Here is a 288,358-nt window from a genome sequence, read left to right as displayed (position 1 = left end):
TTTACAGGGGCTTTTCTTTGAACATGCCCTCTAGACTCCCAAGACTGAGCTGTGGGGAACATCTGTGACCAGCTGTCAACTGGATTTCATTCCATTCACCACAGCTTCTTAGGTCTGGCCATCCAGTCAGATTTTACCAAGCAAAGAGTACATCCATCCAAGCCAAGAGCAGCCAGTTTCTCTAGGACAATGCTTTCTGAAGAATGTTCAGCTTTCCTGGACTCCTTTGCCCTTCAGAACTGCCTCCCAAGGGACTATGACAACCAGGCTCCTAAACAGGCCAAAGTCTACCCTCCAGAAGTTGAAGGCAGCAGTTCTGCTGATGTCAACTGTAAAAGAAAGTGAACACAGAAGTAAGTCCCACTGAACTATCATTGTATTAGAAGACTGCTTTAGGAAACCCCAAATGTAGTTTTCCTTCGCTACTACAACTGTAGCGAGCTGAAATTTGTTTGACACCCTCTCACGTAAGACTGCAAGTAAGCTGTTCCTACTGCAGATCTTCTAGTGTTTATTTCCACTGTAGCCATAAAACAAGCTAAAATGTCTCTTTTGGCACTAAGCTGAACTGAGATGACTAAAAAAGGACTCCACACTTTAGCTGTTTAATAAAGATAGCATCCAACAGCTTTGGTGCCACACAGAAAACAAATGCATGGAAATGTGGGGTTTGACATTTTTCCCCAGAGCCCAATTAAAAGAAGCAAAATAAAATGCACACAAATAAAATATGTCTGGCAAATATGTTTCATCCTTGCTTCATTTGCTACACATTATTGCACCGCAGAAATGGGAATATGATCCACAAATTAAACTACAGACTAAGGACAGCTCAAATTTATCGTTAAAAGGTACTATATAAGGTATAATGAATTGCAGTGAGTCTCCAACTAAGAGTTTTTTCCAGAATAGTCATTAATGTCTAGATTAATACATATTACAGCCACAGGGGACTACTGTGATCATCTTTGACCACTGTTATCGTTGTTTTTCAGTGCATAAAGTGATTGTTAAAACCTTGCTTTAGACTTAATTTAATTAGGAGTTATGCAACAAACCGCAAAGGAGGTTAACTGGAATAACATATAATTAAGTTCAACAATTTGTTTTCCTTCCTTTCATTCCATCATTACTAAGATTCAATTCTCTTGTAGTTTGTGAAATTTCATAGCCTTTACAACACTGAAGTTCCAAGTGATATGGTTATTCAAGAAAAAGCAACATTTATGTAAAGAAATGGGAATTCCTGCCCAGAAAAGGAAGGTTTGCATCTCAAAATCAATGAAAAAAAAAAAAAAGGGCAATACGGCACGCGATATACCAGATTCCTATTGTGAAACGCAAATTCTTCACAACACTGGGAGACATCGCAGAACAAAAATACTATTAGAACTGTTTCAAAAGGAACATTTTTTGCTAGGATAGAGACTTTTGACATTATTTATTAGGTTCAAAAATGCTTAACAAAGGCCTAACAATAGTCCTGTGGAAACCACTACATCTGAGGCACTTTCTGTTGTTATGTGCAGGCATTGATTTGAAGATGGCCAGCATTAGTAGAACAATTCCCTCACAGCAGTCAATGCAAGTGAGCATTCATACACACACAAGCAAAAGCCTGTGAACAAACCATATGGAAACAGGAAAAAAAGTAAACATTTATTAACCTCTTTGTCGGGAAATGGTTGGAAGAACAGGCCAGCAGCGAAGGAGACGGTCATGCCAAATTTCTGCAAAAGAAGGTGTTTGCCCCGAGCATTTTTTTGGAGGAATATGAAGAAGCCTGGAGAATGTCGCCAGTGCCATGGTAACTGGGGCAGCCACCCTCCGCCACCCAGACACAGCCTGAATGTGGTTGGCAAGTTCAGATGCTGCTCCTGCCCCCTTTCTATGCCCACAGCTGGCAGGATCCTGATAGATGTGGAAAAAGCTGAGCAGATTTCTGAAATAAAAGCATTAAGTGAGGATTTTGCTCAGCAACTGAACTGACATATAGATGTTCACACAAAGAGACCAAGAAAGATACATAAGACTTGTACAAGTGGTGAAGGCAGAAGGTTTATGAATGATGGAGGCAGACAAAGTGGTGCCTGCAGACCACCCAACACACAGACTATCTTCCTAGCATAGCAGGGTCAGAAAGTCACCTCCCTCCTCATCAAAGGATAGATATACTGATACAGTGACCAAAACTGATTTGGGTTGGATAGAAGGAAGAAATTCTTTACTGAGAATGGTGAGGCACTGGAACAGGCTGCCCAAGGAAGCTGTGAAGGCTCCATCCCTCGCACTGTCTGGTCTAGTGGAAAGTATTGGAACTAGATAACTTTAAGGTCCTTTCCCACCCTAACCATTCTATGATTCTATGATGAAACATTTGACTCTTAAGGTCAGCAGGGACCCAAGCATATTATGTTGTTGAACAGACAGCCTTTGTTTGGTGCTGCTGAAGATGATACTGAAAGTAAAACAGAGCAAATAAGTCCGTACAGGGAAGTAGGAGGCAAAACAGAGGTGACATCTGACTTGTCAGGCTCTCTGTCTGGGCATCCCCCCACTGCATCCCCAAGGGAGCACCTCACCTCTACTCTCAACAACGAGCCGCAGTCTCCAGAAGCTTTGCTAGGTCCCTACAGAGCAGCAACTTTCTGCAGCACCTGTGTTGGCATGCAGGATCAAAGGAGGCTTGTGCCCTGTCTTGCCTTAGGCCTGGGAGGGAAGCTCCCTTGGGTGGGTCTGAATTGGAAATGCCATGGTGGCACAAGAAGTTTGTCCTCTGCTTTAAAGCAGACTGGAAAAGATAGATAAAAAAGTTAAAACACTATACAGTGGAGCGGCAGCCACGTAGTTAAACTTATTAACTCACCAACTTTCTTTCGCATTTACATGAAAATACTGCCTTTCCAGTCTTTGTAGAATAGAAACAAAGATCCCGAATTACTAAATGCCAAGCAAAGAAGTGGTTCAGTTGATGGTTTCTGAGTGCTGAGAGACAGAAATGTTGTCTGCTTAGATCTAGCAGCTCAGAACTTTGAAATTAGTCCATAGACAGCTACCCTTATTTCCCAATCAGGTTGTGTACAGGAACCCCGAAGATCCACCTACCTTGGATAGCTTTTAATTTGACATGAGTTCAATGTTTCTAGCCTGATAAACAGGTTTTTGTACGGCTTATTTCCATTCATTTCTGCCAATGAGATTTCTAGCACTGGACGCTACTGTCTCCTGTGCAGCAGACCTTGACAAGCAACGGCTGAACATTTTCCCACATCACCTCAAGCCTGCTTGGGAGTGACATGCTTTTATACAGACAGTTTATTATATTAAATAGGCATACATCAGGTTACTATGGGGGTAGGCTAAAACCAGTGCTTTTAAAATAAAGTTACAAACATGCAATTCATATTAATTAGTACATGCACTTAGAACCAGAAAAAGGTTCCTGGGTGCATTCAACAGTTCCATACTTCATCACTTCAAATACAGTGAAGTGTGTGCTTAGGGATGCCCATTCCTATAGTAAGTAAGCTCTGAATTGGGAAAGTGTTGCCTTTGAAGGCAGTTCATACACATGCTTTTAACCCTGACTGTTCATTTAAAGTCAAGTTCAAGATCAGAAACTATTTAAAATACATTTTCTTCTGAGTGACAGCTTACTTCAGCAGACCACATGAACATATTAATGTGTCCATTATAATACATATAAAAATAATAATAGGTTTTAAAGTGGTATAAATCAATGGTACTACACTGTCAAAACATTTCGAGCGAGACACTATTTTATGGCTCTTATTGCATATCATAGCTTGAGGTGAATTTTAAAGTTTTTAACACTTTCATAAATTGTTTATTGCCTGTACAAATTAGTTTCAAGACTTACTAAACATGATGACAGCTTTTAAAAGTAATTAAACATGTCAAGTTATTTCTTTCAGCAGGCTTTGGCCACAAGGTGTACATCAAAAACTCTGAAACCAGTAAGCATTTATTGTAATTACAGTAATCTAAATACAGAGGTACCAGAAGTTGGAAATCAGTGGGATCATGGATTCAAACAATCTAAGTTTTGGAAACAGAGTGAAGTCCTCAGTTTATGTCCACTTCAAGATGAATTAATGGCATGAGTATTTCACAAGAGCTTCTACACATAAGATTGTAGTAGAAGCAGTCGGGGGAGAAGAAGGGGAGGGAGTAATAACAGGTCTTATACTGAAACTTTTATCTGGACATCTCTTGAGAGGTACATATGCAATTGAGTTGACATTAAAATTGTGCTGTTAGCTCCTCCATCATTCATTAAGTTCATGTCAGGTTTAAAATACTGCTCTGGAGGAGATGTCAAATTTCTTCCTAGCAATATTTAAATATTAAAAGAAATAAACCAAAAAGAAAATGAAATGTCATAGCCCAAGACAGTGCATGTTCTGAGTGGAAGAAAAGTGGAAACACATAGGATGTTTTGAAGCACATTAAGGGTTAGGAGAAGGCCAGGAGCTCTCTTAAGGCTGTTGTTTGAGGATTGCTGTGGTATTGTATGTTCAAACCCTGGTTTTGCCAGCAAGCACCTGGGAAGTGGTCAGCAAAATAAATGTGACAGCCCTATTCTTGTCCCAAAATGATGCAGTATGTAAAGAGTGAAAATGACCATCTATGCTTGATTAATTAGGTTTGTAAGTATTCTTCAAGAACTAAACAATATTTCTAAAGATTTCAATAGTTCAAAGATTGCCCTATGGCCGTCTGGCCAATACATCTTCCAGCACACACAGTTTACAAGCATTTTTCTTCCCAATATGTTGTCTTCGTTTGGTGTGACATTGTTTGAGCGCAGGTCTATTTGGGTCAGAGTGGTTTTCTTCCCATCACAGCAGTGGTGCTGAAGACAGCACTCGGACCATACATCTTCCATGTCATTTCAGTCAAAGGCACATGATGCTTCCTGGTGCCCAATCAGGAAGGGTCCGGCACTGAAACAGAGGGGCATATTGGCAAACTCAGCTGTCTTAATGACAGCCATTGTTCCAGACAAACAAAAGCACAGTTCTGAATATTAGCATGCGGCCTTGTGTAAAGGTCATCTGTATTGCACATTCATCATCGCCCTAAAACAGGGGGGCAAAATCCTTGAAATATTCTGTCAAAACCTATTCTTTTTAGAATACATCTGAAAGTTGACAACTGATATGAACATAGCAATTTGAATGGTCCTCCTCCTTCTTAGTGACAATTCTGCAAGGGTCTAAATGCTCTGGCAGCGAAGAGAGAGAACACAAGATAATATAGTCTTCCTAATTGCTAGTAGGGGGGCTCCTTTAATTAGGCTACTCAATTAAAAAATTAATCTAATAATCTGTAATAATTAGGCTGAACAGCAGTTCTTCCTACAATAGCTCTTTACCAGCTAACTAGTAATGGCTAGTCAACGATGCTCTGGTTTTGAGGCTCAATAATACATTTGAAAATTGAAAATTGAAATAAAATAAAAAAAAATAACACAGCAGGCTAAAACCTTTGACTGAGATTTTAGCTCACTAAAGTCATGAAAAATAGTACCAGTAGTCATGAAAATAATGCCAGTGAGATTATACCAATTAGGTGCCAGTTATATTACTCATATCAGCAACTGTTTTTCTGCATACAACATGCACAGTCTGGCCCTTAGATGGCATGGAAGGGACAAAACCATTACAATCATTTTAGAGGTCTCTTTAGTAAAATTAATAGAAGACAGGAAAATTCCATTAACAGTGTTCATTCATTTAGTTAAATTAAATAGTTTGTGTCCTTTGTTCACTGAACAAATACTGGCTTCCCAATCATTTTCTGCCCCACTAAACACTTAGAAGCCAGAAAGATATTATTTATTAGTCACTTTGGTTCTAACAGCTGTTCAATACCTACAGCAGAATTGTACAGATACATTTTTAAAATTAAAATCTAAAAATTACACATTTCTGTAATATATCCTGTTGTGCTTTCTTTTTTAAATTTGGAACAACTCTTTACTTAACAGCTGAACAATGAAGAGGAAGCAGAACATTCTGCTTCTGTATAAGAAGTTTTACAGCCCTTAAAACAAGCAGCCCAGGACTGATTCCTGGACGGGCACAAAGAATGACACAGATGGGTTTCCACCAGCCTCACACCCAGCAAAGTACATACCTGTGCCACTTGCTGCTAACCAGAGATGCTGAGGGATGGATGGAAACCCCTTCTTTCCTCACCACAGAAAAGATGCAGCCCAAGCTTGTGGCTTCCTATGCACCAGAGGATACATATTTTTGATCAAGGCTCCTTCCGAGAGGCTCCCCTCTGCTTCAGTACATGCTTTGAGGGAAGGGTGCTCCAAAAAAAGGACAAACTGCAGCCCTAAGCAAATGTGACAAACATGAGATTCAAATTCCGTGGGAGCCAAGATGAATTAATACTGATGTTCAGAGATTATAGTTTATTAGGGCTGCTATAGCTCTGGCCTAACTATACCATAACTTGATCAGCTTATTCAGAAAGAATATGAACTAAGGAAAGTACTTAATACTTTTAATTTAATACTTAATAGTTTAGAGTCTGAAACACAAACAGAATTCAAAGTAGATGGATTAGTTAAAGCAATACCAAACTCAACTACAAGCCTATATGCTCTTGATAATGATGCTCAAAGATTTTTGGTTAATTTATTTTTTAAGCAAGTGCTAGTGACTTTTGTAATGAAATTCAGATAGCATGCCAAGAACAACATTATTTGACAGATTTTTTTTCCATACTTGTAATATGAAGGTAAGAAAACCACCATGATCCATGGGAAAGCAAAACTGAACAGGGACAGCCACAACAGAACAAAATGGGAAATAATTTCCTGAGACATTCTCAAGAAATACCCTTAGGTATACAATGAGCATTCCATGGGGAAAGGTCCACTCCCCAAAACACGAGAAGCTCCCTGACTTAGTTTCTGCACCTGTTTACCTACATGTTCTGGGTCTGCACACAGTCCAACTCAATCCCATTGTGTCCTCAGCCCTGGTCTTGAGCACAGAAAGCTGCAACTATATTCCTATACTTAAAGCGTGGGCTGGCTCTGGGATAACAGCAGTTACAGGTAATGTACCTTAAATCTAATTGATCCAGTATGTCTCAGCTAAGCGTCTGAAAGTATTTCTCCTGTCTGACTGCTTACTGAAATTCAATTTCCCATCTCAGCACTAAATAGTAACATATCTAGTCCAATCTTCATCACCATTTAAAAAGAAACAAACCAAAATGGGTCAATCCAGACACACAGGTCCTGCTGTTGATGTCTGTTTTGCACAGATAACTTTAGGGCAAAACCAGGAATCTCCAGAAGTGTGAGTTCAAAGCAAAGCAGGAGATGAAGTGAGCAGGTACAGTGGTTTGCTCTCCAGGTAGATCCTGCTCCCAACCTCACAGGCATTTTGTGAGAGCATGGGTGAACCTGGCTCATACCCTGAGCCCCTCCAGCAAGAGGGCTGCCACAGGGTACACAGGCACAGACAGCACACCCATCCTGGATGCTCTCTCCAGCAGTGCTGGTATGGCACAGCCTTAGCACAGCCATGCTATGCAGAGTGCCTAACACCCTATGTCAAAGTGTCTGGATACACAGCTGCTCTTCCTGAGCCCAGAAATGCTTCCCAGGTTCCCTGCTCCCAAAAGCTCTCTCCCAAGCCTAAAACCCTGCAGCAGATTTGTTACTCCTGATCATTGTTGTTCTTATCTCTGTCGGTGCCTGACAGAGGCAAAGGAAAGGTTTGGTCACCAACCCCTCATACACCACCAGCAACAGCTCATCGCATGCTCTGAGGCTGCAAGTGGAGATCAGTGGGCTCCAGCACTTCCCTCCTAAAGGGGCCCGGAAGAAGGTCTAGTATGTGGGAAGCATCCCCACTTCCACATGACAGCAGTGGCTGTACCAATATGTCACTGATACTGCCACAGAGTGGGAAGTGACCCCTGCTGCGGACCTCCCATTAACCCAGCAGTGCTTCAGCTCTGAAGACCAATGTTGACTTAGAAGCAGGAGGTCGCCGAGAGCTTTTTGTGCTGGAGATGCTCACATTCAGGGAGCATCAGGCAAGGATGATCTGCCAGTGAGCAGTCCGTCCCTGCCACCCCTACAAGGGCTGTAAACACATCCCATCTACATTTCAGGATGTGAGGATTTCACATAGGTTATATTAATGAAAACCCAGATGCAAACCCAAACACGCTATGCAACAAACATTTTCATTATTACTAGAAGGACGTGGTCAACGTCTACATTGACTGCAAAACTGCAGTTGTTCAAAAACTGCGGAGCAGCCAAATAGGCAAATGCGCATGGAAATCAAATTTAGGCATAGGATACTTTCCTATTTGAGCCACAGAACCGACCGCATGTTCACAGCTGGAATTTGCTTTGGCAGTGGATCCTTATTTGCCAAATTAGTGAGTGCCTGAGCTTGTGTAACATTCTCAGAACAAAAATTAGATAGCTACAAAAAAGACCCACCACATTGATACATCCCAGCTGTCAACACGTGTATCTCCTAATTTTTTCAGAGAAATCAATTTCTCCCCCCTCTCCCGAATAAATCATGGTGTTTTTTTAAAACAGCAACATGGGCTGAATAAAGTTTCATTATTAGGATAGGGAAAAAAAAAAAAATCTCCATCCAAAATCATGGTTTTCTTTAAGGTTCTGCTTTTTTTTCCACAATAGAGTTCACAAGGATTTCCTCAGCAGATGCTAGGTACCAGAAACAGTTTCTGGGTTATGGAAAACTGTCATCTGCACTAAGTGACCAGGTAAAATAAGATTCTTGTCTTGCAGCTACAGCCATATCACACAGCTGTATCAATAAGTTCAGAGCTTATAGAGTCTAATAGCACCTACATGCTTGTTTGTGTCTGTACACGTAAGTTTACAGGGCTAAGTGTTATAAAAGCTAGATAGAGAAAGAAAAAAGATTTTGTGGGCTGAACTGTGACAGGGAAAAACTGAGTCTTTTTATATGCAAAATGTGCAAACCACAAATACTTGTATTCTAATTCTGCTGTGCCATAAGTATATCACTATCACTTAAGCCACCAAGAAACTATGACCTCTTAATACACCCCTATTTTTGTCATTGTTATCACCATTTCTGACAGTTACAGTCAATCACAGTATCCAACATTCATGTGTCTGTCAAGTTCACCTAGACAATAAAGTCAATCTACCACAAATATCAATTTAGCTGTGTGGACATGTATACTTAAGCTCATGCAATATATGCAAGCATCTGACGTCTTTTCTGACACCCCTTACTGTTATCATAAAGCAATCAGCTCACCAGTCACTTGTGTTTTTGCCAACTTTCAGCATCTTTGAAGCACATGGTCAAAAAATCACACAGGGTAAGTTGGTCTTATATCCATAGTACTGTCTTTGTAAAATGCAGAGGATGTTATTGCAAATGGAATAGCATTACACACTCCCCAGCAAACAGAAGAAAACCACAAGACCTATTTACCATCAATCTTTTTTAGATACACTTGACAAACAATACAAAAAGCTGAGGCTGACATAGACATCAAATGAAATATGTGTAAATGTGGCAAGATCAAATAACAAGCAAGGAATTTTGTGGATTAGGATGAGCACGGTTTTATGCGGCCACAGAAGTACTGGCAGCACAGTAATGGGATTAACCTTATTTGTGTCAAAATAAACCTTAAACTATCCCTATGTGCCAGGCCATTTGCAGCCCATCTGAAGCAACCTGCTTTAAACTCCAATCACCAGACACTGCTGCCTACAATTCAAAATTCTTCCAGGGCTCCAATTTAAACCACTTTTGAGTCCTGCAGCAAACCCATTTACCCTAGTCCTCTGCAAGAAGGGTACATGCAACTGGGTTACATTGCCTGAGGGAGGCTGCACAGACCCCACCTCTGAGGCCTCCACAAGCCTGTGAGACATAGCAGTCAGGAACTGCACAACTACATCTGAAATTTGCTTCATCAGGGGCTTCCAGACACCCTGAGGTTCCGTATGATCATTAAGTTCAGTGGTTAGTGTTAGTTTTGTAATAACATTTCTTCTGAAAAAAACTGTAACTAACAGCGGGGAGGTTTGTTTGCTACCCTAATCTAATTACAATCAATTTCAGGTTGAATTGCTGGAGGATGGACACAAGGGTTTTGGCTGAGATTCCCCAAAAAAGGGCTTGTACGGTCCTTGCTTAATATCCCATTTAAACCATCTGCTTGAACTCAGCTGCTGGAGGACAAAAACATACAGTGTAAATAAACCACAGGGAAATATAGAAAGAAATATCCATCCTCTTTTTCTCCCTTTTTTCCCCTCTTTTCATTGTTTATGGCCCTTAAGCTACCAATACATGTCATGAGAACAGCAGTGGAGTATTTCCCAAACTATAGTGAGTTAATGGCCTGCCTCCACACAGTAAAGAGGATAGCAAAACCAAAACGTCCAATAAACATTTGGACCGATTCAGAAAATATGGTAGACGAAGCTGAAATAAAGCTAATTCAAGAAGTATTTAAGATGTTCTTCTTGGAAAAATCTTTACATTCTGATCTGGGATTTCTTGTTACTCTGTATGTGAATGGGCTAAAAAAATATACATAGCAAAGTTTTAAATACCTAACCTAACATTTAGAGGCACATATAATCACTACACATCCCTCAATTAATCTCCTATTTAAACCAGTTTAGTTCATATAATCTACATAAGATGTGCATTAAATAAGGATGAGAACAACACAATTCAGCTGTTCTTAAAGTAAGAGGAATTTTAGCCTAGCAACAGAATAAACAGTATATCTTATCCAAATGGGTGAGTCCATCAGCTCAGCAAAGGACTGTGCTATGATCTAGGACTAGATAAAGTAGCAAACTATGGATTCCACTGAAATGGCTGCACTGCTCTGTAACCAAAATTTATGGCAATTTATAGAGACTTTCTGTCATGCAAACATTCAACACGTCCCTATATAAAGGTCACGACAGTTCTTGTACCTTGACACAAAAAAAGCTTTTTGTTATATCTGGGTCTTCAAAACTTTTTTCTTGCTGGTTGCATAAGGGGGAGTTAAACAAAACCTAAAATTAAACCCTACACTTCAATGTCAGAATGCTTGGCATTTAGTTCAACTAAAACAAACAAAACCCAACAAAACCACACTTTTTCCTGCAACACCTCTTCATTCATAAAACAAAATATTATTATAATCTATCATCTGTTTTAAAAGTCTGAACACTTTGATAATGTTCTGTAAAGTAAACTTTAAAAACAAATCTGTTCAGTGACCAGCAGAAATATCAAAGCACAGCAACAGATGTCTTTTCATGCAAGGAATCGTTGTACAACCCACCCCAATCTCCCATTCATGTAGGAAGCAGAGAGAGCAATAGCAAATTCTGATTTGAGAAACACTTCTGCTACATTTCAGTCTTCTTCAAGCAAAACAGTCAACATACTAAATTCTACGTTTTCCACAATGTGTGGTATTCCAGCTGATTACAAAAAAAAAACCCCAAAACTGTATCATTTAAAGTCTCATTAGCTATAACATGGGCTTAAGTTAATTTATGTCTTTTGTAACTGGAATATAACCTGGTATATTGATCTCGACACAGATACTTGGGCTGTTCACCTTCATCATGTTAAACCATTTTTTCAGATTTTAAAAGCCTAAAGATCACCTTGTATGCTTAATATATTTCAGAAGCAGGGAAGAAACACAGATTACACTTTCCTTATTACACTGTAAAAAAAGGACACAGACTAACAGTAAAATACTCAGATAAGAGTCTAACAACAGACAAACAGATGAGTAGCTGCGTATGGTGAAATCACTACAAAATCATCTTTTGGATTAGAAGCGCTTTATGAAGCAACTGATTTTCCATCATTGTCTTAGGGCAACATCTGGCATTCTAAAAAAGGACAGCTTTTACATTCAAGTTCCTTAGCTTTGTTCTTTGTGACCCAGTATTCTTAATATGTGCCTTTTATTTTTAAAATAAATGTTTTTTCTATTAAATATATGCTTGTGCATGTCTGGAAAATTTCTTGTGGATGAGAAATTTCATCAAGTAAAACACACTAGTTTACTCCTTCTCCAGAAGAAATACTCAGTGATTGCAGCATTATGGGCTCCCACCTCACAGAGGAGATAGAACTAGTAAAATGTGTTCCCCTGATCGCCTATGGCAAAATACCATGCCTAATTAAACTAGTGCTGTTTATCTCCTCTCTTGCAGTAAATAGAGACAAGAGAGACCAAGATAAAAACACATTTTCTTTTTGCTCAATCTCTCCTGTGTACTTGCAAGGGTGCATCAAACATCAGCCTGCAAAGAGCCTCCCCGCAAGCACCACCACGAGAGCAGCAGATCCCACCTCCAAAACCAACATGCCTTGTTTTGATATGAACAGCAGCGCTGCAATACCACAAAGATAAGCCATACATGCCCGTTTGCTTATAAAGAGAAATATCAATAAGACAGTAAGAAATATTTACAGAAAACAATCCTGAATCAAGACCTCACATACCATGTTTCACCTAAAAATGTTTGTGTTTTGTTCTTGACAAGATGGACTCAAATCCCAAAAGACTGTGATTCACCTGCAAACTTTCCCTCATGCAGGACAACTTCGTTCACAGCCCTGCTTTCATTTCACCTTCCTTTTCTCATCCTACATTCACTGTGACCAGTCTGACCAGCACTCTTCTGGGAAGGCTGCACAGCTTCAGAAGGGATCTGGCAATACCTTCATCACTTGTCAGCTTCTCCTCCCAATTCCTGTGAAAGGAGACATGAGAAAATACTCAACTGCCACAGCTTGTTATAATCAAATAAATTTAATTTGCAGACAGTCCAAACCCACCTGATTTAATTTTGAATGACACTAAAGCTCAGCAAATCTCTGCTTGGAAACTTTCAGTGATTTCCCCTTTCAGGCACTGTTGGGACGATATGAAATCCAGAAAGCATACAAGTTGCAAAGGCAGCATGCTCAAATTAATCTCACCCTCCCTTACTAAGCTCCTCTGGAAAAAACACTAACTCATTTCAGGTTTGAGTATTCTGAATCTAAAACAGCTCTTATCTTAACTTGCTTATGTGAGATTTACAAATGAGAAAAGAACAAATAAGGAGTAATTTAAATTTTAATTTAAAACCCCTCCATTTTCTTATCCCTTATCAAACTGCCAGCATTTTTCCTGCTAACAATGAGCCGAGTGTCATGGGCACAGCACAGCCCCCTACCACAAACCAAGTAATCTCTTTCATCTAAAACCCTGATCCCTTTAATAAACAAAATACGAAAAGGCAGTCAAAATTACGCTCTGGCTTTATGAAAGAAGCAGGGAAATCCTCAGAGCACAATCCCCTACTTGTTATTTTCACAGCCCATGTGACCCAAAGTCATTCTGAAGGATAAAAAGACAGAGGCTGCCACCAGATCTCTGCCATGATTTTTCCACAGTTCCCAGCCTTAGCCCATCTGTTATGCAGCAGCCACATGAATGGCATGTGTCAAGAGAGTCATCACTGTGCAAACTGCCCAAAGAAATCAACCAGCCAACTTCCTTTTGCTTCCATGGCTTCAGCAATTGTTGCTGAGCTGGCCACCATATGGTGAATAATTAGTTTTTCGACCCCACTCTAGAAAAATGTTCACTCCATTGCCAGGCATTAGCAATATGTGTGTTAATGAACAGCAGATGATGAATGCCTATACATTAATAACAGTTGAGATTTTCTGGCAGCAAGCTGTGCTCACCGCAAGAATCCTGATGACTCTTCAGGCACCAAGCGATGGTCAGCAGCAAGTCATGAGTGAAAAGTACAATTCAACTACATTTCCCAAACACTAAAGCAACTTTGCAATAAACCATCCTGCTCCTCTCATCTTGCCACTCCCTTTCTTAAAATGATGAATTCAGCCCACGTAAAGGATTGGCAATGTAGAGCTTTCAAACAGACGTCTTCTGTTCTTGGGCAATTGAGGTGCATTGTGTAAATAGCTGGGACGCAGGCCCCTCCACACTTCTCTTTGCCTGAGTGCTTGATGCATATGAATTTATACTGAATACCTGCAGTGTGCAAGCCCCTTGAAGAGTCAGTCCCAGACCTCTGAGCAAACACTCACCTCCAAGGAGCAAGGCTGGTAAATATGTCTGGTGGTTCCATCAAACGGACTTAAAAGCTCGGTTAAGATCTCTAAGCACATTTCACCTCCTGAAGTGATTTCCCCCACCCCCAGCCCTCTAATTAAAAAGAGATCTTTACCTGCATTCCTGTGTAGGGTGAAATATCTCCATATTGGGCAGACATCATGAAGTGATGATTACATTAAGGACAGCTCATGGTTCTGGCTATTGCCCATCATTCATAGGTCCCAAATGCACCCTAAAGCCTTTTTAAAATAAAAGCAAATATTTACAAACAGACCTATAACAAATCAACTACTGCTGTTGGGAACAACTGCAACTCTGGCATATACACTGTACGTAGTACAGACATGCACATTTTAATTATATTAAACAATTTTATGCACAATTGCAACATATTAGACAAAAGCTACTTTTCAGGAGACAGAGGATAGTACAGGTAGCCAAAATACCTTACTTTGTTTCAGATAGATTCAATGGTGAAAGGCACAGGGCAAACCCGGGTGTGCCCCCTGATCCCAGTTCAGATCCTGTCATTGTGACTGCCATTGCCAAACCTTGGGCAAGTCATTCATCCTCTCTGCATTACACGGCCCAGTCGAATGATATCAGTGGTGCCCACCTTCTTTCCCAAAGTATCTTCTTGGCCACATGAGTAACTCAGAAACAAGCAGAAGTCAATTGGACCATAAAGGCTAGCTGTACACAGGTCTGAACTCACCTTATGGATCTGACTAGTAGGCAGACCTGGAAATCTGTATCTGCAGTTCTTAATCACGTGGTAAGCCTGTCCATTAGGCAGGCAGTTTTTTCCCCAAGACTATCCCAAATTTTGGACACAGCTAACACGTATGGTAGTGCTGATGCTTTTGGAGTCTCACATTTTTATGAACAGGAAACAGTTGCAGATTTAGCTCCTTTTTGTGCAGTTCTAGGCACTGATTGTTCCGTTTAATTTGTGTGCAAGTATCAAATGGAGAAATTATCATCTGACAGCTGAATGTTCCACTAAATCTTTTTGATAACAGTAGGTAGCACTAGCAGGAGTTCATCCTGTTCAGTTCAAATAGTGGTATTGCCTATGGAAAAGTGGATTGCATCTGTACCTGTCCCTTTTCGATTATTCTTTTTTATTCTCTTTTCTTCACTACCTGCAGGAGTTTAAAGTTCGCATGAAAGCAGGACTGCAGAATTATAAAGTAATCCAAATGATGCCATAAGTTCTTTGGTAGCACCTCACCGTAGCAAACAGTCACGCATTTTAGATATGACTAGCTTCTGTCAGTGGACCTTTCTGAGTGGTTTGGCTATTCTGGGGACAGTATTTTAATTTTGATTAACAGGTTGCAATGGCATACAAAGAATATAGAGTACAATTAGCTCTACACAGAAAGAGGTGGAGTGCCAGGACTCAGGGCTGAAGCTCTGTCCCAGGTGCCAGGCCAAGCTTAAGATCAAGGTTGGTAACTCCAAGACAAAGTTAAGTGACTCACAAACTTGTAGGCAAAGCTGGTTTAAGAAATTCCTGTCCTCTGTGCTTATGCATGTTACCACCTCAAACTGCTTCCACCATATTCTAACCTGTGCCTGATCATTGGGATGTTCCATGCTAAAAAAAAAATAACTTAAAAAACCTGGAAATCTACCCCAATCAGTAATTAGCTGGGGCATGAGCTAATTACCAGCATTCAAAATAAAGGTTAACTTTGCCAATAGGTATGCCTAATAACAACCTATTTGGACAAAGCATTAGGAATTTATTAAATTCTTTAAAAGAGTAGGATTTTTACATGCACAAAATACATTGTGAAAATACATCAACAGTTGTCTTCTGGTATTGCAAGGTATGAGAACTTCTGTGGGTTTTTTAAATCAAATTCTGATTCTTTGTGATCAGATTGATGCTACTTGAACCCAAGCCACTACCTAATTCCCTTTAAAATTACTTGCATGGTTTCGAATAGAGATTATGATTTAAAGAAGGTCAATCTTCAAGAACTATCTGATCCACCAGCTTTGGTTGTGGTTGAGATAGTATTTCCAATCAAATTCTTCCCTTCTTCAGAAGAAAGTATGCTTCCCAGAGTTACAAGATTTTAAATAGCACAATGAAAGTTTTTAGCCCTTTATTCAATTGTTCAAGGAGAGATATCCATCACCTTGTGGATGTCACATCTGCTGGCTTTGACTGGTCACAGTGGATATTTCAGTGACCCTAACAAGCTGGTATGTTTATCTCTGCACTTTGTGACACAGCTAATTTTCCAACACAAGTAAAATGGTAGACTATACTACCTACCCACAGTAATAGAAATGTTTCTAAAAATCTAATCACCTAAAGGATCCAGGCAGGAGACCAGCCACAGAAGCTGCAAAAGCTAACCATATTTTGCTGAAAAATAAACCATGTTTTCCTGTATTACTGTCACATTTTCAATCCATTCCTGAAGACTGAATACCTATATATATGGCTGACCTGGTACCGTGTGAAATTACAGAGCCCAGAGAAGGCCACAGAAAAACTCTTGAAGAGAAGCTGAAGTGATTAGCACAGTTTATCTTTGAGAGGAGATAACAGCAGGTATGATATAAACGCATACAACAATAGATGGCCTAAAAATTGGGACCTTTTATGAATGCTTCCTCAATAACTACAGGAGCAAGGGGACAATCAGTTGCAAAGTGCCTCCAATTACTACAGTGCAAATATAGTGACATTTTCTAAATATTAGCCTTGAAAAACACTTTGGATGCTACAAAGAGCCTGGGATCTTATCATCTTGCCTGGCAGTAGTAATAGGAAAGAGAAAAGTCAGTTATTTCAGTGACAAGCAGTGCCTTAAGATGGTGGTTTTGGTAATACCTGTGGAACTCCACTCTGCCTTAGAGGGTTTGTAGATATAAGGGTATCAGGAAATATAAAGCATTTGCATAAGTGGAACTCCAGCTCCATGTTTATCCCTCAGGATTTCAATACATATATAGGGCAAACGCATCTTAATTCTAAGCAGCCAAGAAACTATATGGCAGTGATATCATAGAATCATATCTGCCATAATAACTAAATTCAGAATCAGCATGACACCATTAACATCAATCCTTTCATGCTATTTTATTGTCACCATTCAGGTAGAACTAGAATTTAAATAATGGGTGCCTGGGAAAACTATGAATGCGATCCTTGTGAAAAGAATAGAAGGAGGAAGATGTAAGTACCTTTATCGTTTTTACACGGAAAAAAAAAAAACAAAAAACCCCTGATTTTTTAGAAAAACAGCATGTACCCAGAAAAAAAAAACAAACAAATAAAACAAACCAAAACCAGAAAACAAAACCAACCTAAAGCATTTAAAATCATGCAAAAGTTAAAAATATTCTCAGAATAATCGTAGGAAATACAAAACCACAAAATCATTGTGCATTCTAAAAAGTTTAACTATTTTCCAAAAATCAAAGAGATGGAATTAAGATATCTTCAAAACCTACACTGAAAATCTGTGGAATATCTTTTTTCAGATAGGCTGTGAAAGAAAAAAAGTCCTTCCATTTCAAAAAGAATATCTTTAAAAGTCATTATGTAGTTGAATGATCTTAAAAGGGCGCATAGAGGCAGACAAGGAAAATTCCTGACATGCATTTCAATGGGACTAGTGCAGTGGCATTTATAGTAATGTTCTAGATAAGCAGCAAGAATATATACCATTACTTTAATTATTTGTGGCTTATTTATCTATCTTTAGGATTATTCTATCAGCTAAAGAATCCATCTGTCTCAAAAATATAGATTTTTCTTAAGTATTTGTCTTTAAAATACTGACATATTTGCCTAAATAAAGGCCTTTGAAGCAAAAGGGCTAATACTTTTGCCCAGATGAATCCAAATTTTGCCAAAGAGTGCTATGCTGGCGACCTGCCAGGAGCTTTAAGGCTAAGGCTAATTTGCATGAAATGGAGGAAATTGCAGCTGCCCTCAGAATTAATATGGAGACACAGACAGCCGCAATTGAGATAGAACATTGCACAACGGGATTTGTGAATACAACATGCCACACTTCCTTATTTAAGATGAAAGTAGCTATCGGCAACAGGGTAAGCCTCCATGAAAGCTACTTAAATACCTTTACCCCCACCTTTCAAGCCCGATGACCTCATTTCAAATCCAGGTGGGGGCTGTCACTAGACCACAAATGGAAATGAAAGTTGATTCCAAAAGGCAACCACTTTCAGAAAAAGTGCTTGAGCATAGGATTTAATCCCATTCAACTACTCTCCTGGAACAGAATACAACTCAACACAAAGTGTCTCAAAACAAAGTTCCAACAAAATCACACTCTTCCCTTTCTTTCCTGGCTGTAGCAAATGTCTTCTCCAGTGCTTGCTAGTGCACTGAAAACAATCGCTGCTCCAGTACGAGAGGCAATTTTTACATTATGGCAAATTGTTCACTTCTTCACATGTATAACAGAGGGTGTGAGGCTTTTCCTTTGTTAAAGGGACACTCATCTTGACTGTGACTCAGATTAAAGCTCTTCACTCTCCTCTCTTGTATTGTTTTTTCATATCCCAATCTTCAATAGCTTTAATACAGCCCCAACCAGATACTCAAATCTTGCTTTACATCGCAAGAGCCATTGCCACTTTTCTGCAATTTCAGGACTCATCCAGCAATGAAGTACAAGGCAGCCATGTAGGGTGACAGAACAGAGATGGGTGCTCCTGCTTTCTAAGGTAGATAACTAAAACAAAGAGCACAAATCACCTGAGAAGATGCTTATCTTTCTTTCATGTGTATTTAGACAAATAGATTAGTTGCCTGACTTCTAGATACCTAAATCCAGGAAGAAAAAACATAACACATTAATCTAGAGAAATTATGGGACAAGACCGAGCAACTACTGATTTCTGCTCTCCTGTTTTCTTGTGGGACTCCTGGAGGTGTAGGCGCATACCCACACTGGTGTCTTGCAGCTGTTGGATATATCTGTACAGATATGCAGCCTCTTGGCTTTTAAATCCCTTGCTGGACTGGTTATTTCTGGTATGTCTTCAGCTGACTGGAGCTGTGTGCCAGGACTGCTGCAGCACAGATGAGGCTTCTCCTGCTGACCCACCAAGTTTCCTATGCTCTGGATCAGCTCCCTCTCTGCCATGAAATGCCGCACAAAAGTGATCCACAACCTCTCACTGTAAGCAGACTTTTCTCCATCGTTTTCTTTTTTACATTTGTTCTCACTTTGTCCCTCCTCATTCCACCATGAGGGGCTCCTTAGGGCAATTTTGCTAAAGCTTTTCCTTCATAATAAGGACATTTTGGGGCCTTTCCAGACCCACCACATGGTCAGTGGTCTGCCTGTCATCCTGTTCCTTCCTTCCTGCTTGCAGAATAGGTTTGCGCTTCACCCTAGATCTTACCAGATAAGCTGAAGGCATGGGACCCAGCAGTCCTTCCAAAAACTTCTGCTGACAGGCACAAAATCACCCATATCAGGCCTTTAGTTGAATGATGAGAACAGCCTTGTAAGGTGTATCTTCTACTCTCCTCCCATCTCAGCTCTTCCTGCATTTGGACTGCATATTCAAGTTTTCTAAAAGCTGATTCTTTTCAAAACCTGCATTTCTAAAAGGAAACTTATGTTTCTCCCACAATCACTTGCTTCCAAATATGTGCCAGAAATCTGTCCACAGTTCTTCTAACCAGAGTGAAAATCATATATTATGCTATTGTTTCACTCAGAAGCAATCACGATAGCCAGAGCAAACCTTGATTCTAATCATTATGTACAAAATATGCAGACTACACAGCACACCTACACTAAAAATGCACAAATAACCCCCAGGTCATCTACCCTGGACCAGAAGGCAAAAACCCTGCAGTACACAAAAAACAAATCTAAAATTGAGATATATCTGAGACTGAGGAAGTAATTTAGAAGTCTGTGGAGCCAGATTAAACTGACTGTCCTTCCATTTTTGGGAGAGGAGACTGACCTAAAGCTGACTTATGTTGTTCAGTCTCTGAGCTCATTAACATTTAATTTCAGGCAACAACAATACAGTAAAACACTACGAGAATGCACTGGGGCAACGATTTTACTGTTGTCCCTTTCAGCTGCAGTGAGTGCCAAATTAGTATTAAAAAAATTAAAAAACTCACCACTCCTCTGCTGGCCTACCCAGAAATGCCTCTGATATGTTAGAATAAAACCTTTAGGTCTTCTTTACACGAACTACTAAGTGGCAAACGCTCAGCAGTTGTGAAACATGTCTCTGGTCAGATGCTGAAACATGGGTTTAGTACCTAACACAAGCCAGGCAGTCCAGAAAATAACTTTACTTAGACCTCAGGTTTTAAAAGAAGCCCTAGTTCTCCAAAACATTAAACCTTGGGTTTATGAGGCTTTGCCTGATGACAGCCAGAATGCCTATGCTGTTACTGGTGGGAAATGTGATGACAGTATCAAAACACTTCCAAATGCATCTGCACATTAGCTACAGGACAGCTGTTATTTATTCCATCTCCTGCTCCAAGGCAGGATCAGCTTTACCTATCATAGTCCTGACAGATTTCTAACAAAGTTATTCTGCGAAATTATAAGCACCCAAAATATATCTCTTTGCCATAACAAACTAACAAACAAACAAACAAAAAACCCCACAACATTCCAAACTAAATTCTGAGGCTGTACTTCAAAAGTACTATGTCTTGCCCTATCAATTATAACCAGAGATAAAAAAATTACTTCATTAATCTTTGCAACAGCCTTTCATATTCTTCAAGACTCTTCCCTGATTTGCCAAGACACTTACTATCCTTTCTGCTTCAAAATGGGTATTACATCTTTCTGCAGTCTGCTACCCAAGTTGACAAAACACTCCAGCATTCAGGGCTGAGCAGAGCAAACAGGCTCTGCCCCATATTTGCCAGGGTAGGCCACATTTCCTGAGTCATCATCTCCACTACTGCAAATTGTAGCTGCTCACCTGGCTGATTAGCTATGTAGTCAGTTTTGCACCCAGTCTGCTCTAGAGTAACCTAGACTGTAGTTGCTTAGAAGAGTGTTACATCAGGTGCTTTCTAAAGCCTTAGTAGGCTCAAAACGCACAAAGTCCGGCACTTCTTATCTAGCAATGTACACGTTTTGTTTATCATACAAACACTTTGGGGATGAAAGTGTTTTATTTCATCTTGGTGGATGAAAAATACTTTTGAATAAGGAAATATTGCAGGAAAAATGGATAGGTCTTTGCAGTACCTGGCAGTCATTGATCCTGCTTTAGGTAACTATGACTCAACAGCTGTTTGTTGCTCATGTTTGGCAGCTGTAGTAATATATATTCAGGTATCATGTGATTCCCTTGCAACATATCACATATTGCAGTAGCCATACTATATTATCAGGGATATGGCTTCTCCTTTCATCACAGGATTTTGGTCAGGACCTGAAAGATGAAACGAAGATGTAAGAAGCTTTATAATGGATACTTACATGAAACCAGTCATTCCCAGTAGGGGAAAATGTTTCTACATTCATCATTAATGAATAGCACTTACCACAATGTGAAAGAGCTTACAACCCTGTATGTTTAAAATTCCATTTATTGAGCTATCCTTCTCATGCCACTACATTTTTTGCTGTCAGAGTTACTGTGGAAAATTATACTGCACAACCCTGGAATCACTTATCCCCAGTAGACAGTAGTCCCAAAAATACGTTAACATTGTTGGCTGCAGAACACCATAGTAGAAGAAGGTGCGCAACACAATAAAACCACACAAAAAAGTGCCACAATTTCTGCAATACATGGTAGAAAAATGAATATTATGTAGTATGAATCGATTGTATAACATGATGCATAGAGAATTTCTAAACCTCAAAGAATAAAGCAGGCTATAAAAAAGGGAATCCTAGGCAAAGCAGATATACTATGAAAGTAAGGGAGGAGCTCACTTCAGGACGTCCTGCTGCTTGAAATTGCCCTTATCATCCTAAAAGGGATTCGTTTTCAGAGCAGCATTTGAAAAGAAAAAGTCAGGTCACTGGTGATGTAATGCTACAGTCAATCAAATACCAGTCTCTGGCAGAGGGGAGGAAAGATGGTCTTAGTGAGAGTAAATGGAGACACAGAGAGAAAAGGAGTCCACAGAGCTGTATACCATTAAAGTCAGGGGATGCCGGAGGACTCAAATCCTTGGGACTGAACCTTGAAGCATTCTGTACATGGTAGCTGCAATATGACAGTCATCCAGCACTCTAGCAATTTGTGTGTAAATAGGATGCTGCAGTAGCATGCCAGGACGTAGGAATGGGTAGGAATGTAGGAGTGGAAAGAATTTAGGAAGCCTGAGAAACAACGAGGAATGTAATGAGAAAGATGTTACCCTGGCCACATGAGAAAAAGTCAATTTCCATAAAGATACAGAAACTCACTGAGAAAATCACTATGCTGGACAGATTTTTTAATGGCACTTACATTCTTGTAACAGGTCTTCAGCCATAGAGTATATATTTAGTGTCCAGAAGGCCTAGGATAGACGGTATCAGTTTATATGCATGCTAAGTTACTACAACAGACCATGACACTGTCATTTGTCAGATTCAGTGTAACCCAGGTGTCCTGAAATGTGGAGCGGCTGTGAGACTGAGCTAACAAAGGCCAGAATCTGTAATTACACTGGACAAATAATACACACAGGCACAAAAAGGTCTCCTTTTATATAAATAAAACCTGAGCATGCAAAGTCAGGAGCTGAATATTTTAGAAAGTTTTCAAGTTATTTTTGATCAGGACTCTTTTTTTTTTTTTATTACTCTATACCTAACCCTATGAGGGGTAAAAGTATCAAAAAATCAAAAAGATTTCAAGTACATCCTACTCATGAGAAAGAATTGATTTTGCATCTTTGAAGTTAATAACATCAGGATCATCCAGGGACCCTAATGTGTCCTGTGTGCAAGGTTTAAAGCTTTGATTTTAGCTCTGCTAAACTGAGATTTCAGACCTTTAACCCATCTATAACATAAGATTGATTACTACTCATCCTGCATCCTGCACCACTGACAAGAAGCGGGGATTATGACAGAGGAAGGGATCAGCCTCACATTTACAAGCCAATAAAAGATACGTTCCAAAAAGCAGGTGCTGGAAAAAATACAGAGACCTGGAATGAGTATACAGAGAACTGAAATCAGTGTACAGAGCTGGAATCAGTTGAACAGTCAGGTACCAGACACTGGCAGCTTATTCCATGGCTTCACAAAGCATAATATTAGCATATATTTTCATGTGTGAGTATATATTAATGAAAGGTGCAAGTCTGTACCACCCTAGTCACTTCTGCATATGAAAGTTGACAGAGTCAAGGGTTTCTCTGAAGCTGGCCCCTGCCCACCAGCTCCACTCCTCAGCCAGTAACTGAAATGATATACAAAAGTGTTTGCTCCACAAAAGCAGCTAGATGAGAGCATTCCACATGTGCTGCCTGCCGCACTCTTTGCAGAACTAAATCGAAGCACAATGAAACTAAAAAGCACGGGGGTTAAACTCAGTGTATTTCAGGCAAATGGGAACACTAGCACAGGGCTTAGTACGCAGACAAATCTGCAGGGCATGATCCGTGGGGAAAAATTCAAGAAGCATACCTTATAGAGGGAGAGGTTTATATAATTCCCAGTGCCTCTGGTACTCTTATAAACACGCCATCTTTTGTTCCTGCAGGGCTCTAAAGAATAATAAAAGAAAACACAAAGCAGAGGAGGCACCACTGAGTGCAACAGTGTTTTATTAATCCATGTGATTAATCCAGCATGCTGAGGAAGATTCTTTACAGAATCAAAACGTTCATGTTTTTGATCCACATGGATTAAGGGAACACTGTGGCATTCGCTCAGTGGTGCCGCCTCTGCTTTGTGTTTTGGTTTTATTCTTTAGAGTCCAGCAGCAACAAAAGAGGGAGCATTTATATGAGTACAGCATCATGGGGACTTGGATAACCTCCCCTCCCTTCCTGAGGGATGCTGCGTGAATGTTTCTGAGGGCTACATCTCTTGTTTGCGTCTACGGCCTGCCCTCCAGAAACCAAACCACTACCAAATAATAGAAGGCTGTTTCTACCAAATCCTGAATGACAGTCATGCTGCTGAGTGAGCTTTCTATAAATCTGGCACATACCTGTGTAAAGTAACTAGACAATATGTAGAAAAAAAATGGCTACATTAAAACTTCATGTTTGAGTGGAGGGGAAAAAGTGTAACATCATTTGAATTTCCTTTTGGCAAAACAATTCAGGCATCATCCATGTGTTCTGACAAAATACTTAAGTCTATGCTTAAGGATAAAGCCAAATCCAGACTTCTTTGGATTTAACTTTTTAGGTGCTCAAATGCTATGCAGTACAGGCCTGAATTTCTCCTTGTTATAACTGAGAGTGACTGCAACAGCAAATATCCCTGTAACTGAACTAGATTTAAAAGCCAGAATACAATCTTTCAGCCTAAGAGACAAAACATTCAGCATCAGATTTCTAGATGAGCCATCCTGGTCATATGCAGATGGCCATTTATTTGCTAAGCATCTAAGCAGAAGCATGCTAGAGTTTATAAACTCTCTCCAGTACTGCAGCAGCACATTTTCAGTGGCACTGTCTAAATTTTGCCTTGCCATTCTCAAAAACCATCAGTAGTCTCCACCTCTATTTCAGAATTTTACCTACAGGTTTCTTTACACCCTCTTATTTCTTTCATGATTTGTTTCTTTCCTTCCTCTTGGATCTAGCTTCTACCTGCTACTCCTGAATCTTGATGGTTATAATCAAGGTGAACTTTTTTTGGAGAAATTAGATGACTTTTATCCTTCCTATGCACAGAACAAGGAAAAGAAATACATACTGTCAAATACAAAGTCTAACTTGACCAGCCCAAACCAAGAGGAGCAAGTCTGTTAATTACACTCAAAATAATAATGCATAAAAATCAGGAACATATGATTACAAGAAATGCTGTGCCTTTGGGTGAAAATGAAGGAAGACAACTTGGACAAGGAGTGACCAGGTCTCAGCAAGTGGAGAGGAACAGCAACTGACACAAAGCTCTGTAACTTCCTATGTGACTTCAGCCTCCTCTGTGCTTCACACCTGTAGAAAGAGACTACCTGAATACATCCCCAGTCCCTGGTCTGCCAGCCCAGAACCACCACAGCTCTGCAGCCCTGGGGAGCAAGGCTCAGAAGCATGCAAGGGACAGAGCTCTCAGGGTCTGTAGACTTTCCCAATAGTTTAGCTGCCTAATTGTTTAAATTACACGCCTGGCAAAGTTCAAGGCTCTGGTAAAGGAAAATTCTGGATAGAAGGACAGAGGCATAAATCCTGCTTGAGACCTAGTCCCTGCTTCCAAGCAGCACTGGTGTTTCTCAAAGAAACAGCCTAAATCTCTCCATATTAGCAAAGTAAAATTGTTTTCCTTGACGCTCTTCTCAGAAACAGCACGGCTGTTACAGCTGAAACTGTTAAAAAGGAAAGACTCTACCTGAGGCTGACAGTGAATATGGAAAAAATAAACCTCAATAGTGAAAATCTGGCAATATATCCTTGTTGCCTTCAAACACCGATAGTAGCATGGAACTTTAATGGTAGGATGTTCATACTTTATAATAATGAATAAAGATTAAAAACTGCAGCAGTGATATCAGATAATCATAGAATAGTTAGGGTTGGAAAGGACCTTAAGACCATCTAGTTCCAACCCCCCTGCCATTGGCATGGACAGCTCGAAGTAAACCATGTCACCCAAGGCTCTGTCACAACCTGGCCTTGAACATGGCCAAGGATGGAGCATTCACAACTTCCTTGGGCAACCCATTCCAGTGCCTCACCACCCTTACAGTAAAGAACTTCCTCCTTATATCCAATCTAATTGGATATCCAATCATAATTTCACTAGGAAAACTCAGAAGTAGCATCAGCTTCTGCATAATAAAAGTAAACTAGGTCCAAAAGGAGAGACTGCAAGCACATTCAGTGTTAATACCTTGATTTAAAGAACACTATGTGTAATAGACACAGGCCCTATATAGAGACCCTCACATTAGCTAAATATGATATGATATGATAATAACAGGTGACAGAAGTGTAATTTTTTAATAAAAGTACAATTTTATATAAATATGTATGTGCATGTGTATGAAAATAAATATATATACATAGCCTAGGCAGCCACACCCCCACCACCACCATGTGTATATAATACGCAGACATTAATGAATATGTCAACAAATTATTTTCACTCTTATTCTAGCAACTTTAAGTTATTTACACACTCACACAGAGTGAAGTTTGTTTATGTAAAAATTTGAAAAACACTCAGAATGCTCCATCTTGTCTGTTTTCCCAATATTCTTTTTGATGTCCACGAATCAACTATTTTTGCATATCTGTTTATAACAGTCGTCTTTTTATGTCAGACATTCAATTTGCAATCTATACACAGATGGAGCCAAAGAATACTTAAATGCATGATGAATTAATGCTAAGCAGTCTTGCAAACTAGTGCAAAGAGCAGAATTTTATTTTGCCCCATATATTGCTGGAAATTATATGCTGAGATGACACTTGCTCTGCCACTTTCAAAATACACAAAAAAATTGTCACATCTCTCAGTGCAGAAAACAAACAAATCCAAGTTTCTCTTAAGGAGACAGCAGACTTTCTAAATGGAAAATTTCCCTTCCTGTTCTCAAGCGTATCTTTCCAAGCACCTATTTCTGAGGATTTGAGGCAGTTCCTAAATTAAAGCATCCTATCAAGACTCCCTGTGATGAATCTCTGCCCTCTCTTAGTAATAATTTGATCTGTAGCCCTTAGACTACTGGGAGAAATTTCCAAAGCACTTGTCATTTGGCCTCACACCAATTCTCCTTTGAAGCTGGAGACGATACAGAAAATGTTTTGCTCCCCACTGAGCAAACATTTGACCTTCGACTACTGGGAAGGAACAAACTGGACCTTCTGCATTTCAGGGTAAGCTAAAAGGTTACGCAGCCCCTCCTGCTGACTTCTAACAACTCAAGGCAATATTCTTAAGTAGTTCTGCATGCCAAGGTGCGGTTATGACTCTTTCCAAAACACAGAATATGGTATTCATGGAAACCGCTATGACATGTTTCTAGTGTACTTCCAGTCCATCTTGAAAAAATTGAAAATTTGTGTCAGAGTCATACAGAAAAGAGAAACCATAATGAAAGCTTTCTTCATCTGTGGACTGCAACATGGCAAGAGAGAAAAGCCAAAATTCCTACCTGCAAAAATTACCTTAAAGAATACTTATCTTGAAGAGATCAATAATATTATCCAAAAGTGGATATAAGGTGATGAGGATGACACAGCTGTTGAGAAAGTTGGTCTGGGGGAAATACAGCAGCTCCCTCAGCCTCCTCACTCCTGAAAACTCTTTAAACGGAGATTGGACTGCACTACTTAGTGTTACTGCCATCCAGCATGTTCCGGACCATGAGGAAGATTAAGCCAGATAGTTGAAACAGTTCTTCTTAGTATGAAAATAGTACAGGTATGTTCAAACAAATTACAACCATCGTTGAAAAAGACAAGGGCAGCAAGAAAATAATGTAAGAAGCAACACATGATGCTTTTTATGCAGCTAATAATAAACAAGAAAGAGAAATTGATTGCCATATGACACTTTTCACTCATTTAGAATTGTTGAAAACTAAAAATTTATCATAAAGAGGGCATGTGGTCTGATTCTACTGTATGCATGTCACAAACTGATGCTACCACACGCAATGCAGGAATAATTTTATTGTACAAGTGCAGTTACAGCAAATAACTCCTCTCCCCTTTGAGTCCTATTGAACACTAAACACTGAATGTTTTTGCATAAAATATGTGTTTGTTTGCCCACACTACCAGCACACATCTGAACTTCCCTTTGATATTCAATTTCCTTCTTGAAAACAGTCAAAGAGGAAAGCTTCACTATTACAACACTGACAATTCCAACATCCTAAGCTTTCCTTGACTGAAACCATAAATTTGTTGCCTGTATTTTCACATGTATTCTTCTGAGAAGGTGAACCACCCCCACCCCCCAGGTTTGAGTCCCGTGTTCAGCTGGAAGGCCCTGGAGCTTAGTGCTGAGCCCAGGACCACACAACATCCTCAAAGGTGCTACAAGTGTGGGACCAGGCAGTGAAGGCTCCTTCTCTGTGAGAGCTGTGTGAGTGAAACGCCAACACAGCATGATGACTACTGAACAATCAGCTTTATATGCTGAGATAACGCTTATCAGATGCACAGTAACTGTGCCCATGTCAGCCTTCCTGTGTCTGCCACATCTCTAAGCAAGTCCTTCCCCCACAGCTTCAGGACCCAGGTGAGCATTTGTGAACTTTCCCAGCCCCCTGTGCATTCTGTTCCAGTCCTCCACCTCTCCTCACATCCCTCTGTGCTGCTCAACCCACCAGCTGTCAATAGCAGCACTGATGACTGAAATAAACTTCTTGTCTATATTACACATTGCTCTATAGTATTCACTCTGGGCACTCAACCCAAATCTCCTGGATAAGCCAGCAAACCCAAAGGAAAAGACAGGGGAGGAGATTTTGGCAGCATCAGGGGGTGAAGTTCACAAGGAGTTAATGGGAAGAAGTAGCTCTGTAGGAGATATTCCTCCACCAGCCCCCAAAGCTAAGCCCTGGTCTTTGAGCAGGGGTCAGGACTTGGGGTAACACAACTCCTGAGCTCCTGGGAGGCTGAACATATTCCTTTAGCACCCTTTCTGCAGGTTCTCATTTTCTGTGAATACCATATTTGAAAACATTTCCACCCTTTAGTTGCCTACAGAATCCCTTGTCCCCTCTGGATTCCCAAATCCTACAATCATGGCAAAGAAGGCAAAAGCAAAGTGAGTGCAGTGCAAAGCAGCAAGAGGGCTGACATAAGAACTCTTACTACTCTCAGCCACTCCATTTTTTCATTAAAGCATAAGCACCACTCACAGTTTCTGACACATTTGAGAGCCTTCCATAGGATCAAGAGTTTTATAGAGGTTTATTCACCTGCATAACTGAAACCCATAAAGTATGGCATCATAAACAGCATCTGCCTAATAAACCATGGAAGAAGAGAGACAAGAGCAAACCTGAACAGTGAAATGAACAATAATTTTCATTCCATGAATAAGTACCTTTCTGTTTCACCAAATTGGCCCACAAACTTCATAGCTTCCCTCCCTATAGCCATGACTAGCAGCTGTTTTTCTTGCTTATACTCCCCCACTATGAATTAAAACATTACAGATGAGAGGCTCAGTGCAGGAAAAGGCAGCATGAGAATTTATCACAATGGATTAAACTCTTTTCATAATGTAGAGTGAAAAGAGGCAGGGGGTGTGTGGGATGTGGAAATCAATGCAGAAGAGAGATCTGAGTCTTTCCAGTAAAGTCTAATCTTGAAAAGTAAACCATTATTACTGTGAAACTGTTGCTGAGATTTCTTAATTGTATTATTCATTACAAATGTTTCCTTGAGGGCAAAAGTTTATTTCCCCAAGTAGTTCATAGACCTGTGTTTCAGCACTTCTCCATTCCGCAGGGTTGATGCATCCTCTTCTGGCCCTTACTGCAATCACTGGCAGGAGAAGTGCACTCTCACAGACTGTGAGGAGGCAGCAGTATGGGGGTCTGTGCTGGTGGCTAGCGACTCGCCCTGCTGGCAAACAAATACAACTTTCATCATTGTTATTAAGCATATTTATTATGTCCCAAGAATTACTTTTAAAGAAGAGAATGACGGCAAGCACCTCTCAGATCAAACCGGTCTGCTGATTATAGTTTGACTGTTTTGCATAATAAATGAACAGACCAGGACTATAGGACACGGAGGGTTAAGTGTGACTCATTGTAGAGAACGTGCCCTTTTCAATAATACCCTTCTTTTGATTAACTAAAAGCACGGCCTTATATGTTATACACAATCCTCTTTTTAAACAAGGCAAACTCCCACACCACAAAGATACTAGAACAGTAAATATTGATTTTCTTGACTGATGTGGTACACCTCAAGCCACACAGCCCACTCTAGCATCTGCTTGTTACCACAAGCTATTCCCTTTGTCAGGAAAGAAAGAAAAGTGGCATTATAAGCTATCGGCTGTGGATTGCAAATATTTAAAAGAAATAAATTTCTCAGACTGAAAGGTACCTTCTCTTGATTAAAAAAAAACTTAACATAACTATTTACTTTGGGCCTATACCCACTCCTAGCACCTGTACTTTTCAATTGTTAGCTTGCCAAGAACACTGTGGTTTTCTTTCTGGCTTTTCTCTTAAATAACTATTTATTATGCACAAAATAGCTTTTGAAGATGTACACTGTTCTACTAGAAAAGGAAGATGGTTTGAAAATATTGCGGAAGATTCCAGCTACTGATATAAGATTTGTATGTATGCTGTTACATTAACAAGGGCTACATATATATGTGCTATGAAACAAAAAGCATGTACTAAATAAATTATTTATGTACTCTTCTGGTTTTGTGAGAGATTTAAAGTTACATTTTGCTAAAGATATGTTTTACCATAACAGTAACTATGGGAGCAGATTTGCAATTGTATTGGAGTAAGAGAGATCAGGTAGCATAAAATAACCTCTTCTGTGTTTTATAGGGAATAAAAGTTATCACTGCAAATTAAAAGATGGTATTTAGTAGTGAAAAAGGGGCTTTCAATCCTCTAAACAAATAAAAAAAACATATACAAAGATTTCCCCAGCTATATATATTAAAAAAAAAAAAGTTTTTACTGTGTCAATTATTCAGAAACAAGGAGCCAGCACATACAAAGAATTAGAGAAAAAAAAAGAGAAATCAAGATCCCAAATGTATGCAAAGACAGAAACAGATATTCACGACACGCATGTTAAAAAAGTCTTACATACAAAGAGCAAAGCTAGAGAACAATGTGTCATTGCTTGCCCTAAACTATGGTATAGGGCTTCCTATGGGTCTCCTTTTCTGCTTTATTAATTGGATAAAAGAATCATAATTCAATTACTTAACGATTTATTACAAAATACTTTGCCCACACAAGATTTTTTCAGCATGTAAACACCATACTATTAGACTATCTACTATTACAGACCTAGCATTTCAGATTTCATTAGTAAATAAAGCCAGGTTTATTTGTAATAAAGTTAAGCCCTTCCAACCACTGACCATGGAAACCAGATTTTGAAATAATTCAGATTTGTGTTTCTGTTCTTTCTAATTAAGGGTAATATCGGGAAGGACAGACAGTGGGTAGCATTGTTCAAGCACCATGGATTTAAGCAAGAAAATCTGATTATCAGCTCATGTCAGAAGCCAAGCGATAATGCAGCTTAGCATTCGTTTGGGCTTTTTCTTTAGCCAAAAGATAATTACTGTTCGTTAAGTCTTACGTAAGTGTATCTAATATCTATGGTCCTAAAAATTATGAATAGTAAAAGCACACAACAGGCAAAGAAGAGTTATTGTATTTATTGTTTACTTGGGCTGTTCCATCATGATAATTGCATTAGCAAGGAAAGTTAAACTTAATGTCAAACTATAATTTCTTAAAGGCCAAAAAGTTAAACATCAACTCTCATGCAAGTGACACCAGAAGCTACATTTTTTATGAAGACACAAAAGCCATATTAAAACAACAGCAACCCCATCACTGCGGGATCTGTTCTTTGGGCTGAGTGTTTGCGGGTGCCCAAAGCCCTCCATTTCTGCTGAAGTCAGCCCTGTTAACTCTCAAGTTAAACATTACAAAATGGTAATATTTCAGAAAATTTGGTGAATTATTGTGAAACATTTTCTGTGAAAATTACAAAAGCTGGTGCTTCTCTGGGTATCACATCACTGATGTGATGTGTGAATCAAGCTCTGCACCCAATAACTTCTTATTGTACAGCGCAGTGGATGTCATCTGAAAGAAGGAACTGAACTCATACCTTTTCCAACAGGCTGGAAGGAAAAACCCTTTTGGCTGAGATGGGCAGGCAGCACAGAGGGCACAGCCAGTGCTAGCACTGCAGGCAGCAGGGCAAACTAGGGAGGGAGCTGAAAGGCATGCAAAACTGCTGGATTCCCACAACATGTATGTGGCAGGGGTCTGTCTTTAACAGAATCCTTGGGAAATTAAGCAGAAGGGTGCATATTTAGCTGCCTAGATAAGGAGGATAAGCTTTCTAAACTCCCTGTAATACAAACCAAAAGAGACACACATCTCTGGCAGATACTTCAGAACATGTACCTGACTTGGATGCTCAAAACTGCAGCAGCTGCTCCCCTAAAATGACCCTCTGCGGAGCCCCAGGAGCTTCAGGGGTGATCTCTGCACCTGAGTAGCAGCAAGGCCTTACCTGCTCCACTGAGAAATAACAAACCAGCTACCAATGCTGAGGTCTGTAGGAATACACCCTAAGTCTCCAAGCTGCCATGAAAAATAGAAGGTAGTTCAGAAAAATGTTAGCAAAGATCAGCAAAAGCCCAAGGACCAGCCATCTGGTGAGTTAGGGGATAGGTCCCTTGGACAAAATCATTGCTGACCACCTGTATTTATCCCCAGACCCCTTCTTTAACTCAAATATGGCCTTTACAGGAGTTGGTATTTACACAGCCACCTCCACATGCATTCTGTATAGCACTCTATAGTAGCTGAAAAGCTTGTTTATGCATGATGTATACTAGAGGTGAAGTGAGCCATCCACATGTGTGGAGCAAAAAAGTCCCACAAAGAAGGCACTGAACATCCATATTAGAATTTCTTCCTTATATCCAACCTTAATCTCCTCTGTTTAAGTTCTTCCTATCACTACAGTCCCTGATGAAGAGCCCCTCTCCAGCACCATTGCAGGCCTCCTTCAGATATTGGAAGTTGCTATGAGCTTAGCAACTAGGGAAGATTTATAAACCACAGGTAGCCTACACTGCTATATTTACTCCATTTTACTTCTGACAGGCAGAACAGGGGGAGACCTTATCCCCAGAAAAAACCTACAGCTTTACAGCCCCATCTATGGGGGATTCACACTGAACTCATTGAAAGCTAAAGGAATGGATTGCTGAGCAGAATAACACCTCGCCCAGGTTGTCTGCCATGCTAAGAGATGACGCTGTAAGAAAAATGATAAGAGCTGACGCAAGGTCTCTGAACTGGTTCTGCCCAGGCCCTGCTTCAATATATACAGTCACACCTGCTCAAAGCTGCTATTCAGTTCACCATAAGAATTACCTTTGAAATAATCAATAAATTCACCTAATCAAAGCAAAGCGCAAGTAAGATGGAAGATTTCTATACCTGTCAGGCATGTTGAGAACTAATTTGAACAAGGTGATCAATGAGAAATGAAAGAAAAGTCAGCTTATTTGACCTAGCAGGTGCAATAATCCCAGCCTCCCTGCTAATGACATGTAACAGCAATTAGGAGATGAAGTAAATAGAGGGAAAGAAATAATAATGTTGCCTGTAAAGTAAGTTGCTTTAAAAAGACACTGTTTTCATGAATAATAGAATATCATGCAGGGAAAATAAAATTATCAGGCAAAGAGAAACAGGTGTAATCATGAAACACCATCTTATGTTTACTTTTTATGTGTGCATTTTATGGCTGACAAGGATCATTAGGATCACTTACAATGATTTTCACCATAAGGCAGGGCATAGATTTGGCACCTTTGAAGCAAGTCACGATGGCAACAGCACAATTGCTACTGCAAATATCCTTTGCCTCTCAGAAAAGCAATCATCAGGTTTGTAAGTGTATGTTTCTTTCATGAAGAAGATGGTTTATTCAGAAACAGAGCAAGTGAAGCACCACAGAACTAGACGAATATTAGTTGAAGAGTGATAAAAAAGATATATGAAGTCACCAGAGTAGCAATAGGACTGGGAGACTTGGCTGAACTGCTCTCTGGAGGTACCTACTTCTCCACCATCAGAAGGCAGGAAAGTCTCCCCTAGAAGTATTGTCAAGGCTGCAGCATTAATACCATACTCCCTCAGAATGTTGAAACTGGTCTTCTACAATAAAAAAGAGCAAAAAACTTAAATCTAGGTGTCCTGAATCACCTTGTAAGATTTCAGCACATCTTCCCAGAAAGCATTAAATGGAGGTAAATCATAAAATTAACGAGGCTGGAAAAGACCTTTAAGGTCATCAAGTCCAACCGTTACCCCAGGACTGCCAAGTCCACCATTGAAGCATGTCACCAAATGGGACTTTTCTCCTTCAAGAAGGCAGCTGAGCAAAAGTTCACAGTACTCTTTGGTCCTGAAGACCCCAACTTCTGACATATAAAGCTATGCAGAGGTGGCTCTTTCCCCTGGTGATATCCAGCAGGAATGCTGACCCCCCTTAGAGGTATGGACACAGCTAAGCCTGGCATGAGTCGGGCAGGCTAGGCATCACCTTATGCAGCCCTCCTTGTGGCCTCGGTAGCTACCTCCTGACAGCAACACCCTTCAGTGTGTGGACATCAAAAATCAAATTCGCACTTTTCATTACCCTAGTACACAGAAGTATTTTATGGGTCTAAAGCTCATCTGATGATATCAATTTCTTGCTGTCTAAAATCGTAACAAACCTCATTACCTTCACTATCTTCATATAATGTTATACTACCATTAAAAAGCTCACCCTTATTAATTAAAAAATACTTGCTGCAGAAATTGACTAAACATCTTTTTCCTTTCTCCTGCAAACACTCATGACTATACAGTGCCTCATTGTTTTCCCTCCTTGAATAGATGTCTTTTAAAAGCACAAATAAAGAGAATTAAATGCTGTGTCAAGCTACTGGTACTGTATGTTTAAACACCTGCTTCCCTTCATCAGTCCTTCATAACATTGTTAAATGATAATTATACATACTGATGAGAAATGAATCAAAATACCGTAATCTATCTTGAAAGGGGTTTTGCTAATATTACACATAAGGCATTAATGGGATATTCAGACTGTTCTAGGGAGAGAAAACATACCTTTGTATACAGAGAAATAAAAACACCAGGAGAACTTACTGCATTCTTCTCTCTACAGCTGGCATCATGGTTTACACCCTAATGTATGTTAGAATTTTATATATAAAGAGAGGGATCTGGGGCTCTTTCCATGTCTTGGTCTGAATCATACACTGCAGTTAGATTCACAATTTTTGCTGCAGTAACTAGTGTGTGCTAAGCGCTGCCTCCCCTGAGTCCTTATCTCCTGGCACTGCCCTCCCATGCTTGGTCCTCCACCCTGAGCTTCCCAAGGCTGTGGGTCCAGCCCAGCATCGCTCCAGAGCAGGATGGGAGACCAAGGTGATGTGCTGCCCACAGTAGAGGGACAGTCCCTCATTCCCACCCATCCATTCAGCTAATGGACACAACTGCTCTGTCCAAAGACACAAGGATTCAGGGCAAACAACATAGCTGCTATAGTAAAAGCTGAACTGCCCTTCCTCTTCTACCCTTCATTTCATTTTCTAACCATTTCAGGATCACAGCAGCTTAATTTCTTTGTACTTCAAGCTTGACAAATTGTAGAATTCCAGGGGGAAAACAAGTCCCTCTCAAAACAGTAAATGAAAAATAGGCAAATGTTTTACTGCTATATGCTGATGTCCTTTAATTTCAAGGATCCAGGGTTTGTTCTGTAGTTCTTGATGAAGATAACACAAAACCAAACTCCAGAAATCTGTGATAAAACCATGTGAGCCACTAGCAGGCCAGCACCTTGCAGGCTAGCTGCCTTTCAGATCACAGCCAAAATAATTCCCTCCAGAGCACAACTGTGAATGATAGTGCCTCAGAGGACCAGCCTGATAAGCAGATTTAAGTCACTTATACCTGGAGGGAAGATTATGCAGTTCTGCCTCTGTGACCCTTGTTTCCTACTGTTTATCCCCCTTACACCTTATAATACATAATACTCTCACAATATTTTATACGATATTATTTTTAGAGGTGTGATTTTTCTTTGAAGAGAAGCTTTCCAGAGAGAGTAAATGAGCCATACACGAGCTCGTCGCTCCAGAGCTGCTTCAGCAACATATCATTGTCTCATTCACCAGTGTGTCTTAATCAATACATCTTAACTCGACATAGCTGCTTCACTGTTCAGAAAGTAACCTTGGTTCCTGATTTTATGTTGCATTATCACAAATTTAAGATGCCAAACCTGGTGTGCCAACACACTTACACATAATTAATCATGTTGGCTTCAGCAATCAAACACTTCCAAAAGCTCAAACACTTCCACTTAGTTCCATGATAATTGAAAGTTAGTTTCAAAGCAAGGGCATTAAGCCAACACTGAGCATTTTCTTTAAATGCCACCCTATCTGGGCTTGACTAAAAGAAATTTTAAAAGCTGAGCCCATAAGAATTTGAGTAGACAACACAGCATGCTTAGTTAGTTTGCCTTTACGGAGGTGTAAATCTTGATTCACCCCTCAGAAGTCAGCAATATTCCACAAGATCCCACCTGAAATTTGGGGACTTTCACCTTGGAAAGCCAGCGCCTAGACCATTGAACTATCTTAGGGTGTGGACAGCCAGGTCGTACTGTATATCCTTTCCAGCTGTGTGCAAAACTGGAATGATACAAGCAGAAGTGGAGATTGGTCTTTGTACACAAAAAAGCACAAAAATCCAAAGTCATGGAAACTTTTCTCACTTAACAGGGTAATCAAATCAAAAAGATAATTACAGGGTAAGCATTGATATGTTAAGTATTGATTCTAAAGGACCAGCATTGCTGTTCTCCTATTATTTTTGATTCTGCAATACCCAGAGCAGTTTGATTTCCCTTTTTAAAGAATTATGCAATCACTTGGATATTTGATGTTAAAATGCTTCCCTATCTGCAACACTGATAAAAATCTTGTAAAATAATATCAAAATTATGTTTATTGCATTATTAAAGAAACAATTCCTCACATAGATTTTGTGAGTGAAAGGTAAATTGTAAAATTGCTGAAGAAGCAAAATAGCATACATCTCCAGCATATTTCCTGCCTCTAACATAACATGTTCCAATTTGAAGTAATATCTTTTACTTAAGTAATAAATTATTCAAGGTAGAAACTAGAGGATTTTTTTGTTCATGTATGTTGACCCTTTTTTGAGGCTTCACCCCAATACTGATACTATCTTGTAACAAAAGAGAGACAGCGCAAAGAGCAATGTGTCTTAGTTCTGCTTCTACTAAAATCAATATGGTTTATAACAGGAGTGGAAGATATGCCAGAGTAATAATTACTGAAAAATATTCAATCATCCCAGTACAACATTGCTATAAATCTTGACAAAATACCATGCAACTTTCCACATGCAAATGACTTAGAGGAAAAAAAGAAAGTTTTAGTCTTGTTCACTTATTTTACTTATTTAGTCAGTTGAATTCTCATATTTCTATTTCACGAGCAGAAATTTCAGTATTCCCATGGAGTTTGCAGGGAAATAGAGGCATAACAGCAGTGAGAAACAGCACACAACAAATTCTTACCTCTGCTACTGGCAGCCAACAGGAAAACAAAATGTAAAACAAACAAAAAAATTGCTATCAGCCTTTTTATTGTGTAGTTATGCATTACAAACTGAGTGTAATGTACCATCATGTAAATATAGAATACTAAGAATGATGTAGCAAAAAAATTGGTCTATACAGCTCTGCCTGCCCAATAACAGCTGGCAGGAGTCTCAGAAATAAATCATATTCTCTGACCATCACAAATGTACTAGTAAAATATTTCCTATGCACAAACCTACAGCAGTCATGCAGTTATTTGATAAAGCTGTCCTGAAGCTGTTCAAATTTGGTGGCAAAACCCTTCCGTTCATTGACAGACCTCGTGCATCCACTAGAGGGTATTACCAGTATAGCTGTATTGCCAGAGGCACACCAGAACCACCTGCCTCCAGTCTTCCAGGGTGAGAATTTGCACCAAAATCTGCAGGGTTTGCCCATTAGAGACCAGAAGCCTTCCTGCAGCTTTGCACTCAGGGTGACAGTCCTGAGCTGCTGTATTAAGGAGAAAGGCACTGAGACCCTGAAAAGTCCTGCATACCTTGGCCAGAGAGAGATTACTTTATTGTAAGTGTTGTTAGAGCCAGGACTTATTCTCTATTCTTATTATAAATTATCAGGGTAGTCCTGCAGACCTCTGCCCGTACCCACTGCAGACAATGTGCAGCAGCACATTGCACACCTCAAGATTGTAAGAGTTTGGACTTCACTTTTGCATGTCCCAACATCTGGAAGATAAAATGTCTTGCTTTAAGAGCTGTTTAGAGCTGAGGAAAATACAATGTAAAGAAGCTGGCAAAAAGGCTTAGATTATTTGTGCTGCAAGGGAAAAAGCTGTATGTTGACAGAAAGACAAGGGGGCAATCTTCCATATGTTGGCCAAATAAAAGTGTGAGCCTACTAGAATAGTGATTTGGATTCCTACAGGCAAATGTTGACAAACTAATCTCTTAGGATAAATTTTACCAAGTCCATCTTCTTTTCTCTCCCTCCCAGACACACTGCCATCATTGCGACTATGATTTTTATAACTGTTGAGGGATCAATAACTGAGATCCACCATATACAACACTGCACAGGAAAAAAGTGACATTTCCTGCCTAAGAACACTCACAGCCTTAATAGAAAGTACAGGCAGAGAGAAAGATCTGTGGCCAAGCTGAAGGAACACCAAATCCAAGAGCCCAGGCTGTTGTCTCAGCACCATCACAGGTAAAGTTAACAGTGACGTTTGCAAAAGACAGTGGAATAGCATCTTACAAAATGATTCAGCAGCTGCTAGACTAGCTTTATTTCATAGAATCATAGAATCACAGAATGGTTTGGGTTGGAAAGGACCTTAAAGATCACCTAGTTCCAACCCCCCCTGCCATGGGCAAGGACATCTCCCACCAGACCAGGTTGCTCAAGGCCCTGTTCAACATTTCCCATCTTTCTCTGCAGACCTTCCCATGCTTAGGGACACGTTCAGATACAGACATTTTATTACTGCATGCACAAGGCCACACGCTCACTGATATTTTATCTTTCGGACCATCCCCCAGACCAGCAAAACAGCAGTAGCAGCAACCCATGCTCACCATAAACCCGGTCTCAATACAAACAGCAATGGAATATATTAAATCATCTATCTCTGTATTTAAAACACTGGTGAATTCAAGTTAACAAGTGCCACAGTTAACCAAATCAGGAAGCACAGTGGGACTAGGCACTATTTTCTAAAACTAGTGTTCGAGGTGCTGTCAGTTCTCACACAACATTTTATAGGTGATGAGTATGCATGTACGTAAGGTACAGCATGTTGTCTCCTACAGGCAGACCAAAGCAGGCTAAATCCTTTCCGTGCCACAATAACACAGGGAAAAAAACACAGACAGAGTGTGTGGCCTGAGTTTGAAGAGAGTAGTGGTCACTTCTGAAGGCTTACTCCCCTAGCCATTCATTGTAAATAGGAAGGAAATTAGGACAATTAGAACAGTTAAAATGTAAATGACAGAAATAGCTGAAAACCTTCCCCCCCCCCCCCAGTTCCTACTTGTTTAAACAAAGCCCTAACAAGCTACAATCAGAGAGGTCTGCAATGGATCCATGGCAACGGAAAGCCCTGGCCTATGGCTACCATCTTCCCCAGCACACCGACATTAATTTACCAGATATACACTTGCAATACATTGCAATAAAAATCACCAGGCTCAAGCTTTATTCAATGGAAAAGGGGATCATTAGCAAATGAAAGAAAAAATATAACAGGTCAGCAATTTCCTTGATGAACTCATCTATTTATTTTTATTTGAAAGAGAAAGATGAAATTATTCTTGCAATTTTTGTGCTTTGTACCCCTAGTGAAGAGAAAATTGCACCTATAAAGCTGATTTTGATTCTTACATTGCAGATGAATAATAAAATCAATGCTTCAACATCTATGTATTCCTAAAATATTCTTCACAAAGTCATCTGAATGGCACATTAAATGCAAAAGGTGATAGTACTAGAAAGAGTAATAAAGATTACACCACATGAGGTTTTATTTGTTGTTGGGTTGTGTTGCTTTATAATCCTTGTGTGTGGAAAGGGGGTTATTTAATCAGTCAGAAGATCAAGAGTTATCCAACAGCATAAGAACACTTGCTCCAAGCCTGATCAGAACAGAAATTCCTAAAAACTACATGAGAAATTAAATATACACAGAAAATAAGCAAAAAACATCTCCCACAGTTATTATGAGAATTTCAGACATGATGTACACTACAAATGTCGCAAGAGCACTTATTAAAAAGAGTTAAAAACTGGTTAACTTTGTGGGTGGAAAAAGAAGGTCTAGGATGGTGTTTCCTGGTGGATTTTTTCCTGCTGTCAGCTTGTAGATCTGGCAGGGATGAGCTGTGCTATTCCATGAGTTCCCTGTGCTACATGCCAAACTCTAGAAGTCTCATAGAAGTCCTGGACTCTTACCTGTTCACACCAACCTTTTCCCAGGTGCTAGCAATGATGCTGAGTTATCAAGCATGTCTGATGTCTATGGCCTACTGGTTACACTTTTTGGCACTGGGGGGTTTCTCCTTGCAGCAAAATAAGAGAATCAAAAATACAAGCCATCCCTACTTACATGCAGGATGGCTGTCAACGAAGAGTGCTGAAGAGGCAAACAACCCTCTGTGAATGGAGGACTGGTGCCAGTAGAGCAGAGCACACAAAGCCACACTGAATACCACACAGCGGTTGTGAGACTGTATGTGCAGCACAGCAGTAAACATCTCCAAGCCATGATACTCCTTTCACATGGGTTTTTGTAACAAGGGACAGCAGCAATGTATTTGTAGTTCAGTTTATTTTTTTCAGTTTTGTAGGCTAAGCACATCACTTCTAGAAGAGATCCCAAAGGTATAACAGATCTAAGGAGACTTTCAGGTGGCACAACAGAAATTTTAGCTCATATTCAATCTTGCCTCATGCAGGTTTTGCAGTGTGGCAGGGTGATCTGTCATTATCAGATTTCCTTAGCTGGCTTCTCAGCTCTGTACATGTCACAAAAGTAAACAATTTCTGAAATCAAATACTCAGCTGATAATTTATTAGAAATTAAATCATCTAGGGCTAGACATCATTTAAAACCAGACTGCCTGAACTGCAATTTCCATTCCCCAAGTCCAATGGAATGATAAAGCATCAGATGTCTACATTTCTACATATTGGCTGATATTCTTGACCTGCTCAAAATAATCGTAAATAAGTAAAATCAGATACATGGGACTTACTATTATTCTCATAGTAGATTTAAGCCCTATGTCAGCATGAATTGCTCACCTTTCCCTTTCCAGACCAAACCTGGAACCCATCACATGTGTTTTATAAAGCCACCCACGAAAGACTTGCCTGAAGATACCACAATGCTCTTCCATATGGTGTCTAGCAGCCATTTCAGCTGTCTTTGCCTAATCATCAGCTTTGGCACATGCCTACTTTTTATAAAGTTCAGTCCTGGAAAGTGGTGATCAGACAGAGAGGGGGCTGATGAAATCTGGGGTGTCAGTAAGAAATGACTCAGAAAAATTTCATACCACATATCTGACTTTCAACATACAACACATACCTTGGGAATCATTCTGACCATAAGCACTGTTAATTACTCCTGCTACAGGTCAAACAACACACATAACGCACTTAGCTGTTATGCTGATATAGAACCCTAATCCTGAGTGCGGTTACTACCAAACTACTAACATTAACTGGGAGCAGATAATGTCCTCTGATGCAGCACTGCTACTTAAATACTTTCATTAAGTAATAAATACAATTTACTGTCTCTCATTGCATATATTCTCTCATCTTATTTCACATTGTAATTCATTTGACAGGAACATTATAAAGAGTCAATTACATTTTAACCGTATTGTGCTTTTTTTTTTTTTCAAATTATCTGCAATGTCTGACCAACAGCAGTCTGCACAGTCACTCTGGGGACTCTTTTTCATACCCTTTATAATTAGGGCAAATGTGTTCTTTCAGGGTTTAGTTACCAATAAGGAATAATTTCTGTATGACTCTAAAGAGCCATTGTGCATGGGGTGTCCAGCAGGACCATGCTCATCACCATTATTGTTTGTGAAGTCCCTTAAAGGTCTAATAAGGCAAAACAGGAAAGCTGTTGATAAATATAATGCAAACTATACAAAATATTTTGTTTTCTGAGCCCTCAGAAGAGCAATAGCTCCAGCTCGATTGCTCCTAGGATCTGCAGACCTTCATGTTACCATGGCAGAAGTGATAGCAAACAAAAACGAGCCAATGCTTTATAAAACAAAATATGAAATATAGCCTAATTTTATTATGGATACATAACTTCCAGTAGCCATTTTTTTTTTGGCAGGCAGAGCCTTATAAAGCAAGATGAGAGATATTATTCAAAGTTACTTATCTCTGAATATCTGTGAAAAGACACTACACACACATGCACATACACACATTTGCTTTTGGATAATCTAGCATAATCAAGATTACTGAACCCTTTTAAGTCAATATATAACATTCTAAAACATTTCACCATGTTAAAGCATTTCACCATAGCCAGCATCTAAGAATTCATCCATCGAAAAACAGACACACCTGGGGTGGGAGATACCAAGAATGATAATGAATTAACACAGTGTGCAACAGTTATAAAGACCAAGAGTTAAAATGCACTACTCGTGGTAGAGACAGTAGAATGCTGTTAGCTAGAAAAGCATTTGGTGAGGGTAAAGTTTCTTATCTGCTACAGGATAAATTCAGCTGAAATCCAGGACCTAGTTTCACCTGATTCAAATAAGGTCTTTCCCAAAGCATATTTTCTGATGGTCTCAAGTCCTATCCAACATTCAGTGCAGAACTGTATTTCCACATCCAAAACTATCCTAGGAAGCAGACCACTTCCTAAAAAACCTCCCTGTAGCATCAGCTATCAGAGCAGGGGTTGCAGCCATGGAGATTCATTCTTCCAACTCTGCTTTAGAAGTTGACATGGCGTGAAAAAATATACAGCAGTTGGGGATATGTGGTCTAAATTATGTAAGATCTGCTAACTCCCACTGATCTGTAACAGCACATGGATAGATAGAAGTATGTGAAATGATACTATCTTGTCAAAGGTTAGCTAGTATAAAATTTATCACTGCTTTCAATTTGAGCGCTCACCTGTCTTGAACCTTAGTGACTTGTGAAACTAGGTGGAAGTATTAGAGTTCGCACCACATACTCCCACAACGAGAAATATGCTACCATTAGAATAAATATATGTCTCAGTGTGTGCCACCTTCATATATTAATCCTGCATAATCAAATCTGTTACGAATGTAGAAAGGCATCTAGGAACGATCTTTGTCCCCTTGACTAGCTTAAAATGGTTTTAAGAACATGAGTAGTCATCCTAAATAGATTAATCACAGATTAAGGATAAACTAACAGTTGCAGGTTGTCTGTCTTTTTCAATATCTTTAACATTCCACTTAAAGAGAAAGAACCTGCAATATGGGATGGCTGTGGGCTTTTGCAAAGGTTTGACCTCATCATGTTTCAGTTGGCCTATCACACAGGTATGATTTCTTTGTAGATTAAAGAAGTATTGTAAGCAACAAGGAAAAAAAAAATACTTGAAAGTAACAAGTAGCTCAGATATTCATTACTAGCCATTAACCTGATTTTCTAATGAATACAACATTAGGCATTCATTAACAATCATTTGTGTTTATGTGGAACAGTGGCTGTATAATGAAGGCTGATAAATGAATAGAAATGAAACGAGGGAATTTTGGACACTTGTAAAGCAATTAACTTGTTTGGCATTAATTACATATTGAAAAGCTAAATCAAGTACATTTGGAAAGCCACTAGGACAGAGACAGACCAAGGGTAGATATAAAGACTAGATATAAAAGAAAAGCTTTATTTCTTTTAGATAAAAAAAAGAGCCAGAAGTATGGTATTAATGACAAACAAAGTCCATTCCTAGCAAAAAGAAACCAGATTGCAGCCTGCATGTTAATAAAGAAAAAAGTTAATGAAAAGTGAAACAATAAAGCCAATAAAATAACCCCTCAGAGTTGACAATGAAGTGCAAACAGGTGGTGTACTAGAGGGTTAATGTTTTTGTTTCTTAAAGAGCGAGCCATACAAGTGCCCACACACTTGAATGTATGCTAATAAACGAAACCACCTAGCAAATTAGATGCTAAAAATGAGGGAATATGGAAGCTCATTTTACAGTTACCAGGACACATTCCCTCTAATGAGTTGGTAACCTGATCTTTGCAGGCAGTTTTGACTGGATCATTTCTGTTCAGTGTGGCCTCAGCCCGGAAAACAGATGCTTTCTGTACCTTTTGCCTGCAGAGACGCATTAACTCTGAGGAAGGCGACACAGCCGCAGACAGTATCATCCACAATCTCTCACAGGATTAAGACATACAGTATCAAAGGTCAAGGGCAAAAGGAGGGAGAAGACTGAAGAGCAAATAATGAGAAAGTTTTGCTTATCTGGGATTTGCTAAGGCAGGTCTCTTTCTAGCAAAGGAGAAAGGGATCTTCTGTGGCATATTTGTAATCCTTTCCCCAGACTCTTCCCGCACCTCATCCAACTGATCTCAATGAAGCAGTGCCACTTTACCTCCCACAATACCCAGGACAACACACAAGTCCAAGCTCCCCTGCTCCTGTCTTCCCTGAGGGTCTGCAGGGAACTTCTGCCCCAGGAAGAAAGGATTGCCCAAGAGAGCAGGACCTTGGCTGCCAGAGGGGCCATACACTATGACTCGAAAAAACAAGTGAGACATTGCAAACTGAGAGCCCCTTGTGCTATGGCAGCAGGTAGCAGCTGCTGAGCGCTGCCCCTCCACTGGAGCATCACTCCTCCTGTCATAGAGCTGGACCTTCCTCCCTGTCCAAGCACCAGTGATTTAGGTGCTGCCAACTCCCAGCCTGTGCAACTGAGAAAAGGAAAGGTATTCCCTCTGCCTGTTGATAGTGCAGTAGAGCTAAAATTTTAAGTTTGTCTCCATGAAAGACTCATACAGATGCTCACACATCCTGAATTAGACTTAGACCTGTCAATACTGTTTCCTGCTTCAAAGAGAATCAGCAATCAAAGTATAGAATCCAGCTCCATTTCCAAGAGTCATTAACAGCCTTTCTGTCTAGTCAAATGTTCTGCCACTGATTTCACTTTACAAAATGCCAAAGTGATCAAACTAAAAAAAGCATACAGAAAATTACTTATATCTAGATATAAGATATTAATTAAAAGAGCTTTACACACTTCACCTAGCAGGTGCTGTCTAAATTCAATCAGTGTCGTGGATTTATAACCTATATAATAAAAAAATGCTTATTCTCTCCTTTGTTGCATTTCCACAACAGAAGTAATAAATAAATCTCCTCTTGCTCCAATTAATCTTGCTTGGTCTCACAGTCAAGATCTGGTGGATACATGGTCCATACTGCATGGTTCACATCAAAGACATGAACTACCACAGGTACATCACCAACTCTACAGGGAGAATGTAATTGTATTTAACTATACATTGCCCTCCGTAAGAAGGAGTAGCCTCATTGAAAACATGTTTTAAATTGCTTGGTGTTCTTTTCCTTCATTGCTGTGGTGCTTCGATACTAGCAAGAACCCTGGCAAATCTTCAGAAAGACCCTATTTCCACTATAGGAAACCACAAATCCTTAACTAACATATGCTAACTTTTCTCCTCAGAACAAAAGCAGCACCTCTGATGTCCCCTCAGCAGAAAACACCAATCAAAGATGACTCTTTTCAGGAACAAATGTTATCCAGGATCTTCAGTTGTGTTTAATTAAGTTCTTCCGAAAGAAACTGCATGCTGTGGCACTGAAAAGGTTATCAGAGGTCAGCTGCCTGCCATGACTTTGTGACCCCAAAAAGGCAAAATAAAAGATAGCGGTATCCCTGCTGGTAAGATTGGCTTCCGCATTTGTTTCCCTCCCTTTCTGCTTTAATTTAATCGCAATCAGCACAATATGGCTGCTTTTCTTCGAACAATAGGATGGGCAGAAGTTAGATTTACAGCACTGCAAGGGGGAAAACAGGAGAGAGGGGAAGCACACTATGACTCTTGATCCACAATAGGAACATCACTTTGATACCCATAAATAACTTGCAAATCTACTTAAGATTCATTGCTGTCAAGAGCTGACAGATGTGCACTTTTAAAAAATATAGTATTACCTTATGGAGCCTCTCAAACCCACCACAGTTAAGTCAAACAACTGACTTTAAAAATGGAAGATAATTCAGGATACAGATCCATGTTGGATATAATGCACTATCAATATTCCTCCGAGCCACTACATAGAAGAGCTATCATCATAGACGTACAAATTTAAACCACCGACGCAGCAAGAAAAGCTACTGAGGAGGCTGAGGATCCTCCTCCAGTAATGTTGATTACAGAAAAAGTGTGCTACAGTCCCTGAAATTACCAAAGTGCACAAAGGAGACAGGATTTGATCCCTGAATTGTCCAAGGGAAAGTCTGTGTAATTCCATAGATTTCAGAGTATCTATTATTACAATGACACACTCATCCTATGTTTAAGGCACTTCCACCAATATTAATGTTTACCTCCCAAATTCAGTTATTCTTTTAGTAATCATAAGATAAAATTGAGCTGTTCAACCTATGAAAGACTCACCTCTGCTCCCAAAGCCAGGGCAGAGGTGGAGAGGCTTGCAGCAGGGTCAGTCTCAGCCCAGAGAGGGAGCCTGAGACCACAGTCACCACAAACACCATCCTAGCTTCTAAATCATGTTTTTTTCTTAGCAGTTGAGCCTTTCACCAAAACGAAGAGAGATTATTCCTTAACCCTTTTGAGGTCTCATTCGTTTTGGTTTGAAGAGATATCAGGTGACGGGACGACAATTTGCTGTGATATTGCAAAATCACTGAAAACGTACACTGAAATTGGCACAATCCTATGTACGTTAGGAATACAGTGTATTTGTACTGTGAATATTACTTTCATTCTAACCTCATTAAATACAGAAAATACCTCTTATGTTTTCTAAATGTCTGTAGTATTGAATCTCAGGTCATTACTATGCGTAACAGCACAAAGCAGAAAGTCAGATATGTTATGGCAGGGCCCTGTTATTTTTTCCTCAGTAATCCCATTAATGGCAAAGTATTGGTGCTTTTGTTTGCCAGGTGAATTATTCTCCAGAAAATGTGGTTGGTCCTCCAAGAAGGCATAACTCTCTACTATACTTATGTGCAAAATCATTATCAAATAACTGTTATCTATTCCAGCAGCAAGCTGAGTTTTGCAGTTCAGAAACATACATTTTAAAGTGAATCACAATTAGAAAACTAGTTCCAAGATTAAAGTTATCAGGGATAAAAAGACACAAACTGTTGTTAGTTTTCTGTAGCAACAATCAATCCTGTTTTCCCCTCTGCTTGAATTTTCTCCCCTGTTGAAATACTGTAGTTGTGAGACTTTAATCAATACATAAAGCAATTATTTTCTCAAGTAAAACAATCTTAGGTCAACTAAAGATAATGGAAATCATACAGACAGTTATTCATGTCTAAATGCCAACGTTCTGGTTTCAACTTCCAGGCAAATCCAAATGACAAGGAGTATAGTATTTGTTTTCCCTAGTAACGTACTGGGATACCACAGCATATACTTTAACTGAGTATGATCTCCTGTGTTTGTCCTCAGCTTGCTCCACATAATTCAGTAAAATACACAGACGAGTGCCACATCTGGATTTGTTACCTAGGCAGCAAATAAACATAATCCAAAACCTCACAGCAAAACGTGCAGTTTGAAATTTTAACTGGTGTGGCAAGTGCCTCATTTATCAAACCCGCAAAGAGAAAAGCAAAATACAAGCGATCAACAGCATCTCAGTTAAAATGAAGTTGCATTGGGGATTTTCAACTTTAATTACTTTAATTTCCTTGCTCTTACTTTCATGAAACAATTGAATATTGAAGGGAGCACTGGTGTCAATAATACAACAACATGACAACAGACTCCTAGCCCTATTCAGATAACAAGCTAAAACCATCCTCACAGTAGCAATTACATGACATTAACAGCACAAAAGCAAATGGGAGTACTTGTGGTTCTACCTACTGTATCAGGCGTTATTAATAAAATTCACATTTTTGGAAAAGAAAAGAGCAAACAAGCACAGCTCATCTGTGTCAGGAAAAGAACAGTGAAGAGCAAAACTGATCCTGAGTCCTCTACAATTCTGTACAGTTCAGTGCAGAGTTTAGGAAAACGCTTTCCATGTTTTCATGACACTGGATTCAGGGTTATTTTAAAGGGGCTTACAAACAACTTGGCCTTCAGGAAACCTTGAGACAATAAGATCTTCAAGCTAACACTCACCTTACTTAGAGTTCTTTAATATGAATTGCTTTAAAATATTTCTCCAAAATGAGTGACTGAGCTGCCATATTGAGCTGCAGGTTAGTTCCCTGTGACAGGAAGTCATTTATACCTTGCATAGCAGATTACTTAGTCTGATTTCTTTGAGGAAACAAAATGGGTGTCTTTGCTGGCACTTCAGAGGATCTTGTAAGTGTATCTTAACCTCCTGCGTTGGGGCTAAAGATGTAATGCTCAAAATCTTCAGGAAGAGGCATGGTACAGTAGGAAAAATAAATGCGTACCTGATTATTATCTACACAGTACCAATGTTAATCAAATGTTTCTTCTGGGGTGTTTTCAGCAAGGGTATGCGTTCATCCTGCGAATGATAAAACAAAGAGTGAATGTACACTCTTGAGGCCTGATGAAAGCCAGTAAATGTGATTACAGGCATAAAGGCTGTTTTTTTTAAAGGATAAATAACAATAAGAAACTAATGTTTTGTGGGAGAACAGATCAAAAGTGTTCAGTATATGAAAGCTCAAGAGCTCAAGATATCACTGCTGTGTGTGTGGTTAATAAAGAGGAACTTGGAAAACAGACTGTGTACTGGTATTAGCTGGTAGTAAATTGTGATTTCTTACCACTCTCGGGCCTTTACACTATCTTTCCAAGATGAGGAAAGCAACCAGATCTCATTGCAGAGATTATCTAGGATGAACTCAGTCATCCCTGGAGCAGAATTCAAGAGGGCGGGGGTGCGGAGGGGGGGAAGGGAGGGCTATCTTGTTAATAATGCAGCTTACATCATCTTGGATCATTCTGCCAAGTGGCAAATTCAACTGTGTAAGGCAGCAATGCAATCACAGACCCATCAGCTTTGGTTTGGAACCTGCAAACAATATGTGCACCCTCATCTGTACTAAGAGTGGTCCACTGTCCACTAAATCAGGTTAAGCCCATGCATAAAATTTGCATATATGTGGGACCCCTGACAACTGCAGCCTGCTTTACTGTGGAAAAGAATATTGATAAGGGCACCAACTGTATTGCTATATTGGTATATCCTCAGAAATGAGGAGACACATCAGAAGGAGTCTTCCTTTCACATCTCAGCCATACCTTCTATTTCCTGATTTTATTTCAAAGACTTCCCTGAAGACTCAAAGTCAAATCCAGAACCCTCCATAAGGGCATGGGTGAGACTGACCAGTACCACAGAGATCCCCAGCTTCCAGCTCCTTGTTGACCTGGTTTCAGTTAGGACAGAGTTCATTTTCTTCTCAGTAGCTGTCACAGTCCTGTGTTTGACTTTAGTCTGAGAACAATGCTGATAACACACCAATGTTTTAGTTGTTGCAAACTAGAGCTTACCCTGATCAAGGACTTTTCAGTCTCATGCCCTGCCAGACAGGACATCTGACCCAAACTAACCAAAGGGGTATTCTAAACCATAGCATGTCATGCCCAGTACACAAACTGGGGGGAGCTGGCTGGGAGGAGATGATCACTGATTGGGTATGGATTGGGTATTGGTCAGTGAGTTGTAACCAATCACCTGTGTTTCTTGGCTTTTATTCCTCTTTCTCTCTGTTATTATTATTATTGTTATTATTTACTTTATTTCAAGCATTTATGCGAGACCACTGTTACCTACAGAAACAATAAGGACTGATTTAAATCAGCATATCTCTATCAACCTCAGGAGAGCCGTACTTCTGTGAGAACCTGACAGAAGACTTTGGTTTGAATATTAACACAAGTCAATCTTGGGGAAGGAGCAGGCCCTAAGCTGTTTCAGAAATGCTGTACTATTTGCTAGCTGCGCTCTACAGTGTGGGCTTCAAATCCCTCCTTCATCAAAGTGGAGCTTGAACCACTTTGCCTCAGTTCCCTGAAGCCAGCTGAGCAGGATTCAACCTTATATTATACAGATTACAACACGGCTATCCTAATTAGCAGTACCCGCTCTTCTAGGGTTCCTCTCGACTTTTAATTTTTTTTCAGTTACTTCTGAATTTCAACCTGATAAAAGAAAAATGACATTTTTTATAGCATCGGGTTCTCATTCCCACTTTTTGTTCTTTCTTTTTCAAATGGTTTCATACAGTAGCCATTCCTGGGCAGTGTTTATTCAGCTTTTATTCACTGCCTGAAAGTGGGGAGGATGCTTTGGGCTTCTGGTTTTGCTCATAATTTCACATTGGCAAAGTTTGTTCAAATCCCTTTAAAACCTCTAAACCTATCTGCAAGTCAAAAAGGTACGGCTTCAGAAGGCAAAAGAAATAAATCTCTTTGAAATGCTAATGGAGTGGAACATTTTCTGCTATTTCAAGAAATAATCTAGCCTTTTGGAAAATTTGCAAAGGGTTTGTTCTAATGAAGATATTTTAATTTATGACATGCAATTATAGTTCAGTGAAAACAATATTGCGCTGTCACAGCCTTGTTCCTTGTGCTGTGAAAAGAGAAACGCCATTATGAGAGAGAAACTGCTGCTTTTAGGAACACACAATGTTTCACTAGCTTTGTTGAAGACGAACAAAGCACTGAGCTCTGTGTAGATATCTGAAAGGTACAGTTTTCTTTTTACAGTGACACTTCAGTTAGAGAAAAAAAAAAGCAGTTTTAAAGGGAAAAAAGCTTCTAGCATGCGTCTGTCAGGAGCCATGAGGAACTGGAATAAAAACACATATAGACAGTACAACTCTTGGTATTGTACCAGCTGTCACGCGCATGATTTAAAGCCTACCTAGGGCATCAGGCTAGGTCCAGTGACAGAGGAAAAGACGTTATGACCAGATATTGCTCATTGAAATAAATTATGGATCTGGAAACATGAAAAAAAAGAGAGAAAAAAAAAGAAGGCTTCAAAAGAAAAATAAAACAATGCTGCTAAAATAGGCCTGATTATGTGGGTCACTAAGTACTGTGTATTTCCCCTGTAGCATTTCATAGTCGTTACTGTTGCCAGGGGAAGCTTGATCCTCTCATTATGTATGTTTGTCTTTCACATCAGAGCTCCTCTCTTTCTTTCCATGCCCCAGCACTGTAACAGAAATAAAAATAAGGAATGAACCCCCATTATTACCCAAATACCTACAAAGCAGAGGGAGTGACCCCGGCGGGTCGGCGGGTCAGCCCCCTCATCATTGATGCACTTGCTCCAGCGGACCCCTGCCTTTTGTCACAGGGTCAAAGCCAAGACCTCTGCTGAGTGTCCTCAGTGAAGAATTAACAAGTGTGACAATTTGCAGTCCCTCCCCCCCCAGCCCCCGGTCCTGCCTGTGCGAATGCTGTAAATAGAGACATCTGGATGGAGGCCTTTCACTGCAGTAATTGAAAATGAACATGGATCAAGTTCTGGCCTGTTGTATTCATAAATCTTCAGGCTTAATTACATTAAAGGGAAATCTAGGGCCCAGCTCTATGGAAACGGCAGATCCTATCGGGCTCTCAGATCATGAATCTTTAAGATAAGTGCTTTTCCTCTCTTCAGGACAGTTGGATGAGAAATTTTGACTGGGTCTTTCCAGTGTCAGAAATACGGCAAAGATCTCTAATTGGTTTTTTGTGTTTTCCTTTTCCTTCATATATGACACATTTCCACTGGTGGGGAGCTGGAGGACCTGGATGTGTGAGGCATGAAGCTGCCATCATACCAGGCATTCAGGCAATTGATCCCTGAGGGCCATGCAGACCCTCCATGTGGAAATTTAGGACAGGGAAGATGTGCAGCTAGCTCAGCGTCATGGTTTTCACATGCACAGAGTGCTTGGTCCTGCTTCCCAATGAGAGCTGGGGCACAATAAGCAAATGGGGTCTGCAGTTCTGCTTGCTCATTCCAAAAGAAAATGAATTTTGAATTCAGAGGAGACTCTGAAACAGAATCAGCTGTTTTTTAAAAACTCAGCTTTTCCTGAAGGAACAAACTGATATTCTGAAAACTCCACAAACAAACCAACCAGCAGTAGAAGGGCAAAATGAATGAAACTGTCCAGTTGTTAAGAGCTGGTTGTTTTGCAAAAAACATTCGCACTTTCAGCAGCATTTTCTGTCTTCATAATGAGCTCTCATCACAGTTACAGACTCCACTGCGAGCTTGTACATGACACAGGTTTTCAAAGCAGAAGCTTTGAGAAAAAGAACACCCTAAATGGAAAAAGGTACACAAGAGCCAACATACTTTTATGTCAGGGAGGGTTTTCCTAAACCTCACTCAGAAAAAGTGCAAATGCAGACAGACCCCTTTAATTAAATTCTGCATGAACTAATTTGATAGTATGTAAGTTAACTATTTCCGCATCCACCACACAATGCCAGGGAGCCACAATATGGCCAAGTAAAACTGACCCCTCCTGTTTACTGCAAGACCATTGGAACAGTGTGGTACAGGAAAGAAGGAAATCTTGTGTCTTGGCATTCTGAATGGTGTCATATGATGGCTTTTCATAATTTTGTTTGTGAACATTTTAAAGCTAAAAGAATATTAAAATCCACTTTAACCAGCTCAAAACCAGAACAGGGTGATTCAAGACATTTTGCAAAAATAAAACAAACAAAACCATAAAACCAAATTACTTCCTAATTGCACCTGTGTGTCCATAAAATTTCAGCCTGAATGAAGTTCAGTATCATGACTAGAATTTTCAGTTAATAATAGCAGTGAGTTCCACACAGAAACCAAACTTCAGCCATTGGTCACCACAGCTGCAGTTTTCCCCTAATCATACAGGTTTCTTCACCTCACTTCTTGCAGATCAGGGAAGCTCTGCAGCAGCTAGTGGTAGTAACTAGCAAGCAGGTCCTCCAAAACAACCACCTGTCCTGCCTCTCAGCTTAGGGGCACACTGCAAGAAATAAAAGCCCCTAAAAATATCTCTTGAACTGGAAATCAGAATAACCCACCTTCTTTAACAAATCTTGATTTTGTTCCAGGACTTTTATAAACTGCTGTGGCATAAAACTATCAATAATGTTTGCTCTGCAGGAGAAGAGTGGGGTTACTTCTGCCCTTCAAAGAACTAGTGCTCCAGTAACAAGTGGTTTTGCCGTCAACATTTACCATCCTATTGACAGAGAGGGCTGGGTAATGACTCGAGGATTATTTATATGAAAACCAGAGCCAGTGGCACTGTAAGTTATGGAAAGAGGACAAGCTCACAAAGCAGCGGCTCTGTGTCTGAGTAAGAAGGGACATGCTCTCTGCCAGTGGGGCTCAGGGGCTGCAACAGAAGTGCAGAAATACAGGCTTACACCCGAGCTCAGACATACATCTCCCAACAAGGCAGAAGGGTGACAACACTGCCAAATAACTTATGGTGCAGTGATGCCAGTCATCCTCTCTGCAAGGCCTTCTTAGCTGGCAGGTTTATTCAAGTACCTTTTGTTATTCTCCAGCTACTCTGCTTCATGATTCTAAATTTCATCTTTATCTTAATTGCAGGTTTAAGAGTTGAACCATTTAGATGCAGTCCACTTTATAGAGGTCTTTCGGTCACACATTTGAAGCGAACTCCAGATCCTAGGCCCCTTTCTGCTGCTTTTACTACCATGGAAGAAAGACTACTCCAGCAGTAAAATTAGCAAAGGCGACAGAACCAAGTCGCTGGGTGGGGGTTAACCACCCACCTTGCTAAAGGCATTTGGGAGATGCCAAGTTGGTTTCAAACATGTTACATCTTTCTCAGTTCTGAAACTTCCAAACCATGCTGGTGATCAGGGCTAATTCCTACTGCACAGGCTTATCCCTATTTCCCTCCTTCCTCTCTCTCACCAGTACCTGGTCTCATACACCCTCCTGTATTCTTTCTCACTGAAAGGGTCAGAATGCAGCCCCTGCACTACATAGCAACTCCAGGCTCAGGCAAGCATTGACAGTAGTACCAAAATATATTGTGGGATGCCCTGCACCTGCAAATGCTTTGGAAGAAAAGTAAATCACCAATTTTACATTCATCATCTTCCTGGCAAGGAGTATGCAAAAATAGTAAAAGACAATTAAGATAAATTAATTAATTAAAACAACATTATGGATTTAGTCCTGCTCAGAACTAATCAGTGTCAGTCTGGAGTCTTCCAGGGCTAGTCAGTCCCTATCAAGGTATTTTATTGCCTTTAAATTATTAAACACACAATAAAAAACAGCTGTTGTGCATGTGTACTGCAGCATGTTGTACTCTTCCCTACTGCTTCCTTGATGTTGACTGTGAATTCACTAAAGAAGATAAATTAATGTCTGCTTATTATTGTTTTATTGTACTATTTGGCAATATGCTTATACAGATCAGGAGACACACAATTTCTGCACAATTCTGTGGCGACTGAGTATGTCTAAGTCCCAGTGGTATTTTTGAAAGTACTAGTTTGTGTTACCTATTCCTACAAACACACAAAATAAAAAGCCTCAACAATATAAAAGAGTGGATTCTCCAGAAATAACCAATGTCAATACTTTATAAAGTTCATTAAAACCAGTTAACTTTACAACAGGCAGCTATAAAGAAAATCCAATCATAACAGTAAAATTTGATACAACTTTTGTTTACTTCCATTCTTTACCAGTCCTAAATGTACAACTGTTAATGAATTCCACCATGTATAATTCAGGTGAAGATCCATCATGAATATGATGGATACTAATGAAAAGCATCTGTTCAATCATGTTGTACAGATCCAGCCAACCAAAATTCACCACGCGAAGTGAGGATACGATCTCTCTAAGGAGACAAATTTCCTAGTACTCTCAGACCTCTCCTATATTTGCTCATACTCCAGTTGACACATATATGTAGTCCCTCCTTCTACACACATAGGCAAGTACTCTGAGAGGAAGTTATTAGGGTTTTAAGGTCACAGCATTAACTCCTTTGCTCAAGCTTAAGCCAATGCTTTACCCAGAGCAGCTTTCTGCACAGCTTTTTCATGCAGGAACTGTATCATTTCAGACATTAAAATATTGGGGATGAAAATGCCACTCCTTTGGCAGTAAGCCAGCACCAGAACCTATTAGCAAAAGTCTTCATAGGGAACATGAATCTACACCCTACTTTCATGGGGAGCCTCCATAAAGACCTCTGTGAATAGTGATGCATAAAACCATATAGCATAAAAGTTAGTTACTGGGGCATTTTCCTTGCCCAAGGTAAGATGTCTACCTGAGCTACTTACTCCAGCAATACCTGAAGCCATTCACGTCTTGCACTGACCCAGGAGCTGGTGCCATTCCTGAGATGCCTGAGTCTGCCTTGTGGGATGGAGGCATCAGGAAGAAAGTATTGCTATAGCTGCAGAGACACAGGCAGGAGGGTCACCATTTTGAACAAAGGAAAATAAAGAAGCTCCAAACACTGTAAAAGTAACACTGAGTTCCAGTATTTTGAGTTAGAAAGGGATTACAGGTATCTTCATATTTAACACTGTTTCTTATTTATGTTTCTTCTCCTTTTGACTCTACTGACTTCACAATCTGGCATACCAGGCATAAAAGTAAAGATTTGTTTATGATGCAGTTGTGCTGTGCCTTTACCATCAAATAAGTTGAATATATCTGTTTCAAGCCCAGAAACTCTGGAAGACAAAGTTTAGGGCAGCAACACACTTAATTTCTCCATGACTGCACTCCCTTAATTTTCATAGACATGTAAATTTTTATATAGATAGACAGATATAGCCCAAGTACATTTGAAGTTTCAGTAAAACTTAACATGGCCAAAAAACAGAGCCCTCTTCCATCACATGGAGGCCTCACCGTGTCTCTGCATATGCTGAAAAGATCCAGTGACAGCTGGCGAGGTCATTGTAAATGAGGGAAAAAGAGAGTCTTGTCTCCATTACCAAACAGCAGCAACTAATCACTGTCACATCATGATGTGGTTCTGGACTGTCCACAGGTTTATTGTGGCCATTAACCTATTCAAATATTCTACTTGAGGAGAAAAAAAACCTCTGGGGCCTGGTCTGGATCTTTAGGTCTTCTGCAGTCATTTTAACTGCTACAACATCACCAAATCAGACCACATCTATACAAAACAAATACAGTGATGCAAATTAGAGCTTGAATATACAGCATATTACTGTCTACAGCACTCACATATTACATTTTACCCCATAATCAATGCAAAGTAGATTTTGCAGCTTGCAGTGAAACTTGAGCCCTCTGGTATTTACTGCAAGGTCAGGGGAACTCACTAGGGAGCGACTGAGGCTTTGCAAGCTCACACACCACCCCACAGCAACCTGTTTATGCCACCATGCTTTCAGGACGATGGTATTTTATGGCCACCTCACTATAGTGCAAATAATTACACTAGAACAGAGAAAGGGTAAAGCAAACTGCAGGACGGAGGGACAGGAATTGCCTTTTTCCTCTATTTTGGAGTTAATGTTCTTTGTAGTGTATTTACATTACCTTAACAATGGGAAATTGATTCCTACACTGAGTTTCTTACAGGCTGTCAACATTGTTGAAAATTATACCTACACAGTGAATAGTTTCTCTAGTATTGTAAGTGAGTCTCATGAATTCAAAAACATGTTAACTTTGAATCATCCATTCTTTCGGTTAGGGTTGTTGTTTTGGTTGTTTTTTTTTCCAGAATGAAATGAACTGCATGACTCTGAGTCAAAACATTACATTGGGCATATTCTTATACTGCATGAGGCTGATGTTCTTCAGACGTTGCATGCAGCACTACTGTCCTAGGATAAAATCATATTTAGTAACCAAATAGACAGCAGGACATGCCATAAGTGTACATTACACAAACCTTTATATGCAGAAATGTTGTGTACTCGACACTCTGGCAGTCAGACACGGTGGGAAGTCCCTGCACTTTTACAGTTCATGGCAAAATCCAGTTTATCTTCAAGGGTAACTCAGGAAAGGTGGGAGGTTAAGACACAAGTTTCAGAAACTGTGGCTTAAAATTGCCATGGGCAGAGCACTCCATGTGACCTTTGGAAATGACATCAGCTTTGCCGATAACATGGCTGTAGTCTGTGTGGTTGTACCCCCAAGCTAGCACCAACCAGCAAGCTCAGGTAGTCTGGGGGGCCAGGAGTGGCAGCCTGGAAAGCCACACATAGTAACCTCCTAAGTGAGTTTTGTTATCTTCCCCAGCACTCTGTACTGCCATAACACCACCACCAGCAGTACCTAACCTACCTAATATATGTTCAGGTCATATATGTCCACATGACCTTCCTGAGGACTTGGGGAGGTGCCACGACCTTCTACCTAAAGGAATCTAAGTGCCTCAGTTTGACCTCCAAGCATCCCCACAGCTGAAGAAGCCATGCTCCTGACTAGACCTCAGACCTGTATATGACCTGTCTAAAACTGGCTGTAGGACGCATCTCCCATTGGAAACTAGGGGGAAAAAATTCTTCTTAGGTGCCTGTCTAGTTTATAATCACTTTAGAAGCTCAGTGTGTGGTCTCAGATAAACTACCATGGGGATGCTGCAGTGATCGGTAAAATAATGATATTTTGTAAGAACCAAAGTGGTATCTCCTGGACAAATGCAGCCCCTTGTGCTCTTCTTAAATTGACATCACAGAAATATATTCAGCTTAGAAGAAATTGCCATGAAAATATCAATGAAAATTTGAGCAATAATCTTCTAAACTGAGCAAGTCAAAGAAATAGATGAAATTAATTTATCAATGTATGAACCCAAACTCTCGTACATGACATGCACTTAATGCATCTGCCACTCTGTAGCTGCATTTTATCAGTGCTCTAGAAGTACAAATGCTTCCCTACTAGTGGAACCACATAGTTTCCAAAAGCTGTCTTCCATTGAGAGGACAATTGTTTTCTATAGAGATGAGAAACAAATACCCATGACCCACGTCACCTTGCCCCAGCAGGCTTTTGCTGCGGCTTCCTCTGTGCAAATACAACAAAGTCTGGCAGCAGTCAATCCTGCCAGCCCACACTGAGCCACCACAGAGTGCGTAGCTATTTACCCTTCCTATTAATCTGTCAGTGTTCTAGTCAAACACGTAAAACAATATGGTGCGTGCATATCTTGACTCGTCATTGCTAAGTTACTGAGGAGCAACATGAATGAGTGGAAAACCATGCAACAAACTATAACACTAGATTTTTAAGGTATGGAATATTGGAGCTTTCAATTGTCAGCGCAAAGGAAGCAGCCATGGTGTTCGTAGGATGGTGACAATAATGTGAAAGCCAGAAACTATAGCCAGTCTGCTTCTTTCAGCGTACAATAAATGGGTCTTGTTTGTTTTGCTCAGATGCAGATTTAATCCCAGCTCTTTTATAGGCGCTCTGCTCTGTGCAGTCAATTAGGAAACTTAGGATCCTGTCCCTCAGTTTACTTCACACAACCAGACTGCTTCTATAGTGCAGAAACAAATGACTACAGTTACCAGGGATGTGGTAGGGCTCTATTTTGAAGCATTTGGAAGTTGAAATACTGTTGGCTTATAAACTCCATTAGAGAAACCCAGTTGAATCCAAAAAGTTGTATAGGATAACCCCATAGCATGCGCTCCAGCACTCCTTACTCAGATAAATTCAACTCAGTGGTAGCAATTCTTGCCCAAGAGAGCACCTTTAAGCACAAGTTAGTACTGCTGTCAGGCTGTCATGCACTACAAGCACACTGCTTGCCCTTCTCAAAGTAATAATCTTTATTTGATGACGCTTCAAGGCTCTGTCAGAGCTGAAAATTCACACTGCCTGCTATCTCTTTAACCCATTTCCTTGCCATGAACAAAAGGAAGAGTGTGCATATGAGAAAGCAGAAATAGAGGCTATAGGTCAAAGGGTATATTCTGAGTGTCAGTAAGACTTTATCTCAAACAGAATAGTCTTTCCGCAGTCAGCAAACTCCCCAGAGCCAATGAGAACTGCAAAAAGGCATGACTATAGACATTACAAAACCAAATGACAGGGTGCAAATAATAGCATTTAGTCATTTTCAAAAACCTTGATTCATTCTTTGCTTTATGGTCAAGAAAGTTGTATTTTGGCACTACTGGAAGAGAAGATAAATTTTGCTTATGTTAATAAGCATATATATAAATATACATGTCTGAAGATATTTGCATATATACACCAAAATATGCCAAACAATTCATAATGAACAAGGGCAAATTAGGGATTCACCCTGCAACCACTGCCATGCATATTATACTTCTAACTTGTCCCACTGACTTCAGTAACACTATTTATATATGAAAGTATTCAGATGGATAATCCTTAAAGCTTTTGGCCTCATGATCTCACACTTGATTAATATTAACAGAACTACATAAGGCTGTAAAGAATTCCTGGATTAGGCTGCAAACTAGTGATTTACAAGGTGACAAATGGCAATAATTAATTATGTTGTAATTTTCCTAGCAAATATCCATTTGAATATGGGGTTCATTGTCTGAACAATTTTAAGTTGACCAAAATAGGTCATAGTATACATCTCTTCAGACTTCTGAAAGATGAATGGTCCAGGAATGTCCAAAAAAGTGCCTGGAACAGATCCAAAGGTGAAGAAAATATCTTAATCGCAGTCCATGCTCAAGCAACAGCTAGCAAAGCATACAGAAAGCAGATCTACCCCACACTATCAGTTTCTAGTACTTATAGACAAAATACTACCCTTCTAGTAAATCACTGCTGGTCATGCTGAACTTATTTAACCTCATTATCACGAAGGACAGGTAAGCATATCAGCATTTCAAGCAGAATCAGAGAACCAGAGTTTCACTGGTAACATAATGAAGGTGCTCAAATCCCTGACTGCACATGGCAGTGCAATTTCTTTAAACTTGCAAGGAAATGTCATCTATTCACAACTCTGTTCTGGTAAAGCCCACACACACTGGGAACAGCAACAGCTCCCCTGCCCCATCTGATGCTAAGGTCTAGAAGAAAGAGTGTTAGCACCCGTGCACCCAGTCAGAATCAAGTTTCCACGAAATACCCCAAAGCCTGACCCAAACAAAAAATTTTGTGTATTCTTTGGCCAAAGATAACAGATTGCTGTTTAGCTCAGGGTAATTAATGTAGTTGCCAATTCTAAGGTAAGAATATCTAACTCATAATGACAGAGGAACACATGCATGTACATTTGATTTGAAACTCCAAGATGCAATACACTCACTGTGGCGACTAGATGTCCTGAAAGGAGCACAAACTCACGTAATCAGAGTAGTGTGTCTCTGCACAACAATTTCACTGAAGTTTTAAGAGAACCAAACCCTGCTGAGGTCAACAGAAAGATTCATTGAACTTTGTTTCAACTTTATAGTTAGGGTTTAATCTAAGGAGTGAAAAAACATTTACTCCAGCCATCTTAATACAAGAGAAAACTATCAGAAAAGTAAAAATCTTCCACTAGGAACCAGTTTTTTTAACTATAGTACTCTGAATTGTAGGTTTAAAAGGAACAACCAGGCCCCTACAAGGTTAAGTTGCACCAGTATTCATACTAAATTCCCCTTGTGCAAGTATCTTCAGAGTGCTTAGATAAAACAGAATACTAAAATTCTTTAAGAAACAAGGAAGATAATTTAATTTATTAAGAGCAAAGTTGATGGCACTGTTCAATTCCTCCTTTATCATAGTGGCTCCCAGCTCATTCTTGTTGGCAGGAAGGTTGTACAGAGGAGCTGCAGACCTCAGGCTAGTGATCTTAAACTACCAAGCATTAGTTTACTTTTGTAGGTCCCTCAGAAATGCAACAACTCTTTCTCAAGTGACCCAAAAGCCTGTTTACTTTATTTATTTGTGTACCCAACTGAAAAGTCATGCTGGAGTCCAGAGACTCCCAAGTGAATCAAAACATGATAGTTCCAAGCACTGAGGAGTGTCATACAAAAGATGGGTGACTGTGCTCCAATTTCCCTGCCTTTAGTCAATGCCCTAGACGCAATATTGGATCACTTTCCAAGTGAAACATGAAGCAATCTCCTCTGGTTCAAATATACCATAATATATATGCGTATATAAGCATACTTATACTGATAAGTGAAAAGAGGTAGGATGAAGTTTGAGGGCAACTGAGGTGTCTTTTCCTTTTTAAAAAACAAACAAAGTTCTTAGCAACAGAACTAACCAAGACAAGGAATATTAGTTTTTTATAACTTACCGAAGTAAGACATAAAGCATACAGAGGGAAATATGACATCTTAACCCTTAAGGAATTGCATCCAAAAGGAAAGATTGGGAACAGAAAGAGGAAAGGCCCAAGGATCTAAAGAATCCTAGTAAGTTCTACTATTTTTTTTTCTTTTCAAATGACAAGAAAGTCTGCTTCATGCAACATTGTAATTTTATAAAATTATGAACAACTTTGGCAGTTCTGGGAGGAGAAGAGGTCTCCCCCTGGGCAGAACTCTCCTGGGTGATCATGAGGACCTTTCTTACAGGTTATGAAAGAAAACAGCTGCCAGTTCTGAAATGAATGGGGATATCTGCCCGGGAAGTTTTTGGGAACTGACTCACAACAGAGGAGTATTTTCATAGGTTCTCTTAATAATCATATTTCATTACTTTATTCCAACATTTAAGTGGAAGAGAAATGGGGTTCTTAACAGTCTAGTAAGATTTGACTAGTTTCTAGCATCTAAGCAAGAAAGTCTGGACAGTAATATTGGGCCCCCTTGGGCTGGGTGCTATATGTAAGAGCACTCCTTGGACTTCAGCACCAGTCCTTGCAGAGTGTGAGGATTTGGTGGCCATTTTAGAGACACACTTCAGAAGAAATAATAGAGTCTTAGCTCCTGCTACAACATCGAAGAGTAGCACTGATACTCTGCTGGCTCATCATTTCTCTTTTCATTTCTTCTCATTTCTCTATCTGCCTAGCTCAGCATCTTCTAAATGCTGGTATTTGTATTCAACAATATTTCTGGGGGTTTTCTAAACTCCATAGTCTCAGATGAGTTAAAAAAAACACCATTGTGCCCAATTGTGACATGCAGCATAACTTGAAAACAATGTCTCGCCCTTCTATTTATATATATTTTTTGTGTGTGTCCTTTACAGCTCCCTCATTGCAAACCACAGGTGTTTGTGGGCATAATGCTCCCGATGCTGTAGAAAAGAGTTTATTGTGAGGAGTCTTTTCTTTGCCACTTGTCCTAAACCTGTTCGCAAAGTGCTACATGCGTTCTACCGATCACCATAAAAATCAAGGAACAAGAAGTCCTCTGTAAGCCTGCCCAGCAGCGCCACTATGACATTGGTTGCGACAGCTTTGTGACCCTGCATTGTTTTCCATTCATTCACAAGCCTTTTGCTTTGCTTTGCCTTTTTTTTCCTCCACCCCCTTAGAAAAAAAAGGGAGGCGTGAAGCCTTTATAGGCATTTATATCTACTGTAAAAAAAACACAGTATGTGTGTGCCAGGGTAATAGATTTAAAAAAAACAAATCACAATGTCACAGCTATTTTACAGAATGCTGCATGGAGTTACAGCAGTTACAGCTTCAAAAACCACCTGCAAACAAGTGCAGATACCATAACAAACTGCCCTTAGGATTTCTTTTTTCTTTTTTCCTTACATGCTCCTTCTTATTCTTTTTTTTACGTTCCCTCTCACCATTCTAAGCCTGAAGTTGGTAATGAATTTACGTGACAGCTATGAAGTTAGTATTAAAATTGTGAATAGTGGCGAACAGTGCTCAGGCCCTCGGTGTTAGCATCTTCACACAGCAGTGAATACAGGGCTGAGGCTGGTGAATGACACAGGAGTGAGGGGGGCAGGCAGGCTGATGGCCTGGGTTTTCTCTCTTATTTATCCTGTACACCCTCATCGAGGGGAGGGGTGGGGGAGACACACATGGTGAAAGAGCAAAATGCAAACACCGGGGCTCCTTACTGTGCTTATGCCAGCGCATGCTTAGGGAGAAGGGGCAAGAAACAACCACAGGGAGAAATTGGGGATATTTTTGGCTGCTTGTCTGCTGGAGAAGGGAGTGCAGCCATGAGAGGAAGAGACAGGGAGTGAGAAGCATCACCTTTTGTGCTCATTTAAACATGTTTGAGAAGACTAGAGGAGTTGTGGCCACAGGCAGGTACAAGGGAGGCGCAAGGTTAAGGGGGCAGGATGAAGAGGAAGGCAGAGTTGCACAATGAGGCGGTGAAGGTTGCCATGCTTTTGTGGGCCGGTCTGGGGGCAGAAGGGGCCTTGCAGTGTCCTAAATGGGAAAAAGGGAATGAGGGAGAGGGGTGCAGGGGGTAGGGTTAAAGGGTCTCGGGGGGAGAAAGGGGATGCTTGTGTCTGGAGAAGGGAAACTGTGGTCACCCTTTGATTTCCCCTGCGTGCAGAGGGCTTTTCGGCAGGGGAGGCAACAGAGCTGGAGCTGGGTGGGCAGGGTAAGGGCTCGTACTCCTCTCTCCCCAGAAGTGCTGGCAGGCTGTGGCGATGCAGGGGGAGCACGGGGGAGGAGATGTTATTAGCGGCGAAACCTCAAGACTGAAGTTGAAGCCAAAGAAGAGAAAAGGAGCAATATGATCAATATGGTTTCATTGTTGGGCCCCGCTTACCTCGGCGGGAGACCATCTGCTCCCTGTCAATGCATCACCTGCTTGTCTGGCCTGTTGGCTGGGCAACGCACGGGCGGGGGGGGATTAAGGGGGACGGGAGGCCCGGCGTGGGGCTGTCCCCCCGCCGCCGGGGCAGGGGGAGGCTCACCCGGGCTAGGTGGGAAGCGCGGCGGGCTCCTCGGGGCTCGGAGGAGGGCATAAAACACACGCGGTGTTTCTAGCCAGCGGGGTGGTTTCAGGAAGGCCCTTCCTGCCCCGGGAAGTCGGCGTTTTGCTGCACGCGCTGGATTTAGGGATGCATGAATGAGCCTGCCACAATGGACACCCGGGGAAGAAATGGCAGCGGAGAGGTCCCCGCAAAGCCAGGCGCATCGCCGCCGCCGTCACCAAAGGAGCACAAGGCACAGTGCTCTCACTTCCCCCAGCCAGATGAAAATGTGGTGTGGAAGAAGACATTGAAGTTGTGCTAATATTGCTAACTCATTATAATGCTTCCACAAAATCAGTGCATTTCCATAGGCTGAATGACAGAGGGGAAAAAAAGCAGAAAAGCTCAGATGTTGTATAGCAATGATGCAAATAAGGTGCTGAGTCTGTGCATGTGATTCAGAATTATTTGATTTTTGGATCAATTTGAGTATGTTTGGTATTAAATGCCATCCACTTAAAAATAGATAAATCCCAGCTCCTTGCATCGCAGCCCAGGCAGCACGAAAGTACTTAACAAATCCTTCAGAAACTGTCAGAGGAGGCAAAATGTTCCCAGTGTGGAGCACATTCAGTTTTGGCATGTGCACAAAAACGGGTGTACCTCCTGGTCCTCCCTGCAGCTGGGTGCATCCCTGCACCAGCTACCTGAGCACACTGCTTTGTGCAATATACTGCTTCACTGACTGGGGGGTAGTTATATATCCATACATAGAGTTTTATATACCTATATATGTGATTGTTTGCACGTACACACTCGCACACACATCATTGTCAAAAGGGACCCTGCATCTGTCTTACTGCACATCACCATTGCTGAAGTAGGGCTTGCTGTTCTCTATGTGTAACAGTGTAGTACAGCCAGGCCAAATGCTCACAGCAAGCATTTGGGCATTTGGTTGCAAACATCACCTGTGAAGCAGATTCTCCCGAAAACAGGCTGAGGTTCTTCACCCTTTGGAGTCAGTAAGGGTCCATATGGATTTACACTTCTAAGTCAACAACCACAGGATCTTGGGACAGCATCACACCCTCCTGCCTAATAAATGAATAAACCCTCTGGGCAAATCTTGCTTGTCTGCTGAGCATCTCATTAGGAAATCTTTTGAACTTTTCTAACCCCAAATAGAAGTTCCAGGAAAGAATGAGGGGTGTATAAACAGGAGAAGCCAAGTTAAACCCCAACCCTTGCAGAGTTTTCCACTTTACACCTCACTCATCAGGGATTAGATTCCTCAGATGAAAGCTATCAGTAGCAATCATGACAAACAACTGTATTTGGATACTGTATGCACTGCAAAGCAATAACTGAGCAGAGCCAAGCAGCTATTTCTAGTTTCAAAAATATCTCCCCTTACACAGAGCAAGCACAGGGACACCTTCCACTAGACCAGGTTGCTAAAAACTCCATCCAATCTGGCCTTGAACACCGCCAGGGATGGGGCAGCCACAGCTTCTCTGTGCAACGTGTGCCAGTGTCTCACCACCCTCACAGTGAAGAATTTCTTACACCTAACCTAAATCTCCTGTGTTTCAGTTTAAACCCATTACCCCTTGTCCTGTCACTACAGTCCCTAATGAAGAGTCCCTCCCCAGCATTCCCATAGGCCCCCTTCAGATACTGGAAGGCTGCTATGAGGTCTCCACGCAGCCTTCTCTTCTCCAGGCTGAACAGCCCCAACTTTCTCAGCCTGTCTTCATACGGGAGGTGCTCCTCCCCCTTTATCTTCCTCGTGGCCTCCTCTGGACTTGTGCCAACAGCTCAATATCCTTCTTATGTTGGGGAACACCAGGACGTGTGTGCAATACTTCAAGTGGGTGTTTTCATCAAATAATCTGTGCAAAAATGGCAATTTACTGTACCTACAGATGGAGCTTGTTAAAGCACAACAGAATTTTTTTCCAAGCAGTCAAATCCACACACCAAGAGTATATGACCCATCAAGGTGTAGAAAGGTGCTTTCTTGTTAGTTTGTAATCACTGCTGAAGCAATTTTTCACATCATGCTGCACTTGCATCTTAGAAATGCTAATGGAGTTTTCTATTGACGTGTTGAATGCAAGTAGTACATGATTTTAGGTGTCACAGCTGATAGTCCTCACTGCTTGTATGAATCAATGAGAAGAAACCAGACTCTCAAAGACTGTTATTTTTTTGCCCAGAGTATTATTATTATTTTCCCTTTTTATTATTCATATAGCACAAAGCAATCCACATAGAAGGAATATGGAATATTTGAATCCTGGATTTACCTTGCATTTTAAAGAGTACATTTCAAAGCCAGCAAAAGGTTACTGCATTGATTATAAAGTAAATGTGGAAGAAATAACAAGAATCACTTCAACTGTAAGTCACTACAGAATTCCCAAATCGAAGTCAGAAAGGACTGAGACATCTGGTCTAGCCTCCTGCTCGAGCAGGGTCCATGGAAGCAGGTTGTCCAGGATTGTGTCCAGGTGGGTTTTGGCTATCTAAACAAACTCCACAGCCTCTCTGGGATGCCTCCACAACAACAAAAAGTGGTTTCTTATGTTCAGATGAAATTTCATGTGTGTTTCAGTTTGTACCCATTGTCTTTTGTCCTGTCATCAGGATCAGCAGGACATCCTGTTGATAACGCCAGCTATCAAACAGGAATTATCCTGTATTTCCTTCTGGGAATGTATAGAGACTTGCTCACATTTATCAGGAGTTACACTGCTTATACTAAATGTTAATTCAACACCCCATCTAACACCAAGTCTCTCTTGGGTACTACTATCAGACAATCTCTAAAACAGACAACTTCTGGTCCAAACAAATTTGTATTACTTAAACTAGTATACCTTAGAAAAGAACAAATACTGAAACGATAAACAGAAACAGATGAAAGCAACATCATAAAATCATAGAATCATAGAATGGTTTGAGTTGGAAAGGACCTTAATATCATCTAGTTCCACCCCCCCTGCCATGGTCAGGGATGCACACTAAGATTACCTAGTTGCCCTGGCCAGCTGTGTGCAGGCTGTCATGCGTATGAATTACTTTAATAATCATTTGCTCTCAGATAACATTTTCAACAAAATAAAGGTGGAGATCAGACCTAGAAAAAGAATCAGCAGCAGAAGTGTAGCTGGGGACAGACAAACCATTTCTTACAACCAGTGTCACAGGATAAAATAAAAGGGACATATGGGAAAAAAGGATCTTGCAGAGGACAAAGTGAAAATAAGAAGCAAAATCAGGTTATTGAAATAGGAGGAAGTTTGGAGAAATTACTCCAAGATAATGATGTTGTTCTCCACGTGATACAAAAGAAAGACACAGGCAGGTATACTGGACAGGGCGGGCACTTAACAGAAGTTAAATTAATCTGCAGGTGAGGGCCTGGGGGGAAATTTCTGCAGTGTGGACTGGAAAGAGCAGCTTATCTTCATGATAACATGTTGCCACCCTATTACTGACTTTACTCTGTTGCCTAAGTTTCACTATTCACTAATACTATACTGGGGGGGGGGGGGGGGGGGGGGGGGGGGAGGAAGAAATTATGCATGTGATGGTTCAAATTGTACTAGGATATGGAGAGGGGAGCTCAGAATTTACTCCTTTTGGCAAAATTTCCAGCAGTTTGCAAGCAGAAAGCAGAGGTCCCTGGCATCTCTGAATAATGTACATCTAATACCTTGGTGCAGCCTTTGCTCAGACTGGCGCCACAAGTGTGGAAGACAGGATGACATGAACCATATTTTCAAATATGAAATCTGCCAATACCGATAGGTAAAACTTTTGGTCTGAGTTTAGTGATGAGGAAAAATTACCTTGAAAGAGGTTGAGCCAGATAATTAGGTGGTAATGAATGTGGAGCTGCACTTGGTATTCCACTCCAGCACACTGGGGGCCAGTGCGGGCAGGATGCGGAGCTGAGTCTGGACCGCTCCTGACATGCATCACTGAGGCCATACGCAGCGTGTCCTCAAGTTGATTATTGCTGCTTTCCAAGAGGTTGTCAAAATATGTAAACTGCCAGCAGGAGACACACTTCTAATAAAACTGCTTAGTCTCCAGTGATACTTTTCAGTTATGAAAGCAGCATCCTTTCATATAACATGTGCATGTGACCAAGAGAGCATGTAAACCACTGCAGCAGCGTTCCCAGAGAGCAGCATTTCATTAAGAGTTGGCAAATTGGATGTTTATGTAGGCTAACATTCTCCATGCTGTCTGTTACTTGACAGTGAGATGATTTATTGTAAACTGACAAATACACTGTATTTGCAATGCTAGCAACCTGAAGGTTCATACTGTCAGTCAGTCCCTCACTTTTTTCAATTCATGAGACTTAATTCATTGTTTCTGGTGAGAACAGACAAGCCCAAGTCAGTCTTGCCTTGTTTGTGTGTCTACATGAGTGTGTGAGAACAGATGAGGACTGCAACACTAAGGTTTAGATACATCAGAACACCCTTAGCACACAGTATGTCCTGGAACACTGTGGATTCCTTTGATAGTGTCTCTTGTCTTTCTCTAAGAGAAGACAGGTGGAGATGGAGCCCAGCTGATCCACAATGCCTGCAAAAGTAATCTCTGCAGATTTAGTGGTAGAATTGATACAAGTATTTCTTATATGTCCTACGTCCCATTTCAAAAACAAAGCATTTAACAAATGCAAATTTCAGTAATTTCTCTGAGATTTAGGACTCTTCATTTCTAAGTTGCTTTAAAAGTCACAGCCATTGAGGGGGAAAGGGGAACAAGAACTAAAGAAACGCTATGGATACAATGGTTTTGAGAAGAGAACGAGAGCTGCCTCCTTACAAGCAAACATCAAGTAACACCTGCCCTCCATTCACAGAGAAGAATAAATGCAGGTGAGTGTGCAGGAGAAATTACATTTAGAAGTCTAAATTTTGGCATGAGTTCTGAAGGACTGAATGGACATGGCTGTGGAGGAAGACAGTTCTTTATCGAAGCCCCTTGAATCACAGCACTTTAGTTCAAGAGCTTGGCACAGGGAGTGAGGGGTTGTAGTGATGTAGTGCATATGCTCATTTCATTATGGGGAAGAGCTAAACCAGGATAACAAACAAACACTGACCTTTTCCAATAAACAGGTTTTTTCCCTTTATGATAGATTTTGTTAAAAGCGTTCTCTAGACATCTAAATACATAGGTGTTAACTTGTCACTGCAGTTTATTAGCATGGTGTTTTCTTTTTATGTTCTTCTGCCTCCCACAGTCACAGACTCAATAAGCACCAGTGCTGCATTAAGTAATCTTAATATTTATTTTTTATTCTCTAATAAATGATCTTATATGAAAACAAGCTTTCCATTATGTTGATCAATACTAGTGGGGAAAATAGCAGTAGCCTTTTCAAGAAAATAAAAGTAAAAATGAAAACATGACTCCACACAGGTCATCTTTCACAAATATGAATCAATATATTTGCATTTGCAGGATTTATCTGTTAGACCAGTTTAACTAGGGTTTAATTTCAGACAGAGTCTTTGTCTCTTCTGTTAACTTGTTTTTCATAGAATCATAGAATAGTTATGGTTGGAAAGGACCTTAAGATCATCTAGTTCCAACCCCCCTGCCATGGGCAGGGACACCTCAAAGTAAACCATGTCAACCAAGGCTCTGTCCAACCCAGCCTTGAGCACCACCAGGGATGGAGCATTCACAGCTTCCTTGGGCAACCCATTCCAGTGCCTCACCACCCTCACAGTAAAGAACTTCTTCCTTATATCTAACGTGAACTTCCCCTGTTTAAGTTTGAACTCGTTATCCGTTGTTCTACCACTTTACTCTGCCTTTCTACATCATTCTGCCCTGAATTTTCCCCCACCTATCCTTAGTCTGCTCATTGCATGGGACTTTTTTCTCCCTTGCATTGTTACAAATGCCATAGACCTATCAAAAGCCCATTCAATTTTGCTTAGCTATGGTAGAGATTTATAAATTAGAAAAATAAGCTAAAAGCAAGGGAATGTTTTATTTAAAAGGGACGACTTCCTCTAAAGTAGAACTGAAGACAAAAAACAAAAAAGGAATTGCCAGATTTTTCCATGCCTCCTCTTTTGTTCTTAGTACCAGAAATAAACTTTCTCAAGCTCCACTGCGGAAGAGGGCATGGACTGCCTTCTCTTTGCATCTCGAAATCAAAGATCAAAACAAAGCTGGCAATAGGTATACCTACACTAGTATTTGTCTTCACAAACAGTTACTTTGTATTTAAATTCATCATTTTTTGAGGAATTGTAGGCTTCTTTTGCTTTTTTTCCTGCCTACAACAATGCCTTGAGCAACTTGCTGTCAGGACGCCCCATGATTAATAACCCATCACAAGCAGGCTAAGATAAGGACTGTGCTTGATTCCTCTGCTGATGGAAATGTTTGTAAACATGGCAAAGTTAAAAAAAAATCACATTATGATGCTGTCACAAGTAATTAGAGAGCAGGAAAGTTGAACATGGAAACACGCACGAGCCAGGCAAGCACCCATAGGAATCGTTTCCTCTCTTTGCTCAGCCATTTGACAGCAAGGGAGAAAGGCTCAAGCTATTTTTCAGTGCTTTCCTTCATGGAGAAATATGAATGTTAATCAGAAGGCTGATAGACAAATCATTAAGCAATGTCTGTGAGAGCCCTAATTAGCATACATAACCCAGTAATTCTCTCTTTACAAGAGACATTGCTTTCCACATTGTTTTGGGAATCATGCAGCAGGGATACCTGATTGGTATTTTCAGTCTTCTTTCAATCAGATGAGCTCTGATTTAATTTCAACCTTTTCTATTGGTTTTAGTTTTATCAGCCAGAGTCCTGCCTCTGACTACACACTGCTTTTGCACAGAGGTCTTCCTGCTCAGTGTGGTGGAACCCTTTGGGACAGTATCCATGGGAGCAGTGACAGTGGGAATCTGCACTCTCCTCACCTCCACTGGCTGCTTCTCACAAGCTGACCCCATCTGCCCCAAATTTGCAACTCTTCACACACTTTGAACCTTGTCCAGCTTTTCACTTCCTATGTGAAGGTTTTATCGTTTTTGGACTCTGACAGAGAGAATTCTCTTTCTGTCTCAGCCTTTCTTTTCGTCTTGATGTCCTGACTGGCAATCCAACATAGCCATGTTTTAGAGAAGTGCTAATCCTTTAATATAAACTTCATCCTGGAAAGGGTACTTTTGGTGGATTGGCAAAGTCTAGCTTTGCTGTTGGGGATTATTTCTGAACTGCTCAACATTGTGAAGAGTTCAACTCCAGGCTGCAGTGAGGACCCAACCCTCAGATAATTAGAGAAGATGAGAGATTGAACCTCTGCTCACTCAAAAATGCTTCATCTTCCATTTTGGTTTCTGTTATACATTTAGTATGACACTCCTCAGCAGTTTCACACTTAGCTTACTCTGCCAGATTTAACTGAATCTACTAAGACAAGCCAGAATACAGAGCTAACTACTGCCTACAGAAATAATGAGGCTTTTTCTACAGTCTCTTTTACAAGCACACACTGCCTGCAAGCACAAAATGGTCCACCATTTAAGGCTCCCCATACTTCTTGAGAATTTCATCACTGACAGAGCACCTAATTGCTGTTTTCTTAATTGTTTCTACTCCTAACATGCTGTATTGTTTGGGGACGTCACTGTGAAGGATCTGCAGGATCTCTGTTTTAGTCATTCTGCCTCCTAACATTAAGGCACACGATCTTTGTAGCACCTACTTTTTTTCCCAAGAAACTACATCCTCAAAGGACTCCAAAATGCCAGAATGTCTGTATGTTGTCCTCTTACCATAGTGGGCACACTGAATTAGAGGCCTCCTTTTCTACATATAGTTCTTAAACCAGAGAAGGTATCATCTCTAGGATGCTTCATTATGAAGATCAAATTCAAGTTCAGTGATTGTCAGAGCAATCCCATGTAGTCACAGCAATCCCAGGCACAGCTACAGGCTGGGCAGAGAAGAGATTCAGAGCAGCCCTGTGGAGAAGGACTTGGGGGTGTTGGTTGATGAGAAAATGAACGTGAGCCGGCTTCAATGTGCGCTTGCAGCCCAGAAAGCCAACTGTATCCTAGGCTGCATCAAAAGGAGCGTGACCAGCAGGTCGAAGGAGGTGATCCTGCCCCTCTACTCTGCTCTTGTGAGACCTCACCTGGAGTATTGTGTGCAGTTCTGGTGTCCTCAACATAAAAAGGACATGGAACTGTTGGAACAAGTCCAGAGGAGGGCTATGAGGATGATCAGGGGACTGGAGCATCTCCTGTATGAAGATAGGCTGAGAAAGTTGAGGCTGTTCAGCCTGGAGAAGAGAAGGCTGTGTGGAGACCTCATAGCAGCCTTCCAGTATCTGAAGGGGGCTTATGGGGATGCTGGGGAGGGACTCTTCATTAGGGACTGTAGTGACAGGACAAGGGGTAACGGGTAAAAACTTAAACAAGGGAAGTTTAGGTTGGATATAAGGAGGAAGTTCTTTCCTGTAAGGGTGGTGAGGCACTGGAATGGGTTGCCCAGGGAAGTTGTGAATGCTCCATCCCTGGCGGTGTTCAAGGCCAGGTTGGACAGAGCCTTGGGTAACACGGTTTACTTCAAGGTGTCCCTGCCCATGGCAGGGGGGTTGGAACTAGATGATCTGAAGGTCCTTTCCAACCATAACTATTCTATGATTCTATGATTATCTCATCCAGCCTCTAGTGGAAAAGGGAGCACAGATGAGGTTATCTAGGCCCTGTTCAGTCTTGTCTTGAAAACCTCCAGGTGAGGGCTCTACAATGATTCAGACTATTTCAACAGTTTAGTCACACTAAAAATCAATGAGCAATATTTTGAGTTCACCTATTTATTAGATACATATCTCCAATCTTTCTGCCAAAGAAAAAATGTCTCAAAAGTGTTCTTAAAAAGCCTTTTTGAAAGACACTACTCACTTTTCAGTGGAATTCTGTTGCAAATGTCATTCTTCAACTAAAAGCTGTATGATAACATGTGTACTGCAAGAGACTGCTGAAGGTGATTCAGTTTCAGTGTTTCTTGACTCTTACATATCCTTTTCACAATGTTAGTGCTCTCAGCGTAATTTGATGTGGCATTTCAAAACACCTTACACAAAATTAGGAACAGAAGTATAAATCCTAGAGGCAAAAGCATAATTATCTGAGGAGCCATATTTTGAGTCAGTATCATGTCCAGTCTCTCCAATAAACTGCTGAATGGGGGATAACATAAAGCAGAAAACTTCCTTTAAACACTGTCTCATGTCAGTCTGAGAGTAGGACTCCACAGAGCTTCTTCACAGGGACCACATCACAAAATCTAGCCTCAAGCCAACATACAGAATCACAGAATCATTTAGGTTGGTTTAAGATCATCAAGTCCAATAGTAACCTTAACACGGCCAAGTCAACCACTAAGTGCCACATTACACCTTTTAAATGCCCCCAGGGATGGTGACTAAAGCACCTCCCTAGGCAGCCTGTTTCAGTGCTTGATAACCCTTTCAGTGAAAAAATTTTTCCTGATAGTCAATCTAAACCTCCACTGGCACAACTTGAGGCTGTTTACTCTTGCTTGTTATTTGGCAATGTTCCTCTTCCCCATTTCCTGCCTTTGCTCTTTCCAATCCTTTCACTTCCCCAACTGGTCTCCTGCCCTGTCTCTTCTCACCTCTGTCTCGGATATCAGACTGGCCTGATCCCATCATCACAGCAGCTTTGGAAGAGACTTTACAGAAATGCCTCCCAGCAGGAGATGGAGAGGCAGCAAAAACATGAAGGAGGCAACTTGAGATCTATAAGCTTTTGAACCTATTTTTCTCCCATTAAAGTTAGTCAGGATTAAGCCAGAGGGCATCAGCCACTACTACATCATGCTCCATCATGTTCAATTAACAGAAAAAATACCATGATATGGAAAGATATTATTTATGCCTTCTAAAGCTTTGTGACTCTTCTCTGCAGACTTCCTGCTGGTCTTCATGTTGCAACACTAACCTTGGACTCTTCATGTTAGGCAGTGCCACATACATCTAAGTGTTCTTAGTGTTCATCTAAGGTGTATCAGCTAGAGAACACTTAGATGGGTTGATCAGTTCACCTAGTTTCATCAGCTCAGGTTATGAATACAAACGCAATATATACTTCAATTCATACTGCGGTCTAATTTTAAGCCATATTAGAAGTTACACTGAGATTTTACATATACTACACCCAGCAGGGTCTACCCTTACTCCACATAGTGGTATGCAAGTGAGGGAAGAAGTGAGGACACAACTTTTCCCTCACTATATTACAAGTCAAAAAATCAGCCAAGCTAAGCCAGCCTTATTTTATATTCAGCATGCAAGCAATATGTTATTCCCTTTTCAGAAAGTTGCTCTTCACAAGAGTAAGCATAGTCAGATGGGCTTTAGTAACAGCTCAATGTTCTGGTAAATTAGGTACACGTGAAAAGGTGGACTATGTTGAACTTACCAAAAGTATAATTACAATGTTTGCAGCCAGTCAGATTTTTAGTTCACTTGTAAAATTCATCTTTTCATGTATGTTAATTACTCTAAAACTTAGAATAGAAATATATCTAACAATGCTTTCCTAATGAGCTGGAACTATGTTTTTTTCCTTCAATGTTTAATTCTAAATTCTGCATGGGATTCTTTACTTTTTTTTTTTTAAAAAAATAAGATAATTGAAGTAACTTAGTTCTAGTCAACTTCTCTGGATGAGAGTATGAAAAACAAACATGTTGCTTCTAAACAATGGCCTACCACACTTATATCTAATCCTGCTCTTGTCTGCACTAACATAAATCAGGACAATAACTAAAGCCAATAGCATGACATGGGGTCAAACCAGTTTGAAATCTGAATGAAGACCACACACTTTTCATCCTTTAGAAACACTCATACCATTTTGTGTTGTTCTTCCTAACTAGGCTTCATTTTCTGTTTTTTACATACTAGTGTAAGACTAATGCACAGACATTTGTGGATTTAGACTGAAATGAAACAAAAGTATATTCAATTAAATGCTTCTCTCCAAGGTACGTCAGACAAGTTATAAGCTTTCTGATGCCATTTCCTTTAAAGATATACAGGATTATTAAAGTTCTTATTTAGATACAGTTTTCAAGTTGAATATTGCTACCATAAAAATTCCTGATCTGGTTATTTTCCACTGAATGGTGAGCCTAGAGAGCTTTCTCAGCTTGACCACAGTATTGGGGAAAGAGTTCCTTCTGTTTCTGGCAACAAAGCAGAAGGGATACCATCCAGAATCTCACAGAATTCAGGAAAAAAGTGATTTCAGTGATAGTTTATGATCCAGGAAGGAAACAAAATCACAAGCCCGGCAAAGCAGCTCTCCATTCTGCACTCACTGGCATCTAAAAATCACTGGATAAAATTGCATTTTGGGGTCACAAAGTAATACATGCATGAATACTACATAATGAAATGCATTTCATGTGTTTTAACATGTATTTTGCTGCAGTGGCATTTTCTTCTCTTTTATTCTATATACTTTACCCTTTGATGTCTAAATTCAGGTGAAAAATGCTAATGGAAAACATTCAGTTGTGGTGCAATGTGTTTCCCTGTTTCAGTCAAACTGTCATGGAGAACTTTATTCAGATATTTTCCTTGTTACCTTTTCTGATTTTTTTTCTCTAATTAGCTTTATGCTTTGTTTAAAATTTTCTTCTCTTTTGTTTTAAATATTGGAGCTCATATCTTACAGTGTGTATGGCACACAAATTCCTTCTGCAGCCTCAGGCGGGAGTTATCATGCCCTTCAACTGCTCGTAGTTCATTTTAAACAGTATCTTTGTCCTCTTCAGCTTGAGATAAAAATCCTTAAAATCAAAGGCTACTAGTTAGAAGAGCCTACATTTGAAGTGCCTTGAAGTTTTTGGGTTTCCTTTCATTTCTGCAGGCCTCGGATCAGCCTATACAGTCCTCTTTGTTCATTTATAACCACAAAGAGGAGGTTCTCTTTCATTTGTCAGAACCATAGCCACTCAGATAAAAAAAAAGAAATTTTTTCATAACTGATGTTCTGCAGTTACAGTTATTTAATGATCTTACAAACTAAAGGCTCATTACGTGTCTCCTGTTAAACTGCTGCTAATGATCTGAGCAGGACTAGGCTATGCACAGAGTCTGGGCTGGCCTAACTGAACTGCAGAAGACCCAGACTCATTAAAGCATGTCGTCAGAGCAAAGCCAAGCACGAGCCCAAGGTGGCTTGCCAAAGCTAGTGGGGTAAATGTGGAGCTGTGCTTGGCCTGTGCTGGAATCTGAGCTGTCACTGCCACATGGAGCCGGGATTGACTTATTAAGAGTTTGACGAGAGGCACTTGGTATTCTGCGAGGAAGGCGGCCTTTCCGTGCGCGTTGGGAATGAAGGAGTTATGGCGTTTCTATGGGTCCTGCAAGCCTTTTATTTCATTCAGCTCTCCGCTGCTGCACAGCATGAACTGACTGAGCCCCAGAAGAGGTTAACGAGCACAACAGCCATCATTTGTGAGGAGTGGGAAAGAGCCATGTGCTGCACCAGCTTCTTTTCAAGGCTCCTGATTTTTTTTTGTCTTCACACTGGCACAGGGGCAAGCACCCAGCATAGCTTGTCTTGAGGAGCTTGGCAGCACTCTCCTCTCCTGGCAAACCTGAGGAAGCCAAATAAAGTAATCTGTGCATTGTCTATTCCTTCGCTTGGGTGACTTTTAAGATGGGAATAAAAGGAGCGGGGGGATAAGACTTTTGGATTTGGGTTTGTGTTACCATTCATAACATAAGCATCTTGCTCGGGACAAACTGACTGAAATTTTCTATTGAAAACCCACCTATTAAGTAGAAATTATTTTTTGAGACAGCTCCCTCTCCCCCCATCCTCCTCCCCTCATTTCTGAAGCCATCATTGCATAGATTTATTCTATTCAGCCCTCACATTAGCAAATGTGAATGAGGAAATCTGACTGAGCCTGTCAAGGCAAAGAAAGCCCTGAAAGAAGAGAGAGAAGAAACATTACACAACTATTATGGCAGCCACAATGGAAATATGCTGGCGTGAAAACAATTAATGCAATCGGTGCTCTAAGTTCACGGCTTACGCTGAAACCAGGCAGCTCCTGGAAGCATAAAGCTCATTGCAATGTAGGGACAAACTTGAGCCACCGAGGAAAACGCAAGTGAAAAGGCTTTGCTTGTGCATAAAAAGCTACTCTATGAAGGGGCTTTAGCAAGTGACTTCTCTGCCATAAGTTGCTGTGGTGGCTGCCACATCCAGAGCCCTGCTCAGGGACCAGAAGGCAGCTGGAGCAATGTAATGCAAGGCTTCTCATGGATTATGAGCATGAATGCTTGCTACCATGCCACTGGGTGTGAGAACTGGCCTTAGCAGCTTTCGTCTTCTCTGCACATCCAAACTCTTCCCCTTCCCAATACAATAAAAAGCCAAAATCCTGAAAAGGTTTGCAAATCAATAGCCCAGGAGAGAGAAGAAAGGGGAAGGTCAGCTGAAATGTTTTCTTTCAATAATCTCAAGTGCTCCAAACCAGAAAAATAACATTTTTCACCTAGAAAATGTTGAAATAGGCAATTTCAAGAATTTGTCCTTTACTAAAATCAGGCTTTGTTGTAAATAAATACTGTCTCACAGGAAAGAAGAAACATTTTTGGAGATACCTAACTAGCTCTATTATAAGTACACTGACTTGAGATGTCCCCCATAGTACTCAAGGGTCATACAGAAAGAGCAGTACAGTACAACATTTGCACAGCAGAAGTGACTGCTTCCCACAGCTCACGCTACTAATGACCCATGGTAGCAGAAGAAATAACTGGGAAAAAAAAGTGAAGTATTACAAAGCATGCAACTCCTTACTAGCCTACATGGCAGCAGGTCTGAAATAGGATTAAAATTCATATACTGATTTGGATATTTTTGCCTTCCAGGATTAATATAAGCAGGACAAAGGAAAATAAGGGAGAGAAATGGAAGTTTTCCCCTCTGAGGCATTACGATGTAGAAAGAGATGACAGGGAGAGAACCTTTCTGCTAATGTCAGTGATCCGGCGCGTGACCATCTAAATCACTCACCATGTCCTGGGCCTAGAGGGCAGAGATCAGGCATGCCAGGGAAGGAGTTGCCAAGGCTCCCTCTGAGCACTACCAAAGATTTCGCCCTCCCATCAACTCCATTTCCAGGAGCACCCCGAGAGGGCAATGAATTTCCCCCTTTGAAGCAACCTGATTTAGCATCTTGTCCCCAGCCCCAAGTTTAGGGTCTTTTTTTTACCTACTGCACAGTTACAGCAACACTTCAACAAAATTGTCACTAGATCTCCCATCTGGTACAGACACATGTATAATTGCTCAAGAGGGCATCCAATGCACTGAGCTAATCCCTGTTGCCTTTGTTCATATCAGGATTTACGTTTTAAGTAATTTAGCAATCTGAATTACAGTCTGGATAGATGAAAAAAATATTTCTAATAATTTTTTTTTTATTATTATTTACAAAGGAACTCTTTCTTTCCTAAAATTTGCTGTATTTCCTAGATTGGCAGGTATTATGAAACAGATTTCTAGCTGTCTCCCTGCATTGTACCATCCCATTTGTATCTTGCTTCCTTTTAATACAGCAGTAAAAGAATGGTACACATACTGTGGTTTTATTTATAACTTATCTCCTTGCATAAATAGAAATGATCCCTCAAAACACAAAGGAGATTTATCGGGGTCTTTTTCCTTTCTCTCATTTTAAAATCACCTCTTTCCTTTGTAGCTATAAATAAGGCTTCACCTGAAATTCTCAACCATACAGTTATTTTCAGAAGAGTTCTCAGCAAGATTTTTTTTCCTTCTGCCATGGTTTAAGCCCAGCCGGTAACCCAGGACACCTTCCCATTTTCCAAGGGAGATGCATGTTTCCACTGAGCTCTGTCGGAGCCCAAGTGCCCCAGGGCAATCACCGTAAGAACATTCAGTTGTGAGGTCTTGGAGGACTTTGCTGTTCTGGCCCAAGAAACAATCACTAAGCTAGAGGGAAAGGGAGGGAGGAAACTGGAGACACTGTGTGACAGAAAATCTGGCCCTAAAGAAAAAGTACTGAACAATAGTTTCACTGTTAGAGAAAATAAATGAGTTTGGAGTCTGTGCAAACATAAAGCACTATCAAAAAACTGAGTTTGTTAGGAGAAGGTTTGCTGAATGCCAAAAAGTAAGCCAGGTATCAAGTGTTGTACATGAACTACTGAATTAAAGTCCAAGCCTCAGACTTTGTATGCTATGGAATTAGTTTAAAAATATCAAAACTATATATACCTTATCCAGTTACCATATTGCTGTGTTTCATGCATGGTCCCTAAGGCAGTACTAAAGCTATGCAATGAAGCATATTTTCTTTTCTTCTTTTTGTTCAAAATAGACAACATAAACAAGATGTTATAAGCCTACTATGCTAATTAGATTATTATTAGAATGCACAACTTCTAACTATTTGACAAAAAAAGCAGGCAAAATGAGGAAAGCAGCAGCAAGCAGCGGTGTTTGCCAGCTCCCTATTATGACAGGGTGTAAATAGAGGTTAGGCTCATGCCTCTGTCTGCGAGGAGGTCACATCAAACCGCTTTCACCCCACAAGCAAGGTGAAAACAAGACCACACAGACAAAGAGGAATTGAGCTTCAGCTGGCATGACTGGAACCAATGCCAGTCAAAGAGTTCATTGAACAGTTCAATCATTTATCTTGACAGGATATGATTCTTTTTGGGCTCCTTCTAGCACTCAGGCACAGCCAGCTCCTTAAATGCTGACACAGTATTTAATAGCTCTAATGATCCAAATGAATATTTAGTCTAGAAAATTAACTTTTGATAACAAGTGGCTGATATACCCTCTTATGGCATACTGTGTTTATCAAATGTTATGGTAATTTGTCACTGGGGAAACCAGAATGTTAGCTTTTATGGACAGACTCCAGTACCTCTTTTTAAATGAAAGTTTAGAGAGGGATTTACAGTAGTAGGTACCACACAGGTAGCCAGAATATGAATTTGACATCCTTAATGAAAAAACACGTATCCCTGTCATTTGAGACAAAGCAACAGCACTGCTGGACCTCTCATTCAGTGAGGTGTAAATCATGATTTATGCATTCATCCTGCTTAGTCCTGCTTCCAAATCTACAACTGAGAATTTTCACATTCTCATGTATTACATTATTGATGTATTTTAATATCTCCACACAGGAAAAATGGGATTTTAATAAAGATTTAGCCAAGGCTGAAATTAGACAGTAACAGGTCCCAGTTTTCCTGTAGCTTTGGTCTGACTGAGGGATTTCCAGGTTTCACAAGTCTTTCTGCAGGAGATGCCACACAGGGATAAAAGCATATAAGTTTGCAATAGGATTTCTTTCCAGATCCATCCCATGCTGCATCACAGCACTGTGCAGCCTTCTGCATTTTACCATTGATTTCAAGGGGAATGGATCCAACAGTAATTATTTATGTGGTCCCATCTAAGATATCTTTAGGCCAACTGGACACAAAGCCAACAACCTATTCTCCCTTTTTAACCAACTTTACATAAATCTCTCTTTTTCTTACAACTAACTGTGTGTGGTGCTTCTTAAGCTTTCACCATTTCAACCCCACAGAGAGATCAGGGCACAGGCACTCAAATGCTTTGTGATCCTGGGCATCCATGTCTTAAGATGCACTCAGATGAGATTTTAATTGGTATGGCCATGCATCCAAGAAATTCCTAAGAATTAACTCAGCAAAGAGAACAAACCCCAAACCCCTTCTGAAGTCAATAATAATCAGAATGAGCAAGATTTCTGAATACTTCTGTGCAGTACTCTGTATGACCAAGAGTATAAGCGACAAGACATCTTGGTGCATCTATCACATGGAAGGCAGTTACAGGAAAGCAATCTGTAGCCCTTGCTGACAAACAATAATTTCAGAAATAGAGAATAAAATACACCCTATCTGGTGTCATAAATTGTAGTTTCACCAAGGGATTTCCATGGTGTTATTAAGTTTGAGAGACAAGCTCAAGTGGTTTAAATAATAGAAAGAAGAAAATCTTCCACAACATTACGTCTCAAAGCACACTTCCTTGTATGTAATATATAGAGCAGCCTCACTGCAAATACATTTGTGATTTTCTATTTCATGTCCTGCAGATGATGTTTGCAGCTCTTTGCAGGTATCTAATTTCCAGCCAGAGACATTACACCAGGGGCAGCATGAGGTTATAGCAACAAGGCATGAAAAAAACAAATTATTCAAAGACTGCTCAAAATAATACTATAATTCCATCTATTGTGCAACCTTTGCTTTCAAAGGATAGAGCAATGTGCTGCTTACTGGACAGACTTTTCATAAAAAGCTACATAATATAGTTTGTCTATTCTTACTCAACTTTAAGCAAAAACAATAAATATATCACTTTACAAAATTGCTACCATATTATTCTTAGAACTTCATAAGTCCCAGATGACCAAAGACTTTTAATTTCTCTTTCTCAAAGGGTCAAAACAAATGGGAACATACATCTGCACCAGTTGCTTTTGGATAAAGAAATTATAAATGAAATATAAAGTTTTTATGGCAAGATGATGACACATCTGGGCACCTTGGCCAAGAAACAGAGATAATAGATTTTCTTATGCAGCACTTGGAACAATAGGAATAGATTATTACAAATTTGTGAACTCTTTAAGACAGTCTGCTTTTCCAAGGAGTGTAGATTCCCAACTCCACTAGAACTATACCCATTTATACAGCCCAGTCTTTTAGGCTCCGGAGCGTAACCACCCTTTACAAAAGCCTCTGAAAGAAACTAAGTGGATACTGAATAAAGTTCCTCAAATTGATTATTAACTGGTTGAAACATATGAAATAAACAAAACGAACAGATTGACAGCTCTTCAACTTAGAGGAAAAATATTGGCCAGAAAGTGAGATACATGACTATGCTGAAAACATAGGTGAAAATGGAGTTAATAATGAGGCAACAAAACATACCATGTTACAAAAAATGGTCTAGTAGGAGGTGTCCCTGCCCATGGCAGGGGATTGGAACTGAATGATCTTTAAGGTCCCTTCCAACCCAAGCCATTCTGTGATTCTGTGAAAATATTTGGAGAGGTCAATTGTAAGGCCAGTTGAGTGAACTGCTGCAAGAGGATTTCAGCAAATCAGAGAGGACAAGCAGCAAATGAAATCCTGCATTAATCCACTCACACATGGAAAAAATAACCACGACCCAAGGATGGTCTTTAAATCAGTATCTGCACTCCACAAAAACATCTGGGAGCCTTGTGGTGCTCTCTCTCTGACACATCAGCTAAATGTTCAAGAGTAGGCAGCAGAGCATATGGAGTGCTAAGGATTTTAAGGAGAACTGAGAATGAAACAGAAAAAAAAAAAATACTGTTGAATAGCAATGTGAATCTATGAGGGACAAACATCTTGAATGCTGTAGGCAGCTTGGCTCATCCCATTTCCAAAGCAACAGAAGTAAACTAGGAAAGGTTTCATCTCAGAGAAGGGCAAAACTCAGGTCAGAGGTCTAGAAAGACTCCTGTATGACGAAAAGCTGGATAAGCTATAACCCTTGTACTTGGAAAACAAACAATGGGGGCAAGGAAGGAAAGGATATTATAGAATTTCAGAAAGTTACAAAGGGAGTATTAGCTATTTCTCACACCCCAGCATATTCTCACACCCCAGATTCCACAGAATCTGACAGGAGGTTTGAAATAAAAGAGATGGGCTTTTCCACACAGTGTGCAACTACATTGTGAAGTCACCGTCACAAGATACTATAGAGGCAAAAGGAAGAATATAAACCAGGTAAAAATAGCTGGTTACAGTTGGAATGATGGAAAAGTACTTTAAAAACCGTATTCTAAATTCAACTTGGGTTTTATACTCTTTTGCTAGACAGTCAGTGCTGTGCACTCTCAGGAAGAGGATACAAGACTAAATGGGGTTTTGATTTTACATGGTGGTGTTGCTATGCCCTTGTGTTTTCACATACATTAAGGGTTAAATTCACAATGTCTTCACTTGGGAATTTTGCCAAGAATACGAATTTGGGCATTTTGCCTCCTAAGCACTGTGACAGGATTTAGTTAAATCCAACTTTGTAATGGACACAGCGCTTGAAACATTCACTGCTGTCCTCAGTGCTGTTGTCCTTGGGTGCAAGACTGTCATCAGTACAGTCTCTTTTCCCCCTAGTCTTTGGTCTAGAGATATAACACTAACAAGAATTCACCCTTACTCTTCTTCCACAGCTTCTCTTGCTATGTATCAGCAAATCTGGTAACTTTGCTCAATAATAGCATTCGAGTTTTAATGTGATAGATCCATCAATGTAAAAAGGCATTGCATTGATTCTGAATTAATAATAGTACAAGCAACTGCAACCTATAGTTGCTCTAGTATTCTGTTTTAGTGGAAATTGTGTTTAAAACGGCTCAAATGTCAAGAATATACAAAGGCATATCACATGCAGGGAACATGAAAATTTAAGGTTGATAATATACAGTCCTTTGTGACAAGAATTTCCAGAAAGAGTCAGCTTTTACAACCAGACTGAGATGCTATTTACTCACCTAAATAATTATTAGGAGGTTTTCAAAGGACCTCAGCACTCAGTGTGCTGAAATCTTTTGAAAACCTGGTCATAATAGTCGCAATGGGAACTGAGCTCTTTTGAAAAACTTGTCACAGCTGAGAGTGCCAAGCCAGTGAGAGCTCGATGTCAGACAGAAAACTTGCATCATAATGTCTCTGGAAATACTCACCGGTGGTTGATTGGAACAGATGAGTATCTACTCTACCCTCTGATTGCTGCCTGCATCAAATGAACAAACAGTTGTGATTTTTCCATTATAATGATTGCCCAACAGGAAACCTGCTTTCCAAAAAACCTTTTCTGAAAGAAGATACTGATTTCGAGGCATCAGTTTGATTTTCCCTCAGAACATAGCTTCTATGCTCTGCAGCATCCAGGACCTCCAAGCAGCCTGTGCCGCCCAACTTGTAGATCCATAGAAGCCAAACAAGTGAGGAAGAAGGAAATCTAAGTCTTAAAAAATGTGATTCTGTGCAATTTTGCCTAACAGGGACTTGGGAAGGAAATACCTGTGGCTGTCTTAGGCCCACGCCTCTGTATAAACTCTGCAGTCCTTCATACTTCCAGGTTTCTAGTTCCTTGGAACCATACTCCCACTGGGTCTGTTTCAATTGTCGAAGACTGTTTTAAACATCTATGGTATCTCATGTGGCTGCCAGGTGCTACTCCAGAAGCCCACAGCACTCATTAGTCCTGAAGGTCTAAAGGCATCTAAAGAGGCACTAGATGCTAGGTGTTTAGGCACCTGAACTGCTCTGAGCCTTTCTACTTCTCAGCATTGTTTGAGACAAGCTACTACACAATTGAGGAGTCCAGTACACCAGGCAGATGCTTTACCCAGCAAATAAGTTAGAAAAAGGTGAACATTTTCATTTTTTTCTGCAGTAAAATTTCTTCAACTCAACCTGTGACTATTTATTTACATTCTGACTTGGAACAAAGCAAGGTTATTCAAAAATTGAGCATTTTCTACAAGAAAGAAGAATTTGCTTCTCACAGATTCCAGCTGAATGCTGCATAGGTCAGTGAAACAGCTTTCTGTTTTGTTCTTCTCAAACACAAACTTCTAGGACATACAAAGACTTATCTGCCTACTATTAGAGATTAAGAAAATAAGTTTCCTTGGCAGAAAAGACTGAAAGTTTTTCCTCTTATTTACAAATATTGTTATTTTGGTTATTTTTTAAAGGTAATTCTTTCAAACATTCCCTAACTCTAGAATTACCATAGAAGAAAATGTAAGAATTTCCCATTTACCCTCTCTACACACTTTGTAATACCGCTATTCATTTTATCTCTTTTTAGTCTTTTGTCTACTCCACACAAGCATATATCACTTCCTACTTTTCTAATAGGAATGAATTTCTGTTATTAAAATATGCAGGCCACATCTGCAATTATCTGTTTGGTCCTCTAAGAAGCAAAAGTGCTTTCCCCCAGAAGATGAAAGCAGAAGCTAACATTTATTTCACCTTAGCATATTGATGGTATTAGAAAAGGTGAGGTTTGTGAGGTTATGCCACACTGCTCTTCTGCCATGTTATTTCCCTAACCGATCCCTGAAGTTTTGATGTTGTTTCAAATCTGCAGGTCAAAATTGAAAACCAAAAAAGAAGGAAACACCCCAAAAAGCTGCACTTTGAATTGCATTGTCTTACAATGCTATTCCTTATTGCTAAATAACTACACACAGCCAGTCAGCATTTGTCATGTATGTACACTTTTATGGTACAACTCATTGGGTCTGCAGGGACTTTCGGATTCTGGATGCACTAATGTCATTGATGATGCACAAGAAGAGGATGCTAAAGAGGGTGTGAATGTGGAAGAGTCTGTCTTTACACTGCTGTAACATTTCTCATGCTAAACTATATTAAAATACATTCTGCAATCACAGAGAGACACAGTGCTGGGTAAGAGTCTTGGAACACTATCTGGCAGGGACAAAAAAAGATATGTCTGCAAAGACAAGTGATGTTACAGGGGCCAAAGTGTTAACAATGTTCTTGCTTAGACTTTCACATCATCAGACCTTGTTTCGGTTGCTTATAACCTCAGTGGACTTGAAATAACTACATTAAAACTCTATTTAAGGGTCTTTTTTCTTTTTTTTTCCTTTTTTTAATAGACATTAGTTGATTACATCATCAGAAGCTTTAAAAAGCCCCACAATATTTCCATTTATTTAAAATTTGAAAACAAATCAAGCCCTTAACAGCTAGAAAATTACAAATTTATGACCCCTACATAACTCAGTTTTTCCTTTCTTCATGTTAGTGTTTCATCTTACTGTCTCTAATTGCTAAACCGAATAATCCTCTTGGGGAAAGCACTTAATTCTGGACTCTTCATACTTCTAAATACTTGAGTTCTCCATTAGCATTTTCAAAACTGTAGGTTGTGGAGTTTTTACATTAGACATAACCAAAACTGATCTATGCTTGCAGATTAGGATTTTGACGAGATCTTCGTGAGTGCTTTCTGTACAGAGCTTTGTAACACATACAAACCTTTGAAGAGGTTTTTCTGCATATGTCTACTCAGCCTAATCTCATTGCCAGTAACATTGACTTGACATTTTTATGCTTATTTAAACTTTCCAGTGTGTTTAACACAAAGTATAGTCTACTTACCATGCCTTTTGTGTAATCCGAAAGAATCCTTGCATGTTTACCTCATCACAGTAAGAAAACAGTAAACTTTCTAACATAGTCTTCACCACACAAGGTACAAAGTGGATTCTTTCAGAACTTCAGTAGATGTTCCTGCATATTTGAAATCACTCAAATTTTTTATTCATAGAAGATATGTAACTCAGTGGAAGTCATGGGAAAGGGAATAGTTCCCTAGGTGCTCAGTTTTTGAGATGCAGCATATGTTTGTGCAGGTGTCTGAATATATCCTCTCCCCTCTGCCTCATGTCCTGTGCACTTTCTGCAAGTAGATCACAGAATTGTAGAATATCTCAAGTTGGAAGGGACCCATAAGGATCATAGAGTCCAACTCCCAAAGCCCCTCACAGTACTACCTAAAACTAATCATATGACTAACAGTGTCATCCTGATGCTCCTTGACCTCCGTAGAGACACTTAGGAAGGCCTATACAGTGTTCTCCGTAAATGACTCTACTAGACAAAAGCATCTTGGAATTCAGGGTCATTAATGCAATTTGCAGACATCTTGTGGGGGAAATATTTAGCAATGCACTATGGGACCGCAGAACTCTGCCTAAAGAATTTTCAGAGTTTAGGCTCAGCTTCCCCCAATCCCTGTTTCCTTTGGAGAGAGAGAAAGCCCCTGGTTCTTTCATTTCCCCATTTTCACGCTTCCAGTTTTCCATACTCATTCTATAACAACATTAGAAATATGTATTGAAGTAATCAGTTCAAATTCAGTGGAGATCTTATGTCTCCTTCATAGGTTAGTACCTGTTTTCCCTGCTTCCGCAGAGTTCAGATTTCTCAAGAAAGAAAGAAAAAAAATTGAGAAATAGATGATGGAGGCAGAAAATAAAACCTCCCATGAAGCACACGTATCCCCCAACTGTCTGAACACAGTAAGACTCATGATGAATGCTTCCAAACTTTTTCATCATATTAAAACCACGCACCATTTTAATATTGCCACAATTGAACATGCATATATATATTTCATATGCTTCCATATATTTGTTTTTATAGTTTCTATATTTATATTATGTATTTGTTTTCTGTTTTTTTATTTTTCTATATTTTAAATATTTAAGCTATTTATTCTATTTTATTAATTTTTATGTGTTTATTTTATATGCGTATACATTTGTTTCCTGTCTATGTGTATTTCTAGACCATTTAGTTTTAATATATCTATTCATACCCACATGCTGTCGGACTATTTTTAGGAAATCAGTACACCTCAATCATGTAAACATGTTACCACTTTCACGCCCTGGCGTGTCCCCTCTGGGTTGCAGTGGGGGTCCCCACACAAGGACCCGGCTCTAGCAGGGAGTCGTGAGGACAGAGGAGCCCCTTCCAAGTGTGTTCCCTGAGGGTTGGAAGTGGGGGGGGGGGGGGGGGTGTGTGAAGCCGTGGCTTGGGCTCTGCTGCCCTCCGGTGGTCCCGTGGGGAGGGTCCTAGGCTCCATGCCGGGACCCTTGACTGCTGCCCCCGGTTCCAGGCCCACTGCAAAACATCCCCGGGCTAAGGCAAGCCTGACCCTGGAGACCACAGGTAGGAAGCCCACACGTGTCTGCCCCATTCCCAGCAGGCTGCAGCAGAAAAGGCACTGAACTGAAGAGGGATGGAGGATGCTGGCATAGAAAGTGCATTTTATTCTTCAACACTGACTTACACTGAAGACATCTCCTTGCCAGGTGTCACTTTTCAAGGCACTGATACACAACCATAACGAAAGGCAGACAAGCTATAGAAAAGGGAGAAAGGAGAGAAGATGTAGCCAAGGCAGAAGGGATGAGCGTCTCATTCACATCTGTAAGATACAGAGCCAGAAATGCAGCCTGAGCTTCTTTATCCCAAGTTCAGCTCTGTTTCTTAGGGCAATGGTTTGCAACCTTCGCTGGCCTGCAGCCAGCCACCACATGCCAGGCATCTCCACACTTGCCTCTTCCCAGCAATATCAGATGTCCCTGTGGGCAACCTGTTGCCCTTAGGTCATTGGTTTAGGGATTACCACACTGCATACCCACATTGCATTACCCACCTAGCACAACATGTAACAGATCCCTGTAGCCTGATGTAAACCACAGCAAGTTTATATATCCTAAGGGGGAAGACAAGATAATATTGTGTGATTTGATTTGTGGAAATTATGCCAGCTTGTCTTCTTAATGATTTCTTTCTCAAACAAATTTTGAGATGGCTTTTCTCAGACAAGATAATTGTCTGAAATAAATTCACTATAGCCATAAACATGCACATTTGGATAATGTTATAAAGGCTGCATTTAAAAGGAAGGGGGAAAAAAAAACTGAGCAAAGGTTGATTGCTCCACATCATTATCAGCAATTCCGTTCTATTACCAGTAAATTATTAACTATATTAAGCTAACTTTGTTCAAGTCTGACTAGTCAAAACAAAAGCATTACTATGAAAGCATACAAGTTCTGTGTAGGCCAAAATTACAGCAAACTCTCTGCATTGTCTAACGCACGGAAGGAAGTCAGCAGGTAATAACACCATAGTAATAACACAAGCCTCTGCTGCTTCCCCAGCTCCACAAGTCCCTTACCTTATGGTGCCTGGGGTTTCCAAACGTCCCCAGTTGTACTACAGCCAGCCACTAAGATGTGAAACGTGTGTACTGCTCTGTCCTGCTTATCTTCCATGGGGCTGGAAAAATCAATGCAACATTTACAGCACCAGAAATTCATGCTCTACATCCCTCTGCCTATCCTCAATCTGGGAGCCTCAGGGTTTTCCTGCTATTTTGGTCTTGCACACTGCAACCTTAACAGAACTGCTGAAGTACAAAACACACATACAAACAACCCCAGTCTCCTTCCTCTCTGGATGTTTATGAACTGCAAAATAGGTTTGCTTGGGAACTGTCATCCATTTGAGACGCTTTCTCATCTTGTGTAAGCCCATTATTTGTTCCTAGTTTCCGATATTCTTTGATCGCATCTTAAAGCTGAAGCTTCTTCCATGCTGACATGACACAAATGGGCGGATGTTAATTCAAGCTACAAGTTTATTTTGGTGTAATTATCAAGCAGCTCATAACTGTGATTCATTTTATTCCAAATCTGTCCAAGGAATATGTGTTCTATTTATACTCCATTAAATATGAATGATTATATCACCAGGAAGAGCCACAGTCTTCAAAAAGTCAAGCTTCTGCCTTTATCATGCCCATTAGCTGGCAGCAACATGGGATCAGAGTCCATGCATGGTCTATCAAGAACTAAAATGCAGGAGATGCAGAGCAGAGAGAGAGACACGCAAAAATGGCTTTAATGTCACCCACATTTCCAGATCTGGGTGACTAAGTCCTTCCGTTCATCCCCATGGCATTGCCATACAGAAGCTCTGTAGCTTCATCTCCCCTGTATGTCTTGGCCTGAATGTCTCCCAGCTGAAAATGGGGAATGCTTCCCACAAATCAAGGACTTCACTGTAAGTGCTGTACCCTGCTGGAACTACAGGGCATGGGGCCTTACTATGGCTTGAGCATGACTCTCATTTTTTAAGCAACATGTTGTTGTAGCATGAAAGGTAGCAGATGTACCTGTGAGCAGCCCCTGACTCTGTGGCTGATCCCTTTAGAGCACAGTGCTGATTATAAGCTCAGCATTACAGCTCCCCCACCTAGCACCCCCTTAAAAGTTGTAGTAAATAACGTTGTCCAAGCAAGCGCCGTGCTAACTCTCCTCACGTCTGCCTAGCAAAGCCCTCTCTGACACAGCCTCAGCCAGAATGCCTTTTGTTTACAATTTCACCAGCTGAAAGACTCTTTTGAGAACAAAAAAGAAAAAGGAAAAAAAAGAAAGAGAAGAAAGAAAGAAAGCTGAAGAGGCCACTATGAGGATCTAATCTATGGCTAAGACCACCCCTTGACTGGCAGTCTGCATTGCCATCAGCTGTATGCATCATGAACGCATTCGGGTTTAGATCAGCTGTCTGTGCCTTCTCCCTCATTAACATTGATAAAAGCGATGGCCTCTGCCGGGTGCGCGGCATTCCTCAGCATACCAGCTGCAGCTCTATCTTAATGCATCCTATGGGCTTGGAGAATTAATTAGTTCTGATAGTCACCATCTTTCAAAATGATGGCTGTCATAACCCCGCAGATAAAATTACACACCCCTAGAATGTTCCACATTGCCCATTCAGACTCTCCATAGGCCACCGTTGGCTTCTTCAGATGTATGGCACTGGAAAGATTTAACTTGCCAAACTTCTTTTTTTTTTATAATCTCTTTGTTATGTTCCAATTAAGACTGTGTTAATCAAAGGCAGTATTTCCCAAATATTCCCCCCCTACCCCAAGCCTCCTCCTAGGCAACTTGATGGTTGTGCCCCCCCCCTCCTTCCACCAACAATTAGCATTCAGACATTTCTCTTGGCAGAGCCAGAGCCTCCCTCCCCCTAGGAAGCTTTCTTCTTCTGAACACATTTTATCTTTTCCTACCCCTATGCAAGGTGCTTCAGCCAGTTTCCAAACAAAGAGCAAAGTGACTTTCCTCAGACATGTGGAGCCTCAAACTGTATCCAAACACCCCCAGGACAGTTTTCCTGCTGTGGCTGGCTCTAAAACAGAAGCTACATACAGTAAAAAAAAAACAGTAATTCATTCATTTTCTGCTGCTAACCTTCAAATTACTAAGAATATTGAATGTAGCTCAAGACAGCCCCTCATAGCTGGCACTCTCTAATGCTTCACTAATGAAGCTTCTGCCCTTAGAAAGGAGATGAGCAACAAGTAGAGTGGGACATACTGGAAAAGCAGATCCAACTTTTATTATGCAGAGCTCATGAATGTTCAGACTGCAATGAGTGCTGTGCTTCAAAACCATCTTTTTTTTTTTTCTTCTTCTAAAATGGTACTTTTATCATATGATTGTGAAATGGGTCACCTTTGTATGAGTCTCTGACAGCCCATTGTAGGCTGTTCAGCTACCTCAGGTTGAAAGTTTCACATTCAGAAATTTTAGGAGAGCAATGTACAGCATGAATCATATAGTAAATAATCAACTGAAACTTTAAAAAATGCAAGAAATTGTGTGGCCATCAGAATGATGTAGAAGAAAGTAAGTGCAGCAGCCATCATGTTTGCATCTCCATTGGTTTTTGTTTACTTTCAAACTGATCTCCTGTGCCAGATGCTAGCCTCTAAGAAAAAACAACTAAAACAAAAACACTGAAATAAGTTGCAGCACTAAAAATTGATTTCAAGAACACCTAGATAAATGAACCATATTTTCTCTGGTTGGTTGACATTTCCAGCACAGAAACAGAAGGAGCAACTTAGAGAGAGGCAGTTAAGTGGATGAAGAAAGTAAAAAGGCAACCAGCTCACATCTACTTAAAGTAGGAGCATCCAGTCCAGCAAGGCAGTAGCAGAATGGAGGAAGGCCAGGACACACATGAGTGTATGCCGAAACATGCGGTATTTGCAGCATTACAGCACACACAGTGACTCTTACTAATCATTTTCATCAGCCTGCTTGTTTTCAGAGGTACAAGGGTAACTAGCAGCTGAGACAGGGAGCATCCAAGTGGCCAGGATACCCCAGAGAGGCTTGCCTGAGCTCCATGTCAAATAGATCCCAGCTTTTACATGTATCCATGCCCAGTCCTCCCCCATTCCTTGCTCTCACTTCTATCACCTGTATAATCGTTACTTACAAAAAAACAGAGGGGACCAACTCCACAGACACATTTGTGTTTTAATATTTTTGTCTAAGGCTCCCAAAATTTTCACCACCAGAGATTCAAGACCTCTCCACCACTCCACCTGGACACAGAAAGAGGCACAACACAAAGGTAGAATAAAATATCATGCTAAAGCCAGGAAAAGAGTAGGAAATGCAAGAGCATGAATGTCTCCAATGAGCTGTAAATGCAGCAAGATACCAAAGTGTGCCAAGTGATAGATTAGCCTGTATTTCTGCCCAAAGTGGGGCAGAAGCTGGCCAGTTAGAGTTATAGTTAGAGCCTGGCACAGTTTTTATTTAACAAAGCATCACAGACTGGTTTGGGTTGGAAGGGACCCATCCAGTTCCAACCCCCGCTTTGGGCAGGGACGCCTTTCACTAGATCAGGGTTGCTCAAAGCCCCGTCCAACCTGGCCTTGAACACTGCCAGGGATGGGGCAGCCACAGCTTCTCTGAGCAACCTGTGCCAGTGCCTCACCACCCTCAGTGTGAAAAATTTCTTCCTAATGTCTAATCTTTACAATTCTTTATTTTTATTCCCTAGTAAATTCTCTACTATTCTTTTTTAACCCACATGAACAAGTTAAAAACCCTTCACCAAAAAAAGGAAAGGGTGGCCCGTCCCTTCGGAGCAGGGAAAGCGTTCATCATGGCAGTTAGCGGGGAGGCAGCACTCTGACATGAAGGGAGAGGAAGGAAAGGGAAAAAGGGTTTACTTCACACAAATGCCTATATGGGAGGTAACAGCAGATAACAAGAGAGCTGATGTGTGTTGCTTTTTATCTCAGTCTACAGGACAGGAAAGGGACGTGCTTGATTTACAGCTCTTTTCATCACTGCACTGTCTGAAGTGGCAACAGGCAAGAAACCCAGCTGACCTCAAGCTGCTGCAGAAGCTGTCAGCTCCTGCCATCATACGTGCAGGGACCAGGCAACCATGTTTAGCTCAGGTACCACAGACCTTGCCTAGAAAGCCACCCTGCCCATGTTCCAACAAGACACAGCTTCAGAAGAGGGAGAGTAAGTTTTACTCCCAGACATCCCAAGGAGAACAGGATGTGGTCACGAGCTATCACCACATGGGAGAGATCCTCCAGGATTCTGCTCTTTTGGAGAAAAACCTGAGCCATTCCTTCCGCCAGACCAGACTGTACATTGTATGCAAACCCAAAGTAACATGAAAGGCCTCAACCTCAGGAAAGAGAAACGGCACTTCTCAGGGCCATACATACCGTCAGCATGTACATCTCAACCTCTGGCTGCTATCTTGTCTGCATAAACAAGAAATGATTTACTTTCCTTATTGTATAGCAGAAAGGAACAGGATCTAATGAGCGTGCAGGAAACATCTTGCCCTGCCATCTCCTACCAGCAAATCGGCAGTATTCAGTTAGAGCATATATCACCACTAAGTTCTTTAAGAAAACAATACCGAGTGCAAGATTATAGAGTACAACTGCATCAAGCATAACGCGTGGTGAATGCACCATCTAGCCATGACCACAAGTAGGAATCTGGGAGAAAGCACAATGTTTACGCCCACTGTGGGCTCTTCAAAATCTTAACCTGGTTTCAAAGCACAACTTTGTATTAAGGCATCCTTATGGAGTGCCTTCAAATGAGTGAAAAGTTATAATGTCAGGGGCATAAAGCAAAGGCATCCAAATTATTAGGTATTTAAGACATGAGAGAAGCAAATAGCAGCACTAGGAAAGAGCTGAACAGCTCTAAGAGAAACCATCTTGCTTTGGGCAAATCAAAATGACTGTCTGCTCATTCCTCCCAGCCATATGCAAGTAACATAGCTAAGCTGATTTTCCTCTGTTTGGCTCCAGGAAATCAGTCAAAGTGATTTAAGAAAAATAGCAAAAAGGAAAAAAAAAAAAATCCCCCTTTTTTTTATCCATCTAACCAAAGCTGGAAGATGTTCTTTTGCCCTCCTGAGATAAAGTAGGCAGTATTCCTCACAGAACCACATTCAGGGGTTATCAGCCCTATGTTATTAGGGATGATAAGCCAACATTCAGAGATCTTTTGCTCTGCCTTAGATTAGCTGAACAACTGTAAAGATAGCAAACACAGTCCCCTATCCATGCCCACCCAAAAGAAGAAAACATCTTCTGTCATAACAGTTCAGTGTCCTCAGTTTTGTACTGTCAACAGCTTCAGAGAGAGGGATAAAGGAACAGAGTCCTGTCAGGATATCCTGTCATTCAATTAGGAAGGGTTTATTCAGCTCTTCAGTGAAAACTTGCAGCAAATACCCTGAGTTTTGGAATTTTCCCTGCCTACAGGCGAGCTCCGCATGCTGTATCCTTCACTCATTTTTCCTTCAGGAAGACAAGAGTCCCTTGAAATAATTTGCTTAAGAATGCAGAAGAAATAGCACCTCTAACAAACAATCACTTGACATCGGAGTTTTACTGTGCATGTCTGGGAGGCTCTGAAGAAAAAATCCAATTCTTCACAATGGAAAGAAATCCAGTTATTTTATTCTTTTTGACTCTTTTGGCTGCAGTGAAACTGTGTTTGACATCACAAGTCCCAGATGAGGTAAGAAGCAGCTTCTTATTTAAGTAATGTATTGCTATATGTCTGTATGAAGGTGGGGGTTGTTTCACTTTTATAGAGAGAACAGTTATCAGATACTGTACCTTACAGAAGAAAAACCCACTTCAACAGTCACTGATGCATATGTCACTGAATTATAAACTAAGACCTCTGTAACTCAGTCCTCTGACATAACAGAAATGCATCTCCATTCCACATGAGAATTTGGCTTAAAGGATATGTCATGAGGACACCGAAAAGGTCTCTAAAAAATGGCAAATGTGGCAAAAGACTGTAGCTGATACATTCATTAAAAGCAATAGAACTATCAGAATTTCAGATAAACCAGAAGAACTTCTTCCATAGTGAAAAATTATCAATTCTACTAAGCATAAGGAGGAAAAACTATTTCAGATAGGTAGGGAAAAAATCTAGGGAATTGAGCTATTGGAAGTAATTGTACAAAGTTATGAATTTAAGTAAAAGATTTGTAAACTTTTCAGGAAGTGGTACATTTGTCATGTACGAATCTTGTTGCTCTGTGGAATTTCACAAAATCCGTTTTCACCATCCTTTCACAGAGGCAGAAAGTACTTCTTTACAAATCTGAACCAGGAGTTCAATATGGAGAGATTCATTCATCTAAACTGTCTCACAACATGAGGCTTTAAATTACTGTGATCTAGAGAAAAAACACTTGCAGAAGAGGAAATAAAAGCACAGGGAGAAATTAGGAGGGGAAGGGAAGCCACTCAGATTATTTTTTTGCTGCCATTTGTTTGATTGTTTTTTTTAAATGGAAAAATACTTTGAAAGGTACAAACAAGTACTGGGATATGTGTTAAACCTATTTCTGTCTCTAAAAACAGAGCCACTAACAAATCGCCTTTTTTCAGCTTCCCTAAGCAAAAAGGGAAGAGGAAATGGAAGAAAGTGGAAATAACCCCACCGTTCCAAAACAAACAGCATTTTATAGCTAGTGGTAGGGAAAGGGTATAACTGATTTTTATTTGGAATTTACCTTTTCAAAAATATCTTTAAATTTTCTTGTTCCAAAATGAAGTTTTGTAGGGTGCCTTTCCAGTGACAGCTTCTGCAATTAGATAATTTCAGGCCATCCTACTGACAGTTTATTCACTTCTGAATCTGAATATCCTACAAGCTCAGCCAGTTATCCAGCCTCAGACTCATAACAGCTTCTACAAGCACCTTCGAGGAGCAGGGCTTCAGTATCACACTTGGTTAAAGATTCAGAAAAATCAGCTGACACTATTGAGTTTATGATTATTCAATATTAACAGTACCAATATGACTCAGTGGAAATGCTCATGTGAGTTAAGATGCCTAGACTTCACATTCAATGCTGTATTGGTTCTTGCTCTGGTGCTATTACTAACGATGGGCTGTTAAGGTGGTTGCACTAGTGTTGAGCACCAGTGTTCTGAAAGGCTTGGAGTGCTCAAGCCATCTTATGTTGGTGCCTTGTGAGGTGGTTTTGGATGGGAAGCAAGGTGCAGGGATGCTCTGGTTTGTCTGTGGGAGCTACCATAGACCTGAGGCCCAAAAAGCCAAGTCAGTCCAGTGCCCCACCAGCACTGGGCTCTGTTGAAGGTGCAGGGGGGCTGCTCAGTCCTGCCAGCATGGAACTGCTCGCTGCTGCTTTGCCACATTCTGCTCAAGCTGTATCCACATTACCCTCACATCTGGAAAGAGGCCTTACTTTTATTTCAAAGACACGTGAAATGCATCTATGCAACAGAAAAACGTTTTACTACTCAAATATTTGAATGTTACCCAAATCAGATTTCAACAGTACATTTCTAAAGACTAAAATTTGACTACTAAATTGATGTTGAAATATACTTATAGCTGGGTGATGACTATTAAATGGAGTGTCTCAGAGCTCATGAAATTTGATCTCATTATCAGTGTCTGTGATACATCCTCACAATCTTCACTACTGAAATGTGCTGCTGTGGCAAACACCGAAGGAAACATAACAAACAAGAGGAGAAACTGCTGGGGTGAGGGCTTCATCTGGGACTACCAGGCTGCCCAAATCCTGCCCAATGTGCCAGTCTACTCACCCAGGCTAACCATTAGTTTCTGCAAAGAGGCTGCAGCATCCCACATGTGCCCAAAAGGTCTAATAATGCCTGGACAGCACAGGGCTGCAATTGTGCATGTTTTTGGGGAATCTCTGGACAGATTCCCAAACTGGGAATATCCATTGGGCAACACATAACAGCACTGCAATTGCTCCATCCTTGAAAGTGGTGACTTGGAACACACCCTGCATAGCAAATGACCTGAAGATCCTACCATGGTGCTACTGCACAAAGTGTTAATGGTCGACTTGGCAAGGGAAGGGACAGAGAAGACCTTGAAGGGAGACTGTGCAGGGCCCATTTCTGCAAACAAGAATGGCCCAGAAATGTTGGGTCTGACACTCCACATCCATGTGGGCTGTTGGCTCCAAGGGGGAGCTGAGAGATGACTATAAGTATTCATAAGAAAGGAGTAGTAAACTCTGTAACAGAACAGATTCCTATCTATCATGGAAGCTACAAAGAGCAATGGCTGGAGACTGAAGCAAAACCATCAGAGACAAATTACAATCGAAGCAACATACCACAGCTTGTTTCTCCACAACTGACCATTTCCAAATCAAATGGGAGTTTTCTAAAAAGTCTTATCTCTCAAACTAAATTTCATGCAAGAAGCTCCATTATCCTGAATTATGCTCCTCTAGAATAATTGTCCTTCTGGCTTTATAATCTGGAAAAATACTTAGAACATCCATAGACAACTATTAACTATTATTGAGGGGCTTGGACCAAATGATCTCCAGAGGTCCCTTCCAATTCTAATGATTCTGTGATTCTGTGCTTAACATATATGAACATTTTTAAATGGATGATGCTGCTAGAATTGGCCCTACATACATACACACGTACACGAGCACACACACACAGTGGGCAGGTAGAGTATTTAGAGATAAACATTAAACATTTCCTCACGTTGGCCTGGTAATGATTCAGACTTAATTGACTACTCAACTGCCTAACTGAAATTCCATTCAAAAAGTTAATTTTAATTTTACTGTGTCAGATAGGAAGTCTCTCATGGTCAATATTGCTTGAGTGAGTTAAGACTAGCTAAGCAGGTCCATACTTAGAGAACACTGGACAAATTATCATCTTGGAATAGAAAAAGGAGCACTCCACACTACTTCCTCTCCAAGAATGATGATTTCATTTATTACTTGTTGTTGGTTTTTAAAGGTCATAGTTTGCATTAGATCATTTTTTACCACTTGTGAATTATAAGTTTAATTCCACAAATACTTGCCAGGATGAAAGAGGATGAAGCCAACATTAGATGAAGTTCAACAAAGACTGTGATTTAAAACAGGTCAACTGTTTCAGTAGTAGGAAAGAAACACTATTTTTTGTATATAGACATTTTCGAACCTATTACTTGTACAACCACAAAATAAAATGCCATTGCTGTGACAACACCCTAAGCCTTTTCTCTTTTTTGTGACCTTCTCAAGTCATTTCTCAGGTTTGCATTTGTGAAAATAGAATCTCCACAGCAAGGGGCAAGAGCTTCAGAACTAACACTCTGCAGACTGATGCTGTCTCAGTAACCTGGCTTTTAAGTCTGCTGAACTTAGCATTTCCTGACAAAGCATTCTCAAGAGAAATATAACACTTAGAAGTGTTTATCCTTCAGTGGTTGGATATATTTTGTGCAGAGAGAATGACTGCAAAGCCCTGATATGTGGTTTAGTGGGAAAAAAGCTGAATTAAATTTGTCATTTTTCAGCAATGCCACTGGGGACAGAGTTGAACCAACAAAGAGAACTTCTTCCTTTTTAATTAATCTTTTCCTATTACAGATGAAGAAGCGATGTGATCAAAAGCTGCTCATTCGAATGAAAACTGAATGTGTGCCTTGCTCTTTAAACCTCAAAACCCAGTGCCCTGCTGGTTACACCAAAATTACCAACGGAACTGGAATACCAGACTGCAGGTATCTCTTTTGTCAGAGTTTTGCTTCAAGACTATTGTTCTCCATCAATTAAAAAATGTTAATTCATATAAAAAATGTTCTATTCTATGTGATTTTCTTAATGAACATTTACCATTGGCCTCACCAACTCCAGAACTAAAGCTTTACTCAGACTAATTCAAGCCTAAAATTAATCAGTAAATGGTATAAGAGGAAAATAAACATTGCTATCAATGGCCTATCAGATATTCTTTTGAGTGATATCATAAAATCATTTATTTGTTTATTCTGCATACTTGATATGAATTATATATCAAAATCATGACAGATACATATTATCATATAAATTATACTGATATATAATTCATATCATATTATCATATATTATCATATAAATAACAGATTTTTCAAACTGCCAGACTGGGGAGGTGTGGGGGGTATATGCAAGAAGGAATATCTCAAAAAAATTGAAATCTTGCCTTTCATAATGAAAATTAAAAAAAATAAAAATTAAAAAAAAACATTTTAGGGGAAATGTAGCTATTTTGAGTTCACTTAATAGTTAAAGAACCTTGATATTAATTGTTTTTTAAAAACTCTTTCAGATCAATATTTAGAGAAAACTGCTGCAGTTAGGTTGCAAAAATGGGGGGGGGGGGGGAGATCAAATAAAAAAGAAATAAAATGAAAAATAAATATACTATGGCAAAAGAAACAGCTCCAAAGATCTTTTTAGACCTTGATGTGTGATGTATGTTTTCATGAGGAAAAAAAATGGCAGGCCAATATAACTACATTTAAAGCAATCCTGCCTGACACTGAGATTAAGAATTTCACTTTTCCCCACAGCAGGCTTTTAAGTACTTTAAAGCAACTCCAAATTCTTTTCCTCAGGTATTATTTAGACATTAAAACACACACACTTTCTTTTCCGGGATGCCGGCATCACTGTGTGAAGGAATTTGAACATCCTGAGTGCTGCCAGGGACGCTGGGGCCCAGACTGCATGGGTAAGCTCTTTTTGTGATTTAGGGTATTGGGTTTGCATTTTCTTATAATATTTGAGTAGAAGCAAACCAGTGAATTTTCTTCTTTTCAGCAACTATTGCCATGAGAAGTTTGCTCCTCAGAGCATATTATAGGAGTAGAAGTAAACAGCAGTTTTCAGACAAAACTTGGAGGATTTGGGGGAAAACACATATTCAAAACTTCATTTAAAAAGAAAAATACACCAAAAATTTAAAAAAAAATATTAGGGAACCCTCTTGGTTGTGAGATTTTCAAAACAAATCATTTCAGTCAATGCCTGTAAAAATACTTTTCATTTGGGAGGATCCCCACAATGGATTTTAAAATCTAAATGTTTCAAATTTCAAGTTTAAATGTTTTATCGTAAGTCAAAAATACCCTTATCTGTATCTGAAATATTTCCGTATCTCTTTAATTCTTTACTTTTTTTAGGCAGTGAGGGTCTTTCAGCAGAACCTGAAAAAATTTTCCCTACCAACATTTTTGCCACTAGCAAATGCTAAAGGCATTACTGAAGCAGGAGTTATCAGGGGTGCCTCTCCTTTTGCTGCCCCTTCCTCAGGAAAAGCCTGTCAGCAACTCCACTACTGAAGTGGGCATCAAGACCCACAGAGGAAGTTTCCCTGCCCAGACGAAGCATTTCCTTGTTTAGTTAATGGGGTTAAGGTCTGCTTCAATAACTACGAAGTCCCTTTGTCCACAAAACAAATAGAAACATATAGCTTTAGCCCAAGCTGTTATTTAAATACCACTCATTTATCTACTAAAGCAAAATAATCAAACCCCAACAGCTACTTCTATAGGAAAGACAGGCAAATAGCTGAGTACGTAGTGTGTGGTCTTGTCTTCATCTGAAGATAACCATTTGTGTAGTGATTTATCATCTTCTCACCAAATGCAGCCTCAGTTCCCAGTAGGAGGAAGGCAATGCCATATGTGACCATCATTCCATACTTCAGGGTGCTCTGGGAGGCCATATGAGGGGCAGAGCTCACTTCCCCTGAGCTAGAGTCTTGCCTGCACCACTGCAGGCAGGAGGCTGCAGAGGCAAGGAACCTCTCTTCCTTTGGCCAAACTTCCTGGCCCCAAAAAGCAAAGAATCAAGGTCTCAGCATTGTTTCTGCTGTCATTTGGAGGAAGAAAATAGCTCTTTGCATTATCGCAATCTCTTTAAGAGTATATGGCACGCCTTGCAATGTTTGGAGGAAAGCGGTCCTTCCTGAGGCCAGAGAAAAATCCCTGACTAGGGTCTTACTTCATATTTAGCATCTGATGGCAATGACAACATTAGGCCTTAAATAGCACTCTGACTTCCTCAATGATAGCACACACTGAAATATACAGTGTGAATGATAGATGCTTTGTCCCCTTCCCTCACCACGAAGTGCCCCAAGCCAACCAGCCACACACTCAACCCTATGTAAAGAGGCATCAAGGGAAAAGGGGAAAGTACAGGGGAAGAAAGGTCCAGAGGAAAAGAGCACAGCCTTTTAACACTGCCAGTATCATCCAACCACAGGTACCACAGCTGGTGGAGCTCAGATGTCCCATATTTTTAACTGACGGGCTTCACCAGGAACTACTCCCTGTGCCAGCTCAGGTCCCCACTGTGGACAAATATTTGCATGGCTCCAAAGACAAGCCTGGGTACCAACTGAAAGGTGCATGGTATGAGCAAATGAATAGAAAACACTGTGAGAATGATAAAATAAAAATTTTTAAAAATTAAAAAGTTAAGGCCAGAAGAAAAGATAACAAACCTATTTCTGTGAAATTATAAGGTCAAAAATACAACTTTACAAGTTCTACCCACTGTTCCAGCCTCCAGGGAAGCAGGTGAAGTAATCCAAGAGGCTGCATTTGATAACATTTAGGAAGTGCTAAATTAAACTCCATGAAGCGAAAAAGCTGAAAGACTTAAGCTTTTTTTTGCCTAGATATAAAGATTTTGCCTTCATACTCTGACAGCTCTAAGCAGAAGCATCTCTTTCCTACTACTTTCTGAAGAACATCTCCAATAAAAGCAAAGGACTCGGTTGTCCCTGGCACCAGGGTAGCAGCAAGAGACTGTGCCAGGACCACTCCAGTGTCCTGGTGCTGCCTCCTGCAGCCCTGATAGCTGGAGGAAGAGTTTTATTGGCCTGGCCAAACTCATAGAACAGTATACTAATTTGCTAAACTTCTGATAAAGCTGTCCCTTGGTGCTGGTATCAAAACAAGTGACAAGAGACAGTGAAGACAAGAGGAAGCTCAATGAATGCCAATGGCAAAAAAAGAAAAAGCCCTACTTGTCAGCAGTTTTACAGAATCCTTTTATAGAAACTATACCATAAACTCTGAGTTTTCTCTATCTTTGCATGTTCAATAAAAGCATTGGCGCAGGTAAAACTGTTTCCGTTCAGAGCAAATATTAAACAGCTTGCACCTTTGTCAGTGCTAAAGATGAGATGTAGCTATCACAGGGTAGCCAGAAAACAAGATTCACTAAAAGGCACCTTGAAGATTAAAGTACATGTAGCTATTACTTTACCTCATTTCTGGTTGTTTCATGTCAATTCTGAATAAATCTTTTCATTTCAGCATGTATGAGAAACTGCACTAAAATTTTCATCTTTAGATTTCTTGTTTTTTCACAAGAAGCTTACTCAGATCCAACAGACCGTACAGAGTCATCATTAAGTAATTAAGAAATATCAATAGATTGGTATAAAGCCAAAGCATTCACTAAAATTAGGTGTATATATGTAGCATCCACTCATTTGTTCATCACCGTCATGAAAACTTCCGAATCACTTAAACACTCTAAATCGGGATTAAGTTATTCAGCGGAAGCATAAATCCAGTGTTGCCCATCTCCACCCACACAGAACAAGCTAAGACTCTTTATAAGCAATAAATCTACCACAGAGAACCTATGTGGGCAGTAGGAGTTTGATACGGCCTGCATCAGGATTATGGTACCTAATGGGAACTTCAATTACAGGAAGGAAGGGCTTACGAAAGGGATTTAAAAATAATTTTCATGGAGATGCTGCACCACTATAAAAAATAAAGGATAGCCCTACAGGGAGAAAAGCCTGACAGAACAGTCTGACTAAAAATTATTGTAATATGGTTTTCCTATGGGCAACCTTTCAGTAAAAATGTGAATATTGAATAATTTCAGCTAAAAATTAAACTATTTTGATTTGAAAATACCATCATTCTTTCTTCTTCTCTCCTGCTGGCTGGGGTTTTTAGTCAGATTCTGTCTCACCTGGCATATCACTGCCTGTAATTATGGTTTTAGCACCAGAGGATCTGAAGAGGATAGTACATCTTTGGCACAAAGGTTTTACTAGTGACCACAGCCCCTTGGACAGAAATAGGTTATGAGATACCCAAATTCCCATTTCCAAGATTATCTGAATCAAATATCACAGTCTTATAGGAGGTAGAGGGGAAAAGGAAAAAATTCCCACGTAAAGTAAATGCAATTTGTGGGGAAAATAAAAAGGCTTAAACTCTAACTTGTTATCAAATATCATTCTGGCAGCAAATATTCAATCAGAGTTGTATTAATATGCAGAAGAAGTGGTCAGGTGAACTCCACTTATATCCATTCTTAACAGTTTAGACTGTCTGCAGGTAGAGGTGGGTCAGGAGGGACAAAATCAATATGGTATTTTAGAATAAGAAAACTATTTTTGTGCAATCCTTTGATTACAGTCACTAGCTTAACTTCCCAGACCAGAGGAGGTGATGGCCTCTGCTGAAGCTGAGATTCTCATTAAGAGATTTGGGCAGCTGCAAAACATCAGTTGTCACCTGAGGTCCCTGTCTGCCCCATATGTCTGCAGCCCCCAGGATTGTTACCCCTAGTCTGCAAGGGGACCATAAGGGTCAGAGCGAGATGACTGATGGCTTAAACATTGTCATTTCTAGCATGTCCAGGAGGAGCTGCATCACCATGCAACAGGAGAGGACACTGCTCCCAGGGTATAAATGGAAATGGAACATGCACTTGCCAGGTAGATCCTTTATTTTAAAATAAAAAAAAAAACATAACCACATGTAAGTTCTGCTAAAAAATACTGCACATTCCATTGCATAAATAGATTAAAAGGAAGCATTTCAGAAACAGTTGAGAAAATCTGCTTGAAGTTCATTTTTTGCTTGTTTGGGACAAATAATGTTCGCACTATTGTTTTTACTGACTTGAGCATGTTTGGGTGAAATTATTACAAAGTCCTTTTGTCTTGCCTTCCTCACTCAGGTGTTTTGAATTCCTCTATTTTTGTTTTTCCTTAGAGTGAGCTATTACAACTTTTTGCCCTCACTAGAAAGTACTTGTGCTTGGGGCTATATCCTCACTACAATGTTCCTTTGCGGAGAGTGCAATATGCAGTGCTTAATAACTTCAGCCAAAAAGATCTTTAAATAAAAACAACTCAAGTGAATCTTTTCTACCTCCCCCTCTACTGGTTAATCTTTCCATTACATCAAAAGCACATCTGGGACACGTGGAAAAGAGACAGTGAGTAGTATTCAGAAAATAAAACCTAACAACTGTAAGAATGATTTGGGCATTAAGCTTGATTACTGTTCTTTATTAGTACCTCAGCATTCAGAACACCTGATTTGAAGTGCAAGATCTAAAAATTATTTTTAAGAAGGCAGAGAGAAAGGGGAAAAAAAAATCATTCAAAAGACAGTGTTTGCAGTAGAAGTTTCTGATTTGCTGAATCAACCTGCCATGTTATTTTCTTTCAGCAGCTAAAGGTGCGGTTTTCAGGCTGCTAAGCATATATCTATCTGCATAGGGGTAGATGAGAAACTTCATTTCTTGTTTCCATTCTGTAATTCACAGAAAGGATTTGGTGGGACAGCCTGTGAGGAATGTGCTGAAGATAATTTATTTGGTCCTTACTGCACATCAGGTGAGTTTGAGCTTTCTTTATTGAAGTGGGGAAGAAAGGCAAGTGAAAGCTGTATTCAGACACTGAAAAATAACAGTGAAATGAGTAACAGGTTCTATCAAGAGTTGCTGTCTGCTTCAGGGAACACAATGAGAAAAGGAAACAGGCAGCTACTGCATTCCTCATTCACAGTGGGGCAGAATTCAACTCAGGACTGTACAGACAACATGGTGTAGTGCTGCAAAAATATCTTTATCTTGTCTTGAGTATCTTTGCTATAGCAAATAATCAAATCAGTGATCATCTGTGTGTTTCTGCAGGTGTGCCTCTCAGGTAGCCAGTTATCTTTCCCACTTTTCACAAATTATGGATTTGCATTTATTTAATCTAAATACAGAAGGCTGTTACAGTAGTCAAAATATTGGGTGGGAACATATCAAGTGCATGACTTATAGTGGCTTACAGTATTTTGGTATGGTTTATAAATATATCTGCAAACCAGACCATCTTTCTTAAGGCATGAAATACGTGAAATCAGTACACCTGACTCAAAAAAAAAGCCATTTGGAAACAGGCCAAAAGTCCTTGTAGCCTAGTATTCCATATTGGAGGCCAATAGTTAATACCCAGGAAACGAGTAGAAGCACCCAGAGACTGAGTTCAAATTGCAGTGTTTAAAGGCTCTGGATCCTGGATTGATCCTCCCTAAATTAACTACCTTGTGCCTGAGACCAATTTCCTTTAGCTCTCCACAGTGCCAGAGAATTCCATAATTCAGTCAAAAGTGTGAAAAAGGATGGACTTGTTTTAGTTCCAGTTTTTGGCTGGTAGATGGTTCAAGGCCAGGTTGGATCGGGCTTTGAGCAACCTGGTTTAGTCGAAGGTTTCCCTGTCCATGGCAGGGAGGTTGGAACTGGATAAGCTTTAAGGTACCTTCCAACCCAAACCATTCTATGATTCTGTGATTTCACTAGTTAGCCATACTTCTGTTGAGAGAAGCAGGATATTGAGGGAGTGATCAGAATTATGTTCACCATTTAAAATGTGTATGTATCACAAGTGTATATATTTGTATTACATTTTTCCAGTTTTGCCTGCTTCTTAAGGATTTCTAGTATTTTCTTTACCTTCCTTACTCCTGCTGAGCATTAAACTGTCAAACCAGAAAGCTGCCTGAAAAAGAATGAGTATTAAGAAACATCTCTTTAGTGGTAATAGTTGTTCATCTCTAAGTAAAAATCTTTTTTCTTTTTCCCTCAACATCTACATGAAATGGCTTCTTAGAAGAGTCACGAATGGCCTCAATTTAAATAATCTGTGTTGGCTTTTCTATACTAATCCTACAGCACTGCTGACTCAAAGGCACTTTTTCCACCAGATGTCCACTGGATGCCAGTGTTGATACACAGAAATGTGACTGAGCAGTTTTCATGCAAATGGGGTACTTGAATGAATTTGATATCGTAAATGCAATTATTTTCCAGGAAGCTACCAGAGGACTCAGCTGCATACTAATTTAAGCAACATATTACACTTCAGCTTTCAGATATTTGAGCTTTTTAAGTATACTTAAAGCTTAAAACAACAGAACCTTCAAAAAGGATTTCATAGTTGCCTCAACTCTGAATATGGCATCTTGTGCACATATTGTCACAAGGTTTATAACCAGAAATGACAGACTATAGGAACGGGGCCAGAAAAAAGCCTGAGACCTACACAGTGATTAATCATCCTTTTAACTACATAAATCCTGCTTATGGGGAGAAAAAAAAGGTCACAAAGCTCATCTCTTCTGGAGGTGTATGAAAGAGAATTGAAGCAAAAATGAGCAATTTGTTAACAAATGGTCTGTGATAAAAATAGTCTATGTTACACACTACATTCGATTTTGTCTCAAGATTCTATGTCAAATATTACAAGTTTTATGGTATCAGCAACCAGAGAGTTCGGTGTTTATAGTGTGTGTGTCCTGACAATTTTCAGGCCCCAGGCTATTAACAGCCTGCAAAAATCAGTATGTTATTTATTGATATATGTAACTGTGATTATTGATCTTATTAATGGAGGCCTCTACATTCAGGAACTCAAGTAAAAGCTTGGTCTGCTCAAAGCTGTTGGCCAGGATGCTATTTGCTATGGGATACCCACTAAGGATGTCTTTCCAAACACCATTATTATTCAGTAAAACCAATCCATCTTTCCATACAGTTTGCAACTGTGTCCATGGAGTGTGCAACAGTGGAATTACAGGGGATGGAAGATGCACGTGCTTATCTGGATACAAAGGGCTCAGCTGTGATCAGCGTAAGTAGATTGTTTTCTAGATTCAACAGCTCTGATACAGTTAGAATTGGTAAGGACGAATGTAAAATTAGTCACAGGTTAATCACTCTAGAGCAACCAAATATACACCTAAATTCAAACCCTGTGTGTGAGCTCCCTAACCATCATCACCACTTCGGTAGCCAGAAAAACGATGACAGCAATGGAATTTATGGTCCCTAGATCAGGCATGTTTTAAACTAGTACGCTGCAGAACACAATGCCTCCTGGTACAGAGTGCAGACACAGCTTAACCTGTCACACTCTGTCCCTCAGCAATAGCTGAATGTGAGGCCTTGCGGTGCCCTGCAAACTCCAGATGTACTGCCTCAGGCAAGGATGGAAGACAACTGCAATGCACATGTCTGCCCAACTACCATGGGGATGGTACACAATGTGAACGTAAGTAATTTTCATGTCTGCTGAGTTCTTTGTATACAACATCATTAGTATTATATTTCAGATACTGAGTACACTTTTGAACCAAATCCCACCATCTAGTTGTTCTTGGGTTCATATCCCCAAGCACTCTCATGTGCACAAACTAGATTCCTTCAGGATGAAACTAAACCCTAAAATGTGCTTCAGAAGCCCATCAGTCCAAAGGCTAACAAGCTTCATTCCAGGGAATCAGAGTAAGGCTAGTAAACCTTCACGAAATACATAGTGTGAATACTGGGTCATCAGTGCTTACCAATCCAGTCCTATCACATCCTTCTACTTGATAAAGTTCAACATCATGGTTTATTTCCATAAACATGAAAAACAGAAACCAAAGGCTTATATTTATTGAATATCCATCATGAGGTGGCTCACTTTCATCACTAAGCATAAACCCTACAGATAAATAAAGCTCATTTTATCTTTCCTATTTTTCATGAAACAAAGCTAATAGCATCTCAGCCGGAGGTAAAAGTCTGCCTTAAAGTTGTCTTCACAGATTCCACAACTTGCCATTGAATGCTCAAATTAGCTGTATTACAAGAGTCCAGATTTTCTTTCCACTGTTTACATTAGTCTTAGAGCATCAGCTTTTCTTTCTAGATCAACTGCAATGAAGAAAATGGTTGCATCTGATGCTAGAAGCACTATTTAGTAAATTTTGTCTTGGATCAGGCCACAGATTCAATCGTTTTTCTTCCATCTGGAAATATTTACATTCAGACCTCTTGGTCCTAGCTGTGGTGTCATCCTCTTTGAATAGGCTTGAACACCATCCAAGAGCAAGATGTTAGAAAGTCAGTCCTCGGGGAATGTGAGGTTCTAGCAGGCAGCATAGACAATCAAGGCACAAACTGCAGCAACCAGCAGAGGATGCTAGTATCCCTGCCTCTCTTGGGGTTTATATTGATGCAGTCTGCATGAATGTTCATTCTCTCTCCCAGTACCTTTAGACACTAGGGTTGCCTGTGGTTTAAGCCAGTGTCTTTTATATTTGACTGGCTGGGAAGCAGAGGACAAGCAGCTCTAGCACAGCTAAGTATGTAAGTGGGGATATAGGACTGGCTGCCCCAGACTCAGCTTGGAGGTGGCACTGCTTACAGTTGATTTGAGCATGTGCATATGTGTGTGTGCACGATTTCACACCAGAACAGAAGAGAAGGCTTGAAAGAATGAAACTGAGCATTGCCAAGTTTCTCAGTCCCATCTGAGGGGGAACACAGGGTGGAGGAGAGGGGAAGACAGTGAGCAGCACCACCTTTTAGGTGAGTTCAGGGCCTGCCACTTTCTAGCTACAGTGTGTGTTTAATTATATCCTAAGGTGAACACAAAGGTGTGAGAAGATGTTCTTCAAGCACTGCTGGATTTTGAACAAGAACAAATAATTCCATAGCCTCGATAAAAATGGCCTGTGGAAGTAGCTTCCAGTTTAGTCCTGAAACCACAGCAGTGTGGAATACTCAACTGAAGTACTTGCTGAACAGATGACATTATGTTGTTTAATTACCGGAAAGAAAGCAGTAAATGCCTATTGTACTAAGAAATATTTTCCAACTGATCTAACACAGGCTTAAAGCTTGTGTAGACCTTCTGTCACCTACCTGACCTTCTCTAGTTAAAATCCACCACAGAACAGGAAATAGTTGTGATACTTTAATGAGCACATTACATGTTGTAATCTGTTTATAACTCAGTTTCCCAAGTTAAGAGATCATCTCTGTTCAAAAAGCAAACAGCTAGTTGCTATGTTAGCATAAACACATTCCTCCCTTCTGTCTTCATGCCGCCGCAATACTTCGGACTTGGCTGTTATGAGAAGTTTAGTCTACCCAGGCTTTGTTTGACATGATGGTGCTCTGGCAAATCCTTGTCTTCAATTTGAGAACTGCAGGCAATAATTCATTTACTTCTTTTTTCACAAGCTGTCAACCCATGCTCCAAAAAGATCTGTGATCTTAATGCTGACTGCATTTACCTCGGACCAAATCAGCACAGGTGTACCTGTCAAGAAGGTTACAAAGGGGATGGTCAAGTCTGCTTACCTGTAGACCCTTGCCAAGCAACATATGGGAATTGCCCTGCAGAGTCCACTATTTGTATATATGACGGTCCAGGAAAGGTTAGTGTTGAATGAATGCCCCAGATGTTTCCTCTGTTAAGTGCCTAAGATAATAATTTCTCTCCAAAAAGAAGCCATAAAGGTAACGGGAACAGGCCGCAGAGATGAAGCTCTAACCCTAGCTTTGGCATAAGTCCTACTGTTGACCAGGAGTGAATCAGTCTACCTCTCTTCTCAATTTATGTATACCATGTTTCCCTTCTGAAAATGGGAATGGCAACAGGGTTCTTTTTCCTATGATATTTCGGCTCAGATTTGCCTCTCCAGAATGAAGGCACTGAAATGAAATTTTCCCAGTTAAATTTTGCCTCTCTTACCACAGGGCGCTTGTAAGACCAATAGATTCCTTACACCGGTACCACCAGATAAAGGCCTAAAGTTAGTGTATTTAAGAAAGAAGTAATCGGGTGTCTTTGTGGACACCTGATGAAAGGTGCTGTATAAAGGCTGCATTTTGTTCATGTTGTTGGGAACTGGCTCAGATTTGTGTCTGTAAAGCCACATTTCACTATCAAGAAAGCAACACTTCAAAGACTGTTTGTTTGTTTTGCCTGGACACCCTCAAGTGCCAAAAAGGGACTTGGTCATCCAGGGTGATCCTGCAGTTCACAGTCATATAAATTGCTTCTCTGAGGGGTGCCTCAGTGACCTGTATATGGCTGGTGTGTAAAAGGTAGTTCTGATACACCTCACTCATTAATAGTATGCTTTGGCACTCATTTTAAGAGGCAGAAAGCTGTGGAATGGAGATACAAATTTGACCTACCCCCACTGATTTTAAATGTTCTCTGGTCAAAAAAAAAGTGAATCTACAGGACTTTATCTGAAGGAAATTTACCTTAGAGTCAACAGTTTTCCTGAATGGATAAAACCTAGAAGGGAGTTGTATAAATGTGGATAAGCTTTATACTTGTATCTCAACTCACTGGGTGATTAACTAAAATTCACTGTCTTTAAACCTTTGTTCCAGAAAGTATGCCGAAATCTACAATTTGTGCACACCTAATTTTCTTCTCCCATCTCCCATCCTTCTAATTTAGTCCCACTGTGAATGCAAGGAGCACTATACAAACTTTGTAGCTGGGAAAGGATGCAGCATGACGGACATCTGTGAAACAAACAACACCTGCCATAAAAAAGCTAAATGCTCAATGGCTGCACCAGGACAGATTATGTGAGTCTTTTTGCTTACTAAAGGTTTGACCCAATTTCCCCTTCCTCCCACTAGTAAACAGGCTGCTAAAACAAATCCAGTGGATGAACACCTCCTGAAGTCATCATCAACGATTTCTTTATTAGGGACAAATCACAAGATTTAATAGGGTTAGGGTCAGACAATTAGCATAGTGCCTGATGAAATCAGACCAACTGCTAATACCTACTAAGTTTTATTTTTATAGCACTCAGAGGTCAATTCTACACTAGTAAATAAAAAGGACCAAGGCCTCTTTTCTGTTCCTCAGGGCAAGCCAGCATCCAGCATCTGGCTCACAGCTAAAGCCTCCTCTTCTTCCAAAACAGAGAAACTGCCTCTTGGCAGCAGTTCCTGGCACGCGTTATCCCTTCAACTGTGCTTGGGCACTGCCTGGGTAAATGCTACTTGGTGTGTGCCAGAAACATGCCAGGCAGCATGCTAAAAATTAATCAGCATTAATTATCACAGGACAGAGCTGCAGCCCTCGCTCTTTTTTAGTATACTAATACAGATACAAGTGGGGAATCTGACCCCCATGCTGTGAAAGCAACACCAACCTCAGCAGATTCCTCAAAGCCTCTAGTCAAGCACGTGGGATAATGCAAAACCTCTGGCAGAGTTTGTTTTCCTGCACAGAAGTTTGCTACACAGATGTTAGGATGTAGAAACTCGGTTTTAACACTAAGCTTAACAAAGCTATCTTAAACCAAAGAATTTGGATTCTTATTGCCAGTACTTGCTTAATCATGCAGCTTTCTCTTACAGTGTAATATGAACATCACTTCTGTGTAAGATATTGTGCATTTCAAACAAGTTTACCTCAAATATCCCCTAGTTTATTTCTAGAGGGTAGTATATTACCCTCTAGTTGCACTTAATATATACTTACGCTATCCCTAGTATCATATACTACCACACTTGTCAATATGAGTTGAAAATTTACCTTGAAGTTCCACATCACATAAATCAGGACCTTTCTTTCCTGATTTGTCACTGTTCCACTGTTGCAACTGAATTTTCTACAGCTGAGGAAGTTTTGAGAATTTTAGAATAGGAAAATTAAATATTTATGACTGGGGAGGAAAACGATCATTCCAGATGCTTTGCACATCATTCATTCAATGACCTTTAATGGCAAAAACAAATACAGAAGAAAGCAGTGGGATTCAAATCAAACTAAACCTATGTATTTGAAAAATATTGAAATTATACTGGATAGCTTCCAACTATGGAAAATATATTTATGAAAGAGGAACTTTACAAAGAAAAACATTGATTGATAAATGTGGGCACAATAAATTGTTTATGATAAGTGACAAACACTTAATGTATTTTGACTGCACCCCAGACTTTAAATGTATTTGGGAAGGCTTGTTTTTGGTGGGGATTTTTACTTCTAAAACACAAAGCTGTAACAGAGGCCAGGTTTGGGGTTTTTTTAAAGATGCAGTTGTGCTGTTACCTTCCCTCTTTCAGTCACTTCTACTTTCTCCAGGATCAAATTATTTGTACAGAAGTAAACCTCATGTACAGACAAAGATGTAAATAAGGCAAACATTTGGTTTGTGAACATAACATGGCAACCTCCTAGAAAATCAAGATTGTCTCTATTTTCTGTTCCCATATAGATCTTCCCTGAGTGAGTGTTGACACTTTCTATGGCATTGCTTCAGCACAGTAATTATGTTCAGCCTTGACCAGAAGCTACAAATCTTCAACTGGTGCAGTATTACGCTGCATATTAGACCATGACCTCTCTGATTTCCAAGTAGAACTGACTTTCCCTCAACTAAACTCAATTATTTTCTTTTTTTTAATCCCACTCTTATTTTTATTCTATGTCTTCAACATAGAAATTATAGCTTCATAAACAAAAACTCTGTTATACAAGTATTTAGGTAAAGTGGAGACAGATAGCTGAGCTCCTCTTTTCCAGAGAGATGCAGTTCTCCTCCTGAGTAAGCTGAAGCAGTGATAGTTGCCATCTCTTTTCAGTCTTGCCTGTACACATAGAATCATAGAATAGTTAGGGTTGGAAAAGACCTTAAGATCATCTAGTTCCAGCCCCCCTGCCATGGGCTGGGACACCTTGAAGTAAACCATGTTACCCAAGGCTCTGTCCAACCTGGCCTTGAACACCGCCAGGGATGGAGCATTCACAACTTCCCTGGGCAACCCATTCCAGTGCCTCACCACCCTTACAGGAAAGAACTTCTTCCTTATAGCCAATCTAAACTTCCCCTGTTTAAGTTTTAACTCATTACCCCTTGTCCTATCACTACAGTCCCTAATGAAGAGTCCCTCCCCAACATCCTTATAGGCCCCCTTCAGATACTGGAAGGCTGCTATGAGGTCTCCACGCAGCCTTCTCTTCTCCAGGCTGAACAGCCCCAACTTTCTCAGCCTATCTTCATACAGGAGGTGCTCCAGCCCCCTGATCATCCTCATGGCCCTCCTCTGGACTTGTTCCAACAGTTCCATGTCCTTTTTATGTTGAGGACACCAGAACTGCACACAATACTCCAAGTGAATACATTACATTACATACATTTATAAAGCAATATTTACCCTATCAGAAGAAATTATTCAGCTCCCAAGGAGGACCTGCTCCTCTGTCCCAGCCCTAACCTATTAATCCAGGCTCTACAATCATACCCTTTTCCCAAGAGAACCCCTTAAAAATATCATTAGAACTGTATCCTGAAAATTTAAGATACTTTTAGAGTGATATTTCTACCCAGGACCAGAAGGAATCAAAGGCTGAGTCTCTTGGCCCAAATCTGAGTATCCCTCTGAGTCTGTATGCAGTCCCCCAGCCTGCAGGAACTATGGGGACTTTCAATTAGTGCTGTTTTCATCAGAGAAACAGCTATGGTAGACACCATATGTGGGAAACAGGAGATGATTTGGCATCAGACTGATACTGCTGTGGGGTGTGAGTGGCAGATGTGTGTTTGTAACAACCAGCACATGCAAACAAGGTCATTAGCTATATATAGAACATCTTTTGCTTGTGTAGAGTAGTGTGCCTCTCTAGCCATGACTTCAGAATCCTATCCAGAGAGATGCATCATTATGGATAGGGCTCATGTGAATATTGAGCATGCTGAAGACTATATTAGGAAGGGCCCTATTAAAAGCCAATGTTTGACAACACATACCATACAGTTGTTTAGCCTCCTAAATATAGTAAGGGTTTCTTTCTGTGCACACTACGTGTTGACAAGTGCCTGCTTTAATTTTAGCACTGAAGATGAGTAAATGACTGAGCTAACACCTCCAGCCAGTCTCCCAAGCACAGCCAAGCTGGGGCTCATTTTCAGAAGACTGCAATAGATCTGAGATTGGCAAAATCAGCAGGTATTGATGGCCCTTCACATTGAGGCAGGCTTGAAGAGTTCAGATGCTTTAGAAAGTACTAACCACTTCTCCTGGTGAGCAGTCAGGCTGACACAAGGCCAAGGCACACTCAAGTCCTAGCTGCTCTTTGAAATGCGCTACCATTTGTACCCATCAGCACCTAATAGCAAGTATGTGTCAATCACCTTGACAACCAACAATTTCTTCCCCAGCTCTCTCATGACACTGAGGGCTTTCATGGCCATAATGTTCCTTTTTCATGAGGCATGTTCCCTCCCTCATAAAACAGAAAATGTCAGACTGACATTTGTGGTGGTTCTGCCATAAATTGTACAGTTTGCCTTGAATGCAACACGCTACTTCATATGCAGCCCATCCCAAGGCAGTGAGGCCATTGAGCCCAATCTCAAGGCATTGCCTGTCCCTCCCTCAGGCACCGTGACCTGAATCTGCTTTGGACATACATAGGACTGTGTCAACCGTAGGTCACTGACACCTCTCACAGGCTGGAGTCCCCAGGGGACAGCCAGAGTGTTACAGATGAGCTGCTATTTCCAGTACAGAGACAGCAGCAGCATAAAGCATACATCTGAGAAAGCAAGAGATTTTCTGCTACAGCAGCTTTAGAAGAAAAGATAATATTAAAGTACAGGTATCCTTGTGGCATCCCATACACTCATGCCATAGCCTCTCATCACCCACAAGGCAGGCCTATCTGGTGGCTTTCCGGACTCCAGAAACATACAGAGATGTGAGGTTGCCAGAGGTGTCATATGGCCCCCACTCAAAGAGGTCCTGCAAGGCAGACACCACTGCCTCCTGGGCCAGCTGATAGAAGGACATTTCATCAGGCAAGCAGCCATCAGGCTGCTCTACACACTGACGCACTTGACAGCATGCAGAAGCAAAGACTGAAAAAAGCAAAAACTGAAGCACTGGAGCTTCCTAAAAAACAGCTGGCACAGGTTTAGAGTGAGCCTCGATGACACCTTGGGGTATCAGCATGCAGCTAAAATGACAATCCCTTTGCAGGTGTACATGCCAGGGGGGCTCCGTGGGTAATGGGCTTGTGTGCTACGGAAACGTGATGGAGCGCCTCCAAGACCTGAACACAGAAGTGGGAGGGCAGTGGCAAGGCAAGCTAACATCTGCCTTATCACTCATGGGTAAGTGACCACGCGCAGCAGAGTCAGCTCCTGCTGGGTGAGTTGATATTGTCCCAGTGCTCCTGCCACAGCATGTGTGCTACTCCCTGCAGACTCACCCTGACCACTTAAAGCTGCCTTTGTGTAGCATGCCATGCAATCTACAGGAATTTACAAGCAGAAGTGACAAACATATTCCCACAATCCCTTACACATCATTCAGTATCATCAGTGGGTTTTGCCCCATACTGGAATAAATGAGATCATCCCACTACTTCTTCCTCCCTGCCCTCATTAATTTAGATAATTGAGATTTGATCTAGAACAACACACAGAAGTCCAACAAAAACATCTGGATGCCCAGCTGCATCTCTCTTCCCAGGTCCCCAGCTATCAGCAGTTACATTGCTTTCACCAAGAAAGAGGAGAGAGGCAAATGAAAGAGACTGATGCCATCCATGGTCCCCATCACCCCCAGGACCCACAACTAGAGCATCTCAGGCATAGCTGAGGGTTCTCTACATATCCAAAATCTCTGCAGAAGTGAGATGGAACCCCTGGCAGGGCTCACGGCTTTCAGCCTTTTTAAGTTATTGCAGTCACCTTGTAAAGAGAATAACGTAACTGTTTTCTTCTGCTGCACGGCTATGGACAAACACTGCTACAATACAGATGAATTTTTCAGTTAAATGTGTACATATGAAAAACTTCCTCCTGCTTCATATAATTTTCTTGGTCCTTTTCACTGTGCCCTATGATTAAAATAAAGATCCTGAATTCCTGACCAAAAGGGATTAAGAATCCCCATAGCTGACCAAGGACAAAACTTAGCAGTGACATTCAGATTCAGCACTGAAGAGTGAAATCCATTGCCTCAGCACTCAGAGCTCAGTGGGAGCTTCTCTATGCATTTTTCCTTATGCATCTGAAAAGTGCTCAGCATGCTCAGTGCCACTTTTTGTTAACAAGAATCTCAATTTTATGTTCTTTGGTTAAGTTTTGGACATAGATGTATCATTTGATTTACTAGCCAGAAGCTGCAATGACACATTAACCACACAGGTTATCTTACAATACATTTACTCTACATTAATGTCTTTCAAAAGCTAAGAATATACAGCAGACTAGTCCAAATTGATTTATAATACAGCATATTAATTTTGAGATATATTCTCTGCCATAACATACCTATAAGGACTGTAAAGATTTTTTCAGTTCTGATTTTAAGCCCCTGGAGAAAGAGCTGAATATTAGAAACAGTTAATGCCTTCAGCTGCAGTATCGTTGGTCTCACATGACTGTATTGGAATCAGAAATACCATCTGGGTAACACAACTTTAATTAATATTCAGTGCATCAGTTTTTATGACTAGCTGCGTGTTTGCTGACATTTGTGTTACCAGCAGGTTATCAGCAGCATACCCTCACCCTAGGAAGGCTAAATTGATTTAAATCAGAAGGCCATCTTCTCTTAAGGCACATCTCCAAAGAAACGCTGGGTTCATGTCCACAGCCCTTGTCTGCCTGACACAGAATCCAGGCTGCCAGAAGCGTTCTGACTGTTTTGCCACATCCTGTGTCAAATGTAGCAGCAGCAGCTGGATTTCACATCCTATCTGCCTCTTATTTTTTAATGACTCAGACTTTAGAATCTTACATTAACATTTAATAATCATGATAGTATTCTATACCCCACACAGAATACACAGTCCCTTCCTCCAATGAGCTTTTCAATAGGCATTTTAACTTCTTTTCTTCTCTCTCCCCCCCTTCTCCCTTCTTATAAGAAAATACCTACAAATGGCCACTGAGTACTCTGGGACCATTTACTGTCCTTGTACCGACAAACAAGGGGCTCAAAGGCACAAATGTAAGTAAACAAGAGAAAGGGTTTTACATCAGGGGCAGGGATTTAGCTCCTTCAGAAATCTCATCTGTGTTATAAGTGTTTTGATTCAACAGATTGAGAGATCTTTGCTCTAGTATACTTCTGGGTACATTTACATATAGGGACCAGAATTGTCTTTTTCTACTTGAAAGAAAAGCAAAACAATTTGGCAAGTCAGGGTAGAATACAGTCAGGCTTCAAGTAAGTTTTGGACTGTCTTACACAGCTATGCTCAGGTTTTTATCACTCGGTTGAGAGAGGGGCTGAATTAAGATCCGAATGTTCAGCAGGGAGGCTACAGGTTGCTTTTTATTTAAGGGGGATAAAATATAATGGCAGGGGGGAAAAAAGCATTCACCAGGATATTTTTATTTTTAATTTTTAGATGAAGCGTGCATTGAAATAAATCTCTGTTCTCCTGCTTTTCTAGATAAAAGATCTTCTGAATAATAAAGAGAAAGCACAGTACTTTGTGAAACTCCATGTAATTGCTGGTCAACTGAACACCAGTAGCTTGAATAATACTAATGTCATATATACTTTGACTGGCAAGCCAGGAGAGATATCAAAGGGAGAAAAGGTAAGTGGCCTTCCAGCCTACCTCAGCAAGAATGCCACTCTCTGCTCACTCAATGAGGAGTATGAAAGGTCTTTCTGCAGCAAGATATCAGGATGCAGGTAGCTGCTAGGTTATGAAAAAATACAGCTGTGGCCATGAAACACGAGGAGTTCAAGTGAAACTTGGAACACCACCAACATCAAAGTTCCTGCTAAAATCAGAGAAAGCAAAAATTACCTTCAGAAATACATCAACACTGAGTGACACAGAGGTCTAACACAGATTGCTCTAAAAATGCTTGTTAAAATTAAGTCGTCCTAAACCTGACCAACAGAGCTGGGGGAAGGGAGGGCAGGTATTAAGAGAGCACAGAGAGCTTAAGTGAAATAAGAGGGGGCATGGGTCAAAAAAAGCTCAAAACTTATGCTGGAAACCTGTGTGCACAGCTCATACAGAGTGAGCACTAACTGCACTGCAGTTCCCACCTCCCATTGAGCATCAGCATCCTCTGAATGATGCAGCAAATGGAGGTCTTCAGCATCAATAAAATGCATAGAGAGTCATAGAATCCTTTAGGTTGGAAAAGACCTTTAAGATCAGAGTCCAGCCATTAACCTAGTACAGTAGTAAATCATAAAAAATATATAGTAAAGTTCATCTCTAGCCCAGCTTATTTGATGTCAGTGAGCTCCAGGGAAGTCTGATCCCACTGTCTGAAAAATTTATTCTCTACAACTGATATACTAGATTTTATAATGTAGAGTTACTGTTCTTGGTCCATTGAATGTTCTTTAATGACTTGGGCCTATGTAAAGGCTGAAATCAAGTACTTCTCATGTTTTGCAGTAGATCAGTAACATCCAAGAGATCTATTTTATTTCTTTAATGAGTACACACTCCATTTGTAACAGGAAAATATCATTGCTATCTGAGGCCTGTTAGTTTCCTGCAGGCTTTGGTACAGTGCAGAGTCAGCAACATTTTGTTATTTTGAATATACATATAAGGAAATGGATTGTAGTCCCTTAAGATTACAGGAGTTGAGCCTTTTAGTACAATCATGTTTAAAATCATTTCCTGGCAGACTTTTATTACTAGCAGTCATCAGAGCCCTTTTAGGTACACTGCTTTTCACAGAGAACCTGTCCCTGCTTCTCTTAACTTTGCTGTCCTGGAACAAAATAACACGATCCTAATTCAAAGCCAAAGGAATTTTTTCCATTTCCTTTATAGGAATTGGAAGCAACCTTTAGCCTCCCCAGATTCAAATGGCCCAGGTGTTGGCAGTGGGAATGCTAGATGTTATTCAACAGGCATACTCATTCTGTTGTCATTTCAGAATAAAGAGCTCACTATCCATTGCCTGGCTTCTTTCAGGATAATAAGTTAAGAATTACAATCCAAGGAGGGAGGAGGAAAGGAAAACTTTTGCAGGGAAATATTATTGCTTCCAATGGGATTTTGCACATTATTGACAAAGCCATGGACAATGTGGAGCCAACATTTGAAAGCAACAAAGAGGTGAGTCATAAGCTACATACATTCAATGTCAGACTTTCTTTTAAAATAGTTTCACACTAATTGAATGACAAGGAAGATGACAGACAGCAGCTGGTTCCTCATTGCAGACACAACTTCTCTGGACCAAGACTTGTATTCAAACTAGCAATCCCTCACCCTCAAAGACAAATATTATAAAAACTGGTAACTTTGGAGCACCATTCAAGTTCAGTGTTTATTTTTCTGTTCTTTCTTATTGGGAATGAAGAGTTAAAAACACTTTGCACACGTACACACTGTATGTTCTGTGACTACACAGTATTTCAGGACAATGACAAACTAACTATAATCAAGTATAGTCCTGGGACAAGTGCTACAACTCAGACACTTCCACACCCCACCAACCACCCAAACAATAAGGAAATCCACATGGATTCAATCTGTACTATCTGAGACTCGTATAGTAATTCAGAAAGCGTCTTATAAGGCTTGGGGTTTGTTCTGTGTTCCCAACTAAAACAAATCTTAATTTCATCATATTTCAGGAAACCATAATGTCAGTACTTCAAGATAATGGAAGATACAGCCAATTTACATCTTTGATAGAGGTAAGGAGCTAGAAAAGCAATTCTAAAGAGCTGTTTTCAGTTTTTCTTCAATATTAGTATATAATTTCGTTTTCTTTTTACACCAAACCAGAAAACTGGCCTGGGAATGGATTTACAGCAGGACAACAGGCTTTACACAGTCTTTGTTCCAAGTAACGAGGCTTTGAGCAATATGAAAGCTGACGTTCTGGATTACCTGCTTTCTGCAGAGGTACAGTCCTTCTACAACACAAATCTTTCTCAGATATTAGATACATAGCAGATGCATATGTACATTGTCCAGTGTTCATCTAAGCTAAGCTCCTATGATCGAGGTTGAAGTGATCAATTAAAGATCAAGGCAACACCTAAAAGGAACAGAATCTGGGGTCTCACATCCTATAAAGCAATGATGATCCCCCACACCAGGCGCCCACTCCCCTGCTCTTGCCTTGACAGCACAGCACAGTCCAGACAGCCACATGGCAAAGCCCCAAAACCTCTGATGCACCAACTAGTGATGTTGTTCTTATCCCCCTGTCCTCTCAACAGGCCAGCCAGGTTTGTGTCACTCATTCTGGGCTAAAATGGCCTCTTTTCTGCTTTGGCAGGGTTCATGGAAATTGCTGGAGCTGGTCCGATACCACATTGTCTCCAATACAGAGGTGAGCATGGCTGCTTTACTGACCCAGGGTGTAAGGGCATTTTCAAACCCTTTGCCACTCTAAAGGTAGAGGTTTTCCAAGAACAACCTCTACTCAGTGCTGCATGGTAAGCTTGCAAAGGACAGCTATGCCTCTGTCTTTATTAAGGTTAGTCGCATAAAGGTCAAGAACAGAGAACACAAACCTTTCACCTCGATGTCACTAATGAAAATAAAACCCTGCTAGAAGTCACAGGGTAGTCCTTGAATCATGGCAAATTAAAACTGTGTTTTGTCACACTAGTGTGTTACATGCAAGTAACTATTTTCACTTTAAAATATACCATTTGGTGATAGGGACTTAACCCGAGTGGGAAAGGTAGATAGATAGATAGATAGATAGATAGATAGATAGATAGATAGATAGATAGATAGATAGATAGATAGATAGATAGATAGATAATGCATACATACAGTCATTCTGAACCTGAGACCCACTGCCTTAGCATGCTGTGGAGCAAGAATCACTGTCAGGGGATACTGTCAGCTTGGCAGGACTGCAGGAATGAATAGCAGGAAAAGTACTTGTTGCTATCAAAATCAAGCTCTCTCTGAACCTATTCTGCTAATATTAGTCTTCTGTTTATCAGAGAGAGGTGGTTTTGCCGTTGCCTATGTAAGCCCTCTGTTTCTTCCTTTCTGCTGAAAACAAAGAACATAACCCAGCAACACCACCAGCAACTAAGGTTAGAGGAGGCTGAAGTTCATCCTCACCACAGGATGGGGAAGGAAGTGCTCGTATCCTTAGCAAAAGGCCCTGCTCTCAGCGTCCAAGGCAGAGGTCACTCCTGGCACAGAGCAAGATCACAGGGAGCAGAGGCATGAGATCCACATGTCTCTTCATGAGACATTAGCACTGCCATTTGCACAGTGGTCTAAGGATGCATACAGGGCTATTTTTAGGGAGGGGTGATAACTTTACTTAGAATAGTTGCTATAATTAGAAGAAAAATTAATATCTTTTGGGCAACAAGCTCTTCACATGCAGTAACCAGCAAACTTAGTCAAAATTTAGTCACTGTTACACAAGCAGGTTAGTCAATGTGAGGCTGCCTACAATGCTACTAGGTTCATTTGCCCACCTTAAAGAGAAAAGTAGTCTTTCTTGTGAAACCCATCTGGATTTGAAAAGAATAATGATATACATTTCTTTCATTGAATTTATGTTCATTTCAGCTAGAGGTTGCCAGTCTTGTCTCAATAGAGCACATCAGAAGCATGGCGAAGCAGTTCATTTATTTTAACAGGACCAGCACTGTAAGTCAATGCAGCTTTCACCTGGGAACCGCTCTCTCTGATCTAGGCAACAGTTTGCATTCAGGGGGAATAAAAAAGGGAGGAGGGGGAACACTAGCAGGGGAATTTCTTGAGGCAGATTATAATGTGAATAAATATAATGAGGCAGAAATTTTTAACTTGCTATTCCCACTTACTGGGGGATGCAGAGCAAATGATCGATATATAAGAACAGTCTGCAGTTCCCTTTTTCTTATGATTAGCCGCAGACTAGGCGTGATTTTCATTTTTGCTCTAATTTAAAAGAAATCTATTTAAAATATTTTAAATAATTCTGTTGCATATTTTAGTTATCTTAAACTCCTTTCAGTGCACACATGGTCTTGTATTTTTTTTTACTATTATAATCTCTGATCCTGATGAATGCAGTGAACACATTTTTTAAGGTGTTAATTTTTCAGTACTTTTGTGAAATCAAACTTCTCTGTTATGTTTAAGTTCCTTCTGTCCTGGAGATAAGAGGCAAATACGAAAATTCTTGAAAAGGCAGAGCAGTTGCAAGAGAAATGCATAAAGAATCCTTTTTCGCCACACCCCCACAAACTCTCTTTCATTTTTCCCCGCTTTGTCAGAGAGAGGACTAAAATAAGTGCCTGAAGTCATGAGTAGTCTTCTCATTTTGGTCAGTTTTTTATTAACCAGTTCCACAGGCTAACAGTGCAGATTAAAAAGAAAACTTTAGAGACCACTGTTCATGAAATATTCATGAAAATGAGCAATATATGTGCTCATTTTACTTGAATAAAACAAGTGTAATAAAAGATAGATAGCCAATTGAAAAGAAGTGCAAGTAGAAATTCTTCAAATTACCGGAAACTGAGAAACCATGAAAAATTTGTTATTAATAACAATTTATTGTTTCACAGGGACAAGTCTTGGTGAGTGGAGAAGAAATGGAAGAAACAGATATTGTTGCAAAAAATGGTCGCATTTATACCCTAGCAGGGGTTCTTATCCCACCCACGATTGCTCCAATTCTACCACATCGGTGTGATGAGACAAGAAGCGAAGTTGCAATGGTAAGAGAATCATAACAAATCAACAGCTCTTCAGTGCTCCATACAAAGCACTCTAGCTTCTTCTTTACTACTTTCTCTGATATTGTCTGTTAAAAAAGGGGGTATTTTTTGAAATTCATATATCAATCACATACAGCCACCTGGGTAGCATTACTGCACATATACAAGTAATTTGCAAACTGAGAACTCATATGAGCACATCCTAAACCACTTTAACACATCTAGTTCTTGCAGGATCATCTAGTAGTATATGTAAATATGTTGCCTCTCCAGTCAAACCTTTTCCTTCAATTCCTGATTCCCATCTGTGCAAACACGGTAAGCAGTGCCAAGTTCCCAGGAAAACTACTCCAGATCAGTATTTTCATTTCTACTAAGTATGCAGGAAAAAGAGCCACAAGTTAAAATATTAATTATTAATTTTGTATTAATATATTAGAAATATGTTCTTTTCAGAAGCCACAATTTCCCCTAGCTCTGCTTTCTTCCATTTTTTTTTTTTTTCAAATTAGGAATCACAAAACACTTTTATATTTCAAGGGGTAGACTTTGACATACCTTGTTCAGTTTGGTAACACAGTACAGGCCTTTACACTTGGTAATATTCAGACACTATTTCTGGTAAGACGACCGAGTATCCAACTAAGCTTTTAATTTGCAATAAGCATGGTTCCAATGAGCTGTTATTGTACTATGTTCAAGCACGTATCTGGGCCACTAACAGTTCTGGTACAGTGATGCAAAATATTTACTATCTTAACTTACAACAGTCCAGAACCACAGCCTTGAAAGAGGTTCACAACAGAGCTGGACAGTATCAAAATGCAATGAAGAAAACACAAGAGCTGGCACAGTAAAGAACTATTACCTCTGGCAGTAACTACAGAATGCCATATGTGCAATGCAATCATAAACCAGGCAGAGTGATGAACAGCCATATCCAATACAAAAACCAATCAAGACCCAGAACACTTTAGTAATCTGCATTCCTTACCAAAACCCTACCTACAGTCTATGTCTGACATCAATCACTCCTAAAGCAACACAGAAAAATGATTTAAAGATGAAACTAACTGCATCTATCACAAAAATTACTCCCCAGATTGAATTGGTGGGTTTGTCACCTTTGAAAGCTTCGTGCATAGTTTAAAATATAGTTTAATATCCAAGGCTTTAAGCAGAGCACTGCTACCAAGGAGAATACCAGAAAGGAGCAATGACTTTGCTGTTCTTACCTTTCACCATGCATCTTCTCCACTCTCGGAAAACTGGAATAATACCACCTTATAAATAATACTTGTAGTAGCAGTTAAAAGAGACAAACTTTGTAGGAACAAGCAGGTATACACACCTACAGGAACTTTACATCCTAAAAGACAAAACCATAATGCTAATGCATATGTAGCCATGTAGCCATGCCCAAACCCTGAAAGCTGCACCTGAGCCGAACTGAATGACAGCAGTGCTTATCCACAATGTCACAAAGAGCACAGGGACACCAGGTCTGCAGTACTTGCCTGAGGTGTGGACTGTCGCCAGTTTTGATGACCTCTGACAAGAGGTGTTCTAAGCAATGAACCAGTAGTAGCTGTTCCCAGCTGTCTGCTCCACCTCCTCCCAGAGGTCATCGCTCCCACGGCAGACCTGATGTACAGGAATATATGTCTATGCTTCAGTTACTTCAGTGCAAAGACAGTGTTTTAACCTACTGCTGAAAACAGGCAGATCTGACCTTGTGTGGAAGTGCAGATGCTTTTTTCTGTTCCCCTCCTTGCAAGGCTGAGGGGAGAGACAGGACCCCCATCCTCAGGAAAACAAGGGAGCTGGTACATGTCAGTGGCTGAAACCATCCCAGGCAGAGAAAGGGAGTGAGTAGATGACACTGAGTTGCACTGAGCATCAGGAGAGTGATGCCAACAGAGAGAAACATTTTCCACAGCAAACAGATTTTTTAAGTTCTAAAGCAGCAAAGAGGCACTTGCAGGGATTTTCAGAAACACAAAGAAAGGTAAGAGCCTGAGACAGCTTCTGCCATGACTCCACAGCTTATCAAAGAGCTTTTCAATGCCCAAGTGTATTCGACAAAATACATCTGAACCACAAACCTCAGCTATTTGATGCCCAAATGCTTTTGTAAGTCTGGCCCTTTATTCCTTTAAGTGCTGTACACCATGAAGGACTATTAAATCCAAACCAATACCTGATTCTTTTTTCCCCACATTTCCAGTGCTTAATCTGTGTGTAAAATGCCATAATTAATGTTCGTGGTCACTTGTCGAATGACTATGAAACACAGTGAGGTAATGCATAGAATGCCAGCTCTAGGGTTTATTCTAACTTGGTTGAAACACAAGACATTAGCAGTCACGAGCAACACAGCTTTGACAAACTCCATATTCACGCTCTGAAAAGATGAGAATCTCTGAAGTTATTGCATGTTGATCTTGTCAGAGAACTCATCTTTAAAACTGCCATCGGAGTTTATACATCCTTGGTGCCATAATTGCTACTGTCACTACCACATGGTGATAAATTAGCTAGTGGAGAAAGGCAACCAAAAGGTGAAGACATAAAAACAGCTATATACCACTGGATCACAACGGAGTACAGGATCTACAACATGGAAGCAAAGAATATTTTTCTCTTCACTGCCTGCCTATACACAAATTTCTGTTCACGCTGTGTATATATGGGACCATTAATTTGTGGTCTTCCTAGGATGAAATAAAAACTACTCATAGAAGTTAAGCGTCCAAACTGCACTAGACCTTCAGACAATGTTAGCTAATATATGGGATTGAGCAAAGCACACCAGTGCATTCATGCCCATCTTTATCTTCTCTTTAGGAAGCTTCCAATTGTTTAAAATAAGGGAGGAGGGGAAGGACAGATGAAGATAAAAGGGGGAAGGTGGAAAAGAACAACCACTCCAGAAAAATCAGAACCAGCAGATACAGCCCTGGCGCTGCTGTTTGGTTCCTGATCCATGCTCTAAGAGTTAAAAGCCATAGAACACATGTACTTACAATGTACAGAGTGTATCTTCCATAAGTATGCACCTGGTTTAATGCCATCTCAAATGACTAACCTTATTGCTTCCATCTAGGGCCTCTGTACAAGTTGTTTATCACAAGCAATGGCTCCGTGTCCTCAGGATTCAAAGCCCATTGTAAGTGACATATTCCCTAGTTGTGCAAAATGCTTAGAGGGAAGGGGTCCCATGTGTTGATTACTGCTCTCCCAATACAACGAGAAAACGAACCAGATATGAATACAAGAGGCCACATAAAAATACAAATATAGACACTACTTTAGCCTCTTTTAGGCAATAATTGAATCATCAGGTGATTTCAGCATTATATTTTTACCGTTGCAAGATCCCTTGTAGACTTCATAGAAGCTCTGACTCTTCCCAGGTTAAGTAAAATCTATTTCAGACAGGCATTGTCAGAAGAGGGAGGCGAGGAATGAGAATTGCTATGATTACACTTTGAGAGTTAGCAAATTAAAAATAGAGGAGGAATAGATTTAAAATAGACCTCACATCTGTTAAAAATTTCCTTTTGATTAAGCATCCTCCCAGAAGTAACTGTCAACAGAATCAGCTTCAGAAAGAATAGAAACCCTCCCATCTGCTTTGCATCTAAGAGATGCAAATCTGGCTGCATGTTTCTCCACACACAAAACTCGAGTCTAGCTATCACAAGAATTTTATTCCCCATGTTATAAAAACTCATTGGTAGTTAGTCCTGTACGCCGTATTCAGTAATAACCTATATGCTATTTATTCAGTAAAAATGAAAAGAAAGTTCATATTAATGAAAAATACATAATTTAAAACATTTTTAAATGCAACTCTATAGCAAAGTACTTACTGTTCTTCACTTAAATTACGTTGGGATAGTAAGGCTATATCACAGAACTTTACATTGCCTAGAAATACTAATGCTTCCACTTCATGCATGTTTCAGCCTTTCTCAAAAAGAAGATGCATTATTGAAGGCCCAACCTTTCAAAAAACTGGCTGTACTAGAGCCTGCAATGTAACAATAAAGGTACAGAGTTATGTTTCCTTAAGGTGAAATGTACATAAAAGTTTTCCAAAATACTGTCTTTTGAATTGTGAACTCTCCTTTTTGGACTTGAGAGAGGTATGGAGATGTCCATACAGTTTCCATACCCTTCCTTCTACGGGGGGCTGGGAGGACTGACTGTAAAACTTAGAGCAAAATACCAGGCACATTCCAGAGAGATTTTTAGTTGCCATATGCTATTAACAACACTGTAATGCAGGACTTCAACATAAGGTTCCAAGCCCAGGTGTTATCATTGCTCCATACAGCTTTACCCACAAAGAACAGGACAGCTTGATCCCTCCTGGTCACAGCCACTCCTGTCCCAGGACTTCACACAGTATGGGGTAACAATGAATAGGAAACGCTCCTAAGAACCACGCTCCACTTGCTCTGCCTGGCAAACCCAATCCTTGCAGAAGTCATTAGCCCATGAGAAGTACTTACACTTTTCCAGATCCTGGGGCTCCTAAACAGATTCTGCATTTCAGAACTACCATTAAGTAACAAGCAGAGAAGTCTAACAAATCCATAAGCTTTGAGAGCTTTTTGCTTACTCCTTTCCCTTGAATCATAGAATCACTTAGGTTGGAAAAGACCTTTAAGACAATCAAATCCAACCATTAGCCCAGGACCGCCAAGTCCATCACTAAACCATGTCACTGAGGGCATTTACATGCTTGTGGACACTTCCAGGGATGGTGATTCCACCACTGCCCTGGGCAGCCTGTTCCAATGCCTGATCACCCTCTCGGTGAAGGATTTTTTCCTAGTATCCAGTCTAAACCTCCCCTGGCACAGCTTGAGGCCATCTCCTCTTGTCCTGTCATTTGTTACTTGGGAGAAAAGAAGCGCACATGTAAATGAGGGGTTTTTTTTCCTAATACGCTTTCTGTGCTCTTGATAAACAAATGGATCAAGAAGCAAATTCATGAATAAAACAAAAGATGCAGCAGAGAAAAACATTTAGGGCTGTGTAGCGGAGAAATGCCACGCTGGTGCAGAGGGGAAGGGGGAAGATCAAAGCAGCATGTCTGGCTTTCACAGCATCTCCCTGGGGTAAAACATATCTTCTAGTTCCTGATCTCAGATGCAAAGGAGACTGCCTGCCTCTGAATTGCACTGTACTCCCTCCCCCTGCCAAATATGAGAGTGCACACAATATGAGCAGATGCACGCAGGCACATTTATAAGTGGCAAGAGGACAGGGATTTCTAACACTGATGAGTCTGACAAGAACAAGGGAAGGATATGGTGGTCTTGTATCCCCTTCTTAGGCTCCCAGCACCCCTCCTGGTTTTAACAAGGCCATTGCAGGGGTGGCTCTGGCTCCGCACAAGCCTTTTAAGAGCCAGCTACCCCTACAGGCATTTGCCAGAGACAAAACATGATGAAGAGTTGTCTTTCGTACACTGCCTCCTCACTAAGGCACTAAAAAAGAGGATATTTACTTCATTTCACAGGAACCAAAATGTTGCAAAGGCTTCTTCGGCCCTGACTGCAGTCCGTGCCCAGGAGCGTTTTCCAAACCCTGCTCAGGAAATGGTCAGGTGAGCAGAGCATCTGGCAGCACCCTGAACTCCCATGGAGGGAAGGATAAGCTGTGTCCCAGAAGTCCCTAAAGTGCTTCTGCACAATAAATACGTTAGGCTCCCTCCATTTATGCCCAGTGATAGCTGTGAATTTCAGGTTCAGTTATATGGGGGAGGGAAAACTAATTGGTCTCCTCTCAGATGTCTGAACTGCAGGCATCTGTGGTTCCAACACACAGCACACAGGCAAGGTCAGGGCTGGTGATCCACTCTTACACTTCTACTCTGCACAGCACACAGTAATGACACAGCTTGCTATTCTCACTTTAAAATTGCAAAGGAATGTAGAATACACAGCAGCAAAGTACAAGCACAAGGAAAGCTTTTGCTTTGAAATACCTTTTTCTTTAAAGCTGAGGCTCTTTCTGCTAGTCTGTCACAGTCAATAATATGGAGAGGCACATAGTCTCTTCTCTGGGGGAAGGATAAAAATTCATTTCAGTTTATACATAGAAATCACCTCTTTTCCACTATCACAGTGCATGGACGGCCTGGATGGAAATGGGACCTGCATTTGTGCTGAGGCATTTCAAGGCTTTCAGTGTCAGTTTTGCTCAGACCCTGGCAAATATGGTCCTCAGTGTGATAAAGGTAAGTACAGCCACACTTCCTCAGCATAACTGTTTCTTTTTGATCCTAGTAACATTGAGGTAGGAGTTAACTCCTCGCTAAACGTTCTCTACGTCAGATGAGCAAGATGTCTCTGGGGTACTTCCATTTCTTATTTCAAAGGGATACATCATAAGCCTGCAGTCAGTGAAAATCTTCTCACTGACTTAATTGGACTTTCTGCAGAGGTCATAGCTTGCTGTATACTAATTTATTGCTCTTTTCATTTTGGTCTCCCTCACATAAGTAATGGAAAAGAAGATCTTTGCTATTCCATTCCCATCTAGTACTGCCCACAATAGAGCAAATTCTGCCTGCAATGACAAATATATGTAATCTAATTACAACTAAAACTATAAACAGATTGTGTTTAGGGACGCTTAATAATCATCTTTACTGAATGATTTATGATCTTCAAAACTTATAGTTCTAGCAGTCATCTTCTATATACTGACAGATTTACACCTGCTATGTCAAACCATACTACGTTTGAGAGTCTACAGAATATAAACCAGCAAATATAGATATAATCCCCATCTACAAAATCGGGTTTAGTCTCTTTTTGCTATGTCATTCATGAAGCCCAGCTCACTCAAAAGTTCACAGGTACATGGACAAAAACTGAGAAACAAGTTCCATAAGAAAAGGCGGTATTGCCTAAGCTGCAGTCCCACCAAAGCAGTACCTGTTGACTTAACTAGTCACCACTAGCACTTCTTGGGATTGCAGAAGGCTTACCTACCAAGTCCTTTGGGCACATTGCTGTGCCTCCCAGCAGCACTAATCAGTCCATCCCCATCAAAATGATTATAGGTCTGTGCTGCTGCTCCATATACGAGCTCAGCACTATGCAATTTGTAGCATTGTGGACTCAGCATTAAAAGGCTTCCCATATCTCTGAAAGTACACCAAAAGTTGTGCAATGAAACAATTTCAGCCTTAATAGCCTAGGACACAGTATTTCTCCCCTACTTCTCTGAAGTACTTTGAAATTCATTGATAGACAAGTGCACTATAAAGATATAACAGATTTTAAATAGTTACCCATAAAGCACACCTGAAAAGACACAGACATGATAAACAAATAATAAGTTCCCCAACAAAGTAAGACTTTAGAAATACAAAAGTTTAGACACTAGGAAAAAAAGGAGGACCTGATTCGTAAGTGCTATGTAAGAATAGATGCCTTTTACAATTATGGAATTGCACATTATAATTTATCTCTGCTAGAATGCCTCTGCGTTTACGGGAAGTGCAATAACCGAATAGACAGTGATGGGATCTGTCTTCCTGGATCATGCAGAAGTGGATACACGGGGAAACTCTGTGATAAGCAGATTGTTCCCTGCGATCCCTCTCTACAGCTCTGTCATGCACATGCAGACTGTCAGCTTAGCGATGGTGCAATGAGGTAAGTCAGTAACTTGCATCTAATTAACTATGCTGCGGCTCTTTCCCATTTGCTTGATCAAAACAGCACTGTGTAGCAGTACACAGACATCAGCCACTGAAATGCTGCTATGCAGCAAATAAGCATAAACATGCACCACATCAGCCTTGAGTTGCAAGAGAGTAATCAAGAGTTCTCAATGCCCTACCCTGCACCTTGTATTTAACACTGATACATTCATACAGATCTAACCCTTGTTCGGAAGGCTGCCTTCCTACCAACATCTACAAAGGCTCTCTCAGGAAACTCTTATTTCTAACCATTTCTTTAGTGAATCAGGAGCCTGGGCTTTGCTGAAAAACAATTAAGTTCTCAAGCAGTTTGGGGATGGACAGTTTACTCAGATCAGATCAGCTGGTTTGCATGCCACAGCATAGGCTCTCCAGTCCTGACAGGATGCGTCACAAAACTTTCTTACTGTTACAGATGCCTGCTGCTCACCTCATGCTCACTTTCACGCACACCAAGTTTGCCTCTTGCTGCAGTGTATTCATAATGAGCTAAAACCACAACAATTACCATAGAAGGCAGGATGGGGGATGCTGTGTAATTTGAGTGCTTAAGAAATTCCCTCCAGTACAGATTAACCTGGGAGGACAACCAGGGGAAATGGGGTGGCTCATTTTCTTATATGCATTTCAGGGAAAGAGCTATCTTCTGTGTCACTGAAAGAAAGAGCAATCCCAGCTCATAATTAATTCAGAGCTACTAGCTCACCTTTGCAAATACCACATCATGGCAAAACTAATTTCATTTCCCATCTCATACACGGAGAATGCATCCCTGATTTGTCTTAATTAAGCAAGCCAATATTCTGTGGGGAAAAAAAAACCCAAACAATATAATATATGCATTGTGAATCCAAGGTTACCAGTTTAAGCCGCCTATAAATAACATGTTACAGTGGAAAACAATTGCTTCACTTTACAGCTGTCCTATCATGTTTAATGCCTCCCTTCATTCTCTACAGCTGTGTTTGCAAACCTGGCTATGCGGGAGATGGTATGAGCTGCACCAAAGTTGATCCTTGTGCTGCTTTAAACCCAGGTGGCTGCAATATCAATGTAAGTACCTACTTTTCGCATAGAGCCTGGCACCATAGAAAGGAAGGTTTGGCCAGAAACTTGCAGAAGGAAGAGTCAGTTTTCACTGCAGTTTCAAGCTCTTTCCCCAGATAGTGGCATCACTATTGCTCAGACAAGCCTTACACCTAAAGCCAGATGCCATCTACCTGTCCTGAACAGATGCTTCTGCATCCCCCCAGGCTGAATGCATTCAGACTGGCCCAGGAGAGCACATGTGTGTTTGCCAGGCAGGATGGACAGGTGACGGAAGGGACTGCTCAGCCATCAACAACTGCCTGCTGCCCACAGTGTCAGGGTGCCACAAAAATGCCACCTGCATATACATTGGACCGGGTCAGGTATGTCCTCTCACATTTGTTAGGCACTAGTTCTCACCCATTTTGCGCTGCCTGTGCTTCTCACCCGGTTTTCTTCCCCAGATTCTCCTCTCCCGCACAGCCACAAGGTTATTCCCATACAGCACTCTCTACACAAGGCAGTCTCCTTCAGTTCCTATCCCAGTGCACCCTCCCCACGCTGTGGTGGTGTTCTGGCAGCAAATACCTTTTAGTAAGCACACTAGTAGATGTCAGGTATAAAGGTCTTCTGGATATATGAATCAGTGTCATTTCACTGAAGTAATGGAACTACACAGAAAGACAGATAGACTAATTCACCATGTCTAGAATATGCACCCTATTTTAGTCACTTTAATGAACTGCAGTGTTTTATTAAAACAACAGAATGACTGCAAGTGTAAGGATGGATTTCGGGGGAATGGAGTGGAGTGCACACCCATAAACTCATGCCTCGAACAAAATGGAAAATGCCATCGTTTGGTGAGTTATTAACCATTCCCTGAACAAAGTGTTCAGATACATATCACACCTTGCCTCCTGCACACACCATAGATTTTCCTTGCTATTTCAAGCCTGCAATTTCTATTTGAGTTAGAACAAAGCTTTCCAAGCAGTGCTGCAAGCATCAAAACTGCTACATGAACCACATGTGCTGAGGAGAGACTACAAGGGCTGCCCCCAATCCTAAATGTACTCTCTCAAGCCTGGAATAAATGTATGCTGCTTCTCCACGAGCAATTTCAATTTGGATGCATTAGCCTGTTGGGATGCTTAGCCAAGTCATCTCTACACAGGCATCTATAAACTTTATCTGCAACTGCATGGGTTCAACCGACCTGCAGGCACTGCTGTGCTCTGTAGTGCCTACAAGAGCCACAGCAGCCTCAGGCAGAACACAGGAACAGAGCTAAAGGAAGAGCAATGAGGAGCATAAGACAAATCTGGTACAGTTGGGTGAAGGAACAGGGCTCAGTTTATGTACAGAGGAAGTAAGAAAGGGTTGAGGAAGAGTTTAGATTCCTACAGATTTAGGGTATGGTGGGCATGTGAGGAGGGAGTTAGTGCCCAAAGCTGGTGGAGTTTGTCCTATGGGAGGGTAAGGATGTCCATGCATCATGTTAAGTTCATGTTTGTATATGAATGGGTTTCAGAAGGGGCTTTAGAGGCCATCCTTGCTCGTAGTGGTCTCCTGAATTTTCTTTCTTTCTGGTTCGAAGGCATCTTGCCAGTTTGAGTCCTCTCATGGCTGGAAGTGTGTGTGCCCAAAGGGCTACGAAGGAGATGGCAGAATCTGCTATGGAAATGCTGCCGATGTAAGTAAGATGAGCGTCTTCTCACACTGGATCATAACCAGAGAGATCGCAAAGCCATTATAAACAGAAAAATATGATGTCCACCAGTGCTACCTGCAAACAGTGTTCTAGCTGGAGGCACTTGTCTGATACATAAATGACCGGTTGTGTTTAAAAACACAGCTTGGAAAGGGGCCTAAGGGATCTGAGCATATTTCCTTCTTAAGACAAATTGAAAAATTGCAGCCCCAGAGGCCTAACCTGCAGATGTGCTAAGCACTCACCTCCCAGCGAGCACACAGCTCTTGTGAAGTTCTGCCCTGAGGTCTCTCTCAGTGAAAACATCAATTTATCATGCTCAAACAAATCATACTGACCAGCAGGCAAATAAAACCAAAACAAGTAAAATGGTGAAATCAATATGCATTTAACAGCACAGGAAAAATGGAAGTGTCAGCTGTCTCAGCCACTGGCAATAACATTACATGGCTCTAAGCACTACCTGCCACCCCTGCTCATACCATCATTTATCTCACTCACTGCTCTGAGTACAGTGGCAGAATAAAGGTTCTCTAGTTGCAGAATGATGTGTAAAATGCTGTACATATACCAACAACACACCTTTCAGTTAATTTTGCCTGAAGTTAAGAAAAGTTTTAGATTCCCAGAAAATTAACACTTAGCCTGGGGTCAGTGCGTATCAGGTACCAAGATCAGGTAAGCTTAATACACCTAAGCAATAGATGGCCTTCTTTTCAGAAGAGCTGGTAACTCACCACTCCAGAAAGTATCAGTACTAGAAAAACATGAATGCCCTCCCATTTCATACATGCTGAAAACCTCCTCCTCTATGTCACATCAGCCAGGCCAGACACAGCGGATTACATCACAAACTACAGCTAGAGTACTTTGGTACAGCTAATTAGACCTTACATACTCATTGCTCTCTTTCTCTTTCTAATCAGGAGTTATCCACTCTGTCAGAAGCAGCTTCATTTAACCAATGGGTTAATGTAAGTACACTTTGTGGTTGATTTTTTTAGTATGTTCAAGTTTGCATAAATACATAAGCCCTGTAGGCTATAGAGATGGGAATCTCATTGCACTATTCCTATCACAGAGCAGAGGCCCAAGCTCTGGAGAGGCATCGGAATGCCGCTCCCACCAGCCATGGCAGGGCTGATCACCTGGTTCCCTATTTCTGCCCGAAAACCAAGTTCTTATCCCAAATTCAGGCAAGTAAGGAAGTCCCACAAGCAGAAGATCTAGTTACAAGCCCACTTTCTGGAGCAGGGGGCTACACAAGCCAGGACTAGCTCTGTACATAAATATACTCTAGTCCAGATGACAAGCGGCAGGGTACAAGCAGAGCCTGAATATGCCCCTAAGTGGCTGCTTCCAAATTCTTTCATGCAATAAAAATACTAGTAGAGAGAGAAGGCAATACCTTACCTTCCCCATTTTCACTGTGCCCCATGGCAGGAAAATGCAGCTGTATGGCTCGTCAGTGTGCTGCTCTCACAGCAACCAAGGAGGAGAAAGCTCAGTCTGTGTGGGGTTGACTGAGGTGCAGGAAATGAAGGAAGAGATTAGCTTGTCTGGCTGCAGATTAGGGAAGAAATACCAATTTAGATTTAAAAAAAAAAAAACATTCTAGATATATTGATTTTCACTCTTTATTTATGTTTTTACATACTATTATTACTAGGGCAGCAGGAATATTAGAGGTCCTTACCCTAGTGTGGCTGACATTGTATGAATAGAGTTCAAAACCAGTTTCCCCTACAAAAAGCTTAAAACCTAAGTATAAGAAGTATAGAGGAAATAGTGGCAAACAGAAAAGAACAGTGATATGCTAATGAATAGCATCAAAAACAGAAGGCACAGCATATTAGCCGTTTTCATGCTTTTCAAAATTAAATAGCTTAGGAATCCTTAAGGCACACAGTTGCAACAGGGACCTCAGGGAGCTGCTTAAAAGAAAGGCCAATGTGGCTAATTTAAATCAGTTATCTGCCTGCCCCTGGGCTGACTGCAGCACTGTATACTGTAAAGAGAAACTAATGAAGTTAAAGGAATGAGCACAATAGAAAGGGTTGTTCACCTGCTAATGTGCTCTTTAGATAATGAAGTGGTGTGAGGAGGAAATCAGGCCACAGATTCTGTATAACCTGTTGAAACAGAGATGTGGAAATCTCTGCTACACTTCAAAGAAACAGTATTCCTTAAATAATGGTAGCTACAAACATGAGCAAAATAGGGAGATATATCCATCTGTGGGGTTCTTAACTTCATACTTGAGCAGGAATGTGATGTTTATCACTTTTCATAACCAAATATATTTCTTGCTGGTCAGGAAGGATGAGAAGAGGGAGTCTGTTTCTGGAGTCTGTTTCTATTTCTACATTTAAATATTCGGAAGGTGACAGTGATGATGACTAGAAAGATGGATGATCTTAACAGAGACAAAATCCCCAGCTATTTAAGGGAGCTGGTTCTCTTCTTGACTTAAAACCCAGTAGTGAAGGACCACGCAAAACAAGCCATCTTCCAGGCAGCATACCAGCTGCAGAAAGGTAGAACTTAAGCTCATGTTGCTCCCTCAAGTTTGGCAGTTTCAAAAGTTGTGGAGCCTGTGAAAAGTCAAGAGAATCACATCTTCAGCATTCAGATCTTTAGTTCTCCTTAAGCCTTAGGTCTCCCCACAAAAAAAAATCCACACACTGGAAAAATCTCCAGTGGAGGCTCTCCCCATCCTTAAGGCAGATACAAACATATGGAAGATGAATCAGTCCATGCACAATAAAGAGCCCACATCCCCCACCTAAAATTAGAGCTGTCACAGCTAGCAAGCTAGTGGGCACAGGTATCCTTTGGACATCTTCAAAAATCCCAGCCATGTTAAGTAGTCTTATATCAAATGGGAACACTGTGTCATGTAGGTTTCTTATTTCACAGTTCATAATCCTTCTATCTATTAAATAGCACAGAGTGCTCTGTAAAAGCAGATTCTCAGTAGTTATCAGCAACCACTCATGTTTATTACCATGATTTACTTTTAACATTTAAGTGCATAAAATAGAATCCATGAGTCAAAGTAACTTTTGTAGGAGGAAACCTAAGTGTTTCACCACAAAAAAACAATTCTGACCTAAACATTGCTTCTGCCCTTTAAATGCTGGCAATCCGGTCTGTAAAAAATAGACACTCATTTACCATTTTGTACACCTCTAAGTAGTTTTGTTCAAGTCATTGCTCAGTTTAATAGTTTTTCCTCTCCAGGCTGGTCACAAAGCACGTCACATACTCCACCTTGCTAAAAAATCACCAGATGCTATTTATAGATCATCCTTAGGATGAATTATTTTACCCTGTTCACTTCCATGCAGGAGGCTGAGATAAACTCGGTGCTGTCCAGCACCTCAAACCTAACTGTCCTCGTGCCTTCTCTGCAAGCAATTGAAAACATGGATGAAGACGAGAAAGCCTTTTGGATGTCAAAGAGTAACATCCCAACTCTACTGAAGTATGTTAATGGTTTGGGGTTTGGGGGGTTATGATGAATCGCTTTCTATGGCAAATAGGCCTTTGTTTTGAAGCCACTAGAGCAAGACAGCTATTATAATTTTAAGGGAGGGTCATAGGATTCCTCCTCTAGTTAGAATGGTATAAATCTCTGTAGCAACTCCACTGGAAACAAAGGTATTACCTGTGTTATGTCAGAAATTTTTAAATTCCAAGCTAAAATCAGAATATAGCTGAACTGGGTATTGTACAAATAATTCCTGCTTTAGACCACAGTTTCAGACACACTAAGCATATTTATTGGGAAAAGACAGAAAACACAACACTTTCACATTCATTTAATTTCCTTCAGGTATCATGTATTGACAGAAGCTTACAGCTTTGCTGATTTCCAGAATTTATCATCCTCTGAGATGCTGCCAACATCTCTACAGAGCAACTTCCTACACTTGTCTAAAGAAAATGGGGTGAGATGACCTGGAAACCACTGTGGTATCATACAACAAACTGACCATCACTGCCACCAACTTCCTTGTAATACAAAACCACACAGACATTGTAGGTGTATTTAAAAAAAGACCATGACATAAAATTAAAGGAATAGATCAATTACATTGGGCCCTCTGGGAGAAACATGATTTTCTCCACCACTTTACCTAGCTGCAATTTGTCCCCAGTATTAGTTATTCTTAATGTCCCAGTAGCTGCTGCAAACACTGGACAGTCTTGTACCCAGGAAGAAGCATGGTCCCTCCTGGAGCAGCCCGTGTGGACTAATTTAAGATAAAGGGCACCAAGTAAACCAAATAACTTATTTTAGGGAACTGGGAAGGTAGGAGAAAGCAATGATACTTTGCCCGTATCCACAACTTGATAGTCCCAAATCACCTGAAGGTATTTTTAATGATAAATAAAAGAACTGACAGTCCTTCCCCCTCAGCACATTAGTACTCCACGTTCTGAGGAGGATTTTCCGGAAATACATATGGCACATTTAAGCACTTCACCCCCGTTAAGGAAGGGAAAACTTCCTCCCACCTCCATGCCCAGAGGGAAAAATCATGAATGGGGTCTTTCAAAGCTGCACAGAAATGGGAGGACATGAACTGGCACAGGGCTTCACCCTGCTGTGGGGTGGGAGTGAGCACACACACCCCATAACCACCCCAGTGCAAGCAGTCCCATGGTTTTGCTGGTCTGAACACCAGGAACAGAACAGAGTCCCAAAGTCACCTCCCATGCACATGGTTCCCTGAGTGTGGCCTGAGGCAAGTGAAGCCAAGGTGGAGTCCCAGGCAAGCTTCTGGGAATGTGTGGGAATCAATGGGAAAATGCTACCACTGCTACCAATGCAAAAAAGAGAAAGCAAACCCTCTCTTTCCTCTTTCTCTTTCAGAACCTCACCCTTGAGGGTGCTCACATCGTGGCTGGTGACTTCGCATCCACAAATGGAATCATACATGTTATTGATAAGGTATATGGCTGCAGAGGGAGGATTTGTTCCTCTGCACCACAAACAGTAGAAAATAACTAGCAGCTCTTGGAAAAGAAGTATTTACACAAAACAGCATTTTGGCCTGGGTCTGGTAGTTGCAGGTTCAGCCACAGCACATATACAAGCACTGACACAGGATATCTGCTCCCTTTTCAGGTTCTGACCCCCCTCCGCAGCACTGTCATGCCGAGGCTGCTGGCCCGCCTGGAGCAAATGCCCGATTACTCCATTTTCAGAGGCTATATTATTGTAAGCTCTCACATTGTTTTAAGAATGGAAGTTGTTCTCTGCTTTGTTTGCATGTGGACTGGTATCAGACTATCAGTGGCCATTCTGATTTTTGTTTATGTGTTCCACAACAGCAATACAACCTGGCAAATGAAATAGAAGCTGCAAACACATACACAGTCTTTGCCCCAGATAATGATGCCATAGAAAATTACCTTAGGGATAAAAAGTCTGCTACCCTGGTAAGTATTGCTTATAAGACTTGTCTTAAAAACTCAGTATCTCATCTCAGTTTCAAGTAGATGGATTGAGATGACACAATATAATACCCAAGACATTTCATCAATAGACTTTTGTAAAGATCAGGAGAAGAATGACCAGGAATAACCCTGAAATGAGTTTCCTAGGTGAACAAGTCCAGTCCCCAGACATCAGTGGTAACCTTGTCATTAATAACCCCACAAAACATTCTGACTCCTTCTGAAACTACCCAGATGCTTGCCCTGTCATTCCTGCAGGAACACTATTACACGGCCCTTTCTGCAGGCCATTTCTAATCCCAGTTTATAACCACCACTGGCCATCCCAGGGCTCAGAAAACTTACTAAAGTTCTCTTGGCTAGGAAAATTCCCTTAGGCAAACCCTGTTGCTGCTGCCCACCCCAAGGAGCCCAACACCAGGCTCATACCTGACCTGGCTGCCAGCTCCCCATCATCACAGACAAGGCCATCCCACCTCCCTTTCTGACCTCAGTCCTCATGCCCAGATCTAGTTTATGCTATTTTGACAGCACACTTCTGGCCAGTTTATATCCCTTTATTCTAGTGCCAGGAGTATGCTTTAGCTGAAACAACTTTGTGGCATTTATGTCCTGACATATTTACAAGGCCAAAGAGCTTTCTCAAGCCTGTCAGTCTCCTCCCAAAATAAACTATCTCTTCCTGCATCACCTCAGCACCTTTCTTCATATTTGTTCCAGTTTGAAACTGCTTTACTGAATGCACGTATCGAGAGTCACACCTTGCAGAGGAAGCTTCTCCCATGACTTGCTCAATGACATTAATACTCCCCTGCCTCTTCCATAAATATTTACACTGCCACAATCTGTCCCTACTTTCACAGTCTCCATTTACAGCCAGGAAGCTGAGCAGCACAAGGTTCAAATGACTTGTCCCAGAACATTTTCCACCAACCAGCAGACCCACAGCAAAACCCCCACTTGCTGCCTCACTGGAAGAATTCATACATGATCAAGCTACATCTGCTCAAATGACTTTTGAAGGCTATTTTAGTTGTTTTATGACACAGCATCATCATTTCCGCATCACTGTAAGAAGCATTTATAACAAACGTTGAGAGAAACATAAGACATTAACCCCACTGGATTTAGGTTACACACGCAAAGAAATCCTTTTCATTTCCACAGTTTACCAGTGTTTCTTCTGCCTTTCTTCCACTCTCCCAACCTTGCCTGGTGTGGCAACCTCATAAAGAAAATCAGAAAACACCTTAAGGTTAAGCCTGCCTAAGCCTTATCCTCTTTATGAAACACCTTGGGAGAACTCTGCCACAGGGGGAAGAGCTCAACACATGGAAAAGAGCCCATTTCTTGGCCTTGATGAAGCAAGGCTTTGTTTTCACTCTGCTAGTGATGAAAGACAGAAATGAAGATCAAAGAGAGTTAACTTTCTCCAAAGCATCCAAGTCAGGAGAATTAAATAGACTTTAACACGGGTGGAGATTAGCTCTTAGTTCCCACCTTCTTTCCTGCAAATATTTCTTTGTCAAATCTGAGGAAATCAAAATAGAATCGGTTCCTCTTTAAAAGGTGTAAAGATCAGTATTTCACCTTGTGGGCAAAGCCAGGAAACATTATGTATTTTGCTTTCCCATGCTTTTGAAGGGATGGAAGAACAAGGAGCAGTATGAACATTCAGAACAAGAAGACAGCAGGCAACAGGATTTCCTGCAAGCACCTTTTATTGCAAAGGCATACAAATGCAGCAGCACTATAGCTGTTGTCTAAGCAGCTCCTAAAACCCTCCAAATGCCCCAGCTTCTCTCACATCTACAAGTCTCCATAAAACATCCTACTTCCTCCTCCTCCAAGCCAGGTAGAGCTTTGGGAGTCGCCTGCTCTGGAACAAGATGCAGAAACCTTTGAAAGTCGTTACTAAATGTTGATGCACAGAGAACAATTTCACCACATCAATGAAAAGTGAATATACTCTAGCAATGAGGCAGAGAAAATTTTTCCATTAACAGGTGTGGCTCCAACACTTTATTGACTGAAAATGACCTTAACAAAAAACAACAACCAAACAACAAAAAAAAAACCACAACAACAAAAAAAAAAACTATAAATTACTGTAAACATTCATCTATAAGTGATTCAGGGATTCCCAAAGGAAAGGAATGGGTATGGGGAAGAATATAAAAGCACATACTCAACTTTTCATGTCAAATGAGCTCATGAAGTTCAGAGTTCTAAAAAGTCATCTGACTGACTCTTCCCTGAATCAGTCAGTCCTGTACACAGGAGGAGACACTACTAAGCTCAAGCAAACTTTGGTCCTGCCAGTTCAACAAGCCTTTAATCCCCCAAGGTCAATTACATTTTCATTATGATAGGAATGCAGGCTTTCCATGGTAGGAAATACAAAATAACCTGCCAGCTGGAGAAGCTACTCCTCAAACTCAGGCCATCTATGTTTGCCTTGTACCCTTTGGGAAAATCTATGCCTAAATAACCTTTCATGTTTTGTGATGTTACCATGTTTGCAGGACGAAAGCCAAATCCGCTACCACATTGTGCTGGGTGAGAAGCTCCTGAAGAACAACCTGCACAACGGCATGCACAGGGAGACCATGCTAGGGTTCTCCTACCAGGTTGGGGTCTTCCTCCATGATGGCCAGGTACTGTTGTTTTCACTTGTTTGGAGAAACAGGTTTCCTGCTTTTTTATGAAGCCAGCTTCAACTTTAAACTAATATGCAGTCAAAAGGAGCTGTTCACCTCCTCCTTTAGCTCCTGGGATGTAATAGCACAAAAGTGGTCACTCAAATGCCTCTCTCGGACCTGCTTAATTCCAAGTCACCCTTGAAGAGATCTTTGATTGAATTTTATTTCAATCATGCTGTTCACATTTAGCATTGCATTTTAGAAGCTGCTACAAGCCTGCATTGCAAAATAGTCATTAAGAGCTATTAGAAACCTGCCCTTAATTATAAAACATTAATTCTATTTTCTGTGGATTTACTCCACTTTTAATCCTAAAAGCTTAAAGCACTGGGCAACAAATACGAATTGCCTTTCAAGACCACTCATGGGAAAATCAGGCATAGTAAGACTAAGCAATACAGCCAAAATTACAACAGAGCTGGGAGGGGAGTTTTGTCCTCCTTCTTCTCTGTCCCAGAGATCCCTCTGGGCATATGCAAAGGCAGACAGAAAGCTTCTCACTGAAGCAGTTTCAAGCCCTGCTCTTTGCTCAGCCCATGGCAGACCCTCAGAAAAGCATCCACTCATAGGGATGCTGCTGGTGACAACTCTGTAGGAGTGTGGGGAGGAGTGAGATGATGAAAGTCCTCCCTGAAGCCACAGCTGCTGGAAGGGGAAGCCTATCATCCCCCACAGACAGGTAACCCAGCTCTTGGCTTGCTTTAGGCTCCTTCTTCAAACGCTTCACCTTTACACCTTATGGCAGAAAAAGCTGCTCTGGCAAATCCTGTTGCTAAGAAACTTCAGCATGCTGCAAGTCATCTTATGCCCTTCAGTCCAGTGAAGCTCTTAAATGCAGCAAGTGGGAGATGAGCAAGTGCTTGAAATTAGCTACATTCATTGATTTTCCTGAAGTGAGACTTGCACATTGCTCCTTCTTTCACCATTGCTGCTCTAGCTACCACATGGCTACCACTCATTTCTCCTGCTTCCTAACTGATTGCATTTCTTTTGCAGTTATCCATAAATGATGCACCTATAAGCTATACAAATGTTGCAACAGACAAAGGAATTATCCATGGGTTGGGAAAGGTCTTGGAAATCCAGAAGAACAGATGTGATATCAATGATACAGTAATCATCGTAAGTGGTTCTGTTCATGTAGGTGCTTAAAGGCCCATCTGAGAGACCTATAGCCAAACATAGCTCAAATATACAAGACATGTGATACTATTTCCCAGTAAGGAATGCATATATCATATTTTCCACAAAGGATATTGCTACAGGAATTTTAGCATTTCTTGAGACAACTTTGACCTTGCAGTCAGTGTATTGACAGCCTGGTTAAAACATAATCAGAGTAGCACTGGAGTAAGAAAATCCTGAGCTTTAATATAAAAAAAAAAATAGTAATTCACTATTCTAATACATGTTCTCAGCCAGGCCACTTGTTTATAAAGCAAACAAGTGGGGAAAAATGGAAAATAAATTATTTTTCTTAAGGAAAAAATTTATTTTCATTCCATTGCACATACACATGGACTTCTCTTACCCTCCGAGTAAACATTCTCCCACTTCGGTTACTTTTACATATGAAATACAAATGGGTTTACATTCCTCTGAAGAATAGGATGTGATTTACTCAAGCTGGCGGAGAAAGGTTTCCTTTGCTTTTCTCCCAAGTCAAAAAGCACAGCCGTCAGGAAGCTTGCCTCCATTTTTATGAAGCATGCAACAAGCTACACAAAGAAGAAAAAGTGAGACTTGTGCTTTGGTTAAAACAAATTTAACAGGGTTGAACTTTTGCAGTTTTTCCTTTGGATACGGTCCCATATTTGAGTGCATTTCACACCAGGCTTTTCCAAAGCTTTGCTCTGTCAGGCCCTTTGCACATAAGCCTTTTTTTTTCTGATGCAAAACTATTTTCCCCACTATGTTCAAATGCAGTAACATACTTCAACACTCATTTAAGCCTTGTTAAGAGCAATGACATTAGCTAAACAGGAATAATATTAGTCATTACGTACTGGGTACAACACGTATCTAAGCATTTGGCAGAAACTGTGAAATTTTTTGCACACACATACAGCACAAGATACACATCTATGCGAGTTTTCCATTTCCAAGCTGCTGTTGCACCACAGGAAAGCTGTGTCCAAGTTCAGGATTTGCCTCTTATCGTGCTTTAGATGGGAAGGCTCTTGGGAAGCATCACTTTAGAAGAGCAAAGAGAAATACCCAAAAGAGCTTTCCTTCTCCTGACCCTCGGGAAGAGGCTTCCCATGAGGTGTCTCTGGTGGGGATGATCTTCCTTTCTGAGCAGAGCAGCTACTCTCATCACCTTTACCATAGGGGCTATCATAACTATGCATCCCAAGGGCTAGGTTTAGAAGTATAGCTGGAAATTATGCATTTTCTATTAAATAAGTTGTCTGCAGCTCTATACAGTCTTTAACCACAGTTAACCATTTGTGTTGTTTAAGGAAAAATGCAGAATTTGTTCACAGTCTTCAAGTTGTCCCCCAGGAACAAAAGAAATAGTAAGTATTTAATCATTAATGCTAATTTATATATATATTTTAATCAAAACTGAGTATAGATGTATTCAATCCTGGTTTTAATATAATTGCTTCAGTTTCAGCAAATGTTGTCATAGTTGCTTCAGCCTGCTGCATACATTGCTTATAGTCCATAGCCTCCAACCACCCTGAGAGCAAGGGAGCAAAATCAAGGGCAGCTTAAAGACAGCTTCATTTTGAAGCTGTGCATTAGGACAACTGAAGACTCTTCAATCTGCAAAGGTTACCTCTACCACTCAAAACTGAGGCAGCTGATACACAGTCTGGAGTCTGCTTGCTACAGGAGGAATTACAGAAGCCCTTCAAGTCAGAGATGGTACAGAAGGGCAAACTCAACCTGTTTCCAGCAATATGCTGTGAGTTAGGGTCATAAGGAGACTTGCAGATTATAGAGACTTTGGATGTCCAACACATAACTGCAAATATGCAGCAGGTCCCTGTCAACCACATTATGGCCTAAAGTTTCCTGGCACCTAAATTTTTCTGGGAAACCCCCTCTGTTGGGATTATGCAAGCATATTTTCCTCTATTATTTTTTGTCATTAATTATGTCAGTAATAGGATTCCACAGCAGATTAAGTCCCATCTACCCCATTAAAGTAAGTGGCTGGCAAAGCCAAACTGAAGTGCTCACTGGTAAAACTCAAAAACATTAACATTTCCTTTACAATAAACAGTTGGATGAATGCTTGTATCAAACTCTTAACAAGTATACAATGAGACCAACAAGTCTTCAGTAAGCAATCTTTCCCAGCTGTGCTCAGACCCAGAAGACAGTGTTTCAACAGCTGGTGTTGCAGAACTTTAGCTCTCAGTTTTCCAAGAATAATTGGAAAGAATGGGAAATGTGTCAGAAAAAAAAGGAAAAATGTTTGTCAAATTTCAGAAAAAGATTCTGTTTAAATCTGAGCAAAGGCAATATTAGACACATCTTTAAAGCACCACGGGGCACTGAGTTTAGTCGATCATATTTGTTAGGGAAAAAACCTAAACATTTAACCAATGCATTTTTATTTCTAGAAGTATTTCCTTAATGTTCATTGTAAATGTGTGAGTCAGTGCACAGCACACATACAGATAATGTCCCATTTCCTAAAACATTTGAAAGTAGCTGATCAATATTACTCCAATTTTCATTCAGGCAGGGGAGAAGAAATATTGCATCCTCTCAGAAAACAACATGAGGATGTACACCATCCAGATTGGGTGCCAGCCAAAGTGTGCTAAAACGGTCATTGTGAGTACACCATTTCTGTTGCAGTTAAAGCCAGGAACTCCTATACCTGAAATTCACCCTCCGTGTAATCCCCACTAAAAGCATATCAAGGCAATATGTTTATTGGCCTTTATTCTGGATGCAGCACTGATTGGAAGGTTAAAGGCTGCTGACAGCTACAGCATAGGAAGGGCTGGAAGCTGGTGTGGCTCACAGGGAGCACAGCTTTGGGAAGGGTAACTCCATGCTTGACCACAGCAATCACAATCACCTTTCACTGTAGTGCTGAAGGTCCCACCAAGGAGCTGGGGTGGCAGCCTGAGCCCCAGCACAGTGAGGAGCACCAGCAGACCTGAAGTGCTGCTTAAAATCCAGTTCTCCAATTCCCCTCCACCCAGCAGCAGGGCCAAGAGTCAACACCCGTGCTTGCTTCCCTGCGTGCTACCCTGACCCCAACCCTCAACACGGTATTTCTGGGTTTCCAGAAAAGAGAATGCTGCGCAGGTTTCTTTGGGCAGCAGTGCCAATCCTGCCCGGGGAAAGCAGGGAATGCCTGCTTTGGAAACGGTGTCTGCATGGACGGCATCAATGGAACAGGCACCTGCGAGTGCGGAGAAGGGTTTGTCGGTACAGCCTGCGAAAGCTGCATCAAGGGCAAATACGGCCTCAACTGCGATCAAGGTACAGAGCATCCCCTCACCAGCACTTTTTCTAGTCTTGTCAGATGTCAAAACTTAGTCCTAAAAACACCATTAACCCCTTTTCCTTCCTGTTATGGTATTTTAGCTCTTCTCCCTTCTCTGGAGATGGTGCCTCCTACTCTAGCATGCTACAGGATTAGAACAGTATTCTAGCAAGAATAATCCTTTCCAGCACTGCTTTTTCACCAATGCTTTCCCATTAAAATACATTTTCACCCCCTGTATTTAGGAATAGAGGAAAGATAAGCATATTTTGAATACAGATTTATTTTGTAGTTATAGTAGTTGTAGAAGCCAATAGGCAAAGCAATCCTTGAAGTAGCCAAGAGCAGAAGGTGCCATCAGCAGAAGACATGCAGGCCATCCTTCCTGCCCTTCCTTCCCCTCACTGCTTTGCTGCACACACTGCTCCCCTGACCAGGGACAGGGGTTTCTCTCATCTCTCTCCACAGTGTGCACTTGTGTCCATGGAAAATGCAGTAGCGGGATCGATGGGGATGGCTCCTGTGAATGTGATGTTGGCTGGAGAGGGGTAATGTGTGATACTGGTGAGTGCTCCCTCCTTTTTGTTCTGGGGTGAGAAGTGAGCGTTTCAGGAAATGCCAGAACTACAGCTATGACCAGATACCCAGCAGCTTCCCCATGCAGTGAAATACGGGTGACACACTCCTGTGCTATGCCAATTAATTACCTTCTTAATAGAGAGCCAGCTGAGATATTGATCATGACACTCAAACACCTTATTTAGCTAATCCTCTACCTATGTCACCCTGTACCTGTCCTGAAAGAATATCCCATTTGTTGAGGCTGTATATTTTGCAGAACAGTTACCCAACACGTTTTGATCCTCAGATCAAAAGCCTCTCAAGTGCTTCAATAAGTTGATTTAGCCATACAACATTGGATGTTAAATTATGCTTTTGCTAATACAATAAAAGTTAATTAGAAAATAAATAAACTTGTGTTGGTTTAATATATCTCCTATATCTAATAAAATTATATTTTAGTTACATATGATTAAAATGTATTCAATATTTTACAACTTTGCATAGAAATTAAATAGTGGTATAAACACATTAATAATATTCAATATCAGTTTTAAATTTGCTTATGGAAAAAAAAGTAATCATAGAATCACAGAGTGGTTTTGTTTGGAAGAGACCTTAAAGCTCATCCAGTTCAACCCCCTGCCATGAGCAAGGACACCTTCCACTAGACCAGGTTGCTCCAAGCCCTGTCCAAACTGGCCTTGAACACTGTCAGGGATGGGGCAGCCACAGCTTCTCTGGGCAACCTGTGCCGATGCCTCACCACCCTCACAGTGAAGAATCTTCTAATGTCTAACCTAAATCTCCCCTCTGTCAGTTTAAAGCCATTCCCCCTTGTCCTGTCACTACATTGTAAACACTTGTAAACATAGTAAACACTACTTGTAAAATGTTCCTCTCAAGATTTCTTGTAAAGCCCCCTTTAGGTATTGGAAAGCTATTATAAGTTCTCCCCTAACTTTATAGTTAGAGTTGCTATAGTTGCTGAGCAAATTTCAGTTCCTTTAAGAAAACCTACCTTATATAATTAAACTAATACTGTGCAAAACTCACCAGACAAAAATACATATGGTAACAGGTGAAATATTTTCCTGGTGATATGATTACAACTGTGTAAGTGGTACCTGCTGATCTGTATAGATAGAGTCTATACAGACTGAGCACTTGGTTGTCTGGTGCAGAGCTCGTAACAGACTCCAGCTTTCTATGGTGGGAAGAAAAGACTGGGAAACTAGAAGAATGTTGACACAAAAGGTTCTGACCCCTGTTCCTTTTCCTTCTTGCAGAAATCAAAGACGACGCATGTAACGCCTCCTGTCATACCAGTGCTAAGTATGTATGAAAACCACTTATTTGGAGGAGAGAGGAGGAAAAGGGGTTCTCTTGCAAGGCAAAATATATAGTCCAGCTTGTTCTTTATGAAAAAAAAATGTTAAAGAAAATTATGTTATTTAAATGTTAAAGAACTAACTAATTTTCAAAGGAGAAAGTCACCCCCATTGAGCCATTTACTGAAGCATACCTGCTGCTTAGCATTGAGCAGAGAGCAGGATTTACATTACCCAGTACATTTCAAAAACAAGGAGAGGTGAAGACTCAGATGCCTGGCTCAATCCCTGTGCATCAGTTCTGCTGCGTCCCTCTAGAAATCGTGTGCGCAAACAAAAACCTGTGCACAGCATTTGGGAGAGCAGACATGAAATTCAAGGGTTCTCCGTGAGAAAATAGGACATTTGGTAACCAAAGTGTGCATTTTTAATACTTAAAATAACACATCCTAAAGCATTTGGAAAGCTTGGTTCAACTATGTTCATTTTTATGGTTGTAACTACATCATACCGTAGGGTTAAATGCCTTGGTATTTCTATGTGGCATTACTTCTGGAGCAAAGCACAAAAACAAGGGCTGTACAAAAGACCTGTTAAGTTTTTTTTCTTGGTTTTAATGTTGTTTCTTTTCCCCCTGCTTCTTTTAGCTGCCTTCTCCTATCAAATGGCACTGCCTACTGCAAGTGTGCAGCTGGGTTTGAGGGGAACGGGACGTTCTGCACAGGTAATGGGCTTTGTTTCTTCCTTTATGAAGAAAGCATAAACCAAAAAAGCATGCTGGAAGCACTCTGTGCTCACAGTGGAGCTGGTGAGAGATGAGCACTTCCCTACACACCACTTAAAAACCAGGAATTGCTGCCAGTTTGCTCAAAACAATTAAAAGCCCAACAGGTGTGGATTCATAGCAAACAAAGGGCTCGAAACCTCCAAGCTGCAAGGCATTGTGCTAAGGGAAACCAGAGAAAAGGGAACATGCCGTGCACAGCCCAGGCCCCATTGTTTACAGAGCAATGAAACCTGGATTATGACTTTTACTCCTTTTCCCAGCAAAGGCCAGCAAAGAGAGTTCAATTCAGGATACGATAACACTCTCAGCTATGGGAAGCTGTACAGCCCTACCATTTCCTCAGCTTTCTGAACTTGCACAGGTTTCTGGGGTGGCAAAATCAATTTCTTTAATTCAGAGAGATCCAAAAGGTACTCAGAAAGGGGCAATAGCAACTTATCCAAGGTGTCCCTCCAAGAGTCTGGGATATCTAGACTTGGAAAATAGACTGCTTCTGGTTACAAAGATTGTAAGGAATTTTACTTAATCCTTAACTGATTAAAATACCAGTGCATTTAGGAACAGAAGCATATTTGTGTACTCACTCACAATGGCTGGCAGGGTCCAAGATTTTAACACTCTAGCTGCTTTCATTTTCTCTTCTGGCAGAAATCAACCAAATCCATTTTAATCTACTGGTGGGAAATACCCCATGTGCAGGAAGACCTGGGTGGCACCATAATGGCTCTCCACTCACCCTTAGTCCACTATACAGGATTCCTGGGCAAAACCAGTTACAGAACAAGTCATCACCCAGTCTGGCTGTTACAGCTGCTGAAACATCAGCTTGGGGTCATTTGAGGGAAAAACTAAACCAGTGTTTGGACTGATATGATTCACACTGGAGATCAGAAAAGGCTTCCTCCCTGCTCTCAGGGTAGCACAAGCAAACTTAATTTGCAAACCTCTGATGCATCCAGAGTTGGAGAACAGGCACGAGTATCCATCTGAATAAGAACCAGGACTCTTTGTCACAGGAGGACTAGGTGGTATCACAATCCAGACCTCCTGCAAGAGAAGGTATATGATTTGTGTGTAGAAAAAGCAAGCTAAGGTAAAGTTTCAAATGGCTATTTAATCTAGATAAGAGCATGAAGGTCCCTTTTTTGTGCTCGGTTGGAATGGGCAGAATCTGAAGATGGAAAGTTACTTAAAGTCAGTCTTGGGTGAATTCTTAAATTCCAGACTAGGAGCATCGTCTCACCATTCCCCATGAAATCAGTAAGATGTATTAAAATCTGGCACTAACAAAGCCTATGGCCTCTTAAATCACAAGGACTCTGTGTTCAGAAAATGTCAGCAAATCCCTTTAAAATACAGAGACAGCTTAACCTGAAAGGCAAAAAGCCATTTAAGCGCATTGATTTAATCTTGGCTGTTGTCACTGTTCAGCTACTGATGCTTGCAAGACCAGCAACGGTGGCTGTTCTGCTAAGGCAGAGTGCAGAAGAACAACGCCTGGCAATAGAGTGTGTGTCTGCAATGCTGGGTACACTGGAGATGGAATATTCTGCATCGGTAAGCATTTGCAACTTCTCATATATCACATGGAGGGAATTTACAGGAGTGATTTTTCCTGTAAATGGGAGATCCTTTTTCCCCTATGACCCAGAAGTGCAGTTTCCTGATACTACTGTAAACCTTGGTGCCAAAGGCATCTCTACCTGCCGTGTGGTTGATACTACTTGGCAAACCCTGCAACTACAGCAGTGTGGTGTGACACCAAAGCTTATTAATAAAGATCTACCTCTCTACAAGGATAGCTCCATCTTCAGCTGCTTGATATGCTCACACTCCTCTGACCATTGCAGACTTTAAGATATATAGACATTGTTATATCATACATCCCCAGGTATGGTTTTAGAAATGCTGATGGCAGGGTTTTAGCTTTCACCAAGACAACTGCAAGGCCTAGACTGAGGTATTAAGTAGCTAAGGGAATTAGTTTCATTGATTCACATAAATCTGCATTCCTAGTATGCTTTACTTAAAATTCTCCCTTCTTGGGTTTTTGGAAGTCACTCTTTTTTACTATACTCTTTCTGTTTTATAAAGAAATCAACCCTTGTCTGGAGAACAACGGCGGATGCGATAGAAATGCAGAATGCACACAGACTGGACCCAATCAAGTGAGTACTTTGTCAGGACATAAAAATAAGACTAGCCAAGTGTTTACAGCTTGATAGATTTCCTCATCTCAGCTTTGCTTTTAAATGGAAAAATGGATTTCATAACAAAAATTCGGAAGTTATATTTGAGGGAATGTGTGGACAAAGATGAAAATAAACCAATTTCAGTAAAAGTAATACAATACTGCAGAGGAAAGCAGGGGTTTGCTGTTTCTAGTGGTTGTTTTCCTCGTTTGGGAGGTTTGGGTATGAAAACCTGTCAGGTTTAAAGTATTGCCAGATAACATTTGCTTTATTGTTATAGAAACTGCCAGTGAAAAAATCCATTTCAGACTAGCCCTTCTCCCAGCATAGCTCAAATGTGTTCACAAGGAAACAAACTGGCCTGAATCAGAGCTCTCAAATAGAGGTTACAGCATCTACTCCCACATTTGCTGTTCTGAGTCTCCCAGGCACAAGTACCACATAATGTCCAAAGAGAAAAAAGTATGAAACAGCAAAGGGGAAAAGAAGCAGCAAATTGTCCAGGCCATCAAGTGACTCAGATTAGGGTTTCTGTTTTTCTAACAGTTACAGAAGAAGGTGAACTCCCTGGTTGTAGCAATTCTTTTCATCCCCCTATAGTTTCATACCGGCTATTGTCAGGACTGTAATCCTCCAGCAAGCACTGAACAGTATTTCTTCAGGAGCAATGCAGGAAACAGAGACCAGGAGTCACAGGCCACCTCCTGCCTTCCAGTTGTCCAGGGACAGGAGGGGCAATAACCCCATCAACCCTTTCTGACAGTACCAATCCATTAACTCTTTGCTTTGACTGTCATTTGCAAGTTAGTATGTTTCTGGTGGGAGCAGAGAGCTGCTTAACTGTTTCCCAGCTCCTCTAGACAGGATGGGTGATGGCTATTTTCTTCCATACACCCTCTCTGGGGCTACTCGTAGTAGCTACAGCATGACTATTTATAATTCCTTACCCATAGGAATATAACTAATGTGGGAGCAATAATAATCTCTATTACAAAATCCCAGTACTGAAGAGGCAAACATATAGAACAGAAATGCATCTGCTTTCCATAGGGCTTTCAGTCATCCACATACATAAAACACTGTTATTACACTGCCTAGCAGTTTTATTTCTGCTGCAGAAGTCTCCTTGAATTTTCAAACTCCTAAACATTAAATCTGAATTCAAAATTGAGAACCATTAAGCAGTGAACTGGAGAAGAAGATAAGTCATTTCTTTGCAACCATATTAGATTTTCATCTTTGTGACAACTGCAAGTGCAAAATAGAGTAATCATGGCCTGTCAAATGCATTACCGCTGCATGGGAAGCTGTCAGTAACATTGGGACACAATTCCAAGTGTATTATTTTGAAGATATGTTTGATCACATAAAAAACGGGGAAGGGAAGAGAGGGGGAATACCCATCTATGCAAATAAAATAAGGGAAACAATTCAGGGGTTTAGCCTGTTTTGCCAGCAAGGTGACCATGTGCAGATGCCAAAGGGGTCATTCAAATGAACAGAAGAGCAGAGGAAAGATGAATAGACACGTAAAGGGCAAACAGAGCCTCTTAGAAATTGTTATTCCCCATCTCATCCTATGGTTGCTCATGCTGGCTAAGAAACTGCCATGGGAAAGAGAATGTACTTTCAGCTTAATAAATTGTACACCATATTGCTATGAGGTAATCTGGCAAAAAAAGTAAATTAAATATAAGTGTCCTGAAAAAAAATAATCAGACATCTTTCCATATATGTATGTTTTCTGGTTTCGCTTTGTAGGCAGTATGTAATTGCTTGAAGGGATACTCTGGAGATGGTAAAAAATGCACATATATCAGTCTGTGTTCGCAAGTAAGTATCCATTTAATGAGACTATTTAAGGTCTTGGTATAAGCATTACGCATTTGGGGGTTGTATACATTCAAACCTAAATCAGATGTGCCCAGAATCAATTTATGTTAACTTAACTAATTTTGAAGTGTGCTTGGTTCAGTACATGCTTTCACGCTGTCACTATTTTAGAAACTAAGCATGCAGTAAGGACTTTTCCAGGACATGACACAAGTGAGGGCCCAGACTCATCACTGAGTCTTAAAAAACACTTGAAATCAGATCTAGAGAAAGAGACCCTAGTATGTAGTGGTAAAATATGTCATATCTTCTCAGCAACTTTTCTGTCATTGCTAGAGTTCACATAAAAAGCCGCTATCGAAATTTGTGTTTGGGACACAAAGGGTTTCCCAACATTCCAATTACTGTTATAAATAAATAAATAAATAAGAGCAGTTTCTAGGCAAGACAGTTAAAGAGTTTGGTTCAAATTATAAGAAAGAAATGCGATCTGCTACTACACGTTACCTGTACTAACAAAGAAAAATCTACTGTTCAGGTTACTGATGCTCAGGGGGCAGTTGTAGCTGTTCTAGGAGCCATGTGATTGGGAAACAAAGAGAATAGTCTACAATAGATCAAAATGCATATATATTTTTAATAGTCTCCTCTCATTAAGCCCTCTGGTGTAATTTAGGACCATATCTGTGCAGCCCAAACAGGAGAAATGATTTTCTGATGTTTTTCCAGTCTAATCAGAGTATCAAGTCCTCACGCTGCTGGGTTATTACCAGTGAAATCCATGTTTTTGAGGGAAAAGAGTCACTCAGGAGCCTGGGCATGCCTGCGTTACCTGAAAGAGATGTTTTCAGCAGAGGTCCCAGCCTGAAAGCTCACCTAGGACATAGCTCGCACAGAGCAGTCAAAGATCAGAGCCCCACAGCGCCTATGGCCATGTGTAGGCTGTAGCCCAAATGCATCCCTGTGGATGCATCATACAGGATAGCAACACTGCAGCAGAGTCAGGTTAGTGAATAGTGAAAAAGAGGAGATAGATTTTCATCGTGCTACCCACGACCTTTTTTTGACTGGGAGGTTAAAAAAACAAAACATACCTACAAACACTCATTCTTCATGCAAATCACTTCCCTCCACAGCACACAACCCAGGAATTCCTGTAGCATTCCTCATTCTGTCACTTACTTATCACTGCAGGCTGAGAATTAGCCACACATGCTCCACACGAGTCAGCTCCCATATCACAAGCCACATATTTGCAAGTAACATGGTTCTCTGCACCAGCCACATTACTCTGCTTCTTGGTAAGCTGCAGCAGGGACATACCCACTCTCTAGTGCACATTAATCCTTTGTGCTTTGAGCACAGTGACAATAACTCTCAGTCTCCCAGCCTGGCCTGTCAGCAGACTTTCTCTAACCTTGAGAAAGGTTGCAGAGATGAAAGAGCTGCCTTCGCTCTGGCAGCAACAGAAGCTGGAGGAAGGGGAGGTCAAAGTAACAAGTCATTGCTTCCTATGACTGTGTGCTTTTGCTTTTTCCTGTGCCTTCTCCCAGCAAGTCTGTGTCTGCTTTACTAATTATACATAAAAGAGCCTTGAGAAGAGTCAGTGTCAGACCAGAGGTTAATCTAGCTTGATGATGGTTGTGCAGCACAGCTGTACAAGAAGCTAGGATAAACCCAAGATTGCCAACAGCCTGCCAAAAGCTAGCCAAATAAATAGCAAGTGCACCCAAACCCACTACTTACAGCCCGGGCTCACCTTTTGTCAAGTCAGGCCCCAGTGATACCTCCAAAGAAGCTTCTGCTCCCACTCACAGCCCATGGAAAAGGACAACAGAAAGGACACCACGAAAAAAGCACATGGAAAGAAGAAAAGGTGGCTTCTCAGTTTTCCCCGATTTGCTCTCAAATCCAGCATAGAAACTTATTTGCAGGCCGAGATGTTAACTAGGGAGCATCTGCTTGTGACTGGGCAGGGCTCTGAACCCCAACACGCTGCTCATGGATGAGGGACATCTCCCCTTAGCATGGGAAGCTTCCTGGAGGCAGCTGGGTGAGATTAATCTGCTGCACCAAGCCTAAGGTTGCACTGGTGGTGGACCCAGGAGCAGACAGGAGACATGTTAGAGGAGAGCTCCTGTGGCAGGTCCCTGTTCCAGCTGGCCTGGGCCATCAGACAAACAGACAGCTCCTCCAGAAATCCAGGCTCCTGGCACCGTGAAAGTGATTTACAGCTGTGAATAGTTCCTTTTGGTGTAAGTAAGTCAATGTTGCTTCAGCAGAACAGCTAAGGCTCATCCCTATGGTCCAGAGTAAAATTTGCAGGGAAGACTTTTGGATTATTATAGCACCATGAACCAAAGATATAAAGAGGAAGTCAAAACTACATCCTTTGCATAAAAGGAGAATTATTTCTTAGGAACTTCAAATGCTCTTTAATATTTGCAAGAAAGCATATAGCATCAGAAGTTCTAGAAAGATCTGGTTTCAAAAAGCTGGGATTAAGTCTTTCTAAGATAAAAACATGTAAAAAAGACTTAAGAAAAACAGTGAACTAGAATTGGTTTGTGCACCTGGCAATAAAGGAATTAAATAATCTAAATGTCGATCTTACAAGAATAATGGAGGCTGCAGTGAATTTGCCATCTGTAATGACACTGAGCTGACAGAAAGGACCTGCACCTGCAAACAGAACTACATTGGAGATGGATTTAAGTGCCGAGGCAATATCTTCCAGGTAAAGTGCTGCATGTGTTTGCTGCCCCTCATCTTTACTACAATGTTATTTAATACAATGGTTGTCTCTTGAAACACGCCATTTTTCTTCTTGGACAAATTGGTAAATCTACTCCAGAATTTGAAATAATCCGAATCCAAGAAACCAGGAATAGGAACAGGAAGCTGAAATATAAATTTACCTGCCCAGAACACAAAAATCAAACTGATAGACAATCATTATGACTGCAGTGCTAGGGAGATAATACTGGTATTTTTAGGTTTCAAAGAAGCCTGGAAGCCTGTTCTTTGCTAGAGCAAGGTAAGAACTGAAGAGAAGCAATGCAGAGGGGCAACATTTATTTCAAACCAGAAGATCCATTTCTTGTCCAAGTGCTGCATTTGTTTGCTCTCCACTGATGTTGTCTCACATGTGTATCACTGTTACAAAGTCTTGCTCTTGATTGCAGGAACTTCTCAGGGACGCCAACACATCTAGGTTTTATTTCCACTTAGAGGTAAGAAAAGGTTGAGTGGGGGGTAATTTGGGGGGAAGAGGTGGCATCCCTCTCTTTTTTCATGAGTTTTTTTACCTCAAGGGCAGCTGAGGTTGGGGAGCAGGCAAGAGTCTGATGTGTACGAACATCCTTCAACTTAATTGGAACTGGATTTGGATCACCAGTCACTAATACTAGTCAGTTTAAGCATTTAAAATGCCCTGAAAACCTCTAGAGTATTAATGATCAAGACCAAGATGCTAGGGAAACGTAGGGCTTCCAGACCAGGCATAAAACAAAAGCTTTCACCCATTCACAGTCTGAGATCTGCCAGCACATCTCTCATGACACCTGACATGAGCAAATGCCACTCTTCTATTACCCTTTCTGCATTTCCGAACTGTGATACTCTTTTCAGTTGCTCTCTGAAACATCACAGGATGCTCTGTGTGTTGCTAAATGCCTGTGTGCACTGCTAGCTCTCACTGCTTATTAGAGACTGGAAGTAGTAATTCTCTGTTTACCCCCTGCATTAGGGCACAAACCTGTATACTGGCCTGCTAGTCCAGCAACTCATATTCTAGCTTTAATTGTGTTACCATGGTAGATTGATGGCTTCCCCTCACTTTAGCAGAGCTCTTTTGTCATTGCAAAGTGCCTGCAATATCCCAGGTCCATTTGTACCTCTAACAGTAACTAATCTACTACTTAGGTATGAGCAACGTTATCAGCTAAAAGCATGTAGAAATGCATGTGTATTATCCATTCATGCTTTTCTCAAGATGAAAGAGTTTCTTCATTCCCCCTTCCCCAGGGGAAAATAGCACTCTCCACCTTCCCCTATGCTTAGTGTTTGTTGTGAACTTTCCCTCTTCTTCTCCTGTTTGTTATTGCAGAGAAAACAGAGATTTGGCTATAAGCCAAAAGAGCAGAGAGAAAAGTCTTCCATTTTATACCTGTGGACAGAGATGGCAGATGGGACTGGGAAGGAAAGTCCATACTGCACAGGACTTTCACTCTTTCTTATACTGCAAGGAGGGGAACCCCACACAGCAGCAATTGGGATACAGGCACCACCTCCCACTCAGCAGGGATGTCCCCATTGTTGTGTGACATTCAGCACACTAACAACTCATTACTTCATTGTCCTCTTAAATTTGACAGGCCTCGTCTATCAGAGATATTGTAGGTCCTGGCCCCTTCACTCTGTTTGTACCTCGCACAGATGTACTGAACAGTGACCCACGAGTAAGTAAGAAAGCCAGAAGTTCTTGATGAGCTGGCTATGAGTTTTTGGATTCAGATGCCTTGCTCAACTCCTCCACTTCTCCAACTCCTTCTTCTGCTGCAGGTCAAGGACTGGATTGCCAAAGGAGTGATGGCTCAAATCCTCCGGTACCACATGGTGGGTTGTGCCAGTCTGTTGTACAATGACCTGACAAGAATCACCAACATCACCTCTCTCCATGGGGACCCAATACACATCAGCTATTCTCAGGTAATGGAGCATAAAGAGGCAGGAGACATTGTAATAGAACAGTCTGTTCTCATCCAGCTTGTTTTAAAAACCTGACTGGTTCCCTTTCCTCCTTGATGCACAAAAATTAATAAATACCATTAAAACAAGACTGCCCATCCAGCTGAAGTGTTCAGCACTTATCTGCTATGCCAAGAGTGGAGCTGTACAACCCTTGCTTTGATACAAGTTATTTTATCCTCATACTCTGGCTTTATGAGCATGATGAGAACTTGAAAAAGCAAAGGGCAATTTATTAGAACTGAAGCTGCTGTTTACTGCAAAGAAAGGATGGTTTGGGCTCACCGTATCAAAGACATCTGGCATCAGCCTCACCTTCACACAAGGTTCCACAGAAAACATGTTTTTGTTGCCTTTCCAGAACAAACTGGTTTTGAACAACAATGCTGAAATCATACTCAGTGATGCTGTTGGCACAAATGGTGTGATACATGTCATAAACCAAATCCTGGTCCCATCACATATGCAGGATTTCCCCCTTAAGAAGGTATGTGCAGCTCATTGCCGTTCTCAGGGAGCTTTTCCACAGTTACTGTTAGATATCTAAGTCATGTAAGTCACCAAAAAAAGTTATACCAAAAAGACCTTATACAAGCATCATTTTATACTACTGAATAAACTGAATGTTATAGTTAAAATTCATTCATGAATTACAGTTATAGTAAGAACAGTATAAGAGGACTTCTGCACAAGGCTCTTACAGGGGCTTTGATTTCATAACAAGAAGTGATTTATAGGGGAAAACAAACTAATATCTGCTTTTTAAATACACATACAATGCATTTATTATATAAGTTACTGAAATTCTCTTCTTTGTAGGAAAGCCTTAAAATGGTTGCAGCCAAACACGGATACACCCTGTTCAGCAGTTTGTTAGAGGTAAGGACACAGAGACAGCAGCTATTGAGTAAAGGTTTGAAACACTTTCTTTAAAGACAGAAGCAGAGACATGACACATGGCACCACTGGCAGGATAGCGTTGAGTGAGCCAAAGGGCTCGCAACACAGTACACAACAACCCTGGTTGCCACATGGTCCCTCTCCCACAAAGGTGAGGAGTTACAAAGTAGAACCACAGCCACTTCTCCCTACACCACTCAGTCCTGTCCTACCGTATGTCAAGACTTCATGACCAAGGTGTGACCCAAGTATGACTTTTTAAACCCAAAGTTGGGCTGTCAGCCTGGTTTTCAGTGGGCAGCCCTGGGAGATGAAGCACTTCTGAGAATTCAGTCATGTAACTCAACTTGGGCAGCTCAACTCAGGCATCTGGATTTTGAAGTCATGGTGTTTGCAGGCTGGTGACCAGACAGCCCACAAGTCACTGCATACCAGTTATACCAGACATTCACCAGATAGGGTCAATGTCATTCTACGTGCAGCATTAATCCTCCACCCCTGTTTTTGGTGTGTTGCAGAAAAACAACCTGCTTGGACTGATCAACGACCCTATCCACAGACCTGTCACGCTATTCTGGCCCACAGACACAGCTATCCGTGGGCTGCCACAGGAGCAGCAGGACTTCCTCTTCAAGAAGTCCAACACTGACAAACTGGTGCAATACCTCAAGTTCCACATTGTCCGTGATGCTGCAGTAAGACCTTGCATCTTAGGAACATTGCTAAGGCCAAGACATACAAGCCCAGGCACATGCATCTCCCCTGTTTCCTTCTCAGGTGCTGGCCTACCAGCTCCCCCGCTCCACCTCACTGAAGACCCTGCAGGGCTCCAATCTCAGCGTTAGCTGTGGAGATAACAGGGAGATTGTAAGTGCTCACTCTGACAGTACACCTATCCTTTGCCCCTGCTGAAGGATTCACCCATGCAGACCCTACTATGCCTGTGCATAACCCACAGAAAGGGTCAGTGGCTTCAAAACTCAACTGGTCTTTGCCAGTCCATGTCAACAGCCACTTTGGGGCAGTCACCCCAATAGATACACCAAACTAGATAGTTTGCAGGGCTCCCAGGAGCTGTTGTTTTCTCTTCTGTAAGATGCTATTAGTTCAAAACAGCTCTCAGTTACCACAGAACTGAGATACCAGCATGTTTTCACTTCTCATACAAAGAAATACACAACGGAAAACCATGAAGATGAATCTGACTTTGACAGAAGCCCCATAAACACAACATCTGCATGCAGATTCTGATTTGTAATCACTTACAACCCAAGACTGCTGGTATGCACACAGCCTGTTAAACCAGAGCAACTGCACGTTTTTTCTTTGCAAATTTATTAGATCATACCTGGCAAGCATCTGCATCTGAAAACATAGAATCATAGAACAATTTGGATTGGAAAAGACCTTCAGAAGTCGTTTAGTTCAAACCCCTTGCAATGAGCACGGACATCTTCAACTAGGTCAAGTTGTCCAGAACACATCCAGCCTGGCCTTGAATGTCATCAAGAATGGCACATCCACCACCTCTCTGGGCAGTAGTTTTCCACCCTCACTGTAAATATTTTTTTCCTCATATCCAGCCTGAATGACATCAAGCCTTAATCACATGACTAAGTCTAAATGTGCTTAAGGTAAACCTGTGGACATAGGGCAGGCATAGTCTGGTCTCTTCAGGAAAGAAAAAAGATCTGCCCATCTATGAGGTTATAGCACTCAGTTATAGGAAGAGCAGTCCCCAAATTGGTTTTGAGCCCCTACAGCTATCAGTGTTACCTACAGAGTAACATCTCCACCAAGAACATTCCTACGGGGCGAAGATTATCCCCAATTCCCATTCAGGTCCTGGGTTCAGCCCAGCCCCAAGCACTGGCTCACAACCTGTCATGTTCCTCTCCCCATCCCATCTCGCAGGGCGCCCTTTTCCTGAATGACAGACAGTGCAAGATAGTGCAGCGGCAGCTGGAGTTTGACGGGGGCATCGCCTACGGCATTGACTGCCTGCTGACAGACCCCAGTCTGGGGGGCCGCTGCGACAGCTTCTTCACCGTGGATTTCATGGTCAGTCCCCTTTTTGGTCCCCCACCCTGGCAAAGACACAGCCCAAGGGCCAAAGCCTGGTCTCACAGAGACTGGGACCACATGTGCAGCAGCTCTAGCACCGCTGAAGTTAAGACCTACAGCTTCACGCTGGCTTCATCTGACACATTGGTTAGAGCTGAGATTGAGAAGTGCAGCACAACACCTGAAAGATACACAACAGAAATCCTGCATCCACACTAAGGAACACACAGGACAAGTGGTTTCAGTTCAGACAAGCATAGCAAGCTCTGCCTCATTTTCAATGAGTTCCTTACAAATGCAAGCATAAATTTGAACAAGAACACATCTTCCTCACATGCTTTTAAGTTAGTGCAAATTCACACTATTAATCTGGTCATACAAATTGCATTTATAAAGTTTCCAGTTCCAAAGGAACATCATTGCTGTCCCAGCTGCACAGGTAATTAAGGACCCAAGACAGAGAACTGCCTACTCCGTTAGACAGGCTGTCAGTCTCTCACATTTCTTGCTTTCACAAAAATATTCTTAAACACACCTGAATTTGCACTGTTAGCACAGAGGAAGTTTTCTCTGGGAAGTTTGGTGGGTCCCACAAACAAGAAGTTCTGAAACCCATTTTGAAATGGTTACAAGACCAAATATACTTCAGTTTTACTCAAATACATAAAAAAAAATACCTATAAGTAAAACAAATTTCATCTAGTCAGTCTTAAAAACACTTATTAGAATTTGTATAGCAGTTATAAAACCAGCACTTGTGTGTATTCCACCTGTTCAAGTCACCTTTTTGTCATGATTATGTCAAATGAAATCAGACATCATTTCCAGATCAGGTCAGCACTTTGTTAGAAGTAATCATTCACCTCTACTCCAAATTAGACATCCAGAAGTGATGTAGCCCACATCAATATTTGTTTGAAGAACCTTCACCATCTCTTCCCTGCTTGTTTAAATCCAGAGCAAAGTTTCTTCTTCCAGAACTTACGTTCTGGTACCAGATCTATTTTCTTGCATTTCATGGCACTAAATATTTGCACCTATTTTGTTGTCATTCTCCTGTCTTCCTTCTCCAGAGTTTCTCATAATCTGTTTCAAGTGTTATCAGCCTACACTCTGCTCATATTTGCTGCTTTCCTAAACAAAACCTTGTCAGTGTCAAGTAGCTTTTTGTTACCACTATTTTAATACACTTTTTTTTCTTCTTTTCTATTTTGTACAACAGGGGCATTGTGTTAGCTGTTTCAGTAATTCTAAATGCCCTCCTGGGACAAAACCAAAGGTAATACATCAAAATCTTGCATTTAAGCAGTCCAACCTGCTCTTCTCTGTACTTCCCGCAAGCAAACTAGAATAAGTTGCTTTGAAAACATAAAGATACCCCTCAACAGCCAAACCACACTGTTAAGTCATGCCATAAAGCCTCAGGGACAAAACTGTCCCCAGGCAAACACCCAAGTGTTGTGTTGGGAGATGCTTGTTGGTCTCACATGGCATCTACTGTAGCAAGTGCTTTGGTTAACTTTGGAGCAGCCCCTCCATCCTCATTAATGGTGTTTAGCAAGTTGGGAATCAAAGATAAGGCAGTGGCTTCCCACCTGCACTCATCACACAGCACATTTTTATTCAATGTACATCAGAAACTATGATTTAAAGAGGGGGAAAAAAACCCAAACCTCCACACAGCACTTACATTCCTGTGTTTCTCCCCCCTCTCTGCACTGGCACATATGATGCCCAGGAAGGGATCCACTGGTGCACGTATGAGTCCTATGGCCTGAGGAGGGATGGCTGCCGTAGGAACTGCTCCATGGTCATCCACACAGCTAAATGCTGCAAGGGCTACTTCGGGCCAGACTGCCAAGGTAGGACCCCCCTCCCCACCACCAGCCCGTGGCTTCTTGGGCATGGCCATGTAGAAAAGGTGAGAACTGGGGTAGGGGCATGAAGAATGACCAGCCATGGGGTTGGGAAGCTCAGCTGCAGGAGCTGAAGTACACAGGAAGTATTATGGCTTTTCCATTCCAGATAATCTCTTTTTCACATTTACAAGTTTTAAACTCCATGTTAATAGCAATCTAAATGAACACTATAGAAAATAAAGACTGCCCTGTGTAACCAAGCTGGGAAGTCTTAATGGGTCACCAGCTGGAAGTCATTTCAGTACAGACAGACATCAGGTTTACAGCAGTGGTAACAGGACACACCAGACATAACTCGCGATAACTCAGCCATGTACAAGGGCACACACCACTGAAGTAAGCACAGAAATTGTAGCTTTGAGCAGTGTGAGACCATTTAGGAGGCTTTATCTCCAGCAGTTTGTTAGCAGACACTAACACACTGTGTGCTTCTTCACCTGCTAGCCCCATGGGGTAACATAACAGTGCTGAGGTTCTCATCAGGGCACACAGGCTTGGGATGTCTGCTGACAGACAGATCCAGCAGCTCTGCTGACTCACTCTGTCCAGATTTCACAAGCAGATACATGCAGGTCCCATGCAATTCTGGCCAACTCAGCCTAGGCTGCCCTTTGGGCTCTCACCAGCAGCAGGCAGGCACATGGAGATGCACAAGCAAGGCGGGGTTTGGGCAGGGCAGTGCCATTCACTGATGGGTCTGAACGAGCAAGCAGCCAGGTAACAGCACCCACAGGGCTGGAAGGATCCAAAACAACTTTCTGACAAGAGCTGTAAAAGGCATTTGGAGCATGAGACTTGCAGGCACAAATGTCACAGATGTTTTTACATACCCCAGCAGAGATGCGTTTATGGGCATTTCCCTATTTAAGGATTTCTACAGAGCAATAAATAATGAACAGTGACAATGAATGAACATGCATTTGAGCTAAAGAGCCACTTTTTTTTCTCCCCATTTTAAACCTTTCAGCTTGTCCTGGGGGCCCAGAGACACCATGCAATAATCATGGCTCCTGTGACGATGGGTACAGCGGGACAGGAGAGTGCCACTGCAACAGCGGCTTCAATGGGACTTCGTGTGAGCTGTGTTTGCCGGGCAGATACGGCTTCAGCTGCAGGCGTAAGTTTAAGTTTCCTTTCCATACGAGTACCTATCCCTGAACTGTTTTGTCAGCAAGAAGTTTTTAAGCAAACTGAGAAACTTTTCCCACTTTCAACACCAACGTACTTCCTTGGTGCTGCCTCACACAGAGGTCTCAGAAAAGAGGAGGAGAGGGCAAGGGGGGCAGAGGCTTACATGGCTGTCTCTGAGGGGCTCCTCTTATGCTTACATGGCACACATAACAGGACTGTAAGTAACAAGGAATAGAGGAATAGCCTCTGTCAACATGTGTTTTCAACTGCAGCACAGTCTTCTCTCTCATCCCCACAAAGGTTAAGAAAGCCTTTCAGCTGTGTGGTTGCTCAAAGATTACAGAAGGCCAAGGCCATGCACTGCTTTTGCAGAAGAGAACAAAAAGGGCACCAAGATTAAGGCATTTTGTGAAGAGGGACAGCAGCCAAGAAACTGCTCAAATAATCCACTTTGCTGTGGTTTTAAGTGTAAACCAGGTGGAAGCTACTTACTGAATCTAGTACTAAACTAGGATCAGTATCACCCTTCAAACTAAAATGTTTTCTCTGACATAAAGCCTTCAGATAGAAGCTACAACATTAACTCTTCCATCCTTCCTACTTACACTTGTAGTGCTCATGAGGAACACATGATGGGGTGCTATAGGCTAGGTATCCTTGGGGTATAGGCAAGACAATATGCTTGGACGCTAATGCTTGGGATTATGTTTACCTACTCTTTATCCATTTTATAGCACAAACTGTGCAAGCTGTTATTCTGAAACACAGATTGTGGGATCTAACAGAAAAAACTTCTATTAGCCCCTTCTTTTTGATGCATATTTATGTCAGCCAAAAATCAGCTAACCAGGTTAAATGAGATAAAAACAGTGAGTGAAACTTCTTTCCAGCAGGATAGGTTTTCACAGAATCAGTTCCACCCATCCCACATCATTTTCCTCTTTAAATGACAATATTTCATTAAGAGGGATAAGGCAAGAAAGGATACTACTTCATTACGTTGTAAAACAGAGAGCCACCAATAACTCTTTAAGAAGGACTCAGCATATAAATTATTGCAGGGCTGGAAAAGTAGGAGAAAAAAAACATCAGCTATAGATTGAATCAGCCCCTCATGCTTCAATTTGCAGGGCAACACCCCACACACCCCCACACCCCAACACCCCCCCCCAAAGAAACTTAAAAGGTAATTTAACCATGTTTTAGAGCAAAGGACACTAACCTCATGTTTGGCTTCTTTCCTCAGGTAAACCTTCTCCCACACAGCAAACAAAAGCCCACCCTTCACTTACCTTACTTCCCTCTGGCTTCCCCACCACTACTAACTGCTGCCCCTTAGGACAGGATCAAGCTGAGTCTTCATCTTAGCCATTAACTCCTCCCTGCCACAGTCCTTTGTGAAGTTTGCTGCTCTACCACAATGCAGATCAATACTCGGTTTCATTTTCAGAGGCACGCTGAGTTAATGCCAGCTATAAAATTATAGGATCACAGGATAATTTACATTGTAAGAGGCTCCAGGAGGTCTCTAGTCCAACTCCCTGCTCAAAACAGGGTCATTCCTGAGCTCAAACTAGGTTGTTCAGGATTTATCCTGTTGGGGCTTGCAGACCTCCAAGGATGGAGACTGCCCAGCTGCTCTGGCCAGTCTGGTTCTCTGTCTGACTGGCCTTACGCTGAAAAACCATGAGGTTAGACTTGTCTAAATTACTGCTGGATAACACTACACCTAAACTGACAGCCTCAGTGACGTTTCTCTAGAGAAAGCTTTTCCCCTTTCCCAACAGCAGCTCTGTAAGTGACCCCTCTGCATTCCTTTTGCAGCCTGTGAATGCAAGAACAATGGGCAGTGCGATGAAGGATATTCAGGAACGGGCCGATGTTTCTGTGAAACAGGATGGACTGGCCGGCTGTGTGAAACCAAGCTAGGTCTCTGCCTTCTCTCACTGGACTCTGTCTCATGGAGCCACGGGTTGAAAGCACTTGCAATGCAATGGAGGGTTTGTGTAAAGAGGGAGAAAGGGTTAACATCAAAACCCCTCAGAGGACGCTAAGGACTCTGCTCTGGACTGGGAACAAGTCCCTTTACCCCTCTGTCTCCTTCTTTGTGAAATGGGAATGTGAGTGCCTACCTCCCCTGTGGAGGGGCTTGGGCTACATGCAGGAAGGTATCACCTGAGAGCTAAGCAGTCAGAAAAGTACTATTACAGGTTCTCCAGTTAGCAAGACTGGTATGAGAGCTTTTCTTTATGCACGGGACAAGGGCATTGCAATACAGACAGCGTTTTCATCCCAGCTCTTCTGCCTTCCCCACAGCTCTGCCACCAGTGTGTTCCCCAAGCTGCTCTGTCAACGCTGTCTGCAGGGAGAACAACACATGCCAGTGCAAGCCCTTTTACAATGGGGATGGGATCACATGTGAAGGTGAGTGCCCTCTCCCATCCTCAGCCTGCTATAAGAAAGCAGGTTGTCCCCACTTGCACATACACATGCATGAAGTTACTGTCCAGTAGGAAATGTTGGCTATCAAACCTACAAATTTCCACAGTGCAGCACATGAAACAAATTTAGGATAGATACAGATCAAGTTGTTCTAAACCATGCAGCTGACTTCTCCAGCAGGAGTATGAGCAAGAAGTTCAATCAGGTTTTGGAGACTGCAGGTTTATAGGCAGGGTTTCCCTTACACAGTTTTCTTTGATGGTCTTAGACAAGGCAGTTCCACAGTTCCTTGCTGCAGAAACTGTCATTCTTTCTCAGCCAGGCAATTTGCATCCTCCAAAGTCATCCCTGTGAGAGATCTGTGGGATGGTGCTATGTCTCTTAAATCATGAACATCCTAACAAGGGCTTCAGAGCCCTAAAGGGCAGCCTCAGGAAACTGAAACAGTTAGGGTTTTTCCCAAACAAGTGTTCTAGTATTTGTAGAGTGGTTTAAAAAAGCAATGGAGGTGGTTGGTCCTTCATCCTGTTTAAAAGAAGACTTTATTCACCCATTTTCTTTTCCCTGTGCAGCTGCAGACCTCTGCAAACAAAACAACGGTGGGTGCCACAAAATGGCTGAATGCACACAAAGCGGGGTGAAAGTCTTCTGTAGCTGCCAGAAAGGATACAAGGGAGATGGCTTTGCATGCCTTCCAATAAATCCTTGTGCCGACGGGTTCAACGGAGGCTGCCATGAGCATGCCATTTGCACTGTCATAGGACCTGTAAGTTGAATGATTTCATGGAATCATAGAATGTTTTGGGTTGGAAGGGACCTTAAAGCTCATCCAGCTCCAACCCCCTGCCATGGCCAGGGACACCTTCCACTAGAACAGGTTGCTCAAAGCCCTGTCCAACCTGGCCTTGAACACTGCCAGGGATGGGGCAGCCACAGCTTCTCTGGGCAACCTGTGCCTGTGTCTCACCACCCTCATGGCGAAGAATTTCTTCCTAATATCCAATCTAAATCTCCCTTCTGTCAGCTCCTCCCACTACTTGCTGATTTTGGTTCATAATTATCCATTGCACCATGCTAGTCTGGAGTACACGTCGCCAAACCCCAGGAGTAATTTCCAGTCACTGAAAAACTGCAACACACACACACAGGCAAACACATCCAGTTCATATCTCTGATCTGTAACATGCTCTCTCGGCTTACGCTCCCTCACCTTATGCTCCTCTGTCAGTCACCAGCAAGAAAATCTGAGGCATTTCTGCCAGGTGCCAACGGAAGTCTTTTCTCTGGCTGGATCCCACTAAATACCTCTCAAAGTCCCTGTTTTCCAAAACAACCTTTACATAGCCCCAGCTTACTTTCCACATCAGTTTGGTATCCTTTCAGCTGAGTGAGAAGCAGTTTGACATCTTTGCTCTAGCAAAAGGAGTACGACAGCAGATGGGACATTTTGCATGTGTAATTCTTCTGTCTCCTTCCTAGCAATCCCTGGCTGGATATCACTATTTGCAATAGGAGTTTGTTGGATTGAGGTTGAATGTATTTTGGTAAACCTAGGGACAGCTGGGAGAACAGTGTCACTTGTTGGTTGGCTGGACTCAGCTTAAAGTGTTCTGCAGCCACATGATACAAATTCCTTGGCCCACATGGTCAATGTTGTTGAGGGAAAATTGTGCCAGTCACTTGATCCAGCATTTATCCTGGTGCTTTCAGGATCACCTGTCCATTCCACTTCGATGGCTTGCCTGATTTGTCTTCCAGGAGTTATCTAGAAAAACCTTGCTGCTAACCTGATGCTAACCAACCATCACAGTCCCTGATTGTCACCAACTCATGCTTGGTTTATAGTTCTCAGTTTCTATCAGTGGGCTGCTAAATACTTTTCATGCTCCCATGCCCAGTCCTTTAAATACCATTTTGATAGGTTTGCATGCATTTTGTTACTTGCAAGTCATATAATTCTCCTATGTATGTTATTAGCTTTGTGGATGGACTTATGCTTTGGTTCAGCAAAGCACCCAAGCACATGCGTAAATGTTTTGCTTAGCAGAATAAATGCCAGTGTCTGAGTTTGTGGTCTGTTGAATCACAGTTGTTTGTAGCAGCTTTCCTGTTTGTCCATTCCTGGCTGTAGCAAGTGAAGTTTTCCCAGCAGTTCAGAATGTTGCTTGAAATACCACTTTCATGTCAGCTAAATAGTTGGCTTGGCCTTTCTTATTCTTCCTCTGACCAGGACAAACGCAAGTGCAAGTGTAAAAACAACTACATCGGTGATGGGCTGAACTGCTCGGTGATGCAGCTTCCACTCGACCGCTGCTTGCAAGACAATGGGCAGTGTCACCCTGATGCTGACTGTGCCGACCTGCACTTCCAAGGTGAGGGTAGCACACCATAGGACAGGGACATCCTCATCCCTGTGCTATAGCACTGGAGCCAGTGGCTAGGACCTTTGTGGCTGTAAGCCCACACAGTCCTCTATCTATGTCCCCTTGAAACAGTGAGAAGATTATAGTTGGAACATGTGCTTACATACTTTGAGATACCAGATTTATGAAGCAATAGATGAGGGCATTCCAGGCAAGAATGTTCCCCATAAGGGTTCAATCTGTCCTAACTACTTTTCACAAGATACACAGGTATTTGCATGGTACAGTTGACTCTGCATCTAGCCATGGAAACCCCTTCAGGAAGAGCTGGATCTCTCTCTTTGCAGATACCACGGTTGGGATTTTCCACTTACGGTCCCCACAAGGGCAGTACAAAATGACTTACCAGAAGGCAAAGGAGGCCTGTGCCAATGAGTCAGCCACCATTGCTACGTATAACCAGCTGCTGTATGCACAGAAGGTGAGGTAACCTCACTGTGGGAGGAGATCCCCGCAGCAGTAAATGGGGAGGGAGGAGCAAGTGGGCTGCTCTGTGCTACTAAGTTTCATTTCCCTTCCTTTCCTTCCCCCGTGCTCCAAGGTATGTTAGACTGGGACCAGTTTTTGGACTGTTTATTGGTTTTATGCCTCCTCATACAGCAATGCAACCAGTTGCCAAATTCTTATCTCCGATGATACTGGGGTGAGATGGTAGGGTCACACTTACAGAGCATTTTCATAGGGGTTTTTAATTATTAGCACTTCTTAGAGAAATATACACTTCAGAATTATGCTTAGATTCATTTATTTTCTTTATGTAAAGCTCCAGGAATCTTTTCCCCAAATGTTATTAAGATAGCCGAACCATTCCCATATATTCTTTTCCTTATGTGTATTATAGACAACACATGGCTGATGCCAGGGGGATGAGCATCACCACTTGGGTTTGTAAAACATGTTTTAGAAGAGTGGATCACATTGACTATGCCTTTCTGGCTCCTTCCCATCTGCAAAAAAAAAGAAAGATACTGTTTAGAGGCATCTTTAGCAAAATGTGAGGCTGGACCATAGTCAGCACATAAACCTCCTTCTGCTGCCCAAGAAGATGCAGATTGCAGCCAAAGCTACATGTCCCTTCTGCCCCATAGTCTTAATATTTCCCTTGTGGGCAGCAAGGCTAGCTCCAGTGCTCCTGAGGACTTACTTTGTGTTAAGCTAGTTTGTCAGTCCTTCCAACGCTAACAAAACGTGAGCTGGGACACAATAGCATTGCACATTCCCTTTGGCTTTTACACCCACCTCTGATCCTGCCTGACTTTGGGCCTCAGGGAAGCTTTCCCAGGGAAGGCTCCTTGGGTCCTTACAAGGAGCCACTGACTTCCAGAGGGGACCGTGTCTCTGCAGCCCCTTGGCACAGAGCTCAGCACAGAGTAGGATGCAGGACACATGGATGGACAAAACCCCGTCAGAAGAGTGCTGGCAGGTCAGGTTCTGCCTGAGCACCCCAGCGAGATTGCTCATTTCTCCCACAGCGCCCCAGTCCCACCACCCAGCTTCTCCCCTGTGCTTTTTCCCTATGGCTGTGCCACTGCAGGCAAGGTACCACTTGTGCTCTGCCGGCTGGCTAGAGGGACAGAGAGTGGGCTATCCGACTGCCTTCTCCTCCCCAAACTGTGGCTCTGGGTACGTCGGCATCGTGGATTATGGCACAAGAGTCAACCTGAGTGAAACCTGGGATGTCTTCTGCTACAGGGAGAAAGGTAAGAGGGTCCTTTGCTGCATCCCTCTGCGCAAAAGGGAGCAGCAACCCAGATTGTGGTTCTTTTGGTCAACCACAAGCTGCCATATGACACTGTGAGAGACTCCACCTCTTTTTAACTTTAAAAAGAATAATACTCTATTTCCCGCAAGTTGTTTTTTAGGGCAGCCTAAAGCCTTTTCAAACAGGGCATTTGCTATCCATGTTTGTACCTTCTAGAGGTGAACTGCACCTGCAAGCCAGGCTACATTGGGGACGGCTTCTCCTGCAGTGGGAACCTGCTCCAAGTGCTGATGTCCTTCCCAACGCTGACAAACTTCTTGTCGGTACGGCCAACATCGGGCACGTGAGCAGAGCAAAGTAAGCTCTGCCACCAGGTTGTATCTCAACGATTGCTTTACTAGCACAGCAAATACAGACAGGTAACACCACCACACTAGCAAAGCAAGGTGGAGTGGTCTAAATACGCACCATCAAAATCAAAACTTAATGTTTTTTTAGTTATGTGCTCCAAAGAGGTTTCGTGTTTCTAAAACTCATTTGGAAACAAAATGCTGCTGCAGATTTAGCTTCAAATCTGGGTTGGAACTGGACGATCTTCAAGATCCTTCCAACCCAAACCATTCTGTGATATGATTCTACAAAATAAAATGCTTCTGCAGCTTTAGCTTAAAGGAGATTCTGTGCCCAACTGCTTCTGGATTTGTAAGCATCACAAGAAGTGTGCTGCTTTGTAACTTTACTGAACTGCTGCTGGAGAAAGGCAGAATGTTTAAAGGGTCCTTTTCATGCCACTACTCAGAAAGACATGATATGTATGAATAGCCTCACAGACAAGAAGGGCCACATCCTGCAAGTCAGTTTAAGATGTGCTCATCAAATCTGTAGTTAAAACTGGGTTTTGAATACAAACTTCTTTTTTAATGTCACTCCAGAGGTGCTTCTTGGCTAGTAACAGAAATCTTTGTTCTTATTTATATGGTCTCATCTTTTCAGCTCCTGCACAGGAGCACACAATTGCTCTTTAGTAAAGCTGGATCTTGTTTCTCCCTAGGACATCATGGCTTACTCCAATACCTCTAGGAAGGGGAGAGAGTTCCTGCAGTACCTCACGGACCTGTCAGTGCACGCCACTCTCTTTGCTCCAAATGATAATGGGCTAAGGGAAAATGAGGTCAGGGGGGGTTTCTTTTTTCCATCTCATTTTAATAACACTGTTTAAACAGCCATTATATGTTTCTGCATCCTGGTGAAATTCAAGCTTTTAAGGATAAAATCTTAGTATGACATGACTCCTGTGTAACCCCACATAGTGTAAACTGTGCTTCATAATTTGTCTTCCATGGTTAGGAGTGCAAGGTTATTGAGTGTTTCAGTTGTTATAGAGACTCTTCCACCAGGGATTTTATTTACCCAGTTACAAAGGACTGCCTGAGATGCAGTCTGTCTGCCTTGTTAACATCAAGCCCAGTTACTTGAAGAAAGCCGGCACAGCTTTGGTATTTCCCACAAATACTTTAAAGGCCTCTGTCCCAAGCTTCCTTTCTATGCTTATCTCCTTTTTCCTTTCTTCAATCAAACATCGTCTCAAACAATTAACATAGGTTTTGCCCTGGCTCGCACCTTTGAGCTGTTTGAAATACCTCTGAGGCTGATCACTTCAAATCATCATACAAAAAGAGTAAAGTCCTTTCTCCTACCAGAATCAAGGTACTGCCTGCTGCAGGGCCAGCAGAGACACAAGATCTCACTGTTTTCACCCAAATTTCCCAACAGCCTCTACCCCACATTGCACTCGCTGCAGCATTAATAGCAAAGAGGGAAAAAGGTCACAGGCACTTAGCCTGCAGATAAATCCAGAGGATTAATGAGATCAGTTAACGTTCCTTGTATATTGCTCTCATTTGCAGACACTTTCTGGGCGGGACATTGAGTATCATTTATCTAACACCAGCATCATGTTTTATGAGGACTTGGCCAACGGAACCACTCTTCTAACTCGTCTAGGGGAAAAACTCCTCATTACAAACACCAGGAGCCACAAACATCAGGCCCCCACCACTGAACAGGTACCTCTTTAATAAACCTCCCACCTTCATGCCTTTTCCTCCCTTATGGAAGGAAGCTGTTCAGGTGGCCCGCAGGAAAGGCAGGATGCAGATATGGGCCTGATTCAACCCTCCTCTCAACCTGGTAGGATTATGTTTGATGATAGGAGGAAAGAGGATAGCAATAGTTTATCATTAACAAAAAGTGTGGGCATTTGTAACCTTTATTGGTAACTTTCTGGGAGGGTCAGGAGATGCCAGCACAGCCTCACTCAGAACAAAAGCAGACAAAACAGTGGGGTTCGTTACTATTTTAGTGGGTTTTAAATGCAAAAGTTTATAACCTTCTTGCAAGTGGAAAGTATCCTTTGATGGTTTAGGGGAAAGCCTTTTTTGAAAACACACATAACTTCCCACTTTTTATTAAGAAAGGAAGTAAGGATAGTAACCCCTTTAAAACATGGCTGGGACTCTGCTGTGAGCCTTTGTGTAGCTGAACATGAAAACAAGAAACCCTGTGTCTGTGAGCTTGCAGTTAAAATGTGCCCTACAGAATGGGTTGGACTCAAGGGAAGTTGAGTGCCCAACATGCCAACTGTGGGGAGGGATTTTCACACACACCACCAAGAAGGAAAGAGCTGCTGCAGGAAGAGGTGCACAAATGGCTCATCTGTTGCCTTTGCTCCGTTCCTCCTTCCCCTTTCAGGAGAAGCCCCTTTGGCACAAGAATTACCATTTATATTTTTAAAACCACCCTATACTGCAAGCCCATCTATCACATTAATAAACTAGAGCCTCATGAGAGATGGGTGCACCAGCACAAGGCTTACTTGTATCATTCATTAGCATGCCAGAAGCTCTTCTGGATCACTTTGATCTGACATGTGAGGTGAAGGCATTCTTCTTAAGAAAATCCTCCTTTCTTCAGGAGCTGCCAAGGGGAGGATCTGAGCCCATTAACACAAATCTCGCTCCTGCCCTTCAAAGCTGGTTGAAGATGTGTAGCTTTTCTTCTTCCCTGGAGGGCCTGAGCAAACCTTTGGTTCCCCCAGCTGCAGTGAAGCTCAGTGGGGTGTCATGGTGCCTTTCCACACATGCTCCAGGCAGCCAAGCACCCACCAGTCCCAGCACACCAGGTTGGAGCCAGGCACCCTGACAGGGCAGTGCAGGGCTGAAGCAGAAGGACATGGGGTGACTCCCACATCGCTCCGCAGTGCCACCACTGCTGAGCCCCTTTGTCCCTGGGCACAGAGTGTCCATGTGCTCCAGCAGCAGGGCACCACCATGAGGGTACCACCCCATGCCAGGGGCAAGAGCAGGTTCTGCTCACTGAGGAGAAACCATATTGCTAGGATGCAGTTTTAAAGCAGAGTTTGCAATGGTGCAGGTGCCCATGAACCCACCCTCCTGAAACACAGACGCTGGAGAGACCCAAGACCGGCTCAAAGCAGAGTGTAGAGAAGTACTGGGGCAGCAATGACTGACCCCATTCCTCTCCCTTCCTGATAAGCTACGAAATGGGACCACCTTCCAGTAACTGCAGTGGGGAAATAGTCTCAAGGTTTATTTCAGCTGCAAAGGGAGGAGGGTCAAAAATGCTCAGCTCTCACTGCTCTTTCTCCTGGCAGAGCGAGATCAGATATGTGGACAGGAGTGCTATCGTTGAGTGGGATATACTAGCTTCCAACGGGATAATCCATGTCATTTCAGAGCCTTTAAAGGCTCCACCAGCACTAGTAAGTAGTGATATTTTTTAGGGGGGTGGTGAGAGGTGGTTGTGGCTTAGATCATCCAAAATTCACTGCTGACATTCACATATTCCCACTTTTCCTCCTATATATGCAGTTTTGGCTTAAAAGATTACTTCAAAAGTAAATCAGAAGTTCAGAACAAGGTACCAGTGAAACTTTTTCAAAATGTTTCTGGATGAACAAGTTCTTTCCATATTTATTCCATATAAATAAAACAAAAACTCCGTTTTACAATGGAGCTCATTTTTACAATGGAGGTTTCATAAAGTTCCATTTCAGTTTTTCCAAACAGCTTACAAGAAAAGCTTTTTACTCTTGGCTTTGTGTTCACTCTTATCCAAAACAAGGTGTTCTGAAAAGAGGTATTTTTTGCCTGCAGGCTCCATAACTTCAAAACCACAAATAAGATGAAGCTGTAGTAGAGGAAATGGCCAGCACCCCAAAAAAATCTAGCTTGCAACTACTATCAAAAGACCACATTTACTTATCTACGTGTACCTGTACCAGGAAACTTGAGCACAAGAGCAGTGAAGGACTAGGGCATATCTCAAGGGACACTGCACATGTTTGGATGCTGGAAGGTGACCAGTGCCCACCGTAGCTCACTTGCCCTCTCTTGCTTCCAGGCTCCTCTCCACGCCGCAGCTGGGACAGGGATATTCTTTGGCATCTGCGTGGTTACTGGGATTGTAGCTTTTATTGGGTATTTTTACCTTAGGTTCAGGAAGAGAAACACAGGCTTCCAGCACTTCAAGGTAAGTTGCAGACCAGAATGCGAAGCAAGGGGAAGCACTTCCTATGACCAACCACAACTCCCATACTCAGCCTCCAGTTTCTCTTTGCATTTTATTAAGCTAGAAACATTCCCGATCACTTCCCACTTGAACTGTTCAGACCAAGACCCAGAGAAAGTGGGGAAGGCTCATCCTAGGCATGTGCTTACATTTGCCTACTGCTCCCTCAGACCTCTCCCTTCCAGAGTGCTCAACGGGCTCCTGCTCTCACAGACACTTCCAACACCAAGGACTGGGCAAAAGCTGATTTAACTACACAGCATGAGCACAAAAGCCTTTGCCTCTCCAGAAAGCCCACTCTTTGGGAAGCAGGGAATTACAGCCACTGAAAAAGATACCTCTTCTCTTTCCCCTCCTCTGTGGCATTGCTAATTATTTTGCTGCTCTGGAGATTGAAACATTTGATAGGAAAAAGGCCAGATGCAAAAGGCAAGTAAGTTTAAACAACTGCAGGACTGAAAAGTGCAAATCCTTGTATTGATGCGCTCCCATCCTTGCTTTCTCTTAACTAATTTTGCTAGCCTCACACAGTCATGATGATGCAAAACCAGCCAGCAAAAGCCAAGCTACTCAGAGATGAGGGATGACCATAAAGACCCAAATGTTACAATATGCACAAGAATCAACCCAAAAGAAAGGCTACCTAGAGGTACACAGACGTCTGTTCCTATTCTAGTCAGCCTCTGCATGCAATGTGGATCATCTAGAAACAAAAGCCAGGAGCCAGGGGAAGCACTTGCGTTTTTATACAGTTGCAATGAAAGCCCTGAAGTACCTTTTACCCCAGGCACAATGTCACAATGTCAGGGCAACCCTTCCTCTCCCAGTCTTTGCTGAGGCTTAAAAACAATCACAAAGAGGAAAAAAGATCCACGTATTAAGTGATCCGAGATAATACTACAACCCAGCACAGAGTTCATGCCCCAGAGACACTGATTTAAGTGGTAAAACCAATTCATTCACAGCATTGCACCAGTTAGTAGTAAAGCTTAAGTGCCCCACTTAATGCACTGGAGAAGGATGGATTTTAAGCAGGTTTGTGTGATTTTGTGTAGTCAAAAGATGACACTGACATAACACCACTGGACAAGTCACTGCCTTCAAACATCACCAACCCCTCATATGAAAGTTCTTCTGCACCGACTCCACCAGAGCCTACTTATGACCTTTTCTCAGTAAGTGTTCATTTTGATTTGAGATTGAGACATAGCTAAAATAATGGTAAGAGGAAATGACTTTATGAAAGGGAAATGTCTAGTTGGAAAACACAGAAAAATTAACTTGGGAAAACAACTTTCCTGGCTTTTCTGTCTCACCACTGCTACAAATCGGGTAGCCTCACTTATGGCAAAAAGGAGGCTGTGTTCTACAGCTGCATCTCAAGTCTACCTGCAAAGAGAACTGACTTCAGATGGTACACAGGATGGTAGTGACATGCCTATAGAAACTTAAAAAGAAGCAAGAAGTCTTCCCTTCTTGCTGCAAAGGCAGCTGAGTGCCATGCTAGCACTCCAAAGTATCTGAAACACAATGGGAAGGGGGCTGGGAAGCAAGAGAAGAAAAGACTGAGTAAAACCACAGTATCTGCATAGCTTCAATGGCCTAATTTAGCAGGACTCTCATGTACATGCAGAGTCTAAATCAAAATAAACCTTTTTGCACCCACTAAAAGCACTTGTTTGGTGCAAAACTGTCAGGTACAAAGTCTGCCATCTGTATGACCAAACCTGCCAAAAAAGTGACTTTCGTAACACAAGGTTCAAGCCTGATTTTCCTTTCCTTCTGTTTTATAGGATTTGGATGACCAGCAGCTTGTGATGAGTGGTCCTCATGATCAGAATTAAAGACTGAATTTGGCATTAGTCAGTTATAAAATACATTTCTATTTCCACTTACTGTGAAAAACAGCACCTACTTGTTTCAGGGAATAAAATCTCATTACAAATTAAAACCCAAAAGAGCACAGCTTTGTTTAAGATGCATTCTGTAGAGCTCACGTTTTACCAATATAGAAGTGCTGGCTGTGTCTGAGCAACACCAACTGGGAGTACTAAATGCAAAACCTGAGTCTCAACTAACCCACCCAGAAGACACTTCCCTGTGAAAAGTAGATGATTTTCACCAGTCTATTTAACTGCTTTTATTCTTCACAGACTTTAAAATGGCCTCAAACACAGAGAGCTGTTAAATACGCAAATATCCTAGATTGGGTAGTTCTCCAGCTTTATGCTTTCATTTTGCTCAGTTACAACTGGCAAGTGTGAAACAGAACACATCTGAAACCTGTATTTCTAAGCAGAGGGGATTTTTTGCCAGTATATTTTCTTGTAAGACTTGCAGCAGCAGGAAATGCAACCACTCTGTCTGCCCCACTTGCCTCCTCTAGTTTTCCTGTCCTTCCTCAGACTTGAACTGAGTTTTGTTTACATCTCACCTCACTTTATAAAAGGAATAAAAAGTAATCATAGCAGCTTTAGCAAGAAATGCAGGTGATGTGAGAGCATTCAAGTAGTAATCAATTTATACTTGAGCCATTTGTGTGGAAAGTGGACAATGAAGATGAACATACCCCTGCCATGTTGTGTCAACATGAAGTCTGTTATGTCCCAGAGGAGCAGAAGCTACCTGCTTGCTCACATAACTGTATTTTTCCCAAGCACACTAACACTGCCTTTCAACCTGTGCACAGCAGTAATAGCTGCAACTTTCACTGTACTATTAGAAGTGAATCAAACTCATTTGATGTGCTGTCATTTTCTTCCCTCAAAACATTAATATCATAGCAAATTGTGAGAACACTACAGAAGCCACAGATCAGCAAGAAAAGGAAGGTTTCTGTTGCTGGCAGCAGTAGCATTCCCCTGTGATATGCTACCTGGTGTCTGCTGTGCATGGGGGACAGAAGGGAAGGTGTCACTCCAGGAAAGCATAAGTTACCTCCGAAAGCAGCCCCATTAGAACAAGGTCTTCAGGTAACCCAGGGTTGTTGACACAGCTATCCAGAACAGCCAAGGGAATCTAATGTGTATATATGCCTGGATGAAAGAGACAAGACTCAGGTGATGTTCCCAAGTCCTTCCCTTGCCCACCATACATATGCCTGCTTGGTTTTACCTGCAAGATATTAAAAAATTCACAACACATAACACACTTAAACACACACACACACACACACACATATATATATTTAGGGTAGTTTTCCCCATAGAGTTTTGTCATGTTCTTTCCTTCTCCCCAGTCACCCAAAACATTAAGGCAAGGCTCGTAAGGATCATAAGATAAAGTCCAAGCATTTATTTTTGTAATAATCATTAAATATTTTTATCACAAAAAAAAAGTTCCACAGTTCATTAAACTCTTCTTTGACTGACAGATTATTCTCCTCTATGTTTTTGAAAGACTAGAATGAAAACTTCTTCTTGCTTTGGTGTTCAAATGAACTATTCCCCCAAAACAAAGATAAACATGTTCAAAAACCTCTTTGAAGTCAGTAACATAACAAGATTAAAATAAGTAATGCAGAAGGTGACAAAGTGAAATCATTACAAAAATGAAAGACATTTTCAAAAGTTAAAGAGCATTCTAGTACTGAAAAATAAATAATACATTTTAAAATTCTCACTTAAATTATCTATAGTTGGGTTGCTTTAAAGGAACGTAACTCTCCCACAATCTTTTTTCTTTTCATGCAGTGTTGTTTATTTCAAGAAGTCATGCAATATAAACAAGATTTTACTTCAGCTGGCTGTTGTAATATAGCTTTGTACAGAAGGTTGATTTGTAAGCTAAGAGAAAGGAAGAAGAAGAGAAAATCATCTTATAGAATCATAGAATAATTAGGTTTGGAAAGGACCTTAAGAACATCTAGTTCCAACCCCCCTGCCATGTGTTACGTGGATAACCTCATCCAACCCAATTAAACTGTTCCTGCTTAACACAGAAAAATCAGGCAAACTGACTCCTAGCCAGCTTTAAAAGAATAATCACAGAGCTATAACCAACAAAACATTATCAAATGCAGTAATGCAGAACTGAGTAACAGAAGATTATTATTTGCTGGTAGTAAGATGGAGAATGTACAGTGGTTTGGGGTTGTGATTGGGGGTTTTTTAAACAGTGCATTGAAATCTCTGGAGCCTGAGAGGTGCTACACACACGTAACACCAAGTTCAGTTCTAGCTGAGCATCAGGATAAAGAACTGAAGGCAAATCAGGGGTGTTTCCAGCCCCACATTTCTTTATCAAGTTATGCTGAATATTTCTTGCACAGCCCCACCAACAAGTGACCCAATAAAGCCAAACTAACTTCCTGAAAAACTTTACCTTTTTCTTCCAGCAGAACAGTCAGATGAACTTACTCATTTTGAATATATTCACCTGTTCAAATACACACACTTCAGGGGGGCTGCACATCAAGTCTGAAGCAGGAACACAAGAAAACCAGGAACATAAAATCTGTAACAACCTCTGAGGACTTCAGACTGATTTCAAGAATACAGGAAAACTACATATGAAGTTGTGCAGGCTAGATTAGAATACATTCATTACTTTGCAAATATGCTTTCAAAAATATGGGAGGTACTGCACAAGAAATTCCACACATGATACAGAGAGGTTAAAAAGAAAATAAAACAAACAAGAAAACTTTTGGTCACCAAAAGTTTCTCCACCTGACAATCATGGTAAGAAGCAAATGATATCCCAAAATGAAGTGAAGAATACCAAATGCTATATATTTTATGTTTTTAAAAACAGAGCCTTTAGTACCTACAGTTTGAAAAAATATTAATCATATTCTGCCTTCTAAAATGGCTGGGGTGGGAAGCACCAGTTAAAGAACAAAAAATCCTCTGGATGCAGAGAAAGGAAAGTATCCTCATTTAAAAACAACTACGTAGCAGTTCCGTAAAGTGCCTGTTTGAGGAAATACATCAACAGACGTTTTCCTTGTGCAAAATAGACATTTTTCAGCTCAAATCTTTGGAACATATATTGTACCCAGAGTTTGTGCTCACACATTACCTGCAATTTCAGTAATTCAATAAAAACTGCACCGTCAAAATTATTTTGCTCAATGCAAACTGTCCACCACCCACAATTCAGCTTTCAGGGTTTGAGCTAAAAAAAGGGCATCAGAAAGCTCTGGGTTTCATTCTCTCATTTCTTATTTTGTCTTTTTACTCATTGTGCGTGCTTACTTTTGACTGTAACAGTCCATTAATGAAGGCTATATGAAATACATTCTCTCCTAGGGAACAGCAAAACCACATTGCATACCGCTGTAAGACACTTAAAATTTTAAAAAGCAGCATTTAAGTTCAATCTTAAGCCTGACAGAGGTCTCCATTATGAAATGCAAAACGCCAGACCTCTTGAAATGGCTTTAGTATTAGAGAGTGAATATTTAAAGTCTTTTCAAATTTAAAAAAAAAATAAAATTTAACAAAAGGAAAGAAAAGTTAACAAAAGGAAGCTGAAACAGCCCAAGTTACTGTCACTTTCAGTTTTAGGCTGAGGTCCACCTACAGCCAACCACAGCCATTACAAGAACAGAAACTGCACAGACAGGAGAAAAAGCCCCTCAGCCTGAGCCGTGAGTAATGTAACCACTGCAATGCAGCAGAGCCACACCAACACCACAGTAGTTAGTTCAGTTACAGGTAAGACTCTAGCTATGGCAGCAAGGGAAGTTAAAATGCATACATCATCCCTCCTCAGCCTCACCATAAACTGGCTATTAACTTTGTAGCACTGAATTACTAATACTGCATTTAAGCTTTTCAATGCCGAGATCCATTACAGGCTGCAGCTGGAGGGCTGAATAGGGCCAGAACAGAGTACAGGTATTTGTTTGTAAACCACAAGGCTTCAGATCAAAATTTCCAATGAACAAACAAAATCAACCACCCCAGGTCACTACCAGTCCTTCCCCTCAAATGTGCCCTGCCTCCCAGCCCACTACAGTTTTGGCAGTCCATCGTTTCTTCTGTACGTAAGATGAGTTTATAGATCTCCAAGCAAAAGCGGAGAAAACAGGTATTACACTTATGAGAACAAGCATGAATTACCTCCAGATCAAGATAACGCATTTAAGTGACTTAAATAAAATACATGTACATTCAAAAAAATTTGTATGTATTTGCCCATTTTAATTTAAAAACAGGCTGCTGAATGCTTATTTGATCTGAACTGTCTCCGGTAGGAAAGGTATTCTGAATGTACCAGTGTACAGCTGGTCTGACCAGCCAGGAAGTTCATGCTGCAGTGGAGTCCTTCTTGGATAAAACGTGTAATCGGGCTCATAGTTCAAGAGACAACTCAGCGATGCCATGTAGATATCCGCAAATCTAGAGAGACGTCTTAGGAAATAAGTTGGATTCTCATCAGTTCTGAATAAGCTTCCAAACTGTGCATTGAAGAAATTCCTGTTCATCTCCCTGTCACAAAAAAAAAAAAAACAACACCCAAAAAGAATGAAGATACCTGCACACATCTCCTTACCAGCTAGTACCCAGAACCTGAAACAAGCAGTTCCTACAATCTGTTCTCTGCATTATTGTCTTGCTATTACACTCCAACACACTTAAATGCAACGTCATTTTTGCACCTCTTGCATATATGTAGCCTAGATCTAGCAATCACAATAGTGAACAGAAGAGCTTCACACTTTGCCCACTAAAACCAGTGATAAATTGCTTCTGACTTCAGAAACACGGTGTCTCGAGCTATCCTTATCCCAGAGATAATGAAAGACAACTTTTGCCTTCATCTAAATCCTAATGGCATCCATTTGTCCCAAAGATAAGACTTTAAAAAAGAAAAAAAATTGCAATGATTTGGCTTAATGTACACAAAAAGCTTAAGCACATCTTGGAATTAACTTCTGTTATTAGTCACTGCCAAGTGTAATTCCCATTTCATTTACTTTCACATTTCTGGAGAAGGCTGCTGGTAGTACGGCTGCTGGCCTTGCCAGCTATTCACTTCCCACGCTCAGCATTTAGCGATTACTCCTTCACAACAGTAGACTTTTTGGAGTTTTAGCCCTATTACCTATGTTTGTGATGAGTCCACTGCTATATCCAACCTAGTGCAGAGCCCAGTTTCTGCATACTTTAATATGTATTGTATGTAATCTGAAGAAATTATCTAAAAAAACCTGAAGTGACACAAATATGCATTTCTGCATCAAGACTTATATCATGCAGAAGTAAAACTGAGTAATCAGTAGCAACAGGGGCAGATTAACACAGGACAGGAGAAAGAAAAGTATTTGATATGATGTTACCCTTTCATTCAAAAAACTAATGCCTGTTCTAAAGAAGGGGAACACATGAAAAAGTGGTTTGTATGTACAAAGGGTCAGAAGGGAGAAGAGCTGCAGAAGAGACAGGCAGAATATTGCTTTACACAGATTATTTTAGAAGGTCTATAACTACCAAATAATATAAAATAAGTGATGGAGAAAAATTATGAGGAGACATTTGGAGGACATCACATAGAACACCTGGCTACCATGAAGCATATTAGAAATTCTTCATCTCTAGCATCTTACCTCATTTCCTTTCTTTCCTTCTTCCATTCTTCTAAAATCATTTGCGAATCAGGATCACGGTGAACCTGGAATGTAAAGTACGGGTAACAAGTAACTAAGGATGCCCTCATAAATGAGGCTTTCCGTTACTAAACCATTATCAGCTAACAGAACAAGAGCAATGCTTCAGAGATCAGTATACAGAAGTTATCCGCATGCATTTTAAACAATGAAAGCAGGAATAAATCGAGGCTGAACAGTGTAGGAAGGAGACAAGATTTTCACAAAATTTTTATTAAACTAGCCACACAAATAATTGCATTTATTTATCTACAGTCAAACTGGTGAACTTTAATGAGACAGAAAGCATTTGCAACGTCAATGTCTAGCATTTAGAAACTTGGCTGTATCCCTTCTGCTACACAGAGCCGATTATACACACAGAGAACAAACCTGCATGTGTTCCAGTAATCCTGTCAAGGTTTGAAGCCAGGTCATGGTTTGAATGTACTTCTCTGTGTTCATGATCTTAATCTCTGATCGTAACTCTGGGATAATCGCACCAGTGCGCCAGCCATGCTTCAGGGTCAAATCCTATTTACCAAGAATTACAAAATACAAGTATTAGTCTTAATAAGAAATACATAATAAAAATATTTAAAAAAAAGAAAAAGAATTTGACCATTGTTTATCCCAAAGGGGCACTAATTTAATTGCTTCTTATCTATAAGCAGAAATATTAAACAGTGGGACTTAACTGTGCCAATAGAAAACAGAACTTAATTTCAGAGTAAGCTTCAAAAGCCACAGTTTTAAAGAGAGAGGCAGAAAACATATGAGCACCTGTGAACAAACACAAATTCATTAGGTTTAGAATAAACAGTAGGAAATTCCTCGTTCTTGTAGATGAAACCTCTACTGCTGTCCGAATCATCTGGAGGAAATCATGTGTTGGGTTTGCGGTATTTACAGAAATATTCATCTGACGAAGGGTCCTATCAGGACCTATCAGTTATTCAAGTTCCACCTGACAAATATAGGACAAGGCAGCTGCCACCTGTGCTCTTTCCTCCAGTATACCAGACAAGGACAGAGCTGCACCCTCCTTTGTTTGGCTCACAGCCTTCTGAAGCACCTAAAACTACTACTCTTTCTAAAAGCAGACTGGAACAAAAATGTTAACATCTGCTGCTGTTGAAACTTGTTACTGCAGCTTGGCAGTGCTAAGTCACATCCAGGCATTCATATACCATCAACTACAAAAGCGTTAAGCGGTGGTTGCTTATTCTAAGGTAACAGTTAACAATATACTTGCTCATTAGGTAGTAAGAAAATGCCTGCATAGTGGGGCTACAAACCACAAGAAATTCCCAGGACGAAAGCTTATGATTGTGACAGGAAGATTGCCTCCTGCATTGAAAACAGAAGTTCATTCAGCTCATATTACACTTGGTAGTAAATGTCATCCAAATCAGCCATAGCCTGTACATTTGGATATCTGTGTTTACTCTCCATTACATCTGACACAATCAGTATCTGGATCAGGAATACAAACTCACACATTCCTAAGCACAGTTTGGAAATAAGTTAAATGCTGCAAGTCAGGTGGAAAATATGGTCAGCACCAATTTTCTTCGCTGCAAGAAAAGCGATATGGCTTAACTACAAACACAAATCTTGGTGTATTTAGAAATCTCAAATTAAAGCGTGTTATATTGAAGAACTGGGAGGAAGAGGGGAAAACTAACAAAAAAACCTTGTCTTTTATCCTATTTTGTGAAAGTAAACTACTTACTGCCAAGTCACTGTAAATGTGATCACCAAAGTAGAGAACTTTAGAGCCCCTCCAGCCAGTAAGCTTCAGAAATTCGTACAAGTTACCCTGCAGAAACAATGACAGGAACATCGCAGCAGCATGCCACTTGCACCTTCACAGGCCAAAAAAAGAATTTAGTACACCCCTAAATATATTTTCATATCAAGAATCTTATCCTCACTTTATCTAGTATGAATTCCAAATTTTACAAGCAGTTTCAGTAATACTTCAAGAGGCAAGGCAACTGCAGATATACAATACCAATGATAAATTCGTACCACTTCAATTATTAAAATAACTCTGTTAAAAAGCTTATCTACTTTTCAGATGCATTTTTAGCTAAAGAAGCTTGGGATTCTAGAAAATAGGTATTAAATTTGAATTGAAAAAAAGTTTATTGAAATCATACCTGTTTGTAAATCTGACCTTTCTGCAGCTTGTGAATTCTGTCCCAGAGCAATACTCCTCTTTCATTCACCTTTCGAAACGGTCTAGAATAGAATTATATGCAATCGTTATATTGCTGTAGAAATTCTGCCACTTTTTAAAGGGGATTAAAATTTTTAAATAAAAAATATTGATGTTTCAAAAGGAAAATATGCTCTTTAGCATCTAACCATTTTGTAACAGAGACAAAAAGCAAAGCTGCGACACTTCCACTTTAGCCAGTGAAATGCAGTGTATCTACCCAGTCTACCTATGACTTTTATAATGGAGTTTGAGAACAGCTGTTGAAAACTAAGGCAGGTGTCCCAGACAGATGAGAATAAACAGTGTGAATTATCTGCCATTAAGGAGATAACACCAAAAAAGTGAAGATGTGTAAAAGTTTTGCCCAGTGCCTCATTCTGGACAACCAAAAAACTAAAGAAGGGGGCAGAGGACCGGAGGCAAGATGTACAGCAAAGTTCCCTTTAAAATCAAAGGAAAAGGAAAAAAAAAAAAAAGAAAAAAAACATGGGGAAAAAAAAAAAAAAAAAAAAGGAAGAAAAATAAAGGGGGGGGGGGCAGAAAATTCCACCTCCCTCTGTCTTGCTTTCAAATCACAAGTACACATACAGGAATGGGTCTTTTTCAAGTGTAAGAGTAGTGCATATGCATTACAAATGTGTTTAGCTAGTTAAGCAACTAGTCCAAATACTCCAGTCTGTCAGCTACTCTGCCCTTTAAGTATTATGTGTGACTAAAAAAAACCCAGAAGCAATGAAAGACATTTCCAGATAAGGGTCAATTCTGAAAGGCACCAAAAATTCTCAGGTTTATTAAGAAAGGAACACGCTTCACCAACTTACAAGCTAAGATGCTAGAAACTGCTTCTGTGACCCTAACTCAGTCCAGAAGGCCTGTAATACCTGCTGGAACTTTCTCAGGCAAATATTTGGACTTCAGAATTAGGTGTTACTGCATTCTGTAATGACCTTACATAGGACTTCATCAAGTATGATTTCATTTTACATTGATACCCAAATTGAAATATTTTGTAACATGCTCCATAGCCTCATATGGAATAAACGACTTGAATAATTTTTACTGACTAAATACTAACCTTCGTTTATCATTGAAAAAGTTCGGCTTATCAGCTTGTACAATGACCACATCAAAGAGATCCCTCCAATCCTTGCCAACTATGAACTTCATGCCTTTGTCCCTAAAAAGTACAAAGGGATATTAACAGTGAAGCATAACAGAAGTGCAATTATCTGTGCAATATAATGAATTACAATCAAGAACCTCATCCTCCCCAGCCCTTAGGAATGCATACAGCAAACAACTGTTCACTTACACAAAGCTGCTGGGACTGTTTGTGATGAGAAACATCTTCTTGCCATGATCAGCAAGCTTTGCTAACACTGCACGAGTTTGTTCAGCATAGCAGATGTATTTCTCTGAGAGGATTGAGGAAAATACAGTATTAACTGAAAAAGTTTTTCCACAAGAATTTTCTCTGCATTCAACCAAAGTTTCAGAATGATGAGGTTACACTTAACAAAGGCACTTTAAACAAGCCAAATAACTCTTTCAAGCTTTAAAATTTAGAACTTGTAATCTTAAATAAGGAAGCCAGAAATACGATTTTACTACCAGTGAAAAAAGGCTTGATAGATGATCTCACTAGTACTTACCAATATCTGCTTCAATTGCTCTGTACATTATTCCTTTGATGTGGACATCCCTGATTGAATCCTGTCAGGAAAAGCAACAGAGCACCACAGAACTGAAAAACCTTTTCAAGTATAAAATCCAGTGCTCACTGCATAGCAGTAGTAATTTGTTTGTAAAACAACTGATTTCTCTGAATTACACTTTCAACTTCACAGAAATGCCACGTGATTTTCATGATACATACGTCACCACCAGACAAAGAGTAAGCCTATCCTCCAAGAAACTAACCTCGCAATTTTGGAAAGTATGAAACTGTATAGTACAGGGGCTGTTTTACACAAAAACTATGAAAGGGTGCTCACAAGGGTGAAGTGGGGTGAAAGCCCTTTGCAGAAGCAGAGTCGTCACAGATTTCCAATGACCTTTGGAGCAGAACACATTCCTTTCCTCTTGCAAAAAACCCAAAAGCTTTAGGTCAGATTTTAGATTATGATCACTCACAAATGCCCTGGTTATTTGAAAAATAAATTTATGAACGGATGAAAGAAGCTAAATGCTTAAGCAAAGTACTCATTTGGCACCTCTCCTGAATCAGCTCCATACCAGCTTTGTTTAGGACAGTGATGCTGCCATTTTGGTACTTATGGGGCATGTCCTAAAAAACCTAAAAAAAATGCCACTATAGGGCTTACAAAATGCTGGTAATGCTGAGCAGTACAGAAGTTTCTACCAACAGTTCAGCAGAAACCACAAGAAATAGCCTTCTGACTCTATGTAACCATAGCCAGAAGGGAAAATTACTCTGGAGGTCGAAAGTTTCCTGTATGGAAACCCTGTGCAGGCAAATACCATCAACTTGGGCATAACCTCCTGTTCTTAAACAGCTACGACACAAAATTATCTCCTCTATGGGATACATCCTGAGAAATCAAGGCGGTCAAATTACTTTAGTCATTCTTACTACATTTTTTTTGGAGGAGGAAAACACACAAAATAGATACGCCAAAAGAAAAAGACAGCAAATGATGGTATACTAATGAAGATACAGAAGCTGAACTGAAAGCTCTGAACTGGAATTCCCTGTAGCCTCTTACAACTCCTCCTAGTGAGAAAAGTATGCATTTAATAACAATCAAAAGAAGCTTTATTGACATACAAAAGCTTCTTCACTTTCCCCCATCCACCCCTCAAACCTATAAAAAGAGCAACATCGGAATTAAAACAAATTTCAAATTATTCTGAAGGTGGACCTTGGAAAAGAAACATTTCACTTATGTTTTCATGGTTGCATAGCAATAATTACTCTACACAACACATAAAGTTGAGGTATTTCACTGGAGCAGACACAACACTTAGAAGCTTCCTGAAGAGCTCAGGGAGAAGATGCACAAATGCAGAGGTTTACGTAAATCTTCAAAGCTAGTACCTTGACATCTTTGTACAGATGAACGGGCTCATAGTCTATGTTGTTTTTCAGAAAGTATTCATTCACACAAGAAAGGAGTGTCATTTCTGGCAGGGAAAATATATCCATGAATTGCTTCATTGTATTTCCTTGTGAGCTCTATACAGGTGGGAAGAAAACAGAAGAAAACACAGGTGTTTCTCAGAACACTTCCATTCATTCAGTAGAGCCACTTGAGCTTAGTTGCAGATACTCAGCTTTTGCCATAACTGTTCTCATTGCTTTAGATGCTTTTTGAACTAACAGATTTTTTTTTTATATAAAATAACTGCAACAAAAGTGTTGGCTTTATTTTAAGCATTAATCATGATGCATTACTCTTAAGAGCAATATTTTAATTCATAAACATATAAAAGACAATCCTTAGCTAAAAGTCAAGAGAAGGACTTTGAGACCTTCACTGCAAGTCTGCATTTCTAAAAATAAGATGCACTGGGTACTGTGATGGGTTGGAGGTTTTGTTATCTTCTTTTTTTCTTTTTAATGAGGGGAATACTGATTAGGACTACAAAACAATTTACATCCTTGAAAAGAGATGATAAAAACTTGTAAGAATCTACAATAATGAGGCAACAAAAGAAAACATTTCTAGTCTGCAAAAGCTGTAAGTATAGCTGTCTCATAAAAACAGAGAATATCATACAAGAGCAAATACAACTAAATACTTCTCAAGAAGAGGACAGGTAAAGCAACCTGCCCAAGACAGCACACTGGTCAAGATAACAGAAACATAACGGCTGAGGTTGCAAGAAACCTCTGGAGGCTATCTTGTTCAACCTCCCTTCTCAAACAGGACAACCTAGAACCAATTGCTGAGGATCTTGTCCAGACGGCTTCTGAATCTCCAGGGATGGAGACTCCACAACCTTCCTGGGCAACCTATGCCAGCACTCAGTCACTCTCACAGTAAAGGAAGTGGTTCCTGATGTTCAGAGGAAACGTCCTGTGTTTCAGTTTGTGCCCATGGCCTCTTGTCCTGTCACTATCAAAGAAAGCATAGACCTGCAGAGACCAAGGCACTCCATAAGGAATGCCAAGGCAATATTCAGAACTGCTGCAGAGACCAGATTTGGGAATTCTAAGTTCAGCTCCTTAAAATAAGAACAAGTGCGAGAACAAAACACTCCATGGCACAACGAGCCTTTTGTGTCAGCATGGAATTAACATCCATAAGTAAAAGGCATAAAATAAACTTGGTTTTTACTGAAAACACAGCACCATTCTTCATTTGGGAAAGGAACCTAACAGCAAAATGTTCAACTTTTCCCACAGAGCCAAATCCTAAAACTTAAAAGCTTTATCATTCATCTTTAGTGAAATCCTCTTAAGGTCAACTCTGCCAGCTTGTATGCAAGGGATTCCTCCACACGTTTATTTACTTGCTGCTACACCAACTAAGTCATTGACCACTGGGAAGAAGTGCATAACCAGGGTAAAGTACCAGATATGGTTCATTTCCCAGCCTTTATCAGATTTGCGGCGCAAAGTCACTTGATTTTGTTATGTTCTACTTCACTGTCTGTATGACTGGGCAAGGGAACAGTGAAAGAAGAAACTACAGCAAGGGGAAAAAAGAAAATTCATTTGTCATTTTAGAGGGCAAACTTCACATCTAGTACTGTAAGCCAATCATGTATTGAGAAAATATAACTGCTAGTAAGAACAAGAACAAAAGGCAATCACCACTATCCCTCCCCTCCCAAAGTAAAATAATTTTTAAAGAGCATTTTGTGGTTTTACCTTTCCATAAAAGTCACTCATTTGTTCTAAAGGGACATGGGAACCATCATACATTGCAACGACTTCTTCATCTGGGACGACACTGAGGCCTCTGGAAAACAACACTTAGTTTAGTTTAAAAGTCAGATTAGAACCCTGAAGTAATTACCGAATGAAAGTCTGACAGCTTAACAGATCTGGAGCTTATTAAAATACTAATAATGTCATAGGAACAATTTAGTCTGTATGTTAAAACAGCATCTTTCCTTACAGAGCAAGTAACTTCTTAAGAGGCTGACACACATAGAATGCATTCCAATTTTAAGTCCTTTTTACTTTCTTACAGGAAAAGAGCTAATTAGTCTCCATTGAAACTATGCCTTAAGGGTTTGTAAGTACTAGCTAAAGCTTCCAGCTTCTTAACACAGTAATTCCTCACTCTGCCATTGTTTCATACAGCACTGATAATGTTTAAACCAGATTACTCTGCAGCATGACCTTGAAGACTCAAGGGAAAGAAAAACATACACAACCTTTAAAAAAATAAGACTTCCTTCTGAAGTGTATGAACAGTTCAGTTTCCCAAAATTTAAGATTACTTGAAGAATTGTTCACAATCACAGCCTGTTCACAGTCAGTAGACTTCATCTGTACAACTACAAAGTTCAACTGACAGCATCAGCACATGTACTAGAAGCTGCTCACCTACAGCAGCACTCCCACTAGTGCTCTTGGAGATGTGCATTGTCAGAGGGATACCAGAACTGCTTACACCTCTCAGTACAAATGAAGCTGTGTGCTTGGGCAAGTCCTACTACCTTCTGCTATACAAGTGACCTATGCACTTACAGAACACACAGTTAAAAGTAAGAACTACAGATATACAGCAACTGACAGCAAAGCTCCATGTTGGCATAGAAGAGAAAGGTAAGATTATTTTAAACAAAAGCAAACACTGAGTGAGCTGTAGCTTTCATTCTTGCCCCTACACACACTCACAGGTAACCACGATGTGCGGCTTAGCAGTCCATCCATAATTACTTTGGGTGATACGGAGAACAAGGGACACCAGCTCCTCAACAAATCTCAACACCTTTCTTGACTGGTCATCATGTTCTGGCTTTGGATGTGCATTTTGTACTAGGAGCTGACAACAACTGTGATCATCTACTACTTCATTCTGTCCCACTCTGAGTCATAAGGCAAGACTGCTGAAGAACTCACCACCCACTCATCTTCTCCTCTAGGTCATTATGGTTCCAGTCATACCAATATCCTTCCCAACAACATCTCTCAAAGCCTTCAGCCCTTTTTTTTCGCCCCCCACCTCCATACAGGTGGTTGGAGAAGCAGCCTGTAAATGTCATGAGAACTTGATGACCAATAGATCCAGGCACCATCAACACATGCCATCCTTTTGTCTCTTCTATCAACAGTTCTTCTGTTACTCTCCTAGAATCAACTAGGTTGGAAAAGACCTTTAAGATCATGAAGACCAACCATTACCCCTGGGCAGTCACTCCACATTTAATGATAACTGCCAAGACACCACTAAACCATGTCACTAAGGGTCTCATCTACATTGTTTCTGAACACTTCCAGGGACGGCGATTCCATCACTTCCCAAATTTAATTCCCTCACAAGGAGAGAGAAGAAAGGTGGCAAGTGCCCTGGAAGCCCCTCCACCAAACATACATACATACAGATTTACATTCATTACAATTTGAATATTTCTGCTACATAGCTCTACAGATAAATGTAGCTCTGATTACTTCACCTAGCCTTTAACCTAGCAAACTAGCATTGTTCACAGTGAAAAATGCAATAATGTGACAGCCTTTTTAAATGAATCTTACAATCAGTGACCTTCACACTGAGTTCTCTGGTTCCCTCCTAGGCCTGAATAAATCATTCCTTTGAAAACCACAGGAACAGGTTCTGTCAGTTGAAACATACAGTAATTACTCTACACCAGCATATATCAATGTTATAAAGTTTCACTCAGACTCTGACGATACATACAGAACACATTCTTTTGGCAGCCCTAGGTAGCTACTATGTCGACAATATGAGCCTAATGCTGGACCATGCCACCTTTTTTCCTCTTTCATTTTCCTTACCTTCCTCTCCTCACTCCCAAAGCACATCTCAGACTAACACATGAGGAACAGATCAATGACTATGGCTGAATCATCTACCTACCTGCCTCACTAGCAGATGAAAAGAGGTAATGAGCATGTTATCATAATTTCATATTACCATATACAGCCCCGACAGTAAATCACTGTGTGGCTGCATTATCTTTTGGCCCTAGAAGAAAACTTTTTGTGCAATGATATCAAGAAAGATGCTTAGGCTTCTTGTTTATTTGAAAATCTGGTACCAAGTGTAGCATTCACATCAGTCAAACATGTACTGCTTCATTACAGAAAACTGAGCCATACTAAAAACTCTTCTGTCAAGGTCACATACAGTATGTCTGTATTATGTAACAAAGCACAGCACAGAGATTTCCTATTTAACTTAGTTCAGTAAACTCAAAAATATCAGGCTGTGCGAACACAAAGCAGTTGTGCTCCATTCTGCAAGTATGATGTGGTTGATGGGTCCAAACTTAAAAGCTCTGTGCAAACACAGAAAAGACCTCTCAAATATCTATACAACCACACCAAAATCATGCTAACAGCCAGTCTGTGACCATTATTTACATAGAAAGCAACAGCAGAGAAGTCATCAGCATATTTTTAGATGTCTTTCAGCACAATTTAACAGCCGGAAACAAAGTGAGTCAGCACTATGTGACCAACCAGCTTGCCAACTTCCCCAGCTTTGAACTGGGGCATCAGCTGTACTGTATCAGCCAGTAACCTTGTGCATACATCTGTGTGTAGCCCAAGGTGCAGAGAAACCCCCTTACTACTAATGCTGTTAATTCATGTCTGTGCTTCTCAGGGCACTGTTCCCAATGCAAATCTAAGATGTACATTAATAAATGCAACTAAGGGATTCATAAAAATAAACAGATACATCTTTATTATAAATAGGAAGTAAATTTACTCACCTATAAACTGTTCCCAGCTGAATATAATGAAAAGCATCAATCTTCATTAATAACGCCTTGCAGGGAAGAAAAACAAAAATCAGTTTTTAATCACATCAACTGTTCGCCATGAAATTCTAAAAATCAAAGCAATTTTATCTATAACCAGTCTCAGTAACACCTGAGCACATTTGCTTCAACTTCCTTTATAGCTTTCAAAATACTTTCATCAATGGCTTTTACCCAGGGCTTGCAAAATCACCAAGGAAACATTGTCCAGTGACCTGTCTTCTGCCACCAAAAAAAGCACCCAAAACGTTTTCTACTTAAGAGAAAAATATGAAACAAAATCCTTGCATGTCAATGCAGAGTGGAAAGTTGGAAGACTTAAAAGCCCTATTTATTTTCTTTGGTTAGGTTCTCAGCACTAGATAACTTGTCACAAAATTATTTTTACATACCCGGTGCACATCATAATGAAGTCCTCTGATTGCAAAATTGGGATCATAGTCATATTTTCTTATTTCTGCAGGGTACTAAGAAAAGAGAGCAATGATTTGATTTGAAATCCATAACACTGACAACTAAAAATCTTTTTCTACAGAATTTTAAAGCCTACATTTTCTATGTCTCTCATTTTCACTACTCATTAAGGGGCTTTTTGATAGGTTGGTGAGATTTGGAGGAATCTATGTTCAGTGTGAGACAAGTCAAACACTTTTTTCCAAAATGCAAAGTCATTGTTTTAAATCTAAGTCAAGCACAGTACCTAAAGTTGGATATACACGTCCTCTGTAGAGATCACTTTTGAGCATTAGCCTTTTGTTCAACAGGTTATTTTAATACATACACCTTTGCATGCAAACTTCATTTTCTTAAATTCCTAAAATTTAATGCAGAGTTACCTTGCATTGTGAAGTCTCCCCAAGAAACAGACTATATGAACACAGTTTCCAACTCAACCTTCTAGCTACAAACCCAAGAACATGCCACAATTTACAGAGATACCTGAACTTTACCACTCACTTTTACTGAAAGAAAAAGCAATACATCATCAATATTAACAGGAGGAAAGACAAAAACACCATTTTTGTCATTGCCAAGAAATAAAATCAGCACAATGATCTGTTCTGACTCCCTCACTGCAGACCATACTCCTCATCTTAGATTGTCGGTTTGAAATTTAGCCCCCAGAGGTGTTTATATAAAGATACAACGCACCACAAATAAACACAGATGGAGAGGAAGGAAGAAGAGAATTCACAACAGCTGATGTCACCTGGAGAAGCCATGCTTCCCCACAGGGACCTTCCCAAGGTATACTGTGTCACAAAGATCAGATCCTGAAAGCAAGTCAGGCATCAAACACCATCAGGGTGAGTCACATCAGGAGACCACCACAGTGACCCAACTGTATTTACCCTGAACAGCATTTGTAAGATTGCTTAGAGATGCATGTGAATTGAATGACTGCATAGGAAGCTCATACCACCTATTAGAGAGTTTTCTAACATTCTTCAGTACAAGCCCATTGTAATTTTGTCCTGCTTTAAGCACAGGTTAGTCATGAAAAAAATACGTTAGGTGTGTGCCTTGGGCTAAGGGGTTTGTTCATTTGTTTTTAAAAGGTAAAATGCTTCAGTCATTTCTGACAAGGCTTGAGAAAACTATCATTTCTTTGATTAACCAAGTGAAAGGCAATTCCTGATTTCCCTCCCATAGGCACAGCCATCTTAGAACTTGACAAATGAATCTCGGGCACATTCTCCACCTTCTCTACAACTGTCTCCATACATACAGGGCTAATTTACAAGCCTTTGGTGAAAAAAGTAGATTATACAGCTTCAACAGAGGCTCTAGCTACTTTTATTAAAAAAAACTAGTAAATCTCATTTTCTCCACAAAGTTTTTATCTGTTCTGAAGAGGACCTGCTCTGCAACTGCTGTAGACTGTGCTCAGACCAAACACACGCATCTAGACTTAAAGAAAATACTCCTAACTTCTGAACTATCATCCCTACTACAACTTCCAGAAAACATAGCGAAGGCTACTGATTGAATGAAGAACAGCATCAAAAGCTTACAGACAGGTTGGGAAGATTTGTAGATTTGGTCAGGGAACATAAAGCAGAAGAGACAAGGGAAAACATATACAGAATGCATATACAGAATGTGATCAATCACGAAGTAAATCTAGTTCTGACTCTTTCAAATTTCTGCATACTTGACTTTCCTACTTTACTCTACTAGAGGGCTGTCTTTTGGCACACATGCCAGCACACATGAGAAAAAGATTGAGCCTACCTTAGCACGCAAATCAAAGCTTCCTTATAAACCAGACAACAACAAAAAAAAAAAGATTAAAAAACTGCACTGTTTGCTTGCCTTACTCTTGATAGGAATACTTGTATCTGGACTGAAACAGCAGTCCAGATAAGGTGACACAAGGCCTATACATTAGGAAAGAAATAAGCCCAAGAGCAAAAGTTTTCATTCAACACCTGCTGCCACTTCTGAGATTAACATTAAATTGATGTTTATTCTCTTGGATACACTTCAAAATTCCTTGCTTCCTACACTGCATTTTGCAGTTTCTGATGAATTACCTCATACTGCCATGACCAAAATTGGCCATCTTTTAGGCTGACTGTGACAGTCATAATCGGCAATACTATCTAGAAGTTTTTCTAATGTTAAAGGCAAGTAAAACATTAACAGTGTAAGAAGCTACAGAGACAGCACTAACAAAAACTGTTGTCCTTCAATAAATTCCAACAAGACATGATATATTTCCACTAAGCTGTCTCAGAAAGTAATTACAGCTTCATTTCCTATAACTCAAGAGAATTTAATTGAGACAAACTGGAAAGTTATTACTACCTGGATGCATTCAAATAGTAAAGACAGAGCACAGTTTGAGATTCTGTCTACAAGAATTAATCTTGACTCCCACAGTAATGTTTTTTTAAAGAACCACACAGCTTTAATAAAATCTATTTACACATCCTACAGCAATTGCTGCCGAGACATGCCAAGCTCTCAGAGGGATCAAGTTGTGTATGCTTGTAGCACCCATGAAGTTTTGTTTGCTCTTTCAGGGATATTTATAGATGTTTATATATAGCTCCTAACCTTTAGATTCAAATCCAAAAGTAGAATAACACCACCCATTCAGATTTAGATTGTATGAAATACACAAGCAGTTTATTAGTTAAATTACTGTGTGGAATACTTTTGCAGGAGAATTTTCCTGCAAATCCTACAGTCCAATAACCTTTACCTCTTTCAGTCCACATTTTCTTCCGTCCTTTCCCCTGCACTATCTTCAGCTTCCAAGGCACCCACCTCCTCCCCATCCCCAGACTACCCAACAACCAACTCCAAGCTGCTTGGATGCCAACAAGTCACCAATGTAACACACTGCCTGGTGAGGTGACAGAGCAGTGCTCCCTCTTAAAGGACTATAGAGCTGAACGCCTACTTGCGTCTTTCTTGTATCCAGCCTGATTACAGCATTACTGCATATGCACCCCTTCAGCTAACTCAGCTGAAATGCCAGGGACATAACAGAGCACCTCAAAAGCACACAGTGCAATCAAAGACCTCCTAAGAAGTCAGGCTAAAACTATTTCATATGGAACTTAATCACTGCACTCACAGCAATGCATAAAACAGAGCAATGGTAATTTGTAAGCTTCTTATTTATTAGGGTGACTCCAATTAATGACAATCAGAAAAAAAACACCAAAAACAAACCCACCACCAAATTAAAAATTAAAACAAATAAAACTCTATATTCCTTAACAGTTGACAGATTGTGCTCTGCTCAAAACTGCAGCTGAGAATATACCAGGACTTGTGTGGTTCATATGTAGCTGTTGTACAAAATGTGCTATAAGGGAGCCAAGCTAGGACTAAGGCATGAAAAGAGTTATGTCCCTCTCAGTCAGAAATTATTTCTATACTCTTTATTCAGCAGTTCATTGTTATTCCACTATTTTTTCTTACCCGATGCTCATTAATAAGAAGATCTCGAGCAGCATTGAAGATCAGCGTGTGGAGATGTTTAGAATAAAAGACCAAGGTGTAGTCGTAATCAAATCCATAAATTTCAATGTCTGACAGGCTCATTTCATTGTTTGAAAAGATAGCATCTGGATTCAGCATGTTACTCATGACTGAAGGAACCAACTCTGGGGAAGGAAAAAACAAGTCAGACTAGCCCTGTAGTTTTAAATAATGCACAGAAATCCATTAGCAATTTCTAAATATAGATAAATGATGATGGAAACTATCAAACTAATTCACACTAACCAGCTAATCCTTAACAACATGATGCCATTGAAAGTGCTGTCCCTAACTTTTCTTGGTGACCCACAGCTTTTAGTCAAAGCACACTTTCCCCTGTACAGTTCAAGTAGGAGAGAAGATGTATTTTGACATCTCATCAAAGAACCTAAGACTCAATATATGTAATCTTTGGCTAACTTCATTAACACATTTATTACTGCTTTTGAAAATGAACTTTGGATTTGGATGATGATCATGATTATTACTATTATAGAAGCCTTGTCTTCTCCTCTCATTATCTGGTCTGGCTTCCGCCCCTGAAGCCAAACCACAATTTGACACTTACTTCCTTTTGCTTCATCATTTCAAGGTTACCACAGTACCCACTGTCAACTCAAATAAATAAACTTTGTGTGATTGCAATAGTTTCCAAACAACAGTTACATACACATTGCTATGCTTATTAACCTTCTAGCATATTAGGAAGCTAAAAATATTCTGCTGTTCTCTACACACAACTACGTGGTGTGTGCAAACCTCTTATTCTTCAGGGTATGTTTCCCTTGATGTTTGTTTGAAAAGTACACTGAGAAGTTAAGACCACTTACTTAGAGCCATAAAATATTAAGTAACTTTAGGACCAATACCAACGTCAGTATGAAGGATGTTTGTTCTTGTTTCAAAAACTTGAAAAAGCAACATTAGGAGGCTAAATGCTACCCTTGTGAAACCATAAAACATGAACATGTTTTCCTTCCTTCCTTTCCCATATACTATCTTTATAAACCAGCTTTCCCTATTGTGGAAAAAAAGGGAGTTTACATCTGTGCTTGGAAGGATGAGTGTAAAGGGAACATGCTTTGTTTGGTTACTTTCTACATATAAGCTTAGAAGGAATTGGTCAATACCTTCATCTCTGAGGACTGATACACAACATGCTCCACCCTGGGAGGGAGGAAACTACCTGCACAAGGCAGGTAGACATGGAGACTCCAGATCTGTTAAAAATTTGATAGCATTCAATTTTGAAAACTCTGGCCAAACACATAGAAAGGGAAACGACATTTATTTTATAAAGCAATGGCTTAGTCTGCCACACAGTGAATGGACAGATACAATAAGAAACTTTTACAGACGCCCAATATCAGATTGCAGTGTAAAACCGTTCCACTTTATCTGACACAGACACCCAAGTCTTCTAATTTTTAAGAAAGAACAGCAATTTGACTGAGTTTAATTCCAAGTTTCTTTCACCAAAAAAAAATCTCAGGCGTTTCCCATGCTTAAGTGGTCATTGTAAGCTCTATCTTTCATTTCAGGGGATTTAACAAAATAAGCCTCAATCAAAACATTAGCTCCTGCTATCTCTACTCACTGCTTATAGTAATACATGAGATAAATGTTACATTCAGCTGAGGTAACAAAATAACCAAATGCAATCTGACACAATACTATTAAGGCAAATACTCTTATTCTATAAAAAGAGCCATGAATCACCTAATTAACTTGAAGCCATAACCATAGTTTTAAATTAACTTCCAAAATAACAACACCCATTTCTGTATTATAAATTATTTTTTCAGTTGTACAGCCTGGTGAGTTAACATTTATTTTAAAAATATAGCTATATATAGAGATACAGATATTTCAGATTAAAAAACCTTGACCAGCACCTGACTGAAAACAGTAAAAATACTTAGAATCATAGAATAGTTAGGGTTGGAAAGGACCTTAAGATCATCAAGTTCCAACCCCCTGGCTGGCAGACAGCATCCCAAGTGCTATAAACCTTGCATCAAAAATCGGCACAGCTTTGTCATCTTAACACTGTAACTAAGTGAAATGCCACATACTTGAAGCCATGGAGTGACTTTGGCTGTAATAAAATATTCCAAATTATTCTAGAAGCACTTGCCGCGTCTTCTGCCAACCAATACCCACTGACTGATTTTCCTCTTAACATTACCCTACTCTCTAGCCTCAGCTCTGAAGTATTATTTGGGTGTGGCTTAGAACAAGAAAAAGTTAATTTCAAGAACAGGAAAATAAAGATTCAAAATAAAACGTATTTACTCTCTTCTTCCTGCCCCTTATCCCATCCTCCAAATACCACAGCATTCTTCCGAGATCTCCAACGCTTGTGTTAGATCTTCTGAAATCTCTTATTTCACTTGTGAAATGCTGCCTCTATTTTATGTTTGCAAACACTACATTTGCACCCAGGACTGTGAAGCCCCAGTTAATACTAAAGACTCTTTAAGTGCAGGATAATACTGTAATTTCTCTTTTTAAGGACAAAACATGCAAGACTAAAACATAATCCACTGCCACTATAGGACAAGCTTTCTCACTTGATGCTGCAGAACACAGTGTCTTTTAGATCTTTAAATTAAAGATCACATATTCAAGCTCCTTGGTAATACTCTTTCCATCAGACCAAGGGCTGAAGCAAGCAACCTTTAAGCAAGTATTGGGCCCTTAACTTTATGCCTAACTGGGCTGAACAACAGTGTTTCCCAGAGTAATGTATGTGTCAGCCGTGTTTCACCCTGGCTTCAATGCTTCATGGAAGTATTATAATGGAACCACCAGTAAAACAAAAAGTAATACGGTCACAGACTGGTGTGGGTTGGAAGGGACCCTTCAAGCTCATCCAGGTCCAACCCCCCCTGGCACAGGCAAGGACACCTTCCACTAGACCAGGTTGCAGAAAGCCCTGTTCAACCTGGCCTTGAACACTGCCAGGGATGGGGCAGCCACAGCTTCTCTGGGCAAACTGTGCCAGTGCTTCAGCACCCTCGCAGGGAAGAATTCCTTCCTAATATTAAAATTGAAAGTCGTGCAAAACTTCTCAGCACTTTCTGGAAGCGCAGCCTACTGCAGAGATCCCCTCTAACAGACAACCAACTTCCCGACTTTCTTTTTACACTTGCCTTTCTCTAAACACCACGTCTCGAATAACCCGCCACTCTGCCTAGCCCAAGCTACGCTGTAGGAGAGGCTTCTTCTCCGAGGCCCTTCCTAACAGGTACAGCCCGGTGGAATTAAGAGGGGCAGCCGCTTCCAGCCGTACGTCTCCGGGGATCCGGAGACCTGCGAGGCAACGATCCTACCCGCGCTCCCCGTCCGACCTGGGACAGCAGGAGCGAGAGCACTTGGCCACCAGACCCGCGACGGCTCCAAGAGCAGACGGCGGCTTCTCGGGGCTCTGCGGGACAGACCCAGAGACGCTCACCACGGGTACGAACCCCGCAGGGGTAGAGGCGGGGCGGCTTCATCGCCGCCCCACACACACACACACACACACACCTCGCTCCTTGAACCCTTCCCTGCTGCCGAACGGCGCCCACAAGGCTCGCCGTTCCTCCGCTCCGCACAGCCAACATCTATCTACTCGCTTTAGCACTGGCGGCACTCCGACCTGCAGCGGGAGAGGAACCGGCTCCCGCGGGCCCCGCGTCCCGGCTCACCCTTGGTGGCTCTCTTGGCCTCCTTGTATCGCGACCACAAGTAGTTCTTCATGTCAGGCGGCGGCTGCGGCTGCTGCTGCGGGGCCACAGTGCACAAGGCAGCGGCCCCCGCGGCGGGCAGGGCCCTACACCGCTGCCCGCCCGGCGCCGCTCGCCCCGCCGCCAGCAGGGACCGCACCACAGCCACTGCTGCCATGCTCCACTCAGCCGCGCTCCGCCGCCGCCGCCGCCGGCTGAAGTCACTTCCTCGGGCTCCGCCCCGGGGCCGCACGGAGGCGGGGCCCTGCCCAGCGGCTGCAGGTAGCCCCGTCCCACCGACCCGAGACCGCCTCGCTCCGCCGGGGTCAGCCGGTGGGGAGCGGTGGGCGCTTTGTAGCTCCCGCCGCTTGCTGCCTCACTTCCATGGGGACCCGAGGCGACCGGCCGGCTACAGCGGGAAGCGGCTTTCTAAAGCCCTGACCCCCGATGGAGCTAACAGAGGGCTGGATCCCCGGCTCTCGAATCTGCCGTGGCGGCGACGGAAAGCAGCTTCCCCCATCTGTAACCGCCGGCAGCAGTTCGTTAGCAATTGCTGAGGGGTCACACGCAGTTCAAGGTCAAGTTCAAGGAGTGGCGCGGGCAATGCACCCAACTACACAATACCCTGGTCCTCGGGTGTCTCGCTGTATGAGGAACTGCCTGGTATTCACATCACATCAACAGCAAATGCCTACTTTTCCAGCCATAGTGCATTTGAGGCTATATGCACCTGCTTACACCCATGGGCAAAATAAGCTCAAAACAAGCTGGATATAAAATACATAACACAAAGAACACCGTGAAATCCACAGAAGCCATACTGCTGTTTTGAGGCCCCCATCTCCCTATGAAACACTTGCCATTGGTATCTGTAGACCCTGTCAGCCTGATAACTTCAACCAGATCTATCGATATTTGTTTAAAAAAAATAATGTTAGATGATGCATGGATGAAGAACCACCAAGTCCAGACCATTTCCACAGCAGAAAGGTGATGGCTCCACATGCAGAACTCCTGATGTGCTCAGAAACTTTCTTTACAACAAAAGGAACATACTCTTTTTTTTCCAGTATAGTAAACATCAGACAGCTTGTTCTTATACCAAGGAGAACCACAGAACCTATTGTCACTTAAGTCTGGAAGTTACGAAGTTAGCCAGCCATTCTTCCCCATACATCTCTAAAGCAGCAAGCCTCACAAATCTGAAGGATTTCAGACTAAATATTACTCTTAGCAATCTTTTTTTTTATTTTTTTTTTTTTACAAATAATGACACCCATTGTATTTTTACAGGCAAAACCACAACAAACTGAAAGAAAAACAATCAACCTTGTATTTCAAAGTGTCTGTCAGTGGGTAGCTGCATATTCTGTACTCCTTACTGAGGCTGAGTTCTTGATTGACATTTTAACTGTGGTTGCCAAAAGTCTGATACCTATGGATTGCCCAGACTTGGTTACTTTATGGAGACCAGACACAGCTTTCATCAAAGTTCCTATGTTATCACTTATATTACATTGTCATTTTGTTATTGCAGTATGTGATTCTGGTATACATTACTAGGAATCCATCATGATGAATTCTGGGAACAAGGGCAGAACAAGACAGTCAGTATTTAGGAAACAGAGAAGGCAAAAGACAACTCCATAGAGAATTTCTAACCTGGTACATGCTTCCTTTGATCTTTCTAGACAGAGGTTTTTACAGAACAATTTTGTTACAACACCCTGGGGCAGAGGAAATTTAAACTTCCATATACATTTCAGCATCAGACTTTCCATGTGCAACTAGAAAAAAACAAAGTTAAGTCACCTATGAAATTAGGAGACTCAGTGAAAAGTCATTCTGAATTCATAGCACAGTTCTAGGGCATTGTAGATTTTCTGTTCATCCAAATCCCTAATTAATCAATCGCCTTCAACAAAGCAAAAATGCATTAGAACTGGACAGCTTCTCCACTCCAGCCTATGGGCTAATTAATCCCATGTGCAATTCAATTGAAATTAATGGCAAAAGGCACATTGTTCCTCTCCTGAACACAGCCTAGCCTGGTCTCCAAGTCCCAGGACTATAAATATCGTGAACAATAACCACATCAGTAGGTGAGGCATTCTCAAGGAAGAGTTACAAGAACTGCTCTGAATAATACAAGAAGGAGCAGTAGCAGAAAAGCCATTTCCAGCAGTCAGTGGAGGTGCTGCTGTTGTGGCATAAGCAGAAAGAATACTGCAGGGCCAGGGATTTATGTTCCTCTACTATGACACCAGCATTAAGGTTAGAAAACTTACCTCTAAAAAGGTAATAAAGTGCTTATAGCACTGTCACTGACTCTTTGAAACCCAAATACTTTGAACTTTCACATTCTTTTTTTTTTTTTTTTACTATTAAACTAGAATGACAGTATTTCTATTTCTTCTGCAAGCATGTGCAAGACAGGGCCTTGAATGTAGAAACCACTGTTGTGGGTAGAAACTCTCTTTTTTGCTGCAGTCAGCTCCACAGGTAGCCAGGACTGACTTAGAAAGGGAGATGTATGCTTGAGTGTCTAGTCGCAGCGCTTTCAGAGATCATCCTCCCCACATGTCAGGCAATATGCTTTTGTAATGCTAGCATATTCTGGAGGTATGTGATACAAATTAAAAAAAATGTTGTTTTCTATATGCTGTTCTGCTCACCATAGCAGCTTTCAGGGGGAATGGGGGGATTACTTTTTGCTTACCTGTTAGGCCAGAGGGTTGTTCACACAAATCAAAGTAATCCCTAAGTGTTAGCAGCAAGACTGGAGACAGAACTAAAACATGAGGTGGTAGTGTTTAAAAATAAGTTGTTAAACAACTCAACTTCAGACAGCTCTGTCCTTTCCCTTGTCTGCTGGTCTCTGAGTAATGACTCAAATACTGGAAAATATGTGGTAATGTAAACTGGCATGAAGAAGCTCACATGGAAATTCATTTGCCTTTATTTGGGGTCTATAGAAGATACAGGAATATGCATTCCTTCTTCCAGAAGTTATATCAGTTCTTATATAAACAGAATTGGGTATACAGAAGTCAACCTACAACTGCGCTTAACTTGAAATATAATCCTACAGGCCAATATAACTTTAAGTGTCCCTTCTTATTCATATCGGTCCAAGTGATGGACCAATGACTAAACAGGAGGTATCCAATACTTTACACAATGCACAAAAGAACCCAGACTTTCCCTCATGTTGTTGTCAGAATTGACCACAAATGTGACACTTTCCTGGTACAAACTGAAAGGTGTTTAGGTATGGCTGACAATTAAAAAAGAAAAGCTCACACCAACATAAAGAGCTTCACAGAAGAATTATCCTTCAAAGAAGAATCTCAGAGGGCCATCTAACTTCATGAGTAGAGCAAGAAATAGCATAGACCTAAAACCAAAAAGGCATGCAGCTGTGTGAAGTACAGACCATATACCCTGATTTATATCTGGCATTCTACTACTTACTGTTCAGGACTTGTGGGATTAACTAAGGTCTGAGTGCAGATAATATACACAATTTTTTTCAAGATAAACAGAATGCTTATGAACTAGATGTTTTACTTTTGGCTGAATTTTGTGACCAGGAGTAATTAAGTACATATTATCCTCAGTTCACAAACACCTGTTGAAGGTTCAAGACATAGATGCCATGTAATCTCCATACATACATACATAAAACACCTTTGGGGACCTGTTAAGTGTTTCACATATGCCATGTATGACAAGTGAGACCTATAATTCCACCTCTACCTAATTTCTTTGCTTTTCATAGTTTTGTTCACACAGGGAAACATGCAAATCTCCCTGCAGCCTGCTCAGCCCTCTCAGCTCCTTCTCACATCTGTGATTACTTAGAGCACTCATCACCTCAGAAACCACTTGGCTAATAAAGACACTCCTGCACTGAAGTGATTGTGGGGTGGATTTCTAATCAGCTAGTATAGTCTTCAAGTAAAGCCTAAGACTGGGCTAACAGATGCTACAATTTGTTAAAGTCCCACTGAATGAAATTAAAATGCAATGCTAGGAAAGCTGATGATGTCTTAATGGGGCTTCTGTGGTATGCTGTTCCAAACAGAATAGCTTCATAAGCAATAAAACCATTTGACAGATTGTATCAGACAGCTGTTTATTACAGAGGTGAATGACCCTGGACTAACAGAGAATGGGAAAAAGCAACACAGAAGCAGTCCATTGTGAAAGGATAGGAAGTCTTTCTTAATGCCTTAAAAGATTCTGAGGAATGTTACGTTCTTCATCTTTAATATATTGCCTGCTTACACAAGTTTTCCTAAATGTGTTTGTCAAAATTATTTTGCTTTAAAGGCCACAGAACCATTAGATGCTGATGACAGTTTTTAGGGATTATTGACCCAAGTCCCCTATGAAACAGTACCCTGTTACAGGCCCTTTAGCCCACCAGTAACTCTCTCTCCAGCCAATGTTTCCGTATGGAAAACTGTTACAAGTATTAAAACCTTATGTGTTTTTTCTGAGGGGGAAGTGGTGTTTAAAAACAGGTGGAACTGTGTTTACATGCAACTGTTTGGGAAAAGCAGCTTTAACTTTGGAGAAAAATCTTTTTCCGGAGTTACTCGTTCGCTTCCATTGCTTTGTTGTGGTAATGCTAACACCATTTGAAGTGGATTTGCCACATTCAGTGTGGAAAAGCAAGAATGTAAGCACACACTACCTATGCATGCAAATACATGGTTAAAACAAGAATATAAAAACAAAGTAACTGAAATAGGAAACATTAGTCTCAGTAACGTTCCTCACAAACTCCAATATAAACCAGAGCTGAATATTTTAAAAGTTACACTTCCATAGTGGAGCTGGGTAGGGTAGATACTCACTATTTGGTTCTGCCTGGTGAGCATTTGTGAGCCATACCTCCTCACAAAATAAAAAGTTTAATCCAAACAAGTTACAAGATTTTCTGGTAACCCAAGTGGCACAGCTTAGCATCGATGCACCTCGCCATGTGAATTCTGGTACATTTTTCCAGCCATTACATCAGACATCCTAAAAACGTGCCAAAACTCTAAAAAAAAACCCTCTTCAAAAAACCAAATCCAGTATTATCAAGCAAACCTGAATAGGGATGCAAGTTTTGTAACTGCTTTTCCCCAACTTCCTAGCTTTACAGCCTAATCTTGTACTGAAGAGAAGATTAAATAACAATTAAAAAAGAACCTTGATTTTTATATTAAGTACATTTTTAACTATATATTCACTTCAAAACAAACGTACCAGAGGAGTTAGAAGCTCTGTTAATGCTATCCACTGTAGTACATGCTAGCTGTTATGTGACAGGTGAGCACTTAACCAACATCTGGTCCAAAGGGAAGTCTGAGTCTGCAAGGTAAAAAATAAGAACCCTTGAATTATTTTATACCAGATCTCAAAATAATAATGCTGGCAAAGCAGACAAAGCCAAATCTATCTGTATCTAAATTCGCAGTGGATAGGAAATGCGAAGAAGAACAGTACAGAGACAGCCAAACAGCCTGGAAGAAAGATGGGTCACATCCTGGGCATGTCTAACTGGCATGGCACTCAACCATTCCCAGTAGCTCTTCCATAAGGTTGTTTAACCCTCAGAAATTATCCAGAGCCAAGACAAATCCACTGGGGCCTGTTCTACCCCATGAAACTACATCTAATTCTATTTTGCATTGTAAACAAACACCTGGCCAAAAAAGTGTAGATATACCTTTGATTTGGCCAGGGCAGTCCCAAGATGCATATATCACTCCTATGAGAATCAAGACATTATTTCATCACACCTTACGCTAGGACAGAGGATTTTCTATCCCCACTTTCAGTGTGTTCCTGACAATTCATCTCTAACATGGCAGAAGGAGGGGAAAAAAAAAACAACCTATTGACTTCAGCACTTGCAACAGGTCACAACTTAATGCAGGCATTTTTCCCCTCCTTCAGCAGGAGTTGTTGGAGGGACATCCTTCTAGCTTTGTCACATAATAATGCCAGGGAGCAAGCTCTGGTCAAATGACATATCACAAGAAGCAGGGCCCACATATATCTAGACCAAAAAAATGGTTACCCTGGTCTCTACTGCATGGACTGCTTCCAAGTCATCTGAAAACTAATCCAGCTGCATCAGCCCAGAGTTCTCATGCGCTAATTTATTCTGCTCCTAGCTAATAATTCAAAATATCTGCCTCTGGGCAAAGTAAATTAACCTATAAACCTATACACAACCTGGTGCTGTCCCACCAAACAGCGGAAGTACTGGAAAGGTAGCTCTATATTATACTAATCTCAATCAGAATAGTTCAAAGAGCAAAGAATATTTCTGGACTGCATAGACAAGCAGGCATGGGACAGAGTGCCCTTCAGGTTACACCAGTTGACACTGCCCTTTCAATCTCAAAAAGTGGCCACCAAGGAGTTCCAAGCAAAGGAGCTAGGAAATTTATTCCCCAAGGCATGCCTCACCTTAGGGCTGCAGAAAGAGAAGGTATCATAGCTCTTGCTATTTTGGCTCTCCATCACTAGAACCCCTCCACATGACTGACTCGATTACCAGCATGACATGTCACATCATGTCATGAGACTAAGCAGGACTGGGGTTTTTTTTCCCCTACTGTACCCAACCAGAGCCCAGTAAACACTCATCCCATAATCTTATTTTCAGCGTGTTTATGAGCAAGCAAGAAACAAGAGGCTGTGAACTATCAGCCAGCAGGATTCCTGCCCTGTACTTAGGGAATTGGGTTGTTTTCACTCATTCAGCTAGGCAAAGATAATGTTGGCAATAAATTTGAAGAGCCTGGGGGAAATGGGGAAGAGCTGTCAATCTTTAAAGAGACTAATGAAACTTGAATAAGGTTTCAAATTCTTAACATACCACAAAACGTTATTTCCTTTACAGACAAATTTAGGTAAGGTGATCATATAATTATATGTCACTTACTGCTCAGCACTTTATATATAGCCCTGACTTTTTACTATTCTTCAGATGACTTGAAAACTCTGCCAACTGCCTTTGACCTCCAACTAAAAGATTGATCTTGCCATGGAAAGTGTGATTTGCATAGCAGCAAAAAGGGAACTATCTTTCACCCAACAAAAAAATCTCAAGTCAAAAAAACTACACACACAACAATTACTAAATTACTGAAACCATTTCTTTTTCTGAACACAAGCAAGCAAAGAGAAATTTTGGCTGTAAATAAAAAAGAATTAATTTTGATGGACAGTTTGGTTGCCTGAATAAAGTTAACTGAGCAAATAAAGTTACATTGAAACATAACATGAATACAAGCTTTGCATACCATACCATAGCCCACTGGGCTGGCTGGGGCTTTGCCCAGTGGTACCCTCAGGGAGGTGTAGCCAAGTCCCTATTGAGCAGATGCAAACTCTGCAGAGACTTGCAGCATAGCCACAGTCAAGCAGATTTTCAGAGGGACATTTGTAGCACATAGGATACAGCCTCCCATTTGCAGCCCCTCTTTAACTTATACCCTCTTAGAGAAATGTACAGGTGTTCTCCGGCCTTATTTTACTTGGGAAAAATTGCGCTGGTTTAACTTCATCCAGTTTATTCAGATGCTGTGATTAAAGCCATATAAAATTATTATGTTGGTTTAAGAATGTTTCATTGCAGTTTACCCTGTATCAAGATACCTTTTCTATTCTAAAGCTAAATATGAACTCCTATCAAATTAAGTGCCCACACAGCTTAATTACACTTATGTAACCTTTTCATAGCCTTAGCACAAATACAAAGGAGAATACCCTCATCATACTGCTGACTCTTCTCTGATCCTTATAATACACACCTGTTCTACCCAAATCAAATTAACTGTCTGTAATATCTTGTGCTTAGAAAACTTTTCCCTTAATTTTATTCTAATTTGACTGAAACAAATAACCTTCACATAGTTAGGGAAAAGAGGCACTTCAAAGCAACAACAACAAAATCTCAGTGCTTCAAACTTGATAGTGTGGTATGGCTCTCTTTTTATAGGTGGCATTCTTTTTATAGGCAATTTAAATTTGGTTTAGTAACCTGGCAGTCAGCTGTTTTATTTTTTAAACATGGTCTCCTACTTTGGCCCAAAATCAAATCATTAACAAATAATCACAGCTGTGTGTCTACATATATAACTTTAAAAACACACCCTAAGATAGAACTCTCAATTTTAATTAAATTAATTTAAAACCCCATGCTTTTTGGCATTAAAACAATCTTATCTTGCTACAAATGAAAAATAGGCATATATCAATTTCAGGAAGAAAAAAAACACAAACAAACTAAACCTATTCCTCAATACTCAGAAGACTGTATTACAATTATGACTCCACCATTAAAATATTAAAGTCTTGGGATACATATTTAGCTCTGCAGATACTACTTTAGCTGTAGTATGATGCACACTCATTGAAGACAACGAAGTCAAGGGCAGCCATGTCTGTTCTGCATCCTGTGAAAATCTTTGAAGAATTTAATCAAATAGATCTGACCCTCCACATCTTAGCTACATGAGACTTGATCCTAAGAGTCAGAAAATCATAGAATCATGGGTTTTCTTCTTAAGTGTAAAAATCTTTCATTTAGCCCATATTTTCTAGAGAGCAATCAGGTGTATGAATATTTTAATTTATCTTCCTCCTAAAAATCACTTCAGCCACTACTTTATTTTCTATCTGGAGATTCTACCCATCTCCTGTAGTTTTTCATGGATTCCCTCCACGCAACATTTTACAGCACTAAGACCTGGCAAAAGCAGGATTGCTTTATTCACTGGTTGAAAGACATTTCCTCTTTTGAGCCTACATTTGACAGTACATGCATGGAATTAAACTTTTCAGTTGATTTCTGTTTCAACTTTCTGTTGATAAACAGGTACTTTTGATAATGTTACCACCTATAAACATGAGAATATGAGAGCATAAATATTAAGTTAGGTGAAGATGGATGCATCATATTGTTATGTTCCTTAAAGGTGATTAGTATCTGTTATCTATCCCCCTGCATGGCTCCCCTTCAATGGGGAAGCCTGTACATCCTCTCCACAAAATCCATTAAGTTACACTGCATCACAGTTACACTGCACTTGTAACTAACTTTAGCATAACTAGACTGTGTTTGGAACCTGCGAAGATTTATGGATATGCTTGACATAGCAGCATCCTTGAAGACTTAACTGCTCCTCACACAAAGTTATTCACTGAGGTAAGGCTTCACAGGCACAAGTTCAATGAACACAGGATGCAGGAACTGTGTCTTGCCAGGGCATAATGCTAAAATAGCAAGTAAATGCAAGTAGCAAATGACATTCAAATAGAGAAGTCAGTGAAAGTAAGTACATGTTTAAAAGTACAATTCCTTCCTCATAGCTCTGTCCGTAACGCTACTAAGCAGCATGAATTTGCAGTCACTCTACTGCTGCAATTACAGAGATCTCTCAGATAAAATTGGTACAGCTTCAGTCTGCAATCCGAGCCATTTCTGGACCCTATCATCAGCTTTATTGGAAGAAGGTTCAGACTATTTCACTTCACAAAGAGTAAATAGACAGTCAATTTATAGTGGTTTTCATACTCTCTGCATTTTCTAACATGAAATTAAATACATATTTGCCTTTTTCCTCTGTTTTCTGACATATGAAGCAGCAGATGCCCTGATGAGGAATCTCAATATCTTAAAGAATTGAACCATATGTTGTAGAACTTACTGCACAATTGCTGGGTTGATGACAACGGTTTCACAGAAGCGCACTAGAAATACCATCAGTGATGGCAATCACTGGCAAGTCATTCTCTAGTCAGGGAGGGCATGGCCTTGGCAAACAGTATGATGTCCATATCTATCTGCTGACCAAACATGGCAAGTGAATTACATATTGTAATCAGCACAGAGCAAGAGCATTATAAAGCCAATCAGCCAGTTTATTCTGGGATCTTCTTATTGATAAGAATTGTACACAGAGGAAACATGGCATTACAGACATCCAGAGTGTCACCATGCATCTGGCAAGCTCATGGTGCACATATTGCATGAATTAAACACTAAAAACGTTTCTTATGAGTCTGCCAGGAAACACCATCACTCTTTAAACCAATGATAATTCACCCTACCTGAAGGATCTTACTTTCTAGTCTACCCTTAGTTTCTAGTGTACAATTCAAGCATTTCTCATGGAAATCAATTTTTGGCAAATAGCTGAAGATATCTTCCTGTCTCTTCTAGATCAACCTTACAAAAAAATGTAAGAGATACAAAATTTCTTGTGCATTTCAGAATTGAGGAAAATTCAGTATCAACATGGTAATACTTACAGAATAGTATATTAAACTGTAAGAGATCTCTATCACTGTAGTGTAACATACATTGTTGAGTGACAAAATGATGCAATGAGACCTTAGAGGCTTGATCATGCTCATCTGAAATCAATAGTTTTGCCTAAATATCAGTGGGAATGGGCGAGTTGACCACTACAGACAATGCTTCCAGAACTGTTAAATGCTTAGCAGCTCTCACTTAATAACAGTAATAAGGACTTGCTAGGTGCAAACTGAATTTGAAGTCTGGCTTAAGATTTGCCTCTCATGTCCTATTGAGTACTGACATATTTTGAAAATCTGTGTGCTTATTGATAGATACAAATTCAGATAATGGGTCCCTTTAAAATTCTACTCCAATATATACACAAAAATCTATTAACACACTGTTCAGCCTATTAACATACCATTCTTAAAACAGGAGTTACTCAGAAAAATCTAAAGCCATAGACAGACACATTCAATCTTAAAAATCTACTGCCAATCCTTACAAAGAGTTCATTAGTTTCATAAAATTGATAATTTCAGCACATCATCCCCTGCATTCGGCTGCTTCTTTAAACCAATGGCATATTTAGCATTGCTATTAATAAAAACTCACTGCAAGAAGCATTCACTTATACAAAAGCATCTAGGTCTTGTAGCTGGAGAACTGAGTCATCTGGTAACAACAGATTTCAGGATGTCTCTTTTGACTGCTCCTGTCTTTTGGGAGACTGCAGAAGATTCATTCTCCCCTCTCCCCCACAGCTTTAATGAGCCTAACTCAGGCATGACAGCAGTTTATCTTACACAGCATCTTGACAGATTTTTCTGTCCTAAATTTTATTATTGTCTGCTTTTGTCCCATAATGATGCCTACAGGTGTTATCACAACCTGTTACCTGCTGGATACAAGCGGGGGGGGGGGTGAGGAAGCATTATCATATAAAATTCTCAAAACTACTTTTTATTCAACCTACAGAATCCATATCATAGCTTCAGATAATAGCACAGAGGTATTTACTGTAGCATCCATGAGTATTAGATTGCTGACAATTACCTGTGAGTCAAAGAACTGCATAGTAGCTCTCAAGAACATGTCATAGTAGCTGTCATACACTATAAAAATCACTTTGCTTTCAGAGTACCGAGTTCCAACTGCATGCTAATTTGCTTCCTTTCAGGTAGAAATGAATAAAAGCTGACAAAAACAACTGCTTTGTAAATGTTTTTTACAACTTCTATCAGCACATAGCTACAGTCTAAGCAGTGTTGCATCCTATAGCTAGGCTTGCAACTCATCACCTAGCTAGGATACTCTTATCCTACCAACACCGTTTATCACAGAATGGCTTGGGTTGGAAGAGACCTTCAAGATCATCTAGTTCCAGCCCCCCGGCATAGGCAGCGACACCTTCCCCTAGACCAGGTTGCTCCAAGCCCCGTCCAACCTGGCCTTGAACACTGCCAGGGATGGGGCAGCCACAGCTTCTCTGGGCAACCTGTGCCAGTGCCTCACCACCCTCATAGCAAATAATTTCTTCCTAATACCTGGTCTGAATTTACCTTCTTTCAGTTTGTAAAAAGCCCTTGTAAAAAGTACCTTTATCTTAGGAGATGCACCCTTTGTCCTATTAAATATTCCATCCTACTTCACGTAGAATGTTCAAGAGAAAGACTATCCTGGAATCTGCAGGATTCATGCTGGCAAGGAAACAATTTTCAACAGCCTTGCCACCAAAAGAAACATATGCTTTTCAGAAAGGCTGAAAAAAAAATAAAAGTGCCTAATACATAAGGATAGCGAGGAGGCTACGGATGAAACATTCATACATCAAGAGATGGAGCACAGCACCAAATAAATTAGCACTTACAATGACTGAGAAATGCCAGGCTAAAAGTACGTCAGAAAAGTAGCTGAGCATGTAATCCTCAGCATTCAAACAACAAATATTCTTACTCACCCTTGTTAAAGCTGTTCCACTTTGCATGCAATAATTAAATCATTTGGCCCAGAAATAGAAAAGATGGCCTAGTATCATAGAAAAGAGCTGAAAATGAGTTTTGTGTTTAGTGTAATATGGGACCAAGAAACCAAATCCAGTGGAGAAGAATAACACATACTAGAGAAAAAAAAAGCTTTGTCATGATCAATATATTTCTTTTTCATTATGTTATCTTGTAGCTCAGTTACCAAGCTGCTCATGCTATGCAGCATTTGACTAATGAAAGTACAAGGGGTTATTGAAGTTTCCTGAATTCATGCCATAGTAGCAGTAAGAAGAGAAAGATTTCATACTTGTCTGCATAGCTAGAACATCTAAAACCCAGAATGCCTCACTACCCCAACTCAAAATAGTAAATATAATTTCAGGATCAAAACTTTAAGAAAACAAATAGGTTGCAAATACCTTGAGCAGCCTGCAACCTTCCTCTCCTATAAAATCTTTATCAGTGTCATCCACCCACCCCCTAGACTTCAGCTGCCAGCATTCAAGCTATGCTCTGATATGGCACAGCTGTGTACCAGGGACAAGGGCTCTGTGAGAACAGCTGTGAGAAGCCTTATCTTCTCCATCCACCCGCACACCTCTCTCACTTTGGCTTTCGAGCTGCATTTAAGCTTAGGCCTGTGCCCTAGTCCTCATGTGGCCTGAGTTCTAGGTATACCTGGCTTGGCCAAGGTGACTTCCTGGATAGACTCGGCTCCAACTGGTCAATATCAACTATCCTCATTCAAAGTCTAGTAAGAAAAAAAAATGTGGTCTCATCCTTAAAATACATTTCACAGTCCCAGTATAAGGATCTTCCTTCTTTTTAAATATATTTGGACATACAATTGTTATGCTGGTTTTACATTGATATAAACCTGGATTTCACAACAATTACAAAAGAAAGTATTTTGCCTTACCCTAAGAAAGTTCAAAGATTTTTTTTTTCTAATATTTTATGTATTTATTTTCCAGGCACATTGGGTTTGACCTCATGTATAAGAAACAAAAGCCAAAGATAAATAAATTATACCCCCAGCTATTCACTGAGATCCTGGTACTTGTTTCTGTACAGTGAACAGGTTTAGAGTTCACAGGGTACTGCAGTTTACTTATGATGTCTCTGAATGGCGGAATAAGCACTGTTTTTCCTAGCACAAATGAATGTTTGCAATAGGACAAGGGGTAACGGTTTTAAACTAAAAGAGGGGAGATTCAGGCTGGAAGAAATTCTTTACAAAAAGGGTGGTAAAACATTGGCACAGGTTGCCCAGAGAGGCAGTGGATGAGCCATCCCTGGAGACACTTAAGGCCAGGCTAGATGTGGTTCTGAGCAACATGATCTAGTTGAAGATGTCCCTGGTCATGGTATGGGGGTTGGACTAGATGACCTTTGAAGGTCCCTTCCACCCCAAACCAAATGAATGTTGCCAAGAGCTTGTCTACTAACCTTCTCCAGCAGTACTTCAAAGAGCCTCTTTCCGGGACACGAGAGAAGTCATGACACATTTTCAAAGGGGTGGCAATCTGTATAACCACCAAAAAAAATATTTTCCCTATTAAAAAGTTAGAGAAAAACTTATTTTAAATACATTCATACACACATAGAATCAACTAGGTTGGAAAAGACCTTTAAGATCAAGGCCAGCCATTAACCCAGGACTGCCAAGTCTACCACTAAAACATATCGGCCTCATCCACACGGGGTTTTTTGAACACTTCGAGATGGTGACTCTACCACGTCCCTGTGCGGCCTGTTCCAATGCCTGACTACCCTTTTGGCAAAGAAATTTTTCCCAGTATCCAGTCTAACCCTCCCTTGGCACAGCTTGAGGCTGTTTCCTCTTGTCCTGTTACTTGGGAGACCAGCCACCTCCTAACTCCATCCTCCTTTCAGGTAGCTGTAGAGAGCAATAAGGTCCCCCCTGAACCTTCTCTTCTCCAGACTAAACAACCCCAGTTCCTTCAGCTCTTTCTCATAAAGCTTACGCTCTGGGCCCTTCACTGGCTTCGTTGCCCTTACATACGTATGTGCAGAGAATAGACGTTTAGAAACATCTCTTTCCAGTCTTAATGTCTCATTATGAGGATTAACATGAGGTCAATGCAAAAATGAGAATACCATGATGAAGTATTTCTCTAAAGTAGCAGGAACAACGCACGTGCTTGCACGCAAAGACCTGGCAGAGGTGATCTCTTGAAAGGACAAGCTCCCCACAGGCCGCCAGGGTGAGCTCTCGCCCAGCAAATCCAAGCCAGAGCTGGTCCTTCCAGCCTCCCGTTCTTTCTCGAAGGAAGTGGGTGGAAAAAAACACCTTATTTAAAGCTTAATGCCTTGTCTTCAAAGCTTTTTGCATCTTGCTGCCTCGGTTCTTGAGCATGAGTGCCAGTGTGCAGAAATGCTGTTTCCCAATGATATGTTCAGATTTACGCAGTCAGCTTTGTGGACACAGGCTCTACTCTGAGAACTTTCAACATACACTTTAGCGATAAGTAAGCTTGCAAAGCTCGCAAGAACAAGCTGGAAGCTATACCAACTCACCTGGGTGACGCTATGCAAACACTCTACGCTGCTGTGGCTGCTCTATGTTCCCCAAGTCCAACTTACACCTGCTGACCTGCACCAGCTGAAGGTCAACAGCACCTTATCAACAGTGCTTCTGCTGCCAGAGATACTCAGTCCATCCTCGGGGCAGGGAGAGCAGAAGGGATATTCTTTACAGCACGGGTTTTCTGTGCCCATTTTGCTGCAGATGTCAACATGTCCTCTTCAGTTGACAGATGTGCCCTCTACATGCTGTTACACATCACAAGCAGAAGCTGCTGTGAAACCAAAGGTTGCTCATAGCAAATGCCACCGTTTGTGCACTCACGGGGGCCAGCTATGTCAAGCTAAGACTTTATTCGGCCATGGAGAATAGTAATTACAGATTAGAATAAGGCTTAACTATTTTGAGAAGACTAATATTCCCTGTGATACAGTTTTTATTTTTGGCTACAGAAATATGTTGCTGCAGGTGCAGATTTCCAGTGATACTGAAACTTACAGAGGTTTTAGCATTTGAAGAGTCAGGGAGGGTTTTATAATGATCAAAACATGATTATTTTATCCGTACAAAGATTCTTCTAGTTACAATTCTTCATCTTAACAGATTTTGCCCTTTATTCTAGGCTCCTTAAAACGCATTCCAATCTGTCAGTTCCTCTATTATGAGAATACAGAGCATTAAACTTCAAGGGACACCAACTTGCAGCCTTCAAAACTTCTTGACAAGGGGAAAACCCGGCAGATTACTGATGTTTCTCTAACAGTGCCAGCTGCAGTGCAATCATCAGCCTCAGGAGGAGCAAGATAAAGCTGACTAAAGACCCAATATTACTTGAAGAACAAATGCTTTCCTCAAAACTTGGAGCAGAGCAGAAATAAAAAAGAAACATACTGGAAGTATGAGACTGATGTGGCAAAAGATACAGATAAGGGTTTTTCCTAATGTGATTGTGATGGTGCTGTGAACAACAGTCTTGCTGTTGAAAGAAATATTTATACCAAAAGTGCTTGCTGAAGGAAAAATTTAGACCCCAATCCTGTAGATGTTTAAACACCAGCTCTGATCACGTGTGTAGTGTGCCTAACATCAATGAATCTCTCATCAGCCTCCTAGGATTTGCATATCAGCATAAGAATTAAGTCTCCTGCAAGTGTAGTGTCTGAAAAGTTAGGCATTTCAGACCAAGATCCTACAAGATGCTTTGGACCTCCTGGAAATTTCTGAATGTTAAATTCACAGAAAGCTGTAACTCACCTTAGATCTCTCTTCAGACACATGGGTCCAAAACTGTTGTCCCCAAAATGCTTCTGTAACAGTTACCTAGCCTTGAAACTACCTAAGCTCAGTCAGCATCTCAGTTTTCATTCTAAAGTTTCCCAAGTACTGAAAGTCTCTTTTCTGGTACTGCAACTGCTTATCGTGCCAAGTAGTAACAAACCCAGCTCATTCCTGACCTTCACAAAACAAATTTCCCACCGTTTTTCGTACTGGAGTAATTTTGGTCCATAAACAAAGCCCAGAGCATAGTTAATAGATCAAGTTTGGTTTGGTTTGGTTTGTTTTTTTTGAAGTGGAGACTGCTGCCCTTCTTCAGCTGGTATTCATAGCATTTCTATGCAGCGACACAGTGATTAAAATATTAATCCAAGCTCAGAGAAACTTCCATTCAATTTGTTCCCTCCTTTGGGTATTTATTCACCCTCATATCTCTCTCGACCCTAAATGGTGATCAGAAAATGGTGAGGAAAAGAAAAAGTTGAAAACATACAGGTAACTTGCAATATCTTTCATGGCAGTTGCTCCACTTTTTGTGATGAGTGATGGGGGATTGATTTGACTAAATGCAATAGTGCCCATGGCTCCCTGTAGATCTGGTTCTGTGTTCCATATCCACTGCATTCAGGCCCTGAGGCATTCAGTCACTCAAGCTGATGAAGCATGTATAAAACATATGGAGTTCCTAAGAATGGCCACTTCACATCAGACCATTACCTTGTCTCCAGCAGCAGCCAACGGTGGATGCACTCTGGGCAAGAACAGAGAACAAGAGAACAAATCAATAAAAGTCCATACTGTTCCTGCCAGTGTTACTCAGCTCACTATTAATCTACTGGCTTAACTGGCTCTAGTCTGCGGGAGTGCCAGTGTTGTTTCACGTGCTTTGCAGGTTTTTATTCCCTATTGTTTCTCAGGAAATTATAAGTAAAATAGGTAGAGTGAGAGCACTGATATTACTGTAACAACTAAAAAGCAACATTCCAATTGAGTGTCATTGTTAAGAGTAATGTGTGCGTATGTAAGTAAATTCTGCTAGCTGCAGAATGCTCATAAGAGGCTATCATGCTCAGAGGTTACCAAAGGATGGTGGGTGGGTGTGTATTTAGAAACATATGTTTATGAATGACACCTAATACCATGTTATTTTACAGACACTGTATTGTGTTTGTTACACTTGCACCAAAGCACCTTGCTTCTGCCTAAAGGATTCAGAGGTGAATTCCCGCTACCATAACCTCCAGATAGCAACAGGATAAACTTGTCTGTTGCTCCAATCTTGGATACAAAAAAAAAACCAATGAAATAAGCAATCCATCTCAGCAGGAAGTACCTGTTTCTGTGCACGTGGATATTTTCATAGTCCCTCTTATCTTGTAGTCAGTCCTGTTGGACCTCATAAACTCTTTCCTTCTGCTCCACATTTGTCATATCTATTGCCTGTTTTAGTTGAGGTCGAAAAGTCCAGGACAGATTCAGAGGAGAGGGAACTGGAAAGCAGGCTCATGTCTAACCAGATCCAGGACTCCTACACCCCACTGCAGCCCCTCAAACAGCTCTTTAGACAGCAGCTCACCACCACTGTCCATTCCCAGAGTTCAAGTAAGATGTTGTTTCTGTCAAAACTGTTCCTGTTGCAAATGGCACTCAAATTACAGAATGAAGAGAAGTAAGTCTTCATCTTTCCAATGCATTATTATGTAAGAAAGATGGTACTCATTCAGACTGCATTAATTATTCTCAAAATCTCTTACACTTCTTTATCAAAAACAGCATGACAGCAACTGGCTATTTAGCAGTGACACAAATTACAGCATTTTTGTTATCCCTGAACAAAAATGGAACTTGCATTAGTTACAAATTTCAACTATGTCTTACAAGAGGCAATAGTCTGACAATGCAAACTCATTGTCTAGTTTTATGGCTTCCTTACATTGCACCTATGCACAGTGTCTTTAACTTATATAATGGACAACCCAGGGTGAGCCCACCACCATCAAACCAGGATATCACCTTCTGCTAGCCATAAACTGCTCTTTACCATGCTCTAGTATGGTGCATCCTGGATCTGATATAAGCTGATTTAACTACAGAGCATTTTGCTGGGCTAGAGAGTTAAATCAGCTCTGGAAATCATCTGTCGTATGCCAAAGCTAGTACAGTGACTGTCTCTCTATTACAGATGGAGCCTAGTCAGATTAGGGGGCTAATTTAGCTGGTTAAGTCAAATACCCACAGTCAGGTCATACAAATTCCTCTCAGTTTATCTCTATAGCTATTTCTGGCAAAGTATTGCTTCTTGCTAGTTACAGCTTACAGCTGGAATCATGTGGCATGCTTCAGTGGGCTGACTTCCCCACAAGACACATGGATGAGCTGATAAGATTGCATTCAGATGAATGGAGAGGGGCCTGCTTTACTGTTTGCATGGCAGAAGGCGCTACCTGTATTCTGTTTCTCTTATCACCACACGCCCCTGAATTTTCAGCTAAGAGAGCAAGTACAGCACTTAAATACACTATTTCAACCATTATGCACACAGTCATCAAAGTATATCTCATTGCTTTACAGAACCCTTTAATGTAGTTAAGTCACTGAAGAATGATTAGCTCCTAAGAGTTACACTTTTCCTTTGGTATTAAATCTTGAGAGGTGATACTCAGATTTCTCTTGAATGGCAGTAGTAATCAATGCAACTAAGGTCTTAAAAACTCCCTTTTTTAAGCAGAACTTAAGCTGAAATTAATATTTTTTCGGTGGAAATTCCACTCAGATTTGCTTAAAACATCAACAACAGTATTTAACAGTATGTTCATAGTTTTAAAGTATTTTGAGAAGCTTAATGTTCAAAGAAGACATTTTCTTCAATTGCTAACCTCCTTGTAAAGAGATTAAACTTTCTTTGTGAGAGTGTAAGTACTCAGCTGCTTCATTCTTGCCTATCACTTTTGTCCAGGGTAACCCAACTGGGCTTTCATGAAAGCAAACAGTGTAATTACATAAAGCAAGCAATGCCACTAACCACATTACACTTCTTACCAGTCTGACCACTAAATTCAAAGCACAAACACAGTTTTATCAAGTTCTGTATCTCCTTCAAAAGCAACATTCTACTTTGTATAACCATTAAGAGTAAAGTAACCAATAAAATTTGGATTCCACCAAACTTAATCTAAAATCTCTGTTGGTTTAGCATAGTCAATACTAGAATTGGTTTGCATTCCTACTACTCCAGAACTATGATTCAACAAGATTGTCACAAAGAATTACTTTTCCCACTGCCAGCAAAATGACTGCTGAACCAGAACTGCCATAAAAACCTATAAAAGCAACAATTCTACAAGAGATAAATTTACTCTGAATCCCTGTGTCTCTCAAATGCCTATTCATAGTCATAGAGCAACATATCACCCTGGGAATCATGTAGGATAGACGTAATTAAGAAATCAAATCCTGAAACCACTTGTAGGTGAGTTTTAGAAAAAGGCAAGCTTTCTCTGCTTAGAATAATGAAAATAACTGAATTGTATTTTCAATTAAGGCTACTCTTCAGGAAATAATTCTGAGTTCACAGAGGTGTCTGCAAAAACCTGACAGATGGGTTTTTTACTTACAACCCTGACCTTTCATACGTATCTTTCACAGTCATTCTCACATACATTTTGAGAGAGTAACTTTCCTTCTTATTTCTCTGAGAATTTGTGATCAGTGAAGCAGCAGCTTCTGAAGAACAGCTATTGAAACTGCAAAGCATGCAGAAAAGCTTCATGATTAAATAGGTCACAATCGAATCTTGGCCTTATCTTCTGGTTTTGGCTGAGATAGAGTTAATTTTCTTTGCAGTAGCTGGTATGTGCTATGGTTTGGATTTGTGCTGGAAACAGTTTTGGTAACACAAGGATGTTTCAGTCACCATTGAGCAATGCTTACACAGATCAAGGCCCTTTCTGCTCCTCACATCCCCCTACCAGTTAGCAGGCTGGGGGTGAACAAGAAGTTGGGAGGAGACAGAACTGTGACCCCAGCTGACCATATGACATTGTGCTCAGTATATAAAGCTGGGGGAAGAAGAAGGAAGTGGGCTGATGGTTGAAGTTATGGTGTTCATCTTCCCAAGTAATGATTACACAGGATGTAGCCCTGCTTTCCTGGGGATGGCTGAACACCTGCCTGCCCACGGGGAGTGGTGAATGAATTCCTTGTTTTGCTTGTGTGAGAAGTAGGTATCTAGGTAAAACTTTTGCTTTACCTGTTAAACTGTCTTTAGCCTAGCACACAGGTTCGCTCACTTCTACTCTCCAGTTCCTTCCTCCATTCTGCTGGGGGAGGGAACAAGGTGAAGTGAAGGGCCGCTAATGGATAAACAATGGCCCCAAAGGTAGGCTGAGGAGTGCTAATAAACTCACTGGAGGATGATCTCCCAGATGAGCACTGGAAAACAGGAAAACACAAAAGACCTGCTGAGCACCCAGCTTGTCTTCTCCTTCATCGATACCGACACCTCCCCAGACAAGGCCGCGGGGAGGCTGGTCTGAAGCCAGTCAGTCTCCCTCACGGTCGTGTGAGGCACCAGAGACAACAGAAGGGAGCGGACAGCCAAAGCCGGGGAGACAAGGACAACGAACAGTGCGGAGAGCGAGGTCCCCGTTAACGGCACCCGAACCCCACACCCCTCAAGCCGCGCAGCAGGGGGCGCCATGGAGAAAGCCGGTGCGGACTACAACTCCCGGCATGCAAGGCGGCGCACCCGTGCTTGCCGTAGGGCCGGGGGGACGGATCCCCTCCGCCGGGGCTGACGGCAGGGGCCAGTCGGCGCCGCACCTTCGCTGCCGGCAGGCAAACCTGGCGCTACTCCGCAGCTCTGTATATGTTTGCGCCTCTCATAACATTTTGCTCTTCTTTAGTGCCCTGGTGGTTTGGCGGGGACCGCCATAACGGGAAGCGCCTGTTGCCATAGCAACCCTCCCCGCGGTAAACATCCCGGGTGCCCCCGGAAGTGGTCAGAGCTGGCCTCCCATGTGGATACTCCCGTTACCGCTCCCGGGCTTGGCCGCAGCGGCTCCGGCCCTCGCGGCCTCACCGTTAAACGTTAACGGTTTACTCACTAAAACCTAAAGGTAGGCCGTGCCGGTTAAACCCCTCCGCGGAAACGATTGGCCCATTGCCCCTCCGCCTGGCCAATCGGCGCCGGCCACGCTCTGTCCGCAGGAAACCGCACATGGAAAGCCGTGATTGGCGGTGATAGCAGCAGGCCCTTCCCTTCCAGACTCCCCATTGGCTGTATCTTTGGCGTGGTACGCTCCGATTTGTCAGCGGCGGAGCGGCGGCCCCCACCCTCCAGCGCCCCGCATTTATAAGGCGGAGGCGGGAGGGCCGCGGCCGCTCCAGCAGGCTCAGCGGCGGCGGCCGGTTGGCGGCGGGGCAGGAGCGCGAGGTACGGGCGCTGGGGGTCGTTTTCGTGTGCGACCGCAGCCCACGTCGCTATGAAGCCGCTGTGGGGACTCGTTCTGGCGTGTACGCTGCTCCTGGCCGGTGAGTGCCCGCGGACTTCTAGAAGCTTCTGGCGAGCGGTGGCTGGGGGCGGGGAGAGGCTGGGGGTCGGCCAGTAGTTCCCCCCCACACCTCTCCACGCACTCCCCCACTGTTTCCCTAGGGTAAGGGAGATGGGGGCCCACGAGAAGCGCGGTGGGGCCCTTGGTGTCTGAGGGGCGGGGGCTCCCCTCTTTGCCGTCTCCGCCGCTCTCCCCGAGAGCGGCGCTCAGTCTCCTGCTATGCTCTCCCCAGGCTGCTGCCAGCACCTCTTTCCGCTGACTGGGGTGGCAGGGAGAGGGGGCCGGCCTCTGTAATGCTGCTCATGCGCGGCCACGGGTGGGAAGTGGGGGGAAGGGTTTGTCTTTTTACACCGTTGGGCTGTCTCCGGTTGGATTGAACTTTTTTCAGGGAGTAGAATAAAAGGGGCAGGACTGAGGCGAAAACTATGGGGATGATAAGTGGAGAAGTTCAGTAGTGTGTAGTGGCGATCAGCTTCTTAAGGTTGGATTCCATGTTTTCCCAGTATCGGTTAGAGCTGAAGAAGTGGATGTAGAGGGGACCGTGGAAGATGACTTGGGTAAAAGCAGAGAAGGGTCCCGAACAGATGATGAAGTTGTGCAGAGGTTAGTACCTGGGGTTCTGGGTAAGTTACTTCTGAAACGCTAAGACTTTCCATTGCTTTTGAAGGGTCAATTCGCGCATCAGTAATGCCTAAAGCCTCAGAAATGAGGGGAGAAGGGAGAAATGCCATGCAAAAGAGAGACCTAGTCACTTAAATGACTGAATCCTTCTAAACAGAAGTGAGTCTGAGAACTTCAGATTCAGAAATATTCAAGTTGGTTTTGACTAATATCAGTAGCTAACATAAACCACAATATATTCATAGGGATTTTCTCCTGCATATGGTAAATAGTCATTTCAGTGCCTGCTGATGAAATAGTTCTATGCTCATGAACCGTCTCATCTCCTGTGAGATCCACATGCTGAGGATTACAGTGGTTTTAACATACCTGTGTTTCTTCCTGAATTTCTTTTTTAGGGAAAACAAAGTCTTTCTTGGAAGCATGGATTTTCACTTAAGTTTTAAATTAAGGTGGTGCAGTTGAGGATAGCTATTCCTGCACCTATTTGATAGTATTACTTTTGGGCTATGGCAGTGATCAAGAGTCTTAGTATTGTTGTAATTACACTATTATTGCTGTTGCTGGATGATAAAATTAGCGACACTCTTTATAGGCAAGACTACTTGACAGGTTTTCCTTGTCGTAACAGAGAGGAAGAAGCTATCCAACTAGATGGCCTAAATGCATCCCAGATCAAAGAAATCCGAGAAAAATCTGAGAAGTTTGCATTTCAAGCAGAAGTCAACAGAATGATGAAACTTATTATCAATTCTTTGTATAAAAATAAAGAGGTTAGTGCCTTTGAATAGAACATGCTAGAAATCTTTGTGTGTGTTCTAGAAATCTGAGCGCTGATTTCTGTTTCAGATTTTCCTCAGGGAACTTATTTCAAATGCTTCGGATGCTTTAGATAAGATACGGTTAATATCCTTAACTGATGAAAATGCTCTGGCTGGTAATGAGGAACTTACTGTCAAAATCAAGGTAAGAAGCATTAGGAACAATCCTCTCTTACAGAGGAGCAGTGGGAAGAATGTAAAAAGATAGTGGATCATAAAATGCAATTTTCTGGCTTAATACTGATGCAAATAGAAACTAGGACCACATCAGGACCTTCGCAATTGACTTTGTCAAGTACTATTCTTTACTGGTGAAAATACATTTCTGTTTCTATGAGGAGTAACTGAGGTATTGAAATACTGCAAAGTAGATTTACTTCACTCCTGTAGTTACTGCATATTTGATTTTATTGTAGCCAGGCATGAAAGTGAATAGCTGCTATTCTGCTTAATACTTTTTCTGTGGCACCTTATTAGGTATTAAAATTCAAAATGAAGTTAATACTGCATCTTTTTTACTTATTTTTTTTCCAGTGTGACAAAGAGAAGAACATGCTTCATGTTACAGATACGGGTATTGGCATGACAAAAGAGGAGTTGGTTAAAAACCTGGGTACCATTGCAAAGTCTGGTACAAGTGAATTCTTAAACAAGATGAATGAAATGCAGGATGATAGCCAGTCAACATCTGAGTTAATTGGCCAGTTTGGTGTTGGCTTTTACTCTGCTTTCTTAGTAGCAGACAGAGTTATTGTCACATCAAAACACAACAATGATACTCAACATATTTGGGAATCTGATTCAAATGAATTCTCTGTGATTGATGACCCAAGAGGAAACACTTTAGGACGTGGCACAACCATAACGTAAGTAGTAAAATACTTTGGAGTTAAAAGAAAAAAAGTCTTGGTGTGTTTTGCTTATTGGAATATGTGGATTATTTTAGAATTGTGACTCTAATACATCATTTGCTTCTTCTAATACAGCTTTTTTCAGTGTAATAGAACATCCAAAATAAATACAGTTCATATTCCATTAGATAAACCAGGAGAACCATGAGCATCTTGACAACTGTCAGCAAGTAATTCCAGACAGTTCAGCTGCCTGCATACTCATTTGGTTCCTCGCACCATTGTGACCCTTTGAAACCTATATAAGGCTGTAGAGCTTCCTCTGGGAAACTGGCTGCTGCTTATATACCAGTGGAACTGATCTGATGCAAATCTTAAACTGGAGATAGTTTGACAGGCCTGTTTTCATGGCTTTCATGAGCAGATTGGTTTATTTAGTCAGCGTTCAGATGACTTCTTCCTGAAGAAGGCACTTAGCATGAAGAAGTTCATCTTGGTGCTCTAGTTCCAAGTAGAGCTAGTAAGAATGCATTAACCTCCTGCTAAGTATCAGTGTTCTGAGGTTTTCATTTAAACTCCTGGTCACTGTCTGTCCCAGTTGTTGGAAACAACCCTTTCTTCTTGGAGCAGTTCAGTAGGTATTCTGGTTTTTAAGAATCACTTTGAGCTTAAGTAATAAAGGCTCACTTCACTAAATTTGAATCTCTACAGCTGCAAAAGAAGATGCAGCTCTTCCTGTAAAATTACTTTAAAATACTTGTCCAGCACTTTAATTAAACCTTTTCTCATTTTCTTTAGCCTTGTTTTGAAGGAGGAAGCATCTGATTATCTTGAGCTGGATACTGTTAAGAATCTAGTAAAGAAATACTCACAGTTCATAAACTTCCCCATATATGTGTGGAGCAGCAAGGTAAGTATATTTAACAGATCACTGTAGAGTATGACCTTTGGTTGTGAAAACTCTGGCCAGATCTTTCAGGAAGGATGAGAGAATGATATAGAATTTGCTTGGTTTAATTTCCAAAAGATTTCTGTTCCTGACCCTTTTGGCTAGTGTAACTAGTTAGTTACTTGCTGAAAGTTACTGTATTGCTAAAATTACTAATTTCCAATGAACTTGCTTTTATTCTGACTCAAAGAACTTTAGCAAAGGAAAAAGACTGTATGAATCACTAAAAAGATCTTTCTTCCACTGGCTTTGGTAGCTGGAAGCTCTGGTAAGCTCTCAAGCAGGGCCATGGTTAGGTGTCCTAAAAGAAGGGTAGCATCTTAACTATTAGGCCTGCTTTTCTGATGTTTTCTCAGTGTAGCACTAAGTTATATCACCAAAGCCTCTGATGAGCATTATGTGTAAAGCTAAATGTAAAGTTATAAAAAACTTGAGTACAGTGACATCCCAGTGTATTGAAGGAGAGCATGTATTCATGAAAAATACAGCTAAAAACCATAGTTACCTATAGAGAAACGCTTGCAACAGGCAAACAGCATAAGTTAAACTAGCACTCTGAGAGATTAAGCTGTTTGAGAGGATCCTAGAGCATACCTCGTAGGAAGCCAAGCAGTCCAAGTCCTCACTCTCAGTTGTCTCTTTAGACAGAGACTGTTGAAGAACCCATTGAAGAGGAGGAAGCAAAGGAGAAAGAAGAAACAGATGATGATGAAGCTGCAGTTGAAGAAGAGGAAGAAGAAAAGAAACCAAAGACTAAGAAGGTGAGCATTGTCAGACTTTGTTTTGCAGCTCATGTCAGGTAGCTCAGTAACTTTCACAGATAGGCTTCCAGATACATTTCAGTAGCATGTGTATGCTTTCAAACAGCAATTCCTGTTTTGAGTGCAGTTAGATACCTTGTCAGTAAAGAACATCATAAGCAAAACAGACTTAGTTGAAATCAGGCAAATGACTGGCACTTGGCAGCGTTATTTGCCTTGTGAGGCAGTGGTCCCTGGTCTAACTATAAATACATGAACAGCAGTGGACTCCAGTAATCTGACACTGTTGACCAATTTAAATTGAGCACACTGTTGGAAAGCTTATTTTGGAATGGCAGTAGAATAGAAATACTGATACTCAGTGAATGTGTTCAGTGTACATAGGACACACTCTAGTGAACATGAGTTTTGTTTTCATGTGTTACACTAATGTGTATATTTGAATGAGAATGTCCACTTCTTTTGTAAATTAGAGCATGTATTTTTGACATGCTGTTGTATTACATTGCCTCAGTGACATTGTAGCCTCAGTGGAGTGTCTTTGACTTAACCAGAAGACTGAGTTTTTATGAACTACTATGTTCACATGCCTAGGTTGAAAAGACTGTCTGGGACTGGGAGCTCATGAATGACATAAAACCAATCTGGCAGAGACCGTCTAAAGAAGTTGAAGAAGATGAATACAAAGCTTTTTACAAAACCTTTTCCAAGGTAAGCTCTGAGCCTCAAGATTGTTCCAAAGTATAAACAAAACTGAAGGCTTACAGGATGAGCTATTTCTGAAGAAGTAACTGCTGTCAGTAGGTAGACTGAATTGTGGAGTGCCTAGGAGGGAACAGCATTTGAGTCAGGAGTTAATATTCTTTCCAGAGACATGGTACTACCCACCCAAGTGTTGAGTGGCTTAGGTTTAAGAAGTAGTATGTTCTAGCTCATATGGAGCTTACCAATCCTTTCAAATGCTGACAGTGAAATTCTTATTCAGTCTGAGAGTGGTAGTGTTTGTGTTGTACATGACAGAAGAAAGAGATACAGCTTTCTAGAAATGATGTGTATGTGTAAATGTGATGTAATGCTGCCTTGGGAGTCTCTTATCTGCTGTGATAATACTGTATTGGTTACTGTGCTGTTGGTGGTTGGCTTGTTAAAACTTAACAAGCTAAGAAAAAAAAGGGCAAGAAATAAAAACCTATGTCTTGCGGAAGGTTAGTGCTATGTGAGTAACTCCGCTAATCTGGAACTTTCTGTGTCCATAATAACCATACTATTGCTAGATAGGTTAATTGTGAAATAATTGCACTTATTTGGCAGACTTTTGTTTTTCCTGGAAATGTATTAACTCTGATTTTTCCCATATCAACTATAAGAATTCTGTCTTCACAGGAACACGATGACCCAATGGCTTACATCCACTTCACTGCTGAAGGGGAAGTAACTTTCAAATCTATCTTGTTTGTTCCTAATTCTGCTCCACGTGGCCTGTTTGATGAATATGGATCCAAAAAAAGTGATTTCATTAAGGTAGGATAAGCAAGCGTGTGGGTATGTTTTCATGTCTTAAAAACCATGAAACTTTAACCTGGCTACTGTTTCCTCCTGTAATTCAGCTGTATGTTCGAAGAGTGTTCATCACTGATGACTTCCATGACATGATGCCCAAGTATCTTAACTTCGTTAAGGGTGTTGTAAGTATCACGAGTCTTACTTGCATTTTATTATTTTTTTCTGTCTTCAGCTACTGTTAGCTATACTTACAAAGCTTTTTCCTCAATTAGGTGGATTCTGATGATCTTCCTTTGAATGTATCTCGTGAAACACTTCAGCAGCATAAATTGTTAAAGGTAAGCTAATTGATCTTGCATTCTTTCATTGTAACATGACAAAGATTTAGAAGAATGATGGCTTGATTGATTTTATGTTATAATGTATATAAAGTAAAGTATAGGAAACCCACAAATTGCTGGTTTCAAACTCTTTGTGTTTGCTTCAAACTGGGGACACCAAGTGTCTTGAATCCATTTGTTGCAGTAGGGTGAATTGAGTGAGGGTTCTTCCAAGTGCTTATTGTTGTAACTTGGTATTGCTGCTTTTTTAGGTGATCAGAAAAAAACTTGTTCGCAAAACTCTTGACATGATAAAGAAAATTGCTGAAGAAAAATACAATGACACATTCTGGAAAGAGTTTGGTACTAATGTAAAGCTTGGAGTTATTGAGGATCACTCCAATCGTACACGACTGGCTAAACTTCTTCGCTTCCAGTCTTCTCATCATGAAAGCAACCTCACAAGCCTTGACCAGTATGTGGAAAGAATGAAAGAGAAGCAAGATAAAATTTACTTCATGGCAGGTGCCAGCAGGAAGGAGGTATGTGAATGTGGAAGAAGGAAAGGAAAAAATAATACAGCTTCTAGCTACAGTAGTACCATGAACATTGTGAACTCTGCATTCTCTGTAAATGCGAACACTCCATGCATGTGTTACTACTGCAGTTCAGTTTTCCTTGTACCAGCTTCTGTCAAATAGCTGTACAGGCATCAGAAGCTGCTGGTACCAGTGCAATTAAACTGGCATCTGATCTATTTTTTTTTTTTTGTCTTAGGCTGAGTCTTCACCATTTGTTGAACGCCTTCTGAAAAAGGGTTATGAAGTGATTTATCTTACTGAACCAGTAGATGAATACTGTATTCAGGCTCTGCCAGAATTTGATGGCAAGAGGTTTCAGAATGTAGCTAAAGAAGGAGTTAAGTTTGAAGAAAGTGAGAAGTCTAAGGAGAGTCGGGAAGCCTTGGAAAAGGAATTTGAACCGCTCTTAAACTGGATGAAGGACAAAGCTCTAAAAGACAAGGTAAAATGTTACGTTGTATGTAATGCTTAGTTGTAAGAGGCCACTTGAGAGTGGCCTTTCTTTTTATGAATAAATACATGTTTGATCGTGTTTATTTCAAGAAAATAAGGATTAGAATGTCATCTTTTGAAATATCAGCATTTTCTGAAGGCTCTGAGTTAACCTCCTTTAGTCCCTGTATAAGCTACTAGTTCTGTGAACTAACATTAAAGCTGGGTTTTTTTCCTACAGATCGAAAAAGCTGTGCTATCTCAACGTTTAACCCAGTCTCCCTGTGCTCTTGTGGCTAGTCAGTATGGATGGTCTGGTAACATGGAAAGAATCATGAAGGCTCAGGCTTACCAAACTGGGAAAGATATATCTACAAAGTAAGCTTTCGGTTACATAGCAGTAGACATGAACTGTAGTTGACCTCCCGTGCTTAGTGTGGGCACAACAAGCTTCCATCTAGTTTAGATGATCCTTCATATTTTTAAGGTCGCTTACAACGGAGTTGTGGTCTCCCTCATAGTCTTACCTGCATATTTTGAAGCCAAATATGTGAAACTGCCTTGTGAGCAAGACTCATCAGTGGCATTTGCTATATCTGTAACTTTGTGACAAAAGATGAAGTTTCTTAGTAATCGGAATGCTTTTTTAGAGTTGAGCTACTATTAAAGTGGAGCAGGGGGAGGAATATGCTTACTGTGGCTGTAATTGGTATTCAGGGGTTTAAAGATGTAGCTGGGTCCTGTACTTGAAAATTTACTAATGTACTTCTGTTCTTTTCAGTTACTATGCTAGCCAAAAGAAGACATTTGAAATTAATCCCAGGCATCCACTGATCAAGGACATGCTGAGGCGAGTCAAGGTAAATAAATAACAGTAGTGGAATATTGACTACTTGGCTGCATACAACCCGGCTAACAGTTCTGCTTTTCTTTTTGTTTTAAATGCTCTTCTGCATTAGGAAAATGAAGACGACAAAACAGTTTCAGATCTTGCAGTGGTATTGTTTGAAACTGCAACTTTGAGATCAGGATATATGTTACCAGACACCAAAGAATATGGAGACAGAATAGAAAGGATGCTTCGTTTAAGTTTAAACATTGACCTGGATGCAAAGGTTAGTTTGTCTTCAGCTTGGGGCTTGATAATTGACTAATTGATAGACTTGCATAAAATGAAATGCATCTGGCTTCCTACACTTAAGAGGGCCACCAGGAGCCTAGTGCAAGTATATGGGTGGGAAACTAGAGTCTGTAGTCAATGCTCCTGTCCTCTTTTCCACCCTTTTATATTTCTTTGGGATTCTGCTTTCTTATGATGCTTCTTGAGTATTGTCCTTAACTAAGTGATTTTTCTATGGGAGTAAATTAGGGGCCAAAGGCATATGTGCCTGTCACATAATGGATAAATTAGTAAGTGGGTATAAGTAATACGGGTTCTCATAATGCTGTGCAAGAACTTATGCTGGGTGTCTTGGAAGAGGAGGCATGATTAATGTGTCTATGCTAAAAAGATTCTGCTTTCTCCTTCAAGTAGCTTAGGACAAGTGTTAGGAATTGATAGTGAATACTTCCATAGCCTGTATTTAGCTAGTGAACAACTAAGTATTCTAAGCAAATAAAGCAAATTGCTTGTGACCTTCCTACAGGTGGAGGAGGAACCTGAGGAGCCTGAAGATGCAGCTGAGGAGACAGAGCAAGATGAAGAGGAGGTTGATGCTGATGCTGAAGACAGTGAAACACAGAAGGTACGGTCTGTAGTTTGACTTCCTACTTATATTTGTGTGGTTTTGTTCATGGTGCTGCCTGGCAACAAATGGTGCTCATTTTACCTTTCATTACACTAGTCCTTACTGTGAGGTGTTCCAAGCTTTTCTTGGAGGGGGAAAAAAACCTGCAGCACAAATGACTAGGTCTGCTGCTAGGTCTACATTTGAGCACACTGAAAAAGTATTTTTCTTTTGATAGCAAAGTCTTAACATGCCATCATTTGAACAGAAGTTTGACTTTAATACCTCAAAAAGTTGTATGAGTGCTTTGCAAAAGCATCAGCAATAGTTAGGTTCAGTTCTTGTGGGACAGCTTTTGTAACCTTTTCCACCTTCAGAAACTGATTCTTACTCTCTTCTTGTCTTCACAGGAATCCACAGATGTGAAAGATGAACTGTAAGCTCCACTCAACTACTGTCCTGCATTGGGGGGTTAAGAGGGAAAGAGGGAATGTGAATTAGATTGTTGTGGTTTTTTCCACTGCAAGATGTTGAGGGATGGTAATGGGGTTTAAGGGTGAAGGAGGATTTTTTTTTTTAAGTTCACTTTTCTAAAAACATTCCTCATGAATGTAAATTTGTATTATTTAACTGACTTGGTGTAAAATCTTGTCATGTACAAAATAAAATGATCCCAAACACCACTAACTCTAAAATTTATACATAATTCATCTTGTGCGCTAGCACAAAGAAACAAAGGGATTGCCTTGAGTGTTCAGGTCCTTTGTACAACAGGCAGTTTGCAGTCCTTGTGCCTGTCCACACTGGCACAGCCACACTTAACTGTAACTGTGGTTAGGTTTTGGTTTAACAAACCTGCTGTGCTGTTTAGCCAAAATGTAAGTGGTATGTTGAGAGCTGTACTTTAAATTCATAGTTGAAGTAAGTATTCAAGAAGCTGTGTCTACTGCCATCTTAAGGAAGATGATATAGGGCATTTATAAATGGCATTGGAACTGGTGTCCTGCCAGCTTGCACTGGACTAGGTGTGACTTGACTCCACTTACAGAATAGGCAGGGGTATTATTACAGCTGTGACAAGGAGCAAAAAAAGACATTTCCTTCCACTAAATACATGAACAGCCTGCAGTGGTTTACTGCCTGTGGGCATACACTGTCCTCCATGGTATTTGGTAGCCCTGCCTTTGACTTGTAGATACAGCAGTGCCGCTTTCCACATTTTTTAAGTTAGAAACTGATCTCTTACAGTTGTTAACTCCTTTAATGCTGTTGTTCCTAAACTTTCACTCCTGTTCTGTGTTTCTTGACAAAGTTCTTTAGGTACTTAACTGTCACTCAGACTAAATCAGTTGATACCAAATGGTAATGTAGACAGGTTAAACTGGAGGCACTGCTTTTTCTTCTATTCATTATGTTGGCTTTATGTGGTGTTTGGGTGAAGCACTACATTTTCTTACTTGTGCCTCTACTTTGAAACACCTTCATGTGGTTGGTAGAAAGTGTTTATGCTCAAGTGTTTTGTTTGTGGTATTTTTGCCTTGCTCTGGAAGAACTATGTAGGAGTAGTAGTTCTGTACAGTGACTTCACTGAAGAAACACTCTTCGTTAACATAAGTTTTGTGAAGTTGGCTGTTCTGCAATCTGAAGCAAAATACACTGTTCCAAATTAGGTGAGGGTACTGAACACTGACGTGAAGGAGTTGCTTTCCATTTACTTTACCAGGGTTCTCCTGTATCACCCAAATACTGTTCCCATGCAATAAACACAAATGCCATGTATCAGTGTGGTTATTGCGTTAAGGTTTTTACAGAGATGTTGGCTTTACTGAAGTATGATGCCTGAGAGTTCAAGGAAGGGGAGCTGAGTTTTGGGTTTTGTTGTTTGTTGTTTTTTTTTTTAGCGAGTTTGGGATAGCTTTGGGTTTTGCTTGCTGTGGTAGTATCTTAGATGTACCCAAGAGCCTTTTATTGTTAGGGCATGTGGACAGTATTCTACCCCTAGAGTGTAGTTAAGTAGCAACAGTGACTTCAACAGCAGTCCTTTGCTAGTTATTGGGCACGTGCACCATTTCTTCTTAAAGCATGGTTCTCTTACTATGGCAGTGCAACTTTTGTGCTCTGTAGTAATCAACTGCTGCTGAGATTTTGATTTCGTACTTCCTAAAGTATCAGTTTACTAACGCACTTCTCAATATTATCAATGCATACCCTTCCTTTGACCAGCCTGAGTAGCAAATACAGCATGTGTCTCCTGCATGGTTAGGAGAGTTTTCACAGCTAACAAAGCGGTGTATTGGAAGCATAGGGTTGCTTGCTATACTGTTCTTAACCTGTTACTTGTAGACTTGAGCAGCTGAAGTTCTTGCTGCCTTGATTGGTTTTAGGATAACATACCCAATTTCAGAAATAATAAAGAACACACATGAGAGTCGTGCTTTGCACTTTGTGTTCCTCAGCTGATTCTGTAATGTACAATATGCAGTGGTCCAGCTGCTTCCTTGGCCCTGGACTGAGACGTGTTTGCTATTAATAAGCACAAACTGCAGTTGTAAGCTTGCTTTTTGGGTCAGCTCTGTGAAGCAAAGTGGTCAATGCCAGAAGTGTTTCCCAGTCACCCTCAGGCTCTCTCAGTGCTGCAGTCACCAATTCTGGGGTTGTCACCTCACTTGCATGGTCAGCTTTGTTCCAAATGGGCACCAGTTCCCTTAATGTTAGAGAAGGCTGGGGTAAAACATGCTCCCTGTTGCTCACTTGCCATCAGCAGCAAGATCTATTTAGAAACCCCAGCATATCACAATTAGTAACCTCCCTCTGCAGCCTTTAGAAAAGCAGGTCAGAAATCAACACCACAATGACATACCCTGCAAAATACTTGAGTAGCAGGATAATGGTTGGTGAAACCTGGCTTTTTAAAGGGGTATCTGAAAAACTGCTGTTGTTGATGTAGTTAGAACAGGAACAAAACATTGCTGAACTACTCAATTTTGTCTCAATAAACTTATGCTGAGGACACAGCAAAACAACTTAGTTTTGCTTGGGAACTGTGAACGGAAAAGTTTCACCAGAAAAGACCCTGGACTGGCAAGATGTTCTCAGTGCTTGATTTCTTTGGGCTTAGCAGCTGGGGTTTACTCTGGGGCCTTTTTATTAGTGACTGCAGTCACTGATAAGGGTGAGAGAGCAAACCTGTCATACAGTAATGCAGGTATGGGCAGATAAGAAGGGGAAAGGTTCTCGTTCAGTTCCTTCTGTAGGTTAACGAATAGTCGCAGAAGTCTGTGGGAGCAAACCTTTCTTCTTAGGAAAGCCACTCCAACTTTAAACACAAATAAACTAACAGCTTCACAGCTGTAACAGGTGTACAAGTAGCCCTGTCAGCGATTGTTGCTGTATCCCTCTGCTATTAAAAGAGTGTATAGGTATTTTGCCACTAGAAATTTGGAGCTTTTTTGTTTCCTTAATGGGCAATTTGTCAGACTGTGGTTTTCTTTCCTGAGTTAAACCTGAGCATGTGCCTTGCTCAAGGAAAGCAATCCCCATCCTTCACCAGCATACCACTCAAGCACAGGTTGTACCGTCCTTGTATAACTCTGTATCTATGACCTTGTGTGTCTTCTCAAGTTCCTGTTGTGGGAGTTTTGTGGCAATCCTATTTCAGGACTGAAAGGTAAACCTGCACTATATTTACAGCTGTCAGTCAGTCATAAATGGAGGAATATGTTCCAGTGGAGTACAACTGTACACAATTTCAGTGTAATCTGTGTGTATTCACCCCCTTTTAACACAACCATGTTGTAAGATCCTCCCCAGCCTTACAGCAGACCAAAGTAGATTTCCTGTCAGTGATACAGACAGAACACCAATGTTAACTTTGTTAGGGCAGTTAGCCAGCACAAAGAAGAGGCCAGTGCAAAAAGTGCTGCCATAAGGAATCTGATCTGTACCTGCTGTTGTTCACTGCATTACATTCTGGGTTACATCCAGTACTACTCAGTTTTACAAGGGGGAAATGCCAACAGGTAAGCAGGGTTCTACTGCAGATGAACAGCAGAGCTTATTGAGGCTAATGAGAGGCCATAAAAACCTGAGTTTTCAATATATTATAAACATCCTGTGCTTGTGAATCAGCTGAAAAGTTTCAGATTCCCTCAGACTTGCCACCATGAGTTTGCATCTTCTATTCTGAAGGATACATTATACCGCAATCAAGATGAAATCATAAGTGTTTTGGCATACAACTAACCAGACTTGCAACAACAGTATTTGCTGTACATTTATTTTTACCACTGCCTGTAACTGTTTAAAGGAAACAAAAAATTATGAAAGGAGTACAGTATTTCACACATAGATTTCTGCAGTTGAGGCAGCTGACCAAGTGTTTTATCAGTTCTGGTTTTCATAGCGCAAGTAAAGTCTGCTCGCTGTTGTGAAGTCTGAACATCACTTGATCTTGCTTTTTAGACCCAACAGTTCTGTTTGCAGTTCCCCAGGCTTAGGAGGTACTTCAGGGATGCTCTGTTCAAAACAGGAAGACATCAGCACGGTGGCAGAAACTGAACTCACAAAGCAGTAAATCAGCACACTCTGTGAAAGCACTACAGCTAAGTTGTGATTACACTGCCCTCTTTTTTGAGCACAGTACTAATTCTTACACGCAAAACATCTTAAAAGTCAACCTATACCCTTTTTTATAATTTGACTTTTAAAGTAGCAAAAATGATTTGAAAGGTACAAAAAGAAGGAATGGAGAGTTTGTTTTGAAAGAACAAAGCTTTCTGCCATTTAAGAAAGTAAGTTTGGTTGGGATGTCTACTACAGCTGCAGCTTCCACACAGGTTCTTGGTGACAGAAGAAAAAGTTTTACTGTTTCTATTGCTCTATTTTAGAAATTCAAGCACCAAAACTGGAGATGAAATTTAAAAGAAGGAAAAGATGCCAGATGCTGTTTCAAGACCTGTATCTCCTCAAAATGTGTGCTACTTGAAACCAGTGTAGATCATTAGATCATTCTGAATACATACACCTATGAAGGCCACAGTGGATAGTATTAAAATACATAAATACTTTCACATCAATGACTTGAGCCTCACTGCGTAAACTTTCATGTGGCAGCTCAAGCATGGTCATTTTTAACCTTTCTCTAACTTGAATCCAGCACAGTGTTTTTAAAAAGCAAAGTATACAAGCACAAGAGAGTGAGACCAGGCTTACAGGCTAAACGGTCTCCGAAAGACCAAACTAACCACTGATATCCCCAGTGACTGAGCTCAGTTGGAGCCGAGCTCTGTGGCTGTAACGTTGACAGTTTTGACTGTCATTGCTTCTAATGCAAAGCTTTGGTCATCGTTTCCATTCCTGGAGGAACAGAAAGCCTGTTTAAAGCCTGGTATGGGCCCTTCTCGCCACTTCTGCGCGCTGTTCCCAAACCCCGGCTCCCCGCAGCAGCCAGCTCCGCTCTCCTGTTAACAGCACCATGTCCCTAGCCGGAAGGCAGCTGCGCAGGGACGCCCCGACCGCTGCTCCGCTTTGCGCCCTGAGGCCAAACCCTCTCCCCCAGGAGCCCCACCACCCCGCCGACAGGCTCACGTAACGCAGCCGGCCCCGCGGGCACTCACAAGGTCGGGCCGGTAGTACCTGTGCACCACCTCGGCGCCCGCGAACATGGCCAGCAGGCTGGCCGTCAGCGCCTTCAAGTAGGTGGGCCACGGCACTCCGGCGGGCATAACCGCACGGCTCGCCGGATAGGGGCGCCCGGTGACAATAGCCCCGTCGGCTGCCGAGGCTGCGCGCCGGACATGGAGGCCCAGGAGCTGGGCAGGTACCGGCGGGGGCCGCAGCCCCGCTCTCGTTTTCCTCCTTACCCCGGGAGGAGCCGGGCCCGGGGTGCGGCGGTTCCCCTCTCCCCCTGAGGCCGCCGAGAGGGGGGGACGCGCTCCCGGTGGGGTTTAAGTGAGAGGGGGCGCGGCGGGATGGGCCTAGTGCCGTGTGCGGCCCTACGGGGAGCGGGGTGGGGAGGCCCGAGGCGTTGGGCTGTGGGGAGCGTGGGGCGCGATGCCGGGTGTGTACATCCTGGGTGAGGAGCGCCCGGGGCAGGAGCCCCGTCTGGGACATGGGTTGATGAGGATCCGCGGGCGCTGGTGTCGGTGAAGTGGGACCGACGTGCGGTGGGGACCCGCAGGCGGGGGTGCGGGTGATTTTTGAGGGTGGGAACAAGGGAAGAAAGTTAGTGGGTGCTCACGGCGGGGAGGTTTGCGGGTGGCATGGAGCAGTGTGAGCCCCGCCTGTGTGCGGGGCGGTGGTGCTGAGGCGGGTGAGACGACCCTAGGAGGTGTGAAAATAGTTCTTTAAGTGTTCCATAACGTATACACCAATAATAAAAAATCGTGCTTCTCAAGCCGTGCAAGAATAATGACCTAAAAACATGTATATGAAGCTTGGAGGTAGGGGTAAAAAGCTCTCTTTCATCTCATTACTGTGCGTCGAGAGGACTTGTCCATGACAGGGCACAAATTGTCCTCTATTTAAAGGGAAATTCCTCTCGCAAGGAGACTTTATATACGCATTAAATAAGAAGGCATCCGAATATCAATTTTGTTTGGTTCAGTAAGTGTTCAAGTCTTTGATGTTAAAGGGAGCTCCTCCAGCGGGGGGGGATGTGCTCTGAAAATCTCCCCTGACTTTGTTAGGCAGTTTCCTCAGGAGTCTGACAGACCTACATGCAGATTTACTGCCCTTGATTGAGGGCAGGTATTTGGTTCAAAATCGGTGGCCTGGTCAGAAGACTGTGGGCTACTCTAGCATAAACCTGATTTACAGTGGGATTTTTAAATATTCATAGAATCACAGAATGGTTTGGGCTGGAACAGACCTTACAGATTATCTGGTACCAACCCCCGTGCCATGGGCAGGGACACCTTCCACTATACCAGGTTACACTGCATAATAGATCATCCAGTTCAATCGTAAACTTCACGCTGCCCAGTCCACCACTAAACCATGTCCCTGTATGTCACCTTTACACGTTTTTTAAATACCCCCAGGCATGGTGACTCCACCACTGCCCTGGGCAGCCTGTGCCAGTGCCTGATAACCCAATTTCCCAGTGTCCACTCTAAACATCCCCTGGTGCAATACGAGGCTGTTCCAGCTTGTCCTGTCACTTGTTAATTGGGAGAAGTGACCAATCCCTACCTCACTATAACCTCCTTTCAGGCAGTTGTAGAGAGGGATATGGTCCCCTCTGAGCCTTCTCTTCTCCAGACCAAACAACCCCAGTTTCTTCAGCCATTCCTCACAGGACTTGTGCTCCTGACTCTTCACCAGCTTCATTGCCCTTCTCTGGACCTGCTCCAACACCTCAATGTCTCTCTTGTAGTGAGGGGCCCAGAACTGAACACAGAATTTGGGGTGCAGCCTGACCAGTGCCCAGTACAGGGGGATGATCACTGCCCCAGCCCTGCTGGCCACTATTGCTGATACAGGCCAGGATGTTACTGGCATTCTTAGTCAAATAGCCAATCTTGGCCAAATTTCTATGTATCCAAAAGTTATTTGGTGGCTTTATAATAGCTTAGAGATGACAAAATTATTTCCTGAAAATCTGCTGTTCATGAAATCTTTTCTATGTATTTTTATGGTGTGGAATCTGTGGACAAGAAGGCGGCTGTGTAGGTAGAAGGGAATGACAGTATGAAGCAGAAGTTTGTGGTGGTGGTGTGAGGGATGTATGTGACTAATAAATGCGTGGAGCAGATCTGTAAATGGAAAATTGTCTTTGTGCATGGAAGGAGACTGAATGTGTGTGTGAGCACTTCTGTGTAGAATAAGTGTTGGGATTCAATATGTGATAATGGGGCAACATCTGCCACATGATTTGTTAAAGCTCTCTAATAATCTGCATAGTAACTAATGCTGTATATACTCATAGTGCTTTGTAGCCCAGAATGATTTATCCATTCCGTGCTGTATCAGATAAAGTAACTGACATAACATTAAGAAAATCTAAAACTTGTGAAACTTGAAGTCCAAAGAGTTTTAATTCACTTGTGTTGTAAATTGTTGGCATCTTTGATAGACAATTTGCCTTCATAATGTGTGTTATGGAGTGGTTTGTTTTTCAGGAAAAAAAAAAAAAAGGAAAAGCTCTACACTTTGCTTACAAATGTTGTGTTTTTTCCACATGACAGTAATCCCTAAAGAACTGTACTGTTGGGTTTAACATCACCTGATACCAGCTAAGCAGTCAGACTGCCTAGTGCGTTTGCATAGTTTACTGCCATGTTAATAGAGTTGTTGGAGAACATAAGTGCAGTACAAGCCAGCCGTGGTAATGATTGGTGTTTATACTCTATTTGGTGTGTCACTACATTCCTACGTTGTTTATAAACTGTGTCTTTTTTTCCCCTCCCTTTCTAAGATACTACGCGTATCTTCAGCAAGCTCAAGCATTTTACACATTCCCGTTCCATCAGATGATGACTGCGGTGCCCAACATGGAAATGATGACTGAGCAGCCGACTCTAGAGGGCATCCCAGAGCCAAACATTGCTCAGGAGCCTCCAAAAGGTACTTTGGCTAAACTGTGCTGAGATAGTGATCGGTCGGGTGCAAAAATTATTGGTCTTAATCTGCTTCTTTGGGCCTATTGGATTTCTTTTTCTTGATGCTGTCTGAGGAAGTACTGATGAACTGTGTCTTTAAGTAACATTCTTTTATCAGACAGTTAAAAAGAAAAGAAGTAAACCCAACTGATAGTATTCGCATTGTTCAGCTTCACAAAATTCTCTTGTACCAGGAGAAGCAGATTCTTGTATCAGTAGATAAATTTATAATTTTTAGCTGATTTAATGGGGTTTAATGTTATGTTAGTGACGTTTTCTTTTTAAAGGCTGAGTTCAAAATATTTTTCTTTTTAATTTCTGCAAGAGAAATACAGTATAATACTGTCTATTTGAAATATTTTTTGTTTAAATGGTGGTTTAGTGTGTTGTAGTAATCAGTGAATTGTTATGTACAGTAAAGATTGTTTGGGTTTAGTGAGGCTTATTTAAACAAATACCAACAGTGCTGGAAAGTGCCCTGTAGGTGACACAGGTTGTGTACTTTATGCAGTTCTGTGTTGCCTTTCTTTTCCCTCACTAGGATTTCATAGTAGTTTAGGCTTTACAGTAAGTGTGCCAAGAGAAGACTCTTTGTTCTGTGACTTTGCTTGCTCTTTACCATGTAACAAAGCAGTGATCTCTGCCAGGCTGAAATTCTGATTCTACAGACAATATTCACACACTGAGTTTTGTCTTGCTTTTAATACTCACATATAGGTCAGAGCTCTCAGTATGAGGTATCCTATCAGCCAGTTCATGCAATGAAATTGCTGTTTAAGTGCATCCTTTGAGAAGTTTGTGTTGTTTTAGTTGTAATATATGGCCAGATGAAATCACAGGAAGAAACCCTCCAGTTTACAGTAGTTGTGACTGCTCAATTCAGTCAGGATATTATTCACTACAGTTAGGATGTACCTCAGCCCTATGCAGATAGGCTTCTTTTGCAGTTTTATTACTAGGTAACATGATGTCACCATGGGTATGCTGTTTGACTGCACTTTCAAACATGGAACCTAAGCCTCAATGTTCTGGCATATCCTCCAAAAGAAATGAAACTATTTTGACAGGATTGTTGTGTAAACAACATAACTTTGTCACGAGATTACTCTTGGTTTGTATCCTAAGTCAGCATAGTTGCCTGTGAATTGTGTGTGTGCCTGTGGCACAGAGACACCCAAGCTAGCTTTGTGTTGAGCCTGCAAAACAGAGATTCATCAGAGAATTGTTTAAGTGAATGAATTTTGAAGGTAAGTTTAGCTGTCTGATTTCTTTTGGTACCCATACATTTAGCTCAGTCTTTCCGAATATCCACATTCAACATTAGAAATGTACAAAAAGGGTGTTTGTTGTGTGTTTCAGAAGTTAAAAAAGGAGGAAGGAAAAGAAAAGCCAAAGCAACTGAGCCAAAGCAACCTAAAAAGCCTGCTGCTAAAAAAGAAAAATCAGCCAAGTCAAAAGGCAAACAGGAAAAGATCACAGATACTTTTAAAGTCAAAAGAAAAGTGGACCGTTTTAATGGGGTATCTGAAGCTGAACTTTTGACCAAGACTTTACCTGATATCTTGACCTTTGATCTGGACATTGTAATAGTAAGTAGCTCACAGTTACAAGATTAGGTAGAGAAGTGAATAGTCTGTACTCACTGGTTATGATTTACATTCCTCATGCCTACCTATCTATATCGCTTATATGGCAAGATCTTGCAAGATAAAGTATATGAACTGTTTCCTGTGTGTAGAGCCGCTTTGCATTTTCTGTTTAAAATTGTAATAACATAGTTCTCATTTCTGAGAAATCTGAAGCTTACACATAATACAGTCATGAGAGACTGTTACTTGACACTTTATTTACTGGAAGCACTCACCAGTGGCCGTAAACACACTGTGAGCAGTTGCTTTGACGTTGCACAACTAAATGAGACTCTGCTATAGAACTGTCAATTTTCACATTTTTTAAAATAATGCTGGAAGGGACCATTAACTGTTTTGATTATTGGCAGCAACTTAAAGAGAATTGAATAAGCATCCTTACTGTAACTTGCTTAAATTCCTGACTGGTATCTTTGTAGATTGGCATAAACCCTGGCTTGATGGCAGCTTACAAAGGACATCATTACCCTGGACCTGGAAACCATTTTTGTACGTTTTTATTTTCCTTTCTTCTTAGAGAATGCGAAGAACTTTGTTAGAACTTGTGGCATTTTAATTAAACTGCTTTCAGGTTTGCTGTTCTGCTTTTTTGCCCTTTGGGGATATTCATTTTTTTTTATGCAGAAAAGGATTTTGTTTTTAACGAATCAAGAGTGATTTAAATCACCCAAACAATAGCTTTATACACTAAATAAGAATGTAAGATGTCAATAGGTTCTGTCAGAGAGGCCTAGTGCAAGGAGGAACAATGGTAAGGGTATAAAAGCTGGCACATAATATTTGCCACATTCTTTCCCACAAAATCTGTATTGATCACATTCAGTGCCTGCTTAAGGGAACTGCAAAATCTCAAGCTGTCTACTGAACTTAACTTAGAAATAAAAGCCTGGTTTACGTAAACAGGATCATAGTGAGGAATTCCTGTTTTTCACTTGGGATTTTCTATCCTCTTGGCAGTAGATAAAATAATTTTGGCTATTTAAAACTTTTCCAGTAGGACAGTAGTCTTCCCAAATTAACTGATGCTCTGTTAACAGATTCTTCTTTTAGCATTCCAGTACTTTGATAGTCAAGGGCGTTTTTGATTTTGTTTTATTTTCCTTAGAAAAAGGCAAATGCTTATCTTCCTACTTTGCAGGGAAGTGTCTGTTCATGTCTGGTCTAAGTAATGAACAGCTGAACCATATGGATGACCACACCTTGCCACATAAATACGGGATTGGATTTACAAACATGGTTGAAAGGACAACACCTGGAAGCAAAGACCTCTCCAGGTTGGATAACAAGGAGGAGTATCATGCTTTTCAATGGATGAATAGTTGTGATTTTAATGTTCAGTGCTTTCCCTTTTAGCAAAGAGTTTCGGGAAGGAGGGCGGATTCTGATGCAGAAGTTACAAAAGTATAAACCTCGTATAGCAGCTTTCAATGGAAAATGTGAGAACCTGGCTTTCCAATTAATTTGTTTTGTCAGTAGTTCTTTCCTCCCCTCCTGTGCCCCCCCCCCCCCAATTTATCCTATATTCTCTTCGTTTCAGGTATTTATGAAATTTTTAGTAAAGAAGTTTTTGGAATAAAAGTTAAGAACTTGGAATTTGGACTGCAGCCACACAAGGTGCCAGATACAGAAACTGTAAGTACTGATCAGGGGTTCCATTTTGGTTATCTCAAAACCAGCAGAGTCTCAGGATTTGCACACACTTAAGATAACATCAAAGTTTGCCCAAAGTACAAGGGATGGGAAAGACTTAAACAGAGAAAGGGGAATAGTGCAGATTTCAGATACAGCTCTAATGCAGCTTCATTAGAGTTACAGGCTTTATTTGGGAAGTAGTGTATGAGGATTAGTAGGACAGTGCATTCTGTGAGGCCTGTCTAAAATATGAACAAAACATACTTCCTTTTATCATAACTGTGATCTACTTTCATCTGATCATCTGTGTCTAATGCCCTGTTATGTTTGTAGTATTGAATTTTGATACCAAATATGACCGTGGTGCTATTGCACGCTACAGCTCCAGCCTTACTGGATCTGGGTGTGCCCAAGCACTTCCATCAGACTCAGCCTTCTTCAGCTCATTTACAGCTTGAAATTAAATTAAACACTTAAGATAAAATGAGCAGTTTGATGAAGAGTATATTAGTCACAGACATCTAGTGCTGGAAAGTATCTCAAGAGATCAGCTATGTCTCATCACAGATACGTTTGTTTAACTTCTTCATATAAACCAGTTAGGACAAAGGCAGTTACACAACCTGCCAATGTAGCTTGTTGCAGAGCTTCATTACCTTGTCTGTTCAAAAGTTTGGGTTGTTTTTATTTCTGTCCCAAATTACTGGTGCTGCAAGTTTAAGAGTTCAGTTTAAGCTGTGCAGCTTTAAAAGTGAGGTGTTGCTATCAGAGCCTGAAGAACCATTACTGATTAAGTGCTTGCTTCTTAAGTAGCTCTTAAAGACTTCTGCAGTAGATGTATTTGTAAGAAAGATGAATAATACTTTTTACTAGTACATGTTCATAAATACTGCATAGTAATAAAAATATTGGATACAGTTCCTTTTTCCTGAACTAATTGTATGCCATTAGTTTAGGGCAGTTGGCAGAGATAGAGATACTTAAGTTGGCTTCAGTCACTCTAACTCCAGAGTTTCAAACCCTGGCAAGTGTGATGCAGAGGCGCTTGGCCAAGAAGCCAGGCTGATGAACCTGTGATGCCTCCCTTGCTAGTATGGGGTGTTTGCATGCTGTACTTCTCTGCAGGCTTGCTGGCTCAGAGCTCTGCAGTGTGCTCCACTCTCTGACACTTATAAATTGCACTTCTCTTAACACATACTGCTACTACATCTCCTGCAGCACAGAAACAGCTGGTCATCAGCCCTTCAGGGTGAGACTTCTGGCTGGCCAAGAAAAATGAAAGACTCCTTTTATCCTCTTCCACAGCTACCAGTGTATTAATTGAAGTTAGTGCAAAGGGTTAAAGCAGCAAGTTAACTGTTAAGTTATTCTCGATGTACTAAATACCAACTCAGGGCATTTAGCTCAGGGACCATTAATACTATTTCTCTTGCTTTTTGTCTCAAGCTCTGCTACGTTATGCCATCATCCAGTGCGAGATGTGCTCAGTTTCCCCGTGCACAAGATAAAGTTCATTATTACATAAAGCTGAAAGACTTGAGGGATCAACTGAAAGGCATTGCACCAAACACAGAGGTGCAGGAGGTGCGGTACACCTTTGACTTGCAACTTGCACAAGGTATAGTGCATATTTTGTTAATCTTTTATTGGATTAACAGCAGTTTCCCAAGCAGAAAGAAATTAAGAATTTAAGAAGAGGGGGGAGATGTGCTATGTTCTCTAAAGCATGCAGTGTAGAATTACAGATTCCACTGTCTTTTTAATGCAGCCTTAATTATCTGGGGAGGAGCAGGGATTATCATGTAGAATGTGTGGCTGTTTTGCAAGTATTCTCTGCTAAAAATGCTCTTTGATCATTTTTACTCTGCATATTAATACTTGAGATCTTCTCTTTTGGCAGAGGATGCTAAAAAGATGGCTGTCAAAGAAGAGAAATACGATCCAGGTTATGAAGCAGCGTATGGAGGAGCTTACTGTGACCGTGCGCCCTATGAAAGTGAACAGTGCACTTTCTCTTCAAATGGAACTGGTAAAGTGAAGAACTTGGGGCATTCAGTCTCTAAACCCTTTCTCATGAATAAATACTTCATGCTATCAATTGCATTTTACAAACTGTGTTTTCCTGTTTGTGTTTGGTTTGGCTGCAGGTAATCCACAGTACTGTGAGGGACCATCCTTTGGTGAAGTTCCTAATGGACAATGGATGACACAGTCCTTTGCAGACCAGATTCCACAGTTCAATGCTGGTGTGACACAGGAAGAAGAGGGAAGCAACATGTAAGAGCTGTGTCTTCTCAGCTGTGCATACCTGCTGCAGTTTTAATGCAGTGCTCAAGATTGGTACCTCGGTTCTCCAACTGAAGCATTTGAATAGGATTTTATCTCCCCTAGTTATTTTATTCTAGTCCCCAAGTATGTGTGTGGTAGCTCCAATCAATGAACTTGAGAATTTTAAGGAACTGTCCGAGCTTTTTAAAAAGTTAGCCCTTTTTTGTATATGAGTTTTATATTTAATGTATCCCATTTATTGCAGGGTTTGTCATTTGTGAAGATTTCTTTGGGGCGTTAATTTCATTCCATGAATCATAACGTAGTTGTAACAACAGCAGTATACTGATGCCTCAATATTGGGATCTCTCATAATCCTTTTCTATCCTGAGAGGAAAATGGGAAGTGTACTCTTATCTTACATGAAATGGTGGTTTTAATCATGCACAGTTAAGCAACCTGTGCTTTTTTAAGTCTGACTTTTACCTTCTTAGTGCAGAAAGTTGTATTCTGCATTATATTTTCTGGGTGGGAAGAGAACGCTCTGTCTATTCAGGATAAACGTGAGTGGAGACATCATCTCAAGTCACAGCACTTTGGAGGGGAATTTGTGTTGCACAGGACAGGGCCTAAATATTGTATCTAAGCTGTCTTTAGGTAAGGTTTCCCTGGCACTCCATCTCTTCCCCCATTAAATTCCAATGTAAGGAACTGGAATTCCTTTAAAAAATGAATTCTTGAATTCATTGTTCTTGAATTCTGTGGCATTTAACTCTCAGTGATATCTGTGGGATTAGTCTCTTCAGCTGACCTTTAGCAAGAGACAGTCCCTTTGCACAGATTTCATTGCAGGGAAGTGAAAAATCAAGCTCCCTGTAAAAATCACTTAAAGCTGCATCATTTACATCAGATACAGTTAGTACAGGGTGAAAGAGGTTTGCACTTTAGTGGGTTTTAACATCTGGTTCTCTTCAGTCTGTAAGACCTTAGGAAGAAGGGTGTTGTCATTATTCCTTGAATTAAATCTAAGGGCAGGTGTTCATGAACAAGAAGCCATCTGTAGAAACTCCAGCTTTCTTCTCGGGAACTTGCTTAAACAATACACCTTTTTGGCCAATATTAATGACTGAGAGAGAAATGAAACTCCATGCTTGTGCCTAACCATCATATTCTTTCCCTCTTTTACCATGTGAGGAAGAAATGAAAGCAATAAGCTGATCAAAACACTGAAGTTTTGATGGTCTTATGACAATAGGTGCTTCACATACTTGAAAAACAGATACAAACAGTATCTCCACAGTCCACGCTGGTCAGATTCGTGAACTGGTGTCTTCTGTCCTTTCCTCACAGCCAGTGACAGTTGTCATGCATCAAGCATAACGAGTTAGCGTAGATTCTAAACCTGCTGTAAGAGCTCTCACTGAGATCACACACTGTCAGCCTGTCGTGAGGCAGGCACAATGTTTACAGTTTCTTCCCAAATGATGTGGCTTAATTCTGAGTGTCTTAAATCAAGCAAGTGTGCATTATGATTCTGATTGTGTTTATTAACCTCAGCAGAAAGCTGTCCAGTATATTGTCAAAAAGGTATGGAGCTTGTCTTGTCTGTTATTTAAAGTGTACTGTATCACGTATTGCTGTTTACATGGACATTTTCCTACAGGTGCTCAAAGTATCTTGCATCAGGGATTTGTTACAATTCAGTTTTATTTTTCAACAAAATTAGGAGCATGTAATTAGCACTTCTGAGTATGCAGCACAGTAGGGTAACACTACTGTAAGGCTATCCTGTTTGATTGGAAGGGAAAGGCCTTCTCTTTAATGGAGTCGGCTACTAGGTTATCTAGGTATAGAATTCAGTGTTCAATGACCATTCCACTAAGTATTGCAATTCTGTGTGTACTCCCTCAGAAATGGTGCTCTTTTCCTTACAGTAATACAGAAGTTCTTAAACCTGTCTTAAAACTATCAAAAGTTTCACAATAAAATCAGGAATTGTATTGCAGTGTCTCAGAACATGCTTTTGTATCTTGCTAGCAGGGGTCTGCATGGGCTGCAGGGTGCATAACACATGGAAACCCTGAAAAACAGAGTCACCACGCAACAGAACTCTGCTCACTAAACTGGTGTGTGTGTTCTCATTTTGGGCTGTTTAATGCGGGCCAGACAAGTAAAAATACCTTGTATGGCTCTGGTGAGGCCACACCTCCAATACTGTATTCAGTTGTGGGCCCCTCACTACAAGACAAACATTGAGGTGCTGGAGCAGGTCCAGAGAAGGGCAATGAAGCTGCTGAGGTGTCTGGAGCACAAGTCTGTTGAGCTGCTGAGGGAACTGGGGGGGTTTAGTCTGGAGAAGGCTCAGGAGGGACACCTAATTGCTCTCTACAGCCATCTGAAGGAGGTTGTCATGTGGTGGGTTCAGTCTCTTCTCCCAGGTACGAAGTGATAGAACAAGAGGAAACGGCCTCATATTGCACCAGGGGAGGTTTAGACTGGATATTAGGAACAATTTATTCACAGAGAGGGTGCCTGGCATTGGAACAGGCTTCCCAGGGCAGTGGTGGAATCACCATCCCTGGAAGTGTTAGAAAACTCTGTAGATGAGGCCCTCAGTGACATGGTTTAGCGGTGGCCTTGGCAGTCTTGGGATAACGTTTGGGGCTGATAATCTTAAAGGTCTTTTCTGTGTTTCTACCATCAGACTTTACATTAAACCACACTGCTTGGCACTGAATTTCACCTCTGTAAACATTTAATAAGAATACATCATTGTGGAGTAAACTTGTTTCCTCACCTTACATGAAAGTCTGTCGCTCCAGCCATAAGCACACAAAACTGATGGTCACTCACCTAGTTAACAGACCCTTAGCTTTCTAAAAAATCAGTGAATTACACAATATCTTGCATCTCAAACTATTATGTACTGCAAACCATGGCCTCTGGGTGCGGTGCAGTGGTTTCCATATCAGCTATCAGGCCGAATTAATTTGAACTTTCCTGATGGGTCAGGAATAAACCAGTTTTCCCAGAGATCAGTGTGAACACTGGGATAATCCCAAGGTTTGTATCTCCCATTCCAATGAAGTAATTTCGCTTCTTGAAGAAAATGCTCTGAGTAATGGGCATCAGGGCTCCACCCTGCATGAGTAGATTAAAAAAAAAAACAAAAAGAAGCTAAAAATTCCCAGTTTTCATACTGAAGGCCTTATAGAGTGAGATATACTCAGTGAGGGTTTTAAGTCTTATTAGTGTGGTTCCACCTGTTAATAGACAACTGGTTGTAAGACAGTAGCTTTTTTCAGCTTCATGCCTCTAATGCTCCAGCAGCAAAAATCTCAGCAGGTTTCCTCCCTCTTAACATTTTAAGATCTTGGCATAGCTGGGGTTAAACACTATTCATTTTACTATAGCAGCTGAGCCATTATCTTATGACAGGATAACTCACCATTGCGAGGCAAAAGGTAAATACATTCTCAAAATGTTGAGGAGACAAACACTGCTAGGCATCCCACCATCTCCCACCACACCTTCTAAGAGAGTGTCTGCTTGTTTTTCAGTCTCTCACTTTATTCAGCTCTCATACATTCTTCCCATACTTTATGACAATACAAGTTAGCTGGTCTTCAAACATGTAACTTTGTCCTTGGTATTTGTTTCTTTTTTTTCCAATCCAACTCAATGACTATTAGGGATCTGAGGTATGAAGTGATGCACTGAGGTAAAGTAACGTAAGGTCCTGTGCTGGAAGCTTACAGACCACTCACTTTATTTAGTTCCAACTGCAAACAGTAGGAAGTTAAACTTACCAAGATGCCTTATGTGCCACATAGGATTAATAGTGGAATACTTTCCATGAAACACAATCAGCATTGGAGAGGTTGCCACACCTCCCCCAAGGGTGCTGCTGTAAAGGTTTTCCCTGCAAAAGGGGGAGAAGGGAGGGAGGAAATAAAATATAATTTCAAACGCAGGTACAAAAGGCAGAAGATTAAAAATAAGCACCCTGTCAAAATTCAGACTCATTTTGAACAGACTGATTTTCAGCATACTCCTTCCTACTGCTCTCAATTGCTTGTCTTTGCAACTCCAAGTCCTGTTGAGTAACTCATTGCTACCAGGCAAAATAGGAGTCAGACCCATCTGAAGCCAATCACTTCTACACACTGCCGACAGTCTACTCAGCTGACAAAGCTTACAGAAGGAAAAAAGCTGTTAACATAAAGGAATTAAACATAATTTAGACTTGTTTCTTAATGTACATGTTTCCATGTGTTTCATTCCCTCTCTTCCCCTCTCTTAAGCTTTTAGACCCATAAATCAGCTTCCGATTTTGCCAAAGTCCAATTACATTTTTCAGCCTGGAGAAAGCTCTGGGAAGATCTTAGAGCAGCATTCCAGTATCTGAAGGGGTCTACAGGAAATCTGGAGAGGGACTTTTTACAAGGGCATGTAGTGATAGGACAATGTGGGGGTGGCTTTAAACTGAAAGAGGACAGAGATTAGATGTAAGGAAGAAATTCTTCACTGTGAGGGTGCTGAGGCTCTGGCACAGGTTGCCCACAGAAGTTGTGGCTGCCCCGTCTCTGGCAGTGTTCAAGGCCAGGTTGAAGGGGGCTTGGAGCAACCTGGTCTAGTGGAAGGTGTCCCTGCCCATGGCAGGTGACTGGAAGTGGATGAGCTTTAAGGTCCAACCCAAACCATTCTATGACTTCTATAAACAAACAGCTGAAGGTCATCCATTCCCTATGAATCCTGTGATATATCCAGAGCTAGGTTAGCATAATCACTGTAAGGTGAGGCAGCAGTGTGCTGAAGGCCTGGCTGGCACATGATTGAAGCCACTCACCTCTGGGGCTCCATGTCCACCACCCAGCCCCATGAGGAGGAAACGTGGGAAGCACCGAGAGATGTGTACAGAGAAGGAAAAAAAAGATGTGAACCTCCCCTTCAAATTTGGGTTTTGACTGCCAAGCAGTTTATTGCACTGTCATTTCAAAATCCAGCTAAAAATAACATGAATGTGTTACTAAGGTATAAAATCAACTTCATAGAGAAAATTTGCAGCAATATTCAGGGAGGTTTTTTTCTCTTAAACACTCTTAAAAAGCACCGCAAGAGCTTGTCAAAATATGTTACACAAGCAGAGTAAGAGAAAGAATTTTGGCTTTTTCATTCCCGCACATGCTTACCATTTATGTGTCTCCTCTGCTCATTTCTGAAACTAACAAGTAACAGTCCAAGGGCACAAGCTATTTAGTTTCAGTTCAGCCTTACTACATTTAAATTTAACCCCTTGTGAAGAAAATAAATGTCAAGTTTGCAAGTCCAGGTCACCAGTGAACTAACAAGAAATAAAAAGTAATTGTTTCATTGTGTCATGACTTACTCATGGTCAATTTTTGTTCATGTATAGAAAAAAATAGTGGTTTCTATTAATATTTAAGAAATACAGTGTCCAGTCACAGTCTCGCTGATGTTACAATATAGGAGACCCCACAAAAACAAAAGGGAAACATTCCTCCTTCTTTAAACAAATCTCAGAAAGAGACGATCCTAGGTGGTTTCATCTCCAGTGCGGTTGGTCACCCAAAATGAGAACCACATGTTCTCAATGTCCCTAGAGATTAAGCATGGTTTGTGATTAAAGACTAAAATTCCAGGTGGCCATTTCCTTTTACACAACTGGTCAGACTGAAGCAGCCAAATTCTGGAATGCGAGTTACTCTGCTTGATGAGATCTCAAAGAAAGACTGCTATAAAACTTTTAAGAGATTTTAAACAGAAAATTAAACTGCAAACTGAGTATCAAAAGTGCAAAGCTAGATTTCTACACGTACTCTACATTTCTTTGCATCCACTTTTCCAATTGCTTTGTAATCCGTTGATGTTTCCATTCGGTCATGTTAGCAACAATTACTCCAGGATTAAAGGAGCAGGTGCTGGGACTGATGCCAAGATCTCTAATCGCTTGCTTTCTGTAGTCCAGGAATCCCATGTATGTGTTCTAAGAAATAAAAAAAAGTATGTTTATCCCATATGAATCTCTATAAAGATAAGCTTAAATGCATCTCTAGCTCTCACATGGAGACTAAATATGCCCTCCCAGAGCTGAGTTTCTAGAAGGTGGTTACTTGTCTTCATTTCCACATCACACAAGGCTGAAAGGCAGGATACTTCCAGCTACTGAATTAGTTTCTCCACAGCATTATTCCATGGGAGTTCTTCTCTCACCATACATTTGTCTTTCTGCAGCTTATTCTGAATGATGTAATATCACACTTGTACTGCTGTAATGCCAGGGACATAATGCCACTTTGACAATTCTAGGGAACTCAGCTCAGGAATTAGCCTGTAAACTCGTCTTCCCAAGTCTCATTCCCAATTCAACTAATAGAAATACCATCTATTCTGCCTTCTTTAGTTGTTCCTTAAGTGCTCGTGATCTACTGACGGCAAAATAGCGAACATAATTTTGTAGCATCTAAAGAACAATAGATACTGAAATTATTCCAGGAAACAACTGCAGAGCATTACAGAGTTACTGCAATAATTGTAAAACTACTACAAAACTACCAAAAATATATAACTTTCACTTTGTGGAAAATATATCAAATCACCTTACATTTGTAGGCCAATATATTCACCCTTAAAATTCCAAATTGGCACCTTACCTGCATCCCTACACTTCTAACCATTTCATGTGTGGAAGGCAGATCACAGTCATCTGAAAAAGCTGCAGCATGTCCAGGAGCCAGCTTAGTATCGTAGAGTTCCTGGATGTCACCTGATTGCAGAAAGGTCAAAAGCATAAGAAGAAACCTGTTTCACTCATACAGAGTGTGTAGGATAACTTCTGTTCTCATGTATGTTACTTAGGAACATTCCAATTCTAGGATTCCCGGGTATTCACGAAGACTGCTAGACAGCTTTCCTGCTAGACAAGAGCTGGTCACGGGTAAGAAGGCCAGCAGCCTGAGGTGAGCTCATTCAAAGACTAGTAATCAAAAGCATTCTCCATACTATAAACACTGAAACTACTACTTCTGAAATAAGCAGAATTTATTTACTTATTTGTCTGAGCTCATCAGCTGGGTGGAAAACTTGGGTTAGGATTCATGTCCCACCAAGAAATAGAATTTGAACTAATGAGACATTTAATTGTTGAAGATCAACATGCCTTACCAAGAATTTTCTTCTGATTCTAAATAGCTTCTGCTTTTCAAAACAAAAAGCAAAAGAAAGAGAGAAAGCAACAAAAAAGGAAGAGAAAACAGCTTTTCAAGAGAAAAGCAGGAAAAAAAACAACCAAACAATTCTGGGCTGAGCCCCAAATTCAGCATGTTTCACTCTTACTGCTTTGCATAAAGTAATGACCAACAAGTGATCACAGAGTTAAACCCACAGAACCCCATCCACTTCCACTACAGAGACATCTGATGGAGAGCACAGTCTCACATTAGAGCTAAGACATGGGGAGCAGCTGCCAGAACAGGCTTTCTCCCTCCACCTTGCTCCCAGATGTCTTTCTTCATTCCTTTCTTCTGGGCCCTATGATTGCATGACCCAAGGGTGAGCAAGACAGCCTGGCTTAAGCCAAGGAAAAAAAATAGAAGAAGAAAATAAGGGGTTGGGTTTTCTTTCTTTTTGTACCGCTAGTCTTCTGCCAGGTCAAGCAGCTGAATCAGCTTATTCTGCAGCTGCACAACTGTACATAGGACACGAGTAATAGGAGCTGCAGGGGACAGGAGATGCAGCAGCCTGCCATGAGCTGTAAGATGAAACTAGGTGCAGCTTTATCCTGTGGCTCCAGAAACGCTATCAGCTGACAGAAGCTGACACCCCTTAGAAAAGGGAAAGCCCTACCACCCCTCTTCCAGCCACACTGCCTTGACTCCTGCCAGGGAACAAATTCAGGCTGAAAGCAATCACAATTCTGGTGAACGCCTGTGTAGGTGCAAGGAGAGATACAGAAGTGGTGAGCTCAGCCTGCAGTGCTCATGAAATTGGAACATAAATGAAGACTTCAGAACCTTTCAGAGAGTCAAATATTTCTGTTGCCCATTGGTGAAAGAGAGAACAACAAAACCAAAAAGCAGAGATAGCCACTGGAAACATGCATGTTGAAGAATTGTCATATGAAGTCTATTGCAAATTAAAATGAGATGGGCAGGGCAGATTGTTTTTATAAAGTGACCAGTATCAGCCCCTTTAAATGCAGATGTTATGAAATCTGCTACTAAAGAGAAAAAACTGTAAGAAAGTGCAAGAGAAGCTGTGGAGAATAAAAATTCACTTAATGTTCTTAGCATTTGTGGGAATTCAAATACTAGCAGGAAATGCATGTCACATACTTCATAAATATGGCAGCATCTAAGTGAAATCTGTATCTTTCAGCAATTGACCAGATTAAGTTAAAATTAAAGCCATGCATACAACTTTAATCAGAATCAAGAATTCAAAAGATATATAGTGGGCCATTATACAGACTTTCCTTTAAAACCAAGCAGATTTGTAGTTTCCCTGAGCACAACACTCCTAGCAGCTGCCTCTGTTTCCACTATATGTCATATTTCCAAATGACTGTAAAAGCTGCAATACCTTTGATTGTAATTCTACTAGAAACTGTCTTTTGGATGACACCTTACCTTGAACAATGATATCATCATCCAAATATATGACTTTCTCATGCTTCTGGATAAGCAAAGGAAGATAAAATCGAACAAAGTTGAGCTATTAAAGAGAAAAAAGGTAAACACTAAGTGGTAAAGCTGTTTAATGAAGTAGTCTCACATTTCTGTCTCTATTAACAATTAAACTGTTATTTAACTGTGTAATTAAACTAATTAAGCTAAATTAAATTTCTCTCTTCATTGAGGACTAGCCACCAACCATTTGCTTTCTCCTCCCCAGCTTTAGTAGTATCTTGAACCCATTATTATTTACCCTCATTTATTCACTATGGCTCTAACAAAGCAGCCCCAAATAGCTGCTTCTTCCCAGAATCACTTAGATTGGAAGGGGCCTTTTAAGTTTATATTATCTAAGCCTTCTTCTCAAGCAGGGTTCATCTGAGCAGGCTGCCCAGGACCATCCCCAATCAGGTTTTGAATATGTCCAAAGATGGAGACTCAACAGCTTCTCTGGGCAACCTCCTCCAGTGTTTGACCACCCTTACTATTAAAGAAAAAAGAAAGAAAAAGCCTTTTCTTGTGCCAAGAGGAAATGTCATGTGTTTTAATTTGTGCCCATTACCTTTTGTCCCACCCTCAGGTATTTATACACTGATAAGATCCTCATGAGTCTTCTCTTCCCCAGGCTAAATAGCCTCAGTTCTCTCAGCCTCTCATAGAATAGATGCTCCCATCCCCGAGTCATCTTTGGAGCCCTGTTTTGCACTCACCCCAGTAAGTCTGTAACTTTCTTGTACACGGGAACTCAGAAGTGGATACACTGCATGAAAATCTTGCAACATTTCTTGTTTGTTCTGACTGTAACTCTTACTAATTTAACCCAATGACTGTTAGCTCTTACACTGGAAGAGATAGTGAGCAACCATCCCCCATCCGGTCCTCCATGTCACTCAGTTCTGCAGACCTCTATTTTCACACTAGAGGTCACATTTCCAGGCTAAACAGTTTTAACCCACTGATTCCTTGCATGAAGGAAGAAATTCTATAATTAAACGTGTCAAAGGCTCAGAGAAGGGCAGCAAGAATAAACATTCCAAACAGTCCTGAAAATTTTCCAGTGGTGCTACATCTTTTCCAGATGAGGGGACAAAGACTGTATATAGTATTTAGGATGAAGGAAAACAATGTATTTGTATTGTGGCATAATAATATTCTCTATTTTAAGCCATATTCCTTTCCTAATAATTTCTAGCATCTGATTTGCCTTTTTCTGCCAGTGAGTAATATTTAGATTAGTAATTAGCTTCTGAATTCCCCATGGACATGAGCAGAATGCAGCTAACTCGGCATCGTGGAAGCACAAAGAACACTATTAGGTCCTCTCTCTAATAAACTGTAAAGATATTCTTAAAGATACGACACATTCCAATCACCTAGTTTATGCCACCAAATACTGAGGTCCCAGCAAGACTGCTAAGTTGCAAGGAGCTTGTTATAGTGCACTTTTCCTTCTTGAGTGAGGGCACAATGTTTGGACCTGATGTAGCTTCTCTGACTTACATCCCACCCCCCATGTAATGGAACAGAATTTCCAGTACATTGTAAAGGCTTTAGTAAGCATTAAAAACACTGGAAATTTGTTATGTGGTATTAATTTACTCACAGGCTGCAGTAGCTCTGGACGTGATGCATCTTGTCTGATTTTTCCTTTTAGTACCATAGGGTTGAATTCCACAACCTTAAATTTTATTTCTTTCAGTTTAGAATTTTCAATCCATCTTCTGTGAAAAAAAAAGAAGCGGTAAAAATGTAGCAAGTACTTCCAGTATTAAATTTGCAGACTCACAGGAGAGCAGAACTTGTAAGTTCACTTGATCTATTCTGTCCAAAGACAGAATCACTTCCGTCAACAGCTATTGCACACATACATAAAAAAACAAAACAACCCCCAAAACATCCTACCCGACTGCCAAAACCAGACTCTACCTGTTGCCCAAACAACTCTTCCACCATCACTAGCATCAAATGCTATTTTTCTAGGCTTTCCTCCTATAAAGACCATTTTTTCTTATCCTATCTATGTCTTTAAAGCAGAGGTTAGTTTTCTCCCTTTCACAGTTTTACATCCGTCAAGATGCCTGTTCCATTAGCTCCCAACCACATCGTCTTTAGACTTATTTTCCCATTGTTGTGTCACCTTTCTTGACACCATTGCTCATTTTCTCCTCTGACTTCTCTTTTAAATCCTTCCTGAAAGCACCTAGAACTAACCACCACATTTCTTCTGATGCATTAATAATGTCTGCAAGATCAGAAGAAGTTTCTTCAAGTCTCCTGTAGTCATATATATCAACATGTATATCCACAATGATGCACGCCTTACATAATTCTGTCGTTTTTCAAATGAGTGCTACCCAATTCCTGCTTTACCCCGAGCCAATACAATCAGCTCTTCCCACCTTGTCATTACCTCTACTGAATTTGATCACATTGTACAGTTCATTTTTCCAATTCATCACGATCGCTTTGTTTTCAGCTCTTGTTCTCAATATATCTATCTGCTGTCTCTTTTCCAGCTTCATGCCAACTGCAGATTCATAGAGAACATCTTCCACTATTATCTAGCTTACCAATGAACTAAAATGCAAAAACTCCCTGCGGAACTCCACTCATTACAGCTTTTCACTTTGACACAAAATGTGGGTACACAGGCTACAGAAGTGGAGTAGCCAGAGGTGAGCACTGGTAAGAAACTGCTTTAATTTTGATTCACACCTTCCTCCTCTTTCAGACAGTATTTTCAAATTTTAACACCCAATGCTTTCATTACAACCATTTTGATGTCTCTATTTATAACTTTTAATACACCCTCTCAGCTGAAATTAGCTTTAAACATCAAGTTTTTCTACACTTAAGCTTAAGACACAGTGCCAGATGATAGTGCGGTGTCACAAAGTGGGACTGGCACAAGCATGTATATACTTAATATACTCCAGACTTTCTGCAGCTGATCTACAGCAGGCAGAGAGGCAGTTACAGACATGGGCTGGCTATTTCACACCCTTCTACACCAGGCAGTGCCTTGCGGAGAGCAAAATGGTCCCGTTTCCTAAACGGAGAGAATCCTGGGTATTGCTGCTACTGGGTATAGCACTACTTAGTATAGCACTAATTAAAGGGAGAAACATTTACCTGAAACATCCTCCAAAGTCTACACGCATCTTAAGGAACACAGCAACCTGGTTCTAACCACAGCATGAAACAAAATAAGGCTGGTATATACCGAATATGTGGGATGGTAGTCTTCAGCCCAACTATGTAGAACAAAACATTGGCCTCTGTGTTGCTGTAGATGCTACTGATTGCTGCTACAGCTGCCCCCATTCTGCCCGCAGCAGCACAGATTACAACTGGGATTTCTTCTTCCATTTCCTCTGGACTCTCCAAATCAACTACAAGAAACAAAACTATGCATTATAACAGAAAATTAAGAATCTTTTTATATCAGATCTGGATACCAGGAACAAGTATGTAGTTCCAGAAGAAGCTGAATCATATCACATTCACCCCATTTCCTTACCACATCCTATACACATCCGCATCTGGCAACACATACAGCATGAGCTTTCACTGTTGGATGCCTCCAAACAGAATATATAACAGAGTTCTTGGCATCTTCTACTCAGCAGAGGCACAGTTCAGCCTGTCATCCATGCAGCTGCTTATTCACATGAAACCTGAAGAAGTTCAAATACCTTTGAGACTTCTGCTTCTCAGTTATATCTAGTATAAGGTGAACAATAGGTTCCAAAATTATCAAAGGAAAGAGGTAAGTCAAAGAGATGGTGCAATTGAATGAGCCCCACTTCTTTGGGAAGCAGGCTAGAAAGAAATAGTGCAAAATTTTATACCAGCAGAAAGTTGCTAGTGATAAAAAAGGAAAAAAGGTCTAAACAAAATTGAATCAAAGAATAAACTAGGTTGGAAAAGACCTTTAAGATCATCAAATTCAACCGTTACCCCAGGACTGCCAAGACCACTACTAAACCATGTCACTGAGGGCCCCATCTACATGGTTTTTGAATCAGTTCACATTACTGCTAAGAAAGGCTTTTATCTCTAGCACTGATTAACTTACAGAACTTATATGGATATATTTATACTGGTTAAAACATACCATTAAACTCTTAACAGTTGATATACAACATAAATATACTGAAAAAAAAATATAGCAAGACAGAGTTTGTTTATATTGGGAACAGTGAATAAGCTATTAGTACAAAGATTTACCACCAGACCAACCACGTCAACCCTAGTGGGTTTATGTCACTATAAAAATTCCAGCAAATACTTCTGCTGTAAGTCATGTCAAGATCTGATGATCTATCTGAAATGAATAGCTAGGCTAAGAGCACTCCCACAGGGACAAGTTGTGATCAAAGTTTATTACCACTCAACAACTGCAATGCTGTTCAGAACAAATAAGGATATACTCCAGCTTCCATCTACATCAGTGGCATCTGGATAAAAATCTGAATCAGAATGACAATTCTTAGTTATCACTATCAGTCTCCTACTATTTTATTCAAGTAATTCAGAAGAAAAAATTCTGCATCCCAGACCATATGCAACAGTGTGAGTAGTTCATCTACTGCAGGGAAAACAGGATTCAGTAAGACAAAAATCACTGTTCAAATGAGGAAATAAGGAATGTAAAACAAGAGCATAAATGAAACAGAAGTACAAGTCATTTACCTGTTTCATTCTTTAATGCAGATGGCACTTGGTGAACTTTATTATACAGAATGGCGCATACAGTTAAGACAAGAAGTAACAGTAAGATCTGGTTAACTGAAAGAAAAGGGAGAATTTGTTGACTGTCAGTATTATAGCTAATTCCAAGCATCTTTTTAAAACCAAAATCCAATTTGTAACCAGCACATAACATAACCTGTATTTGCTGTGTTTATCAACTTCTGCTTTCTCATTATTAAAGCTAAAAAAAAAAAATACGGTATAAACATAATAGTATTTCTCCCCCATTGCAATAATTTCCAATTATCTGATTTCCATGGATAACTTGCTCACTAAAATCATCAAGCTCCTAATATAGATAGGCTATCCATACTAGGAAATTCACACTTTTCTGAGTTTTACCAGAGCTAAACTCTCTTTTCTTGACTAACTTGCTGTTTCTTATCACAGGACTTCAGGAGTTCATTATTTTTACCTAGCCCTTTCCCTCTCTCAGGCTTCCCTGAAAGAGCTTCAAACACAGGAGAATTTTTTTCCAATTTCAACATTCAGATCTTCAGGGTGTATTTGAGGAAAAAAACCTCTACAAATCTGGAAAAAAAAAAAATCCATCATGCTACTAAAGCCACAAATGTTTCAAAATATTTGAAAGCACAAATATTTGATGTGATTAATTAGTAAAATCAAAACAAAGCATGCAACTGCAAAGACCTTGCTGTATACTGTGATCTGCAGTTCCTACCACACTGTCTTGTACAAGTTTAAGTCATTCAACGTAAACTAACAATAAGCACTTACCAGGACAGTTCACTGACTACAACAGGAAGGAATACATTGCTACCATCAGCAGCTACCTTGATAATGGGAGGTTTGTTGTTTTTTTTTTTGCATCAGACACTTTGTTACTTTAGCACCACTATAAAAAGGATTTAAGGTGTACAAAAGAGCAAAGGGAACAGAGTTTTGAACTACTCCAATCAAAAGGGCCAACTGGCCAGAACTGGGTGTGAGAATAAACTGAAAACGGTAAACATATGTCACCAAACTCGCACCCATTTAAGCCAGCTGAGGAAACAGTCCATTGCCTTTGGAGAAATTTGGGTGCATAACTGCAGGCACACACTGGTCCAGTTTCAGTCACTGATCCTGCCAGTTGATGAAAGCACCAAATTTCTTGGGGCCACACCTCATTTGCAAGTATGAGCAGTGTTAATGTGCAGAGTTCTGTAAAAAAACACAGCTTCAGAGCTATGGGCACAACCCACATGAAACCAGCAGCTACCTGCATTCTTAGTGGGAAACTGCAGACCCCTGTTGTCATGCAGTAAAGCAAGAAGTAATTTTAAATTAATGGGATTTATGGCTGTAATGATCTGATTTAGTTAACAAGAAAAGTCTTATCTGTATACTGAAAGTTAAGCATAATATAGCAAAATTTGAACTATAAATTTGCATGCAACTGTAACAACAGTTGCATGGGAAAATGCCTTTGACATTTCTGTCCTCTTTTAAAAATAGATATTTCAAATGTTTTTAATCTGTCTTACTTTTCTTTAAAAGAGCCATGTGTCCTGTTGGATGAGAACTGTGATCTGTGGTAAAATAAAAATAAACAATTTTTAAAGGAGAGAGAAAAAAAATCATTAACATCAGATGTGAATACTAGCAGTTATATCAGGGACAAGGGTTTGCACCATCAAATTTTACTACTGACCTGGTAAAACTGAACTCTATCTTTGTAAATAACTCTTCGCTTCTAAATAACTAACATCCTGGGTTAGAACTATTACTTATGTTAATTTAAGATACAGGCTGAAAAGAACATAATTTTAATAAATTCCATCCGATCACCTACAAAGAAGTATTAAAACACTCCACTGGTGCAGTTTGTAAATACATTTACCTCTGATTTAACTTAAATATAGTGACAAATGCTAGTCTGGAGTATGTTTCCAAACATATGGGAATCTTATACTGGAGCAGCATCTTTCATATTTTCATAAAATCGCAGAGCAATAGTGAAAATACTTTCTAACAGCAATACACTTCCACTAACAGAAGGGGGGGGGGGGCAGAAGAGCTTATGCAATGTGGCTTGTATTTAAGCACATTATTTGTGATGCTGAAGAAAATGAGGTAGCCTTCCCCAAAACTGTACTTCTAAACTAGGCCCAAGGGTAGCCATGGCTTTCTGCCTGAGATGTCAAGACAGAATCTCAAAAACACAGGGTTAAGAGAAATTACATTCACTGGAATTCTGAACCCAAACCTACTGTTAATGAAAAAAAAAAAAAAAAGGCAACAAAAAATACAAAACCAACAAACCAAACAAACAAAAAACTGACCCACCAACAAAAACAAACCAAAAAAACACCAGACCAAAAAACCCCCAAACAACTCAACAGTAACAAACAGCACCAGAAGTTGGTGCAGGGCTTGTGGGGAGGGGGAAATACAGCTATGTGATCTAACCTTTATGCAGTGCTAGCTGTATATAAGAGAGAAACCAATTTTTCCTGTTTCCATGCATCCAGATATGGACACATTACAGCATACATAAGGATATATAGCGGTTTCTATACATAAAAATTATTCCAACTCCGTGAGAAAGCAGACGAACAGCAAGAATTCTTGAAACCTGAGTCATGAAACTGACTGCTTCTCATTGGTTAATGCTCAAGATCAGGCAGCATCCTAAATTAGTCTCTACTTTGAATAAAAAGTTAAATGACAATAAAAATACATTAAAAAGCTAAGATGTGCCTTTGTTTCCAAACTACTTATATTTGCACGTATTTAGGTCCCAACAGATAACTAAATCATACTGAGAGGAGTATTTCTAAAGTTCTTTCGAATCTGCAGTACTTATCTACATTCCAGCAACCCATTCTTTTCATGTGGCATTAATTTACACAGACAGGAAATCAAGCTTATCGGTTAAAAAAACCCCAAACCCCATTGCTGAGAAAGCCCTTCTCTCATGCATTACACATAAGCATTGTCTTCTTATCCATTTTATGTTTACTCATTTAGGCAAGCTGAGAGACAGCAGAACCCCCTATACTCTTGAAGGAACTTTCTAACCCCACTTTAGCAAATCACAATCTTCCACTGATTTACATAGAGTTGAGTACTATCTTTTAATTAACACTTGCAATGATAGTCACAAACAGTACTGATGATCATGGCAAGATGAAAGTTGGATAGCCACAGCTTCATGATACCTTCAGAAATTACTAAATCAATATAAATTGAACCATGTTTTAAACTTTAAGAACCAAACTCAGACAGACTCTCATACAAGTTTGAGTTCTAAAACTACAGCATTCCTGAGTCTCAGAAACTCAGATTGATTACCCACTCATTTTTAAGGAAAGAAAGGAATATTTGTTCCCCTACAAATACTTACTCATTTTTCCCTGACTGTAGACATTAGTTCCTGGAACCTGGCAGCCCCTAACTCAGTTGCCAAGTCCTGTAACAAAATGAGGGGCTGCAGAAGGGAAAGCTCAGAAACAGTGACATTACTGGTTAGATATTTCCTGCTTAATTAGTCTTTTTACCTCTTCAAAGCAGCACCGTATTCGGGACTCCTCTCTCCTGAAGAGCTGTAGAGCTATTTACTGGGATCCTAAACAGCCCACAGATGTAAGCACTCTTGCCAAAGCTTTCTTGACCATCAACCTCCTTTGAAGTCCCCCGCACAAGGGCCTTACAGGGCACAGTAACAGTTTTAAGATTCAATTCCTTTTCCAGACTCTTCAAAGTTTACTTTGGAGTTGTGCTGGTTCTCTCTCTCTGCTGCTGAGGAATAGCACAGGATCCAGACGCTGCACTGGAGGAATGAGAGCCCATAAACCACTTCCAGATGTTTAGAATGATGATGCAGCCCCAAATCTAGCAAACTTGCCTCAGAGCTTCAGCTAGCAGATTGCAAACAAATCCCTTAAGACAAAATGTCTTAAGGGGTGGGGGAAAGAGAAGGAAACAAAACCTTCCAGAAGTTACTTCAACAGCTTAAGTTGCAGGTTAGGCTTCTCGTCATTATTTTATGGTCAATGTGAACAGATCACTAGTGTGCAAGAGCCAAACAACAGCATGCCAAAGTTTTTACAGTGTCTGTTTGCAGAGCCAAAAGCCAGTGAAAACTTGGAAAATTCAACTCTGCACATGCATTTTTACTCGAACCATATAATTTCCAAATCCATGAGCAGTGAGGGGAACCTGAATCCACAGATTTGGTTTAGATTCAGAGGGATCTTAGATAAAGGCGACCAGCACATGTTGATACTTTGCCTCCTAAGCTCTCCTGAATGCTATTGTGGTTTTATTTCTACACCACTTATTTCATTCAGATTTTCTCCCTCTCTTCTAGGAGCCCCCCTTCTATACAATAATGCAGTTCTTGAAATGAATACAGGAAGAAGTAATAGTCATCTTCAATTCTAAACTATTTTTAGCATGAGGCAGTGCAAAACTTAAAAAGCATTCAGCCAAAGTTTTAAAAATCTGAAAGTATTTTAAATGAAATTTGGTGTTCAATTTGCAGGAACTGAAAAAGTGGGTTTTCAGTTGCATGTCTCAAACATGCCGAACTGCATTACTTGTGTCTGATTTCATACAGAAATCCAGGTTCTGCAAAGCTGCCTTAAGGAAAATTAAATGAAGAGCTACACATACAGCTATGAGCTTCATGCAGCTAGGCACAATGATTCATAATTTGTTTGTAGTATGTTATTTTGTTTAAACTCTATTAAGCTTGTGGTCACCAAAAATCCACCCTTTTTTTTTATTTCTCTTCCATTTTTTTTTTCTCTCCCATCCGTGCCGCTCTGCATCTGAACAGACCTAAGAAGCACACGGGTGTAATCAGCCTGCAGCATTGGGACCACCTAGCAGCAATGCGTACATTATTGGCAACTCAGTAGCACCTTTAGATCTCCTTCAGCCTCAGCCGTTTTTATTCTCATTTAACAACCCCTTCACACAGGAAAGAGAGTAGCTTCCATCCTGCAGAATGAGATCTTCAGGTTTACTCAGATTACCCGCCGTTAACTGTAGAACTGAAACCTTCGTTTCTATTCTCAGCCCTCAGCGCTTAAACAGCAACTCATTTCTCTCTCATGCGCATACCTCGCTGGCAGCACACCTCGCCTACCACTAGCAAGTTAAAACAGACAAAAAACGCTACACGTTTCTGAGGGTTTGAAGACACAGCTGCGTGTCCTAAGCTAAACAGCCGTGATGACCGAGCATCTCAGCACTTCAGAGGCGGGCGGGTGCCCCGCCTCTGCCAGGTGCCCTTCACAGGACTCCAAGGGAGCAAGGCCGAGTCTCCTGAGGGGCGGAGAGAGCGCTGTGGCAGAGGCGGCCGCGGCACAGCCCGGGGGGGGAGCCCAGGGCGGCCTCCGAGTCCCCACCTTGGCCTGGAACACTCTCGGCAACTCCTCCGCTGCGGCCCCGCCACCGAGGGGGCACAGGCCAGCACCCAGCAGGCACCCACTGCCTGCAAGAGATCCACCATAAAAACTCCGCCTTAGAGACGAAGACAACCGATTAACGGGCACCCGCCCCGCCACAGCCTTCACGTGACCCGCGGCGGCACCCCCGCCGCTCCCCCTTCCCACCCCCTCTCTACCCCGGCAGCGCAGTGCATTGTGGGAGTGGCAGTAAGATGGCGGCTGCCGCCGCTGGGCAGAGCTGGAGGCGGGTGTCTTCCTTCACGGGGCCGGTGCCACGCTCCCGCCATGGGCACCGCGCGGTCGCCATCCGCGAGCTGGTCATTATCTTCGGGGGCGGCAACGAGGGCATCGCCGATGAGCTGCACGTCTACAACACGGGTGCGCGGGGCGGGGCGGCGGGCATGGAGAGCGCCGGGCGGAGCCGGGGCTCTGAGGCGGCAGGGGAGCGCTAGCGGCGGGGCTGTCATGTTCTCAGCCGCTGCCGCTGGCACCGGCCTCCTCACAGTGGGGCGATCTCTCTCCGAGCTTCTTGCCGTCCTCCGAGGCTGCCGTGGACGGTTGAGCTGCTGATGCTGAGGGGACGGCGGGCGGGATGCTGAAGAGCTGCCTGGAGCTGAAATGGGAGGGGGAAACAGGGAAATAACGCCTGGGTGAGGGTTCTCCCGGGTTTGTGCAGCGCCTTGGTTCATGCTGCCGGGATGATGCCCCTTTCTTGGAGAAGGGGAACCAGGAAAATTGTTCTGTGTGCCTTGCGTCTATTCTGCTTTCCTAGTCCCTCGTCCCGGGATGCAGAGCCTCCCCCGGGAGGTCTCGGCTAAATGACTGCAGGCTGGATTAGTTCCCCATGGGTGTCCAGAGCCCCCTTCTTCTTCCCTCTGGTGGCAGTTTACGAGAGCTGAACACGCTGAAACAAATCTGGCTTAGAAAAGCGAACATGTTGGCATTGGGAGCCTTTCCAAACAGGAAGCTGCCCAAGACCGATTTTATTCGTGAAACATTAGATGGCTAAGTACTTACTGTACGGGATACTGGATGAAGCTGGAAAACTTCTGTGTGATTTCAGAGCTTGGGCAGAGTTGAGATAGTTAAGTGACTGATCTGGGCTTCTCAGTCAGTCGCTGTTAGCTGCTTTTGCAGTGTACCAAAAGCATGAAAGTGAGACCATGTTAACTAGCCTTTTAATTTGCCAGCTTATAAGAACATTAAAAAAATATTCTTATCGTGCTATGTCCCTTCTTCCCCCAGTCTCTCCACCCCCCAAAAAAAAGGGATGGTATTTTTGCAGAGTGTTTTTGAGGTAAAATATGGCAGCACAAACATGTTTTGGAGGTAGTTTATTCGTGGGAAATGCTTACTGGTAGAGTTCTTCCAAGCAGGTATTTCCATGTAGCTTAAAGATCTGCAGTACTCAGTTACATTTTTGGGGGAGAAAAGAAAAATCTCTTAGTCTTTTTTGTTTTGATGAGTAATCTAAAGAAAGCTTTTAGATAGGACAGTTGTACTGTCTAACGGAACAGGGGTTCTGATGGGTGCCTTCTGCGTGGATCTTAACATCACTTTATTTTGCTGCCCAGGAAAAATAAGAAGGTGTTTCCTATTTGCAGCAGTGACAAAAAGCATCACAACGTGGTTGTTCCAGTTCCCAGACGAGTGTTTGGCCCCAGCTGACCTTTTTTTTAATCTGGTGGCTAAGATGCAGGGTTATGACCTGAGCTGCTTGAATTTGGGATGTCATCATTGCTTTTGCTATAAGCATGATGATTTCTGAGGAGCTGGCACCCAGTGAAGGCATCTTAATCCCTTGAAGCAATGTTCACTCGTAGCTTCCAATTTCGTACTTTTCCTCTTTGTGCTCATGCAAAAAGCTTAGGAAAAAGGAGGCAGTCTCCTGTAATTCTTTAATTCCAGAACAGTTTAAGCACCAACATGCTGGATCGGGCAGTCTCTGTTGCCCTTTCTTGCCTCTTTGCCTCTCCTCTCCCATGTATCAGCGCAGTGCTCTGTAGATATTAACATGGGTCCCAGAACACTGTAATTAGCTTTTCAATAGCACTGTTAAGTCCAGGCACATTGCTATGCCCCTGTAGCTCTAATAATTCTGTTTCTAGGGCTTGCTCCCTCTGAGTTAGTGTTGTTATCTCTCTTGTGTGGAACTGCACTCTACGTTCCTCATTAGCCTTTTGTTTGTTTTTTTTTTGGCAAGTCTGTTAAAATTGCTGAGTGACCCTTGGTAACTGACTTATTACAGAGGCCTCGTGCTCATTTACCGATTGAGTAACATAGGTTTGATAGAGGTATTTGCTTTTCTTTTAATAGAATTACTTTTTTTATTAAAAGTTAGTGTTAAACAGCCCATTCACAGTTATATGCAGGTAAAAGGTAATTCTTTAGAAAGCAGAGGTGTTTAAAAATACTTTTTTTTTTCTTTCCCCCCTCTCTATTATAGTTACAAATCAGTGGTTCCTTCCTGCTGTAAGGGGAGATATTCCTCCAGGCTGTGCAGCACATGGATTTGTTTGTGATGGCACCAGAATACTAGTTTTTGGAGGAATGGTTGAATATGGAAGATACAGTAATGATTTATATGAATTGCAGGTATGAAATGTGTGAAGATGTTTCAGTTCTGAGGACTACTTTATTTATATTTTATGAGCAAACACATTTTATATTGCCAGGTGCAAAGGAGAGTTAGATGAGCTTTGCTGTGCTCCAGGAAGAATAAACTCTTTGAATAGATTCTGAAGATGGAGAAAATATAAATAACTTTGAAAAAGAGACTTCCATCTAGTCTGAATCAAGTATAAAATATTTGATGTTTTGTAAAGGCTAGCTTCTATTTGTCCCTTTTAATATCTGTATCCTAAGAAAAGCCCATCATTCCCTTAAAAATGATTCAGAAAGTATACAAGTCTTAATATTATCTGTATTCTGTTGACTATGAACAACTATAAATGAAGGTATTTCTGAATATGTTTTTCTTGTCTTTAAGGCAAGTCGATGGCTCTGGAAAAAAGTAAAACCTCAAGCTCCTTCCACTGGATCACCACCTTGTCCTCGACTTGGCCACAGCTTTTCTTTATATGGTAACAAGTGCTATTTATTTGGTGGCCTGGCAAATGAAAGTGAGGATTCAAATAATAATGTTCCCAGGTATGCTGCTTTGGTTTGAATTCAATGTCTTAAAAAAAAAAAAATAAATTACTAGATAGACAACTTCAGAGAGGAGTATTCTAGGGAGCCTGTCCTACATATCAAGTACTCAAATTTGGATTATATGTGCAATGGAGGGGTTACATGCTAAGAAGCTTACATATTTCTTCTGCTAATCCCACAACACTGACTGACAGCCCTGACACTTTTGGAGGGAAACCTGAGTAGACTTTAGTCTTTTTCTTAGTATTTTTGGTGATGTTTTTAAGAATGGCTTGTTTGTTAGAATTACTTAAATCAGCAGTCTTGCAAATCACCAGGGAATTCACCATAAAAGTTTCCTCTATAATGCTGTAGAAAACAGTCATGAATTCATCTGGAATTTTTTAAAAGTAAAAGCTGAAGTTTCCTTTACTTGGCAAATAGCACTATAATAACAGTACATCCTCAGCAAGTTTGCCAACAACACCAAGCTGTGTGGTGTGGTCGACATGCTGGAGGAAAGGGATGCTGTCCAGAGGGATGTGGACACTCTTGAGAGGTGAGCCTGTGCAAATCCCCTGAAGTTCAACAAGGCCAAATGCAAAGTCCTGCATGTGGGTCAGGGCAGTCCCAAACACATGTGGGTCTACATGGAGGCTGGATTGAGAGCAGCCCTGAGGAGAAGAACTTAGGATGTAGTTCAATGAGAAACTGAACATGAGATGGCTTCAGTGTGTGCTCTCAGCCCAGAAACCAACCATATCCTGGGCTGCATCAAAAGGAACTTGGCCAGCAAGTTGAGGGAGGTGATTCTGCCCCTCTACTCCGCTTCGGTGAGACAGCCCCCCATCAGAACATTGCATTCAGCTCTGGGGCCCCCAACATAAGACGGACATGGCCTTCTTGGAGTGAGTCCAAAGGAGGCCACAAAGATGCTCAGAGGGCTGGAGTACCTCTCCTATGAAGACAGGCTGAGACAGCTGGGCTTGTTCAGCCTGCAGAAGAGAAGGCTTAGGGGAGACCAGGAGACCTTAGAGTAGCCTTCCAATCTGGAGAGGAACTTTTTTACAAGAGCATGTAGTGACAGGACAATGGGGAATGGCTTTAAACTGAAAGAGAGCAAATTCTTTCCTGTAGGCACCAGAACAAGTTGTCCAGAGAAGTTGCGGCTTCCCCATTCCTGGAAGTGTTTAAGGCCAGGCTAGATGGGGCTTTGAGGTGTCCCTGCCTGTGGCAGGGGGTTGGACCTATGTGACCTTTAAGGTCCCTTCCAATTTATTCTGTGATAATGCTGAACTTTTATATCCACGTTCACCTGCAGTTCAGAGAGCTTACTGAAAACTGGTAATTTTAAGCTCAGTAAGCAAGAGGTATCTGGTGTGAATGCCAAAATTCAGTGACCATTGTCTAAAAGTAACTTGCTAATAGATTCATCAACAAATGGCTAATTGTTGGCCAGCCTGAAGAAATCACAAACAGCTTCTTTTTGACTTTGTTGCCTTAGAGTTGCAGAAATTAATCTCTGATGTCCCACATCATCATTTACTTCTCACAACTTTGCGGTTTATTCCAGGTTTGTCCATATGTAGCAATTTCTGCTACAAATGTTTTTTGTCAATGTTTAATATTTCTTTCATGTAATACAGTGTATCAAGTATGATATGAAAGCATGTTTTCTTAAAGGCCGTAAGTTATGGTAGTTCACTTTTTATTATAAATCCATTTAGTTTTGATAGTGTCCACAATGCCATCAGATCTTTTGAGACTTCTAAATTCTACCCTCTCCCAAGACTGAAGTCTGTAATACTTGTAAGGGGTCAGGTTTTAAAGCTCACTTGTAATCTTGCTTATAAGTGAATTCTTTATACTTTGACAATAATACCCTAGATATTTAAATGATTTCTATGAACTGGAGCTGCAACATGGTTCTGGCGTTGTCGGCTGGAGTATTCCTGTGACCAAAGGGATCTTGCCATCTCCGCGAGAATCTCACACAGCCATCATATACTGCAGAAAAGATTTGGGAAGTCCAAAGATGTATATTTTTGGAGGGATGTGTGGCTGTCGGCTTAATGATCTCTGGGAGCTTGACATAGGTAAGTTGATGAGCCACTAGTAGTCAGTGCAGAGGCCTTATAGGCTAAGAGAAAAAATTATAGTATATAATGATTAATGCCATAATGATGGCATGATGTGGTGCAGATATTATTAGTGTTAGCCTTTTGGAATTAAATACATACAGCATTGTTTGCATATATTATCCTTACTGGTTTTGGTTACACTGTGAGATTATTTCCTTAGAGTGCTTTAAAGACTGTCAGTACGATAACCAAGCTGAATAAGTATCAGGAAACCATAACGTGTCTTTTCGATAAGCTGATTAGCAATTAGTTTGTCAGTATTTCCTGTGATTTTTTTAAAAGAAGCTTTAAGTGCTTATTATTGCACCTGCTTTCTGAAAATTGCCATTTGAAGAAGGTGGAATTCTGTTTTGTTGAATGTTAAACATATGTTCCATCCTAAAATTCAGGTAGTGGAATACACAGCAGCACTTTTTTAAATAGCTTTATTCTTTTTCTTTTAGAAACCATGACCTGGTCAAGACCAGAAACTAAAGGAACAGTACCACTTCCTCGCAGCCTCCATACAGCCAATGTAATAGGAAACAAGTATGTCTGTTGTTAAAAGCTCAGCTCTAGAAAGGTACACCTAGTAGGAGAATGATGATGTTTATCCACTACTGCTCAGTATAAACCATCAGCCCTGTAGAGTACTCTTCTGCTTCTATTATGCTATCTCAGAGGAAATGTAAAAGTACCATTGTTAACTTAAGGGTATCAAACTGTCAGTGTCCATTTAGCAGGGTAATCTGCCTAGCCCACAGGTAGCTTTCCTGGCTTCTTCATGTATTCTGGAGCAGTCTCAGCTGGACCTGAGTTGGCTCTATCAGGAGACAACTTGAGTCCTGCTGTGTCTGTGACACAGTGAACTAGCTACGCAAAGAAAATGCTAAAGAGTGGAACTACCTCTCAGTAAAACCTTTCCACATTTTTTAGGGCCAGTTTTTCTGTACTCTTTCTCATTACTTTACTTTTTGCCATTATGGTTTGGTGGATAGCATTGATAAAATGGGCTTTTAAATATGGGTTTCAGTCCATTTTATATTAGTGTACAAGCTAGTATGAGGAGTCAGAGACAAGGGGGGAAGGAAGCGTGAAAGCTTTCCATCTTATGATCCAACAGTTTCTTTTTATTATTTACTAAGATGTTAATAGTTTTTAGCCTGCATTATGTTTTTAAATTTTGATACCTGACTTAGATACTGGTCCTCTAATTTTAGAAGGGTTTAATTAGAAGTCTGCAGTAAAGGGTTGTAGAAATCCTATGTGTACATGTGTGATTTTTAGAGAGTACTGGCAGTTTGGTGGTTTGTAAAAAGACACAGTATTAACTTCTGTTTCTGGGAAATTGTTGGAGTAGTTTTGGGTTTGCTTGTTATTTGTTTGGTTGGGGTTTTTTAATCAGTTAACTTACTCTAAAGTTTCAGAAGGTGAGTGTCTGCAACAATACTCTCTAAAGAGAGCAGACACAATAAAATGTGCTGTAAACCAGAACTGATGCACTGGGTATTTTCTGCTTTGTCCTAGTTTGAGAGAGCACATGCAGCAGATCTAGATGTTAATTAGCTTTTCTTGTCTTTTTCCCCTCTTCCTTCTTTTCCTGTATTTCAGAATGTATGTTTTTGGTGGATGGGTTCCACAGTCAGCAGGAGGTGAAATTTCTGCTCATGATGGTGAATGGAAATGTACCGGTTCATTTTCTTATCTTAATTTGGGTTAGTGTTTCTGCCTTTCTGGGAGTGGGCATTTGGAATTAATACTTTCGTAAAGGAATGGAGTAAATATTTTGAATATCCTGAGAAAACGTTTAGGATACACAGTTGTAATCCTGGCTGACTGAAGAAGATGCCATTTTTTATTTTTTTACATCTTCCTTAAGAAATTGTTAATTAGTAAAATTTTTCTTTGAACATTCAGCAGGTTTGCTTCTGCAAATCTTTGTTAGTATGACTTTAATACTCAGTAGCATAAATACTCCTCCTTCATTTATAGAAAACCACAAAAGACAGATCCTGAAATGAGTCTTTTCTAAATGCACTGTCCCTGAATCCTTAACTTGTGATCTTGTATTTGCCTGAGACAGACAACCAGAGGTCAGAAATTCATCCTGTATTAACTGATTGTATCTTGCAAACTAATTGGAAAGTGACCTTCTCATCGTAACATTGCAAATTTAAATGCAATTGTCTATAAAACCAGAGGTGATTTACTTTCCTTTTCTCTGAGCAGTTAAGTGTATTAACAGAGTGTATTAACATCTGTTTTGCTTGTTTTGGAAGACATCTAGAAACTAAATCTTTTGAGTTTCATTTACTAGATACCACAGAATGGATAGGTCTGATCTCAGATTGCCAGGAGGACAAAAGTAACTTGTTACCAGGGCCAAGAGCAGGACACTGTGCTGTAGCAGTTGGCACTCGTCTGTATATCTGGAGTGGTAGAGATGGTTACAGAAAAGCTTGGAACAATCAAGTCTGCTGCAAAGATCTTTGGTACCTTGATACCGGTGAGTCAGAAATAAGTAAGAGACTTGTACTATGTTCCAAATTTTATTATTATATGGGAAGCTGGCATCATTGATTAATGGAACATCTGTAGCTGTGGCAAACTCAAAGATTATTTAGATCTTAAACCTTATTTAAATAAACCATGCTTCAGTGTTGTTTGAAGGCTTCAGCTCAAAAGTAGAAAGGCTTGTTTAAAGCCTCTGAAAGAACTTTGTGGCTAGATTCTTCACTGTATGTCATAGTAGATACAAGGTGCTAAAGGGTGTTTTATCTAAACTCGGGGTGCCTGGCCTCTCTTCTTAGTGATCTTTTCTGCTGCTACTTTTACCAAACCCCTGCTTCTCTTGGGATCATTGCTGCTGCTGCTTCCTCATCTCTTGGACTACAAAAAGATACGGTCAAATCTGAGAAAGGACCAGATTGTTCCTGGGGCTTAAGGGAATTCTGGAGCACCAGTCACTCATTAGCTGGCTTGGTGGCAGAACACTGAAATGGTACTGGGAGAGAGGGAACTAGAATAGTACTTCTGGGAGGGAATTGTTGCCCACTCAAGCAGAAGCATAAGAATAGTTACTGAAGATTGTGAAACATTTAGGAGATTTGGTTTGGTTTGGTGCTTGGTTTTGTTTTTTTTTAATCCTCAGGGAGGTCAGAAAACGAAAAAAAAAAACGGGAGGTATGCGCTTGAGAGTGCAGCCTAGTCAGCCATGAAGGCAAGTGGGAGGAGCAGGTCATAGGTATTTAATCATGCCTAGGCTTCAGCCTCTGCAGTAGAAGTTTTAAGGGAAAGTTCGCTTTAGCTCCTGAGAGCAAGAAAAAAGAAAGTACAATCTTCTGTGAATCCCTTCCTGGAATACATAAAGCTTTAGAAGGCAAAGAGCTGCTTGCAGCCTTTTAGGAAGGGATAAGGATCTCTTCTCTCTGTAATCCCTATAACGATGTATATACAAAGACTTAGTGGCAGCAGAAGAGCCATTAAAAAAACAAAGCGTTAAAACTTAAGCATTTTTGAAGGCTTGCAATCCTCTGACTTGACTTACCACCTTTGACAACTGTTTCTTGTTAAACATGGTATATATTGTACATTGCAAAAAAGGGGCTATTGATTTGGCTTGCATTGTGTAGGTATTTCTTAAACTGATGAAGAGGGCAATTTTAAACATGCCATATGTGTTTGTTTTTTTTTTTGTTTGGTTTTTTTTTTAGAGAAACCTCCAGCACCATCACAGGTACAGCTGATTAGAGCTACAACCAACTCTTTTCAAGTGAAATGGGATGAAGTACCTACAGTTGAAGGATATCTTCTTCAGTTACATGCTGACTCACCAGTGCCACCAGCGGCTGGAATACCTGGTACTGGGGTTCCTGAGACATCAGTGCTGAGTCAGCAAGGTAGTAGTCAGATCATAATATGATAATGTTTGTGCAGAGGTAGAGGATTGCGCAAATAAGCAATTTTTTAATATGATTTTGAGAGACAGAGACCCTGTTTCTTTGGTTATTCCCCAAATGCGAGCATCATGATTATGGGAATCTCAGCTTTAACTTCTCCTTGTCAGTTATGGCCATCTGTCTGAAGGTATTTGTACAGTGCTGGGCACAATTTGAGAAAGGAAACAGTGAGGGAAGGATTTTATCTGACTGTTTGTGCAGTTTCATATTAGTCTTACAACCAAGTCTTCCTTCAGGCAGCTTTGGGTCTCCCTCTTGCTTACTGGAATAGATTCCAATGAACATAATGTTAAGCTTTATGTAACTAATTAGAATTTGCTTTCGTTTACCTGAAAGGTGGCTCTTCTCTACATCAAAGTCCACAATCATTGCCTAATGTCCCATACCCAGAAATGAAGGCGGATCATCCCAGCCGAACAAATAATGTTATTCCTAATAATGTAAGTGTAAGCTGAAAAATGCTTCTAAGTGGCAAAGCAATATGGGAAGCAAGAGAACTGCCAAAACACTTTCTCAGCTTTGTAAGTCCCTACGTACTTCTCAGGCATTAGAAAAAAATCCAGATCCAGCAAAAAAGACAGCTGCTGAAGTAGTTATGTCTGTTTTCATATGTTCTTTTTAGTTTTATGATTGGCAGACAGTCTTCCTTGTAATGAAGAAAGGAAAATGCAACTGTATTGACTTCTAGAATGCTAACTGGAAGCCTGATAACAATAGAAATACAATTCACTCTCAGTGTTGGTGAAATTAATGTGGGGGGCAAAAAGGAAAGGCATATTCCTTCTTTGTTAGTGTTTATGCTAGCCTGTTTAGCTGTACGTTCCTACTACAGAATAAACGCAGTTATTACCTGTTCTAGTTGTGCAGTTGTACGTGTTCCACTGTTGCCAATTTAAAAGAATGAGGGAGGACAAACTGGCTAAAAGATTACATTTTTAGAAATGTATACCATTTCTTAATTGGGTTAAGGCCTCAGGTCTGTATGGAATTCATAATGTGTTCTTGTAGAAAACACACGTAGAAGTACTATGAATTTTACTAACAGTAGAAATATCTTAGACATGTGCCAGGAAAGCAAAAGTTGAAAACCTCTGTAATTGTGATTTTTTTTTTTTTCCCGTTCCCTTAATAGACTAAATGTATGCACCAGTGAGCTTCTATATAATAAACTAAGAAGGTGAGCTCACTCTCAGGTAAAATTTAGTATGTTTCAGGGAAACTTCCAGGCCAACCTATAGTTTGAGTCTGTTTTGGCAAAGATGATGTAGGTTGTGAGGGTGGTTCTTGATTAAAATGTTAGGGGGATTTGTTGGAGGATTTTTGTTTGTTGTTTTTGAGCGTTTTCATGCCATGTTTGCAGCTGACATTTCTGAACTTTGCAGTTAAACATTTAACAAACTTGTTGTTTTGGTTAGGTCCAAGTTTCCCTTGCATCCAACTCATTATTAAAAGTAGAAGGAAAAGAAAAGGTTGCAGCACCTGAAAACAAGATTACACATGAGACTATGAAAAACCATGCAGATGCTACAGGATTCAAAGAATCAAATGCCCCTTCTCTTTTGCCTGTTTGTACTTCAAGTAAGATGACTATAGAATAAAAATTAATCAAAAAGTGAGAGTTAAAATTCTTATGTTTACATAAGATTTTATCTGTCTTGCAGTTTGTTTGAGGCCTTTGTAGTTTAAATAAACCCTAGCTTGTGCTACTTATTACTGTATGTATTTTTAGATGATACGAGGAAAAATGAAATCTTAAGTTGTTTGAAGTGTTGCAAGGGACATGAAATTTTCAATATATTCATTATTATGATGGCAAATGCATATCTTTAAACATAAATAGCTGGTTTTAACATCAAAGAACAGACTGACAGGACCAGATTAATTTTACAGCATTAAGGTAAAAGTAACTCCAGGCTCTCTTTGACACTACTTCTGTCTGTTAATCGTGAAAAGCCATTAGATGATGTAAAATTTTAGGCAACATGGGGAGGAGCATGTTTCTCTTTGACTGCAGAGGAAATAGAAGATGAATAGGCACTGATACAGCTGTTGTACTGAAGTGCCTTAAGTTTGGTGTGGTGAATCCAGAATCAGCTGATCTTTATATTTGACTTTCATGTAATTTATAGGTTGTTTCTTCACAGTGTAATTTAAGTATTATGTGGAAATTTTGAATCTTAGTGCTAAGTTACAAGCAGACGTTCCACAGTAGTTAATCTTCAGTTGATGGTTCCAAATCTGTGATACTGATTTGTGTGGATACTTTATATTAGGATTTTTTTCAAATTAGTAATTTTGTAACCAAATAGATACAAAATAGCAAGCTTAAAACAAATTAAATCACTGTTTTAATTGAACTGTTTACATGTATCTGGTTATGAGCATGCATACAGACTCTTGTTAAGTTATAGACCTAAAGAAAGCAATTAACATAATCAGATCTATTCTGATTTGAATCTGAGCTAAACGCTGGTTTTAAATGAAACTGAAGCTGTTAGATCAAGTTGAGATTTGGTAAGTGTTACCAATATTGAATTCTGGTTAATATTCTCTTTTTTTTTTTTTAAGGTCCTCAAACTTCAGCAAATGTAGGTGAATTACATGACTTGGATAAACAAACTGTAAATCCTGATGCTTCTGTATCCAGTACTGTCTCCAGCACACAAACTATGGTAACCCAGCAGGCTGTTAAAACTGAATCATCAAGTACAAATGGGGCAGTTGTTAAAGATGAAACTTCACTAACAACATTCAATTCAAAATCTGAAGGTTTGAAATGTGTTTCACATACTGTATTTTGAGCCATATATATCTAAGGCCATCAGAGTTTCTCTAGTGTGGTGGGATTCCCATCTTGACTGTCTTGGGACTAAGATAGGGCTTTGGGCATTGAGGACCTTGGGCAGCCTGGATGATCTCTGCTATGATTTAAACATCTTTTAAAATCAGGATATTCCTTTTGTACCATTGTAAACCACTTTGTTTCCTGTAAGTGAAAAGTCTGTTAAATCCGCATTTATGCAGAAGCCTGTTTTCTGAACAGTAGAGGCAGCCAGTTTTGGTGCCCATAGCACATTTGCTGTATTCAGTGATTGTCTGTTTATTCAGTCAGCAAAAGACTACAACTAGTAATCTCTGGTTCTGATTTTAAACAATTGACCTCTGTAACAAATATGGCCAGTTCACGTGCCTCACTCGCCGCCAGTTGGATGTGGTGATCTCTTCAGTCTGCTAGAAATAGCCAAAATAAGCAGTGATGCAGAAACTAAACATACTAGTAGTTTTTCAGGTTCTGGTTTTCGCGAATATCAACAGGCAGTGCTTGCTGTTGTTTTGAGTGTTAAGAACTGTATTCTCTTATTGATGCTGTGTGAGTAGTAGAATTTTTACCAAACACTATATTCTATTTTAAAAGCAAACCCCAGAAACAGAAGTATAGAATACTAATTTTCCCATGTGTTGCTCATGTGCTTACGTGCTTTGATTTCTCTTTAATTTTTTTAAGTTTCCATTTTAAATTTAATAAATGTTCTTTTTCCATTTGTTAGGCTTGTATAAGGATGACCTGCTCATGTTCAGTATTCAGACTGTATTGATGTCAGAGTGCATTCAAATTAAGATTTCATGCTTAGACTATTCATACAATGTTACCAGCATGTGCTTCAATCTAGGATTTAGTTTATTTGTTCACAAATATTTCATACTGATTTCATAATTCTATCACTTTTTAGTGTTTTATGAGTCCTGCCTTCTGTTTCTGTTATCTGTAGCAGCCTGCAATTCCGGGCTCTTACAATTGTTCTGTAAATATGATGCAAGCCAGAATTAGCTATCCGTTCTATAAATAGAACTGCATGCAGAAGGAGTCTGAGACCTACTTTTGCAACAAATACTTGTAAATGGCTGTTGAGGTCAACTTTCAATACTCTGTGGGCTTTGTATTAAATTTTTCCTATCACTTAAGCTTTTTAAACGTAACTTTTTGTTCCTAGCTGCTGAAACTGCGTATCTCATGCCTTCAACAAGGGTCAGTTCTGGACAGACAAATGATTCACATTCCTCTGTAAGTCTGAAAAAGTATAATTAAATAGCTGTATTTATTGTTCTGTTGATTACTTGCAAGGGCTCTTCTGTTTTCCTTGTATTATCTCTCTGAAAGAAAAGCAATGTATATTTAGGGCTTGAAGTTAATAATACAGGAGTAAACATTTCTGTTGTAAAACTAATCGCATTGTGTGGGTTTGATTTGAGTCTAAGCAGCAGTTGTGTAGTTGGGAGGAGATCCAAGTATGTGTTCAGCTGTTGAATCATTTTTATCAACTGGCACAGTGGTATGGTTCTCTGCTGCATGATGTGCAAATGTAAAATGTTTTTTCTGTATGGACAGCAGGATTTAAAGTGAGGTATATATTACATCAGACTAGTGTTAGCTGCTGATCTGTAGGTTTGAAACATTACTAAACTGATATCTTGATGTTTTTCCCTAGAGGAGATGGGGACTGGCTATGCAAGCTGTAAATACTGCCTGAAAAAGTAAATGCTTCCTATTTCACCCGTTTACAACTTAATGCACAAAACCAAGGTGCCATTGTTGCCACCAAAAGGGAGGAGCTAAGGATGGGAAGAAGCAGCTGCTACTAAAGTGTTGGGGTGCTTTTGCCAAGAGCAGCTGCCACTCCTGCCCCTCTTCCATGTTAGCAGGACCATGGCCTGGCTGTGTGTGGCACACTGACCACCCCAGCGCTCTCCCTGGTGCCTGGAGACAAGCAAGAAAGACGATTTGTCTTTCTGGGTCAGTCAGGAACAGTTCCAGTGCCGTCCACCACCATCACCCCATGCCACAGCAGAGGCTCTGTTCTCAGTTGCAAGTGAGTTAGCAGCACCTTGAAAGAGAGTGTGTTTGGGGCTGAGGTACAGCTGAATCCCAGGTAGAGCTGCTGATGTTGGACCACATTGGGGAACTTCTTGACCTCTGAGTGAAATTAACTCGCAAGTACATCCTGCTACAGACACCTAGTTCTACAGCTTTAAACTTCTTCCCATCCCTGTTTAAACCAGAATGTCAGAGGTGACATCCCAACTGTTGGTTGGTTGTGGGTTTTTTTTAAATGATGGAATGTGTCTGTCAGTGTATTACAACCAGTTGGTTTTGAACAGTATTTTAACCTATGCATATTCAATTCAAGCATAAGAAAGTAACACTGGTATAAAAGGGGGTTGTTTCTTACACATATTAGTCTTAACTTTTTGCTTTTACATTACCTTGAAGTATGGGTAGTCTACATAACATGTTCTTCAAATACTAGAAAACTCCACAAAGACCACTGGTGAAACCAAGAGACCGGCAGTGGTATGATGTTGGGATTTTTAAGAACAACAGTGCTGTGGTGAGCCAGTTCTACTTGCTGCCAGAGGAAACACTGAACATCTCTAACAAGGTAGCTGCTGATTCTTCTCTGACATAACTTGCACATACGTATTTTGGAATCTGTTGCTTATATGGTTGACAATAAAATGTAGGATTCCTGATACTACAGCAGGATCAGGTGCTTGTAGGAGTCTTGTATTTTGTGACCAGAAGTTCCTCATGTATTTTGCTCACCTTTTTTTACTTTTTCATAAAACAGATGAATTTTCTTATGTTATTTTTGTATGATAATATAGAACATCTTATTTTGCTATTGCTAATTCTTTACATATTTCGATTTCTGGCCTTAGTAAAGAATTTTAAACTTAGTGAACTTTGAAACCAGTAAAAATTCTTAAAACTAAAAAAAACCCAACAAAATCCAGTCTGTGTCGTCCCGTGTCCCCCCCCCCCAAAAAAAAAATGAAACAACAAACCCACAACTCTTAAATACGTTATTTCAGAACAGCATTGAAACATTTCAAAGTTTCTTTGTTTTCAGAATCTTTGCTTACCAGTTGTTAGAGATACTAAGACGACATAGGCTAGGCTGTTTAAAAAGACTAGATATGGAACTGTAGTGGGTTTTGTGTTAGATTTCTCTAACTTTATGTTGTTACACGTGCAAGCTTATCTATTAACATGCTATACATGTGAAACTTGAAAAAATGTTGCAGCTTTGATGGTGTTTAAATTAATGATACCCTGGTAAATTAGAAATGAAAACTGGTGGTTATATGTTTCCTTGAGACAGAAACAAAAGAGCATAACACTATTTGAAAGCACTTCACTAAAAATATTGCACATCTCTAGTTTTGAAGGGTATTACATTTTACAGTTTTTTCCTCAATTGTGATTTCTTATACATTATTCAGAAGGAAAATACTTCTGTTGAATGTTTCAGTGATGCATCAATGCATATTTTAAACATGGAACTACAGTAGCACGTAATGCTTCAGAAAACATTTGATACTAACTTACAGTGCTTTTCTTCAAAAACATTTTGATTACTTATGTTGCAGCTCCTAACCACAGGAATAACTGGTTTTGAAATAAAAAATACTTTTTTAGAGCAGACAAGTCTGCTAATGAAATCATAATCCGTACAGTTAGAAATGCTACTTTGCTTTTACTTTTTCAAGTAAAAATAGCCAAGAGCTGCAGTTCAATTTAAATGATTGAAAAATGGGGTTGGTTGGAGATGGAGTCTCATGTTGCATCTTAGGTCAGCTCTTTTGAGGTGAGTTAGTGCTTCAGTCAGAACTTTTTTATAAATTATGATTTAAGTACAAAAGTATTAGATTTTCAGCTTCAATTGAACATATTAATCTCAATTTATCACTACCCACTTTATATTTTTGTAGACTAATTATGTTTAGAATATTTTAAGAATTAATACAAATGTTGCTTTATTTTCAGATGGAAAGTGCAGATGTACCAGACTACAGATTACTTAAGAAACAGGATCTTTTTCCAGGCACAGTATACAAGTTCAGAGTTGCTGCAATTAATGGCTGTGGTGTTGGGCCTTTCAGTAAAATCAGTGAATTCAAGACTTGCATTCCGGGTTTTCCTGGAGCTCCTTCAACAGTCAAAATCACCAAGGTGAGAAATAGAAATAATTCTAGTTCTGATGGATAAAATTCTCATCACAAGCTAAATCTGAAAACTTGGGCATTTTGTATTGCTCTCTGTGTTATATATAATGCATGATATATGTAAAGATACATGTAAATATTGATATTATTAATATATATATATTTTAGTATCTAATGGTTACCTCCATAACCCATCCCATTTTGTCCCTTTTTCTTCAGAGTGTAGACTGTATTCATCTTTCTTGGGAGCCTCCTGCTTCACCCTCTGGAAATATTTTGGAATATTCTGCCTACTTAGCAATCCGTTCCACACAGTTACAGGAAAACCCAAGTCAGCTTGTGTTTATGAGAATATACTGTGGTCTTAAAACGTCATGTATAGTGACTGCTGCCCAGCTTTCAAACGCTCACGTCGATTACACTTCCCGACCTGCTATAGTGTTCAGGATTTCCGCAAAGAACGAGCGAGGATATGGACCAGCGACGCAAGTTCGATGGCTTCAAGGTAAAGTCAGTGTCAGGTGCAGCATTTAAATGGAAGAAGTAGCGTATTGTGTCTCTAGAACTAATGCTTCTCTGAGCAACGCACGTGAAGTTCTTGAAATATTGTTTTGTTCCTTATAGAAGTTTTAAGAAAATTCGGTTGTTGAATTTGGCATAACATTTTAAAAGCATTTTTGTTCACAAGCATTTTGTTCACAAGGACTGAAATGTTGGTTATTGGCCCCTCAAATAATGAAAGGCCAGTATGGTTCTCAGTTCCTTGGGCTTCATGTCAGCTCAAAAGCTTTTTATTCTAATAAGAAGCAATCCAGTTACATGCATGGGTGTAATCAGGGTGTTTTTCAATCCTTCCCCACTGTTCATTAGAAGAATCTTTCATAATGTAAGGTTTGTTTTTGTGGGGCATGTACACTTTAAAGTGTATATTACAGCCAAAAGAGGTTTTGTCACCTTGTCCCCATGCTTGAATATGTACGGGTTCATGGTGAGTTGGGGATGGGAATGGATTCCTGAAAATAAAGATTAGCTTTAAGCCTGATCAGTTCTGGCTCACCTTTTTAAGCAAGCAAATCAAGGTGCTCAAAACAAGAAGTTTTGCTTGCTTTGCCTCTTACCCCACTTCTTCCTCATTCTGCCTTAGCTTTCTGGTAGCTGGGAGCTGGTTTTGCTCAGCCAGAGGTCCTGTGAGCATGGAGTAAGGTTAGGAAGGGCAGAGTGAGGGGGAGTGTGCACACCCCCTCCGGGAGCTATGAACTGTTGTATGGGTTTAGCTGACCTCTCAGTCTGTGGGCTGTGATCCCCAGGGAGTGGTTGAAAGACAGCTGTTGAATACACCACTGCTTGTTTTCTGATGTTTTTTCTAAGATGGAGAACAACAATGAAGAAGTTGTCTTCTGTAATGTGAAGTATTCCAGTGCTGGTTTAACCATTTAATTGGCAAGGGTTTTGACCTTGATCTGTACCCTAGAACTCTGAAATAGTCATTGTTTGAAGGTGTTTGACCCTGTGTATGATGTGAAATTATGAAACATTTAACAATGTCTCCTTCTTTTTGCAGATATGAAAACATCAAGCTCCAAGTAGAAACAACATGATAAATCTCAAATTTCGAATGTAGTGTTTAATGTAACTCTTGTACTATTTGTAAATGCTACAAATATTTTATTTTTGCATTGTTTTTATCTTAAAAATATATAACCTTTTTTACGTTTGGAACATCAGCATTATACAGCCTTGCTCAGGTATGAGTACCATATAGAAAGTATATTGAGGATGGTGGGCTGGAGGACCATACTCTATCCAGCAGCTCTTTTTGGTAGTGATAGTTAAGATGTAAAAAAGACACACCTTCAGATTGAAAATGAATACATAAATGATTGGCACATGCAGTAATATTGAGGTAGAGTCCCCATGATTGCTACAGATCCTGCATAGGTAATTCATAAGGTTTGGTATATGAGCAAATTCTGTTTGGTTTCAGTTCCTTATACCACATTCTTCATTGCAGTGCCTGAGTACAAGGCAAAAACTTCCAGTTATTATATAGTAACTTAAAGTGTATAAATATTTTAATATATACCTTTTTTGTAAAGAAATGATTTTTCTACTATTTGTAACAAATATCTTAATCTTGAAAGATAGCCCCTGAAGATTTAAAAGGAAAAAGATAAAACTTAGTCATTTCTCTTATTAAGAAAACCGAAAAGTCATTGTAAATGCACTACTACTATTTAGAACTATCCTTTTGTAGTTGTACAAATCTTAAACTTGTAAATACCAATGTTTACAAGAGACCTTTCTGGTCTTGGGATTAAAACTTCCATGAGATTCATTCTCTTTTTTCTTTTCTTTTTTGTTTGTTTTTTTTTGTTGTTGTTGTTTTTGTTTTAAATCCATATGCTTTGCTTTTAGCATATGCTTGCTTTTTGCACTAATAATAACTTACCTCATTCCTGTGTTTGTAATCACTTGTGTTGCTTTCATCATGTTTCTGTAAGACTTCAATCTGAAAACGTTAACCAAAGTTTTGAATACATGGTAAGCAATTTTGCACATATTATATGGCAACTTTCAACATATTTATTCCAGTTAATCTTCTTAAGTGCTTGTTTGCTTTACCAGTATATTCTACCAGTCAAGTTCAGTATCTCCCTTTTTACTATGCATCATTTTACATTAACTAGCTAGCTGATGAATTCAACAAGCATTACTTCTAGGAATAGGTTGATCCATTCCTATGCTAAGAGGAAAACAAGGTGTTCACAGTAGTGAAATAAAGGTAAACATTTTAAATGCTATTTATGTATCTATATATAAACCTATGTTTACCAAAGCATAGAGGAAAATGGCTGAGTTGGACAAGGTCACTAGGTGAATAGATTGAGGCACCTAAATAAGATTTATTTTAAAAGAAAATCTAAATTATTTACTGTGCAATGAAGTTTATACTTTGCACTTTAATTTTGCCCCAAATGCCAAAAGACTATATGTCAAGGTAGAATTTCTTGCCTCTGCCAGTTAAATTTGTCTTAAGAGCGTTTGTAAATGTATAAACTGAAACAAATGATGTGCCTGGTTTGGTGGGAGAAGGATCACTAAAATAGTAGAGATTTAACAGCTCCAGTATCCCAGAACAGACTTAATAGCCAACTTTTGGCTACCCTGAAAATCAGGGTTGTGATGGAAGTGCTAATACAGCCTTAATTGTCACAACACATCGCATGCTATAATAGCATATAAAAAGTGCTGGGGACCATAAATCGCCATAATAGTGTTAATTGTGGCACAGGAGTAATACACGTGGGTTTGCTCCAGAGAAAAATCTTGTGTTTATGATGACGATAGATGTCCCACATTCACTTTAAACAGTGTTTATAGTATGAATGTATAGGACTTTTCCTGAAGTTAACTGGCTTTAAAATATTTGTGTTTTTAATGGTCCATTTCATCAATACCAATACTGTCTGATAACTGAAATAACATACACATGAACTGCAAACTAGAAGAATAGAACTTGGTTTTTCTCATTAGTACTGTGAAAGAAGCCGTTAGAGAAAACACTTGTGGCTTTGATTTTGTTGGTTGGTAGCTGTGATTGTAGAGTTGTTATTTAAGAATAAAACCTGTTGGGTATGTCTGGGTGGAGTTTTTTTGCACTTAGTTTCACATGCTTTGCACAATTTCTTTTTCAGTGGGTATGTCACAACTACCAAAGGGTAAAAGTGTGGCGTTTTCAATGAAAGTATAATTTCCTTGTGAGTGTGCTTTCTCCAGCTGCCCTGACATAAGATGTCACTTTTCTTTGTCCGAGTTGGGTGACGTTGAATAGTGATCATACGCAAACCTTCAGTTCCTCACAGTTTTACTTTAAGATGAAATCGTGGTTCACACTGTAAAATACACTTTGTGGTCTGTTTTCAGAACTGTATTTATAACATCTAAATGCCAGCTGTTTGCCTATCCATCAAGTAGGTATCAGACAAATACTGACTGTTTGATTTTTGAATTTGTTTGGAAGACTGTTGACGTTGGCTCTTTGGGAATCCATGTTAGCCATTTACTTCCTATATTGCTAAAGGACATTGTAACAGAAGCTGAATCTATCAGATGACAGTATCCACATTGTAGATGTGTCTAAGTTTATTAAACTCCTTAGGGAAGTTGTGACTGTGTAAGCAGAGGACAGTCATGACAGTTACGGCAGACATGGCTACAGCTTCACCTCAAGAATGTTCTTGTGAAAACGGAAATGAAGTGAACAATAACCTACACTTTGTGTTTTCAAAGTAATTATAGCAATATCTTCTGAATGTAGTTTGGAGTAGAGCACATGATCATGCCGTAAACTCTGGAGATATAATAAGTATTACTGTTGTTACCTGATATTTCAGAGTAGCGGATTTGATGTGAACTTAGTCTTACAGCCTGTTACTTAATGACCTCTACAAGGAAACTGACATTTTGTACTATTCAAGTTGATCAGTCTTATTTCAGAGCATTGTTTGTTCTTTGTAATAAAGTGGTTGTCCTATCAAACACATTGTAAACACTGAGGTGTATGTCTGTGTTTTTCAGAGGTGTGCGCGTACAAACTTCGTTTCTGACCATCTTTAGAAAAGGGGATGGTAGAAGAGAGTGAGTATGTTTATTGGGGGAGGAGAGGGTGTGTTTATGTTGCTGCTGTTCAAAATGAGTGACAGAGTTTGGTATTGCATTGTTTGTTAAAACGATGGCATATGAATGAGCATTTCCAATGCTCAGGCAGCTTCTAGTAAGGATGTGAATAGTGTGTAGATCCAACTCTGCACAAAACATCACAGTCTTAGGATGAGTTGCTAAACTGGTATGGCAGTTGACTATGGGGAACTCCTTGGGAAATAAGGAGTACATGTTTCTAGAAGCAGAGGAGCAAATGAATGGAAAGGTCTATGGATTGTTTCTAGACCTCTAAGAGACTTCACATAAGAAACTGCTAAAAGCTGTCTGCTGTGAACCGATTCCTTCTTGTGTTCCTAGCTATTTAATAGAGTAACTGTTGTCATATTTTCAGTTATTTTGTGATCCTTGAGTTAGTGGAAAACATGGAAAAACCTAAACAATTGGTGAAGAATTCCCTTCATTGTGGTTTTTACTTCCTCTTAATAAGATTCTTCAGGTAGGAGTAACCTTCTCTTTAAGGCAGACTTGAATTTGGTTTCTGAATTTATCTTAAAACCAACGTGGGATTTCCTTTTTTTTTTTTTTTTGTCACATTAGCTCTTTTCTGGTGTATTTTTACAACGTTTAGTGAGCTAAAGACCAGGGTTTTTACTCTGGCTTCCATTTCTGATGCTGAAGCATTTCCAGATTTCCAGGGCAGGGGTGGAGCACTGGCTGCTGGCATTGTGTTCGCAGTTAATGTGTTCCTCCTCCTGTTAGTGGTTGTGAAATCTTCATGTTGGTATGTTTTCCACTGATCTAAAGCTAAGTGGAGTTCCCTTCTATTAGTGTTTCCGCAAGTTAGTTGAAAGTAGCAGGAAGATGAGCTAAAATGGCTCCCCTTGCTCCAGGAATAAGTGACCTCTTTCTCCCTTGCTGTCTATGCCTGCACATTCCTCAGTCAAGCACAAAAGCCATCATTTGGCCATGCTGCTGGAGAGAGCTGTGGGAATTGCTGTGCAGAGGAAAAGAAGGGAAAACGGAAGGCTCGTACCTGGAAGGCAGAGGTGGAGGGATGCTGATGTGTTTTAGGCACCCAGTTTAGTTTCAGGTTGTATGAGATAGATGGTGTGAATTTGCTCTGCTGGGCCATCAGCTCAGCAAAGAGACAGAAGCAGCAGAGCAAAAGAAATAGAGGGACTGGGCTGCATGAGTGGGAGAGGGGGAAGAGTATGGACGGGATGCGAAGGGATGGGAGGAAGGCCTGAGAGATGTCTGTTCATCTGACTCTGTCCACATGTGCCTAACAGAAAGCTGTGAAAATCTGGCATCTAAAAGGTGGTAAAGTGGCTCCTTGGTCTATTCCCAAAAGCCTGAAGTACTCTATGTTACTTGTTGCATTTAACAGCCCTGGCAATAACAAAAAGAACTGGGGCTGGGCTTAGTTTGCTGTCATTGTTTTACTGAGAGGGTTCTTGCCTCGCATGAGCATCTGCTTTTAATATATGACATAATTGTTAAGTTATTACGGCAGCTCCTTAAAATAAAGGCTTAGATATGGTATCTTCAAAGAGAAAATGAGACAAAGTGTTTCCGTGTGTCCCAAATGGCACGTAGTGTTCAGAGAGTTATTTCTGTATCTGACCAAGTTACCCAATACTGTTATGCACACATGGAATTTATCAATACGCAGTTAATTCCAAGTGCTACTTAAAAGAGGCACCCTTGGTATATGCCATCATAGGGGATTCAAACCCTCCAGTGCCGAGGTTTTATTTGCATCCTCTTTTATTTGCATTCTTTAAATGTCTCTTGCTGGGGACTTTTAGGATTACCACCTCTCTCATATGCAGTGCTGATAATACTCCTTTAACAGAAAGCTATTAGGCACAAGTGACTTTGAGCAATATTAAGAAGTACCCCAAATTTTGCTTTCTAGTAGTAGCTTTGTAATTATTTCTTTGTTGCGCTTCATTGCCTGAAGAGGGAGCGGACTTTTATATGTTGGTTTCCATGATGTTCACTCCAGCAGGAAAATGCTTGGAGTCTTGGAGCAACTCCCTGAAGTGACTGTCTTGGAAAGACTTGAAATGTTAATCTAACAGTTTGAGGTTTCACCTACTTATGTTACAGCATGAATATTTTGTGTAAATGCAGACTGTTTAGTAATTATTCAGAAGATAAATTACTGAGATACATTTGTGGTACTTGTGCTGCTATTAGAAGGTTAGGAAGATCACAGAATGGTTTGAGTTGGAAGGGACCTTAAAACTCATCCAGTTCCAACCCTCCTGCCATGGGCAGGGACACCTGCCACTAGACCAGGTTGCTCCAAGCCCTGTCCAGCTTGGCTTTGAACACTGCCAGGGATGGGGCAGCCACAATTTTCCTGGGCAACCTGTGGCAGTGTCTCACCACCCTTATAGTAAAGAATTTCTTCCTAATAATACCTAATGTAAATCTCCCCTCTGTCTGTCACTACATGCCCTCATATAAATGTCCCTCTCCAGCTTTCTTGTAGACCCCCTTCAGACACTGGAAGCTGCTGTAAGGTCAGCTGAACAAGCCCAACTCTCAGCCTGTCTCCATTCCAGAGGTGCTCCAGCCCCCTGAGCCTCCTCTCAACTCCCTCCAACAGGTCCACTTCCCTCTTGTGTTGGGGCCCCCGAGCTGACTGCAGTACTGCTGGTGGGGGTCTCCTGCTTTGCTGGTGCATAAAACGGTGAACACATTTTGGCCTCAGTTGGATTTTGAGTGACACAGCATTTGTATTTGTGCCTTGCTAAAGGCATGAATACATCTAAGAAATTGTTTTCTGCTGTAGCTGTCACTGGCCAAGCTTCAGCCAACAGCTGGGTCCATGCCATACCCTCAGTTTGGGTAGAGCTATGTACCCCAACAGGGTAGGGAGCTTCTTTATGTTATAAACAGCCCTTTTTTTTTGTCTTCTTATTGCACACACTTAAGACACATCGTGACAACAGCTTAGGAGCAGCAGCAAAGTGCTTTAGTCACTGTTACACCCATGGCAAGGGCGGGCTCACACTGCACGCAGTGATGTCTGGGAAAATTGGTCTGCACCTCTGAATGGGACCAAAAACCTGGGCTGGGGAGGAAACTGCTGCTAGAACATTGTTTGCAATGAGCTGCCATTGATGTGCCTTCTGGGGTGAGCGCTGAGCCACACACTACTGTGGTTTGTTAGCAGAACCCATCCCCTTTCAGGCAGCTCTCTCCTGCAGTCAGCTGCCCCCACCAGTGCTGTACAGGCTGGGCCAGATGAGGCACCCACAGATCAGATTAGATGAGCAGCCTGAAGGATGCTCCTTTGCCCTGCAGACTTAGATCCTCAATAGCTTTCTTCCATACAAAAGCAAACCAGGTGCTGCTGTTCCTGATAAATGGATCCTCTGGCCCAGTGCACTGCAATAAAATATTCCAGGAAATGACCCTGGCAATGTGCCTGGAAGATTTCCTAAACCAGTGTAGCTGACTTCTTCCCTCCCTTCCTCCACAGCCATGCTTGGAGGCTGCAATTCAATAAGCTCAGTGCAGCTGGCACCAATTTGGAAGCTATTGTGCATGGGAGCAAACTGCCTTCCCTCCCCAGAGCGTCTGGCCTTGGACAGCATCACAAGCTGAACTGGCACTGAGCTGCTAGAGAGCCTTCCATTAAGTTTTTACATAGGGAGGGTCAGAGGTGATGTTGCAGGCCATTATCACGCCGATTTCACAAATCAATAGGTAAACAGATCAATATTCAGTTCCTTAAGTACAATTTTTTCACCCTTTTAAAAGGCGTGTGACTGATTATGTCAGAGCAACAGCCCTTGTTTTCAAAGAGGAGAAATCGGTCTGTGCGTTTTCAACTAGGTACGTGTCTTAAACTGTACCACAGCCAATGGGCATCCTTCCTTCCACCAAACCAATTTGAAAAGGGATTATAACAGTAACCATTGTCCACATTATCAATATATAACTGGGCCCTATATAAAATATAGTGTCCCTGTACTGTTATTCATCTTTAAATGTAGATACAGGTTTCCTTCTTAATTTATGAATGTAATA

The 288,358-nt window shown here is 40.8% G+C and overlaps 7 protein-coding genes and 1 long non-coding RNA gene across 16 annotated transcripts; 4 read left to right on the top strand and 4 right to left on the bottom strand.

Annotated features, from left to right (window-relative positions):
• The first annotated feature begins 94,591 nt into the window (after positions 1 to 94,591).
• STAB2 (stabilin 2) lies at positions 94,592 to 176,710 on the top strand. Of its 3 annotated transcripts, none has more exons than XM_062616340.1 (69): positions 94,593 to 94,927; positions 98,829 to 98,962; positions 99,836 to 99,951; positions 103,895 to 103,980; positions 104,820 to 104,889; positions 107,077 to 107,172; positions 107,467 to 107,592; positions 109,554 to 109,750; positions 110,791 to 110,924; positions 115,338 to 115,471; positions 117,238 to 117,320; positions 117,769 to 117,918; positions 119,275 to 119,418; positions 119,943 to 120,005; positions 120,097 to 120,216; positions 120,596 to 120,649; positions 121,864 to 121,944; positions 122,850 to 123,002; positions 126,109 to 126,171; positions 126,974 to 127,057; positions 128,539 to 128,625; positions 129,147 to 129,258; positions 130,507 to 130,687; positions 131,697 to 131,790; positions 131,991 to 132,149; positions 132,534 to 132,629; positions 133,367 to 133,462; positions 134,407 to 134,454; positions 136,831 to 136,967; positions 137,319 to 137,433; positions 138,363 to 138,440; positions 138,618 to 138,710; positions 138,824 to 138,931; positions 141,475 to 141,606; positions 142,648 to 142,773; positions 144,114 to 144,170; positions 145,351 to 145,446; positions 145,911 to 146,106; positions 146,579 to 146,674; positions 147,961 to 148,006; positions 148,650 to 148,726; positions 150,221 to 150,346; positions 150,884 to 150,957; positions 152,743 to 152,814; positions 155,432 to 155,551; positions 156,000 to 156,047; positions 157,191 to 157,274; positions 157,378 to 157,524; positions 157,925 to 158,050; positions 158,383 to 158,442; positions 158,982 to 159,158; positions 159,241 to 159,330; positions 160,378 to 160,524; positions 161,750 to 161,806; positions 162,266 to 162,389; positions 163,414 to 163,563; positions 165,402 to 165,506; positions 165,894 to 166,001; positions 166,592 to 166,785; positions 168,250 to 168,391; positions 168,730 to 168,863; positions 169,977 to 170,142; positions 170,361 to 170,467; positions 171,196 to 171,315; positions 172,052 to 172,210; positions 173,818 to 173,925; positions 174,567 to 174,695; positions 175,790 to 175,909; positions 176,528 to 176,710. In XM_062616340.1, exons 1-69 carry the CDS (start codon positions 94,844 to 94,846, stop codon positions 176,576 to 176,578), a joined length of 7,647 nt encoding a protein of 2,548 aa, XP_062472324.1. In that variant the 5' UTR covers positions 94,593 to 94,843; the 3' UTR covers positions 176,579 to 176,710. The 3 variants fall into 3 exon arrangements, with proteins under 3 accessions (XP_062472326.1, XP_062472324.1, XP_062472325.1); XM_062616341.1 differs by having other exon boundaries at positions 144,114 to 144,174; positions 145,355 to 145,446; XM_062616342.1 differs by lacking the exon at positions 175,790 to 175,909 and having other exon boundaries at positions 94,592 to 94,927.
• A 1,298-nt stretch (positions 176,711 to 178,008) lies between these two features.
• On the bottom strand, positions 178,009 to 200,390 carry NT5DC3 (5'-nucleotidase domain containing 3). The gene is made up of 14 exons (XM_062616350.1): positions 200,173 to 200,390; positions 196,421 to 196,605; positions 192,874 to 192,948; positions 192,434 to 192,489; positions 189,393 to 189,483; positions 187,614 to 187,751; positions 186,208 to 186,268; positions 185,868 to 185,970; positions 185,631 to 185,732; positions 184,494 to 184,575; positions 184,064 to 184,150; positions 182,722 to 182,862; positions 182,290 to 182,354; positions 178,009 to 181,171 (listed from the first exon to the last, which is right to left on the bottom strand). The coding sequence occupies exons 1-14, from the start codon at positions 200,366 to 200,368 to the stop codon at positions 180,910 to 180,912; spliced, it is 1,644 nt and encodes a 547-aa protein (XP_062472334.1). The 5' UTR covers positions 200,369 to 200,390; the 3' UTR covers positions 178,009 to 180,909.
• Positions 200,391 to 205,467: 5,077 nt separating this feature from the next.
• On the bottom strand, positions 205,468 to 213,062 carry LOC134162486 (uncharacterized). Its single transcript, XR_009964341.1, has 3 exons — positions 212,801 to 213,062; positions 212,105 to 212,267; positions 205,468 to 205,557 (listed from the first exon to the last, which is right to left on the bottom strand). It is a non-coding gene; the product is annotated as an uncharacterized LOC134162486 (long non-coding RNA).
• Positions 213,063 to 221,691: 8,629 nt separating this feature from the next.
• On the top strand, positions 221,692 to 231,117 carry HSP90B1 (heat shock protein 90 beta family member 1). The gene is made up of 18 exons (XM_062616343.1): positions 221,692 to 221,848; positions 222,372 to 222,471; positions 223,121 to 223,262; positions 223,339 to 223,455; positions 223,845 to 224,176; positions 224,960 to 225,071; positions 225,755 to 225,871; positions 226,466 to 226,582; positions 227,255 to 227,392; positions 227,479 to 227,556; positions 227,647 to 227,712; positions 227,967 to 228,236; positions 228,472 to 228,717; positions 228,949 to 229,085; positions 229,489 to 229,567; positions 229,667 to 229,822; positions 230,354 to 230,452; positions 230,845 to 231,117. Exons 1-18 carry the CDS (start codon positions 221,800 to 221,802, stop codon positions 230,872 to 230,874), a joined length of 2,385 nt encoding a protein of 794 aa, XP_062472327.1. The 5' UTR covers positions 221,692 to 221,799; the 3' UTR covers positions 230,875 to 231,117.
• Positions 231,118 to 234,679: 3,562 nt separating this feature from the next.
• LOC134162480 (ubiquinol-cytochrome-c reductase complex assembly factor 6) lies at positions 234,680 to 236,167 on the bottom strand. The gene is given in 3 exon segments (XM_062616339.1): positions 234,680 to 234,885; positions 234,887 to 234,949; positions 236,050 to 236,167. Coding segments are annotated over 3 exon segments (342 nt in total). The 5' UTR covers positions 236,158 to 236,167; the 3' UTR covers positions 234,680 to 234,714.
• An 11-nt stretch (positions 236,168 to 236,178) lies between these two features.
• On the top strand, positions 236,179 to 246,583 carry TDG (thymine DNA glycosylase). 2 transcript variants are annotated; one of them, XM_062616332.1, is made up of 10 exons: positions 236,179 to 236,252; positions 238,851 to 238,999; positions 240,394 to 240,623; positions 241,103 to 241,172; positions 241,822 to 241,957; positions 242,037 to 242,119; positions 242,221 to 242,315; positions 243,762 to 243,933; positions 244,216 to 244,344; positions 244,463 to 246,583. In XM_062616332.1, the coding sequence occupies exons 1-10, from the start codon at positions 236,230 to 236,232 to the stop codon at positions 244,594 to 244,596; spliced, it is 1,221 nt and encodes a 406-aa protein (XP_062472316.1). In that variant the 5' UTR covers positions 236,179 to 236,229; the 3' UTR covers positions 244,597 to 246,583. The 2 variants fall into 2 exon arrangements, with proteins under 2 accessions (XP_062472316.1, XP_062472317.1); XM_062616333.1 differs by lacking the exon at positions 236,179 to 236,252 and adding an exon at positions 237,788 to 238,347.
• A 733-nt stretch (positions 246,584 to 247,316) lies between these two features.
• GLT8D2 (glycosyltransferase 8 domain containing 2) lies at positions 247,317 to 262,372 on the bottom strand. Of its 4 annotated transcripts, XM_062616336.1 has the most exons (11): positions 261,535 to 262,372; positions 261,381 to 261,446; positions 259,519 to 259,563; positions 257,972 to 258,067; positions 256,500 to 256,668; positions 254,880 to 254,997; positions 253,232 to 253,316; positions 251,258 to 251,370; positions 250,424 to 250,590; positions 248,393 to 248,505; positions 247,317 to 247,724 (listed from the first exon to the last, which is right to left on the bottom strand). In XM_062616336.1, the coding sequence occupies exons 2-11, from the start codon at positions 261,382 to 261,384 to the stop codon at positions 247,552 to 247,554; spliced, it is 1,083 nt and encodes a 360-aa protein (XP_062472320.1). In that variant the 5' UTR covers positions 261,385 to 261,446; positions 261,535 to 262,372; the 3' UTR covers positions 247,317 to 247,551. The 4 variants fall into 4 exon arrangements, with proteins under 4 accessions (XP_062472320.1, XP_062472321.1, XP_062472318.1 ...); XM_062616337.1 differs by lacking the exon at positions 261,381 to 261,446; XM_062616334.1 differs by lacking the exons at positions 261,381 to 261,446; positions 261,535 to 262,372 and adding an exon at positions 260,444 to 261,178.
• A 1,232-nt stretch (positions 262,373 to 263,604) lies between these two features.
• On the top strand, positions 263,605 to 284,199 carry HCFC2 (host cell factor C2). 3 transcript variants are annotated; one of them, XM_062616330.1, is made up of 16 exons: positions 263,605 to 263,811; positions 265,880 to 266,028; positions 266,423 to 266,583; positions 268,453 to 268,661; positions 269,150 to 269,234; positions 270,297 to 270,400; positions 271,003 to 271,191; positions 272,399 to 272,584; positions 272,981 to 273,084; positions 274,060 to 274,222; positions 275,213 to 275,413; positions 276,637 to 276,707; positions 277,951 to 278,082; positions 279,471 to 279,656; positions 279,869 to 280,154; positions 281,211 to 284,199. In XM_062616330.1, exons 1-16 carry the CDS (start codon positions 263,646 to 263,648, stop codon positions 281,234 to 281,236), a joined length of 2,418 nt encoding a protein of 805 aa, XP_062472314.1. In that variant the 5' UTR covers positions 263,605 to 263,645; the 3' UTR covers positions 281,237 to 284,199. The 3 variants fall into 3 exon arrangements, with proteins under 3 accessions (XP_062472314.1, XP_062472315.1, XP_062472313.1); XM_062616331.1 differs by lacking the exon at positions 265,880 to 266,028; XM_062616329.1 differs by lacking the exon at positions 281,211 to 284,199 and having other exon boundaries at positions 279,869 to 280,351.
• Positions 284,200 to 288,358: the final 4,159 nt, after the last annotated feature.

The sequence above is a fragment of the Pezoporus occidentalis genome, unplaced genomic scaffold (genome assembly GCF_034315485.1).
Source record: "Pezoporus occidentalis ecotype Australia unplaced genomic scaffold, CSIRO_AGI_Poc_V1 ctg19, whole genome shotgun sequence".
Lineage (NCBI taxonomy): Eukaryota > Metazoa > Chordata > Aves > Psittaciformes > Psittacidae > Pezoporus > Pezoporus occidentalis.
The sequence above is the reverse complement of the archived record's forward strand: the minus strand, read 5'-3'. Positions and strand labels throughout refer to the sequence as shown.

Excerpts from the sequence above, each read along its gene's own strand:
- STAB2 (XM_062616340.1), top strand. The coding sequence starts at position 94,844 with ATGGAAAGAAATCCAGTTATTTTATTCTTTTTGACTCTTTTGGCTGCA. Across the intron at positions 107,173-107,466 it reads AGGGCTCAGCTGTGATCAGC|CAATAGCTGAATGTGAGGCC; the intron begins GTAAGTAGATTG and ends TCTGTCCCTCAG. Across the intron at positions 138,711-138,823 it reads TTTTCAGAGGCTATATTATT|CAATACAACCTGGCAAATGA; the intron begins GTAAGCTCTCAC and ends GTTCCACAACAG.
- NT5DC3 (XM_062616350.1), bottom strand. The coding sequence starts at position 200,368 with ATGGCAGCAGTGGCTGTGGTGCGGTCCCTGCTGGCGGCGGGGCGAGCG. Across the intron at positions 184,576-185,630 it reads TTTTTCAATGATAAACGAAG|ACCGTTTCGAAAGGTGAATG; the intron begins GTTAGTATTTAG and ends ATTCTATTCTAG. Across the intron at positions 184,151-184,493 it reads AAGGTCAGATTTACAAACAG|GGTAACTTGTACGAATTTCT; the intron begins GTATGATTTCAA and ends TTGTTTCTGCAG.
- HSP90B1 (XM_062616343.1), top strand. The coding sequence starts at position 221,800 with ATGAAGCCGCTGTGGGGACTCGTTCTGGCGTGTACGCTGCTCCTGGCC. Across the intron at positions 227,557-227,646 it reads TTAACTTCGTTAAGGGTGTT|GTGGATTCTGATGATCTTCC; the intron begins GTAAGTATCACG and ends TTCCTCAATTAG. Across the intron at positions 230,453-230,844 it reads AAGACAGTGAAACACAGAAG|GAATCCACAGATGTGAAAGA; the intron begins GTACGGTCTGTA and ends TTGTCTTCACAG.
- TDG (XM_062616332.1), top strand. The coding sequence starts at position 236,230 with ATGGAGGCCCAGGAGCTGGGCAG. Across the intron at positions 240,624-241,102 it reads TTGATCTGGACATTGTAATA|ATTGGCATAAACCCTGGCTT; the intron begins GTAAGTAGCTCA and ends GTATCTTTGTAG. Across the intron at positions 241,173-241,821 it reads TGGACCTGGAAACCATTTTT|GGAAGTGTCTGTTCATGTCT; the intron begins GTACGTTTTTAT and ends CCTACTTTGCAG.
- GLT8D2 (XM_062616334.1), bottom strand. The coding sequence starts at position 260,501 with ATGCATGGAAACAGGAAAAATTGGTTTCTCTCTTATATACAGCTAGCA. Across the intron at positions 251,371-253,231 it reads TGATGATATCATTGTTCAAG|GTGACATCCAGGAACTCTAC; the intron begins GTAAGGTGTCAT and ends TTCTGCAATCAG. Across the intron at positions 248,506-250,423 it reads TGGATGCAAAGAAATGTAGA|GGAAAACCTTTACAGCAGCA; the intron begins GTACGTGTAGAA and ends CCCCTTTTGCAG.
- HCFC2 (XM_062616329.1), top strand. The coding sequence starts at position 263,646 with ATGGCGGCTGCCGCCGCTGGGCAGAGCTGGAGGCGGGTGTCTTCCTTC. Across the intron at positions 266,029-266,422 it reads ATGATTTATATGAATTGCAG|GCAAGTCGATGGCTCTGGAA; the intron begins GTATGAAATGTG and ends CTTGTCTTTAAG. Across the intron at positions 278,083-279,470 it reads CACTGAACATCTCTAACAAG|ATGGAAAGTGCAGATGTACC; the intron begins GTAGCTGCTGAT and ends CTTTATTTTCAG.